The following is a 288,358-nucleotide window of genomic DNA, read 5'->3' on the forward strand; positions in this document are numbered from 1 at the left end:
TGAGGATCCTTCAAGTGTGGAACAGTTCACAAAAGAAAGAGATGGACACAGCCTTTGTCTGGGAAGGGACATTCAGTCAGCTCCCTTTCCCCCTGGAGATGTCTTGATCCTCTTGGGTTTTTTTTTTTTTTTTTTTTTTTGGTCTCTATTCAAATCAAAACGTGCTAATGAAACAGCCAACACACTGTTAAGGCACTATGGCAGGAGGAGTGGAGACAGAGTTTATACATGTTTTATACATGGCCAAGTATGATAAAGTATCAAGAAGGGACAGACAAGAGTGAGTGTTAAGACATACAGAGCCGAGATGGAAGAGCTGTGGAAAGACGCCGGTTCTGCAGACAGTGTGCCTCGGTTTCAGATCGTGCCATTGCACTCACTTTTATAATTATAGTTGAGAATAGATTTATAGAGAGGAATCACTTTGGATCTTGAAAAGAAAAAAAATTACAGAAAGTTTTAGACCCAACTCCATGGTTTTGGAGAATAATAAAAAAAAAAACACTACAATATATCTTTTCACTTTAGGGTACAAAGTTAGTAAAAAAAAATTGGGGTCGGGCGCGGTGGCTCATGCCTGTAATCCCAGCGCTTTGGGAGACCAAGGCAAATGGATCACGAGGTCAAGAGATCGCGACCATTTTGGTCAACATGGTGAAACCCTGTCTCTACTAAAAATACAAAACATTAGCTGGGCATAGTGGTGCATGCCTGTAATCCCAGCTACTGAGGAGGCTGAGGCAGGAGAATTGCCTGATCCCAGGATGCGGAGGTTGCGGTGAGCCGAGATAGTGCCATTGCACTCCAGCCTGGGTAACAAGAGCTAAACTCCATCTTAAAAAAAATTAATTAATTAATTAAAAATAAATAAATCAATAAATAAAAATTATTTGCCAATCTGAAATGTCTCAAGTAAGCTATCTTAGTTACCCCCATTGAGGCTTGAACCTAATTTCCCAAACCACAAATCCACAGACAACAGTCAAGGAATTTTTTATTTTAAGCTGCCTTTCTTAACCCTGTAAAAAAGAAATTTTTGGTCAAATACATTTGAAAAACTCAGCATATTTGGAGATTCAAAATGACCATTTGGATAAAGGTACTGGGCAGGCCTCTATGAAAATAACAGTATCCAGTGTTAATCAAATACATGTGAATATAAAGCATCTTTCTGTCATTGTTTCTGCTGCTGCTACAGTTTGGAGTGCAGAAAGGCACACATATAGATATCCTGAAGAACACCGGTTCACGAATGGAGTTGAGTGTAAGCTGACTCACTCAGCTGCCTTCTGTCAGCTCTAGCAGTGTTTCCGTGCTGGGTGTCAAGTCCATCAAAGAATGTTCTTCGCATCGATTATGGTGACACCAGTCATTGTTCTGAAACAGTGACACTAAAGAGAAGTAATTAACTGGTAGAATAGAACTAAGGCTGACCCATCTCAGGAGAAACACTTTATCATGATTGCCACCTTACGGAAGAGTTTTGACTGGCTTTCAATTAGCTGAGCTTCCAAGATGTTTTTGTTATCAATTTGCTTCTGAAAACTTACTAAAAACTTCATTCCAGCTTTCTTTCCTTTCAAAGTGTACAGAGTATATAGAAGGCAGAGCATTGGTGGGCCAAGAGGGTAGAGGTATATGAGCTAGACATTGGAGAAGAACGTGGGGGAAGGGAGAAAGAGAGGGAAACAGAATGGTGATGCTGTGGTCTCTCAATTTGAGTCTACATAATATGCAATATATAGAGATTAAAATATTACCCTTATAATAAATCAATAGCCATATTTTTATACACCTGTATCTATACATAGTCTCTTTTTTTGTGTGTGAGACAGAATTTTTGCTCTTGCTGCCCATACTGGAGTGCAGTGACTCAATCTCGGCTCACCGCAACCTCTGCCTCCCGGGTTTAAGTGACTCTCATGCCTCAGCCTCCCGAGTAGCTGGGATTAAGGCATGCGCCACCACGCCTGGGTAATTTTTTATTTTTAGTAGAGATGGGGTTTCACCATGTTGGTCAGGCTTGTCTTGAATTCCTGACCTCAGGTGATCTGCCTGCTTTGGCCTCCCAAATTGCTGGGATTATAGGAATGAGCCACTGCACCTGGCCAATAGTCTGTTTTTTGGAGACTGGAAAAACACTACAGGTAATTGATAACATTTCCAATTTTCTTTTATGTATTTATAGCTATATATGTATGAATTTTGCCTAATTTGGGTATGCCTAAGCTTTTGTCAATTCCACAGTATCTCAGTTTGTGGCACTGTGTGATAAGGTCTTCCTAATGCCTAACCTTTTTGGCCTGAGCCCACCCTCTCTGTTGAATGCACTGTGTCTCTGGAGAATCTCTTTACCCTTATTATTTTTCTCCGTAAACTGCAAATAGTATCTTTGTTTCTGGGGTTTGTTGTAGTTGTTTGAGATGGAGTTTTGCTCTTGTTGCCCAGGCTGGAGTGCAATGGCATGATCTCGGCTCACTGCAACCTCTGCCTCCCAGGTTCAAGTGATTCTCCTGCCTCAGCCTCCCCAGTAGCTGGGATTACAGGCATGTGCCACCACTCCCGGCTAATTTTATTTTATTTTTATTTATTTTTTTATTTTTTTGAGACGGAGTTTCACTCTTGTTACCCAGGCTGCAGTGCAATGGCGCAATCTCAGCTCACCACAACCTCTGCCTCCTGGGTTCAGGCAATTCTCCTGCCTCAGCCTCCTGAGTAGCTGGGATTACAAGCATGCACCACCATGACCAGCTAATTTTTTTTTTTTGTATTTTTAGTAGAGACGGGGTTTCAGTATGTTGACCAGGATGGTCTTTATCTCTTGACCTCGGGATCCACCTGCCTCGGCCTCCCAAAGTGCTGGGATTACAGGCGTGAGCCACTGCGCCTGGCCCTAATTTTATGTTTTTGATAGAGACTGGGTTCCTCCATGTTGGTCGGGCTGGTCTCAAACTCCCGACCTCAGATGATCTGCCTGCCTTGGCCTCCCAACATGCTGGTGCTGGGATTACAGGCATGAACCACCTCGCCTGGCTGTTTCTGGGTTTTCACAAAGCAAATGATATAATGACATAATTCTTCAATACTTACCCATATACATGAGTGTATATGTATGTTCATATGTGTGTGTGTATCTGTACACTGGACTATGCCTGTAACAATTTTTATGAACCTGTAGTAAAATAGGAAAACTAAGATCAGTGTGATGAGTGTTAAGTTTTACACAGTTAAAATAATGGAGTTTTTTTTTTTAATGTGTACTTTATAAAATATCATTTTGAGTTTTTCACCATTTTTCCCACACTATTTTACTAGGAAGTGAAATCTTGAAGTCCCAGTGAGCTGGTGATACAGAAATACTGGGCCCAACACAGCTGTGAGTCAGCGTTCATTCTGAAGTTCTCCCTCTTTTGATGTTAGTGGCATGTTGGTTTGCAATTGTTTGTTCAACAATAAAGATAGAGAGTGTTGTTTAAATGTAACTATTGTGAGGGCCAGTCCCTCTTAAAAACACTGTTTTTGAATGGTTGCCTTATAAATGACATTGGTGCCTGTGGAAGCAAACAAGGTGAATTGCCCCAGGGTGAGGACCTCCGGGCTGTAGTCTCATTAGCACTGAGCTCCTGCAGATGGCAACAGCCAATAGAAACGGTAGACAGTCACAGAATTTTCTTACCCAGATGTCCCTGGCCACATCACAAAGCCAAGCATTACCGCTCTCCTGTGAGTCACTGTTTGGCATTTTCTGTCTCTTCTCTCCCCTATTCATGTTAATTGTTAGAGATTCATTCCTTAATTCATTTGACAGGCATTCACTGGGGTTCATTGTTTGTTAGCCATCATGCTGAGTACTTTAAATACTTTATTATCTCATTTAACTTACATAACAGTTCAGTGAGGCAGGCATTATTTTCATCCCTAATTTTCACAAATGAGGGACTAAGGCTTGAATGGTGATCTGATTTGCAAGTGCCATTTTTCAAGTGAGTCACCTAGCTGGGTTCACACCCAGGTGTCTCATTTTCCAAAGATCACAGCATTGACTATGGAAATACAAGTCCTTTAGCAGAGCCCAGAAGCCTTATGGTGAAAACAGGGCAGCCTTACGGTGGAAACATTAAGAGCAAGGACTTTGGAACTATAAAGACCTCAGTTGTTGTTGCTGACATTTTTAGTTTGTTTGGAAAATCAGGGTAATAATTGTGCCTAATTCTGTGGTTGTTGTCATGATTAAATTATACATGTATACAAAGCCCTACATGAGTAAGTTTTTTTTCTCTTCTTTTTTTTTTAGGTTTTGGGGTATGTGTGAAGAACATGCAAGATTGTTGCATAGGTACACACACAGCAGTGTGATTTGCTGCCTTCCTCCCCATCACCTATATCTGGCATTTCTCCCCATGCTCTCTCTCCCCAAATCCCCACCCCTGCAGTCCCTCCCCTATTTCCCCCCACTGACAGATCCCAGTGTGTGATGCTCCCCTTCCTGTGTCCATGTGTTCTCATTGTTCAACACCCGCCTATGAGTGAAAACATATAGTGTTTGATTTTCTGTTCTTGTGTCAGTTTGCTGAGAATGATGGTTTCCAAGTTCATCCGTGTCCCTACAAGGGACCCATTGTTTTTTATGGCTGCATAGTATTCCATGGTGTTTATGTGCCACATTTTCCCTGTCCAGTCTATTATCGATGGGCATTTGGGTTGGTTCTAGGTCTTTGTTATTGTAAACAGTGCTGCAGTGAACATTCGTGTGCATGTGTCCTTATAGTAGAACGATTTATAATCCTTTGGATATATACCCAGTAATGGGATTGCTGGGTCAAATGGAATTTCTATTTCTAAGTCCTTAAGGAATCACCACACTGTCTTCCACAATGGTTGAACTAATTTACACTCCTACCAACAGTGTAAAAGTGTTCCTGTTTCTCCACATCATCTCCAGCATCTATTGTCTCCAGATATTTTAATGATCTCCATTCTAACTGATGTGAGATGGTATCTCAATGTGATTTTGGTTTGCATTTCTCTAATGACCAGTGATGATGAGCATTTTTACATGTTTGTTGGCCTCATATATGTCTTCTTTTGTAAAGTGTCTGTTCATATCATTCACCCACTTTTGAATGGGCTTGTTTGTTTTTTTTCTTGTAAATCTCTTTTAGTTCTTTGTAGATTCTAGATATTAGCCCTTTGTCAGATGGGTAAACTGCAAAACATTTTCCCATTCTGTTGGTTGCTGATTCACTCTAATGACTATTTCTCTTGCTGTGCAGAAGTCATGGAGTTTGATTAGGTCCCATTTGTCTATTTTTGCTTTTGTTGCCAATGCTTTTGGTGTTTTGGTCATGAAGTCCTTACCTATGCCTATGTCCTGAATGGTTTTGCCTAGATTTTCTTCTAGGGTTTTTATGGTGTTAGGTCTTATGTTTAAGTCTTTAATCCATCTGGAGTTAATTTTAGTGTAAGGTGTCAGGAAGGGGTACAGTTTCTGCTTTGTGTATATGGCTAACCAGTTTTCCCAACATCATTTATTAAACAGGGAATCCTTTCCCCATTGCTTTGTTTTTGTCAGGTTTTTCAAAGATCAGATGGTTGTAGATGTGTGGTATTGCCTCCAATGCCTCTGTTTTGTTCTATTGGTCTATATCTCTGTTTTGGTACTAGTACCATGCTGTTTTGATTACTGTAGCCTTGTAGTATAGTTTGAAGTCAGGTAGTGTGATGCCTCCAGCTTTGTTCTTTTGCTTAGCATTGACTTGGCTACACAGGCTCTCTTTTGGTTCCATATGAAGTTCATGGTGGTTTTTTCTGGTTCTGTGAAAAAGGTCATTGGTAGCTTGATGGGGATAGCAGTGAATCTGTAAATTACTTTGGGCAGTATGGCCATTTTCACAATATTGATTCTTCCTAACCATGAGCATGGAATGTTTCTCCATCTGTTTGTGCCCTCTCTTATTTCCATTAGCAGTGGTTTGTAGTTCTCCTTGAAGAGGTCCTTTACGTTCTTTGTTAGTTGTATTCCTAGGTATTTTATTCTCTTTGTAGCAATTGTGAATGGCAGTTTGTTCTTGATTCGTCTCTTTTTAAGTCTGTTATTGGTGTATAGGAATGCTTGTGACTTTTGCACATTGATTTTATATCCTGAGACTTTGCTGAAGTTGCTTATCAGTTTCAGGAGATTTTGGGCTGAGACGATGGGGTCTTCTAGATATACTATCATGTCATCTGCAAATAGAGACAATATTACTTCCTCCTTTCCTATTTGAATACCCTTTATTTCTTTTTCTTGCCTGATTGCTCTGGCTAGAACTTCCAGTACTATATTCAATAGGAGTGGTGAGAGAGGGCATCCTTATTTTGTGCCAGATTTCAAAGGGAATGCTTCCAGTTTTTGCCCATTCAGTATGATATTGGCTGTGGGTTTGTTGTAAATAGTTTTTATTAAGATACATTCCATCAATACTTAGTTTATTGAGGGTTTTTAGCATAAAGCACTGTTGAATTTTGTCAAAGGCCTTCTCTGCATCGAGATAATCATGTGGTTTTTGTCTTTGGTTCTGTTTATGTGGTGAATTATGGGTATAGACTTGCATATGTTGAACCAGCCTTGCATTCCCGGAATGAATCTTACTTGATCATGTTGGATAAGCTTTTTGATGTGCTGTTGCAATGGTTTGCCAGTATCTTATTGAAGAATTTTGCATCTATGTTCATCATGGATATTGGCCTGAAGTTTTATTTTCTTGTTGAGTCTCTGCTGGGTTTTGGTATCAGGATGATGTTGGTCTCATAAAATGATTTGGGAAGGATTTCCTCTTTTTGGATTATTTGGAATAGTTTCAGAAGGAATGGTACCAGCTCCTCTTTGTATGTCTGGTAGAATTCAGCTGTGAACCCATCTGGACCTGGGCTTTTTTGTTTGGTAGGCTCTTAATTGCTGCCTCAACTTCAGCCCTTGTTATTGGTCTATTCAGGGTTTTGACTTCTTCCTGGTTTAGCCTTGGGAGGAGGCAAGTGTCCAGGAATTTATCCATTTCTTCCAGGTTTACTAGTTTATGTGCATAGGGTAGTTTGTAATAATCTCTGATGATGGTTTGTATTTCTGTGGAATCTGTGGTGATATCCCCTTTATTGTTTTTTATTACCTCTATTTGATTATTCTCACTTTTCTTTTTTATTAATCTGGCTGGTGGTCTGCCTACTTTGCTGATCTTTCTGAAAAACCAGCTCCTGAATTTATTGATTTTTTGAAGTGTTTTTTTTTTTGTGTGTGTGTCTCTATCTCCTTCACTTCTGCTCTGACCTTAGTTATTTCTTGTCTTTTGCTAGGTTTTGAGTTTTTTTAATCTTGCCACTCTAGCTCTTTCAATTTTGATGATAGGGTGTCGATTTTAGATCTTTCCTTGCTTCTTATTGGGGCATTTATTGCTATATATTTTCCTCTAGACACTGCTTTAAATGTGTCCCAAAGATTCTGGTATATTGTGTCTTTGTTCTTGTTGGATTCGAAGAACATCTTTAGTTCTGCCTTCATTTCATTGTTTATGCAGTCAACATTCAAGAGCCAGTTGTTCAGTTTTCATGAAGCTGTGCAGTTCTGACTTGGTTTCTGCATTCTGAGTTCTAACTTGATTGTACTATGGTCTGAGAGACTGTTTGTTATGATTTCCATTCTTTTGCATTTGCTGAGGAGTGATTTACTTCCAATTATGTGGTCAATTTTACAGTAGGTGTGATGTGATGCTGGGAAGAATGTATATTCTGTGGATTTGGGGTGGAGAGTTTTGTAAATGTCTATCAGGTTTGCTTGTCCCAGGTCTGAGTTCAAGTCCTGGATATCCTTGTTATTTTTCTGTCTCGTTAATCTGTCTAATATTGACAGTAGGGTATTAAAGTCTCCCACTATTATTGTGTGGGAGTCTAAGTCCTTTTTAAGTCATTAAGAACGTGCTCTATGTATCTGGGTGCTCCTGTATTGGGTGCATATATATTTAGGATCATTACCTCTTCTTGTTGCATTGATCCTTCTACCATTATGTAATGTCCTTCTTTGTCTCTTTTGATCTTTTTGATTTAAAGTCTATTTTATAGAGACTAGAATTGCAACTCTTGCTTTCCTTTTTGCTCTCCATTTGCTTGGTATATCTTCTTCCATCCCTTTATTTTGAGCCTTTGTGTATCCTTGCATGTCAGATGGGTTTCCTGAATACAGTACACCAATGGGCTTTGGCTTTTTATCCAATTTGCCAGTCTGTGTCTTATGATTGGGGCATTTAGCCCATTTACATTTATGGTTAACATTATTATGTGTGAATTTGATCCTGCCATTTTGATGCTAGCTGGCTGTTTTGCCCGTTAGTTGATGCAGTTTCTTCATTATGTCAATGTTCTTTACCATATGGTTTATTTTTGGAATGGCTGGTACTGGTTGTTCCTTTCTGTGTTTCGTGCTTCTTTCAGGAGCTCTTGTAGAGCAGGCCTGGTGGTGATGAAATCTCTGAGTAATTGCTCATTGGTAAAGGATTTTATTTCTCCTTCACTTATGAAGCTTAGTTTGGCTGGATATGAAATTCTGGGTTGAAAGTTCTTTTCTTTAAGGATGTTGAAGATTGGCCCCCACTCTCTTCTGGCTTGTAGGGTTTCTGCTGAGAGATCTGCTGTGAGTCTGATGGGCTTCCCTTTGCTGGTAACCCGATCTTTCTCTCTGGCTCCCCTTAGCGTTTCCTCTTTCATTTCTGCCATGGTGAATCTGACAATTATGTGCCTTGGAGTTGCTCTTCTTGAAGGGTATCTTTGTGGTGTTTTCTATATTTCCTGGACTTGAATATTGGCCTAACTTGCTAAGTTGGGGAAGTTTTCCTGGATAATATCCTGGAGAGTATTTTACAGCTTGGATTCATTCTCTCCATCACATTCAGGTACAACTATCAAATGGAGATTAGGTCTTTTCACATAGTCCCATATTTCTTGGAGACTTTGTTCATTCCTTTTTACCCTTTTTTCTCTAGTCTTGTCTTCTAGTTTTATTTCATTGAGCTCATCTTCGACCTCTGATATCCTTTATTTTGCTCAGTCAATTTGTCTGCTGAAACTTATGTATGCTTCACGAAGTTCTCGTATTGTGTTTTTCAGCTTCATCAATTCACTTATATTCCTCTCTAAGTTGTTTATTCTTGTTAGCATTTCATCAAACCTTTTTTCAAGGTTCTTAGTTTCTTTGCATTGGGTTAGAACATGTTCTTCTAGCTCAGAGAAGTTTGTTATTACTCAGCTTCTGAAGCCTGTTTCTGTCAATTCATCAGATTCATTCTCCATCCAGCCTTGTTGCCTTGCTGGTGAGGCGTTGTGACCCCTTGGAGGAGGAGAGGCATTCTGGTTTTGGGTGTTTTCATCCTTTTTTTTCTGGGTTCTTCCCATCTTTGTGGATTTATCTACCTGTCATCTTTGTAGTTGTTGACTTTCAGATGGGGTCTCTGAGTGGACATACAGTTTGTTGATGATGAAGTTATTTCTTTCTGTGTCTTACTTTCCTTCTATCAGTCAGGCCCTTCGGCTGTAGGACTGCTGAGGTTCACTCCGGGCTCTGCTTGCCTGGGGATCACCTGTAGCAGCTACAGAACAGTAAGGGTTGCTGCCAGTTTCTTCTTCTGCTGTCTTTGTCCCAGAAGGATACCCTCCAAATGTCAGTCTGAGCTCTTCTTTATGAGGTGACTCTTTGGATATATGGGGGTCAGGGAGCTGCTTGAGGAGACAGTCTGACCTTTATAGGAGCTCAAGTGCTGAACTGTGAGCTCTGTTGTTCCATTCAGAGCTGCTGGGCAGGTACATTTAAGTCTGCTGCAGCAGAACTCACAAACGCCTTTTTTCCCCCCAGGTGCTCTGTTCGTGGAGGTAGGGCTTTATTTATAAGTTTCTGTCATGCTGCTGCATTTTTTCAGGACTGCCCTACCCAGTGAGGAGGCAGCCTAGTCACGGTCTGCCTGCAGAGGCTTTGCTGAGCTGCTGTGGGATCCACCCAGATGCCGTGTGAACTTCCCTGCAATCCTGTCTATAGGGGTATAGTTAGAACTGCCTCAGCAATGGTGGCCAACCTCTGTAATAGCAGACTCTCTCCATAATGGCAGACTGCCTCAGCAATGGTGGGCTGCCTCAGCAATGGCGGACTACCTTGGTAGTGGTGTACTGCCTCAGTAATGGTGAACACCCCTCCTCTCCAGAGGTGGACCATTCAGGTTCAGCTGTGCTTGCTGTGAAACTCTCAATCCAGAGCGTTTCTGATTGCTGTTTTTTGTGGGGGTGGGACCGGCCAAGCCTGATCATCTGGGTCCCTGCCTCAGACCCTTATTTTTTTTAGTTGAACGGGTGACTCTGTCTCCCAGGCGTCCTGGTCACCAGTTGAAACAGTGTCCAGATTTGTGTGATTTATTGTGTGTAGACCCACTGCACCAGCTGAAACAGCTGCTGGAGACTTGTGGCACTTTTTTGCCCAGGAATCTCCTGGCCTGGCTCCCTGTTTCAGTCCCCTTTTTTTCAGTTGAATGGGTGACTCTGTCTCCCAGATGTTCCAGTTGCCTGTTGAAGAGGCACCTGGATCTGTGTGATTTCCCAAGCGGTGACCCACTGTGCAGGCTAAAACAGCCACGCAGAGATTCGTGGCGCCTTTTGGCCTGGGAATCTCCTGGCCTGGCTTTCTGTTTCAATCCCCTTTTTATCAGCTGAATGGGCAACTCTGTCTCCTAGGCGTTCCAGTCTCCTGCTGAAAAGGCACCAGGATCTGTGTGATTTCCCATGTGGTGACCCACTGCGCAGGCTGAAACAGCTGCGTGGAGATTCGTGGCACTTTTTTTGCCTGGGAATCTCCTGGCCTGCCTCCCTATTTCAGGTGACTCTGTCTCCCAGGAGCTCCAATGGCCAGTTAAAACACCCGGATCTGTGTATTTTGTGCAGAAACCCACTGCACCGGCCAAAACAGCCCACTGGCGACCCGTGGGGCTCCTCTGCCTGGGAATCTCCTGGTCTGTGGGCAATAAAAATCCATCTGGAAATGCGGCGTCCACTCACCCTCGCACTTTCGCTGGCAGTTGTAATCTTGAGCTGCTCCTAATCAGCCATCTTGGATCCTCCGACCATAAGTTTTTTTTTTTGTGAAGTGGTGTCTGTCAGTAGTAATGTTAACAATAGTAATTGAACTGTGCTGTGAGCTATATGAGACTTTGCAGAAGACGAGAAAATAGATCCCAATGTTAAGTAAAGCAGGGTGTTGAGGAAGAGAGTTCAGAGTTGGGTGGAAGGCTTGAAGGGCTATATGAGAAGTGTGAAGGTATCCAGGATCCAGTATGGTAAGGGCTTCCTTGTTGAGTCCATTTGGCCTGGTGGGCATGGGCTGCCCTAGTGATGCAGGGTCCTAGCATGTGTCTGGCTGCCAAGTACATAGAGATTTGTACTTTCTGCACACCTGCTAGGGAGGGATATGACCAAGTGAAGAATGAGGTTCATGCAACCAAGACCCCGGAAAATGAGTTTGTACCAATGAGAAGCTGGGCTTGGCTCTTAAGGGGAAGCCCTCTATCCTGGCTGTCTGGCTCTTGTGGAGCAATAGAGTCTGGGATTTTTTTTAGAGACAGGATCTAAGCATGTTGTCCAGGTTGGAGTACATGTCTATTCACAGGTGTGATCATAGCTCTCTATAGCTTTGAAATCCTTTAACTTTGGCCTAAAACTCTTCCTCATAACAGTCCAGGAACTGAAAAATTAGGATCCTCTGGCAGCTGCTGGCATGTTCTGAACCACAAAGTTTGCATTTCCTCCATGGCTAGAAACCAGCTGCCCCGTGGGGTAAAAGAGGAGGGGATTCTCTGTGTGTGAGAACATGAAAAGAGAAAATTACTGTGGAAGGAAATGAAGTCATGGCATAGCCTTTCAGCCAGATTGGGGGATCTTAGCCATGATTTAGATATCTCCAGAGACTACAGTCCACTATTACGATGAATATTTAGAAGCTGGCAAAATGTAGGAAGTGTGTCATGTTTATTTATCATTTATTTACATACATTTTCAATGTAGACAAGATGTCTAAGGAAGTATAACTTCTCCAGAAGATGATTTATTTCTCTTGGGTTCTATCTTGGGTACTGATGTATGAGAGCTTGAGCAGCAATGGGCTTAATTTTAGTGAATTTTTGTGTAGTTGATGTACATGTATACATATCTCCTGTATAAATGACTTAGATATTGAGTGTGGGAAGTAAAAAAGTTTCTCTTTAAAGTTTCCTTTCTTGTTCAAGAATAAGTCTGCTAATAACTTTGTTACGCCCTATCCTATGTAGCTCTTAGACATGCCATGCTTACAGGCATGCAGTATATTCTATGTACTTGTACTTTATTTATTTATTTATTTTGAGACGGAGTTTCGCTGTTGTTACCCAGACTGGAGTGCAATGGCACAATCTCGGTTCACCACAACCCCCGCCATCTGGGTTCCAGCAATTCTCTTGCCTCAGCCTCCCGAGTAGCTGGGATTACAGGCACGCACCACCATGCCCAGCTAATTTTTGTATTTTTAGTAGAGCCAGGGTTTCACCTTGTTGACCAGGATGGTCTTGATCTCTTGACCTCGTGATCCACCCGCCTCAGCCTCCCAAAGTGCTGGGATTATAGGCGTGAGCCACCACCGCGCCCGGCCGATACTTGTACTTTAATGAACATACCTGTGTTGGACATGCTCACAGGCATGTCCCAGGTCTCCACCACTGCTTTAAAAGTTTTAAATTGTTAGCCAATCAGATTTTAATGTAGATTGTGAGGTCTGGCTCCAGCAAACAGAGATCAGACACAGCAGTAAGGACAAGTTCAAATGCAGAAGGAATAAATATGCCTATTTTCCTTTGTTTATTGTACTCTTGTGGCAAGATGGCTAATGAGAGTACCCTTCTTGCAGTCCAGGAAGTAAAAATTGCATTGCTAAAAAATGCTGTGTCTCAGTGCCAATTTTTCTTTGAGGCATCAAGCATCTATTTCCAACACTGGGTGTCTACCAGTTGCGTTGCCGTATGTAGGTCTGTGTTATTTAAACTTTTTTTAAAGACAGGATCTAACCATGTTGTCCGGTTGTAGTGCAGTGCCTATTTACAGGTGTGATCATAGCTCTCTATAGGCTTGAGTTATCCTCCTGCCTCAGTCTCCTGAGTAGCTGGGACTACAAACATGTGCTGCCATGCCAGGCTTAAATGCTCATTTTGGAATAATTCTAGATCCACAGGAAGTTGCAAAGACAGTACAGAGAGGTTCCCTTGTAGAGTTCACCCAGTTTTCCCTAATGATTACACTTGACCTAAGTATAGTACAACATCAAAACCAGGAAATTGACATTGGTATAAGATGCATATAGTTCTATGAGAACTATGTGTAGATTATGACAACCACTCCCTGACTCAAGTTAGATACAGAACTACTCTATTACCACAGAGATTTCTCTCCTATTACCCGTCATACTTACACCCATCCCTTCCCTCCAGCATCCATAACCACTGGCAACAACTAATTTGTTTCCCAGCTCCATAATTTTTGACATTTTGAGAAAGTTGTTGTCAATGAAATCATATTGGAGGTGATTTTTTGAGACTGGACCTTTTCACTCAGCATAATGCCTTTAAGATCCAACCAAGTGGCATGTTCACTGTTTTTGTTTTGTTTTGTTTTTTTGAGATGGAGTTTTATTCTTGTTGCCCAGCCTGGAGTGCAATGGTACCATCTCAGCTCACTGCAGCCTCTGTCTCCTGGATTGAAGCAATTCTCCTGCCTCAGGCCTCCTAAGTAGCTGGATTACAGACACCTGTCACCACTCCTGCCTAATTTTTTTTTTTTTTTTTTTTTGTATTTTTAGTAGAGATGGGGTTTCATCATATTGGCCAGGATGGTCTTGAACACCTGACCTCAGGTGACCCGCCCACCTCAGCCTCACAAAGTGCTAAGATTGCAGGCATGAGCCACTGCGCCCAGCCAGTTCACTTTTTTTAATTGCCAATTAATGTTCTATGATATAGAACAGTTTGTTTAAGCATTCGTCTCTCTTTTTTTTTGTTTTTTTTTGAGATGGAGTTTTGCTCTTGTTACCCAGGCTGGAGTGCAATGGCGCGATCTTGGCTCACCACAACCTCCGCCTCCTGGGTTCAAGCAATTCTCCTGCCTCAGCCTCCCAAGTGGCTGGGACTACAGGCACACGCCACCATGCGCAGCTAATTTTTATATTTTTAGTAGCGATGGTGTTTCACCTTGTTGACCAGGATGGTCTCGATCTCTTGTCCTCGTGATCCACCTGCCTCGGCCTCCTAAAGTGCTGGGATCGTAGGCGTGAGCCACTATGCCCGGCTAAGCATTCATCTCCTGAACACATTTTCATTGTTTCCATTTTTTGAAATTAAAAATAAAGCTGCTATGATCAATTATGTACAAAATTTGTTTGGACATAAGTTTTTATTTCTCTAGGATAAATGCCCAGGAGTGTGGTTGCTTGGTTGTATGGTAAGCATATTTTCTTTTAAGAATGTAGGACCACATATTGTATGGTTTATTTTTTTAAATTAATTAATTAATTCATTTTCAAGGTGGAGTTTTATCTTGTTGCCCAGGCTAGAGTGCAATGGCGTGATCTTGGCTCACTGCAACCTCTGCCTCCCAGGTTCAGGTTATTCTCCTGTCAGCCTCCCGAGTAGATGGATTACAGGCACGTGCTAACACGCCCAGCTAATCTTGTATTTTTAGTAGAGACGGAGATGGTGTTTCTCCAAGATGGTCATGCTGGTCTCAAACTCCTGACCGCAAGTGATCAGCCCACCTCAACCTCCCAGAGTGTTGGGATTACAGGCGTGAGATACCATGCCTGGGCGACATGATTTCATTTCTATAAAACCTTTTCTGTTGGTCAGGCATGGTTCCTTGATGCCTGTAGCCCCAGCACTTTATGAGGCTAAGGTGAGAGAATGACTTGAGCCTAGAAGCTTGAGACCAGCCTAGGCAATATAGGGAGACCCTGTTTCTACAAAAAATAAGGAAAAAAAAATTAGCTGAGCGTGATGGCAGGAACCTTTAGTCCCTGCTACTCGGGAAGCTGCAATGGGAGGATTGCTTGAGCTTGACAGGTCAAGGCTTCAGTGAGCTATGAGTGCGCCACTGCACTCCAGTCTGGGCAACAGGGCCAGACCATGTCTCAAAAATAAATAAATAAAAATTTTCTTTTAAGAGAGTACCACACTGTTTCCCAGAAGGCATATCATTATGCATTCCTACCAGCAATGTATGAGACCCAGTTTCTCCAAATCCTCACATCATTTGGTATTGTCAGTATTTTTTATGCAATGATCTCTTAATCATAGGGTTTTTTTCCTTTTTTTTTAGATGAAATGTTGCTCTTGTTGCCCAAGCTGGAGTGCAATGGCGCTGCTATCTTGGCTCACTGCAAGTTCCACTTCCCAGGTTCAAGCGATTCTCCTGCTTCAGCCTCCCAAGTAGCTGGGATTACAGGCACCTGCCATCATGCCCAGCTAAATTTTTTTTTTTTTTTTTGTATTTTTGGTAGAGACAGGGATTTCACCATATTGGCCAGGCTGGTATCGAGCTCTTGACCTGTTGATCTGCCTGCCTTGGCCTCCCAAAGTGCAGGGATTATAGGGGTAAGCCACCTCCCCTGGCCGAGAGTTCTTTATGTATTTTAGATACACGTTTCTTATCAGATATACGGTTTTCCAATTTTTCTCCTATTGTGTGGGTTGCCTTTTCACCTTCTTGGTAGTGTTCTTTGAAGCACACGCTCTTAATTTTAATGCTGTCTCGTTTATCTATTTTTTTTTCTTTTGTGGCTTTTGCTTTTGGTGTCATATGTAAGAAACTGCTGCCTTATCCATAATCATTAAGATTTAGGCCCTTTTTCTAAGAGTTTTACAGTTTTAGCTTTTACATTTAGGTCTGTGGCACATTGTGAGTTGATTTTTGTATAGAATGTAAGGTAGATGTCCACATTCATTCTTTTACATGTAGATATCCCACTGTCCCAGCAGCATTTGTTGAAAAGTCTCTTTTCTCCCCATTTGATTGTCTTGGTGCTTTTGCCATCAACTGACTGTATGCCATAGATAGATAGATAGATAGATAGATAGATAGATAGATAGATAGATAGATAGATTTTGAGATCGAGTCTCATTCTGTAACCCAGGCTGGAGTGCAGTGGCATGATCTTGGCTCACTGCAACCTCTGCCTCCTGAGTTTAAGCCATTTTCCTGCCTCAGCCTCCTGAGTAGCTGGGATTACAGGCGCCCACCACCACACCCGGCTAATTTTTTGTATTTTTAGTAGAGACGGGGTTTCACCATGTTAGCCAGGACGGTCTCGATCTGCTGATCTTGTGATCCTCCCACCTGGACTTTTAAAAGTGCTGGGATTACAGATGTGAGCCAGGGCGCCCGGCCGCCATATTTTTTATAGTTGTTTTTTCCTATCTCAAATTTCTACTTACAGAGAACTGAAAAAATGAACCTTCCTAAGGATTAGCTAAAGTTTGGTCTAAAGCTCCAAGAGCAATGATTTTCAACGTTGTGAAGAGTTACTTGTTCTTTACCTTAAGTGAGATCCAGACACTTTTTAGAGAGCAACTTTGGATTTGGAAGAGAAGAAATAGATTCCATTGGCTTTGAAAATTGGAGGGGAAAAGGGGACTAGGAGGAAAAGGCAGAGAATACATGACAATCCTAAAGGTTAATTATCCTTCTTTCGGTTAAATTTTTAATTAGTCTAGGGTTTTCTTTGTTGGCTTGGCTTTCCTTTATTCTCCAGAGAGTATAATATAGCCTTAGTCAAACACAGGCTCACATTCTAGATCTTCTTTTACTTCCTACCTGTTTGACTTTTCAATCTTCAGTTTCTTCTTTTGCGAAATTCGAATAATCATAGTATATACCTCAAAGGATTATTATGAATTTTAAATAATAAAAAATAAATCACTTGATATAGTGCCATGACATATTAAAAATATTAGCTATTATTATTTTTCCTATCCAATACCAAAAGTTATATGTCCTGTGTTCCATTCCTTTAGTTCTTGCTGCATGAAATGAAATAAACTGCTAATCTGATTTTTAAAAAATCCTTACTAATCTCTTAGTAGGTTTGAAATATTTTTCTTTTGTGGGAGTAGGGAAGATTTAAGTTCCTTTTAAGCTTTAATATCCTGAGTGTGTTACAAACTGCATTGAATTACAGTTGACATATGGAGGTTTTTAGGGTCCTAAAGCCATGCCAGGCTTCTAGTAACGTATGATAATAGAAAGACCAAAACTCCAGCAATCTGTGAGATCCTGTAGCCCTTCCGCTTCCTCCCCGTGGCTGCAGGCATGCCACCCACCTTCTGTGAGCTTCTCTTTCACCACTCCTAAAATGAGGGGAAAGTATCAGCCTGGACTGTTGTTCAGATTTGCTATGACGCTCAAAGGAGGCAAAACTGTGCTAAGCTTTTAAAATTATAAAGTTGGCTAGATCTGTAATGTGATTTTATTACTTCATTGAAATACTTAGCAAAGTAAACCCTATGACAAAATATAAAGTTAACATTTTTATTTTTTATTTTTTATTTTTGCCAATCAGTTTGAGCTTATGAGGTTGCTCAGGTTAGCCTTGAACTGATGACCTCGCCTTCGCGAGCGCCATGACCTCCGGCGGGAGCCACTTTGGACCCCAAAGTTAACATTTTAATTTTTTTAGTTAATACTGTATTATCATATTGGTGGCCTCAAGATATAGATAAAAAAAGGACAGTGTGGTCAAAAGCTTCAGTTTTTTTCATGCAACAAGAACTGGAACACAGGACATATAATTTTTGGTATTGGATAGGAAAAATAATAATAGTTAATATTTTTAATATGTCATGGCACTATGCCAATTGATGTATTTTTTATTATTTAAAATTTTACTTCAGATCAAGAAGTAAAATATAAAAAGGCTAGTTGTCAATCAAGGTTCTAAGGCATCTCATGCTCAGTGTTTTTGCATTTTGTTCTGAAACCTTAGTGGGCTGTATCTCTTTCTTAGTGCTATAGTCTCTGAGAACAGGAAATGCAGTAACTTAACTTTTACTTTTAAAGGCCTTAATTTTAGAGCCAAAAAAATGGTCCCACAGGCTCTGGTTTTATCATCTAAGAAATCCGATACTCCATCATATGGGGATGTGTGTGTATGTGTATGTGATTTGAAGTTTACTGATTCATACAATACAACATCATATTCTGCTGTCAAGTTCAATTAAATTATTTACATGTGCTTAAAAATAGAATTTATTTTGAAGCTCTATCTCTCTAAAAGTAGCGTCAACTCTTCCCTTTTCTAGCTATGTATGTACACCAAAAGATGGCTAGAATGATGTCCACTTAATGATAATCACTATTATTTCTGAGTGTTATGATTTTGAGGTAAACTTTGCTGTCATCTGTATATTTTCCCATATTGCTTGAGGATTTTTTACTATAGCTATTTTGTTTTGAAGTCGTTATAAACTTTACAGTAAGTTGGAAAATTAGCATGTAGTATATCATGTACCTTTCACTTAGCATCTCCCTATGGTAAGAACTTAGTTAACTAGAATAAAATGGCAAAACTAGGAAACAGCCATTGGTGCAGTGTGAACTGCAGACTGTATTCAGATTTCTCCAGTTTTTCTGCACTCATTTGTGGTGTTACTCCACCTTAACTCTACGTATTCCTTTGTGAGCCCTGCTATGAGGGGTGGGATTAGGTAGGAAGCAAATTAAACTCGACGTGGATAAACACACACCTGCTTTGAAAAGTCACACTGTCTATCATCCATTGCAACACATTGGCCAGAAGTAACCTCATCCTTCCAAAAGTATTGGTAACGATGTGCCTGAGTTGGCTTGTTCCTGCCCTGGAGGCCATTTGTTAAATATTTAGGAATTTTGTCACTGGTAGTTTGAAGTCAGCTATGGTGAAATAATTACCTCGGAGAAATCTGCAGAGTATACATCAAGCCCCCGCCCTAGCTTCCTAGAGCCTGTTTACCAACACAACACTCCTGGTACAGCATTTACAGGTTGTCCTGGTTAATCCCCGTTCCCCTTGTGCTTCTCATCTGGGTCTCTCAGTAAAGCATAACTCCCTAGTAGGACATTCCCTTATCATGCATGATGCTTTTTTCCCTCTCAGGGTTGCCAGATAAGGCAGCTAAATAATTTAATAAAAATGCAAGGTTTTCTGTTAATGGATTCTAATATCTTATTATATGATCCTTCTGGGTAAATTATCTCCATTTTGCCCATGGACTTCCTGGAATATAGATACATATTTAACTCCAAGAGAACATTTGAGGGTGTGTGTGTGTGTGTGTGTGTGTGTGTTTGCGGGGGTGGGGATTGGGTAGAATCCTTTTAGGCCCTCTCAGTTCCCATCAAGCAGGCAGCTGTTGATCTCATCCACACTCAGGGGCTTTCACTCCTAGCCCTGTCTCTTTCTTTCTAGAAATGCAGGGACTCACTGAGTCCCTTCTGTTGAAGCAGATCATGGGAACTGGGAAAAGAACTTTGGTTTAAACTTGAAAAGGAGTGAAAACCACAGGGGTTCTTTGTGGGTAACAGGGTGGATTCACAAGCTTCTAGATAGTGAAGTACCATATCCTTTTGTCTTTAGTGAAAAAGACAGAACAGTGAAAAAGAGGGAACTGGGCTATGTTTTCTCTTAATCCTTGGTACCTTAATTGTAACGGAAAAAAAGGAAAACAAAACAATCTCTATCCTCCCCATGTCTAAAAGTTTTGCTAACACTTAATAGACATCTGTACATTAACTCTTATATGTGTAGCCTATTCCAGGTGTGTGAAAGAATATTAAAGACCTAACAACTGTTTAGAGACAAAAATCACACTGGCATTGTAATAAGAAAATGAACATAAACTTTGGAATTAGCTCTGAGTTCCGGTTCTGACTTGGTCACTTATTGGCTGAATAAACTTGGGCAAGTTACTAAAGTTTTATGTGTTACTTTACTCCTTAATAAATGCAAATTTGTTAGGAGCATGAATGATAATGATTGGGCTTCCACCCTGTACAGGGCATTTTATGTACATTTTAAATGATGTTTTAATTTAGTTTAATTTAATGCCTGGAGTTTGCCCTGACACTTGTTTTTTCTTCCTCTACGGCCTATTAACCCTATCCTGAATACAAAGACTTTTTCTGGTTCTTTAAATAAATCACTGCTTATTTACTCAACGTTGCAATGCTCTTGCTGAAGACGTTTTGCTTAGCTTTTCAGAGAGCACCAGGAGTCAGGGGAGAAGGATGAAAGCAGGGTGTCTAGGGTAGGAGGCATCCTTTCATGCTCCTGTTCTTTCAGGCTTTATACACTCATATTATCCTTCTACACGTTATCCCTTTATAATAACAGATGAGCTGAACAACATAAGTAATAAAAGTGTGATTTATTGAGCCTTTACCATATAGCACACGTTGCAACTTTCTGTGTGAATTCTGTTCCCTATCTTATTTAATTCCCTCAACAGCCTGACAAGGTAAATGGTGTGATTTTCCCATTGAGGGGAGATTTAAAAGGCTCAAGTCTCTTCTTCAGTGACACATACCTAGGGGCAGAGATAGAATTAGGACCAGTTCTTATGTCTCCTACATACCTATTGCCTCTTGTAACAGAGTAGGAAGAAAAATAGATGAGGAGTAAAAGCCCGCATCGTCGGATCTCTGCTTTATTTCCATTTGTAATTAAAATAAAATGAAAGCACCTGGCTTATTTTGAATGGCGCTTTCCCATAACAGCCCCTAATAACTGAGGAGATATAGCACTAAGAAGCAGGGATCCTCGGTGAATTATCGGGTGACTTATAAAATGCCATTTATGGTTAGGAATCGCAGAATAATGAAATAAAAGCTTATCTAGCTAATGTTTTGTAAGAACAACAAGAAATTGTTGCTTTTTTTTCATTCTTGGGATTCTTGGGAGGTAACTTTTTAAAATTGTCTCTTTTTCTTTCTTTAAAAATCCCTTTAAGAAACATAATATGTTCTGGCAAAAATATTTAAAATATTAACACTGTTATTTAAAAAAAAAATCAAGGTCACCCACATAATAGGAAAAGCTCTAGACGCAATAACATACCTTCCCTCGTCTGTTCTCTGGGGAAAGCTTGTTTCAGAGGTGGGGAATTAGGGAGTGAATCCGATGAACTGCCTTGACCTCTTTTGTCTGGCGTCTGAGCAAGTCTGAAAATATTTGGAGACTGTGTAATTGGTCGCTAAGTTTCCCTGAGTCTTTGTGTTTGGAAATGAATTTGCTGCCTGCGGCGAAGACAGCAATCCAGCTTCCCTGAAATAACGAGAGGCTACGAAACCCGAGAGAGTGAAAAATCATGCTAGAGGAGTGAATAAGACAATGCTTATGTTTAGGTTATTGCTTTTATATGGATGTGGGAAATTAAAACGCAAAACCAAGGGGCACAAAATATCACATAAAATCAGCTTTAGGTTTTCCTTAGGCTCACACTTTTTTCCCTGGACTTTTGGAAAAATGCTACCCTCCTGTGGTCGGACAGTAGAATACAGAGAAACAGAGAACTTGGACCAGGAAAATAAGGTGGAATTGATCAGGGAATGAGGTGATTTATTTTTATATTTTTCTGAAGAGCTTATGGCTTATGAAAAAGACTCCTTCAGAAAACAAAACAAAACAAAAACGCCAAAAAGATAACAGAAAGAAAAAAGTAACACAGCAAATAAAAAACTAAGAATAACAACAAAATGACTTTCCAAAAAAATGGCCCAGTTTACCCATTTCCACGTTCATGGGGCCTTTGCTGAGCATTTAAACAAGAAGTGATTCCTCCCTCCACAATTCCATACATAAACACTAGAACTATAATAATTTATCAAGACTCTGCTGGGTGCCAGGACTTGTGCTAGGTGCTGGGAATGAAAACCTGAAAAAGGAATATCTCTTCCTTCAAATAACTCAGATTTCATTGGGCATTAAGTAGAAAAGGACAGACAAAGTAACTTTAATATACATGGTAAATAGCCTAATAGGTACACATAGAGTGCTTTGCAAGAACACATGATATTTTTTCGAGCTCTTAAAGAAGATGAGGGCTGAGTCTTCAAGTAGGAATACGATTTATTCAGATAAAAAATAGAAAAAGCATGTCTAGACATAAAGAGCATAAAGCAAAAAATCCAGAGCATGAATCTGACTCGAGGCCTGCGTAAATACCAACTCTTTTGACCTGCCAAGGTCTATGTGTTTGTGTGTGTCTGTCTGTGTTGGAGAAGATGGGACATAACATTATGACCCATATAAGGTAAGTGCCCCATGGTAATGCTCAGGAGAGAGTTTGACTTTATTTTCTAGTTCTGGGTTAGATAAAACAGTAGCCTTGTGTTTAATTTGGCTGAAGTCTCTTACTTCAGTTCTAAATCCCTTATTTATGTTAGATGCTTAGTTTCTGTAAGTATCTATGAGTTAACCATAGGTACCAGTGAGAATGGGAAATGGAGGAAGAACAACCTGGTATGATTTGCATGTGAAATCAAGCTGTAAACAACAAGTAACGTGTATTTAAAGGGGACAAAACTTGAGGAAGTTAATAGAGTTCAGGTGAAAAACTCTTAGCAGAAGTGATGAAGAATAGAGGATAGATTGAAGAACTAAATCTATAGGACTGCTGAAGAATTAAATGTAGAGGGTGAGAAGAAAAAGGAGATGAGAATTAAGTTTCCGAATCCAACATATTTCCATCTAACATCTCTCAGTGAGTTGGGCAAGGTAACAGAAAGTGCAGGTCTGGAATGAAAAATACATTCAGGATACTTAGTAGCTTGTAGTGTCCTTATGGCTTTAACCATCCTGTATTGAGTATTGAGTTCTACTTCATTGTTACAGCTGTTTTTTTTTTTTTTTTTTTTTTATGGAGCCTTGGTCTGTCACCAGACTGGATTGCAGTGGTGGGATCTCAGCTCACTGCAACCTCTGCCTCCCAGATTCTTCTGCCTCAGCCTCCCAAGTAGCTAGGACTACAGGTGCGTGCCACCATGCCTGGCTAATTTTTGTATTTTTTAGTAGAGTTGGGGTTTCTCCATGTTGGCCTTGCTGGTCTTGATCTCCTGACCTCATGATCCACCTGCCTTGGCCTCCCAAAGTGCTGGGATTACAGGCTTGAGCCACCACATTATTACAGCTTTATCTGTCTTACTTTACTGTAAGGTCATTGAGAACAAGGACTAAGTCTTCTTTATCTCAACATTTCTTAAAATGCATTTTGAAAAATAACTTATTAAGTTATTGAAAATGTCATTCTCAAACAAACAGGTATCCAAATTTTATATACCTTGTTAATTAAAAGAATCAGTAGAATGACTGAGCCGGTTGAAGAAGGAATTGAAGAATGGGAAAACACCTGCTGAAATGACAGCTGTATGTTAGAAACAAAAGTGGTTAATGTGTTTATAGGACAAAAACTCAGTCTTTATTTGCTTGCTTTGATTTTTTCTATCAAGTTGAAAAATGCATCATACCTTATCATTTTTCTATGAATAAGCCTCTACCTTTATAAAATTGTAAAACTTCTGAGCTCTCTTGAATCACACTGTATTTTCCCAATTGGAATATTATAAACTATAGAGAAACTATAAAGACATATACTTTCTGTGGTTGCTGTAAGAATATTTAATGTGCATTTTTATATTGAATTCATATCTGTGACTGTACGAAAAAGATTGGAGGTAATGTAAATTAAAGGCAAAATCAAACCAAATAAAAGGCAAAACAATAAGACCAATAACATAAAAAAGTCTGTGTACAGTGGTTTACACCTGTAATCCTTGCACTTTGGGAGTCTGAAGTGGGAGGATTGTTTGAGCCCAGGAGTTCAAGGTTGCAGTGAGCTATGATTGCAACACTGCACTCCAGCCTGGGTGACAGTGAGATTTCACTGTAACAGTAAATAAATAAGGCCGGGTGCAGTGGCTCACTCCTGTAATCCCAGTACTTTGGGAGGCTGAGGCGGGTGGATCACAAGGTCAAGAGATCGAGACTATCCTGGCCAACATGGTGAAACCTCATCTCTACTAAAAATACAACAATTAGCTTGGTGTGGTGGTGCATGCCTGTAATCCCAGCTACTCTCGGAGGCTGAGGCAGGAGAATTGCTTGAACACAGGAGGTGGAGGTTGCAATGAGTTGAGATCACTCCACTGCACTCCAGCTTAGTGACAGAGTGAGACTCTGTCTCAAAAAAAAAAAATAATAATAATAATTAATAAAATAACAAAGAAAATAGAAAAAAATTGTTGGATGCCATGATTAAACGTAGATTTGTTCTCACATTTGTAGGCAGTCAGGGCACAATGGGAACCTGGTAAATTTTCTCTTATCACAAGGGAAGAAAATTCTTGCTCCTGAGGTGGTTGTTATTTTTTGTGTTTTTCTTCTTCTAAATTCTGAAAGAAAGTGTCATGCGGGGCTTCACCTAAATGACACTAACTTCATAGCCTTTGTTTTCAATATTTTTATGGTAATTACATGCACAAATTACCAATGACTGTCTGTTATAGAACTTTTTGATCAAAAATTTACTTTATAAATATGTGTATGTACAAACGTGTTTTAGGTTAAAACCGTTTCTTTTTCTTTAGAGGATTTTCGATGAGGAAGCCTGCACAATGTACTTTTATATTCCGTATGCAGCTACAAAGTTGCTTAAATAAAATGAGCATTCTTTATCAGCTGTTTGCCACAAATCTTAACCTATGGGTTAGATAGGAATTTGACTACATCTCTGCACTTCCACGACTGTACCTATAGGTGGCAGAGCTGTGCCATAAGGTGGTGGGAGGACATAATTCCTTTGTGTGGGTTTTGTACAAAGCCTAGTGAATGTTTCCTTGTCTCACTAGCACTGTAGAAGGAAGTGCCCCACCCCCGCCCACTTTAGCATCTCCAGAAGACACTAGGCTAAAGTGCAGTGATGTGATCACAGCTCATTGTAACCTTGAACTCTTGGCCTCCAGTGATCCTTTTCCTCAGTCTCCCAGTAGCTCTGACTAAAAGCATGTACCACCATGCCAGGTTAATTTTGTAAAAAATTTTTGTAGAAATGTATTCTTATCATGTTGCTCAGGCTGATCTTAAACTCCTGGCCTCAAGGATACTCCTGCCTTAGCCTCCTAAAGTGCTGGGATTACAGGTGTGAGCCCTGTGCCTGGCCTATTTTTAACAGTTCTTCATGGTGACTTTCAAACTTGTACCTCTATTGTGTCATATTGGTTTCTTATTTGATTCATAGATACAGGGATTGTTTCCCACATGAGACTATAAGTTTTTTGAAGGTAGATCCACACATACATAGGCTATAGGAATGTGCACATAATGGATGCTCACATAACACACAGCTGTTAACTTGTTACATCTAGTGGGTCTACAAGGTAGAGAAAAAGGTAGATAGAGTAGGAGAAGCAACATTCAAAATAAGGATGGGAAATAGCAGGCAAGATTCTTTCCCAAACTATGTTCATAACAGAGATGCTAATAATGATTGATTTCCCCCAGGGGTGTAAATTCTGCTTGAACTTCCTTATCATAGTGCTCATGGCATACACGATAACAAATGGAGAGTGGGAAGATGAGAAGAAATCTATTTACTGTCCCAGACATAGGTTTGTTTCCTTCCATTACACTGATGGCCCTGATTTGCCTCACCCTGTTTTTCAAAAGGAGATTAGAGGCTGGGTGCAGTCGCTCATCCCTGTAATCCCCAGGACTTTGGGAAGTCGAGGCGGGTGGATTGCTTGAGCAGGGAGTTTGAGACCAGCTTGGCCAACATGACGAAACCTTATCTCTACTAAAAATACAAAAAAAAATTAGCGGTATGTGGTGGGGCACACCTGTAGTTCCAGCTACTCAGGATGCTGAGGCAGAAGAATCACTTGAACCCAGGAAGTGGAAGTTGCAGTGAACCAGTGAGCTGAGATCATACCACTGCACTCTAGCCTGGGCAACAGAGCAAGACTGCCTCAGGGAAAAAAAAGTAGAATAGAGTTCAGTTAAACAAACAAGCTATGAACAATGCAAGATAAAGTTTTAAAAAAATGCAGCTTGTTTTATTTTTATATAAACTAAAACACCAGAGTTCATTGATTCCTATATTAAATACATAAATTATAAAATAACCATTCATAAAACTTTACATACAGTAAGTTGATTCCAATCTCTACGGTAATACATACAGTACATGTACATATTCGGTGTACTTCCGAGGATCATTCTGATGAAACTCAGTCAATTTTTATTTTTCTTTCATTAATCGACAAGCACTGAAGTGATATATGGAGTCATGCTAATGAGATGGACAGAAAGAACCCCAATTGAGGCAGTTGATTGAATGAAAACTCTGTGAAATTGGACCCTTGGCTACATTGACACAGTAGGAACCTGGGAATTATGTATTCAGACACATTAGCTCTATACTTGAGTCCCCAAAGTATTGGATCTTAAAGGCTAAAACATGCATGAACCCTGTTGAAATGGAATTTTTAGCTAATAAAGATATGGGATTTTTGGCTAATTTTAATGCTGTAGATTGTGCTGAACTTTCTGTTGGTCTTTCAAAAAAATATCAAACAAATAAACTAACCAAACAAAGAAAAAGATTTATTTGCTGGTTTATGGGACTGGATAATTGAAAAACCAAGTAGTCTCTGCCTCAGTCAACAATCAGAAATAATAGTAGTGAACAGAAGGTGGGGTGAGAGAGAGAAGAGGTAGTCAAGGAGGGGAAGAGGTCAAACACTAAATGCTCTACAAGAACATGAGTTCCCAGCAGCAGCAGAAAAAACCCTTCTTGAAGTCCTGCATCCTAGAACAGAAGTACACATTTAGTAAGCGCTCACACCACCATACTATGTACAGAATATATTTGTGCATATATTTACATCACTTATTTATAAAAATGTTTGGAGTTTGATCTGCCTCGTTGTGGGAAGTTGCTATGGTTGATGGGGGATATAGGCACAGTCTGTGAGATGTCAGTCAAATAGAAGTGTTGTTACTAACAGATGCTGGGGATCTGCTTCTGGTTGGAAAATTGCATCATCCATTCTTTAGTAAGTTCATGGGGTCTTGATTGTAGGCAAAATTGGGCTCAAAGTTGTTTAACTTCACCACTCTTACCCTACAGAACTTTGCATATAAAAAGGATGAAAATATAAGCATGGGTAAAAAGACCTAAATGCAGAAAAAAAAACAAAACAAAAACAGGAACCCTCACCACATCAACCACCTGAACCTCTGACACACTTGGCTAAATATAGCAAATTATAATCCTATTTTTGCTACATTGCCCCTATATGTATATCTTTAGCAGTTTTTTTCCCTTTTTTTTGAGGTGAAGTCTCACCATGTTGCCTAGGCTGGTCTTGAACTCCTGGGCCCAAGCTATCCTTCCAGTTTAGCTTTCTGAGTAGCTATCTTTAGGAATTTTGATTAAACATTGGACTTGGACTCTCAGCAACAGATTTACTTAGGAAGAAATAAACTGCCAAACTAAAGACAGTGAAGGAATGTGAATCTGCCCTGCCCCGTTCTGAAATGGAATCATAGAATTTGGCACTTGAAGAGGCCTTGCAGGGATTAGCTCCAACCTTCCATTATGTTTGAATCCTCTTGCCAATATGCCTGAAATTAACTCTCAAAATAGTACATTATATAGAAATGACAAGGCAGTAGAACAGAATGACAGCTTTCCTCACTTAAGACCTAGAAGTCTGCTTAAAGAGGGGTGTGGGTCCATATTGAAAGCATAAACTCATGACATAAACGGTTATCTAAGATTTGATTTGTTTACTTATCATTTAAAAGTTATGTTGAACTTTTACAATATAGTAGATAAATCTAAATTAGTGAAGTGACAGGATTAAACTGCCAAAAGCTATCATTAAATTACCAAAACACTGTTATCAAAATTTAACAAAAGGCCACAAGCAACGCAACTCCCAAATTACAGAGCAAATTTCTATTGCCGTGTGTGTGTGTGTGTGTGTGTGTATTCTGTGCCACTCTTTGACAGATTGAAATAATGCAATAGAATATTTTAAAAATAAAATGTCTATGCTATCCATCTATCTTGATGTAATATAACACAGATGATCCAATTATTTAAACATCAACACAAAACCAACGAATATTCTTTTTACAGTTTTCACAAAAACCTAGGCAGCTTAAAAAGACGTGCTTCATTGTAAAACAATGAACTTGTGAATTACATTAAAGCAAACATAAGAAGTACACAATGGGTTTACAGAACAAGTTGACAATCAATGGGCAAAAAGGAACAAGTTTGCCAGAGATGTCTTTAAAATTGAAAGTAAAGTTGAAATAAAATACTGTAGCAAAAATTATTTGGCAAACTTTATTTCTCCTGTTACTAGTGGAGAACAAGTTTCCTCTCTACAGAAGTGATAACCCACGCCTTCCATATCAGCTCTCCTATTGACTTGGGAAGACACGTACTACCTGCATGAGCAGTTATTTGTGAACCAAAAAAATAAAAATAAAAATAAAGCAAGCTCTATTCTTCCACCCCTAAAACGTAACTGTTGGCAATAATTTAATTTATGTAGCATAAGTCAGAAAGGATGTAATTTTTTTGAGCAAATTCTATTTCCTAAAAGTAGGGTGGCATTACAAAAAAGTTTGACAGCCCATTTGTGATAGATACTTTTTAAGTATGATAGTCAAATGCAGTCTGTCCATATTTTACCCCTCTTTCATACCAAATAACTATTTAAATTGGGGCTTTTATTTATCTCAAACCATCTTTAGTAGACAGGTACGTTTATTTTCCAGAGTATAAATACTTTATTAAGAAAAATTAAGTTAATGACCCCCAAAGAATGCTGTTCTGACTCCTGCAAACTCATTGGCCAAATGCGTCTGGTAGTACAGATGCAGGGGTGGAGTCACAGGAAATCTCACTGTTAACACCTTTTTCTTTTTCTATTGCTAAGCATTCTATCCAACGGAAGCATTCATTTAAGCATGGTCCATTTCCATGGATCCATGAGTGACTAGAAGATACATCCACATTTTTGCTGATGCTTTGATAATTATGAAAATGGATAATAGAGAGATGTATCTATTGAAATGTTTAGACTTATTCAAGGATATGTTAATTTTGAGGCTCATGAACAAGACTTGGTAAAAATTACAGTTGAGTCTGTAGTCTAGAGAAATTTGCTAATCTCCTGGATCTTAAGCAAAAAGAAAAAAAACAAACCTTTTTGCCTGGCACTAAACACAGCCAAAGTTGCTTAGACGATCATCCTAGCTGTTGTTCTTTATACGACTTTGTGTGTTTATGATACGATTCCGATTTATAGCAGATAAGCAGATTAGGTATATGAACCATACCACTTATGCAAATATTTCCAATCATTTAGAAATAGTTAGTGGAAATAAATTTTGACTTACAATTTCTTGGTGGGAAAGCAAAATTAAGAGAAGGAAGGTGTGTGTTGGAGCAGATGGAATATAGATTTACTCATATGGGCCCTGGAATAGAGTGAAGAGAAACTGAAACATCTTAGATATGAGATAGTAGTTTAGAGTAATGTATCCTCTTCCATATTTTCTGACTCAAGTTTGCTAGGGTTGAGTTACCAACAGTGTAGAGTCACCCTCTTTCACATTCCTTGCCTACTGAGCCTTCTCTTCATATTTAATCTAGAACCTACCTAGTTGAATAAAGAATCCAGTGGAGGCCAAGCACAGTGGCTCTCACCTGTAATCCCTAGCATTTTGGGAGGCTTAGATGGGCAAATCACTTGAGGTCAGGAGTTTGAGACAAGCCTGACCAGCAGAGTGAAACCCCTTCTCTACTAAAAATACAAAAATTAGCTGAGCGTGGTGGTGTACACCTGTAATCCCAGCTACTTGGGAGACTGAGGCAGGAGAATCACTTGAACCTGGGAGATGGAGGTTGCAGTGAGCCAAGATCGCGCCAATGCATTCTAGCCTGGGTGACAGAGCAAGACTCTGTTTCAAATAAATAAATAAAAAGAATCCAGCAGGATAGTTTGTTTTGTACCTTCTCAGTAGGACATGTCACTTTCCTCTGGAATAAAAGAAGTCAAGCTAATTATGTGACACTGTCAGTTCACTCCAAGTCTTTGTTTAATGGTTGGCTCTCCTGTGATAGAAGTGGGATTCTGTAAGATGGCATTCATATGCAATCAAGACAGCTGGGAGATGTTTATTATAGAAATGACATACTCTTCTATCTTGTTCAATAGCATGAGATAGATATCTATTTGCTATAGATTATTAAAGATCCTGGTGCTGAAGCTCTCAATTTTTATTGCTAATTATGTCCCAAGTAGCTTGACGGACAAGCTTCAGTGCTATAGTGCTTAAATTTAACCAAACTGAAGCACTATTTTATTACATGAGGGATTTTTTTTTTCTCAATAACACAAGAAAGTCAAATAATACAGCACTTGTAATAATTACAAAGCACATTGTGCTATTTTAAGCACCTCTTGTTCTAAAATTGCAAATAAAACTTTATGAAAAAGCATTTAACCCCATTTTGCAGATGAGGAGACTGAGGCACAGAGGTTAAGTGACTGGGCCAAAGATAGCTGGGTCAGCAGTAAATATTAGAACAAAAAGTAGGACCCCAGCATTCTGGTTTTTCTTATACATTCTTCACTTATTATTCTGGCTTTGCAAATGCCAGTGCTAAAACTGAAGGATGATACTGAACCCACATATGGAAAGATTTGTATAGCATTTCATAGAAAGAGTTTCTGGCTCCCTACACATATTCTCTATGCATGGGAATTCTAGTCCCATAAATAAAACTTCAAAAATTTGAAAAATTGAGGTTGTTCTGTTATCTACAGTAAATGAGGTGTAAAATTAGCTTTTCAGGAACACATATTTGCTCTCAGAGATGAATCAAGACTCAGTAATATACAACTTAGGAAAAGTACCAGTCTTCTAATTGTCTCTGTTAGAAAATGACCTTGTCAGTAACATAATGTTATTTCTATATAAAAAAGTAGAGCTATCTTGTTGCTATCAGCTGTCTGGGAAAAAATGTTATCACTCTAAACAAGAAGAGGTCAGAATGCTCTAGGCATGTAAGGATTCTTTAAAAAATAATAGTTTAGTGTAATATTCACATCTCTGTGGCAAACCCAACTGTTGGTAGAAATTTATTCATTGACTCTATTGTGTTTTTGCCCAAATCATATAGCATATTCATTTGCAGGCAATTTTAAGCAGCCATTTGAAAACCAGTATTTTGGAAATGAAAGATTCATAGATGATCTCTGGCCCATGTTCCCTATAGACGTTGGTGTTCTAAAAGGAACTACGTCAGGGAGCATGTGATTTACAGTATTATCTTCTTAATTTTTAATATGAATAAGATCAGTCCATTGTTGATGGAGGGACGCAGATGTGAGAGTAGGACAAGGAAGCATCGAATCTGCTTTTGTTTCGCATGTTACATTCGCCCAGGTCCTTTGACTTGGTTACCAGTTTTGTTATGGTCACTGTGATCCACTTCTCATCTGTTGTCTGTGGAATGAATTCCACAAGCTCCACCTTTTGCAGAAAAACAAAAGATAGGGTGTTTTTCTTCCCATTCACGATGCGGATGTCTCTGTTCCTGAGTTTAAAACAATCATAAAGACAGAAAAGCAAATCCCTGTAGTAAGAAACCAGACTTTTCAAATGAAACATTTTATTGTAAATAGCTCTTCATAGGTATTCCTCGTGCTTCACTCCCCACCCACCCTTGTTTTTTTTTTCTTTTTTTTTTTTTGTTCTGATCTTTTAAAATGATGTTTATTATCAGGACTAGTGTTTCCATGGGGTGTGGTGTTACATTAAAATGACCCCCCCTGCACAGCAGGGGTTGAATGTTTCATTGTAACTTTGGTTCCATGCCCAAGACACATCTTTGCTTGATCTGCTGAAACTAGTTCCAGTGCTGAACTTTTTCTTTACACAATATATGTTTATAGTTCTTCTCTTCTGATTTGACATATACATGTTTCATTAAATGCAGCATATATTGTAGATTTTCAACAGGGTTGTGTAGGAACTGTCAAGTAAGAAACCTTGAATAATGGCTTTAAAATACACAGCTGTAGTCCTGGCTACAGGGTAGTTCTTAGCTTTTGATCTCCCTCTCACTGCTGTAAACAATTTTGCCATCTTTGAAGGTTTAGAAGCATTTGCCTTTCTGGACTCTTATCCATGATTTCGGTTACTCTGTAAAACAGAGGAAAAATTATTTAACCATCATTTTTATTAATAGCTGAATCGTAAGAAAACAAACTTTTAAAAAAGACACAAATTTTTTATTCTTTACCACACATAGGTGTCTATTATCTTAGGCAAGTTACATCTCTAAGCTTAGTTACTTTAATTTTACGTGAGAACATAAAAGTATCTGTTTCAAGGGTTGCTGCAACATAATGCAGACAAAACAATGAATGGTTCTTGTCTCAAAAGAAGTGGCCTGAAATAGTAACTATTGTCATTAGTGTCCTTTCCTTTGGGGCCTTCCAAGGTGATAGGTTAAGAAGTTAAATTGAATCATCATGCCCCAACGTATCCATTTAAGATGTTATTTTATTTTTGAAACTTATTTTAGATTCAGAAGATAAATGTACAGGTTGGTTACGTGGATATATTGCATAATGCAGAGGTCTGGGCTTCTGTTGAATTCATCACACAAAAAGTGAACAAAGCACTCAATAGGTAGTTTTTCAAACCCTGCCACCTCTCTGCCTCCCTACTTTTGGAGTCTCCAGTATCTACTGTTTTTGTAAGATGTTATTTTAAAAGATCTGTCTATTCCCTTCAGTGACTCACTCTGTGTCACATTTCCTCCCCAACAAAATTGTAACTGTTGGCATGTTGTCTCTACCTAAAGTCCTGATTGGAGACCTCCCTGGGAATTCTGCTACACATGTTTCTTGGTTGGCCCAGAGAGGTCCCTGAAAAGGTGATATCATGGTCATGTGCCAGTCAGGACTCCTAGCCCTGTTCCTCTGTAAGTCCATATGTCTGAGTTTTCACTTGTGTAGAAACCTAGGTCTTAATGCTGTCTTCCAATGAAAGCCAGAAATAGCACAGAGGATGTGTTATGAGGATACGCTGCCATGCACTACTTAAGGGCAGGGCCTTTAGGGTTTGAACAATGTGGACAGAGAAAATGGAATTTCTATTTTCATGCTGTATGACCAATTTCCTCATCTATGAAATAAGGACACTGATTCTGTAGAAGGACTTTACTATTATCCCAGAAATGTTAAATCCAAAGTTAAATGTTAAAACCACAATCCAAAATGGAGGGAAAGGAGGCACTTAGTACCCCAAGGATACTTCCAGTGAACCAACCAGAGGCAACTTAACGTTCCGAAGAAATTCATGCTGTGAATGTGTATTTGCAGAGCCATTTTGCTCCCAAGACAAGGTTAGACTGGGATAAAAGAGTGACAGAGTGAGAGAGTCACAGAGAGTCCCTTTCCTACGGGAAGGAAGTGCAGTGGTCGGGGAGAGACCACACCGAAGGAGAAGCTACGAAGAGGCATAAAGAGATTGATGGTGCATGCACGGAGGCACATTGCCTTGTTCTGCTCAGACACAAACTTGCTCATCTTCCCTTGCCTATATCTGAGCAGAGAACTGAAGAGGATGACAGGGCAGAGACAAGGGCCACAACATAGTTGTCTCCTTGCCCCGTGCTTCATCAAAAAGCTTTCTCCTCAGCAAAAAGCTGTGGGTTGTACCACCAATGATGGGAGCCAGTGAGGCAGTGGAAGAAGCTGGGCCTTGGCCAGGCTGGGAGTAGTGCGGTGGGCATCCTCTGCATAGCCTTCTGAAGAATTCACATATGTTGCCCAGAATAGTCGGCCTTTGGTCACCTCTCATAGAAAAGACATCACGTGTCAGTCAATAGTAGTCAGAAAAACAGCTGCAATAACTGCCAAAGGAGTTGAGTTGCAAAATCCTTTTCCCTCTGCTTCCTCCCTGCTCTCCAGAAAGGCTCAGCCTTGAGGAGGAAGAGAAGGGGAAGAGATCCCTTAGAGTCAGACCCTGAACTACAGCTCCACTGGGGTACCTGGCTCATGCCTAAGGTAGAATAAGGGAAGAAATGAGAATAAGCAGAGACTGAAATTGAACTTTTAAACTGGGTTAAGACTTTTGAGAGTTGAGAGTGACTGAAAAGTTGAGGGACCAACCTAATAATTAATTAAAAGATGATAGAGGGAAATAACATAGTACCTGAGTGAGGAAAGCTATGAATTGAGAAAGTAGACAGAGTTCATATTTACACTGCGCTGGGATGAGAGCCCCAAATAACTAGTTACAAATATAACATTCTCCTATTCCCTGGTAAAGAAGAGTTGATCTGAATGTGTATAAAAAATTCTTTGAGGTTATATTTTTGTTTGGGTTTTTAAACATAGAAAAAAACACACAAACACAAAAAATCTTTTACTTGCAAACTTTCAATGTATAGGCTATCAAAGATTAAATCCTATATATTGTGTCAAAGCATGTGTGTATCATTTCTACCTATAGCAACTGAGGTACAAGCGTTCAATTGAGTAAACACATGTTGGTTTTAAAAACCAATGGACCTTACCAGCTGTCCAGGCAGTCTCCTGAAATGTTAACTTTCTATGAATTGAGAAGTACTTATAAAAGGAACTGTGATTTCTATAGTAAAGTGAGATTTATTCAAATTAGCATTCTGAATTACTGCAGTTACCCAATGGGTCACAGGGGTTCTTTTTAAGAGGTTGCTTAACAGTGCTGCACTTTAGTTTCCTCACCTGTAAAATGGAAAATGGCAATTACAACTATCATTTTTGAGATTACTACAGGCTACAAATTCTTTTTTTTTTTTTTTTTTTGAGACAGAGTCTTGCTTTGTTGTCCAGGTTGGAGTGCCGTGGTGCAATCTTGTCTCATTGCGGCATTGACCTCCCAGGCTTAAGTGATGCTTGCACTTCAGCCTCCCAAGTAGCTGGTAGTACAGGCACGCACCCTCATGCTCAGCTAATTTTGTATTTTGTAGAGATGGGGTTTTGCCATGTTTCCCAGGCTGGTCTCAAACTCCTGGGCTCAAGTGATCCGCCTGCTTCACCTCTCAAAGTGCTGCGATTACAGGCATGAGCCACTGCACCTGGCCAATGCCACAAACTCCAAGTCCCGAGTACAGTGATGTCGCTTCTGACTTGTGGTTGTAGCATCTGTAAGGACACCACCATCTAACCAGTTACACCATCCAGGAACACAAGGGCCATCTCTGACACCTTCCACTCCTCATACTTTATATGCAATTTATCATAAGGTATTCAATAATTGGTAGCTATTATTATTTCCTCCATTCTACAGATGAGGACATGGAGTCTGAAGATTATTAAATAATTGGTCCATAAAAATCCTGGTAGGGAAGACATGGTAATACTGAATGAAATACAACTGAAGCTGGAAGACCAGGTAAGCCTTCCCTGATTTTCCACTGAGATGGGAAGGATGAATGATTATCAACCATTTAATGGTGATGTGGGAAATGTGGTCCAGGAAGATGGAAGCACATCCTAAAAGGCATGATTCAAGACACAATGCTTGGTATGTCTACAAACTTGACCTTAAATTAGTGTTTCTACGTGCCGAGTATGAAAGAAGTTGTTTAACCTGTGTAGTATCACTCAATCCTCAGAAAAACAGTGGGTGCTATTACTTGCTAATTTTATATATTAGGAAATTAATGTTTGGAGAGTGTTATATTTTGAATATTTGTGTCCTCTCCAAAATACATGTTGAAACTTAATCCCCAGTGCAAGAGTATTAACAGGTGAGGCTTTTAGGAGGTTATTAGGCTGTAAGTGCAGAATGGATGAGGGCTTATGAAAGGGCTGGAGAGAACTAACTTAGGCTCTTTTGCCCCTCCATCCCTTCTGTCCTGTGACACAGCTTTGCGCCCTCCAGGGGATACAGCAACAAGGCTTCATCTTGGAAGCAAAGACCAGGCCATCACCAGACACCAAACCTGCTGGTGTTTCGATCTTCAACTTTCAGCCTCCAGAATGGTGAGAAATACATTTCTATTATTTATAAATCATCTAGTCTCAGGTATTTTGTTATAATAGCATAAATGGACTAAGAGAGTTGTAACAGTCTCTATTATGCAGGATTGTTTTAAGTATTACAAAAAATAATAAATAAAAATATACTTTTTGAACTGTAAAGCAAGTTGTCCTCTCCTTCTTCCTTATCATAATATCATTAATATTATTTTTAAAGTATTTATTATTGACTACATGCTAGACACTGTTGATTACGTGCTAGGTATTTGATATACAAGGTTGAACAAAATAATATGATCCTTATCCTCATGAAGTTTATTTACAATGAGAGAGGCATTAATTTTTATATTCCCAATGCATGTAAACTTGTCCAGAGAGGAAATTGAGAAAGATGTCCTATGGGAATCACAACTGAATTGAGATCCAAAAGGTAGGTGAGTAGGTGTCTACTAGTTAAAGTAGAAGGAAAGCATTCTGTGCACCAAGACAGCTTGGGCAAACCCTGTGGAAGGCAGGAGGGCGTGTGGCTCATCAAGGGAAACTGGAGCACCAGGAAGCCTGAGAGATTGCCTGTGTGGTTAGAACCAGGCAGGGCTTTGTTGGCCAAGTTAAAGAATTCAGGCCAGGCGCAGTGGCTCAAGCCTGTAATCCCATCCCTTTGGGAGGCTGAGGCCGGTGGATCACGAGGTCAAGAGATGGAGACCATCCTGGTCAACATGGTGAAACCCCATCTCTCCTACAAATACAAAAAAAAAAAAAAAGTTAGCTGGGCATGGTGGCACGTGCCTGTAATCCCAGCTACTCAGGAGGCTGAGGCAGGAGAATTGCTTGAACCCAGGAGGCAGAGGTTGCGGTGAGCCGGGATCGTGCCATTGCACTCCAGCTTGGGTAACAAGAGTGAAACTCCGTCTCAAAAAAAAATTTGATTTTTTTTTTTTAAACTTGTTATCAATAGATTGGTTGAAGGGACTTGATCCTAATAGTGATGTTTTCCTAGGAAGAGGTCAAGGTAAGGTTTGCATTTCTAAAAGCTCACTCTAACTACTCTGTAGAGAATGAGTTAAAAGAATGTCTAGCGTGGAAGCACTGAGCCCGGTTAGTGGGCTACTTCAGCTATGGAGGGGGGGAAATATATCTGTGTCCTCTTTCCTTTGTCAATGCATTCTTTAAGGTAGTCTTCAAACGGTATATAAAAAAACAAATTGAATATGTTATCTTTATAAGATATGACTATGCTATTCTTGGCTCCGATCTAACATATCCCAAATCTGCTTTCATATTCATTTTCTCAGCTATTCATTCATCCGTCTGCCTCTCAGTTCATCTGTCAATTTGAAATTTATTCTGCACCTAGAATAGATAAGGCACTGTTATAGACAAAGATACAAAGATGAATAAAACTCTTACTCTATGCTTTATTAATACAATTTGTGAGACAAATAGGGAAACAATTTATACATGACTGGATAAAGCTAATGGATATATTTACATAAAAAGGAATTACTAACTGGCATACAATGATTCATTTTACAGACTTTCCATATCAATGTAAAAAAATAAGGAGTAAAATTTTCCTATGAATACTTTTATTTATTTTTTGGGGGATGGAGTCTCACTCTGTCATCAGGCTGGAGTGCAGTGGTGCAATCTTGGCTCACTGCAACATCTACCTCCCAAGTTCTAAGTGATTCTCCTGCCTCAGCCTCCCGAGTATCTGGGATTAGAGGCACATGCCACCATGCCTGGCTAATTTCTGTATTTTTTTTTTTAGTAGAGATGGGGTTTTACGTTGGCCAGGCTGGTCTCTGACACCCGCCTTGGCCTCCCAAAGTGCTGGGATTACAAGAATAAGCCACTGTGCCCAGCTATCAAATGATAAATATAGTAGAGACGACTGGTCATGTAGCCATTTGTTTTCCCCAGGCTACCTGAGTAAATATTTGCATATTTTAACAAATAATACAGTATTTAATTTTTCTTGAAGTATTTAATATCCTGAAGACTATTTTCCAAAGGTTTGACAAAAAGCTAACAAGAATAGACAATATAGAGAGGAATATAAATGAATTAACAGAGTTGAAAAACACAACACAAGAACTTAGCGAAATATGCACAAGTTTTAGTAGCCAAATTGATCAAGCAGAAGAGAGGATATCAGAGGTCGAAGACCAACCTAATGAAATAAAACGAGAAGACAAGAATAGAGAAAAAATGATAAAAAGGAATGAGCAAAGTCTCCAAGAAATATGGGACTATGTGAAAAGACCTAATTTACGTTTGATAGGTGTACCTGAATGTGACGAAAAGAATGAATCCAAGCTGGAAAATACTCTTCAGAATATAATCCAGGAAAATTTCCCCAACCTAGCAAGGCAGCCCAATATTCAAATCCAGGAAATACAGAGAACACCACAAAGATATTCCTCAAGAAGAACAACCCCAAGGCACATACTCATTAGATTCACCAGGGTTGAAATGAAGGAGAAAATACTAAGGGCAGCGAGAGAGAAAGATCAGGTTACCCACAAAGGGAAGCCTATCAGACTTACAGCAGATCTCTCAGCAGAAACCCTACAAGCCAGAAGAGAGTGGGGGCCAATATTCAACATCCTTAAAGAACAGAACTTTCAGCCCAGAATTTCATATCCAGCCAAACTAAGTTTCACAACTGAAGGAAAAATGAAATCTTTTATGAACAAGCAAGTACTCAGAGATTTTATTACCACCAGGCCTGCTTTACAAGAGCTTCTGAAAGAAGCATTACACATAGAAAGGAACAACCAGTATTAGCCTTTCTAAAAACATACCAAAAAGTAAAGAGCATCAACATAAAGAAGAATTTACATCAACAAATGGACAAAACAGCCAGTTAACATCAAATGGCAGTAATCCTAAATTTAAATCAACTAAATTCCCCAATCAAAAGATACAGCCAAAACCCAACAGTATGCTACATCCAGACCCATTTCACATGCAAGGATACCCAAAGACTCAAAACAAAGGGATGGAGAAAGATTTACCAACAAAATGGAGAGCAAAAATAAATAAATAAATTAAAACCAGGAGTTGCAATTCTCGCAACTGATAAAATAGATTTGAAAGCAACAAAGATATAATGGTAAAAGGATCAATGCAACAATAAGAGCTAACGATCCCAACACCCAGATACATAAGACCTGTAAAGAGACTTAGACTCCCTAGACTCCCACACAACAATAGTGGGAGACTTCAACATCAATATTAGATAGATTGACAAGACAGAAAATTAATAAGGATATCCAGTACTTAAACTCAGATCCAGAACAAGTAAACTCAATAAATATTTATAGAGCTCGCCACTTTAAATACACAAAATATACATTCTTGTCAGTACCACATCACACTTATTCATAGGTTTAAATGAAATATTGATCAGCCATTATTAAGCACAATTATTGGCAGAAAAGAGGTTTTTCAATACCCATTTTTAGAATAAAGCAACATTCCCATTCTCTCTCCCTCTTTTTCTTTCCCTTTTTTCCTGTCCTTCACTCCTTTTTTTCTTTCTTTCCTTGTCTCCTTTCTTAAAAAAAAAAATTTTTTTTTAAGCTTTTTTCATTAGAACAATAGCAGTATTATGTGCCTTTTGACTTTTTTTTTTATGTTACTAGACAGGACATAAAAATATTGGGCTGTTGAGTTAAAAAAATTTATGGTTAACACTGGAGAAATATCATTAAACATTTTATCTCTCTCTCTCTCTCTCTCTATATATATATATATATATATATATATATATATATATATATATATATATACACACATACATACATCCAAATGCATGTAAAATTTGTCCAGGGGGAATAGTAAAAGTGAGCTAGACCAGTGTATGTGGATGAAGAATCATGACCACCTGATCTCTGGGCCTCCCATCTTCATAATGAGCAAAACTTGTACTGTCATGTTCTTCATTAATTCATCCCTGCCCGGAAGAGGAGGATTTTCAACAGGTCATTGTAACCTGGATATAGCAACTAATCTGGTGATAGTTATTTTTGTATTCCTCTAATTTTTTCTTTCCTTTCTCCCTGTGTAACCATGTAATGTGAAACAATGAGTGGTTGCTATGGCTTAAATGTGTCTGCAGCAAAGCATGTGTTAGAAAGTTAATCCCTCAATGCAACAGTGTTGGGAGGGGGAGCCTAATGAGAGGCCACGAGGGTGGAGTGAATGACTAGTAACTCCAGGTTCTTCAGCTTTTGTACTCTGGAACTTGCACCAACAGCCTGCTGGGGCTCTCAAGCCTTTGACCTCTGACTGAGAGTTGCACCTCTGGCCTCCTTGGTTCTTGGGTCTTCTGATTTGAACAGAGCCATACTACTGCTCTGGTTCTCCAGCTTGCAGATGGCCTACCATAGGACTTCTCCACCCCCAAAACCAATTCTCCTAATAAAAACCCTCTCATTTTCATCTATCTATCTATCTATCTATCTATCTATCTATCTATCTATCATCATCATCATCATCTATTTATCCTATCGGTTATCTCTCTGGAGAACCCTGACTGATACATTGATACACTATTCATTTGCAAAACCAGAATGCAGGGGCAGATGACATCTTCTGGAACTATGTGGAGTCCCCTTGTTTAAAGTAAAAGTCCTAGTATAATCCATACAGTTATTTAGTCAGCAAGCACTGAGTCCAGTAAGGGTGCCCTCTAGGGAGCATTCAATGGCTTCTATCTCATCACTGACAATAATGACTTAGGTAATTACTAAAAAAAAAGAAGTAAGAGTCACTCCATGTTAATGAGGACTTTGTAATTTAAGCTAGTCTTGGGTTTATTAACAGAATACAAATCACTAATTTAGTATGGAAAAAAAATTATTGTTGTTTGCAGTAAGCTTTCACTACCTACGAATAAACAAGCAATTTTCCCCCTACTTATTCTTATTTCTCTCTTGCCAACTTTGGAGACATGTGTAACATTAATCAGTTTTCAGTGATGTTTTATTCCCTAATATTATTTAAAGCCAGATTATACCCTGAGAAGTCAAAAAAGCAGCTACTTATTTGGGGTTAGGATTTAAACTACTCACCAGTACTAGAGGTTCTAATTTTGAAATTAGTGTGATTTTGTATGCTAGTATACTAGTATAATTTAGTATAATTTTGAATTCAGTAGATGTGGTAGCTATTTTTAAAATATAATAATCACTAAGAGTTACTGATTATTTAATGATTTTCCAGGCACTGTTATACCTTTGACATGCATAACCTCATTTCATTCTCTCTACACAATATCCTGGCGTAGGTAACATGATTATAACCATTTTGTGGAATAGGAAACTAATCTTGGGTGGATTAAATAAACTGCCTATCATTGCACAACTAGTAAATGGCAGGACTCAGCTTAAAAGTATATCTGACTAGTAGGCTGTGCACTTTAACCTCTCAGCCATTTTACTGCATATGCATTATATTATATTGCCCAGATTCACTGTCACATAAATCTGCTAGATTATTAATTATCATTATAGTCATCCATTTAAGAGATAATTACTAAGTGTTATTTATGTGCTACTTTGGAGGAAAAGCATCAACTCTTGTACATCCCTCTAGGAGTTACACAAAATGGGAAAAGGTACAGAGACGTGCACACTGTAATTTCAAAAGCCAATAGCTAAGTAGCACTACATGAATAAAAGATGATGCCCCGGATTAAGATACATATGAACAGTAATGTTGCTTCAAACACAAGAGAAAGGCTCTCTCTTATTTGTGAGGCAGTTTGGTGGTTAAAAGTCGATTCTGGACTGAGGCTGCCTGGGTACGAATTTGTAGCCCTATGTTGTTGGGAAAGTCACATGCTATAGTTTCTCCAACTGTAATTTAGGAATAAAATCAATTCCTATCCCACAGGAGACTCTGTGAGGATTAAATGTATCTATTACTTAGAAGCTTATAATCAGCTTTAGCCAGCATTGATGTTAATGCTGAAATCTACCCATTTTCTACCTAGTACTTACGAGGTTTGACATTTCTTCTCTAAACCACCATGTATTACTTGTCTCTTACTGAAATTTATTTTCCCTATTTGTAAAATTTATTTATTGTTTATTTTTTTGGTGGGTGAGGGCTGTTTGTTTTCTGATACTCTGGCCATTTTGATCCTTTGCTAGAGAATCTCATTCCATTTCCATTTGGATATTCTCATTCACTTTAAGAGACTCAATCCTCTTCTTTCTGTGCTACAGTGCCATCACCTTTCTTGATAGACAAACGATACTGGTCAGTCTGAAAAGAAAATCTTTTGGAAGAAAGAATACAGCCAGAGAGTGAGTTATGAGTTCATATGTTTTCTGAGCATATCTGCTTACTTTGCTTATATCAGATTATGCTAAAGGACTTTTACTTGTCTGTTCCATACCCACGTAATGGATGTCATACTTATGAAGAGAGTATGATCTCTCTTCTGTTTTCCAACTTGCCATAGAAAATGTTAAATCACCTGAGGTCCAGGATCTCAGCCTAATATAATTCAATAGGATAATCAGAGTTGACATGAACCATGATAAATGGATTTAGAATAGCTGCTGGCCCTTCTTTGTTAACAATGGTATTGAGATTTGCAGTTTCCATACCTGGCTGGCCATCAAAACCCCATAGTGTGCTTGTTAAATACAGACCAGTCCTTGCTCTCACCTCTCCCACCCTCTCTGTATGTCACCTTTATCTCCAGTGATCTGATTCAGCAAGTCTGAGGTGGGGCTTAGAAATCTGTATTTTTAAGACTGGGACTCAATAAGATCATTTATGCATGTACTCATGAGACATGGACTTGGTAATAATCATAATAAGATTCCCTTTTGTTTTCTGTATTGACAAATTGAAAAGTAACTTATTTTAAAACAAGATTCAATTTTACTTAGCCTTCTTTCTTGGGTTTTAATGAACTCCCTAGTCTCTACTGGGGAAAAGGGGTGAAAAAACAGCAGTCATTATTAGCTTGTTAGATTAGCAGAATCAGAATTTTCAAGCTGAAAGCAATACTAAAGATAAAGTCATTATTTCTTCACTTTGCAGATACAGACATAACTTTCTGTATAATGGCAGATTATGATGAGAATACTAAGATCCACAGACATTGTGAATTCCCGAAGTGATACAGTTAACTGGAACAAATTCTTGATTCCCAGAATATTCAGTTTCTTCATTTTTCTAATAATCCCTCAAATAGACTGGATCTGTGTCTCAATTTATGGCATTTATGCTAACCAAATCATTGTGTTTGTTTTTAAAAAATATAGCATAGTTTAAAAAATATTTAGACCAGGCATGATGGCTCATGCCTGTAATCTCAACACTTTGGGAGGCTGAGGCAGGAGGATTGCTTGAGCTCTGAAGTTCAAGACCAGCCTGGGCAACAAAGGGAGACCTTGTCTGTAAATAAAAATAAAAATAAAAAATAAAAAAATTAGCTGAGCATGGTGGCACATGCCTGTAGTTCCAGCTACTCAAGAGGGTGAGGTTGGAGAATCGCTTGAGTGTGGGAGATTGAGGTTGCAGTGAAATATGGTCTGATTGTGCCACTGCATTCTAGCATAGGTGACAGAGCAAGCCTCTGTCTAAAAAAAAAAGAAAAGAAAAGAAAAGAAAACTAAAGAAAGGCATAGTAAGTATAAGCAGCATTCTTTTTTTATCAAATACCTCTTAGAACCACATTTTGAGAATTAAATGGAATCTTACCTTTAAGAGGCACCTTGACATCAAGGCCATAGAATAAAGGCAAGAGAGAAGAACAAGAATAGAAACAGAAACTGCAGAAGAAAAAGAAGAAGATTATGTAAATCTGAATTTCTGTCGTGCGATTCAGGTAGTACAAAACCTCTGCTTTTCCATATTGCTCAAGTCTAACCACTTAACACATGAACATCAAGTACCTTTTTGTTTAAAAATATCCGCACCTTTTATTTAGCTACTGACAGAGAGTACCAGTGTTCAACTAACATTGATTCATATATTTTAGAGTCATGAGGGGGTCTTACAAACAACTGGTCTAAGCTCCCGATTTTATAGATAAGAAAAATAATCACAGAGCAGTAAATCAATAGTTTAATTACATACAATTTATGGCACAGTGAGGGCTAAAGCTTAGATAGCCTGAGCCCTATTTCATTATATATCACTGTCTCTATCTTTCACACATGAGAGGGTATTTCAGAAACACAAAATATGATCAGAACATAAACTTAATCACTCAGTGGTATCTTTTTTTTTGGTTAATATGTTGGGTTTTAGGATTAAGGTACAGCAGGGAGAATATTAATCCATAGGCTAAATATATACTTAATTACTCATAGTGGAAGATTTCAGAGAAGGGTATGGACATTATTAATAATTACATTGGGTTGACAGGTAAAAACTGGGTCCGTCCTGGGCAAGTGAGGGTGGGTGGTCATGCTATTGGCATCAAACCTGCTTCTGTATCAATGGACATTTCAGGTAATAAATGTGTGATGTTATTCCAGCTTTTTACCTCTGAGATAGACTTCTCCTTATTTGACTCATGGAAGTTAAATGGAGTCTGATTTGTTTTCTTCACCAAAAATCTTCATTTGAGAAATGTAATTGGATGGGCAAACAGTGCTCGAGTAGCCTGGGTGTATAACTAACTGTATACTAACTGTAAAAAGTCATGGGTCAAGTCAGTTTCTTTTTTTTCTTTTTTTTGAGACGGAGTCTCACTCTGTCAGCCAGGCTGGAGTGCAATGGTGCAATCTCAGCTCACTGCAACTTCTGCCTCTCGGGTTCATGTGATTCTCCTGCCTCAGCCTCCCAAGTAGCTGGGACTACAGATGCATGCCACCACGCCCGGCTATTTTTTTGTATTTTAGTAGAGACGGGGTTTCACCATGTTGATCTCTTGACCTCATGATCCAGCTGCCTCAGCCTCCCAAAGTGCTGGGATTACAGGTGTGAACCACCACACCCAGCGGGTCAGGTCAGTTTTTTAAAAAATAACTGATTTCCTTGGTGGTTTACTTTTATTGAGTCAGTAAGTCTTTTACTTGATTATCACACTCCAGGAACAGAGTCTTGGACACATCTGGGAATGAGAGTTATGTTTGGCATTCTCGTATTGTGAACGTTATTGGCATATTTCCTTTAACGCTACTGCTTATAAGGTTCTTGCCTCACTATGGCTTAATTCTACAAACGAGTTATGAATATGGCTCTAAGAGGCATGTATTGGTGATGAGTCTATTATTATGAAAACCAGAAATGTGCTTTTTCTCATTCCTTGAAGGTAAACTTATAGCAGGAGAAGTTCAAGAATGAGAGTAATGGATGAATTCCCATTCCCATTATTCCTATGAGAAGATCAGATATCAGAGGAGATGCTCATCACTTAGTCTATAATGAGAGTCTTAATCTCTGCAGTGTGGTGGGCAGATCATGCCATTTGAAATCAGACACCCTGACTCTGATCTTGACTTGCCATAAATTGGTTATATAATTTTGGGCAAATTGTTTAATTTCTTTGAGCCTTTTTTTTTTTTTTTGAGACGGAGTTTCGCTCTTGTTACCCAGGCTGGAGTGCAATGGCGCAACCTCGGCTCACCGCAACCTCCGCCTCCTGGGTTCAGGCAATTCTCCTGCCTCAGCCTCCTGAGTAGCTGAGATTACAGGCACGCGCCACCATGCCCAGCTAATATTTTGTATTTTTAGTAGAGACGGCGTTTCACCATGTTGACTAGGATGGTCTCAATCTCCTGACCTCGTGATCCACCGGCCTTGGCCTCCCAAAGTGCTGGGATTACAGGCTTGAGCCACCACGCCCGGCTGAGCCATTGTTTTACTATCTATATAAAAGGGGATCATAACATCTGTGGTGTCTGTCTCATAGAGTAATTATGAGAAGCAGATGAAACGATGGCAGTGGAAGTGCTCTAGATAAGGTACATACAGATATTATGCTCTAGATAAGTGCTGCACACAGCTGAAGCAATTTTGCTAGGTTTGTTGTTACCACCTGATTCATACTGTGTGCATGGAAATAAGCAGTAAAGAAGAGATATTCCATGTACCCTGAGTGGGTGTTCAAGTACCATAAGGGAAGAATGAAGAGTATGTCTGACGTAAGGAATCTTTAGCCTCTTTACTAGATTAAGGGTGTGGAGAACTGAGGTCAAGTGAGTAGAATGTACATCATAAACCTCATCTCTAGTCAAATATCTAATCAGAAGTCAACTGGATTGTTTTTGAAGTGGCTGAATTTGCTACCCTATGTGAAATATGCAGTGTTGACAATTAGATCCTTATTTTCTTTCAAGTGGATAATTACCCCATTATCATAAATGTTTAGGAAGTTCAGATCTGTAAATAATACTGAGCAAAAGAATTGTGAAAAAGTTCACATTTAATTCCAACAATTAACATGATCTTAATCTCCCTTCTTCCAAAATTGTTGAGAGTTTTAGTTAGAGAATGTCTAGGGTAGTGACATTGATAGATTTTTTTTTTTAATTCTAACCCCCCACACTTTTTTTTTAAAACCTCCGCTGGATGAGGACTGAATGGGTATCATCAAGTTTTGGGAACAGAATCGCCTTAACCTTGAATTCTTCCTTGAGCTAGCCCTCGTGTAGCTTGTGAATTAGCAGAGAGATAGTCAAGAACTGGCCATTCAAAAGTTTGGAAAATGGAAGACATTAAATGTGGTCTCTGACAAACAGGGAAGCTGAAAGCAATCCCTGTCTTCTCTGGGGCTTCTTTCCAATCACTGGGAAATTTACTGTACATTAACATTGCCTCATTAAGTCCTGCATTAAGTCCTAACTAAATAGTCCCTTCTGAAATCTGGGAAATTCAAATTTAAAATTTTGCAGAGAATGTATACTTTGCATTGGAAATTTAAAAAATTACACTTTTAGAATTTGACTTACACTTTTTTAGTGTTTCCTTTTTCACATAAGTGTCCTCACTGGTTCCTCATGGAACCCATGGGAGGAAGAAAGGGCAAGTGTTATCATCCCTGTTTTAGAGACATGGCTTAGACAGAGGAAGTGAAGTTACTTACTTACCTAAGGTCAAATGAGTACCTACAGACTCAGCCTATATAAAAATCTGGGTGTCTGGTGGTCTGGCTACTTGAGCCCACCAACTCCCTTTAACTTCATATATATGGATAATTATAGAGGCAATCTGGGATAAACCAAATTCTAATCATTGTCACAACAAGAGCAGATAGTTTGCTATTTTCTTCTTGTGTGCCTATGGAAGCTACTGTAAAACAGCCACATCTTTTTACTACACAGGGAGTCAGGTAGCTACTTTCAGTCAATCTGACTGGAAAGCCGCAGAAAAACCTCTTTGGCATCTTTGCTGTTACTCTTGCAGAATGTTCCTGGTGTCTTGGGCCAGACTTTTTTTTTTTTTCAATTATATTTTAAGTTTTGGGATACATGGGCAGAACGTGCTAGTTTGTTACATAGATATACATGTGCCATGGTGGTTTCCTGCATCCATCAACCCATCATCTTCATTAGGTATTTGTCCTAATGCTATTCCTCCCCTTGCCCCATCCCCCAACAGGTCCTGATATGTGATGTTCTTCAAGCTGTGTCTATGTGTTCTCATTGTTGAACACCCACTTATGAGGGAGAACATGTGGTTTTCTATTCCTGTGTTAGTTTGCTGAGAATGATTGTTTCTAGCTTCATTCATGTCCCTGCAAAGGACATAAACTTATTCTTTTTTATGGCTGTATAGTATTCCATGGTGTACATGTGCCATAATTTCTTTATCCAGTCTAACATTGATGGGCATTTGGGTTGGTTCCAAGTATTTGCTATTGTGAATAGTGCTGCAATAAACATATGTGTGCATGTGTCTTTATAGTGGAATGATTTATGCTCCTTTGGGTATATACCCAGTAATGGGATTGCTGGGTCAAATGGTATTTCTAGTTCTAGATCCTTGAAGAATCACCACATTGTCTTCCACAATGGTTGAACTATTTATACTCCCACCAACAGAGTAAAAGCATTCCGATTTCTCCACATCCTCTCCTGCATCTGTTATTTCCTGACTTATTAATGATTGCCATTCTAATGGGTGTGAGATGGCATCTCATTATGGTTTTGATTTGCATTTCTCTAATGACCAGTGATGATGAGCTTTTCTTCATATGTTTGTTGTCTGCATAAATGTCTTCTTTGGAAAAGTGTCTGTTCATATCCTTTGCCCACTTTTTTATGGGGCTGTTTTTTTCTTGTAAATTTGTTTAAGTTCCTTGAAGATTCTGAATATTAACCCTTTGTCAGATAGATAGATTGCAAAAATTTTCTCCTATTCTGTAAGTTGCCTGTTTGCTATGATGATAGTTTCTTTTGCTGTGCAGAAGCTTTTTAGCTTAATTAGATCCCATTTGTCAATTTTGGCTTTTGTTGCAATTGCTTTTGGTGTTTTAGTCATGAAGTTTGCCCATGCCTATGTCCTAAATGGTATTGCTTAAGTTTTCTTCTATGGTTTTTACGGTTTTATGTTTTATGTATGAATCTCAATCCATTTTGAGTTAATTTTTGTATAAGGTGTAAGGAAGGGGTCCAGTTTTCGTTTTCTGCATATGGCTAGCCAGTTTTCCCAACCATTTATTAAATACAGAATCCTTTCCCCATTGCTTGTTTTTGTCAGTTTTGTCAAAGATCAGATGATTGTAGATGTGTGGCATTATTTCTGAGGCCTCTGTTCTGCTCTATTGCTCTATATTTCTGTTTTGGTACCAGTACCATTCCCTTTTGGTTAGTGTAGCCTTATAATATAGTTTGAAGTTAGGTAGCCTGATGCCTCCAGCTTTGTTCTTTTTGCTTAGGAATGTCTTGGCTATACAGGTTCTTTTTTGGTTCCATATAAAATTTAAAGTAGTTTTTTTTTTTTTAATTCTGTGAAGAAAGTCAATGGTAGCTTGATGGGGACAGCACTGAATCTATAAATTACTTTGGGCAGTATGAACATTTTCACAATATTGATTCTTTCTATATATGAGCATGGACTTTTTCCATTTGTGTTCTCTCTTATTTCCTTGACCAGTGTATTGTAGTTCTCCCTGAAGAGGTCCTTCACATCCCTTGTAAGTTGTATTCCTGGGTATTTTATTCTCTTTGTAGCAATTGTGAATGAGAGTTCACTGATAATTTGTCTCGCTGTCTATTACTGGTGTATAGGAATGCTTGTGATTTTTGCCCATTAATTTTGTAACCTGAGACATTGTTGAAGTTGTTTATCGGCTTAAGTAGTTTTGGGGCTGAGATGATGGGGTTTTCTAAATATACAACCATGTAATCTGCAAACCCACATAATTTGACTTCCTTTGTTTCCATTTGAATACACTTTGTTTCTTTCTCTTCCCTGATTTTCCTGGCCAGAACTTCTAATACTATGTTGAATAGGAGTGGTGAGAGATGGCATCCTTATCTTGTACAGGTTTTCAAAGGGAATGCTTCCAACTTTTGCCCATTCAGTATAATATTGGCTGCGGGTTTGTCATAAATAGCTCTCATTATTTTGAAATATGTTCCATCAATACTTAGTTTATTGAGTGTTTTTAGTATGAAGCAATGTTGAATCTTTTCAAAGGCCTTTTCTACATCTATTGAGATAATCATGTGTTTTTTGTCACTGGTTTTGTTTATGTGATAGATTACGTTTGTTGATTTGCATATGTTGAACCAGGCTTGAATCCCAGAGATGAAGCTGACTTGATCATGGTGGATAAGCTTTTTAATGGGCTGCTGGATTTGGTTTGGCAGTATTTTATTGAGGATTTTCACATCAATGTTCATCAGGAATATTGGCCTGAGTTTTTCTTGTTGTTGTTGTTGTGTCCCTGCCAGGTTTTGGTACCAGCATGATGCTGGTCTCATCAAAAGTTAGGGAGGAGTTCCTCTTTTTTTACTGTTTGGAATAGTTTCAGAAGGAATAGTATCAGCTCCTCTTTGTACCTCTGGTAGAATTCATTTGTGAATTCATCTCGTCTTGGGCTTTTTTTGGTTGGTAGGCTATTAATTACTGCCTCTATTTCAGAACTTGTTATCGGTCTATTCAGGGATTCTACTTCTTCATGGTTTAGTCTTGGGAGGGTGTATGTGTCTAGGAATTTATCCATTTCTTCTAGATTTTTTAGTGTATTTGTGTAGTGGTGTTTATAGTATTCTCTGATGGTAGTTTATATTTCTGTGGGATCAGTGGTGATCTCTCCTTTATCACTTTTTATTGTGTCTATTTGATTCTTCTTTCTTTTTACTTTATGTGTCTGCCTAGCAGTCTATCTATTTTGTTAATCTTTTAGAAAAACCAGCTCCTGGATTCATTGATTTTTTGAAGGTTTTTGTGTCTCTAACTCCTTCAGTTCTGCTCTGATCTTAGTCATTTCTTGTCTTCTGCTAGCTTTTGAATTTCTTTCCCCTCACTTCTCTAGTTCTTTTAATTGTGATGTTAGGGTGTTGGTTTTAGATCTTTCCTGCTTTCTCCTGTGGACATTTGTTACTGTAAATTTTCCTCTAAACACTGCTTTAGCTGTGTCCCAGAGATTCTGGTATGTTGTGCCTTCACTCTCACTGGTTTCAAATAACTTACTTATTTCTGCCTTAATTTCATTATTTACCCAGTTGTCATTAAGGCGCAGGTTGTTCAGCTTCCATATAGTTGTGTGGTTTTGAATGAGTTTCTTAATCCTGAGTTCTAATTTAATTGCACTGTAGTCTGAGAGACTGTTTGTTATAATTTCCAATCTTTTGCATTTCTGAGGAGTGTTTTACTTCCAATGGTTGATTTTAGAATAAGTGCTATGTGGTGCTGAGAAGAATGTATATTCTGTTGATTTGGGATGGAAAGTTCTGTAGATGTCCATTAGGTCTGCTTGGTCCAGAGCTGAGTTCAAGTCCTGAATATCCTTGTTAATTTTCTGTCTTATTGTTCTGTCTAATATTGACAGTCAGGTGTTAAATTCTCCCACTATTAATGTGTAGGAGTCTAAGTCTCTTTGTATGTCTCTAAGAACCTGCTTTATGAATCTGGGTGCTCCTGTATTGGGTGCATATATATTTAGGATAGTTCACTCTTCTTGTTGATCTTTTTACCATTATGTAATGCCCTTGTCGTTTTTTTTGTTTTTTGTTGGTTTAAAGTCTATTGTATCAGAAACTAGAATTGCAACTCCTGCTTTATTTTGCTTTCCATTTCTTGGTAAATTTTCCTCCATCCCTTTATTTTGAGTCTATGTGTGTCTTTGGATGTGACATGGTCTCTTGAATACAGAAAACTGATGAGTCTTGATTCTTTATCCAATTTGTCAGTCTGTGCCTTTTAATTGGGGCATTTGGCCTATTTGCATTTAAGGTTAATAATGTTACATGTGAATTTGATCCTATCATAATGATGCTAGCTGGTTATTTTGCCCATTAGTTGATGTAGTTTCTTCATAGTTTTGATGGTCTTTACATTTTGGTTTGTTTTTGCAGTGGCTGGTGCTGGTTTTTCCTTTCCATATAGTGTTTCCTTCATGAGCTCTTGTAAGGCAAGGCTGGTGGTGACAAAATCCCTCATCCTTTGCATGTCTATAAAGGATTTTATTTCTCCTTCATTTATGAAGCTTAGTTTGGCTGGATATGAAATTCTGGGTTAAAAATTCTTTCCTTTAAGAATGTTGAATATTGGATCCCACTGTTCTGTCTTGTAGAATTTCTGCTGAGAGATCCACTGTTAGTGTGATGGGCTTCCCTTTGTGGGTAACCCAACCTTTCTCTCCAGCTGCCCTTCACATTTTTTCCTTTATTTCAACCTTGGTGAATCATATGTCTTAGAATTGCTCTTCTTGAGGAGTATCTTTGTGGCGTTCACTGTATTTCCTGAATTTGAACATTTGCATGTCTTGCTAAGTTGGAGAAATTCTCCTGGATAATATCCTGAAGTGTGTTTTCAAACTTGGTTCCATCCTCCCCATCACTTTCCGGTACACAAATCAAACGTAGGTTCAGTCTTTTCACATATTCCCGTATTTTTTGGAGGCTTTGTTCATTCCTTTTCATTCTTTTTTCTTTAATCTTATCTTCATGCTTTATTCCATTAAGTTGATCTTCAATCTCTGATATCCTTTCTTCTGCTTGATTGACTCAACTATTGATACTTGTGTATGCTTCACAAAGTTCTTGTGCTGTTTTTCAGTTACAGCAGGTTATTTATGTTCTTCACCAAACTGGTTATTCTATTTAGCAATTCCTCTAACCTTTAATTAAGGTTCTTAGCTTTCTTGCAGTGGGTTACAACATGCTACTTTAGCTCAAAGGAGTTTGTTATTACCCACCTTCTGAGGCCTGCTTCTGTCAATTCATCAAATTCATTCTCTGTCCAATTTTGTTCCCTTGCTGGCAAGGGGTTGTGATCCTTTGGAGGAGAAGAGGCATTCTGGTTTTGGGAATTTTCAGCCTTTTTGCACTGATTTTTCCTTATCTTCATGGATTTATCTACCTTCGGCCTTTGCTGTTGGTGACCTTTGGATGGAGTTTTTGCATGGTTGTCCTTTTTATTGATGTTGATGCTATTGCTTTTTGTTTGTTTTTCTTCTAACAGTCAGGCCCCTCTTCTCCAGGACTGCTGGGGTTTGCTGGGAGTCCACTACAGACTCTGTTTGCCTGGGTATCACCAGTGGAGGCTGCAGAACAGCAAATATTGCTGCCTGCTTCTTCCTCTGGAAGCTTTGTCCCAGAGGGGCACCCACCATATGCCAGCTGGAGCTCTCCTGTATGAGGTGTCTGTTGACCCATGCTGGGATATGTCTCCCTGTCAGAAGGCATGGAGGTCAGGGACCCATTTGAGGAGGCAGTCTGTCCCTTTGCAGAACTTGAGCACTGTACTGGGAGATCTGATGCTCTCTCCAGAGCCAGCAGGCAGGAACATTGAAGGCTGCTGAAGTTGTACCCACATCTGCCCCTTCCCCCAGGTCTCTGTCCCAGGGAGATGTGAGTTTTCTCTATAAGCCCCTGACTAGGGCTGCTGCTTTTCTTTCAGAGATGCCCTGTCCAGAGAGGAGGAATCCAGAGAGGCAGTCTGGCTACAATGGCTTTGTGTTGCTGCAGTAGGCTCTGCCCAGTCTGAACTTCCCAACAGCTTTGTTTATACTGTGAGGGGAAAATCACCTATTCAAATCTCAATAATGGCAGTGCCCCTCCCTGCATCAAGCTCGATTGTCTCAGGTCGAGTTCAGACTGCTGTGTCGGCAGCGAGAATTTCAAGCTGGTGGATCTTAGCTTGCTGGGTTTGGTGTGGGTGGGATCTGCTGAACAAGACTACTTGGCTCCCTGGCTTCAGCCCTCTTTCCAAGGGAGTGAATAGTTCTGTCTTGCTGGTGTTTCAGGTTTCACTGAGGTATGAAAAAAAACTCCTGCAGCTAGCTTGTTGTCTGCCCAAATGGCCGCTCGCTTTTGTGCTTGAAACCCAGGGCCCTTGTGGTGTAGGCACCCGAGGGAATCTCCTGGCCTCTGGGTTGTGAAGACCATGGGAAAAGTGTAGTATCTGGGCTGGAGTGCACCATCCTTCATGGCTTCCCTTGGCTAGTGAAGGGAGTTCCCCAACCCATTTGCACTTCTACTTATCCCCCATAGGCTGCACCCACTGTCTAAGAAGTCCCATTGAGATTAACTGGGTACCTCAGTTGGAAATGCAGAAATCATCCACCTTCTGCATTGGCATTGCTGGGAGCTACAGACTGGAGCTGTTCCTATTTGGCCATCTTGCCCGAAAATTCCAGACTTTTTTTTATTGTGCAAGGCTGAGTAGCTCACTGCTGCTTGTTCAGTATCCCAGCCTGAGCTCTGTCCCTTCTCCTACCACACACACATTTCCAAGTGCCCTCTTTAAGAGCCACAATGTTATACCACTCAAAAACACTGGCTGACTTGGAGGAAGCAGCTGTTCTTTCAGATCACTGGGGAAGTGGCAGGACAACATAATTATCATCTATCAATCCAAGTTTCTAACTTATTGGTGAGGTGAAACTGCAGCACAATGATGAAAGGTCTTTTTATGAACGATAATGGGAAAGATTAAAAAAGGTGCTAAAAGATTTTTTTTTAAAAAAAGAGCAAAGTAGGGTAATAAAACACTGAAGAAACTTTTGGAAAGGAAATGAAGATGAGGATGGGGAAACTAAGGAAAGAAAACACAGGAAAAAATAAAAAAACAACACAAAAGACAAACATTTGAAGGTCAGGTTACTGATGGGAGACTTTGCTGGCATTCTGGTGCCTGACTGAAGGTGAGGGCTAGGTTTCCTGTAACTACACCTGCCTCGGCAAGACACACAATAACTGAGAAGCCAGAAAGAAAATACAGTGAGCAATATCAATACCACTTTCTGATTAAACAAAGAATAAGTTAGTTATTGAACTTGACACATACCTTTTCTTCTAAGTCCTTTATTTGTCTTTTCTGGATGTCTGTTTTATCTTCTAAGTCACGAATTCTCTGAAGAAAGAAAAAAGAGAAAGCATCAGTGGCTGTTCAGTTGTGTGAAAAAATCGTTCACCAAACTAAAACACGAAACTTCCTGTAAGAACATGAATATTTGTCCAAGCAGCTGGAAATATCACATGTATGTTTTTCCCTACCCAAAAATGTGTTGTATGTTTCAGAAATTATCTACACTTCTGGTAAAAATCATTGCTATTGATTATCTTTTCAAAAAATATTTGCCACCCTTTCTACTGTACCTACCCCTGTAGACCCCTTCCTAGTGAGTTTTGGTCCCTCCCCACTGACCTTAGGTTTGACAAACAGACTTGTTTTCGCTAGTGTAATGTGAGTTGGAATAAGATGTGGGAATATCAAATTCTTATAGAGGGGGCAGTGTGTCCCAAAACTAGACAGCAAGAAATAAGTTTTGTTAGGAACCATTTGGATTAAGATTTTGGTTGTTTCTTTCCACATTAAAGATGGCTGAGGCTGAATCACATAGATGTAAACAATCCAATAGTTCTTTCTTAACCTTTTTTCTTAACCCGATTTCAACCCTGGTTCAAGATAGAATTTTCTCACAAATGGAACTGGTCAATTCTCATAAAACAAAGTAGAGGTTACACATCAACAAACATTCCAAGGAGAGAACTGATAAATTAGGGAAAAAACAGAAGAACATAACAAACATAACACAAGCCATCCTAAAGACTGTCTTTGAACTTACCTCTCAATTATGTACCAAATTCCACTAATTTAAACACTGAAGACTTGAAATCAACATTACGTAACGATTATTTACAAGTAAAATTAAGTCTTTATATTTATATCAGCAATCTGAAGGCTTTTAGTGCTCATGTACCTGGTTATACAATGCAGGCTTCTGATTTAATACCTCTGTTGGGAATAATTAGAAAATAGAGAAATGGAGTCTATGAAGAAAACACTAGAAGCCAAATGGGATGGTAATGTAGAAAGAGAGGTTTTGATAATGCAATAGTAGGAGAATAAAAAGGAAGCTAGAACAAAGGATACTCGAACTTGGAAATCATATCTCCTTCTCTTTAAAACAGTGGATCTCAACTGTTTATTTCCCCCTGCCCTCACCAGGGACATTTGGCAGTTCTGAATATTTTTTTAAGTTAATTACTATGCTTACTTAAGTTGTGTGATTCAGTGGCTAATTTACTATATTCACAAAATTGTGCGACCATCACCACTATCTAAATGTGTTGACATTTTTGCATTGTCACAACTGGGAGTGTGTGCATCTAGCATCTACCAAGTAGAAGCCAGGAATGCTACTAAACCTTCTATAAGGCACAGAACAGCCACCTAAAAAAGAATAAAGAATTACCTGCTTCAAAATTTCAGGAGTGCTGAGATTGAGAAACTCTGCTTTAAAGTAAGGGAGCTGAGGTTTGTGCAACAAGGGATGGTATGTTTTGGTCAGAGTTAGAACATAAAGGTTAACCTTGAAATTATGCCATAATGAATGCTGGAGAAAGGGATGGGATTGGAATGTTGATGGTATGTGTATACATGTGTGATGTGTGTGCTGGTGTATATTTCCATACCGCTGTCAATGCTCCATAGGTACACAGTAAAGAATACATTTGCTAGATATTTCCACCTTGAGTGTGCAAGTAATTTCTTGGCATGTCTGCTGGATGTGGAGGCAAGTACTATATGGAAAAAATCATGAATATGTAAAATTACTGCAGTATCTATTCCTCCATCATGTCTATGCTTGTTGGGCCCTCCTTACATGCTCATGACTGTGCTGAATGTAATGTACAGGACAGATAAGGTATCAATTAATTCCCGATTTGAAAGAACTATCAGATCCAGATGGGATGACAAAATTAAAGAGTAAAGGAAAACAATGGGAAAAGCTGAATAACTTTACCACCCATCTCCAATTCCTAGTACAGTGTTTACCATGGAGAAGCTGTCCATACATATTTTTTAGTTAAGTAAATGTGTTATGCTACATCATATGATGTATGCTTGATTTCTTTTTGCTTCCCATCCCTTTGCCATCCATCCAACAGGAAAGCTTGTTGGACTCAAACATTCCTTTTCTACCCACTTCTTTTTCTCTCTACTGCTACCAAGTTCACCAAGTCATTGTCTTCCCTCATCAGGACTGGTGTGGCACCTTCTACTTGCTCTTCCTGCCTCTTATTTTGACCATCCTACGTCATCTATAGCAGGCTCAGAATGTAAAATGAACGCTCAGAATGTAAAAATGATCTTTGTGGTCCCCTGAGTTTAAGCAGGTGGGAAGGAAAGAAGAAGAGTTAGCTAAGTGGTACTCATAATACAACACAAACTCCTGCAAGGCCCCATGTGATGTGGCCCTTTAATAGCTCTTCAACGTGGCTTCCTATCAATCTCACCCTGGCTCTGTGTGCTCCTGACATTTTAGCCTTTGCTCTGTTCCTTGAATATTCCAAACTTATTCTCATGATAGGAACTTAGCCCTTGTTGTCCCAGAAGACAACAAGGATCTTGGCCAAGATCTTTGTGTGGCTTGTTTCTTGGATCTTAGGTATCTTCAGAGAGGCCTTCTCTGACCAGCCAGCCTAAAGTGGCCAATCCTACTCCGAAACTCACACACACATTGTATTCTTTTCTGCATATCACTGCCTGCCACTCTCAGAAGTTGCCTCAGTCATTGTTCATTTGTGCTGTGGCTCTGTTCGTGTCCCTCTGTGAGATAGATGAGTGTAGTGATCTGTATGTCATTGCTTACCATCACACTCCCAACACCTGGCACACAGCAGGCCCTCAATAAATGGTTGTGAATGAGTGCATAACAAAATATAGAAGGTAGATTTCTTGAGCAGTATGTGGTTCATTTTTCAATTTTCACCAGGGTGAAGATCATGAATGGGTTAGATCTTAAACTGGGACTGGAAAAATGAGAACACTTGGACCAATTGCAATGGAAACTAAAGGATACTTTAGGGTGAGCAATCATGCAAACAAAGGCTTAGAGGTGGAAAATCACAGTACAAGTGGGACCAGGACATTTTTAATTAGTGGAGAAGGAAGTATGCTCTGGGGTTGGGTCAAATCTGGATTTTGTGGGAGGTGTAGTCAGCTACGGAAGGACCTGAAGAGACCTGCGTAAGACTTAACTCAACTGGAAACTGGGATCGTGGAGGCTTTGGGGCAAGAATGTACCATGAGGGAAAGTGAGAAGGATCGTGGTGAGACGTGTGGTGGATTGAAAAGAGGAGAGCTAGAACTAGGTCCCCATGGTACCTGCATGTGCTTTTAAAAATGTCATTTATTATGATAATCATAATTATTTTTCTTTGTGTTTATTTATCTTTTTTAATGTCCATTTATGGGTCCTACATTTTGTTAAGGCAGGCTCCAGAGTGAATTCTCTATGTCTAACATGGTATCTAGCACCAAGGAAACATTTGAAGGTTTGACTGAATAAATTCATAGATGGTGGAGTCAAATTTACATAAGAACATTTGGCAGTACCTGGAAGCTGGTGCAATAATGAAACGTCTTGCACATGCCTGGGGTGACAAGTATCAACAAAATGGACCAGTATCAAAAACATTTCAGGGAAATTCCAGCTGGATGTGGTGCTTTATTAGTGCTTACAGGGAAAGAACAGAGAAGGCGCCAGTGTTTCTAGCTGGGGTGATTTGAGATGTGGTAAATCTACTGACTAAGACAGGCAGATGGAGAGAGAAGAGAAGTAAAGATAAGAATGCATGAGTTCACTCTGAAACATTCAAGCAGAAGTGTCTAATAAATGGTTAGTGATATACTTTAGAAGTTAGAATGTATTACATAGTTACATATGAAAGGTCCTAGCCAATGTCTTCTTGAATAATTCTATGAAACTCAGCTATTAATTAAAAGGGAAGAAGAAGAGTAAGAAATAACTTGGAAAGGCATATGCTAACGAGCATTTGTTTAGGGGAAGGATGGAAAATGTCAACAAAACTCTCTGAGGTTCAGAAATGTAGTGTACTATTGGCAATACTGGATAACTTAAACAAAACCAACTCGTTCAGGAGTGAAGTATTTTAACTAAATGGTTAAAGAAACACTCAAATAGAATAAAGTTTTTATCATAAATAAATTTAGATAACTATTAGTCCATCTTAAAAGAGGACACTTCTGTGTTTCCACGACATAACTCCCAATTCATTGAAAGTAATTACATGCTATTGTAGCATAAGAAATTTGTACAGAGGACATTTTTGTCCCCTGATAGAAAAAAAGAATGCATGAAGTAATGCAGTGATGCCATAGAGTCTATTATTAAAGACTATGAGAGGTCTTTCCAAGGGTCAAAATACAAACCTTTGTGATGGAATCTGAAGGAGCATTAATAGGAGCATGTATGTATTTATCATCTCTGGGACACATGGCTTCAGAATTCTCTGCCTACTTGGGTAGTCTGTTAGCCTATAAAATCCACAAAGCTCCTGGCTGCATCTGAAGTGTGCTAAGTGTCATGTCCCCCATGAATCGTTTTTATTGGCATCATAGAAGAACCCCTGCTTCTTTTCCACTCACCTTGATCACTGATGACCACATGATTCTTAGCACCTATACATACCATCTGGATTTTGTACCAGTTGCTTCTTATAGCTTCTGAGGATTGAATACTATAACCTGACACTTGTAATTCTGGAATCCTTATTGAATCTGTCTAAGCCCTCAACTGCCAAGCTATGGCAGGAATAAAGAGTTGCAGTTAAAAGTTTTGGCTGGAAATTAGTATTGGGTGCCTATTTTGAGCCTTGCTGGTCCAGATGAATCACATAAGTCATGGAAGACAGTACAGTACAGTGGTTAGACACATTGGCCTTGGAGTCCAGCAGACCTACGCTGTCATCCTGACTGTTGCTTACCATCTGCGCCATCTTGGGCAAATCATTTAGGCATTCTTATTTTCAGTATTGTTATCTCCAAAATTGAGATAATAAAAATACTTACTTCATAGGGCCATTATGAAGATTAAATGAAATAATGTAAGTAGAACCCTTAGTTACTGACACAAGCAAATGTCAGTAAGTAAATGGCAGCTGCCAGGCTTCGTTGGTGGTGAGGTTTGTAATGTGAACGGCGCTTGTTCTCTTTTACACTGTTCACATTATTTCATCAGGTTAGGCTGTGAACTGGAGTGAGCAATAAATGGGAAGCACTATTTTGGTCTTGGAGTGTGTCCTGCTTCCCTGAATAAATCAGATAATCAGACTCCTGGAAATTCAAAGGGCATTTCATGACAATGTAGTTCTAAAAATAGTAGCAGTATGCAGTCCTTCTGAAAGGCCAATTTTCTCAAGAATGAATTATGGCAAAACTGTCATTTTGTGTGCGCATGAAGGTGGAAAACAATGGTTATTTATTGTAGTCTCTGAAAATAATTTGCATCTCCTGGGCTTCTCCATACCCTTACTCAATACAGTGTACTTAGTACTAAGTATCATTTGCTTAGTACTAACCCTACACAGAGACAGTGACTCAGTCCTCACCTGATGGGCTTGCTGTAAGAGCTCCATTCTTTCCTGAAGAATCTGACAGTCATACTCTCTGCTCTTCCTCAGCATTTGCCGCCGTAACTTTTCTACTGCCGTCCTCAGCTCCTCTTGCTGTTTTTCACTTAATAATTCACCAAACTTGATAACAGTTTCTTGCTGCAGAGCATTGTACAAAGTAGCTTCTAGTTCCTGGATTCTCTGGCAAATAGAATTAGAAAAGTCTAACTTTGGCACTTGGCATTTATATGTGGTGTGGGAGTGTGTGCCATGTATGTACATGTGTATGGCTGTCAACTTTGGTCTTTAGGATCTTAGCAAGAAAATAACTTCAAAGCATCTCTAGCTAATTACACTTTTGAAAATCCCCTTTTATGAGATTCCATAAGGGTCATCTAGCCAATCCATGAACTTCTCTAGTGAGGGAACATTTGTTCTTTCTTTGAACCCTGCCCAATTTATATAAGTTTCCTCTTCAGAAACCCCTCACTTTGTTATAATAACTGTACTTCATATCCTAATGTGTGGTTGAGAATAAGTGTGTTCTCACATCTGCTTGACAGCTCTGGCTGAGCGCAGTGGCTCACTCCTGTAATCCCAGCACTTTGGGAGGCTGAGGCGGGCAGATCATCTGAGGTCAGGAGTTTGAGACCAGCCTGGCCAACATGGTGAAACCCCATTTCTACTAAAAATACAGAAAAGGTAGCCAGGCATGGTGGTGCACGCCTGTAATCCCAGCTACTCAGGAGGCTGAGGCAGGAGAATTGCTTGAACCCGGGAGGTGGAGGTTGCAGTGAGCACCATTGTACTCCGAACCGGGCAACAAGAGTGAAACTTCATCTCAAAAAAAACACAGCTCTTCAAATATTTCAAGATATCTACCATGGTGGCCATATTTCTAGAAATAAATAGTCTAAGTTAGGACAAAATACTTAAATGGAGATCTATTTCATGCACAAGATACTGCTCCTGTTCTATTAATACATGACAAACGTCTGGTACTTAAAGATGGCTTTAGTCTCCATATTTTTTCTTGAAATAAAATTGAGAAATAAAATCCAAAAATGACCTACAGTTTTGGAATTTGTCTGCTTTAAAATTCTCTGAGATTTATAGCTGCTCTCATTATAATATTTCTCTGAGTCTTTTTTCTTTGTAGATGAAGAATCCACTACCTCTTCTATCTGTTTCTTTCTTCTTTCTTTTTTGATATACTTTAGATAACAGTTGCTATAATCTACAATCTTAATCCCTTCTAAGTTTGGCAGAAGTGACCAGACATGCTTTGGTGAGAGATATTTTCCTAGCTCTGGTCCTGGGCTAAGCAGTTCTCCTATTTTTAAGGTTAAATATGGTTTTCTGAATAAGTACTCAATAGTCTTGGGAGCCACATAAACACACAACTTAATTTTGTACAGGTAGGAGAGACAAGGGTGAAAGGTAGAAGTGAAGCAAAAATCACTTTCTTCTCTGTCTCTAGCAACGAATGCTCATTCTCTTCTTTCCCCATCAAACAATGCTCAGAATCTCTTATTCATTTTGGAATGCAAAGACAAGTTCATCTTTGTTACAAGCAGGGATTAAGGGCTTCACTCTTTCCCCAAAGGTGACTCAGGCTGTTTCCAGGAAAGCATTATGAAAACCTCTGCTAGGAATTCTTTGAAATATTCCTCTAGTTTGCTCTTTTTCTTTTGACTCATAACCATGAATTAAGGGAGAGTGGAGCATAAGGAGAGAATAAATATGAGTTGTAGTTCAGCATGAAGAACTGTGTAATAGGAATTTGGTAGTGAGGAATGGATCACATGTGCTCCTTATTCATCATAATCTGTGATAGACAAAAAGGCACAGCCTATTTGCCATGAAAGCCTCAGTTGCTGTGGCTGGATTATGGTAGTCAAGGCCACAGGATCTGGAGTCAGATCTACACACTACCTACTTATCAACTTGGGCAAAGTTCTTATATTCTCTAAATCTCACTATCCTCATTTGTAAGATATGAATAATCATCTTGCCTATACCTCACAGGGTTATTGTAAGAGATAAATGACTTAAAATATGCATAACAAACATTAAACACATTATTATTCCACCACTAGATCAGACTCCCAAATGATTGTATTTTATTTAATAAAATTTCTCTTTAATTTACACTGCCATCCCATCTGTTCTTCCCCTAAATATTATCTAACAACATACATTTAATTGTTTTTTATCTGTTTTGTTAGAGACAGGATCTTGTTCTGTTACCCAGGCTGGAGTATAGTGGCACCATCACAGCTCACTGCAGCCTTGATCTCCCAGGCTCAGCGGATCCTCCTTCCTCAGCCTCTTGAGTGGCTGTGACTACAAGGTGCATTCCACCATGCCTGGCTGATTTTTGTATTTGTTTGTTTGTTTGTTTTTGGAGATACAGGGTTTCACCATGTTGCTCATGCTGGTCTTGAACTCCTGGGTTCAAGGGATCTGCTCACCTTGGCTTCCCAAAAACGCTGGGATTTACAGGCATTAGGCACCACGCCTGGCCTCTTAATTGTTAAAAAATGAAGTATAGCTGAATATTTATTAGATATTATAAGAATATCCTAATAAGAGCTAGGAATGTCTTTCTTCTAAAATTAGAACTCAAACCATAAATAAATGAACTGCACGTTGTGACCTATTCAAGTACATAGCATAGAAAATTAAATAGGATACTTTATTCCACAGTACATAACTGTAAATACTCAGGGTGTCTCTATCTCTTGTTGTACCTACCATATATGCTTGGTCAAGAGCTTGTTTTCTGTAGTCTAGTTCTTCCTCCAGATAGCCTTTTATTTTGCAGAATTGTTCCTGTAACAAAGGGCCATAGATAGAGTCAGCTTGGTTAACTAGAAAATGACATACAAATTGTACTGATTAATGTTTTCCCTAATTCTACCATAAGACAAATCACTAGTATTTGTAGAGTTATAAATTTCGTCTGTTAGGCAAATAATTTGATCCTTGCAGTTTTACACAAGAAATGTGAAAATCAATGGAAAACCGCATAAAAGATACAATGAAAAATCCACATAGAATGCTCTAAAAGATTTTCAAACTAAGAGTATGTGATTAAGTATAGATTTTGACTAGTGTTTAATAATAAGCCTATCTGTGTAAATACATTATGATAATATATTTTTGTAAAAATGTGATAAAGTGTAACATAGCCAGGTTGCATAGTAAACAAGTTTAACTTAAATTCATGTGTGTACAATCAGCAAACACAAGGACAAAAATAGCAATTTAAGGAGTAGGAGTGATTCCACCCACACTGCCACTTAATGAGCGGGTGTCTGCTTTAGCTACAAGGCCAGTGTGGGCTGGGAAACATAAAAATCCGATGTTCCCTCTCTTGTTCTCAGTTTCTATGTGCTTCTCATATTATGAGCATCTTGCCATTAGCACTTAAAACTGTACCTTTGTGTTCCACATAGTCCCAAGCACAAGTCAATAGTCCCTTTGGGTGCTTAACTGAAGGAACAAAGACCTCTTCCACCTCTGAAGAAAATCTCAATAGTGTTGACTTTTGAGAGAGCGTATATCTGTATGCAGTAATTTTGGCGTTGACTTTGCTGATGATTGCTGAATTCTAGCACGAGAACAGTGCCGGATACAGGCTAATTGTTTAATTAATATTTGTGCATTTAAAGAGTTTTCAAGGGTAATTTTGGAAACAAATTGCTCATTTGGAAATCTTTTTTGGCCAAATATAAAAATCAAATAAAATAACAAACTGTTCTTTTTATGTGCTTTGACATTAGAACCTAATCTCTCAGTAAAATGTGAGCACTGTATAAAATATAAGCAAATGATTTATAAGCTGTAATGTGCTACACAAATGCAAGTTTTTTTTTTTTTTAGGATTCCTTGACCCAATAGGAATTCACTCATGTTTTCTAGTTAATGATAACATTAATAATATCTTGTTATAAATTTATTTCTTCTTTTTTGAGATGGAGACATGCTTTTGTTACCCAGGCTGAAGTGCAATAGTGTGATCTCACCTCGCTGCAACTTCCATCCCCTGAGTTCAAGTGATTCTCGTGCCTCAGCCCCCTGACTAGCTGGGATTACCAGCATGTACCACCATGCCCTGCTAATTCTGTATTTTTAGTAGAGACGGGGTTTCTCCATGTTGGTCAGGCTGGTCTGAAACTCCTCTGGTGATCCGCCTGCCTCAGCCTCCCAAAATGCTGGGATTAAAGGTGTGAGCCACAGTGCCCAGCTGAATCTTATTATAAATTTCTATGCATTGCTGTAAGTTAATACTACCCAATTTTTAGACTTCCTGAGTAAAAGGAAAATTGTTAAATTGTGGTAAAATGCACGTAACATTTACAACCTTACTCATTTTTAACCCGGTTTTAAGTGTGCAATTCAGAAGTACAAAGTGTATTCACATTGTTATGCAACAAATGTACAGCATTTTTCATGCTGCAAAACTGAAACTATACAAATTAAACAACAGCTCTATGTTTCCTCTTCTCACCTCCTGGCAACCACAGTCTACTGTCCGTGTGTAAGTTTGATTAATCTCGCACCTCACATGAGTGGATTCATATAGCATTCATCATTCTGTGACTAGCTTATTTTACTTAACATAGTGTCCTGAAAGTACATCCATTTTGTAACTTGTGTCAAAACTTCCATTTTTTTGAAGGCTAAGTAATATTCCATGATATGTATACTGTACCTTTGTTTATCTGTTCACCTATTGATGGACATTTGGGTTACTTCTACCTTTTGGCTATTGTGAATAATGTTGCTATGAACATGGGGTATAAGTATCTCTTTCAGACTCTGGTTTCAATTCTTTTGGATACACACCCAGAAGTGCTATTGCTGAACCACATAGTAATTCTATTTTGATTTTTTTTGAGCAATTACCATACTATTTTTCATAGTAGATATACAAGTTTTGCATTCCCGTCAATAGTGAAGAAGGGTTTGAATTTCCCCTTCTCTTTGCCAATACTTGTTTTATCTTTTTGATTGTGGGAACACAGGGTCTTCCTCTGTTGTCCAGGCTGGAATGCAGTGGTGCGAAAATAGCTCACTGCAGCCTCCATGACCTGGGCTCAAATGATCCTATTGCCTCACAACCCCCTCACCCCACTGCTCCGCTGAGTAGCTGGGACCACACGTACATACCACTATGCCCGATAATTATTTTTTAGGTTTTGCAGAGATGGATTCTCACTATAATGGGCTCAACCTCTTGCGTTCAAGCGCTCTTCCTGCCTTAAGCTCCCAAATTGCTGGGATTACAAGTGTAAGCCACTGCACTAGGTCTTTTTTCTAGTTTTTTTTTTTTTTTATTCTAATGGATGTAAGGTGACTTAGGGATTTTTAAAATCAGAGTTATACCCTCTATTTTTGTAGTTTTTACTTGTTAATTAAATACAGTGGAAAAATTACTTAGCCTAAGAAAAAAAAAACAGAAGAAAATTCAATTTTCTTCAGCATTAGTTTTGGATATTTTTGAAAAGCTAACACTTTTGGGGGAGAATATAGCTTGAAATTGCTTGGTACTTCTGGTAATTCTTTTCCATGTTTTATACATAAAATAATGGAAAGACGACAAACTTTCATCAGTGCCAGATAAAACTGGTAGAGGCAATGTTAATTTTCCCTTTGCCTTGTAAACTTTTCTTAATTTTTACAATACCTCGTCTTTGTACTTACCATGTCACTTTCCAATTCCATCATTTTCTGGTGTAGGGCAGCCTCTGCTCCTTCAATCTGCTGGATCCACTAAGGAATTAACAAGACAAAAGTGTCTGACATGACTGCTTGACACGGTGTATGTCTGTGTGCCCCCCTGAGGTGCTCAGTCTCTTCCCCTTATATCTCAGAAAGCAGACTGAGAACTGAAGCAAAAACAACACATTTTTATCTCATAGTTCAGAAGCAAGACTATGGTCTTCCTTGTATTCATCCATTCACCCATTCAACAAATGCATTTATGGATAACTGGCAAGTGTCAGGTGCTGTACCAAGTCCTAGGGCTGCAATGCAATGGTGAACGAGATCAAGACTTCTGCCCCTACTGGAGAATACCATGGGAGTCTTTCTCATAAGTGTTAATTGCACCGGGGTCCAAAGAATGGGTGGATGACTGGGAAAAAATGAAGAAGTTACAAGTAAAAGGGACATTATGTCCATTAGCTCTGTTGTTGGAGAAAGAAAGATGAGAGAAAGAAGGCCAGGTACACTGGAGAATTGGGGCAATGGTAATTTTACAGTACATAAAACTGATTACAGGCTGGGTGTGGTGGCTCATGCCTGTAATCCCAGCATTATGGGAGGTCAAGGCGAGTGGATCACAAGGTCAAGAGACCGAGACCATCCTGGACAACATGGTGAAACATCGTATCTACTAAAAAATACAAAAATTAGCTGGGCATGGTAGCACACACTGGTAGTCTCAGCTACTCGGGAGGCTGAGGCAGGAGAACTGCTTGAACCCAGGAGGCAGAGGTTGCAGTGAGCTGAGATTGCACCACTGCACTCTAGCCTGGTGACAAAGTGAGACTTTGTCTCAACAAAACAAAACAAAACAAAACAAAAACTTGGTTACAGCAGAGTGGGAAGGAATTACTTTTGTTAAGTGGAGGTATTTTAAATCACATAAAAACTTATCTTTCCCAGTGCGCAGGATATATATTTATGTTAGCATTGATAAACACCCTGAATGCAGACTTTGAATAATATGAAGTGACCTTACCATATACATTTTTAAATAGAAAAATTATTATAATGAATCTCTATCAAGTTAAATGCCAGCTTACATTTTAGGGAAGCAATTGGGCATAATAATTAAGTAAGTGAGTTCTGAAGGCAGACTACCTTGGCCGTAATTTCAATTCCAGCTTTTCATGGGTGGGTGGCATGGAAAGGTTACCTGATTTCTCTAAGTCTCAAGTTTCTTATCTGTCAAATAAGATTAATAATAATGTAAATATTAAGGAAATAAATAACATGAGACATTATCCATCATGTATTGCATGTACTAGTGGTATCTCACTACCATATAGTTCTTTTTTCTTTTTCTTTCTTTTTCTTTTCTTTTTTTTTTTTGAGATGGAGTCCTGCTCTGTTGCCCAAGCTGGAGTGCAATGGCACGATCTCTGCTCACTGCAACCTCAGCCTCCCAGGTTCAAGCGATTCTCCTGTCTCAGCCTCCTGAGTAGCTGGGATTATAGGTGCACACCTCCATGCCTGGCCATTTTTTTTGTATTTTTAGTATAGATGGGGTTTCATTGTGTTCCCCAGGCTGGTCTCAATCTCCTGAGCTCAGGCAATCCACCCACTTTGGCCGCCCAAAGTGCCAGGATTACAGTTGTGAGCCACCCCACCCGGCCCCAGACATTTTTTTTTAGTTTACGTGTGATAAATTATGGATCACAGTGAGCATTTCTATGCATTACAGCCTTGATACTTACAAGGGAATACCATGTTCAACCACTATTTGGCTGTGGGGAACACGGTGAAAGAAAAAAAGCATGCTGAGACTGGAGAGGCGCTAATCCCTCAGTTCTTTTACAGACACATGGCTTCCCCTTGAAATAAATTGCGGCCAGTCATGGGTATTGTGTAAATAGATTCATATTGCAATTGTATCCATCCAAAATCCTTCATCTTGTTTATTGCCCATTTGTTGTCAAGAAATATATTTTTTAAAATTATGTTTTTAAGAGTACTGTGAACTAAAGTCATGAAATCATAAGCATTAGATATGGATTTGTTTGTTGGTTGCTGTTCCTTCCTACTTGTGTAATCCAGGACAAGTTACTGAATATCTCAAGCCTTGGTTTCCTCATGTATAAAATAAAAACAGTGGGACCTCAATGTACATTATTTGGGTGGTGGATATACTAAAAGCCAAGACTTCACCACTACACAATGAATCTATGCAATAAAAGTACACTTGCACTCCTTAAATGTATACAAATTAAAAAATGGTGGCACCTGTAGAATGGTTGGAAGGAATGGTGGGATAACGTACTTACGGCATTTTGTGTGGTATCCAGCTCCAAATATGTTCTTACTCAAGATCACTGCCATTATTTTTAATACAAAGTGACATTTGGGTTTGCTTGTTGGAATTTTGTCTAGGTTCAAACTCTGAGTAAAGATCACACTTGCATATAATAGAGTGCTGTTGAAGTTGGTCATCTCAAAAAATTCATTGTTGATGTTTGGAATTACTTGGAAGTAGAAACTATTATCTGTGAATCCCACGGACTAGAGGTAACTCTATCTGTGCATTGCCAAAGTCTGCACAAAAGGCAGCTGAACAGACCATGAGCACTCCAGGTCAGGCTTGTGTCTTGTTCATCTGGTTCCTAGCTTTCTACCACAAAGCTAGGCACGGAATCATCACCCTATATTTGTTCAACTGAGCCTTATACTTGTTTTGTAAAAGAGGTAAGCAGAGGTATGGGCTAATTTGCCACAGCTCTGATAGCCCAGCTCCCATGGGGTCTACAAAGCCTATGTCCTGCATGGGGGAGTTCAGTGCAAGAGTTAAGATCATGAACTTTAGAACCAGACTACTTGGGTATGAATCCTGACTCCATCAACTTCAAGCTGTGTGACCTTAGGCAGTTATCTACCTTTTTTTTTTTGTGCTTCAGATTCCTTGTGTGAAATACAGTTCACAATAGCGCCTAGTCTTCAGCAGTTAGAAAGTGCCTGTCTTAAAGGAGCACAGCGCAAGTGTTGGTTCTGCTCAGTATAACTGTACTGCACCCACACAGGGCAGGAGACGTTTCTCCCGTCAATCTCTGTAGAAATGAGACACACAAGGCTATATTTCCTTTCTTTCACCTCCTCGGTCCTCATCTTCCATAGAATCAGCCTATGTTTTGTATGTAGCCCTAAACTAAGGAGATTTTTTCTTTCAATAAAGAATTGCAGCCCTTCATGATTCCAACTGCATGAGACTCTCTGGCTATCATTGCCAGATAAGCACTGGAGGCACAGACTGTGTTTCCTTCATCTTTGTGTTGTCACTGAAATAGTGTCTTGTGAGCATTCACAAATTCACAGCTTTATTCCTTCGGCTAACATGTATTCATCACCTAGTATATGCGCTGGACTGGTGTGAAAAGCTAGGGTAAAAAACAGGGGGTGGGGGATGGAGAGACACCACTATTTGCTCTCATGGGCCTTAGAGTCTAGTGGTAATTAGATGGGGAGATATGACAAACGCAGTGGACAGTGCAGTGTAATTGTTAAAAGCCACAGGAGCAGAAGCACAGGCCACCGTGGGAACATACAGCGGGAACACCTAAGGGAGCTTGGGTGAATAGGCAGGCTTCCTTATGTGTGGGGAGGTCTGATGATTAAGATTTAGCCAGGCAGAGGCAGAAAGGCAAGATGGGAATATCTTCCAGGTAGAAAGAGCAGTGTAAAGGATGAAGAGTGGAGGGGAGAGAGAGAGAGAGAGAGAGAGAGAGAGAGAGAGAGAGAGAGAGAGAGAGAGAGAGAGAGAGAGAGAGAGAGAGAATGGAGAGAGAGAAAAGGGAGAGGAGACACTAAAGAAATAGACAGATAAGGCTCAAATCCCAGGGGGTCTTTGTGCCAAATTCTAAATTTGGACGTTATGTTAGAGATCATGCAGCATTATTAATTTGCTGGGGAAAGATTAGGGAAAGTGATCAGTTCTGTAATTAAACTGTGAAGGAAGTAAGTTTTTTTAAAAAGAAGAAATCCCAGCTTTCATGTTACTTCACATGTAAATACTTCAATATGTATCTCTAACAGATAAGGCCTTTTTGTTAAAAAAAAGAAACCCCACAAAGTTATTTGTACACTTTACAAAATTAACATTAATGACTTTTGTCACCTGATACTCAATCCACATTAAATTTCTCCAGTTGACAACAAAATGTCCTTTTAAAAAAACACCTGATTTGCTTAAATTAGGATCCAAAAGAGAACCATTTCAATTATTCTTAAGCATCTTTTTATTTCATATCTATATTTCTTTGTTATCCCTGTTTTTTCTTTATGTCATTTTTTTGTTTGAGTAATAAACTGTCATTTGACCTTTAGAATTCCCTCATTTCAGATTGGAGAAAGCTGACTGCTTGCTCTCATGTTATCCAACCATGTGCACATGACTCTCAACTATTTACTGCTTCTTTCTTTCTTTCTTTCTTTCTTTCTTTCTTTCTTTCTTTCTTTCTTTCTTTCCTTCTTTCTTTCTTTCTTTCTTTCTTTTTTGAGACAAAGTTTTGCTCTTGTTACCCAGGCTGGAGTGCAATGGCGCGATCTCGGCTCACTGCAGCCTCCGCCTCCTGGGTTCAGGCAATTCTCCTGCCTCAGCCTCCCGAGTATTACAGGCACGCGCCACCATGCCCAGCTAATTTTTTGTATTTTTAGTAGAGACTGGGTTTCACCATGTTGACCAGGATGGTCTCGATCTCTTGACCTCATGATCCACCTGCCTTGGCCTCCCAAAGTGCTGGGATTACAGGCTTGAGCCACCGCGCCTGGCCGGTACTCTTTTTCAATGGAGATAGTCTCACTATGTTGCCCAGGCTGAAGTACAGTGGCTACTCACGGGCGTGATCACAGCACACTGCAGCCCCAAACTCCTAGACTCAAGTGAGCTTCCTCCCTCAGCCTCCTAAGTAGCTAGGACTAAAGGCACATACCACCCTGCCAGGCTTTGTGCATTGATTTGTGAGGTACTCTGAATACACCAATTTATCTGGCCATTTACCAGATTTAGACACAAGATGGAGCCAGAGCACAATCAGTGTTCATCTCCTGAAAGTCTGTAGCGCTTTCTCAATGAGACAGCAATGAGCCACTACTAAGCCACAGGATCAGTTGGAAGCAATTAGCATGTACACACTTGAGGAAAAGTCTATGACAAGAGCAATGCTCCAGTTTACCACCGCCCCACAAAACTCTTCTTTGTTGGTCTCCCAGTTTTGTAAGGATTGTGCAAATAATGTAATCCAGAAGGTTTTCTATTTTTGAAGAATTACACATATTTTTAAGGAATTTCAAAGGAAAAATTATTCACCCACCCCAAATCAGTGTACAGACTTTTCTTCTGGGTGTCCTCATTTTATCTGGGTTGTACTAGCCTTAAAAGTAAAATGTGTATTACGTATTCACACAGAAAGTCATGTGCAGAGGGAATGCCCTTCACACCCTATCATGCTCTTGAAGTATTAAGCCAGACAGAGATGATTTGAAATGTTTGTACGACTCATTACCTTCTCTGCCAGGGACAGCACGGTGCTGGCCTGAATGATAGCCACTTGTTCCTCATTTCTTAAATTCTGTAAAAAATAAGAAAGGCCATAAGCTGAAGATACTGATATCATTTTACCCTAAAGAAAATACTGTCTGACTGACTGCCTCAGAACATAGTGTATAAGTCTGTATAGAACCTTAATAAATTCCTATTCTGTTAAGTAATAATTCTTAACAAAGAGTTAATCAAAACCTGAAAGAAGTATATTAAATGTGATTTTTAAAAATATCTCCGTAACACCGACTTGATTCCGTGTCACTGGAGGCATACTTTATTAATAGTCATGTTATGAGAAAAACAGAAACCAAAATGGAATAAAGAACAGTCTCTTCATAGTAGTTTTGATGTAATTTTACTAATTCTGTTCTCTCCTTTGATAATTTTTCAAGGGAAAAACAGTGACTCCTTCAACCTCCAAGCACCATTCACCTAGTATCACACTAAATGGTCCTCCCACTGAATTAATGTGCCTTGACTCTGTCTGGAAGGTGTTTTTAGAAAGAAAATGGATTATAGCTTTCTGGTCCATTTTTATGGAGCTGCCAGCAACCCTAGTATTTGGCAGCCTTTGCAAATGCATGACTGATCGATTTCACACTGGATGCCTTTGAGCCAGAGTCAGACAGTAATTAGCTTTAGTCACTGGAGATGTGGTCGGCATTCAAACCTGAAACCTGCCCATGAAAAGCACTTTACCAGGTCTCTTTTCTGCCAATACCTTCCAGAGGTCCTTACAACCCCTAAGCCAAGTTGTTTGATAAATTGTAGATTCTTCCCAAGGAGCAACATCCTTAAGTGAGCATGGCATCTCACTTGCTCTTTCTTTACACATGATGCATTGTTAAGTATGTCTTGCCTCTGTTTAGGCAAATTCATATCTATACTATACTTAATCAATTCTTTACTTACCCCATTATCACCCAAGATATCAAGCTGCTTTATGAGATCAGGGATGTTCACATCCTGCAAAATTAAGCAGAGACTCATGTCAAAGACTAATGTGGCCTACTATTCCATCACTGTCTGAACACAGAGTTAGAGGAACACATTTTAGGGCCTGAAATTCCTTGGCATGTTTTCAATCCAGCACGCCTACTTTTAAGTTTCAATTTTGCCTCTTACATGCTGTATGAACTTGGGCCAGGTATTTAACAGATAGTTCTTAATTTTGCTAGTTGCAAAATGGAGATAATAAATACTTACTTCATAGGTGGCACTGATCTCCAGGATAAAGAGACTATGTATGCAGGAGTCTAGCACGTAGTAAGGACTTGAAATATTCTCATTAACTTTCTTCTCATGACTGCCAAACCTTTTTTTTTTAATTATGATAACTTTCAGGTATAAAATAGTAATAGGTAATAAATATAAAGAATCAACCAATGTCATTCTAATTAGCAAAATTCTGACCTGGTTGAATTTTGACTGCCATGTAGAAAACTATAGTGCAGTCCCCCTTTTTTAAGCTGGCTTGCATTAATTTCATCTGTTTTATTTTTACCCTGTTCCTTGAGTCAGTTTGAAGCAGCTGAACTCCATTTGAAAGAGTTCATTGGATTTGGTTGTGATTTATATGAGAAAAAAAGCACTGAAGGAAAAGGCAAAGTAAATTGTTTTCATTTAATTACAGTGAAATAAAAAAAAATTGCTTTGGTTTACAAATTACTATGCTGCCCAGGAAGGCCAGAAATTTAAACACCAGGACAATGGTTTAAGATGGAAGACAAGGAAGCACAGTTTTACTACCCAAGTTATTTCCCACTTTTTACCTTATGAGTTCCGCATTGTCCTCTTACTCATGTTCAAACAGCAGTACAATAGAGCCCTACCACTGGGAAAGGGAAAGCCTAGCTCAATTTCATAAGTAGAGAGAAAGCAACTGAAGCAAGTATATTTGGCAGCTCAGAATGGGAGCAGGGAGGGCCATGCAGAAGGTAAGGAGAGACCAGAAATAGCAGGCAGCATCTCAGCTTTACCCAAGGAACAATATTCACACTGTGATTTTACTACGCTTAAGGACAATGTATTTCCCCAGGGACAGAGCCACCTCAATTCAACTCTAGTGTTTAAAATGTATCCAGTAGCACTAAAAAGAGAATTATATTCTATTTAATATGCAACCTGTTATAAACCCTTAGCCTTCCAAAAGAGGGATCCTCCCTAAATTAAACACATCAAAAGAGATGGTGAACTAGATGATTTCAAAGCCTCTTCTAACTTTGCAATTCCATGATTCTGAATTCCATAGCACCTAGAATGGCTCCATAAAGGGAATCAAACTGTGTTATCTGGCAGACTTGAAATCTATTTCTTGAAGTATTAAATTGATTTCGCATTTCTCCCAGGTAATTAAGGCTAATTTTGATTCTGCATTTTTATTTGTATGATGCTGTTCTAAAGAATCATGGATGCCTGTGTTTTTTACTGTTATCATTTATACATCTGTCACCACATTAAAAAATTCTATTAATTTTCTAGCAGATGTGACTGTTTTCAGTTACTACATGGTTTGTATCAAAATGATGACATCCAGTGACTAAAAGACAAAATAGTCATGAGCAACCTCCCCTTTTCCAATTCCCAGTTTTTCTAATTTCTAAAAACATAAAAAATTAAATATCTGCCTACCTTAACACCTTCCTTCATACAGTAGATCTGTAGAGCACTCACACCATCTGAGAATGGGTGAATTTGGAGATTAAATGGAGGGGATCGTCTCTCTCTCTCCTTGAAATTCAGTGAAGAATATGTGGAAATTAAAAAAAAAACTGATTAAACACTAAACCAGTGGTCTCTTTATGCTATTTCAACAGTTTATTAATCTAATTTGGCAAAAAGAAAAAAATTCAAACTCAAGATGTTCATGATTAAATGTAATGGAAAAAACTGACTAGTCAACTAAAAGATTGAGAAGAAGAATTTACAGATGGTGTCATCCATTCTTGCAAACTTTTTGATCAGGGAAATGCAGTAAGTGGAGCTCCAGTTTAAACTGTATGAATATTTGGAGCTTTCAAATATCATACTGTGGTCTTGCCATGAAGTTTTATGGCGCCTAACAGCCTTTTGCATATTCAAGCTTTATAAGTAAGATATGTGGGCTACAAAAGAATGACTTTTCCTCACTGAAGCCTACTAACACCTAACTTTTTATCCAGACCTAATTTGAAATAACCTCTAGAAGAAATAACTGGCAAAATAACAGAAGTCAAAAGGGAATTTTTCTTATACCTTTATAAGTCAACATACACTGAATCAGATCCTAAGTCAGATTTTGCAGGATACACTCAAAATCTGATGTTTCTATGTTTTACTTTCAAAATACAAAGCAATACCTTTGAAATTTGGTCAGATTAATAAAGATGTTTTCTAATCTGACCTGAAATTTGGTCTTTATTAATCTGACCTGAAATTTGGTCAGATTTTCTAAGGCAAGTTACCTTGATTCTTAGCCTTTTTTTCCAGAAATGCATTAGAGACTAAAACGTTTACTTATAAATTCACATTTACCTTCAAAATATTTTTACATAGAGCACATTTTGAAAAATAATTCTTAAGTAATATGTATTAATAGTCAAAATTCAATGAAAGATGGACATGAGTATTTAAAAACAATGAAATATTGAGGATGGTGAAATCTATTATTTAACTTATTTAAGAATTATTTATTAGTCTTGCTTATAAAGATAGTGGTGTTGAAATGCACAGTGTCTAAGCAGACAGTCTGGAGTTGCATCAAGGCTTCACCACTTACTAGTTACAGGACTTAGGCAAATTACTCACTCTCAGTTGCCTCTGCTATGTAATCTTGAGGGTGATTGTGAGGTCCAATGAGAGTCCGAATCTGAAATGCTTAACTCAGCCCCTAATTCCTCAGTGTGCTCAGTGCATGTTTATCGTTATGATTATTTTTATTATCATCATCATTTCCTTACTTCTAGCTCTAGGTTTCGAAACTCCAGCAGCTCATTCTGGTCTCTGGCGTCCTGTAGTTCCTGTTGTAACCGGTGATTTTCTGCCTCCTGTTTTTCTATCTAATAAAGTAAATCCTGAAGTTAGGTAAGCATGGCAAAAGGCACCTACAACTTTGCAAAGCAAGCATGAATAGTGTTCGGTTTACTCAGTGAATACGTCTTCCAGACCATCAAAAAAATTCCCAAGTAGATGTGAATAAAATAAGTCTTTGGCTTTCCTTCTAGTTATTCTTCAGTTGAGTTTTTGAGTCACAGAGAAAAATGCCAGAAGACGTCTCTGTTCCTTGGAATTAAAATCTAGGAGTTCTCGGAATAGTGAATCTGAGAATACTCATTTTGCCCTTGTGATGGGTCAGAGACAGTCGGAACCAAATTTAATGGTATACATAGAGGGATGGATACTTCTCATTTCTTGAGTTGTATTTGTTACAGAATTTTTTTTTAAAAAGCTCTCATGATATACAAAACTTTGCTGAATTTCAATTACTACAGAAGAAACCAGCTCTTTAACACTGAATTCAAAAACTTTAACAGATTACCACCTAGCTTTCCCGTTTTAAATATTATCACTGTCATCGCTGTACAAACACACTCACACATGATCATGCAAACACTAGAATCTAGAAAATGTGGCCTACCCAATGAACTGACTACTCCAGGAACTCTGTGTCTCCTCATCTCTGCCTGAAAATGACTTACCTCATCTCCTTTTCTATGTGAGAAAATTCTATACTTCTTTAAGCACCTTAAAACTAAGCTCTTAAACATAGAGCTTAAACAAGCTCTACTGTCCATAAGACAGTACTTCCCTAATCAACCCATTCAGAAGTGACACCTCTCCTTTTATTTTCCTCTAGACTTTCTTTCTTTTCTTTCTTTTTTTTTTTTTTGAGATGGAGTCTCTCTTTTGTAGCCCAGGCTGGAGTCCAATGGCACGATCTCAGCTCACTGTAACCTCCACTTCCTAGGTTCAAGCGATTCTCCTGCCTCAGCCTACCAAGTAGCTGGGATTACAGGTGCCCGCCACCATGTCTGGCTAATTTTTTTGTATTTTTAGTAGAGATGGGGTTTTGCCATGTTGGTCAGGCTGGTCTTGAACTTCTGACCTCAGGTGACCCACCCACCTTGACCTCCCAAAGTGCTGGGATTACAGGGGTGAGCCACTGGACCTGGCCTTCTTCTAGACTTTCTTACAGGACCTCTTGTATAACTTGAGGAAGCATGGATTTCAGTTAGCTATGTACAAATGCACCTTCCCCTGTAGACAGGGTTCATGTCTGAGTCATCTTTGGATTTTAAGGGATCAGGAAATCTTTATGAGTACAATGGATTTGGGGCTTCCCTTAATATTAGCTGTGTGGGTGGGCATTACATACAGTAAATATTTAAAATCTTGAATTTAAAAACACAAACCCAGGGTCTTTTTAACATAGGATGAATCTTACTTTCCCAAATATATACATTTGAAGTTAAATATTTAGGTTCATTGTCATTTCTGCCATCCTTTTATTCTTAGAAGCCTGAGTTTAAAAATTCCCCCACTAGCCCAAAGAGATTAAGGCTAATGGAAATAAGATAGAAGACATAATGGGAATCTTTTTATTTTATGATAAAGAAATATAGTAACACTTTTATTTCTGGGCATCTTTGAAACTATTAGGAAAAGAAAGGGAAATAATGAGAAATTATATGACATTAATTAATGTAGTCAAGTTTTCTACCCCAGATATTTGTGGCCTAGTAAACTTTCAAAAGTTTGTAGAAGTTAACTTAGATTATAAAGGAGATTCTACTTCCTAGAATCTTCTACTGAATCAGTGGTGGAATATTTGGAGAGATTGCTGGTTCTGGTGGTTAATGAAACAATTAGATCAGTGGTTCAGATTGTAATTCATAGACCAGGAACAATGCCAACAAAGTTTCTTTATAGGGCCCCTCAACCTTCCTGAAAACCCCAGTTCTCGATTTTTGAATACCTGCTCATCCTGTATATGACATATACATCACCCGTACATCTATGTGACGTACACATCAGTTCTGTCTCAGCATGCAAAGTATGAGATAGGATGTCTTCACTTTGCCACACTAGAGGGTAGGATAAGCATCTTTTTCTTCCTTCTCATGCTTACCAGCCAGGATGTTATGGTTAATATTTATTACTTGTCAAGGATAAGAAATATTCATAGAAACCATTCTAAAATAATTTCTGCATAACTTTGGATTGACCCACATAATTATTCTTCCCTTACACAACTGGGCTTTTGAATTCTGTTTTTGTCAAACATAATATAAGATTATTTGGTAATTTAAATTAGCCAGGTTTGATGGCACATGCCTGTAATCCCAGCTACTTGGGAGGCTGAGGCAGGAGAATTGCTTGAACATGGGAGGTGGGGGTTGCAGTGAGCTGAGATTGTGTCATTGCACTCCAGCCTGGGAAACAAGAGTGAAACTCCATCTCAAAAAAAAAAAAAATTACGTTGTAATATTTCGCTAGATTTGTAGAAGGTAAATAACAAAGGAAAGCCACCTTTGAACTGAAAATGTGTTATGTTTAATTACCCCTACGTTCAGACAACCAAAATTAATTATATCTATTCAAGTCTAAACTATGTTTTAGTTTCTTAATTTGTTGAATAATTTCCTGGAATACTGTTTTGTGCTTTAAAAACAGTATTCATCTAAAAAAAATTCTTTCTTTAAAAAAAAAAAGAAGAAGAAGAAAGACTCAGGCTTAATAAAAAGACTAAAAGTGAGAATCTACGTCTATGCTAGGTTTTGGCATGGTCTTGGAGTCACGCTATCACTTCTTCGCACAAAATAACAAATTCTATTCATAGAGGATTGTTGTTTGTTCATTTGTTTTTTGAGATGGAGTTTTGCTTTTGTTGCCCAAGTTGGAGTTCAATGGCGCAATCTCGGCTTACTGCAACCTCTGCCTCCTGGGTTCAAGTGATTTTCCTGCCCCAGCCTCCCAAGTACTTGGGATTACAGACATGTGCCACCACACCCAGCTAATTTTTTGTATTTAGTAGAGACAGGGTTTCACCATGTTGGTCAGGTTGGTCACAAATTCCTGACCTCAGGTGATCACCCACCTCAGCCTCCCAAAGCGCTGGGATTACAGGAATGAGCCACTGTACCCGGCCCTCCTAGAGGTTTTTTTTTTTTGTAGACAACCACACAGGATGTGTGTGTGTGTGTGTTTGTGTGTGTATGTGTGTGTGTGTGTTTACATATATGCACAGTATATATATGTATGGCTAACAAATCAGGAGGTTTCAGGGATCACATCCTTTCAAGTCTGCACAATGCCCAGTGCAGAGCCATGCACACATGCCACTTCACTGATGGTGATGGCGGTGACAGGGATGCGGTTGAGCACGCAGCCGAGGACAGAGCAGCGCCAGAAAAGCCTCCCCTTCCCCTGGCCCCTGTGCCACTCCTGAGAGCACCCCCTGCTGCTCCTGGATCTCTCATGATTTTCTCCTTTGCCCCACTAGGGTGTTACGCCCAACATACCTTTTCTAAAAGCTCCTGGTTTCTCTTAATGAAAAGTTGTTTATCTTCTACCCAGTGTGAATCCTGTTTGACAAAGAATATTGCGCAGTCAGCATTTCAGAGTGGCACGAAAGAGCCTGTGTCTTCAAACCACTTTGCCAGAGCTGCCTTCTCCCCACACTGTTTGTTTGCCTGCCAAAGACTGGTAAGTAGCACCCACCCCTGCCAGCTCCTTCAAAGACATTAAGACCAAAGTTGCCTGGAAAATTTAACCCCCTTTTCATCATCACTCCCTATGTCTACCTTTTCCAGTTTGAATAATCCAGGACCAGACTTCTGGGGACTCAGAAGTGACCACACAGGCAAAAAGTGAAAAGGGTCAGAATGCACACAGGCTAGATACATATGGATGGAAAACATTAAAATGCAGAAATGTAGCATAGAGGCAGAGAACGCAGCTGGAGAGGTGGGTCTTGGTCTTAGCAGCTCATGACAACTCTAGGCTATTTGTACAGGGCTCTTCGTCCTCTGGCATTCTCTCTCTTGCCCAGCCTCATTCACTGTTATGGCTGGGTTCATATTCTGCCCAGAGAAACACCAGGGACAGAAATACAGAGTTGAGCGTTCTAACACATTTTGAGAAAGATCACTGTGGAGAGCCAAGCTGTGTCCTGGATGCGGCCCATGCACAGGTGAGCTAGAGGAAGGTCAGATTAAATTGTCTGCATCTGCAGAAGAGCTAAGCAACCAAATGCCTACCTGCCCTTTCTGAGCCAGAGTCGCTTCCAGGTCTTCAATTTTGGCTTTATACCTCAGCACCTCTGCTTGGAGCTGTTCTTGAGCCTGGTGAGATCAAAATCCCAGAACTCAACAAGTGAAATAATCATTAAATATCCTTCTTGACTAGAACTCAACAAGTGAGAGAGAGAGAGAGAGAGAAGAAAAAAAGAATAATTTTCTATGACACAAGAATCTTCCTGACCTAAATTCTTGTTTAAAACTCCCGGTAGCATTCTTTATTTTCAGGTTAATATTCAAACTATTAGAACTCCCATTATATTTCCAATCTTTTCCTAATACTCATCAACCCAGGGTCAAACCCTTACACACTGGTATAATCCTTGCTTCCTAAATATGCCTTGTAATTCTCCACTCTTCTCTTTATTTGAATGATTTCCCTTTCATAAAAGCTTTGTTCCATTTTGCCTCCCCACATTTCTTTCCATCCTTATTTATTTATTTTTTTTTGTGAGACACAGTTTCTCTCTGTTGCTCAGGCTGACATGCAGTGGCATGATCTCAGCTCACTGCAACCTCCACCTCCTGGGTTCAAGCAATTATCCCGCCTCAGCCTCCCAAATAGCTGGGATTACAAGTGCGCGCCACCACACCCAGCTCATTTTTGTAGTTTTAGTAGAGTTGGGGTTTCACCATGTTGGCCGGGCTGGTCTCAAACTCCTGACCTCAGATGATCTGCCTGCCTCGGCTTCTTAAAGTGCTGGGCTTACAGGCGTGAGCCACCGCACCTGGCCTTTCCATTCTTTCAGAGCAAACTTTGTGCCTAAATTTAAATCCTCGAATCAATTTCTCTCTGTCATATTTTGTGTGTCTGTATGTATAAGGAGTTTTGAATACTGATCTTGTATGGAACAACCTTCTTGTCCTGTGTGATTTAGCCTAGTAATTTGTTTCCTGCCTGTAAACCATTTTTGTTTTTTTATAATCTAGATAGGTTTTTCAGTACAAGGTTGAATAAAAACAGCAATGATACATATCCTTATTCATGGTGAGGTGAATATTTCTTTTGATTACGAAATATTACATTTATCTTTATCAGGTCCAAAAAATGCCGAATTTTGCTAAGATTTATTTTAACTGTGAATCAGGTTGACTGTAACCTATTTTTTATTGTACCTAATTATATCTTTTGTTTTCAATGATGCTTTCATCAGTATTATTTTTTAATTTCTAATCTCTTCAAATTTACTCTGTTGTTTTTTTTCCTAACATCGTTATCTTTTAGATTAGTTTGCTCAGAATGGTAAGTTTTTCTGACTTTAATGGCCAGAGATAATGCTAAACCTTTATTTAGATAGAAGAATTAGATGAAACAGGGAGGAAGCTCCAAAAACTAAAAGGGGGACATATGCTATTATTTTAACTGCCCAATCCATGTTGGTAAGAACACTTAATCACAAATATCATAGCACTGGGGCATATACATAACAATAAACAGACACATTCTTTTGTAATGATTGCTTGCCTGTTTTAAATCTGTGTTTTTAAAAAACCTGTGTATTTACTTATATATGTGTATATGCATGCTACTGTTTAAAAATTTATAACTGTTACAGCTCTCCTTTCCCACTTAACAATAGTAGTTGTACAAAACTCCTCAGTGCATTTTAGACCCTCCAGAAAGACAGAAGGATGAAATCCCTGGGTGGTCTGGGTGGTCATGCTCCCTTTTGACTCATGTAAATTTACCTACGAGGTAATTATAGCCTGGTGACTGTGACTGTAAAGTCACAAGGCTAGGTTTAGGTTTATATTCCCAAGTATATCATCGTAGGCTATATCCCAGCCTTGTGACTTTAGGTAGATAATTTAACTTTACTAGGCTACATTTAACTTCTACTAAGCTGTAATTTCCTCTTCTGTAGAAAGAGGATAATAATTGTATCTAGCTCCTAGTGTTGTTTCAGGATTAGATAGATAATGCATGTAAAGTGTTCAGCTCAATGCCTGGAACACAGCAATAAATATTAAGAATTAGTATAGTACATGCCTATCTTATCTTTTCTTTTTGTTGAAATAGGCTCATGAGAGGCAGTTATGCTATAAAGGAACGAACATTTGACCCAGTAAAACTTAAGTTGTAATATCAGCTTTGCCATTTACTATTTGTGCAATTTGGGGTGATTCAGTTAACCCCTCTGAGTCTCAAATCCCTCTTTTGTAAAATATCTGCCTTGGGGGCTGTCACAAGGGTTAAGGGAGATATTGTCTGTGAAAATTCTGGTAAGCTGTCAAACGTAAATGCTGTTCACTTAATAACTAAGAGAAGAAATGGGCTCATTATTGCTTTTGAAAGATAAAAACATTATTTTAAGCAACAAACTAAAAAATGGCTTAACAAAATCCAATATTGTCTAGCTTTGAAAATGTATGTTTTCAAATAGCAAGAATAAGAACTATGTACTCAACTATCTTTAAAGGAACAAAAGCACTGATCTAAGCCCGTTCTAATATATCTGGCTTCAAGGTTTGTTGACATAAAACCTATACCAGTTCAAAAGTTGCGGAGAAGAGAAGAGTACAGGGAAAGTTGTCCTACTGATATTTTTATGTCCATGGTACTTTTATGCTGTGACTGCTGCATGCTAATTCAGAGCACTCTCACAGATACACACTAACCTTGGCTTCTCTTTCAGCGTCAATGATGCCTCCCGTCTGCTCCTGTAAGAGGGCATAAGCTCTTTGGAGGGCCTGATATTCTTTTGTTAATTGTCGAAATCTTAGTTCAGATTCTTCAGCTGCTAAACTCTTGAGGTTAAAAGAAAAGCACCAAAACAATTGTGTTATGTTCAAGTCCTGTGTTCAATGTGAAATACTAACATTTGACCACTTTTTAAACAAGTAGAAGGTTTGTTTGGCAGTCTATTTGATTTTATTTTTAGCTCTAAATTATATATCTGGGCACAAATACTGTAATAGTTTCAAGTTGGACACTGCAGAAATACGTAAATATTTATTTTAGTAAAAGAAGCATTTACCATTTGATAACATTTCTCATTGTTAATCATTTGGGTTCCAAATGAGAAAAAGTCATATCCAGATTTTGATCCTAAATTTGAGGAAATGATACCCTAGAATTTTACTCTAATTTCTTTTCAATATGTTCATCTCCAACAACTTGTTTCTTTTCCCCCCAGATAAATCCTAAAAGTTGTTTTATTGCTTTAGATCTTAACTTCAGGATATAACACTATCAACAGGGAATTTTTGGGAAGGAATGAAGACTGGGGTGTTTCACTTTTAAAATCTCGAGTCAGGAGTTGCATGGTAGGGTCCAGAATTTTCATCATAACTGAGCCCTCTAGATCATTCTGATGAGGGTGATCCACAGAGCACACTTCACTCACGAGTGTCCCAGACCACATCCAAAAGCCTGTTAAGCTTGCTCTGTGGTTCCTACCTTCCCTAGATAAAGAATCTTGGAAAGTAACTTTCGTTTTGAAAGAAGTCTTCAAATTAGAGAGCTGAACTTTTGAGAAATTTCTAAAAGGTTTGCCTGTTTTCAAGAGATAACAACGCACTGTCTCAAAATTGGTTACTATTATCACCATTATGAGATATGGTTTATAGTTTGTATAAACTTTGTGCTGTTTATAAAGGAGATAAAAAGCATTCTGCTTTTTCTCCCCACTTAAATCAAAGATTTGGTGACAACATCACCCCTGGCTAGAGATGTAGAAAAGCTTACTTCATCCAGGTCATCATCGGGAGTAGCTGGTGTTCTGTCTGTTCTAAATGAGGCCATGGATGATGTCTCCGAATCCATAGAGTCCTCATCATAGCCAATAAATGGGTCTAAAACAGGCCTCTGAATAGAGCGAAAGTACATATTTACTGGCACAGCTAAAAGTAGGGAGAGTTAAACGTTAAAATACTGTCAACTAGCATACATGTAAACGAACATAGAAGACATGGATCCCCAATGCTTCTTTGTTGAAATAAAAACATTAGGCACAAACATAATAATTCCAATAAGTGTTTCTCTAATATTATTTCACTTCTGACATCTTCAAGAAAATTTCATTTAGCATTTTTCATAGAAACACTGAAGCCTCTTTCATATACATGTTATATCATGATGAGCTAATGTGGTTTACTCTTTCCTGTATTTAAACGACAACCCAAGGACTTTGAAAACTCAGGTGTCTACGTGATGGAGATGGTCAAATCTTAAGTCTTGTCAGCCAAGTCCTCATCAAAAACAAATGATATACTTAGTAAAAACAAAAATAAAAATCAAACAGACTAAATAACAAAACTTTGTGGGTTATAAGAGGCTATACAGATATTGGTGGATTGGGAAGATCATTATCAATAATATTGTCTGAATGAATAATAAAAATGTATTAATACTGTTCAGTGGGAGGCATCAGATCATGTATATTTCTTGAATATTCTTGGAGTATGACTCTCCAACTTGTCAGGTAATCCTTTCTAAGTCAAACCTAGTGGCATCTCCATTTAGAGAAACTCATATTAAGGCAAACCCTTTCAGGTTAAAATTTACAACAGAATCATTTTTAGACTTCAAAGAAATGTCAACAGAAAAGATTTTCTTCTAGCGAATAAAGCCCATGGTTTGCTACAAGAGTTCGGGAACATCTGATTCATCACATCTTTGCAGGAAGATTCCATGCCAAGACTCATATCTCTGGCTGTTTGCGGCGAATGCCTGATAACCTTGATTTCTTATTACCTTAATTGGCTTGGAGCTTCTTCTATGCTTTCTTCTGCGGATGAGCTTTTCTCGGTCCTGAAAACAAATGAAAGATTTTTCCAGTTCCAGAATTGGTAGATATTTCTCTATAGTTTTTTTGTTTTTTTCAAAGACAGAGTATTTTTTCCTTTAAGGCATTATATTTAGAATAGAATAAGACTTTGTTTTTTTAAATTTTGGCAACTTTTGGGATTGATACTCAAATATATTCAAAATAAGAACCTTCTACAACTACTCCTGATGACTTATGTGGATCAAGGAGCCTCATGATCAGAAAGTGTACTGTGTTCCTAATCAGAATCCTTTGTTTTGTGCCCGAAAATCAAGTAGCTATGAAAATAGTTACTCATATTCCTCCAAAGCACAGTACGTTAGTTCTCCTAGATCCAAAATTACTTAAAATTTGTGTTAAAAAATATCATTTCACAATAAAGTAAAACCGTATTCTTTTCATTTAGTCATTTGAAATGCATGGAAAACTGTCTTTTGCCTATTTTTGGATCCTTGTTCTCACCTGCAGTCCCTGAAAATAGGACAGGGAACAGAGTGTCTAGTGGGTTGGAGCCATTTAGTGTTTCTGTTTTGTTTTCAGTTTTCAAAAATTTTTCTGGGAATCTCAAAGAATGCCTAGAAATATTGATTAATTTCATGATTTATTGTTGCTGTGAATGGAGACATCCAGGGAATTTGGGGTTATTCACTAAGTCCTCCATGTATTTACTGTACAAATTCAAACTAGATAGAGCGTCTTTTGGAAAGTCTGATGAGTATGCCTAAATAGCCCAAGATTCTGTAAAAAACTTACAGCTTAATCTCAGGATACTCAAAGCCAGGCAAATTCCTGGGCTCATGAATCTGTAAAATTTATAAGCTATTAGGATGTGAAAATGAAATGAGGAAAACAGGGAGCCCACATTTAATAAGTAATCTGATTTAAGCCAGTGGTGTTTAGGCTTTTTAAATTTTTTTCACCTTTAAGAGTAAAAATGCCACCTCTATATATGAGACTGTTTCAATTAATACATTTTTGTACTGATTAATAGTGAGTGTTAATTTCATTGGACTGAAGGATACAAAGTATTGTTTCTGGGTGTGTCTGTGAGGGTGTTGCCAAAGGAGGTTAGCATTTGAGTCAGTGGACTGGGAAAGGGAGACTCACCCTCAATCTGGGTGGGTACCACCTAATCAGCTGCCAGCTCAGCCAGTGGCCAGATTAAAAAGCAGGCAGAAGCACATGGAAACACTAGACTGGTTTAATCTCCCAGCCTACATCTTTCTCTTATTTATTCCTGCCCTGGAACATCAGACTCTAAGTTCTTCAGCTTTGGGATTTAGGTTGGCTTCCTTTCTCCTCAGCTTGCAGACAACCTATTGTGGGACCGCACCTTGTGATCGTGTGAATCAACACTTCTTAATAAATTCCCCTTTATGTATACATCTATCCTATTAGTCGTCCATCTAGACAACCCTAATATAATTATATATTAAAATTACCTACCTAGTCGAATGTATTCATTATAACATATAGTCAACATAGAAATTTTAAAAAGGATGAATCATAAGTAATTATAAACAGAAGCTATACCCTTTCTTTCCCTCAGTGGCAGTGAATCGATTTTCTCACCCTACTCTGGAGACTATTGCCTAACTCCCCCTTTGCTATTCAAATCTTTAGGCCTTGACTTGGTTCTGAAGTGAGGGCAACCAAAGATGTCATTCACAGAACAAAGATGGAGAGGCAAAGAAGAAAACCCAAAGGCATCTAGAGGTCTTAGTGCAAACTTAACTAGTAACATAAACCTCAGCCAAACTCGGATGGAAGGAATAACTCCTCCACCCACTCAGCAGGTACTGAAGTAATGATCAGAAAATCTGGACTGAAATTTGAGTTCTGTTATATAATTATATAGTTGCTGTTTATCCAATAAGTATTTATTAAACTGTAACTATATGCTAGACACTGAATTGCGATCTGGGAAACAAGAGATATATGTGATGTTGTTGTCATAGACAACATATTAAGTCTCTGAGCCTCAGGATCTTGCTACTGGAAGGCAATTACAAGACACACCCACGATACCTACAGACTTACACCACAACACATTTAAAAGTTCTTTTAATGTACTTTGCTGTTATTATTTGTGCCACCAAATTAGTTAACAAAGGATTATAATTTAAAAGTTGTAAAGCAGTTTAACAATATAGAATATTGGAATGTACCCTCTAGAACAAAATTACGTATTGAACACATGAACTTGGGCCTCTGGAGTTAATCTAAAATTAACTGATTTCAGTATACATTTTGTTGGCTACTTGTCCTTGGGAACAACTTAGGGTTTACAGATTGATTGACACGTACCCTTGTGAGCTCATCAATAATGTTCTGTTGCTCAATGACCTGAAGTTTTAGGAACTCTGTTTCTTGCTCTTCATTAGCTTGGTCGAGGTCATTCAGAGATTTTAATTTCTTCAGGGGTGGATGGGATGTTATTTTTTCTCTCTGAATTGGAAAAGAAGAAAGTACAGGTGAAGTCTTTAAAAATCTCAAACTTTGGTTGTTAAAATATCTGTAGAAAGTTAATGATGCTCCAGCTAAATCTGAAAATTACACAGCCTGAATACACACACACCAACTAAATCCTCAAGCACATTTTATCTGGCATAATAAATCATCATTGGAAATTGTCTGAATATTTCTATAGATATATTGAAAGTCTATTAAGAAGTACATTAGCATATCACTTGTCCATACATAACACAAGTAATGGTATCCATTTTCCAACCATCATGCACGATCTTAGAAGACAAGATGTGCCTAGGATATAGATCTGTAAATAGCATGTTAGTGAAGTCATGGAAGGTTTCTGTGGCTATGTCAAAGCTTTCCTTCTCCATTTCCGAGCTTTTGGAAAGCATGCAAATTCCTGGAAGCACTCCTACAGTTTTACAAATATAGAAACCTCATAAAATTCAGAGCCAGCAAACTTCTCTTGCTTTCTTTATTAAAGCTTCCTTGCTTACATAAGGAAAAATCCAAATAGCATTGTATTTTAAAAAGAAGCTGAGAAATAGCAGTAAGTCCCGTTATTGGAGTAATATAATCAAGGAGGGTGCAGATTCGCAGAGTCTGTGATACACACCATTTCTAAATTTTCCTTGGTAACGGCTTTTAGTTTTTCTTCCATGCGCTGCAAGGACACCATCAGTTCATCATTTCTCTTGGCGAGGCACTTGTTCCTTTCCAGGAGAGGTTTACATTGCTTTTCGGTTTCCCGCACGCGTTTTAACTGGGAAGAAATAAGTTAAGATTTGTGTCTTGTGTTTGAAGGACATGGGGGCAGGGAAGTAAAGTGGTGGGAGTGAAAGCATCTCTGGAGCCGGCACTGTCTGCTTCACTATGTGGCTCAGGACTGACCACTGATATTTCAGTTCTTCATTTAACAGACTGATGGCCGTCTTTTCAGTTTTCTCTAATGGCCTTTCATCACAGCCTTCATAACCCCATATCGATTCATTATCTTAAGGAAAGCACTGCAGACACTGGTTTTGGAAATGCTCCAGATGACCTGCTCTCCTTGCTTTCTTTTGCTTCCCCCACCCGTTACCCCACCATGCTCAGCTGCATTCTCTGCACCCGGAATTACCTTCATTAGCTCAGAGATAAAGGAGCTCACCCAAATCACTACGGGTCACTAAATATTGCAACCAGGACCTGAATCCAAACCTGGTTATCTCCAAAGGTCATTCTTTCAGAGATCTTGTGGAGATCTCCTGACTCACACTACAGCTGTTATTTTAAAAGAAGTTTTATTGAGGACAAAACCTCACATAAGTTTGAAACTCTATCAATGTTTGTGTTTAAGGATATAGAATTCTCCCCATGCTTAGTTAAGTATGACTGTATCGCTATCCACCCATGATTAAGAGTGATCATAGTCTCATTTGCTTGGTTAGTCTAAAGCAGGGTTTCTCAGTCTTGGCATCTGTGAATTTTTGAGCCAGATGTTTTCTGATGTGAGGTGTCCTGTGCATTGGTGGTTGTTTAGCAGCATCCTTGGCCTCTGCTTGTTAGATGTCAGTAACACTCTGCTGATTGTAACCACCAAAAACATCAGATATTGCCAAAATCACTTGTAGTTGGGAACCACTGGTCTAAGTTTATGAAAATTGTCTTGGGGTGATAGTTAATAGTCCTCCCCTTTACTTATAAAACTCTCCTGTTTGTATATTTCATAATCATCCTATACACAATAAATTTACATTTTCAGCTTCTCATGATTAGCTTATTCTTTTCATACCAATTCTGAAAGTGAACATGTATTGGGAGAGGAGCAAAGAAAAAGGAGGGGTGTATCAGAAATATTTGAGAAGACTTTTTAAAGTACTCACTCCTGTTCTTAAGCGTCTAAGATTTTGGGAAGTGCTGAGGTAGGAGACTTAGCTACTTATGAATGTTTGTAAAACCTAATCTTATGATTCTTAAGCAGCACTTCCACAAATCCATCTCAGTCTCAATTTAAGAACTCCATTTCTTTTTTTTTTTTGAGACGGAGTTTCACTGTTGTTACCCAGACTGGAGTGCAATGGCGTGATCTCTGCTCACTGCAACCTGTGCCTCCTGGGTTCAAGCAATTCTCCTGCCTCAGCTTCCCGAGTAGCTGGGACTACAGGCGTGCATCACCATGCCCAGCTAATTTTTGTATTTTTAGTTGAGACGGGGTTTCACCTTGTTGACCAGGATGGTCTCCATCTCTTGACCTCGTGATCCACCCACCTCGGGCTCCCAAAGTGCTGGGATTATAGGCATGAGTCACCGCACCCAGCCTCCATTTCATATTAAAGGACAAAACTGGATTTATTTTTATAAATAATCTGACTTAGTCCTGAAGCATTAATGCCTTAGTCCTTAGTGCCTGAAGCATTAATATTAAATATTGTATACATAAAAGTATAATAAGTTATTCTACTAGGTTCACTATTTTCATTTGTCTCTTTTGAAGGTCAATGATGTGAGTTTTAAATATTTAAATTTACTTATTAATGCTACCCGTAGAAAATGCAAATATGCACAAAGAAAATATCTATAATTTATTATATCATATGTCAATAACCATAGTTCCACAATACCAAAATATTCCTTTTAAGATATACCTTAAGTAAAACACAGGAAGGTTGAAAACATAGTGTGTATATGTATATATGTGTATGAATATGTATGTATATATGTATGTGTATATGGCTGTACATACATGTATATATACACACATACACATATACATTCACACTAACACTAAAACAAAAGTCTGATACAGTTCAACTAAGAACAAAGACTTTAAGTCAAAAAGTACTACCAGAGGAGAAAAATGCATAATAATTAAAGGGTCAATACACACACAAAAAATACAACAATTATTAATTTATATTCATCTAGTAACATAATATCTAATATATTATATATTACAAATGTATATTATATGTTCTATATTCATATAAAGTAAAATTGAAAGAACTGAGAAGGATATGGACAAATCTATTGGGAGAACAAGCAGACAAAAATATCAGTAAGAATTTAGAAAATTTTAAACAAGATTATTAACAAACTTCAATTAAATTGCAACTAATAATTATAGAATATGCCTCCTTTTAATGTAAACATGTAACATTTCTAAAATTTTGACTGTATGTGGAGGTCATAAAGCAAATCTCAACAAATTCTGAAGGAATAAAATATACAAAGTACATTCTCTGAGTATAGTTAGAATTAAGGCAGAAATTGATACCGGAAGGATAACTCAAAAATCTCTAAATGTTTTGAAATTAAGTCATATACTTCCAAGTGACCCATATATGAAAGGAGAAATTACATGATATTAGACAAAATTAAGAAATAACAATATATTATACTAAAGCAAGGATTAGAGGGACAATTACAGCCTAAAAATCATGTATTTTAAAAAAGCAAAGATGGAAAATAACTCTTTTATGAAACTAGCTCTATTAAAGTAAAAAATGTAAGCCATAGAACAAGATAATTTAAATGCAAATGTACCACAGGTAATGATAATGATAAAAAATCTTAATAGTAACTTAATAGTAACTAAAACAATAAAGGCAGCATAACAGAGAATGGGCAAAAGACTAAGGGCAAATTATAAAAAATATCTGAAAGGCTAGTATATATTTGAGAAGTTACCCTATCTTCTTAATAATGAGGAAAATTAAAACCCTAATGTAAGGTGTAAGAGTATACCTTACATCCATCAGCATGACTAACAATTATTGTTCTATGTTGGAACATATATGGAGAAACTACCACTTTCATTCATGATTGGTGGGAGTTGTGACAACTTACTGTTTGGTAATAACTACTGATACTGACTACACCCATACTCCAACATCCAGTAATTCTACTCCTCTGTATATTTCACCAGAAATGGGCAAATTTTTTCACAAAAGAAATGTAGAAGTACTGTTATTTTCAAAACAGCTCAGAAATTTTAAGGAACAACATAAATGTCCATTAACACTAAAATGGGTGAGTATATTGTGATATTTGAATACTACAGAGAAATGAAAATGAATGAATTCTACATGCAACACAATGGATAAATCTCACAAACATAAGGCTGAGTAAAGAAGCAGAAGTCAGGCCGGGCGCGGTGGCTCAAGCCTGTAATCCCAGCCCTTTGGGAGGCCAAGGCAGGCGGATCACGAGGTCAAGAGATTGAGACCATCCTGGTCAACATGGTGAAACCCCGTTGTTTATTTGTAAAAATACAAAAAATTAGCTGGGCATGGTGGTGCATGGCTGTAATCCCAGGTACTTGGGAGGCTGAGGCAGGAGAATTGCCTGAACCCAGGAGGCGGAGGTTGCGGTGAACCGAGATCGCGCCATTGCACTCCAGCCTGGGTAACAAGAGTGAAACTCCATCTCAAAAAAAAAAAAAAAAAGAAGCAGAAGTCAGATAAAAAAGAGAAAATATTGTATGATTCAATTTACAAAAAAAAAATTAAATGGTGATAGACATCTATAGTGATTGACGTCAGAATAGTGGTTAAGTTTAATAGGATGCTGATTGGGAGGGGTCATAAGAAGTAGGGGTTTGAGACGCTTATAATCTTCCACTTATTCATCTGGATGGTGGTTTTTTGAATGTGCCACTTTGTGAATATCTATTGAATGGTATCTTTGTTATTTGTACACTTTTCTCTATTATGGTACATGTCTGTAACATAGTACATAATTCTGTAACATAATGCTTAACAACAAAAACATTTTAGTATATCTCACCAGTTCATTTCGTTCATCTCCAAGCAAGGTATTCCTGTCTTCTAATTTTCTTATAGTGGCATTCAATTCAGCTATTCTCTTTTGGTTTCTTCGCAAATCCTACACCGAAAAATTAAAATGGGTATTCTTCAACAACATTTTTCACTAAGTTTGGGAATGTCACTTATTATTCATAAAAGTAATAGGCTCAGTTCTCTTATCTGATTCCTGAAGTGAGAATAAAATATTCTCTTATCCAAAGAGTAAATATTTACCTTTTATAACTTTCAATATTCACCACTTGGGTTGAAGACCATGCCAGGTTGTAATTGCAAATGAATTCAATGTGGTAGATACTCCCTGGAGCCAGGACTCAGGGAAGGGGGAGTCAGAAGATTGGATCAACCTATCAGAGCTGTGATAGGATCAACCTATCAGAGCAGACCAAGGTCATGCTGTGATAACATAGGGTTCAAAGGGCATCCCTTGTGTCGTGGCCACACATTGCTTCCCACAACTTAGACAGCTGTCCTGCTATTACCATTAGCCACAGAGGGGAGAGAGTAGGAAGTAGGGATGGGTATTGCCAATTCCTTCATACTCCTGAAGAAAAAGGTCAAAGTGAGAAAATGTTGGTGTATTACCTTCAGGTATAAAGGGCAGTAGTTTACAGGATAGGCCTCATTAGTATATTCTGCCCAATGCAACCGGCTTCTCCACTGGCAGAATGGCTATGAATCACCTTACACAGGGCATTCATGGCTTAATTTCATATTGTAGAATTACATAGGACTGTTATTGTCATGTGCTAGCGATTATATTGTCATCTTACATTATGATAATGCTGTACTGTTGACAAAGCAGTTTCAAACACATTATATCCCTACATTCACAATATCCTAAAGGATGCAGAAAAATAGGTAAAATTTAGGTATATAATAACTCCTTTAAGGTCTTGTGGCTAATATCAAAAGATCAATAACTAATATGTATTAAATGCTATGTACCAGACACCATGCTCAATGTTTTACATGATTATGTCTTAGATTATGTCTTCTAATCATTAGATTAGCCTTATGAGGTACTACTATAGCTTCTATTTTACAGATGAGAAAACTGAATGGTGAAGTTGTTTGCCTAAGGACACATAGTAAATGGCAGATTTGGGATTTGAATCAAAGGGTCTGACTCTAGAGCCATTCTCTTGACAACTATGCTATATTGCAGGTACCTGTCAGTGTCAGAACTGAAACTTACATCTGTTAAATCCTAGATAAGTAGTTTTTCCACCACCTACTAAGATATATATATGCATATATATATCTGTATATATGTATATCCTGAATACCAATTCATAAATTATTCATTACTTAGTTCTAAGTAGTACTTTGGAACCCATCTCTGTTCCTAAATAATATATTTCCATCACTATAATAGCTAAATAGTTGGAAAGGTATAAGCGTTATAGCCACTGCATATAAGGCCATTTCTATTGCTGCACTTCTGAAAATAATTTCTCATATAAAATGATGAAAACCCAGAGAAATAAGTGGTAAATTCAATAAGTCTTTAGATGAAGTTTAGAAATGGCTTTGTCTTTTATGCAGTTGTACATTTTGTGCCCTGTAGATGACGACCATCTTTATCAATTTCCAACCCAATTGTTCACAAAAGGGAAAATTACCAGTCTAGGCAAGAGGCAAAATATTTTCATCTAATTTATATTTCCCATAATAGACTTAAGTTTAAATAGATATTGCCTGACTAGAAAAATTCTAGGAAGGATTTAAAGAAATCTGTAAGTCTCATGTGATCTGCTAAGGCAGTGCAGACCACTTAGTCATCTATGAGTTTAGAAAACCCTGTTCCCAAGATACTAGCTGAGTTGATAGTAGAAGGTAGATTGATTTCTTTGTAGTAAACAAGAAAAGAGCTTAAGTGAAAGGTAAAGCTTGGGAGCTAAATAAAAGATGACTTGTGTGTTCTTAAATTCAACTAGAATGGACTTACAGGACTGCTGCAGTGTTCGGAACCATCACCTGCCCTTCCTGGAATTTCTCGTTTCGGGCTGCTCATGTTGCACTCAGCCTCCTTGACCAGAAAGAGTTGTTCATCCAAAGCCTCCTTCTGAAGTTGGAGTTTCTGTACATAGCCTGTTTGGGTCTCCAGTTCCTTTTCCAGGGAAAAGATGATCCTGTCCTTGGCTTTGATTTCATCCATCTGAATTAAATGAGACCCAGGACATTTTATTTAACAATGCTGTAAAGAAATACATTTTTATAATAGTATGCATTTAACTTCTTTCATCTGCTTGATACAGGAAAAAAATCATGAATATGACAAGTGTATTGATTTCATGTATAATATGAGGCAACATTATATAATGAAGTATCCTGGGTTGACTTAGTGTCAAGGAGAGTAATTTTTTTTTTCTCTCTAGTATATCCTGTGAAGATGTTTTAATTCAATATATTGTTTGAATTAGTCTTGGTTGATTAGGTATGTCTAACTTTAAAATGGTCATTAATTTTAATAAACATGAATACTAAATACGCCACTATAATGTTTCCTAGGACATTTTTTGATGTCACTTCTTCTTTGGAAAAATGGGTATTCAAATTCAACCACAATAGCCATTGCTCTTGTTAGTAGGTGATCACTTGTAACTGAAGAGACTTTAGACTTCCCAGTGGCCTGGTCATTTTCCAAGACTAACATGCTTGCGTTCAGGTGATGGATTTGGAGGAAGATCCTTCCACAGTTCATATGATATATCTCTTTCTATTCTCACTTGTGTTTCAGAGCAGACATCTTAGCAATCATTTTACCATTACTGTAAGAAAATCATGGTTGAGACTAAAAGGAATAGAAAATATCTGGCAATATTAACCACTGCTTCCCTCCCACATGTGTGGGATATATTTATTGATTCCAATATGCATTTCTGCTAAGCCTAGGCATGGCCTCAGAAGAATTTCTCAACTAAAGGCCACAGGCTTCAATACCAATAGATTTGAGTTCCTTTAGGCTGAAACCTTTTCGCCATCCTAGGTTAAGGGATAATAAAGTGAATGTCTATGAACAGTTTTTAAAGAGATCATAGCCGTTGGGTGAAACCTTTCTTCTCATTTCACTATATTCTATGTGTACATTCAAAATGGAGATAAGGAAAAGACATTTAATACAAACAACATTATGCTGTGTTGCTTTTTCTAAAAGTGTCTTCTTATACAAAACAAATTTTTTTTTTTTTGAGGTGGGGTTTCGCTCTTGTTACCCAGGCTGGAGTGCAATGGCGCAATCTCGGCTCACTACAACCTCTGCCTCCTGGGTTCAGGCAATTCTCCTGCCTCAGCCTCCTGAGTAGCTGGGATTACAGGCATGCACCACCATGCCCAGCTAATTTTTGTATTTTTAGTAGAGACGGGGTTTCACCATGTTGACCAGGATGGTCTTGATCTCTTGACCTCGTGATCCACCTGCCTCGGCCTCCCAAAGTGCTGGGATTACAGGCACGCGCCACCATGCCCAGATAATTTTTTGTATTTTTAGTAGAGACGGGGTTTCACCATGTTGACCAGGATAGTCTCGATATCTTGACCTGGTGATCCACCCGCCTTGGCCTCCCCAATAATTTTGTTTAAGTCCTTTTTTGCTGTGTGCTCTTAGACCAGAAAAAAAAATATTTTCAACAGAAATGGTGTTACATAGTCACATATGTTCCACATATAAGTATCTGTGAGCTACTGCCTTTGAGGCACATGCTTAAATTTTAGGTCAATTCTGAAAGAGCTTTGGGCTAAATTCTTCATGATCTTGTAACATCATCTGATAACTCGGTAAGAATTCAATATTGTCTTGCTAATTGGGAATAATAGCATTGTATCTATCTGGTTTGTGCCTCCTTGTAAAAGACTTGAGACCAGTGTTTTTCTTAACTGAGCAGTATGTTCATTTGTCAGACTTGTCATCTAGAGAATTACTTTTATTTACAGGTTAACATAGCTCTAGTTGTTTTTTATGTACTCGCCTTGCTAAACTTATTGAGAAAGCATTCCATTACTGTCCACATTCATCCTCATCATCACCATCGTCATAGCTGAAATTCATCGATCTTTTACTATATTCAGGGTACTGTACTCAAAGCTTCATATACCCTATTTTATAAGAATCCTAGTCAGTAGGTTCAGTCGTCATCATTTTACAGATGATGACTGAGGACCTGAAAGCTTAAAAATTTGGTCATAGTCATATGGCTAGTAAGTCGTGAAGCCTTATTTTTAATGGAATCTTCTGACTTTAGAGCCCATTGTGTTAGGTACTATGCTATACTAGCTTTAAGACTATTCATCTACTTTAAGCATTTCCCAAAGTGGTTTCCTGTGGAATATATAATAGTTAGTATTGAGAAAGCTTTATTGCATAATGGTTATGAGCATGGACTCTGATCTCAAAATACTGAAAATGCACCAAGGCTCTACTTCTTAGATGGAAAAGAGTATACTAGAATTCTCTGGGGAAATTTTCTAGATAGAAAAGCTCCTATTTTCCTCCCTTCCAGTTCCAAAAATGGAGCTTGGGGTGGAAGAAGGCACAGAAGGAAACAATGAAGATGAGTATATCCATGCTATTGAAAAAGTTTCCTGTGTTATTCTGTGTTCATGCAGTTTGTGAGCCACTCATTGGGTGGTTCAGATTTTACTTTTTTTAATTCTAATTTTTATTTTACTTTAAGTTTTGGAATACATGTGCAGAACATGCAACTTTGGTACATAGATATACATGTGCCATGGTGGCTTGCTGTACCTATCAACCTGTCATCCAGGTTTTAAGCCCCACATGCATTAAGTATTTGTCTTAATGCTCTCCCACCCCTTGTCCCCAACCCTGGACAGGCCCCAGTGTGTGTTGTTCCCCTCCCTGTGTCCATGTGTTCTCATTGTTTAACTCCCACTTATGAGCAAGAACATGCAGTGTTTGGTTTTCTGTTCCTGTGTTAGTTTGCTGAGGATGATGGCTTGCTTCATTCATGTCCCTGCAAAGGACATGATCTCATTCTTTTTAATGGCTGAATTGTATTCCATGGTGTATGTGTACCACATTTTCTTTATCCAGTCTATATCACTGATGGACATTTGGGTTGATTCCATGTCTTTCTATCATAAATAATGCTGCAATAAACATACATGTGTATATGTCTTTTAGTAAAATGATTTATTAAAAATTTGGTCATAGTCATATGGCTAGTAATGGGATTGCTGGGTCAAAAGGTATTTCTGGTTCTTGATTGCTGAGGAATCATCACACTGTCCTCTACAATGGTTGAACCAATCTACGTTTCCACCAACAGAGCAAAACTTGTTTCTATTTCTCCATAGCCTCACCAGATTCACGCAGATCCACTGTGAAAGGACAGAGGATCTTGGAGGGAAATTTTATTTGTCAGACTCACCCACTAATGGACCAGATGATCTCCCCTCTCCACTTCTGGCTCAGAAACAGCTTTGTATCTCAGAATTTCAAACAGCCTCACACTGAAAAACATTAGCAAGATCCAGGTTCTGATTCAAAGTCCCTTAGCTCATGGGCGGTTGTCATTGTAGGAGGAGTTCTCAAAGATCACACCTTTCCTGGTAGGGCCTGCAGGAAGACCAGAGGCATCGTGGCCGTTGTTTTGTAAATAGGCTGCCTGGGTCAGGATCAGACCAGTGGCTGGCCCAAGGTCTCCTGCCTAATTAGAAGGCAAGCGGCATACGGACAGTGCCACTAGCTAGCTACTGCCTCTGTCCTGTCTGTCACACAGCAATTGGATGACCTTTCTGAAGCCCAGTTCTTCTGGAAAAGGCCTCATGGAGCTCCTTACTACTCGCAACCACAGCCAAGCTTCTAAGGTTGTCCATACAGTTTCCTGTATGCCTTCATTGAGCTTAAATCAGTGGTTCTCCAGCGATTTGTTGGCTCTTGATTCTCTAGTCCTTTTAATTGTGATGTTAGGGTGTCAATTTGAGATCTTTCCATCTTTCTGATGTGGACATTTAATGCTATAAATTTCCCTCTTAACACTGCTTTAGCTGTATCCCAGAGATTCTGGTACATTGTCTCTTTGTTCTCATTGGTTTCAAAGAACTTCTTGATTTCTGCTTTAATTTAATTATTTACCCAGGAGTCATTCAGGAGCAGGTTGTTCAATTTCCATGTAGTTGTGTGGTTTTGAGTGAGTTTCCTAATCCTGAGTTCTAATTTGATTCCACTGTGGTCTGAAAGACTGTTTGTTGTGATTTCAGTTTATTGTTTCTTGACTTTTAATAACTGGCATTCTGACTGATGTGGGATGGTATCTCATTGTAATTTTGAATGGCATTTCTCAAATGATCAGAGATTTTTAAAATCTCAAATGATCAGCTTTTTAAAAATATGTTTGTTGGCCACATAAATGTCTTCTTTTGAGAAGTGTCTTCTCCTTTGCCTACTTTTTGATGGTTTTTTTTCTTGTAAATTTTGTTTAAGTTCCTTATAGATTTTGGTTATTAGACCTTTGTCAGAAGAGTAGATTGCAAAATTTTCTCCCATTCTACATGTTGTCTGTTCACTCTGATGCTGGTTTCTTTTGCTGTTCAGATGTGCTTTAGTTTAATTAGATCCCATTTGTCAATTTTGGCATTTGTTGCCATTACTTCTGGTGTTTTCATCATAAAGTTTTTGCCTACACCAGTGTCCTGAATGGTATTGCCTAGGTTTTCTTTTAGGGTTTTATGGTTTTGGGTTTTACATTTAAGTATTTAATCCATCTTGAGTTAATTTTTGTATAAGGTGTAAGGAAGGGGTTCCGTTTCAGTTTTTTACATATGGCTAGCCAGTTTTCCCAGAAACATTTATTAAATAGGGAATCCTGTTCTCATCGCTTGTTTGGTCAGGTTTGTCAAGAATTAGATGGTTAGAGATGTGTGGTGTTATTTCTGAGGTCTCTGTTCTGTTCCATTGGTCTATATGTCTGTTTTGGTACCAGTATGATGCTGTTTTGGTTACTGTAGCTTTGTAGTAGTGTGAAGTCAGGTAGTGTGCTGCCTCCAGCTTTGTTCTTTTTACTTAGGATTGTTTTGGCTATATGGGCTCTTTTTGGTTACATATGAAATTTAAAGTAGTTTTTTAAAATTCTATGAAGACTATCAATGGTAGTTTGATAGGGATAGCATTGAATCTATAAATTACTTTGGGCAGTATGGACATTTTCTTGATACTGATTCTTCCTATCCATGAGGAGGGAATGTTTTTCCATTTCTTTGTGTACTCTCTTATTTCCTTGAGCAGTGGTTTGTAGTTCTCTCTGAAGAGGTCCTTCATGTCCCTTGTAAGCTGTATTCCTAGATATTTTATTCTCTTCATAGCAATTGCGAATGGGATCTCATTCATGATTTGGCTCTCTGCTTGTCTATTGTTGGTGTATAGAAATTACAGAAACGTTTCTGATTTTTTTCACATTGACTTTGTATCCTGAATCTTTGCTGAAGTTGCTTATCAGTTTAAGGAATTTTGGGCTGAGATGATGGGATTTTCTAAATACAGAATCACCTCACCTGCAAACAGAGACAATTTCACTTCATCTCTTCCTATTTGAATACCCTTGATTTCTTTCTCTTGCCTGATTACCCAGACCAGAACTTTCAATATTATGTTGGCTAGGAGTGGTGAGAGAGGGCATCCATGTCTTTTGCTGGTTTTCAAAGGGAATGCTTCCAGCTTTTGTCCATTCAGTATAATATTGGCTATGGGTCTGCCATAAATAGCTCTTGCTATTTTGAGATATAGTCCATGAAAACCTAGTTTACTGAGAATTTGTAACATAAAGTGATGTTAAATTCTATCAAAAATCTTTTCTGCATCTATTGCGATAATCATGTGGTTTTTGTCATTGGTTCTGTTTATGTGATAGATTATGTTTATTGATTTGCATAGGTTGAACCAGGCTTGCATCCCTTGGATGAAGCTGACGTGATCATGGTGGATAAGCTTTTTGATGTGCTGCTGCTGGATTTGGTTTGCCAGTATTTTATTGAGGATTTTCACACTGATGTTCATCTGGGATATTGTCCTGATGTTTTATTTTTATGTTGTCTCTGCTTGATTGTGGTATCAGGATGATGCTGGCCCCATAAAATGAGTTAGGGAGGAGTCACTCATTTTCCATTGTTTGGATTAGTTTCAGAAGGAATGGTACCAGCTCCTCATTGAACCTCTGGTAGAATTAGAGTATAAATCTGTCTGCTCCTGGGCTTTTTTTTTTTTTTTTTTTTGGTTGGTAGGCTATAATTACTGCCTCAGTTTCAGAAATTGTTATTGGTCTATTCAAGGATTTGACTTCTTACTGGTTTAGTCTTGGTTGGGTGTACGTGTCCAAGAATGTATCTATTTCTTCTAGATTTTCTAGTTTATTTGCATAGAGGTGTTTATAGTATTCCCTGATGGTAGTTTGTACTTCAGTGGGTTAGTGGTGATATCTCCTTTATCACTTTTTGGTGTGTGTCTATTTGGTTCTCTCTTTACTTCTTTATTAGTCTTGCTTGTGGTCTATTTTATTAATTTTTTCAAACAACCAGCTTCTGGATTCATTAATTTTTTGCAGGGTTTTTCTTGTCTTCGTCTCCTTAATTTCTGCCCTGATCTTAGTTATTTCTTGTCTTCTGCTAGCTTTTGGATTTGTTTGCTCTTGATACTCTAGTCCTTTTAATTGTGATGTTAGGGTGTCAATTTGAGATCTTTCCATCTTTCTGATGTGGACATTTAGTGCTATAAATTTCCCTCTTAACACTGCTTTAGCTGTATCCCAGAGATTCTGGTACGTTGTCTCTTTGTTCTCATTGGTTTCAAAGAACTTCTTGATTTCTGCTTTAATTTAATTATTTACCCAGGAGTCATTCAGGAGCAGGTTGTTCAATTTCCATGTAGTTGTGTGGTTTTGAGTGAGTTTCCTAATCCTGAGTTCTAATTTGATTCCACTGTGGTCTGAAAGACTGTTTGTTGTGATTTCAGTTCTTTTTCATTTGCTGAGGAGTGTTTTACTTCTAATTATGTGGTTGATTTTAGAATAAGTGCCATTTGGCATGAGAGGAATGTGTGTTCTGTTGATCTAGGGTGGAGAATTCTGTTGTATTAGGTATGCTTAATCCAGAGTTGAATTTAAGTCCTGAATATCCTTGTTCATTTTCTGTCTCATTGATCTGTCTAATATTGACAGTGGAGTGTTACAGTCTCCCACTATTATTGTGTAGAAGTCTAAGTCTCTTTGTAGGTCTCTAAGAACCTCTTTTATAAATCTGGGTGCTCCTGTATTGGGTGCATATATATTTAGGAGAGTTAGCTCTTCTTGTGGAATTTATCCCTTTACTATTATGTAATACTCTTCTTTATCTTTTTGATCTTTGTTGGTTTAAAGTCTATTTTGTCAGAGAATAGGATTGCAACCCTTGCTTTTTTCTGCTTTCCATTTGATTGCTAAATATTCCTCCATCCCTTTATTTTGAGCCTATGTGTGTCTTTGCAGATGAGATGGGTCTCCTAAATATAGCACACCAATGGAGCTTGACTTTTTATCCAATTTGCCCCAGTTTGGGGCATTTAGCCCATTTACATTTAAGGTTAATATTATTATGCATGAATTTGATCCTGTCACCATGATGCTAGCTGGTTATTTTGCACAGTAGTTGATGCAGTTTCTTCATAGTGTCATTGGTCTTTATATTCTGGTGTGTTTTTGCAGTGGCAAGTACTGCTTTTTTCTTTCCATATTTAGTGCTTTCTTTAAGAGCTATTGCAAGGCAGGCCTGGTGGTGATAAAATGCCTTAGCATTTGCTTGTCTGGGATTATTTTGTTTCTCCTTCACTTATGAAGCTTCGGCTGGATATGACATTCTGGGTTGAAAATTCTTTTCTTTAAGAATGTTGACTATTGGCTTCTACTCTCTTCTGGCTTGTAGGGCTTCTGCTAAGAGATCCACTGTTAGTTTGATGGGCTTTCCTTTGTAGGTTACCTGGCCTTTCTCTCTGGCTGCCTTTAACATTTTTTTCTTCATTTCGACCTTGGAGAATCTGAAGATTACATCTTGGGGTTGATCTTCTCATGAAGTATCTTTGTGATGTTCTCTGTATTTCCTGAATTTGAGTGTTGACCTGTCTTGCTAGGTTGGGGAAGTTTCCTGGATAATATCCTGAAGTATGTTTTCCAACTTGGTTCCATTCTCCCCCATCTCTTTCAGGTACTTCAATCGATTGTAGGTTTGGTCTTTTTCATGAGTCTGTGTTCATTTCTTTTCATTCTTTTTTCTCTAATCTTGTCTTCATGCTTTATTTCATTAAGATGATCTTCAATCTCTGATATCCTTTCTCTTGCTTGATCAATTTGGCTATTGATACTTGTGTATGTTTCATGAAGTTCTCATGCATATTTTTCAGCTCCATCAGGTCATTTATGCTCCTCTCTAAACTGGTTATTCTAGGTAGCAGTTCCTGTAACCTTTTATCAAGGTTCTCAGCTTCCTTGCATTGGATTAGAACATGCTACTTCAACTGAGAGGAGTTTGTAATTATCCACCTTCTGAAGCCTAATTCTGTCAATTTGTCCATCTTGTCTTCCATCCAGTTCTGTGTCCTTGCTGCAGAGGCAGTGCGATCATTTGGAGGAGAAGAGACATTCTGGTTTTTGAGATTTTCAGTGTTTTTGCCTGTTTTTTTACTCATCTTTGTGGATTTCTCTACCTTTGATCTTTAAGGCTGATGACTTTTGGATGGGGTTTTGGGGGACTCTTTGTTGATGTTGTTGTTGCTTTTTTAGTTTTGTTTGTTGTTGTTAGTTTTTCTTCTAAAAGTCAGTCCCTTCTTCTGGAGGTCTACTGGAGTTTGTTGAAGGTCCACGTTAGACCTTTATTGCCTGGGTATCACCAGTGGAGACTGCAGAACAGCAAAACTTGCTGTCTGCTCTCTCCTCTGGAAGTTTTATCTCAGAGAGGCACTGGCCTGATGCCAGCCAGAGCTCTCCCGTATGAGATGTCTGTCAACCACTTCTGGGAGGTCTCTCCCAGTCAGGAGGCACAGCACCAGGGACCTGTTTGAGAAGGCAGTCTGTCCTTTAGCAGAACTGGTGTGCTGTGCTGGAAGAATCCCCTCTGTCAGGAGTAGCCACTCTCTTCAGAGCCGGCAGGTAGGAAAGATTAAGTCTGCTGAAGCTGCAACCGCAGCCACCCTTCCCCTCAGGTGCTCTGTCCCAGGGAGATGAGTGTTCTGTCTGTAAGCCCCTGACTGGAGCTGCTGGATTTCCTGCAGAGAGGCCTTGCCTGGTGAGGAGGACTCTAGAGAAACAGTCTGGCCACAGCTGCTTTGTTGTGCTGTGGTGAATTCTGCCCAGTCCAAACTCTCAGTCTCTTTAGCACTGACAAGGGAAAACTGCCAACTAAAGCAACAGTAAAGAGGGTCACCCCTCTGCCAGTCAAACTCGATCATCCCAGGCTGACTCTAGATTGATGTGTTGGCAGTGAGAATTTCAAGCCAATGGTTCTTAGCTTGCTTGGTTCCACAGGAGTGGGGTTGGTATTCCACTGTGTGAGACTGCTTGACTTCCTGGCTTCAGCCCCCACTGATTGGACAGTGGTTCAATCTCCTGGAACCCACTGGAGTTCCAGGTGCCACTGGAGTATGGAAAAGAAAAGAAAAAAAATCTCCTGCAGCACAGAGCCTGGTCAAACAGCCACCCAGATTTGTACCTGAAAGCCAGGACCCTCGTGGTATAGGCTCATGAGAGAATGTGCTGATCTGTGGATTGCAAAAAATTCATGGTGAAAGCATAATACCCAGGGAAGGTAGCACAGTCTCTCTTGGCTTCCCTTTGCTGGGGGAAGGAGGTCCCCTGGCTGTGTGTACTTCCCACATGAAGAGACATCCCCACCCTGCTTCTGCTTGTTCTCTGTGGGTTGTACCCACTGCCAAACCAGTTCCAGTGAGATGAACTGGGTACCTCGGTTAGAAAAGCAGAAATCACCTGCTTTCTGTATTGGTCTCACTAAGAGCTGTAGATCAGAGCTGTGTCTATTTGGCCATCTTGGCCCCTCCCCTTCATATTGCTATTAAGAGGGATTTCATGTCTATTTCAGCAATATGCAGGTGAAAAAAATCATGGAAAAAATTAGAAGATCAAGTGGATATACTCACAGATTTTATATTGAAAACCATCAACAAATGAAAATATTTAATGCAAACCTTGCTTTTCATTGAATATTTACCTGCCAACTCCAGAGATAGAAGTCTTGATTCTTCCTTCATCAGTCACTGTGGTTTCAAAAACCAAATGCAGGGCAGAGACCAATATCTCTGCACTGTGTTTGGTCTTTATTATCAAACAGTGCAATAGAATCAGTTGACATAAATCATTCAGAAAGTGTGGCAAAGGCAGTATTTTACAGTTACACTGTATTACCGTGAAAAGAAAATTAAACATTAGCTTTTAAAAATGCTCTATGGTAACCACTTTGAACTTAAAATTAAAAGCCTAGATATTTTAATCTATAACATAACTAGAATTCTCCAAAAGTATCGCTTAGAACTGGAAGACAAAATAGGAAAAGTGTAGTTTTTCCTAAGAAACCTTTTCCAGAGAAGCATAATGTGCATTCTAACAGGTGATAGTGTGACAAGATATATAACAGATATTAAACATCTGAATGCAAATGACCATAATACTTTTTAGTCCAAAATAATTATACAAGGTCAATCTAGGACATTCTAATATGCAGATTATAATTATATTTATATTATATTTAAACATAGTGAGAGGCCTATCTGGTTTTTGGTCATACATGTTAGAAGGAAAGACCCAACTCTGCGGGGGCTGAGTTAAGTCTTAGAAACTATAAATAGCAAACAAGCTGCTTAGGGATGACAACCAATTTAAAAATTATAATGGCTCCTGTTTTAAATGACCCCTGTTTACTTTGGAGAAAATATCTATGTTAAAATGACTACGGTTTTTATAGTTTTGTATCTAGTTCCTGGAAAAAAAGACTCAAGATGTTTTAAGTAGCTGCCATTTTCAGACACCATGAAAGTCATAGAAACTTCTCCTAACCCCTATTTAAAAAAATAAAACAATAAAACTATATAAATGAAAAGCCCACAAAACATGCTACTTTAGAAAAGTTCACGGTTTAGAATATTTTTATAAATATCTAAGAAAACAGGAGTCCTTGAATAGATATGGTATTTGGAGAATCCAGTTTTTATGAGAAAGACTGTTTCCAAAATCTCTTACATTTTACAATTTCAGTTTTGGCCGGAGCGTATCTCTCTATTGATCTACCTACCTACCTACTGATCTATCTTGGAGAGAGCATTGGACAAAAGGTAGGCACTGTTTATAATCCACTGACAAGAAAACGTATGAAGAAGCAAATCCCATGGCACTCTGAAACCTGGAATAGAAGGGTTCTGCATGGGTCTGGTGGGATTACTGTACTAACCAGCCTCCGAATATCCCGCTCCGACTCCCACTTGATCTTCGAGATGGCTTCTTGGTGGGACTGATGCTCACTCCGAAGGTCCCCAGCCTTGATTTTATCTGCTTGGATCATATTGCTCAAAGCCTCGTCCACCTGCTTCTTGGCCGTTTTCAGGTCCGTAATTTCCTGTAAGAGCTTAAGGCGCTCTGCATCAAACAGTTTCCGGGCCTCCTCCCGGGCCTCAATGGTGAGCGCTGTCCTTACTTTGTCACTGCTGCCGTCACGGAGAGCACAGAGAGCGGACTTGAGCCTCTGGATCTCTCCATCGCGCACTTTCACCGTCCTTGACATCTCCTGCTCGTGCTGCTTGATAAGGTTCTCCCTCACAGCCTGCAGCTCCTTCATCTTCTCCTCATGGAGCTTGGCTTTGAGTTCGGTCACTAGCACCGTGTGCTTGCGCTGCTCCAGCTCACGAATCCTCTTCGCTTCTTGAGTCTTCTCTCTTTCAAGCTTTGATACCTAAAAACAGAGAGGTGAAAGGATGAAGAGAAATGAGCCTCAAAAGACAGGTGTACTCCTAGGCAGGATTTGCAGCTCAGGCTGCTGTGATCTCTTAATTCCTCATCTCTTTTCCAATTCCAGGCCCTCTGAGAAAAAAGAACTACAGGACTTGAAGCTGGGAATACAGTGTGTAAAAGGAGGAAATACCTGAGGATGTTTATATTACTTTGTTCAGATGAATATTTGATGTTCTGGGGCCTTACTAAGCAATGTGTGGTCTGCAGACAAGCAGCCTCAGTATCATGCAGGAAGCATGCTAGAAGCACAGAATCCCCTGCTTAGCCCCAGACCTATAACTCAGAATGTGCATTTTAACAAACCCCCATGCGATTCGTATACACATTAAAATTAGGAAGTATTGCTATCATGGTTTTTCCCTTTATGGGGAAGATTGCAACGCAGATCACCTGGAGAGCTTTTTAGACTACACAATCCTAGCTAGATCCGAACTGATAAATGTGTGTCTTAGAATACCTTATAGTTTGATATTACGGTCGGGTTAATGAAATGCCTAAAATGGTATTATTGAGCATCCCCCTCCCTCTTTTTTTTTTTTTTGTTTGTTTGTTTGAAGAGATGCTACTGCAGCTGCTAAGAAGGTGAAAAATGAAGACAGTTGATAATAGCCTCAACCTTACCTTACTTTCTTAGTATGCCAGGTTAGTTTCATTCCCAAACTTTACACACACACACACACACACACACACACACACACACACGAACACACATAGAACCACCACCACCAGCAGAGCTGCATATTATTGGGTCCTCTCTCTGATGAAGAACTTTAGTGGTCATTATTATTTTTTAATGTGCCACGAATATCTCTTTGAGTGCTTTTTCACTCTCACTCCCCTTCCTCCCTTCCTGCCCCCCACACCAACACTCCAAGTAGTTTGATAAAGTATTTCTAATAAGCATTTTACCTTTCGGGAATTCTGGTTTAAAAATATTCTAAACATTTTGCTAAATTTCCTGTGATCATATAGGCCTCCTTGTAGATTAGCAATGGCTGTGAGTCTCTGATTCAGTAGACCTAATCTGGCTGTGAGGTGTGTTTTTTTTTTTTTTTTTAACTAATCTTGCTGTGAGTCTCTGTTTCAGTAGATCAGGATGGGGCCCAGACATCGGTGTCTTGAAAAAGCTTCTCCATGATCCTGTTGTACTGCACACACACACACACACACACACACACAGAGTCTAGAAAAAGGAGACCGGGCACAGTGGCTCACTTCTGTAATCCCAGCACTGTGGGAAGCTGAGGTGGGTGGATCACCTGAGGTTAGTTTGGGACCACCCTGGCCAACATGTCAAAAGGCCATCTCTACTAAAAATATAAAAATTAGCTGGGCATGGTGGCAGGCACCTGTAGTCCCAGATACTTGGGAAGGCTGAGGCAGGAGAATCTCTTGAACCCAAGAGGCAGAGATTGCAGTGAGCCAAGATCGTACCATTGTACTCCAGCCTGGGAGACAGTGTGAGAATCCATCTAAAAAAAAAAAAAAAAAAGAGGATGAAAGATCCAAGATGGCTGATCGCTAACATCTTGGGATTGCGGCTCCCAGTGAAAGCGCAGAGAACAAGAGGATGCCACACTTTCAGACAAATTTTGGTCGCTCATGGAGCAGAAGGTTCCCAGTGGAGGAGCTGCATGGATCGCCAGCGTGACTCTTGTGGCCGGTGCAGCAGTTGTGCCGGCACCTCTGCGCGGCAGCTCTCGGTGCAGAGTAAATGGGACTGGTTCCCCTTCTGACCGAGGTTTAGAGCTCCTGGAAGGCAGAGTTGCCTATTACGGACTCAAGAAGGAAGACAGACTGAAGATTCCCAGGCAGAAAAGCACCATCAGTCTTAATGCCGCTGTTTTGGCTGGTGCAGTAGGTTGCACATATTTTGGCCCTGGGAATTAATAACTTGGATGTCCACTCAGAGATCTAATTTGAAAGTTGGTAATTACAAAGACGACAGGTGGATAAATTTACAATGATGGGAAGAAACCAGCATAAAAAGGCTGAGAATACTCAAAATCAGAATGCCTCTCCCTCTAAAGAGGATCACAGTTCCTCCTCAACAAGGGAATAAGACTTGAGGGAGAACAAGTGCATCCCATTAACAGAATCAGGCTTCTGAAGATGGATAATAAACTTCTGTGAGTTAAAAGAACATGTTGTAGCCCAATGTAAAGAAACTAAGAATTTTGAAAAAAGGTTTGATGAAATCCTAATGAGAATAGACAACTTAGAGAGGAATATAAGTGAATTAATAGAACTGAAGAATACAATACAGGAACTCTGAGAATTATGCACAGGTTTAAACACTCAAATGATTCAAGCAGAAGAAAGGATATCAGAGGTTGAAGTCCAACTTAATTAAATAAAACGAGAAGACAAGATTAGCGAAAAAAGGATAAAAAGGAATGAGCAAAGTCTCCAAGAAATGTGGGACTATGTGAAAAGACCAAATTTGCGTTTGATAGGTGTACCTGAATGTGACGGAGAGAATGAATCCAAGCTGGAAAATATTCTTCATGATATTATTCAGGAAAATTTTCCTAAACTAGCAAAGCAGGACAATATTCAACCCCAGGTAATACAGAGAACACCACAAAGATATTCCTCAAGAAGAGCAACCCCAAGGCACATAATCGTTAGATTCACCAGGGTTGAAAAGAAGGAGAAAATACTAAGGGCAGCCAGAGAGAAAGGTCAGGTTATCCACAAAGGGAAGCCTATCAGATTTACAGCAGATCTCTCAGCAGAAACTCTACAAGCCAGAAGTGAGTGGGGGCCATTATTCAACATCCTTAAAGAACAGAACTTTCAGCCCAGAATTTCATATCCAGCCAAACTAAGCTTCACAACTGAAGGAAAAATAAAATCTTTTATGAACAAGCAAATACTCAGAGATTTTATTACCACCAGGCCTGCTTTACAAGAGCTTCTGAAAGAAGCATTACACACAGAAAGAAACAACCAGTATTAGCCTTTCTAAAAATATACCAAAAAGTAGAGCATCAACATAAAGAAGAACTTACATCAATGAATGGACAAAACAGCCAGTTAACATCAAATGGCAGTAATCCTAAATTTAAATCAACTAAATCCCCCAATCAAAAGATACAGCCAAAACCCAACGGCATGTTACATCCAGACCCATTTCACATGCAAGGATACCCAAAAACTCAAAACAAAGGGACAGAGAAAGATTTACCAACAAAATGGAGAGCAAAAATAAATAAATGAATTAAAAGCAGGAGTTGCAATTCTTGTATCTGATAAAATAGATTTTAAAGCAACAAAGATATAGTGGTAAAAGGATCAATGCAACAACAAGAGCTGATGATCCTAACACCCAGATACATAGAGATTTAGACTCAATGAGACAGAAGATTAATAAGGATATCAAGGACTCAAACTCAGATCCGGAACAAGTATACTTAATAAATATTTATAGAGCTCTCCACTTTAAATACACAAAATATAAATTCTTGTCAATACCACATCACACCTACTCATAGGTTTAAATGAAACATTGATTGGTCATTATTAATACCCATTTTTTTTTTTAGAATAAAGCAATATTTCCATTCTCTCTCCCTCTTTTTCTTCCTCTTTCTTCCTCTCTTTCACTCCTTTTTTTCTTTCCTTCTCTCAAAAAAAGAAAAAAAAAGAAATCAACTTGTAGACCTCTAGATCCAGGTCAGCAATGTCTCTCTCATTGTCTGATTTCCTTCCTTCCCTTCTCTCCCTCCCTCCCTCCCTCCTTCCTTCCCTCCCTCCCTCCCTCCCTTCCTTCCTTCCTCCCTCCCTTCCTCCTTTCCTCCCTTCCTGCCTTCCTCTCTTCCTCCCTAAAAAAAAAAAAAAAAATTAAGAAAGAAAAGAAAAAGGGAAGAAAATTGGGGAGAGAGTCCCAGGAGTAATAGCTAGTTGAGTGATACTGAGTCTCCACCATTTGTAAAATTGGAAGCTTTTATAAAATGATAGTTAAGAGTCTTTTCAGTTGAAAAATATTAAGGTTGAGACGCCATATTGTAACCACTGCAATATAAACTGTGATGGTTAATACTGAGTGTCAACTTGATTGGGTCGAAAGATGAAACTTATTGTTTCTGGTTGTGTCTGTCAGGATGCTGCTAAAGGAGTTAACATTTGAGTCAGTGGACTGGGAAAGGCAGACCCACCCTCAATCTGGGTGGACAGAATCTAATCAGCTATCAATGCAGCTGGAATAAAGGCAGGGTGAAGAATGTGAAAAGACTAGACTGGCTTAGTCTCTCAGCCTACATATTTCTTCTGTGCTGGATGCTTCCTGCCCCCAAATACTGGACTCCAAGTACTTCAGCTTTGGGACTTGAACTGGCTTCTTTGCTCCTCAGCTTGCAGATGGACTATTGTGGGACCTTATGATCCTGTGAGTCAATACTCCTTAAACAACTCCCCTTTATATACACATCTGTCCTATTAGTTATTTCCCTCTAGAGAACCCTGACAAGTATACAGTGTCTGAGAGTTTACTCACCTTTAATAGTTTACCTACCTTTAGATAGAACAGTATTTTCTGAGTTTGCATAGAGTTTTATGAACAGTTTATTTTGTAAAGGCACAACAATTATTCCCATGATGGCTATTCTATAAGAGCTTGGGGCACAAGGGGACTTGGTGAAATAAACCGCCAGGCATCCTCAAACAACCATCCTCGGATCTTACCTCCACCTTACGCCTAAAGGTGGAAAATTTTCCTTTTCATAAGGACATCAGCCCTTTTCATAAGGGCTTCCTGGAGGCCTCTTCTCTCTTAGGTTCTAGACCTGTGCGGTCCTATATGGTGCCCACCAGCTATGAAAAACCACAGCCTATGAGCCAAATCCGTCCTGCTCCTGTTTTTATAAATAAAGTTTATTGGGACACAGCCATGTCCATCTATTTACATATTGCTTAAGGCTGCTTTCATGCTGCAATGGAGTTGAGTAGTTTCATAGAGACTGTCTAGCCCACAGAGCCTAAAACATTCACTATTTTGCCCTTCACCGAAACAGTTTGCTGGTTCTTATTCTAGATTATGCATATTTTGAAAGAGAAAGCCTTATTTTCTGCCTGTTTAGAAACTATGATAATTTACCTTTCATATAAGACCTTGGGAAAGTTAATTTCGCTCAAGTGGTAGGAATTTAGTAATCTTCAATTTCTGCAGGATGCATTTACATCAGGCATCTGGAACAGAATCATGACTGCAGTGGGTGGTGGGAAACAAGGGAAACTTTTAGCCATTCTTCCGAGAACTATGAAAAACTGTAGTAAACATGGACAAATGGTAAGAAATCCCAGGTTTGGGCCGGGAGTGGTGGCTCAAGCCTGTAATCCCAGCACTTTGGGAGGCTGAGGCGGGAGGATCACAAGATCAAGAGATTGAGACCATCCTGGCCAACATGGTGAAACCCTATCTCTAATAAAAAAATACAAAAAAAAAAAAAAATAGCTGGGCGTGGTGGCATGCGCCTGTAGTCCCAGCTACCCGGGAGGCTGAGGCATGAGAATTGCTTGAATGTGGGAGCCGAGATTGCACCACTGCACTCCAGCCTGGCACCTGGAGACAGAGCAAGACTCTGTCTCAAGAAAAAAAAAAAAAAAAGAAAAAAAAGAATGCCCAGGTTTGTATTTCTGTTTCACCATTTGCTGTCTCTAAGAAAGTTGCTTTATCCTTCTGAGGATTTTTGTTTTTCCTTCTGAGGATTTTTGATTACACTTAAAAATGTCTGTAACAGGATTATTTTTAGGGTTAAACTAGATAATGTATGGAAAAGTACCTTGAACTGTAAAGTACTATGAAGTGTAAGGTAATATTATTACTGGATATCGTAGGAGATACTCCTTGATCTAAAATTATTTATGTAAAATTCTCTAAGGGTGCATCATATTGTATCTTCCTGTGATTCTGTCATTTCTTCCAAATTATTCACTTGTAGCTTTTGCATGTATGCCAAAGGGGAGATGAAGGAAATTATTTCTTAAAAAGTGAAAATACAGGAAATATACAAATATATGAAACACATATTCCAGCCTGATGACAAATAAAAAACAAACACTATCTAGCCCTTAAAAGAATCCACGAAAACTAAAGAAAATTCAAAGGAATGGAGTCACATTTGACATTTTTTATGTTTACTTATTTTGGTTGTCATGAAAACTGACTTTTTTTTTTTTTGCAGGATTTCTAGGTATGACTTCTTTTTAAGTCTCGAAGAAATGTTTTACTCTGAAGAAAAGCCAAATAATATGACTGAAATTTTGAGAGAAAAAAAGCCAATAAAAATTTTCTGAAAATTATTTTCAGTGTAGATTGCATCACTAAGGATATAGATTTAAATATCTTAACATGAATCTTAAAATGAATATGCAAAATAATGAATTATTCCTGAGTAACAGTGAAAATGTGAAGATAATAATACTTAGAAATGGAAAAAAAATTAATAGAAGAAAGAAAACAATTTTGATACATGGAGATGTTTTATGGAGAAAAATTTCAGCTCAAACATAGAATAGCTAGCTAGCATTTACTGAGGGTTTACTATGAGTTAGGCACCTTTCTAAATAGGCTTTACACACATCAGTGCATGTAACCTCCTAGGCAGCTCTATGATGTAGGACATCTTTGTTTCATCACAATTTGTGTTGAGAAAAGTGAGGAACAGCCTTTACATAAGAACAATGTTAAAAAGTCTCTAAAATTCAGTGTGGGCCAGGAACTGGCCCCAGGTCAGATTCTACATCTGCTTGTCTGTTTTGAAGTTTTGGGTACTTCATGTTTGCATGCGAAACCTTGCTTCACTTGTGTCCACCTCGATTTTCTCATCTGTAAACTGGGGTTGTCAATATCATTTTCATATGGCTACTGTGATGATCGACTTAAGCAATGGCTCAAAAGCCCTTTGGAAAGGCTGGAACACATGAGAGATTCATAATCATTAATACATGGTGGATATTATCATATTCATTTTGATCAATATTGTATGTATGTTAATATTATATGATTGACTGTTACATTCATACCAACAACATAAATATAAAAGTACCTATATCATCTTGATATGACTAATATTACTATATTACATTATTAAGATGGTAACTGTTTTTCCAACAGAAAGAGATGTTCGAATACAAAGCTTAGTTTCTTCAGTACGTATTCTGTTCCCTGGCATTGGTGGCATCTAATGATGTGGAAGACACTTGGGGTGTGTGTGGGCCTAAGGAGTGGTGCAGGGTAGGGCAGAGTGAAGGGAAGAGCACTCGGCAGGGCTTTGGACGATGGGCTCCCAAATCCCTTCAACCCTAGAGGTTCTATGGAAAAAACGATCATTAGGAAAGCTTAATCCTACCAAGGAAAGGTTACACTATGACAGAGGAGAAAGAATTTATGACTATCTTACACAGACCTCATGCTGTATTTTTCTTTTCTGTCCTACTTCTGGTCTAGCCTTTGGAAAATGCCAGTGTAAATTCTGCCAAGAGAAAGATAGCAATGATTTGAGCTTTAAAAGTGATCTTAGAAATCTAGGATTAAAAATTGGACAGCTAAGTTAAAGGTAAAGAAAAGGTTGAGAGGTTATCAAGGCACGCTAAGCTAACATAAACGTTAGCCCGGATTATCTGCGTTGGATGTTCCTGGAGATCTAAACTCACAGTGAACTGGAAGGGATTTTCATGGGCACAAAGTGACTCTCAGAGAGGAGATGTAAACAAGTCACTCTAAGAAGGCTGCTTACAAGGGAAGTCTTATACAACCTTACACAATCCAGTGCAAAGCATTCTATTTTAAAAATTTCTTGTTTTCAGCCACTTATGCTTCCTGAAAACAGAACCAAAGGAGTAGATAGGAAAATATACCCCATCCCAAATTTGGTACCTGAACCTGGAGGCTGTGTGGAGCCATCACTTGAGGATAGAGAATGTAGGCTGATTTTCAGAGAATGCCCTGGAGGCAATAGAGGGCAGTGGAATCAGACAGAGAGCATTACCTTGATCACTACCACCTTGCAGAAGACAGGAATTCCCATCGTGGCTCCATCACTAGCTGTGTCTCTGGGAGAAAATTAGTTAAGCAGTTTGAATCTCATTTTCTTCCTCAGTGAAAGCAGAATAGTAATTGCACCCTGTCTTTGTCGCAGGCTTGTTCTGATGGTTGTGAGGCTCGGTGTGAAAATGCTTTGCAGTCTGAAGGGCTGTGCCAGTGGGGCAGCTCCTGTCTGGGGCTGATTCTTCTCAACCTCGCAACCCAGGCCTGTTGCCCTGTTGCCTCTGCCCTGAGAACCCTGTCCCCTGCTCTGTCACGGTGCCCATGCTGTTCATGCAAACAGTTTATCTCTGAGGGAGAGTAAAAAGCCCTGGAGCAGTCCCTGGAGTGTTCAGACACACTAACCATTGGATCATGCATTCATGGATCATGGACATAGAAGAGACAAACAGGGCAAATACCGCAACTTCGTGTCTCAGGGTGCTGCTCCAAGAAGCAGATAGTTAGGGTTAGGGTTAGGGTTAGGGTTAGGGTTAGGGTTAGGGTTAGGGTTAGGGTTAGGGTTAGGGTTAGGGTTAGGTGGGTGGAAATCCTTTTTCTACCCAAGCCTGAAGTTCTCACCTAAGTGAGTACTGCCACAGGGTTTGGGGGAAAGCTGTTAAAAAGAATCATGTAAATTCACTCTACAAGTAGTTTTGGGCACCTCCTACAGGTCAGGAAGCTTCCTCATCTGTAAAGTAAGGATAATAATGCCCACCTCAGCAGGTGGAAATGAGGATGAAATGAGATAATGCCATGAAAGCACTTAACATGCTTGACACAAACTAATTGCTCAAAACTTAACACATACACGTACACCCTTGTGAGGCAGAAACTATTATTGTCCCATTTGACAGATGAAGAAGGAAAAACACAGAGGGGTTTTATGACCTTCTCCGGGTCAGCCAGGTGCTAGTGAAACAGCTGGGACTCTGGCAGGATGGAATGCACTTATCAGCCCATGACAGACAGTGAACAGTCAATACGTTGTAGCTATTTATATCATCAAGCTCTTAAGACTCAGCTCTATGCACAATTGCTGTTCTATAAATATCAGTGGAATTACTGTCTTGCTGGATCAATGAGTACTGCCCCATTGCCCCAAAGGTTTCCACTTTTAACTTGTCCATTCCCTAGTAGCTGAACTGCCATTTTGTCATCAGAGCCTCAGAGCTAACCTGAGAGTATAAATTCACATTTTGGCATTGTTCATATTCTCTCTCTTGAAGCCTGGCCCTTTGAAAACATGATAATATTTATTTATAATAAAAGTGCTTTATGACTTGCTTGCCCTCTAAATTCCCTTTGCTCTTTGGGGAAGGCTGCTGACAGGTGGTGAGACTTTGCTTTAGCTCCTGGGCTGGGACCGTAATTAGCTCCTGGGTTGCCAAGGAGAGGGAGCCAGGCAGGGGCAGCCAGCAGTGAAAAGGACGAGGCTGTGTGCATTCATTTAAGAGACTGGCTGCCAGTCAATCATCAGAGGAAGGGGAGATTACGCTTGGCCTGCGGGCTTAGATAATGGTGCCAGGCCCAAGATAAACAGGCAGCCTGGTTCAAACTTGAGAGTTCCCTATTTTAAAAGGCTTGAGTATGTAGATTATTGGCAGTGGTGGAGTCCTCAGTGCCTCTGTTTCTGGGAATCTCATCAGTTTGTTCTCTGGAAAGCAGCAGCAGTTTAGGGTTCCTAGTCTCGAGATTGACAAGCTTTTTCCTAGGAATTTAGATTGTCATCCTGTCATAGCTACAACTAGAGGAGTCTGCCCCCCTTGAAGTGTGACATTGCTGCAGGGAGAGTTAAGGCCAATGAAATGTTCATAGATTGTCAGACCTGGATGGAATCTTACAGTGGAGTGTTTGTCAACGCAAAGGCTAAAAGTCATCTGCATCTGTAGAGCATCAGAATTGCCTGGGCTGCTTTACTGAATTACAAGTCCTCGTTCTCACCTGACTACTTGATCAGAATTCTTGAATTGTGGGTTCAGGAATCTCAATATTTAATCAGGCTCCCTAGGTTATACCATTGCACAGTGATGCTTTACAAGCACAGATATGGAGAAGGAGATTCAGTCATCTGAATTACAGATAGAGACACTAAGACATTTAAATTCATCTGCAGGGAGAGAGAAAGATAAATAATGCCCATGTCTTCTGACTCTCAAACAAATGCTGTTCTAAAATGACATCATGTTCCCTTTGGCTTCAAGGAAACTAAAAAGTTTCCTTCACAAACTTTACATTACCGTCTCTTTATCTAAGATTTAGCTCAGGCAGGGGGAAACAGGCTTTGGCAGATCCAAAGTCCACTCTTTATTGTTAAAATGAGGAGTAATAGATCTTGGGAGAAATAACAAATTAAAATTTAAAAGTGATGTCTAGGAAGAAGAGGTAGACAAAAATGTAATAAAGATATTTGTTGGCTTGCTACTACTGCTTGTTGATCAAGAACGTTTTCCTACTGTATAGTTATCTAAATAAGGCAACTTTATGCTGTCATGGTGGTCTCTAGTTTGCAGGGAGCAAAAACATCGTATGAATGCTGGAGATTTCAAAATGCTTTCCTAGCCATGACCCTATTTGATATTCACCCCACCCTGGTGAGATGTGTGTTTACATACCCATTTAGGTGATGGGATTGAAAGAATTAGAGATTTCTAAGTCTAGTTAGCAACTGACTTAAATCCAGAGAATATTAAAAAGAATATTAATAATTTTTTGTGAGTTTATTATATGCCAGGATGCTCCCTGAGCACTTGACATAAATTTTCTCATTCAATCCTCATAAGCACATTATATACTTATCTAGTTCATACCGCATCACAGCAGTGATGTGATAAAGAAACAGGTAAAAGGAAGGAATCATCTTTAAATTATTCCTCTATTCATTCAACAAATACATATTGAGATTTTTAAGTTCTGGACATTATTTAGGCTCCAGGGACGTTAAGTAAACTGAATTCCTGCTTTCATAGAGATTGAGGAGTGACAACACTAAACAAGTAAAAAGCAAATACATAAATTGCTATGAAATAAGTCAAGAATAGGCTATGGGGAGTTCCTGGGCATGGGGAAGTGTTCTGTTAGAGACTGTGGTCAGATGATTGATGGTTGAGCAGACATCTGAAGTAGGTGAGTGAAGGAGCATGGAGCTGACCAGAAAGAACAAGTGCAAAGGACTTAAATGTGATCAGGGTCTCTCTCTTGATCCAGAAAAAATGGGGAGCAGAGTGATTGAGAGAGAGAGAGAGAAGTGAGAGATGAGTCAAAGAGGGGGCTGGAGCTAATGTCCTGTAGTGGTAGGCAAAGTCCTTCTACTCTAAGAGAGATAGGAAGCCATTGGAAGCTATTGAACAGTAGAGTAACATGATGTGGTACATTTCAGAAGGACTGCTCTGAAGGCTCTGGGGGGTAAAACTTACAGAGGGCAAGAGTGGAAGTTGCTCAAGGTCATGCAACTATCAAAGTGTTTGGTGGTGGTAGAGGGACACTGTCGGAATTTTCCTATCTGTCTTCCTGAACCAGGCTTCCAGAGGAGGCTGAGATCTGTCTAGTGAGCATGCTATTCTCACTTTCTGTGTGTCCTGTGCTTAGTTCCCTCCTGGCACATGCAATAAGCTCTCCATGTATACAAGGGATGTTGCTTTCTCTGGCAAAGGGCAGGAGTCCATTGGGGTGGGCTAGCAGGCAGAGCTGTGCTCGATGCATGTGGACATAGCCAGAGCTGCTCTCAAAGCCATGGCCTCAGGTAGCCCTCGCTCACCTTGGACTTCTCTTGATGCAGCTCTATCTGAATGTCGGTGAGCTTGGTCCTGAGGTCTTCATTGGCAGCTTGGAGGGCAACAATGAGTGCCTCGGGCTTCTCGCCCTTATTTCGCCCTTTCTTGGACATTGTTCCTTTCTAAATGGAGTCTGTTGGTTTTTAATTTCTTTCAAGCAGGTGCTGCCATGTTACTGTTTCTTATCCTGGAGTGCGATGTCTCAGCATCTACTGTGTGGTGCTCCTTGGTAAGGTCTCCTCAACCGCTGCCCTGGAACCCCTGAGAAGAGGCAGAGATAGTAGTTATTGTTGTGGCAAAGACCTGGTCTAAGCGCCAGTCAGTCACTCTCAGCCTGAGTTGCCTGTAAGAACCTCCTCCTGAGGCTCTTCTGTCCTCAGTATCTCCTGTCCATTTTGTACGTAAATTTAGAGTGATTTTTTTTCAAAAGCTTATCTAATTATGTCAATATCCTGCTTCAAATCCTTCGCCCATAAGCGTATCTCTTTGATGTCTTTGAGTGTTCTTTTTACCTGAAACTGCCCTCTTTTCTATCCTTATCTCCTTCACGTCACTCACTGATACTCCAAACATAAGAAACATGGTTGTTAAAGGAAGTCACTATGTGAGGACCTCATAAGGCAGAGGGACCCAACTTTAAGAAAACCCAATATATAAAGACAGGATTGCATGCAATGGCGAAACTGTGAGAAGTGGGAAATAACCATAAATGAATCACTGGATTGAGTCACTCATATATTCATTCATTCAGTCAATATTGTTAGAGCTCCTGCCATATGCTGTGCTAGGTACAGAATGTTGAAATAGAAATATAAGTCAGAGTTCCAATGGGAAAAAAATTACCTATCATTTATCTCTCTATCCATCTACATCACCATTAATAATCTGATAAGTGTTTTTTTTAAATATGCATGAATTGTTTCAAAAGTATAATCAGTGACCTCTCTTTCCACCAGGGGTGAATAGGAAAGGCTTCCTGAAGAAGATACCATTGGCTTGGAACGTGAGAAGTGGACAAGATGATAACAGATGGAGAAACAGGTAAAGCATCATGGGCAAGGAAAATAGCAGGTGCTGAGACACAACATAGAGAAATCACAGTGACTATTTTGTGGGAAGAAATAGGGCCTGATTAATTATACCCCAAAATGTGGTTGATGGGCACTAACGCTGGAAAGCTTTCCTGGAAAGGATAGATGGCAGGGAGGCCTAGATTTCCAAGCTTAGAATGTTCGAATCCTTTTTAAGTAAGCAGTGGGGAAGCTGTTGAAGTTCTTGGCAGGTGTGTGCGCCAACAGAGCAGTACTTTGGTGTGGTTATTCTGGTGGCAGAATGGAGAGTGAATGGATGCAGGGAGAGCAGATAGGAGGCAACTGAATTTGTCCAGGTAAAGGAGGAAAGCCTAATCAGAATTTTCGCAAGAGGAGAGAAAAGGAGTCGCGGGAGGCAGATGTGTCTTGATTTACAAATTCTTGAATACTTCATAGGAACAAGGAGCCCAGAAAAAAGGATACTAAATAATTAAAGTCAATGGGAAAAACATGGCAAGATCCTAGAGAAAGTTTCCCATGCAACCTTTCAGAAAATCAGGCATTGTGTATATTGAGGATTTTCTGTCCAGAGCTAAGGAGAACTCCTGCTGACCACCCATATGTTCCAGCAGCTGCTGCTCTCTTAAGACCATTGTATCTGGCATTGACAGCCATGCTGGGATCCTGGGCTTTGTGCCATCTGCTCATGAGCACTGAAGTTATGCTCTTTGGAGTGTGTCCCCGGGGGAAGGGGACAGGGAGAGATTAGGAGGCAGGAATGATGTCTGCAGCAGTTGTGGATCTGTTCACCTCATCCATCCTGTGCCATGTGCTAGAGTTGTCCTTCATGCTTCCTTTGCAAATTTGGCCAAATTATTAAAGTGCAGGGCTGTGAGGCCTCTGAGAGAGCACCTTTCTTTTCTTTTAGTCTTGGAATGAATTCAGCAAGCATATATTGAACATTTGTGTGACAAGCATCACTAGGCATACAGACAAATAAGATAGTTCTTAAGCTCAAGTAGGTACTGAGTGAGTAAGTTCACATATGTGTATCTAACGGGTTTCTCTCTATTTGCTTTCTAAATGTTGTTGTTCTGGGCTTTTCCAGATGACCTCCACTGGTCTCCCGTATAGTTATGACCCACAGTTCTATATCCATAGGCCCGGCCATTATTCAAACACAAGACTTGTATATACATACAACACTTTACTTATCAAAGCCACTTGGATATCGGATTGGCATCTCAAACCTAGCATAACTAATACAGATGTCTTTATTATACTAGTCCCCTCAAACCTTATTCTCCCCAGGTTTTCCTAGATTTTTGAATGGCAAAACCACATTCTCAGCTGTCCCAGATGTAAGCTTAGAAATAATCTTTTCTTCTATTTTATTCCTTATTTTTCTTTTTCAGTTTACTAAGAAGCTCTGCTTGCTTTGCCTATAAAATGTGACTCTCTTTGGCCAATTTCCCTCAAACCCCTAAAGTGTTGTTAGAACACAGAGGGAAAAAAAAGGGGCTTGGGAATAGTTTCATAGTCCCTTCACTGTTGTCTTCTTGAATGAAGAACAGGCTTTTTTAAGCACATATATGGAGTGGTAGATAAAGAGCTTGAGCAAAAACCTGAAGTCACAAATTTGCCTAGTGTATTTAGAAAAGGTTGTGAACTGGAAGAAGAGAAACAGGTGATATTTCAAAGGTTCTTGCATGATAGGCTGGGGAGTGTGGAGTGGATTATACAGGCATGTGGAAGCATAGCAGCATTTGAACATATGTGTAATAATATGAGCTGCTAGTGACTGACTGCTTATGATGTGTCTGTCATTGGACTAAGGGCTTAACATACTGTTCTTACAATTCTCACAAAGTTTAGTGAAAAATGATGAATTGAAAGATTAGGTAACTTGCCTAAATGGAACAAGTTGATTGGTGGTGATGCTCAGATTTGAATGTAAGCAATTTGTGACTGGGAATCAAGCTCTTTTTTTTTTGAGACGGAGTTTCGCTCTTGTTACCCAGGCTGGAGTGCAATGGCACGATCTCGGCTCACCACAACCTCCGCCTCCTGGGTTCAGGCAATTCTCCTGCCTCAGCCTCCTTAGTAGCTGGGATTACAGGCGCGTGCCACCATGCCCAGCTAATATTTTTTATTTTTAGTAAAGATGGGGTTTCACCATGTTGACCAGGATGGTCTCGATCTCTTGACCTCGTGATCCACCCGCCTCGGCCAAGCTCTTATTCACTGGACTGTACTGACTTGTATTTGCATTTTAGGAAGGTAACTGTCAGGATCGTGGAAGATGATGGAAGAAAGTCAGTTAGGCTGCTGTGCTTTAATGGTCCATGTAAGAGGTAATACAGCCCTCAACAGATTAAAAAAAGGTGGCGACCTTGACACAAGGAGTCATTGATGGAATCATGCCAAATTTGTAAACACTACTACTGGTTCGAACATTCTTCTCTCCCATTGTAAATATTAGGTAGGAGCTCTACAGAATTGCTTGTAGCAAAAATGTGCAAAGAGACAGATATAATAAATACATTTAACATCTTAATTTATAATTCCACCTAAAAATATAACACTATGTGCTGGACTTTATCTATTTTTAGCCTGGGAAGTATTGTGAACTTAGTCTCTCAAAGGCTGAGGAAAAGGAAAGGGTGAAAAAAATGGCATGCACATTCAGAAAAGAAAAAAGCATCACAGGAAGTTATTGATAGCATCAGCTTATGGGTGCTTTAAGGTGAGCAACTTCACACCATGGTCCCATACACCCCTCTGGTGGAGGAGAACTTTCCAAACTCTCTCTGGTTGTAATGGGTGCCTGGCAATCTCATGATTCTAAGACTTTAATTTTACTGCATCTGTTTTGTCTCTTTGTGCTTGCTTTTTTTTTCTTTTCATAACTTCTTTGAGATATAAGTCACATACTGTAACATTCACACTATTAAAATGTACAATTCAGTGGGTTTTCGTGTATTTACAAGGTTGCACAAACATCATCACAATCGATATGAGTATTTTCATCACCACCAAAAGAAACTCTGTACCTAATAGCCATCATTCACTATTCCCTACTCAGCTCTCCCAGTCCTAGGCAACCACTAAGACTATTTAGTGTTTTGTCTCTACTTAGTTTTGTCCCTATGGATTTGTCTATTTGGGAGATTGTGTATAAATGGATACATATTTTTTTGTGACTGGCTCCTTCCACTTTAGCATAATGTTTTCCAGGTTCATCCACATTGTAGCATGTATTGATACTTCATTTTTAATTGCTGAATAATATTCTACTGTAAGGATAAACTGCATCTTATGTATCCATTCACTGCCTGATGGATACTCTTGCTGCCTTTGTGTAAGTGGCTTAAGGTCAGGTTTCTACAGAAGCTGCCAACCATGACAGGGAACACCACTCGTGAAGGAGGGCATAACAGAGTGCCTGAAGCTGTCACAGCACACAGGTGGAATGTTTCTGGACACCCCAAGAGTCCTTGCCCCTGATAATGTCTAACCCAGCAGATTATCAGCAGGAAGGATAGGGGCCTTGTTCCAACAAGGGCCAATCTCTGTGGGAGCTTTACAACATAAAAAACTTGAAGGAACTGTAAGTGAGTTCTAGGTTTCTAGCTCCTAGCTGCATGGTCAGGCAGCAGTAGTTCCAGGAGACATTGTGAGGTATACAATATGTGGATTTTAGCTTACTTTTCTGGCCTTCCACTACCCTTAATCAGACACTTCATACAGCCACTGAGACTGAGTTTCTCTGTAATGGTCTCTGTCTCTGATAAAGATATTAGAGAAGTTAGAAATTCTTAGAAATTAGACTCTTAGACATTATTGCACTCTAAGAATTTCTTAGCCTCTTAGAAATTATTGCATTTCAGAATCATTACTTAAGAGCACACCTTTATGCAGTAATGGATTATTAGTGAAAGAATTACAGGCATCATTCATTCATTTAAAAGGCATTTATTGAGAAGGAAATACAGTGTAGTATTTTAGAGTAGGGCTTCTCGAATCTTTGGTTTGGTTGCATCAAAATCTACTTGAGAGCTCTAGTGATAAGGAGCTCCACTTCTTGAGATTCTGATTTAGTAGCAGGCAGATGATTCTGATACACAGGTATCTTCGAGAACTTCTGATTAAGAGTAAGGGATATGGAGTCAGACAAACTTGTTTAAATCCCACCTCTGCATTTAGTAGCTGTATAATCTTTTATCACTTAATTCTCTAGGTCTCAATAGTTCTCATCTTTCAAATGGATGTTGAAGGGATGGGGATATGTAGTACTTAGTACATTGGGTTGCTTGGCAATTAAACAAACGGATGTAAGTGATGCTCTTACACAGCTCATGATACAAGAACTAACCAGTTACTGAGTGTTTTCTGTTTCTACTGTTAGCCACAGTGGAGGAAATAAAACAGCCTACAAGTGCTGCCCTCAACGTGCTTAAATGGAGTCAGAATGACAGGGGATGTACAAAGTTTTTGATAACTCAAGTTCTACACTTATAGAGCGGCTCATATATTGCAAGAGCCCTTTATTTAGGCATTGACACAAAACTCTTGAGGGAGAGAAGCCATTGAGAGGAGAGGAGTGACATCAGCAGAGGCAAATGCGGACTCTGTCCCTCCTCACCAAGGTTTCTCCTGGCAGACTACTTCTGGAAACTATAAGTGGGAAGCCCCATCTGAAATAATCTTGAATCATCTACACCCAACATAGTCCTTTTATATCTTTTAGTGTTTAGGCAGCTTCCAGATCCATTCTTCATAACCAAACTTCCAGGTCTAAAAATTCCCATTCAGCATTCTTCTTTTTTTTAGTTGACAAAAATGTGTGTATTTATGGCATACAACATGATGTTTCGAAATACGTATAATTGTCAAATGTCTAAATCAAGCAAATTATCATATACATTAACTCACATACGTTTTTTTTTGTGGTGAGAACACTTAAAATCTACTTTCCTAGTAACTTTTAAGTACACAACACATTGTTATTAACTATATTCACCATGTTATACAACAGATCTCCATCCAGAACTTACCCCTCCTAACTCACTGAAAATTTGTATCCTTTGACCAATATCTCTCCATTCTTCCCTCCCACCTGCCCCCTTAATCACCATTCCATTCTCTTCTACTCTATGAGTATGATTTTCCATATAAATGAAGTCATGCACTATTGGTCTTTCTGTACTTTGCTTATTTTACTTAATATAATGTCCTCTGGGTTCATCCATGTCGCAAATGAAAATTTCCTTTGTTTTCAAAAACTGAATAGTATTTCATATCACATTTTCTCCAACCACTTATTTGGTGATGGATTCTGAGGTTGATTTTATATCTTGGTTATTGTGAATAATAGCATTACTATTTTTTTATGACTAACACTGCAAGGTTAAAATCAAGAAACTGGAAACATCAAATCAAGTATTTACATATAATGAATTTAAGAGTGTAATTGAGTTGTAACTCAGAGGATAAATGCTTGAGGTGATAGATACCACATTCTCCATGATGTACTTATTTCACACTGTGTGCCCATATCAAAACATTTCACGTACTTCATTAATATATATACCTACTATGTAACCACAAAAATTGAAAATTTAAAAAAACAACTTTTCAGAAGCAAAAAAATATGATGAATGCATGCTATCAATCTTAGATTATAATCCTGGTTGTACAATCTGTCCAGGAAAGTAAAAATATCCTACAAATACTGTTTTGATGTCCAACTACATTTTATTTATTTATTTATTTATTCATCCATTCATTCATTTATTATTTGAGGTGGAGTCTTGCTCTGTCACTCAGGCTGGAGTGAACTGGCACGATCTTGGCTCACTGTCTCCCAGGTTCAAGCTATTCTCGTTCCTCAGCCTGCCAAGTAGCTGGGATCACAGGCATGTACTAAATTTTGCATTTTAGTAGAGATGGGATTTCTCCATCTTGTCCAGGCTGGTTTCAATTTCCTGGCCTCAAGATATCTGCCCACCTCGGCCTCCCAAAGTGCTGGGATTACAGGCATGAGCCACCACACCCAGCCTCCAACTACATTTTCTACTGACTCTCACATCCTAAAATCCCTACACAATTCTTTGTCAGAAATTTAGCCACATGTGGTCAAGAAAATATGGCCACTATTTACTGAGTACTCTTCTTGGCTTTTGGTATGAAAATGCCAAGATGTTAAAAAGTGTATCATTCCTGCCCTTAGATGCCTTTCAACCTAAAGAGGAGACAAATATCTGCAAAAAGAAAACTAATAGTAGAAAGCGTGAATGGTAAATTCTATGGATGTAGCTCAGAATGGAGTGATAAAGAATGAAGACTTCATCAAAAGGATGGCACTGAGCTGAGTCTGAATGATATTACCTACCTTAATGGAGCTCCTACCCCTGTGCCAGGAAATAGCATTAACTCATTAAACTACTCCAATTAAACTATGCAGACATTTATTATTTTTTAGATAGGGAAATTGAGGCTCAAAGAGGTTAATTAACTTGTAAAAATTACACAGTTAAGAAATGGCAGAGCTGCGACTAAAATACGCATGTCAGTCTCCAGAGTGGCTTAGCTGTAATAACAGTTTGCTAAGAGAGGGCAGGATTCAGCTCTGGTTGCCAGTAGGCAGCAGAGGTGGCAAAGATGTCAGCTGGAGTCTACAAAATAGAATCGTAGATGGTAACAGTTAAGAGTTTGGAATTTGAAATCAGAAACTGGCTTTGAATACAATTTCCTAGCTGTATATTCTTGAGAAGTTGCTTAAACTCTCTAAGCTTCTGTTTCCTCACTGTAAAATAGGAAAAGTGATGTCTTTACCTCATGAGCTGTTTCGAGGACTAAATGAGTTAGAGTATGTAAAATGACTAGCAAATTATTATTATCATTGTTATATTTCCTTTTTCATGACGTAACTACCCACTAAACATAATCTTAATTTAGTGGAAATAGGAAACTGATTTATCACCTCTTTGTGTTAAAAGGACAGGGCAGAGAAAGCAGAGATCCCTAAAGAGACTGAAGAAATTCATGCTTCTGCTTCTGGGGAAATGGGACCTACATTGACAGGGTCAACCCAGGGGTCTTGGTTTTGTAGCTGGTTCTGCCCCAGGCTATAAGCTGAATAAAGTCATTATTAATCTCAACGTTTCCAATATGGCTGGTGCTACTGAGTTGTGCTTTGAAAGCAACTGTAATATAAAATAGCTAGAGTTCACATGTATGAAGCTAAATGCTTCAACCCTTTTCTTTAATTAATATTTGGATATGTCAATTCTAACAAAGCCTTCTTAGTTCCTCTAAGCCTCCCTTCTTTTCCAAAGATGATGCTTTTGAATTAGATGCTATTAGTGTTTAAAAATGAATGAAGTAAACTTGCATGCTTTATTCCTGGTCACTTGCAGTGGCATGCTGTTACTTGTTAAACCCTTCTCCATCTAGGAAAAATATCACACTGTGTATTCATGAATTTGACACAAGAATTTAATATAAAGGAGCGAGGGCTGCTATTTAAGACAGTCCAACCTTGAAATTCTACCTTCTCTTAATAAAGGGAATGTGGTGACATGGCTATAAGGTCACAAAATTTTAATCCATTACATGTCTGTCAGAGAAAAATGAATGTGAATTATTGACATTCAGTATAGTAGCAATTATGCAACTTTGGGATTGTAAATTTCCAGGTTTATATATCTTTTTGTTTTTCTCTCTCCTACTCTATGAAATCACCCTATGATGATTTATCACATAATCATCATAGTGGCTACTACAAATTATTATTATTATTATTATTTTTTGAGACAGAGTTTCTCTCGTTACCCAGGCTGGAGTGCAATGGCACGATCTCGGCTCACTGCAACCTCTGCCTCCTGGGTTCAGGCAATTCTCCTGCCTCAGCCTCCCGAGTACCTGGGATTACAGGCATGCGCCACCATGCCCAGCTAATTTTTTGTATTTTTAGTAGAGACGGGGTTTCACCATGTTGACCAGGATGGTCTCGAGCTGTTGACCTCGTGATCCACCCGCCTCGGCCTCCCAAAGTGCTGGGATTACAGGCTTAAGCCACTGCACCTGGCCTATTACAAATTATTTAAAGTCAATACACTTTCACATGAAAAGAATGCTAGATAAATATAACCAAGAAGTTATTACTCATGATAAATAATTTGGATCTTAGGTTTAAAACTTCACATTCGAAATATGCTTCATAAAGTATAGAGAGAAAGCACTCAGCACACATGCAAGAGACATCCAACTTCTCTAAGGGGGTCTGTCAGGAAGGATTGGTAGAAGTAATGTCTAAGTTGAGTATTCTACATGAATATACTTGCTTTGGAGTCAGCAAGTAGATTCAACTAAGCAAACCCTTGACTTTGCTCATGCAATTCTTTGCTTGATTTCCCCTTTCCTCCCTCAACTCCCTGGTGAACTCCATTCTACTCATCTTTTAGGGCCAGATCAAATGTCATGTCATATCATTTTTCTTCATACCTCTTCACCATACCATGGGTGGAACAAATTATTCCTTCATCCAGGTTTTCATTTTCACTTTGAAGATACTTCTTATGGCATTTAACAATGATTCCTCAATTTATTAACTCACTAAAATACAAATATTTATGAAGTAGCTGGTAGAAGACATATGTGTGCTAAGCAAGAGAGACAGGATACCTGCTCATCCTAGAGGAGGAATCAGCAATTTAATACAGTGTGATAATCACACAGAGGACAGAGGATAGGCATCATAGGAACCTCAATGAGTCAGGAAAGATTCCTTAAGAAAGGTGAACATACTGGCCAGGGTTGGTGGCTTACACCTGTAATCCCAATACTTTGGGAGGCCGAGGCAGGTGAAGTGCTTGAGTCCAGCAGTTCCAGACAAGCCTGGGCACCATGGAAAAAAACCTCATCTCTCCAAAAATACAAAAAATTAACCACGTATGGTGGCAAACACCAGCTACTTGGGAGGCTGAGGTGAGAAGATCACCTGAGCCTGGGAGGTCAACTTTGCAGTGAGCTGAGGTTGTGCCACTGCACTCTAGCCTGGGTGACAGAGTAAACCTCTGTCAAAAAAAAAAAAAAAAAAAAAGAAATGAGAAAAGTGACATATATAACTAAGATCTGTAAAATAAGAAGGAACCAGCAAGCAAAGTGTTAGGGTGAGAAAGAAGAATATTCTAGGCAGAAGGAATGCTGAGCATCAAGGTCTAGAGGTAATAGAGAATAAGGATGATGCTCTGAAGAGGAATACTGGCAAGAATTTGGTGAGTGAATAGAAAAATGGCAAGAGATGAGCTTGGAGAGGTAAGCGGTGGCAGATGGTAGAGGGTAGTCTAAATTATGTAGAAGATATGGACTTCATCCACGAAGCAATGTGTAGTCACTGAAGGATTTCATATAGTGGAGTGACTTTATAAAAGGTTGGTTTTAGTAATAGACCTCTGGCAATAGAAGGTAGAATAAACTACAAAGGTGAACACAGGTATACAAAGAACAGCTAGGAGAATGTGGCCATAATCCAGTATACATACATAAAGATAACTACTCAATAGTTATTATTTAGGGGACTGAGTCCCAGTCAAGAGTAAAACTGTGTCTTATTCATCTTTGTGCTCATTGTACCTGTCAACATGAAGTTCAATTTAATTAACATTGATCTAGATCCAAGGAAAACACTGAGATTGAATAATATATTTCATCATTTCTACAGAGACCATTTATAGTAAGTTCTATTGTGGGAAATTTCTTTTACTTTGCAGGAGCCCTTGAATAGCTGTTTCAGGCAAAAGTTAAAGCTTGATATAACACTGGAATAAACAAAAGTAAATGTATTTTTATTTAAAACACATGCTGACATTTTTTAATCCTTGCTCCCATCCATCATAGTCTCAAGCTTAATTTCCCTCCTCAGCACTGGGCAAGTCATTTTGTATTGAATTCTTTGGTCTGAAGTTAGAAGACTTTCTCTGGGATGAAGTTGATAAAGTAAGTCTTTAAGTGTCATATAGTCTTATTTTATTGTCTTTTTTTTCTCTGGATTCGAAGTATTTTACAGCTGTTGCAGAGTAAGAAATGTCAGCTTCATTGGACATGAGGGAGAAATTTCAAACAGAGCAGGAAGCAATTATGTATTCAAGGTCAGGGAGAGCAAGAAACATGCATCAGTGCTCCTACCTAAAGCAGACAACTAGTGTATATGTGCACAGTTACTTAAAACAATTTGGAGGGCAGGTGTGTTGGCTTATGCCTGTAATCTCAGCACTTTGGGAACCAAGGCAGGCAGATCACTTGAGGTCAGATCACTTGGAGACCAGCCTAGTCAACATAGTGAAATCCCATCTCTACTAAAAATACAAAAATTAGCCAGGCATGGTGGCACATGTCTGTAATCTCAGTTACTAGGAAGGCTAAGGCATGAGAATCACCTGAACACAGGAGATGGAGGCTGCAGTGAGCCGAGATCATGCCACTGCACTCCAGGCTGGGTGACAGAGCAAAACTCTGCCTTAAAAACAAAACAAAACAAAACAAAAAAACTAGCATGTAAAGTTAAAGAAAAAATGCTCAAATTATTGGAGAGAGTTTCTTTCATAGAACATAACTGATAGCAGGCTTTTCTATTTTAGGCATAAGTGAAACATACATAACCTATTCTGTTGTTTTCTTGGTGACTGTTTTCAAGGACCTTGGATTTTTGAAAAAAAGCTATCATAAAGCCACCTTTTCTAAGTGTCAGACATGAGCAGAAAGGTCTATATATAGGTGCATAATGTGTGCCTGCTACTTAAAAAAGGCAGAACAATTTCAATATAAAGGGATATAGACTGATTAATATTACTTAAGTAAAAGTACATGAAGTTTTGATAAAATAGCTTTTGGAAACATTATATAGTTCTATTATAAAGAATTCATTTAATTTTACATACTTTACATAAGAGAAACTATGTTATACTATGGTATGGTATAATAGAGCAATAAATTACAGAACAATACAGATCTGTTTTTAACACTGAGGATTTTGTTTTGAGTTTTTTCCCAGGAGTCAATGCTCACCTAGGATTTCTGTCCAGTTGATGGTAACTTGAAAGCAAGACTGTTAGGTTGACTAATGGAAGGAAGTCAACCCATCCACATGGGCCAAATTCCATAGGAATATCACTTCAGAAATCAGACCATCGGCTATCTTTTAGACCGTAATTATGTGCAAGGTATTGTGGTAGAGTTGAAAATAATACAATATGCCTCTATCAAAAAAGCCTGCATATTCTAAGTGTCAAAGAGGTGGACACACACACACACACACACCCACGCACATGCACACACACACATACACACACACACACACACACACACACACACAGAGAGAGAGAGAGAGAGAGAGAGAGAGAGAGAGAGAGAGAGAGAGAGAGAGAGAAACAAGAGGAATCATTTCATGAGGCCTAGACTATATGTGGCTCCCTCCCAGTGTCTACTAGAGTACTGGGCACAAGTAAATTCTGAAAAAAAAATACTTCTTAATAAATAGATGACTTCACCAAAACAGTAGATTTTATGGCTAAGGCTGAGAAATGGAGGGTGAATAGGAGGGACTGAGGAAAGTTAGGAAGGTAGGGCAAGTGGAGAAAAGTGTGAGGAATAAATTGTAGATCATTATAGTTGGTATGGAAAGTTTAATCTGAGTAACCAATAGACGCATGGTTAGAAAAATAAACTGAAGGCAAACTCTGTATATCTTGCCTGCCTATGCAATGAATTCATATTTGGTTTAATAATTACTGGGAACGTGAAAAATATGTTTAAGAGAAGATGCATGCTCCATTTTTTTTTCTAAGAAGGGTTAATCTTGAAGTTATATGCAGGGCAGAATGGAAGAGAAGAAAATTAGAGGCTGTAGGGCCTGATAGAAATCCATTACACATGTTCAGAGATAAAAAGTGAAACTTGGGTTATGATGGAGGGGTAAGGGAATTTTCCCTTTCCCAAGCTAAAGGAACTTATTCATCTTACCATTATCATTTTCCTCATCATTCAACATCTCTTTAGAGAGCACTTAGTATATGCTGACCATTGTACAATGTAGCAATTTATCTGCGTCCTTCCATTTCACACTTAAAACAAGATTATGGAACATGGAGCTATTATTTCCAATTTAGATATGGGATACTTCAGTTAATAGGAGGTCAATTCCTTACTCAAAGTCACAGTGATAGCAAAATGACCATAATTAGGATGTGTTTGAGCCTGAAGCTTCTTAGTGCTTCTCTTCAGCTGGTATGCAATGTAGGAAAAGTCTATATAATGTGCTGATAACTAGGCAATAGTCAAAGAGAGAAGGAAAGGTTGAAGATGATACCGAACTCTCAGTAAGGGACATTGGAAGAATATGGGTAACACCAATGAACTCAGTAAGATAAAAGGAGTCACACACGTGCTTCATTCAAAATGACAAAAACAAATACTTTCAGGGGGGTTAATATAAGCTAGGCACTATAGTAAACAATCTATATTAACTATTATATTAAGGAAAAAGAAGCTCAAAGAAGAAATACAGATTGTGCGAAATTGCAGGTGGTACATAGCAAAGGCAGTACCACCAATAATAACATGGATAGCTGTACTCGGAGCCCAACTGTAGCAGAAACATTGTACTAGAAATACTTCAGTCGTTTTTAGAGAAATCACATTTGAGGGACAGCAGTACCATCTGCTTACTATTTACTGATTTACCTACTTTGAAAAAATTTATTCCACACCTTACTTGAAAGCAATTTCTAAGCACTTTATAGAAATAAACTTCTACATAATGTAATATAAGGCATTTAAAATAAAGTGGATAGCATACATGTTTACATATATAAAGATAGGTTCAAATAGCAGTAGTTTTTTTTGAATGATAGACGATCAGAGATCTTAATTTAAAATAATTGAGGTTTTTCTTTTCCTCAGGATTTCCATAATTGTTATAGCTTCTACAGTCGGAATAAAATATTATTTCTGGCATGGAGCGAGGCGGTGGGTACTGTGGGGAGGAAAACAACAGAAGAAATCAGTGAGGAAAGTGGAGCAAAGGGAAAATAAGGCAGACAACCAAACGAAGCTAGGAGTGAGACCGGAACACAATGGCCATGCTCTTGACATAACATCATGAAAAACTGGAATTAATGCAAACATTGGGACCTTGTTCCTAATCTGAAATTCGTTGGGCTCTGAAGTGCCTCTCCTCTCCATTGAACAGAGAACCAGCCATTAGCCATAGTGAGTCATAGCATAATTTTCCACTCTGCAAAACCTGACTTAATTGGAATCAACAAGGCCAGAACAAACTTCTGAATGTATGCCAGTCCCTTTTCATGAAGGGACTGGGCAGTCAATTGGATTGGAGCTTGAATAAACCATGTTTTGGAAATCACTGGGGGGCACTGTTTTCCATCAAATCTTCCTTTCTCAGGGAAGCCAGCCTCTCCCATGCATATCTTACTGAACTCAAGGGTACAAATTAATCAGGGAAATAAATAGGATTCCCTATAATATTCACTTTTTTTCTCTTCAATATCTCTATCCCATATTTGCTCTGTAGAAGCAGGAATTTCCCTGGACCTGTTCACCGCTCTATCTGCAGTGCTTAGCACAGTGCCTCACAGTAGAAACTCTAAAATGTTTGCTTAAGGAGCTCTTGAGTGGAGCCACAATGAAATGATCATTGGCAAAAGTAAAGAACTCCTTAAACCCACAAAAGTTTAATGTCGTTCTTCCAAAGAATAGATGACTACAGCATTAAGTGTCACCATTCAGGTAACCAAATGTTGTTTTACCCACATCAAACTCTGTAGCATGTTAATTGTATTTATATACTTAAAAATTAAGCAATACATTTCCAAATGTAAGAGATTTATATTTGAGAAACACATTTTCCTCCCAGCGTTTTCTTTATTACCTGGCACATGAAACTAGGAAGTAGAATTTCTCATTTTAAGTTTTAAGCTATTTCTATAGAAACCTTGTTAGGAAAAACAAATCTCAAGGGCTCATAATTTTTTCTTTCATATCTTCAAATCTCAGAAGATTCTGTGAGCCATTGTTTGCTTTTCGTATAGTAAGCAATCTTTGATATGCCAAAGCCCTGGAGTCCTGACCTATGATATTCTAGATCATCATAGGGCTTGTAAAGATAATTGTATTCTTCATCCACTTACTCACCTCCTACTGTGAAGGAAGAATACTACTACTACTACTGCTAATCATCACCATAATTATCATTATTGACAATTTACTGCTGCTGGCCACTGTGCACATCTATCTACATGCCGTATCTTTTTAACGCTCGGAGGTGAGTGTTCAAAGTCATCTAGTTCAGCCCTGAATGTATGATTTATGAATCCTCTCTACAGCTCTTCCCCACTGGGAGAGACCAACTAGTAAATAATGAACAGCAGGCCTGAAGATGTAATGAGTACTGCAACAGAGAAGAAAACCAGGCACTACTGGTGCTCAGAGGAGGAGCCATCTCTCTGGGAAGGACAGACAGTATGTCTAACAGAAGGGATGGCTAAGCTGAGTCCTGAAAGATGAGAGAGGATTTGCCATGTGGTCCTGACAATAAAGAAAGTTGAGCAAATATTATGTAAGAAAGTTTGGTAAGAATTGTGGATGTATCAAGACTCTTGATTAGCTTGGCATTGAAGGTAGGATGCAGAAGGAGGAGAGAATTTGCAAAGGGCTAATTTTTATATCTGATATTAAACTGGTCTGCTCTTACACTTCATACTACAGGCAAAACATTTAATTTGGGAGAAGACAGTTCTATTTTCTGAACTGTAGAATGGAAAGAAGCTATTTAATAATAACTATTGCAATCTTTCTACATGTTAAGCACAGTATGTACCATCGCACATGTATTAACTCATTAAAACAAATTCATGAGGCAGATAATATTTTTCAGTTATACAAAAGAGAAAATGAAAACTTAAATTTACCCAATGTCATGCAACTTGTATGCCTATGAGTCATTCTTTGACTCCATTAATTAATGTTTCTCGAGAGCCTGTGATGTGTCTGACAAAATCAGTTCAGCCGGCTTAAAAAACATTTGTTTTAATCACTGCATGGCCTTTCCTTTAGGACCAGAAAGACAACACTATTTTTCATACCTATTATTGCCTTTAGAACTCTCAGATGACTTACAAACAAGTCCTGTTCTATAGAAGTCAAAGTGTGAGGCCACTAAACACATTTGCTGTCCAGAGCATTATGAAGATTTAACACAAGGCTATGTATCATTCATTGCCATAATGTTCTGAGCTCTGATTGAAATAATCGTGTAGGGCTTTTTACTTAGAAATCCCATTTCTCAGGGTGGTTATAACCCAGCAGTTAATATTTTTCCTATGTGAAGTAGAGTTCAGACAAGGGAGTGCTTTACTCCTGCAAAACAGTATGCACAAAATAGCTATTACATCGTAAAATGATCACATGAGATAGATAAGTAAATAAGAGGGGATTTGGTGCTTAAACCTAGGGTTGTGGTTGCAAAAACTTCTTATGGTGTTTAATTGGTTGCTTCATAGAGTCTGATTAAATGTGACAAATCATAAATAATAATCATTAATATTTCCCTTTTAATCATTCACATAGCAAAGACTTAGTGAAGATAAATGATTGACCTTTTGCCACTGCTGGTAAGCAATGGAGATAGGATTTAATCTTAGCTGTTTGACTCCAGGGCCCATTCTCTTAACTGTATCATTATAGTCCCACCTTTATAGGATGGCGGTGAAAGATACATGAAATAAGGCCGGTAAAGGGTTTAGCATGGTATGTGTCAAAAAGTGCTCAGTTTTAAAATCGCTTCTTCAACACATATATATTGAATGCTGCATAGCTACCAAGCACTGTTCTTGGCATGGAAGATACAGCAGTGAGTAAATAAAACAGACATACATTGTTGGCTCGTGGAACTACTATATTAGTTGGAGAAGCACACAACAAACATGCTAAGTAAATATACTATGCTAGGTTATGATAATGTGCTATGGGAAAAAAATAATCCAAGACAGAGGTCTAGGTGAGGTTGTGATTTTAGATCCTGGAAAGCCTCAGTAGTTGCTATTTGATTAAAGGCTGATGCCTGGAGGAAAGCATGCCAGAGTAGTAAGGAACTAGTACAAGAGCTCCACAGTGGGCAGAGACGTCCAAGTTCCAGGGACTTCAGGGAGTCAGGGAGGCTGGAGGAATAAGTGAGTTAGGACAGCAGCCAAGTAGAGGGCAGACATTAATTGGAAAACGGTGTGTGCAGACCATGCTGTGCTTTTTAGGCCATTTTTGCATTGATTTAAGCTTTCACTCAGGGTGGGTAGAAGCCACTGAAGGAGCTGAGGGGGCAGTGCCCGGATCTGACTTAGTAAAACCTAAGTCAGATTGCACTCTGACTGCTCTAGTCAAAGGGAGAGCTCTAGTTAAAGGGAGAAATTAAGCAGACTGGTTTGGAGGTCACTGCGAAAGTCCAGCTTGGAGATGGTAGTGGTTTAAACCAGAGTGGGAGCAAGGGAGGTGGTGATAGGACTAAATGCAAGGTGATGGTAAACTTTTTTTGTGATTCATCAGAATCCCAGGATCTACCTAAGTTGAGCTGAGATGCAGAGCCACACTGATCTGATGATGTATTAAACAATACACTTTACTGTTTGACCCTAAAATGTATAAAGCTCCCACTCTAAGCAGGGCATTGTGCCAGACACTGCAGCTGAAACCCTCTGAGGGTGTCCATGCCCTCAGAGAGCTGTCCTTCTATTAAGAGGTTACTAGTTACACCATAACAATATGTGCTGCAGAATATGGCTAATAGCACATTTGTTCAACAAATATTCACTGCCTGTACAGTTTTAGGGGCTGCAGATAAGGCTGAGGATAGAATAAACAAACATTCTGCCTTCCCCGAGTTTATATTCTAGCAGAGAGGAACCAAAATCAGCAAGATAACCATGTGAATTATATAGCATGTTAAAAGGTAATAATGAGAGACTTCATGATGATCTAGCCCACACCTGTGCAACACTGTCATGGTGAAAACTTAGAAACAACGCACTGTCCATGTAAAGGGGAACAGCTTGGGCTGGATGCAGTGATCCGCAACTGTAATCCCAGCACTTTAGGAGGCTAAGGCGAGGGGATCGCTTGAGGCCAGGAGTTTGAGACCAGCCTAGGCAACATAATGAAACCCTGTTTCCACAAACAAACAAAAGCAAACAAAAATTGCTAGGCATGGTATTTGGGACGCTGAAATAGGAGGATCACTTGAGCCCAGAAGGTCGAGGCTTCAGTGAGCTATTATGGCACCTCTGCACTCCAGCGTGGGTGACAAGTGAGACCCTATATCTAAACAAAACTTTAAAAATAAGTGCCAGGTGCGGTGGCTCACGCCTGTAATCCCAGAACTTTGGGAAGCCAACAAGGGTGGATCATGAGGTCAAGAGATTGAGACCATCCTGGCCAACATGGTGAAACCCCGTCTCTACTAAAAATGCAAAAAATTAGCCAGCGGGCGTGGTGATGCACATCTGTGGTCCCAGCTATTCGGGAGGCTGAGGCAGGAGAATTGCTTGAAACTGGAAAACAGAAGTTGCAGTAAGCCAGGATCACGCCACTGCACTCCAGCCTGGCGATAGAATGAGATTCTGTCTCAAAATAAATAAATAAAAATAAAAATAAAAAAGGGATTAACTTAATAAAGTGGTATGTCCAGATTACAAATTACTATGCAATAGTATAAAAACACATAAGAAGATCTACCTGAACCAATGAGGCTAGGTGCACCTCAAAACATTTAAAGAGCAAGATGATGAAGTAGAAAGTATATCATTCATGTAAAAAACTAAATAGATTATACATATATATGCACATATACACACACATCTATGTGGATGTTTATGTACATACATGCATAAAAACATTTTGGAAAAGTATATGAGGTAGTGGGGTCCATCTCACTGAGGAATCAAAAGTCTTCCTGGATGCCTTACAGGGTTCATTGCAATCCCTCTGGGGAATGTATCTTGGGTAGGCGAGCAGCTCATTGTCCAGCCCTTGGTGGCCATTGCATGATGCACACTGTGTGGCACTCTGCAGGATAAATCTAACCTTGACCACAACTCTGACAAATTACATACCTGGATCAATTTCTGGAAATGCTGAGACCCTTTGGATACACAGGATGGGTGCTGGGTGAAAACGGGATTTCTCCTCTCTCCCCTGTTTCCAAGACCTTCTGCGGGTGGGTGTCTGAGGCTCTATTCTGGTCTCCTTTTCCTCATGGATTGTTATCTCGCCCACTCATTCAGCCTTCTCAAGATTGGTTAATGAGATGAACCACTCCAGTCAAGTGCTAGCAGACAGAGAGGTTGGCATTTTAAAACTTTCTCATCCCCCAAATGCATGAGTTTTATTTTAAAAGTGGGATAGAAGACACAAGTATTGCATTAAGATTGTATATGAGAAAGCACTATTACCCATAAACCACTGTAAACGTATTCCATTATTGAAATGATTAATATTTGCTCCCCCACCCTCTCCACTGTGCACAGATGAAATGATATTGTTATTATTAACCTTCTCACCTCCTCTATGGTACACAGACTGGGAATGCTATTAATAGTTTCCCCCTCCCCGACCCAGTTCTTTCTGTTACCATGAAGTAATTTGGATAAACTGTGCTGGGTTTAAAAGGCATTAAACCCAGTTTCCAAGTAGCATTGTTTCTTTTTATTGTTGAAATTTACAAAGTACTTGAATACAATGCAGATACTAGACACACCTCACCTTTTATATGAAAAAATTGGGGCTCAGAATTGTGCACTTATCCAAGTTGGTACAAATCTGGAATTTAACCCAAATCTTCTTCCAAACCTTGTGTTCATGTAGCACAACCCACGCTTTGGCTCTGAAGGATTCTTTACCACATAGAGTTTCTCACCTAAAGTCTAGCCCAGAACAGAGGAGTGTTTGCTTCTCTTTTGACTCAAGGGCACATGAGGGTGCTGGCTGGTCAATGGAGGTAGACCAGCAGCAAAGATTAGTTTTGTGATGTCCAAGCCTCATGGGAGGGGAGTCTGTGCTTGGGAACAGATAAGCAGCACCGTGGGTGCACTCCTTGAGGCTCTTTGCTCCTGTGTTTCTCTGTGCACGTGTTTGTCTCTGTGCCCTTCTCTCAAGTCTTTAAACAGGATGCTCCCTCATTTCCAGGGCTTTACATGTCCTCTTCCCTTTGCAAAGTCCTGTCTTCCTTAGATTCTAATCATCTCAGCTCCAGTGTAATTGACTCATTGCAATTGTCGGTTGAGTTGTGTCCCTCAAAAATATGCTTAAGTCCTAACTCCCAGTACTGCGAAATGTCACCCTACTTGGAAATAGTCTCTGCAAATGTAATCAAGATGACTGGTGTCCTTTTAAAAAGGAAAATTTAGACACAAACATGCAGATACAATCAGGGGAGAATGTCATGTACAAATGAAGGCAGAGATTGGGGTATTGTGTCTACAAATCAAAAAACATCAAGGAACGCCAGTAACCACAGGAAGCTAGGAGAGAAAAATAGAATAGTCTTCTCAGAGCTCCGGAAAGAACCAAGCTTGCTGACACCCAGTTTTGGACTTCTGGCCTCCCAAACTGTGAGAGGATACATTTCTGTTGTTTTAAGCCACCAGTTTGTGGTAATTTATTATGGCAGCTCTAGGAAACGAATACAGATCTTCCGAGATTTTCAGCTCAGGCCATGTTCTTCTTTTCACAACATCAGCTGTTTTTCTAAATAGCATGTATCACAGCTTGTGGCTATGTATTTGATTTTTAAGTAAATATTTATCTCCTCCACTAAAATGAAAAGACTTGTGAAAGCAGGGAGAGTGTCTGCTGATACTACCAACTAATATAAAAACAATATGATAAACATTTTTTAAATGAAAGAAAGAGTAAATAAATTAATGGATTGATGAATGACAAGAAGAGAGTACAGCACTTGTAATTTTGGCCTGGGGACATGGGGAAACTGTCAGTTTGAAAGCATAATATAGCTCACTCTCTCTTTCTCCATTTAGATTTGAACAATGGTCTTTCAAAAAGTCTATGGGTAATGATAAGATTGACAAAACAGTTCATAATATGAGAAAAACTGTCAACAGTAACACTGATGATAATTACTGTAAAACTGTGACAAGAGAAAACAAATCATTTCTCTTAGAGGAAATGAATGCCCTTTATCTTATATCTTATTAACAGCACAATCATAATTATCTGTGCCATCAATTTTGTATACAATCTAAAATTATAAATAATTTTTATTTGACAGAAAAAGTAAAATTATACATTTTTCCTGTCTTTGGAGTTAGCTATTTATAAATATAATGTATACACATATCATAAAAATTACTGGAAGAATGAAGCTGCTTTAGGCTTAAGGACAAGAACCCTGGAGTCAGACCCAGGCTTAAAGACCATCTCTTATCACTTACCACTTGTGTGACCTTGGACATGTTACTCAATGTCTCTCTGCTCAGCTTTTAATTTCTGCCTCATAGAGTAGTTGTTTGGATGTATCTAATAAACTACTACTGCTCATGTAAACACGTACAAAAGTAATTGGCACATTGTAAACCTCCATACATTTTCACCATTAATATTATCAGACAGCTGACATCTGATGAGATCATGGTGAGCCTTCATTCAGCTATTCTCAACTACTTACATCAGAACTACACATTACAAATCATTTTTCCTTTTCTTTTTTAAGAATGAGAAAGCAATGAACAAAATATGTGAGTGATGTGTGGGATTAAGAGTGACAAAGAGGAGGGGACTCAAGATGGCGCTATGAGAACAACCCAGGATTGGAGCCCGCGTTGAATTCGCAAACGGTGAGTCAGTGCTGCATTTCCAGACTGATCTTTGTTGCCCACAGAACGGGGAAACTCCCAAGTATAAAAAGACACGGGACGCCAGGCAGTAGGTCTGCCTGGTGAAGCCGGCAGCCGGGGCGGCGGCGGCCGACCCTACCCAGCAATCCCCACAGGGCGCGCTTGTCCAGGTGCCTTGTTGAACCGGCAACCTGAGACTTGAGAGGGCTGGACTTGAGACTGAACGAGACTTGCACAGTAGCCCAGCCCAGGGGATTGCAGGGACAGATCGTTTGGGATACCCAGTGGGACGAACAAAACCGCGATTTCAAACTATCCCGGGCAGACGGTCCAAGACGCTCTGTGGGGGAGGGGCGTCCACCACTACGGAGGCAACCTGCCCCAACTGATATACACGCCCACTGCTGAGGCAGCCAGCTGTTGCCGAGGCAACCCGCCCCAACTGAGATACACGCCCACTGCTGACGCAGCCAGCCATTGCCGAGGCAACCCGTCCCTACTGAGATACACGCCCACTGCTGACGCAGCCTGCCGTTGCTGAGGCAACACGCTACAACGAAGAGACTCCGCCGCAGGGTGTGGCGGAGACCACAGCAGAGCCGGCAGGAACAGCGCGAATCACACAACAGCAGGGCGGAGCCTCGGCAGCCAAACAGTGGCTAGTCTGCCTTTGAGCTGGGCAGGACACCTGATCGGACATCCAAAAATAAAGCCCAAACCCCTCAACACAGAGCATTTGAGAAAAAAAAAAGGGTTGTTTAATGAGCAGTGTTGCAGCAGAATCAAACATAGCAGCCTAACAGCCCTGAATGAACAACAGAGTGCACAGCTCAGCAATTAAACCCCTATAAAGTACAAACTGTCTCCTCAAGCAGCTCCCTGACCCCTCTATATCCAAAAGACTGTCATTAGGCAGGCATCATCCTGGGACAAAGAGAGCAGAAAAAGAAATTGGTAGCATCCCTCGCTGTGCCACGGCTACTAGAGGTGCACCCCAGACAAGCAGGGTCTGGAGCGGACCTCAACAGTTGTACAGCGAAGGGGCTAGACTGGTAGAAGGAAAACCAAGAACAGAAATACTTCATCATCAACATTCTGGGTGTCCACTCAGAGACCCAAACGAAAAGTCAGCAACTACGCAGATGACCAGCGGACAAATCCACAAAGATGGGAAGAAACCAGTGCAAAAAGGAGGAAAACACCCGAAACCAGAATACATCGCCTCCTAGAAAGGACCAAAACTCCTCACCAGCAAGGGAACAAAGCTGGACGGAGAATGACGGTGACGAAATGACGGAATTAGACTTCAGAAGATGGATAATGAGAAACTTTTGTGAGCTAAAAGATCATGTATTAAATCAATGCAAAGAAACTAAGAACCTTGAAAAAAGATTTGAAAAAAGATTCGAGGAAATGATAACAAGAATGGATACCTTAGAGAGGAATATGAATGAATTAAAGGAGCTGAAAAACACAATACGAGAACTTCGCGAAGCAAACGCAAGTTTCAATAGCCGAATTGACCAAGCAGAAGAAAGAATATCTGAAGTCGAAGACCAACTCAATGAAATAAAACGAGAAACCAAGATCAGAGAAAAAAGCGCAAAAACGAATGAACAAAGTCTCCAAGAAATGTGGGACTATGTGAAAAGACCTAACCTACGTTTGATAGGTGTACCAGAAGGGGACAAAGAGAATGAATCCCAGCTGGAAAATACTCTTCAGGACATCATCCAGGAAAATTTCCCCCACCTAGCAAGACAAGCCAACACTCAATTGCAGGAAATACAGAGAACACCACAAAGATATTCCGCAAGAAGAGCAATCCCAAGGCACATAATCGTCAGATTCAACAGGGTTGAAATAAAGGAGAGAATACTAAGGGCAGCCAGAGAGAAAGGTCGGGTCACCCACAAAGGGAAGCCCATCAGACTCACAGCAGATCTCTCGGCAGAAACACTACAAGCCAGAAGAGAGTGGGGGCCAATATTCAACATTCTTAAAGAAAAGAACTTTCAACCCAGAATTTCATATCCAGCCAAACTGAGCTTCAGAAGTGAAGGAAGAATAAAATCCTTTGCGAACAAGCAAGTACTCAGAGATTTTGTCACCACCAGGCCTGCTTTACAAGAGCTCCTAAAAGAGGCACTACACATAGAAAGGATCAATCAGTACCAGCCATTCCAAAATCACACTGAATGCTAAAGAGCTTCAACATAATGAAGAATCTACAACAACTAACAGGCAAAACAGCCACTTAGAATCAAAATGGCAGTATCAAATTCACACATAACAATATTAACCCTAAATGTAAATGGACTAAATGCACCAATCAAAAGACACAGACTGGCAAATTGGATAAAAAGCCAAAACCCATCAGTGTGCTGTATCCAGGAAACCCATCTAACATGCAAGGATACACAAAGGCTCAAAATAAAGAGATGGAGGAAGATTTATCAAGCTAATGGAAAGCAAAAAAAAGCAGGAGTTGCAATTCTCATCTCTGATAAAATAGACTTTAAAGCAACAAAGATCAAAAGAGACAAAGAAGGCCATTACATAATGGTAAAAGGATCGATACAACAAGAAGAGCTAACGATCCTAAACATATATGGACCCAACACAGGAGCACCCAGATACATAAGGCAAGTTCTTAATGACTTACAGAAGGACTTAGACTCCCACACAATAATAGTGGGAGACTTTAACACTCCACTGTCAATACTAGACAGATCAACCAGACAGAAAATCAACAAGGATACCCAGGGCTTGAACTCAGACCTGGAGCAAGCAAACCTGGTGGACATTTACAGAACTCTCCACCCCAAATCCACAGAATACACATTCTTCTCAGCACCACATCACACCTACTCTAAAATTGACCACATAATTGGAAGTAAAGCACTGCTCAACAAATGCAAAACAACTGAAATCATAACAAACAGCCTCTCAGACCATAGTGCAATCAAGTTAGAACTCAGAATTCAGAAACCGACCCAGAACCACACAGCTTCATGGAAACTGAACAACTGGCTCTTGAATGTTGACTGGGTAAACAATGAAATGAAGGCAGAAATAAAGAAGTTCTTCGAAACCAATGAGAATGAAGACACAACATGCCAGAACCTCTGGGACACATTTAAAGCAGTCTCTAGAGGAAAGTATATAGCAATAAGTGCCCATATGAGGAGAATGGAGAGATCCAAAATTGACACCCTATCGTCAAAATTGAAAGAGCTAGAGGAGCAAGATCAAAAAAACTCAAAACCCAGCAGAAGACAAGAAATTACTAAGATCAGAGCTGAGCTGAAGGAGATTGAGACACGAAAAACCCTTCAAAAAATCAATAAATCCAAGAGCTGGTTTTTTGAAAAGATCAACAAAATAGACAGACCACTAGCCAGATTGATTAAAAATAAAAGCGAGAACAACCAAATAGATGCAATAAAAAATGATAAAGGGGAAATCACCACAGATTCCACAGAAATTCAAACCATCATCAGAGAATATTACAAACAACTCTATGCACATAAACTAGTAAACCTGGAAGAAATGGATAAATTCCTGGACTCCTGTGTCCTCCCAAGCCTAAACCAGGAGGAAGCTGAAACTATGAATAGACCAATAACAAGGTCTGAAGTTGAGGCAGCAATTAAGAGCCTACCTCACAAAAAAAGCCCAGGTCCAGATGGGTTCACAGCCGAATTCTACTAGACACACAAGGAGGAGCTGGTACCATTCCTTCTAAAACTATTTCAAACAATCCAAAAAGAGGGAATCCTTCCCAAATCATTTTATGAGACCAACATCATCCTGATACCAAAACCCGGCAGAGACCCAACGAGAAAAGAAAACTTCAGGCCAATATCCATGATGAACATAGATGCAAAAATCTTCAATAAAATATTGGCAAGCCGATTGCAACAGCAAATCAAAAAACTTATTCATCATGATCAAGTAGGATTCATCCCAGGGATGCAAGGCTGGTTCAACATACGCAAGTCTATCAACGTAATTCACCACATAAACAGAACCAAAAACAAAAACCACATGATTATCTCAATTGACGCAGAGAAGGCATTTGACAAAATTCAACAGCCCTTTATGCTAAAAACCCTCAATAAACTCGGTATCGATGGAACGTATCTCAAAGTAATAAAAGCTATTTATGACAAACCAACAGCCAATATCATACTGAATGGGCAAAAACTGGAAGCATTCCCTTTGAAATCTGGTACTAGACAAGGATGCCCTCTCTCACCACTCCTATTCAGTATAGTACTGGAAGTTCTAGCCAGAGCAATCAGGCAAGAAAAAGAAATAAAGGGTATTCAAATAGGAAAGGTGGAAGCCAAATTGTCTCTATTTGCAGACGACATGATAGTATACCTAGAAGACCCCATCGCCTCAGCCCAAAAACTCCTGAAACTGATAAACAACTTCAGCAAAGTCTCAGGATATAAAATCAATGTGCAAAAATCACAAGCATTCGTCTACACCAATAACAGACTTAAAGAAAGCCAAATCAAGAGCGAACTGCCATTCGCAATTGCTACAAAAAGAATAAAATACCTTGGAATACAACTCACAAGGAACGTAAGGGACCTCTTCAAGGAGAACTACAAACCACTGCTCAACGAAATCAGAGAGGACACAAACAGATGGAGAAACATTCCATGTTCATGGTTAGGAAGAATTAACATCGTGAAAATGGCTATACTGCCCAAAGTAATTTACAGAATCAACGCTATCCCCATCAAGCTACCATTGACTTTCTTCACAGAACTGGAAAAAACCACCATGAACTTCATATGGAACCAAAAGAGAGCCCGCATAGTCAAGTCAATTCTAAGCAAAAAGAACACGGGGGGGGGCATCACACTACCGGATTTCAAACTATACTACAAGGCTACAGTAATCAAAACAGCATGGTACTGGTACCAAAACAGAGATATAGACCAATGGAACAAAACAGAGGCACCGGAGGCAACACAACATACATACAACTATACAATCTTTGATAAACCTGACAAAAACAAGCAGTGGGGCAAGGATTCCATGTTTAACAAATGGTGTTGGGAAAACTGGCTAGCCATGTGCAGAAAGCAGAAACTGGACCCCTTCCTGACACCTTACACTAAAATTAACTCCAGATGGATTAAAGACTTAAACATAAGACCTGGCACCATAAAAACCCTAGAAGGAAATCTAGGCAAAACTATCCAGGACATAGGAGTAGGCAAGGACTTCATGAACAAAACACCAAGAGCATTGGCAACAAAAGCCAAAATAGACAAATGGGACCTAATGAAACTCCACAGCTTCTGCACGGCAAAAGAAACAGTCACTAGAGTGGATCGGCAACCAACAGAATGGGAAAAAATTTTCGCAGTCTACCCATCTGACAAAGGGCTGATATCCAGAATTTACAAAGAACTCAAGCAGATTTACAGGAAAAAAACAAACAAGCCCATTCAAAAGTGGGCAAAGGATATGAACAGATACTTTACGAAAGAAGACATATATGAGGCCAACAATCATATGAAAAAATGCTCATCGTCACTGGTCATCAGAGAGATGCAAATCAAAACCACATTGAGATACCATCTCACGCCAGTTAGAATGGCGATCATTAAAAAATCTGGAGACAACAGATGCTGGAGAGGATGTGGAGAAAAAGGAACACTTTTACACTGTTGGTGGGAGTGTAAATTAGTTCAACCATTGTGGAAGACAGTGTGGCGATTCCTCAAGTCCTTAGAAATAGAAATTCCATTTGACCCAGCAATCCCATTACTGGGTATATATCCAAAAGACTATAAATCATTCTACTATAAGGACACATGTACACGAATGTTCATTGCAGCACTGTTTACAATAGCAAAGACCTGGAATCAACCCAAATGCCCATTGATAATAGACTGGATTGGAAAAATGTGGCACATATACACCATGGAATATTATGCAGCAATCAGAAATGATGAGTTCGTGTCGTTTGTAGGGACATGGATGAATCTGGAAAACATCATCCTCAGCAAACTGACACAAGAACAGAAAATGAAACACAGCATATTCTCACTCATAGGTGGGTGATGAAAAATGAGAACACATGGACACAGAAAGGGGAGTACTAAACACTGGGGTCTATTGGGGGAAAAGGGGAGGGCCAGTGGGAGGGGGAGGTGGGGAGGGATAGCCTGGGGAGAAATGCCAAATGTGGGTGAAGGGGAGAAGAAAAGCAAAGCACACTGCCATGTGTGTACCTACGCAACTGTCTTGCATGCTCTGCTCATGTACCCCAAAACCTATAATCCAATAAAAAATTAAAAAAAAAAAAAAAAAAAAAAAGAGTGACAAAGAGATATCACAAACACATTTTTTTTTAATTAAAAAAGGGCTGGAAACATAATTAATCTTTTAATTTGTGGCAAGAGAATAAGAGGCACAAAATAAAATGTTAAAATAATTTTTTAAAAGAACCAAATTGAAATTAAAACTCCCTGCTTTCATTCTTTTGAAAGCATTAATTTATTTTATGGTAGATTTCTAAGTTCAAGTTTTTGCACTTTGGTTTCAAACCTATCAAGTCAAAATTTCAAACGACTATTAAAATATCAGGTTAACTAAATGGTTGAATCCTTAGAATTGCAATCAATTTGGGGGGTTATACTTATGATCAAACACATAGAATTACAGAAAATCAAAACAATTAAGCACATCTGCTTGGTGGCCCCTTCTCAAATAAATCCTTTCTACTAACAACATTTTCAAGAACTTGGTTGTTTAAGTTTCAGATAGGTGAAGTTTACAATGGACAGTGGATTAATAGCTTCTCTTCATTGGCAGCTCAGCTGTATCAATTCCCACATCTCCTCTCCCAAGAAAGCCAATTAATATTTTTAAATTGGTATCAGAATAGCCAGGCTAGAACTTAGTTCTTCTCCTGGTGTCAAATGTGATCACTCTCATTCAACCTCAGATTTAATGTCGACTTGCCTGCTGAAAATCACTACTGCCTACACTGGGAAAATACCATGTTAAAAGATAACTCCTTTAATGATCCATTTTGGCTAGAGAGGATGAAGTTTATTTTCCAGGAAGATGCCAGCAGCTTGTGCTCTTTTTGGGTGTCTCCCATCTTGTCTTTGTGGTTAATTGTGGAATCACGGATATCATGGCCAACTGAAATAGGAACAGGACTACTTGATGGGCTGTCTACACCATAAGCAGTCATTACCCCAGGTCAGCACTTCCTGAGAGATAAAGAGGCTGTACAGGAAAATGAACAAACCAACAAGATGCCTACAGATCCTATAATTGTCTAGTGAAATTGATAGGCTATGCTTGTCAAAACTGCTGTTTGGCAGTCTCCCTTCCTGTCTCCCCCTCCCTCCTGTGGCTGGCAATTTCCATCTGCAGCTTTTACAGTTTGATGTGTAATTTGGCCTCACATGTCTCCCTGAATGTGTCTTTGTGTCACTTCCACTTTTGAGACTGCATCTTTCTCAAACTTATCTCTTGGTATTGTTCAGATCCACTCTTCTTTGCTGTTGAATAGCCAGAATTCATCTTTGAAAAATTTACTGTGAAAATAAAAACAACTGTCAAATGAAGAAAATAAAAACAACTGTCAAATGAAGAAAATAAAACACAGAGAACTAAACTGTTTTGTCAGGCATAGGAATTAAATTTTATGTCTGTTGTACTTTTGATGAAAGTATGCACATATGGGCTTAAGTCCTATCAAATTGTGACAAATTTTGTGTTTGTTTAAGGTTCTACACTGGAGGCTGAATAACTTGGAGGCACAGGATAAAAAAGCACATGCAAGCAAGCCAATTTGTTTTATATGTAACCATTTTAGATGCGGGATCTGACAGATTTTCTCCCTTCATCAAATTTATGCTAGAGATGAGTATTCATGATCAAGCTAGACTCAAAACAAACTAACAATGCAATAAGTATTAACACCCAGAACTCTTAAGGAATGATTTTTTTTTGTACCAAATTTGGTAGTTTATAGACAGTTGCCAATGTTCCAACTAAATTAAGTGCTCTTGAATACAAGCTTAAATAAAGAAAAGCCTATTTCATGGATAAGAGGCTAAAAAAGAAAAACAAAATGACACTGATTGCCTGGCTTACTTCCACACCTATCTCTAAGGCAGAAGACTCTCAAGAATCCAGACTTCCTTTTCATAGACTCCAGATAGATGAAGTTTATGATGGACGCTGGATTAATGGATGTTAATCTGCAGCTTGGCTATATCAGTTTCCACAATTCCTGTCTCAAGAGAGCCAGATGAATAGGATTCTTCCTTAGGGCATTATTGAATGGCAATGGTACTTCTCCAATAGCACCATTCCTAGCATGGACATCAGGCCCAGATATTTGTTATATGTTCTTCCGTAGCTTCTGACCAGCAAGTAAGGATTGCTTTTCTCTTTTCTTCCTCTATTTTTACGGAAGTGACAGGTGGGTGTGCCTGTTTGTGTGTGGGGGGGAGGAGGGGAAAGAGAGAGAGAGAGAGAGAGAGAGAGACAGAGAGATAGAGAAAGAAAGAGAGAAAGAACAAATGAGCAAGTTCAGGGACTTTTCCTCCTCATTTATACTAATTTTTATATACAGATTTATAGAAATTGAGATTTAGCTCTAGATGTAACTGCTTGACTTAGACTAAGACATAAGTTATATATAATGGGAACATTTTTTTCTGACAAAGTTATACAGAATAATACATAGTTCTATTATAGTATACATTTTAAAGCCCAAACAGATCAAGTGTTTAAAATCTGAACATAATACTATAATATTTGCTTCCATTTTAAAGGAGAGACAAAAATACAACAATATTTTATGAAGATCTTCTCAATCATAGGCTTCTAGCAGCCTTAACTTTCCTTATCTCAGTAAAGGTTAGGAGGACATATCCTTTATGGAAGTTGGACAAAATTTAGTAAACATATACTGAACCATATTTAAGATATTGTTCTATAGAAGTTTTACTGAGACCAACATGTTGCACAACTTCAGGGGATGTCATTCATGTATGCTTCTGATATGGTTTGGCTGTGTCCCCACCCAAAACTCATCTTGAACCGTAGTTCCCATAATCCCCATGTGTCATGGGAAGGACCCAGTTGGAAGTGATTGGATCATGGAGGCAGTTTCCCTCATGTCGTTCTCATGATAGTGAGTTCTCACAAGATATGATGGTTTTTTATAAGGGACATCCCCGTTTACTCGGCATTTCTCTTTTGTGTTGCCATGCAAAGAAGAATGTGTTTTCTTCCCCCTCTGCCATGATCATAAGATTCCTGAGGCCTCCCCAGCCATGCAGAACTGTGAGTCAATTAACTCTCTTTCCTTTATAAATTACCCAGCCTTGTGTATTTATTTATAGCAATGTGAGAACAGACTAATACAGTAAATTGGTATTGCAGAGAGTGGTGTGCTGCTATAAGGATATCTGAAAATGTAGAAGCAACTTTGGAACTGGGTATCAGGCAGAGGTTGGAACAGTTGGGAGGGCTCAGAGAAGACAGGAAAATATGGGAAAGTTTGGACCTTCCTAGAGACTTGTTGAATGGCTTTGACCAAAATACTGATAGTAACATGGACAATGAAGTTCAGGATAAGTTGGTCTCAGATGAGATGAAAAACTTGTAGGAAATTGGAATAAAGGTGATTCTTGCTATGCTTTAGCAAAGAGACTGGCAGCATTTTGCCCCTGCCCTAGAGATCTGTGGAACTTTGATCTTGAGAGAGATAATTTAGGGTATCTGGTGGAAGAAATTTCTAAGCAGCAAAGTGTTCAAGAGAAAGCATAACTGTTTGGAAAATTGGCAGCCTGATGATAAAATAGAAAAAAAAAAATCTTCTGGGGGTGAAATCCAAGCCTGCTGTAAAAATTTACACAAGAAACAAGGAGCCTCTACTAGTTCATTTTTAAGCTGCTAAGAAAAACATAACCAAGCCTGGGAAGAAAAAGAGGGTTAATTGACCTTAGAGTTCCACATGGCTGAGGTGGCCTCAGAATCATGGCAGGAGGTGAAAGACACTTCTTACATGGTGGCAGCAAGATAAAAATGAGGAAGAAGCAAAAGTGAAAACCCCTGATAAACCCATTAGATCTTATGAGACTCATTCACTATCAAGAGAATAGCATGGGAAAGACCCAGCTCCCATGATTCAATTACCTCCCCCTGGGTCCCTCCCACAACATGTGGGAATTCTAGGAAATACAATTGAAGTTGAGATTTGAGTGAAGACATAGCCAACTCATAACAGAGACAAATGTTAATCACCAAGACAATCAGGAAAATGTCTCCAGGGCATGACAGAGACCTTCATAGCAGCCCCTTCCATTACAGGTCTGGAGGCCTAGGAGGAAAAATGATTACATGGGTTGAGTCCAGGGCCAGCCTGTTGTGTGCAATCTAGGAACTTGGTGCCCTGAGTTCCAGCTGCTCCAGCTGTGGCTGAAAGGGGCCAAGGTACAGCTTGGGCAGTGGCTTCCGAGGATCCAAGCCCAAAGGATTGGCAGCTTCCACATAATGTTGAGCCTACTTGTACACAAAAGTCAAGAATTGAGGTTTGAGAACCTCTGCCTGGGTTTCAGAGGATGTATGAAAATGCCTGGATGTCCAGGCAGAAGTTTGCTGCAGCAGTGGAATCCTCATGCATCTTTGCTGGGGCAGTGCAAAAGGGATATGTGGAGTTGGAGACCCCCCAAAAAGTCACCACTTGGCCACTGCCTGTGGAGCTATGAGAAAAGGATCACTGTCCTCCAGACCCCAGAATGGTACAACCACCAACAGCTTGCACTGTGTGCCTAGAAAAACTGTATACACTCAACACCAGCTGTGAAAGCAACTGGAGGGGGGCTGCATCCTGCAAAGACACAGTAGAGCTTCCCAAGACTGTGAGTCCACCTCTTGCATTAGTGTGACCTGGATGTAAGACATAGAGTCAAAAGAGATCATTTTGAAACTTTAGGGTTTAATGACTGCCCTATTGGATTTTGGACTTTAATGCGCCTGTAGCCTCTTTGTTTTGGCCAGTTTCTCCCATTTGAAGCAGGTGTATTTACCCAATGCCTTACTTTTGATTTCACAGGCTCATAGGCAGAAGAGACTTGCCTTGTCTCAGATGAGACTTTAGACTTGGACTTTAGGATTAATGCTGGAATGAGTTAAGATTTTGGGGTACTGTTGGAAAGGCATGATTCTATTCTGAAGTGTGAGGACAAGATATTTGGGAAGGGTCAAGGTAGAATGATATGGTTTGGCAGTGTCCCCACCCAAATCTCATCTTGAATTATAGTTCCCATAATCCCCATGTGTTGTGGGAGGGACACAGTGGGAAGTGATTGGATGATGAAGGTGGTTTTCCTCATGAGGTTTTCATGATAATGAGTGAGTTGTCACAAGATCTGATGGTCTTACAAGGGCTTCCCCCTTCACTCAGCACTTCTCTTTCCTGCTGCCTTGTGAGGAAGGATGTGTTTGCTTCCCCTTCTGCCATGATTGTACATTTCCTGAGGCCTCCCCAGCCATGTGGAACTGTGAGTCAATTAAAGCTCTTTCCTTCATAAATTACTGAGTCTCAGGAATTTTTTCATAGCAGCATGAGAATGGACTAATGTAGTTTCCTAGAATTGCTCAAAATGGAAAGTGGTCATACATAAAGAAATATAATCTGGATTTTCCCTGGTACTCTGAGGCACATAGAATGATGCCACCTCCTCAGCACTGAAAGCTCTTCACAGTCTGGCTTGAACCTCACTTATCACAATCTACACTGGCTAAGATTTGGCTATATAATATATATTCACTGTCTACCTTTTCTTGTGATTGATCTATGCTCTTCTATCCCCCAGGCCTTTGCTCATGCTAATCAATAAAAGAGAAAATATACACCCATCTATTATTACATGTGGTAGGAAAAACACTAAAGCATATCACATTTGAGCTGTAAAGAAAATTTAAATGAAATAATGGCAGTTAAAGTTCTGATTTAGTAGGTTGCAAGAATTGCTGCTGGCTTGAGTAGATGTTGTAGATGTTGACATGAGCAGAGTTGTGTGCAAGTAAGTCAAGATGGGTTACAGTAAGAAAACTTGTACAATTGTTAAATAAGACAGAATCAGGCTCTAGCCTGTGGTGGAAATTATAAAGAATAGCTGTAGATAGAATGCCAGGGTAAGAGAAGGTAATTGAAAAATCTTGGAATGTTGTTTACATTGGTGAAAAAACAATGAGAACGAGCCTTTAAATAACAGCAAGACCACAAGAAAAGAGGGTAGGCAGAGAGGTATGTGAGGTGGGATGAGGCTGAGTGGCTTAGGGAATAGAGAGGAATTAAGAATCATTTTTTACCCCAGCCATAGAATGAACTTGTTTTCTTGAACATCTTACTCATTAAAAAAAAAGCCCTAAAATTTCTGGATTAACAACAATAGCAAAAGCCAATCGCAGAACAAAAATAGAATTCCAGAAATACAAATACCACAGATGGCTCTATCCTTACAGAATCAGCTAAAATGTGATGTCTATTGTACACTGGGGATAGGCAACAAACCCTAGTGTTTCAAGAGTAGGACTCTCTTTGTAAGAAGGAGCTTTCTACAAATTGGATTTCCAAATAGAATTAAAATCAATCTGCCCTTCCCAAAGAACACCAAGGAAAACTGCCTATTCAAACTTGGTGGTATGTGAAGCAGAAAATTATTCTCTGGCATGGAGCCACAAGTCATCCTTCATGGTGGTGTGTAACCTAAATGTACTCTATCTATGTTAGTTGAAAGTATATTGTCTGAAAGGCCAGTGCTCCCAATGATCAAAGGAAGCAAATTCAAAACCTCTTTGGAGAAATACCCTTTCAACACAGACCTCAAAATATTTCCTCTGATAACGTTCTCAAGTAGAAAAGTTCATGGAGAGGAGAGAAGCAGAAATAAAATCAGACTATTAGAGATTCAAATATTAAAATTATTAGTCATAGAGTATGAACCATACTAAAATAGTTAAAAATACTAAAAATATTAAAAAATAAAATAAAGGATATAAACAAAGAACTAGTGGTTATAAAAATAAACAAATTGAACCTTTAGGAAGGAGAAAAACAATTATAACTGAAAATTAAATGGATATTAACTATTAGGTTAGATACAGATAAAGAAACATTTAGTGAACTGAAAAGTAGATATAAAGAAATTATTCAATAGTAGGAATGAGAAGACAGATATTTAAAATATATATACAGGGTTAGGACAAATGGAAATCAGAATGAGAAAGGCTAATATATATCTCATGAAGTTTCTAGGAGGAGAAAATAGGCAAACCTGGGGACAAGTGTACTAATATTTGAGAAGATGTAACAGCAGCTTTAGAATTTATCTGTCTTTAACTGTCTCATGAAAGAAATTCAGCTGTTTATTTGTTTCCTCATTTTGTCACTACTAAAAGCTTTGATCAGAACCAAGTCCAGATTCTGAGCCCCAAGACATAGCCAAGAATTAGCAAATCTCTGAGGGAAAAAGCAACTGTTGATCTTCAGATCACCTCTGGAAGTTTCTTGCCTTTCTGCAATTTTAGTTCCCCTAGACTTTCTTTCTTTGGTAGCTTTCAGATGCCTTTAATATATAATTTTTGTAACATATCTGGCTTTTTAATTGTTTTCAGTGGAATCCTGGAGTTGTCATGAGCTACTTCATTCTAGCAGAAAGTGGAAAGAAAGGGTGATGTCTTTGATATTTTTGCATATTGAATTGGTTGGCATATTTATGTGGTTGGAGGAAGGTATAATAAAAATGTGGTAGCTGGGAGGGAGACTATGTAGAGTCTTGTAGGCCATGGTAAGAATTTGTTTTTTTAAAAAACCATAAGGTCAAAATATGCTGAGGACCATTGCCATAAAGGAAATAGTCTAAGGAGAGAAACACAATAAATAAAAGGAATGTGATTCTGAAAAGGAAGAGAGTATCCTGGGATTAGGCTCAAGATTAGGATCCAGAGGCAGTGAAATAAGTTAAATTTAAATTACTTTGTGATCAGATACTGGTTTGTGGTTGATTAGTGGAGACAGAATATTTTAAAGATGAAGTATATGCTGATTCCTTCTCCTTTCCCTTATAGTTAGTACCAGTAAGATGAAAAGCAGCCTCTAGTTGAAAAGAAAGAAAGGAATCTTTTTGTGAGCAAAAGTCATTTGCTATGGTCTGAATGCTTTTATCCCCCTAAAATTCATATGTTTAAATCTAACCCCTACAGCGACAGTTTTAAGAAGAGGGGCCTTTGGGTGGTGAGTAGGTCACAAAAACTTGACCCTCATCTTTGATCATTGGGAACACTGGCCTTTCAGCCAATATGTTTTCAATTAACATAGATAGCATAGGCATAGGTCACAAACCACCATAAGGATGATTTGTGGCTCCATGCCAGAAAATAATTTTCTGCTTCACACAGCACTAAGTTTGAATAGGCAATGCAACTAGTGCCATTATGAAAGAGGCCTAAAGAGGCTTGTTTGTCCCTTTTGCCATGTGAGGATGCAGCAAGTAGGTGCAATTTATGAGGAGTGAGCCCTAACAAGACACCAAATGCACTGGTGCCTTGATCCTGAACTTATCTGCCTCATAACTGTGAGCAATAAATTCTGTCATTTACAAATTACCCAGTGTAAGGTATTTTGTTATAGCAGCCAGAATGGAGTAAGACACTGCTGACCACTCATTTTGCTTGCTCATCATCTCTCCATTCTTCTGATAACAGATCTGCCTTTGGGCAACCATCCTTCCTCATTCTCAGTCCATATGATTTTAGTACAGTCAGCCTCATTTTCCCTTCTGCCTCTTTCCTAAGTGCCTGACACAGAAGTCAAAACATGATCCAGAGAAACTGCTTACAGTAATCACAATTTTGTTTCGTGAAACTCAGTTCTAGAACTTTTGTTGGAGCTATTTTGTTGGGGTTGATGGAATATTAATCTGAACTTGCTAGTAGTTAACACAAGGGAAGAACTAACACAAGAAACAGCTAAGCTACGAGGAAGCAAAGGCATCAGAATGATACAATGGACTTTGAGGACTAGGGGGAAAGGGTGAAAGCTGGGTGAGGGATAAAAGACCACACACTGGGAACAGTGTACATTGCTTATGTGATGGGTGAACCAACATCTCAGAAATCACCACTAAAGAACTTATTATTCATGATGTACAAAGAAAGAAGGAAGAAATAATGAAATAAAGAAAGAGAGAGAAAGACCAGAAGCCAAAGGGGAAGAAGACCGAGAAGCAGCAAGTCAGAAACTGATGATCCAAACATGGTTGAGTATGGCTCTATTTCTATACCTAGATCAATTATCTTTCCTGCTTAAGTCAATTTGTGTTGTGTTTTGGCAAACTGCAAAAGAAAAACTCCTCACAAATACACTTGGGAAATTGTGCAATAAATGGGATTTGTTTCCAATAGCAGTTGAACAAGACATTAAAAATCCTAGAATTTCAAAGCAGTATAGAACTGCAGAGATCAAGAGGACACCTAGGGAAATGTTTTGGCTTGCCTCAAGTCCCATAGTGAGTGAGTGGTAGATCTACTGCTAAAATCTAGGTATCCTACACTTTTCTTCTCTCAAGAAGAGATAATGATATACAGTCATGTATAATTTAATAAGAGGGATATATTCAGAGAAATGTATCTTTTGGCAATTTTGTCATCCTGTGAACATCATAGAATGTACTTATACAAACCTATATGGAACAGCCCACTATACACCAAGGCTATATGTTACAGCCTATTGTTCCTAGGCTGCAAAGGGGTAGAGCATGCATCTGTACTGAATATGGTAGGTAATTGTAAGTCATAAGTATTTATGTATCTGAACATTCTTAAACATAGAAAAGGTACAATAAAAATACAAGACAAGTGAGACACCTGTATGGAGCACTTACTGTGAGTGCAGCTTGATCACTGGAAGTTGTTCCAGGTGAGTGAATGAGTGAGTGTGTGTGAACGTGCAGACCTAGTCATCAGTGTACATTATTGTAGTCTTTATAAACGCTGTACACTTAGACTACACTAAATTTACATAAAAGTTTTATTTCTTCACTAAGAACTTAACCATACTTCTTATTGAAGTGTAAGGTATTTTGTTATAGCAGCCAAAATGGAGTAAGTTATACTATAATTTTTTTTTGAGACAGAGTCTTGCTCTGTTGCTCACACTGGAGTGCAGTAGTACAATCATTGCTCACTGCAGCCTTTACCTTCAAGGTTCAAGTGATCATCCCATCTTAGCCTTCTGAGTACCTGAGACCACAGGAGCATGCAACCACTCCCAGCTAATTTTTTTTTTTTTTTGTAGAGACAAGGTCTCACTATGTTGCCCAGGCTGGTCTTGTGCTCTTGAACTCAAGCAATCCTCCCACCTCAGCCTCCCAAAGTACTGGAATTACAGGCATGATGCACTGTGCCTGGCCTTTACTGTAACTTGTTTACTTCAAAAACTTTTTTACTTTAACTCTTTATTTCATAAACTTATTAATTTTTGAAACTTTTGACTCTTGTAATAACAGCTTGAAACACTAATATTTTTGTACTGCTATACAACAAATTCTTTTTATATCTTATTCTGTATGCTTTTTCTATTAAACATTTGTTTTTACTTCTTAAATGGTTTCTTAAAAACTAAGAAACAAACACAAAACATACATTACGCTAGGCATGCACAGGGTCAGGATCACAGTATCTGTCTTCCATTTCCACAGCTTGTCCTGCTAGAAGGTTTTCAAGACCAAAGACATGCATGGAGCTGTCATCTCCTGTACTAACAATGCCTTTTGGAATACCTTTTGAGGCTGTCTATAGTTAACTTTTATATATAAATAGAAGGAGTATACACTAAAATAACAAGGAAGTATAGTATAGTAAATACATAAGCAACAGCCTTTTATTATCATGATCAAATATATATTGTGCATCGTTAAATGTGCTATACTTTTATAGAGTGGCAATGCTGTAAGTTTGTTTACACCAGTAATACCACAAACACGTGAGTAACGCGTTGCGCTACAGCATTAAGACTGCCACGATGTCACTAAGCAAAAGGAATTTTTCAGCTCCATTATAATCTATGGGGCCACCATGGTAGATGTGGTCCATCTTTGACAGAAACCTCATTGTGCGGGACACGGCTATATGCTTCTTTTCTCTCCTGGCTTCCTTTTACTGGGAAGTTTGGTGTTAGGGAAGAGAGGAAGAGGCTCCAACATTAGAGGTAGAGCAAGGTAAGAGGAAAGACAACCAGGGAGTGAGGAATGATTCACTCTCAGAATATTAAATTATCCATTAGTAATTAATAGTTTCTTCATGGAAAGCCAACTAGATTCCCCTCTGGTAATCAATTGCCCCAGTCATTACTCAATAGTAAGTCACACAGAGGTTTCACTTCCTTAACTTATAAATATCTTTGGCAGCAGTATCTATTTGATACTGCTGGTTATTATTGTGATTTTGCAGAAAGGCTCTGGGGTGGAGTCAGGAAAAAGCTTCTCCAAAGAAGCACTTTGACCACATGTGAAGGTAGAAAGTAAAAGGTCCACTGGAGCTGTTTTCTGAAGGATGCAGCATTTTATAGAAAGAGAAAATAGCACTAATAATGTAACAGAGTATGAATTACAAGGTACAAGCAAACATCTGCACACAAACAAGCCAGGACAATTTTATTTTATCAGATGCCACACCCAGGACACATGAGTGAAATCTCTTTGGAATATGTTCATTGTTGCTGCAAAACAGAATGTTCATTGCTTTTAAGAATAATTTTCCTCTGGTTTCTTAAAATGCCTTTTCCATCGTTAAACCCATTATCAGTGTGTGAAAACCTTGTATTGATCAAGCTGAGTTTGAACTGTCAAATTCTAATAAAGTAACTTACCTTCTGCATTGTAAGCAGTGGATTATTGGAGCCAGGAAGGGAATTCCAGGAACCTCTTAACTCAGAGACAGCGAATAGTCACTTGTGAAGTAAACAATAAAGTCAGGTATGGTGGTTTATGTCTGTAATTCTAGCACCTTGGGAGGTTAAGGTGGATGGATTGCTTGAGCCTAGGAATTTGAGAGAAGACCGTGTGCAACATGGCGAAACGCCTTCTCTACTGAAAATAGAAAAATCAGACCGGTGTGACACATACCTGTAATCCCAGCTACTTGGGAGGCTGAGGCCACAAGAATCATTTGAGCCCAGGAGGGAGTGGCTGCAGTGAGCAACATTGCAGCACTACATGCCAGCCTGGGTGACAGAGTGAGAACTGTCTCAAAAAAAGAAAAAAAAAGTCTAAGGTCCTATGTGACTTTTGTCAACACCCCACTGTTTCTACTTTGGGCTTCACCTTTCTGATCTGCAAAGCAAGAGAATTAGACTAAGTGAAATCTAAGGTTACTTCCAGGGCAGAAGTGCTCTGACCTTCTATCCTCAGGGTAAAGCGTATAGCTGGGACATTGGTTATGCAATTTGCCATAAACACTGAAAGAAAGCAAAGCCTTAACCTTAAGCATAATTAAGGGCTTGCAACTAAAACTATAGTTCTGTTTTTTATGTGTAAAACGAATACTGTGTTTTAAATGCACCGTTTTGATGTGGATATGGGGAAACACTCCTGTGTTGTAGTGGGAGTGTAAACTAGCACAAGCTTTCTGCAGAGTAATCTGGCAACATATTTAACAATTCAAAATGTATGTAGCCTTTGATTTAGACATTTTGCTAGGAATTTATGTTATAGATATACTTGAACATGTGTGAAATGATTTTTATATAAGGCATTATGCAAGTATAATATTGCCTCAGGTAGTGAAATGCTGGAAATAACCTAACTATTAGTATCTATAATGGAATAGCTCTACAGTGAAATATCATGCAGATATTAGAAAGTAAAATTTAGATCTGACAGGAAAATCTTAAAATATATTAATAAGGAAAGACTCTTACAGAAGTGAATTCCCTCAGTTCACTGATTCAGAGAGACTCAGAAGGGATGTTGGCTTTTTCCATCTTTCCCAAGGCTTGAGAACCAGCAACTGCCTTCCAACAGAGTTGACTGGCAATGCTTTTCAGCCGAGGCTGGCAAGGAAGAGGCATGGGGACTCTGGCTGAAATATTGAGATATTCAAATTCCTGAACTCAAGCAATCCTTCTGCCCCAGCCTCCCAAACAGATGGGACTACAGGTACATGCCACTGTGCCCAGCTACAAATTCTTTTCTCAACATTTTTTTATGGTCATCTGGTTTAATGGACATCTCTTAAAAAAAGAAAGCAAATAGTAACAATAATACTAAAGTATTGAGCACCTACTCTGAAGTATTGCTAGAATTCTTTGTATATTCTACCATTTATCCTCAAAATTATGATCTACCCAAATATTACAGACTGAGTATTCCTAATCTGAAAATCCAAAATCTGAAATGATGCTCAAAGGACATGCTCTTTGGAGCATTTTGTATTTCAGATTTTTTGGATTAGGGATGCTCAATCAATATACTGCAAATATAGTGTTCCAAAATCTGAAAAAAATTCTACAATCTGAAACACTTCAGGTTCCAAGCATTTCAAGTAAGGGATATTCAACCTGTATCTCCATTCGTCAGATGAGAAAACTCAGACTCAGAGAAGTTTAATGATTTGCCAAGAGAATGACAGTCAGTAAGGAATTAAGATTAGTATTTAGTTCTTTGCTCTCAAAGCTGATGTGTTTACCTGTGTGAACACAGGCTTTTGCTGATGCCTGGGGCCCATGTTAGATGCGCAACCAGCATTAATAAGTGCAGTGTTTCTGAAACCTTAGGCATTTTTGTAGCATCCTTGCAATGTTCACTATGCCAACTTAATATTAGTTAATTAATTTCCATTTAACTCATTTATGCTTTCTAGTTCTTTGCTCTCAAAGCTGATGTGTTTACCTGTGTGTTATACTGTCTGTACTTTTTTGAGGATTATGAATCATGAACTTTTTAATACAGGCAGTCAAACAGGCACTATGAATATATATTAAATAATTCTAGGAACTGTGTTAAGTCTTCACCAAGTGCAGCCAACATGTCAAGTTCCAGAAGGGACAAAAATGAACACAAGCTCTTGGTGATGCCTGGGGCCCATGTTAGATGTGCAACCAGCATTAATAAGTGCAATGTTTCTGAAACCTTAGGCATTTTTGTAGATTCTTGCAATGTTCACTATAGCCACATGCCAACTTAATATTAGTTAATTAAGTTCTATTTAACTCATTTATTTTCCTTTAAGTCCATCTATTTTAGCCTCCACCTAAGCACTGTATCTGCTAAAAGTTGTGGTGTGTCAGTAATATTTTCTAGTACATGCTACAATAAGCATATTACTATGGGGAAAAGTCCATTCATGTGCCATCTAACACCACACTCTGGGAAATACTAGATTAGTACCACATTGTCTCAGAGTGATACGGCCCCCTGCCAGGCCCCATGAGATTTTCCTTCTTAGCTTTTATGATGTTGTTGCTCACAGAACTGGATATATGTAGCTACCAGTATTTCCCTAGCATTGGTACATTCTCCCTGGTAACATATCCTAATCCAAAACTGACAGACATATTCATTTTCCTTCATGCACCACCCTTCCTAAATGTTTGACTGACTGGAGATGTAATGCACAACAGTGGATTTTGATACTAAATATACGGTAAGTCAACGACTCATATGAAAATCAGATCAGCAATAGTAAGTACAGAGTCTTCTTACCAAAATGAGTTGAAACAGGAGGTTAGAGAGGAGCCATGATTTGAACCAAATGTTTCCACAGGACAGAATATAGGTGTTTTGAGGTAGGCTACATCAACTGGTCTGAGGAAAGTCAATTCAAAAAGGGCTTAAGCTGGATATAATGTTTCAGCATTTTCCCCAAATATTGTGAGAGAAGAGGGCAATTTAAATTGGTTATTTATTATATTTATCAATAAATATTTGCCTATTTTCTAAAAGATGTCCTTAAGAGACATTCTTGGAAATGTGCAACTATTGAGTCATAGAGTGTGAAAATATTATACACGTTTAAATATATATGGTGAAACTCCACAAAACTAAGATTTCAGTGACAGTGGAAGAATAGTGTTGACTCCAAAACAATAAAGTTAACAAAAAATAAAAAACAAAATAAAATTTAAAGAGATATGGACCGAAGAAAGATTCGTTTCCCACAACATTGAGTTTCAGACACGATCTCTCTAACCTTGAAGATATTCAATATCACCTGAGGAGTTTGTGAACCATGGAGCAGTTAGGGTCCACCCATTTAAATCTAAACTAGAAGCTCTGAGGTGAGGACTAGGCATCTTCATTTTTAGGAGGATCCCAGGTCATTCTGACGCACACAACATTCCAAAACACTGACTTAATTGACAGTTAGTCATGTAGGAGGAGGAGGCTGGAGTTATAATTACTAACACTTACATGTTAGTTAAATAATCAATCCACAGAATAAATAGTTCTTTAACCTTGTTGTTTTCCACAGTTTTAACTTTTGTTCCTTCAACTCTGAAACTTTCTGCTCCCCCACCACATTTCAATGTTCCTGAAATTGAGATGCTTTTAAAAATTGATGTATAGTTTTTTTCCTGAAAAGATGTTATTAAATCAATGTTACAAAATACAAAGAATTATGTCTTAATCAAAGAAATTCAACATTTATGAGAGACCTCAAAGGTTCACAATATGAAGTCATTTGTAACATTGTGGGTTCCTGGGTTCAATTTGTGAGTATTCTGAAGCCCGTGTGTAGCTGAGTTTACCTCCCAGTGTGCACACCACAGCATTACTCCTTAGAGATGCAGTGCCTCTCCTAAAGTAAACAATGGCCACCACCTCAACAGCACATTTTGTTTCCTTGCTAAAATTATCCTCTCAATACATCCAACTGTTAGTGATGGTGATGGGAGTGAAAACGTTTAAGCATGGTAGTTTAATATAAAATGAATTATTTCGAATAAATCAAGGAACTGAACTGTGGCAATAAATAAAATTTACTTGCTTTGTTCAGATATTTATTAAGTAAATGGCATAAATAGATTTATGGAGCTGTCCAGTGTTTAAGTGATATTTTTAACTGTATTATGAAAACTTAAATTATATTAGTGGAATTGAGAAGATATTTGTATTTAATGAGAATGTTACTGATTTGTATTATGAGACCCCTTATACATAATTGCAGTATTTGTGTATGTAAATCCAGACACACTTAAAAATATTTATGCACACACCTACACTTACATACATGCATGCCTACAATTACATATAAAATATTTCTGTATATAATAACATGGATCTATAAAAGCACCTACATAAATATGTACAGGTATATACACTGATGTATACATATTTTAAGACATTTAAAAAATGGAATTAAGTATTTTATGTATCTATGACTTACTCTGAAGTCAATATAAAGAAAGCAAGAGGTAAAAATATCATTCTAGTCTTTCTTCTTTTGTTCTCCTATTTGTAGTTTTATTTTTAAGGTGCCATTGTCCTCTGTATTTCATTTAATTTATCAATGTGCATGCCTCGTGTCTCTATTAGGCTGGAAATTATACAAAGGCAATGATGTTTTACTTGTCTTTTAATTTTTCAATTGTCTTTTAACTCTTCAGTGCCTAATAGAGTGATCAGCATGTAATAGAGGCTTAAAATTCGAAGGAGTGTTGATAAAATAAATGAGCCAGGAAATATAAACACCTCTATGAATTATTGTATTAATTACCTTCTTGAACTTGTGCAAATCATTAATTTACTTGGAATCTAGTTTACTCCTCCTTAAAATTACAGGGTGAGTTTAGTTATTCTTCAAGGGATCATACAGATGTTTTGTTTCACATACAAAAATTTTCTCATATTATGAATGCTTTATAATATTATTGTGATATATAGATTCTGCTGAAACATACAATTTTATCACTGCTTCCAACAAATATATTAGATATCAGAAAAGAAAAGTTAAAAAACTAAAATCATGAGGTATAAATTTTATATACAGAGAAATGTCAGGGAGAAGAAAAAGATTTAAGAAGCACAGGCTTAAAAATCAGTAGTCCTAGAATCTAGTCTGGGCTTTATGACTTACTAGCTAAGTGACCTTCAAAAATAAGTCAATTAACTTCTTAGGCTCCATTTCCTGGTCTATAAAATAAAGATTATAATACCTGCTTTGTCTCCTTCTCAGGGTTGTTGTGAGGTCCATTACGATAATATATGTGAAAGCAGTTTATGCAGTGCAGTATAAATGAAGGTTGTAGTTTTATCCCTCAATACCAATGTTTTAATGGTATTAAACTATACATTTCTAGGCACAATGAATTCAAAATTCACCAAGGCTCTGCTGAAGAGAAACGTAAAATGATAGATGTGATGGGAAACAGCTCTGAAATCTTCACTACATTATGCAAATGTGAGGTAATAGTATTTTATATCTTGATGCAGATTCTGAATCAGTTATAGGGATGCATTCCAAGTAGTAAAATGTCAGGTAACAAATGAATGCTTCTGAACAGACAGAGGAATAAAAATCTTTCTACTAATTCTTATTTAAGCCAAAATTCTTAGGCTCTTAAATCTTTCTAAACATTATTCACTAATGTTGAACAGGTCACATGTGAAGTGACAGTAGTGTGCAATAGTAGAGACATGAATAGATCTTTCAAAATCAACTTTTTAATTTTTACTCTCATGAAAACTTTGAGAACATGGGTTTAATGGCAAAAGCAAATATGGCCATTACTGCCAGGAAACAGATGCTTGCGCCTAGTGTAAGAGGAAACATTCATCTAACCCAGAGCCTTAGAATCATAAGGTAGTTGGCAAGTCCACAGGAGTGATGGTAAAATAAGATACTCTATTAATTTACTCATTATTATTTCATTCAACAAGTATTTTTCTTTGATTGGGTACTTCGCTTGGAAGTCAGACCTTAGTAGTGAATTCCAGGGATAGGCTTCTTTTCTTGTCAGAACTTTCAATCAAGCACACAAGACAAATGTTAACGAATAGGAAGGCAAAGAGGGCATATTGGTTAAGAATGTAAACAGCTTAAAGAGAGAGGCACTTATGGGATTTGGGGGCAACCTAATTATATTAAGCCTCAGTTTCCTCATTGATAAAAACAGAAGAGTGTCATCGCTGCTCTCATGGATCTTTGAGAAGATTAAATGAAGTAATGAGTATAAATTGTAGTGTGTAACCCATAGTAATTTTTTTTTTAGATGAAATCTTGCTCTTGTTACCGCAGCTGGAGTGCAGTGGGGTAATCTCGGCTCACTGCAACCTCCGCCTCCTGGGTGCAAGAGATTTCCCGGCCTTATTCTCCCCAGTAGCTAGGATTATAGGCACGAGCTGCCATACCTGGCTAATTTTTGTATTTTTGGTAGTAAAGACAGGATTTTGCCGCGTTGGCCAGGTGGGTCTTGAATTCCTGACCTCAGGTGATCCACTGCCTCAGCCTCCCAAAGTGTTAGGATTACAGGCGTGAGCCACCACACCCGGACCATAGTAAATTTTTAAGAAATGTAGACTTTATGGTGTTGTACTTTGGACTTTTTTTTTCAGATCCACATCTCCCACATTCTTACCTTTGGTTTCGTCACCTGTCGTCCACTTCACACTTACCATCAGATCCATGTCATGTCTTAAGCTGCTTCTCCTGTTCTGGCCTGCCCTTCTTGGCTACAACCCACACCCACTCACAGAAGTAATATTTTCCAGAAAATAACTGCACGAGCCACCTGATCAAGGTTCCCATGGGAGTGCTTCAGCCCAGGGAAGGGATTCAGCCAATTTTTCTTTTTTGTAATGAAGCAATTTATCTTCTCTAAGTCTCAGTTTCTGCATTCATTAAATGACAGGATTTAATGTGATAGTGTCATTTAAAAATCCTTTGTTTTATAAATTCCCATTTCTCTCTGTTTTTGTAAAATTTATTTTGGTGTGAAAATGATGGCATTTTACATACAGGACTCTTCTAAAATCATATGAAACCTATTGAAACAATAAGAACAAATAGACCAGGGAACAAATTTTAGAGTCCTTTCACTAATAATATTAGATGGGGCTGCATTCTCATCTCTTTGTGTGGCTTTCACACATTATAAAATTGCTTTGTCAATATCACTTAGTGGAGGCGGGGGAGGGGATATTTTAAAACTAGGAGTTGGATGTTTCACTTGGTTGCTCCCTCATCCATCTTAATTTTGACACCATAACCACACAGCACCCAGCACCCACCCCTTCCACTCTGATGGAAAGAATGGCTATGCCTATGAATGTTTAAAAGCAAAAATGGAAGGGGATACATTTTATTTTAAACATAGACACATTTTATTTCTCAAGTAAAAACCTAAGCAGTAACCTTTCAGAGAATGCTAAGAATTGAATTAAATTCTTTGTTGAGTTCATAAATCCAAGTAATTCTAGTTAGGCAGGGTTCCTTTAAGGAATGTGGCTAACCATTTAAAAACATGTTAAGAGAAAGGGAGAAAAGTGAGAGTAAAAGGAACTGTTAGAATCAACAACCTCTATAAATAAACCACATCCTGGTTATTAATAATATATTGCATAAAATTATTAGGTACATTTTACATTTTAGATATCTATAGCCAGCAATGATACAATGCAGCTATACCAGTTTTTTTTTTTTTTAACTTCAAGGATCATAGAATTAGTATACCTTTATTCTTTGAATATAAAATTTCTTAATATTTCTTAAATTTCTTTGACAGTGTACAAACTAGGAAGCCTTTTTTGTAAGTGTAAGTCTTTCACTAACATCAAGGTTCCATTTTGTACATGAGACTTTTTAACAAAAAGTGACAATATTAGAAAAAACAATAAAAGCTAAACTTTATTGAACATTCAGTATATACCAGGTATTATTCTTGGAGCTTTAAATGGATCAATTTACTTAAAACAGCCTAATGAAACACATAATCTCCCTTTTTAATGAGGAAATAAACTGTAGAAAATGATACAATTTTAAGTACATATGGGATTCTACTTAATTAATGGCAGACTGGGTAATTCTGGAGAATCGCCAACCAATAAAGACAATTTAAAAGGCTAGGAGAAAAACTGCACATTTTTAAAAGCATTAAAGAACAAATGAGATTATAAAGAATTACCAGGCTGAGATCTGAGGGCATATAGGAGACCACAGCCAAGAACAGAGAGCACTCAGAGACTTGTGCTCTGGTGATATTTGTTGATCCAGGAGAGATGATGGCTAAGAGGCTGAGTTGAGGTTTTGATAATAGACTATTCTTATTTTGGGCTGGGACTTTAGAGTGCCACATTCTTTTTTTTTTTTTTTTGAGACAGAGTGTCTCACTGTCACCTAGGTGGGAGTGCAGTGGCACGATCTCAGCTCACGGCAACTTCTGCCTCCTAGGTTCATGTTATTCTGCCTCAGCCTCCTGAGATTACAGGCGCACACCACCACACTAGCTAATTTTTTGTATTTTTAGTAGAGATGGGGTTTCACTATGTTGGCCAGGCTGGTCTTGAACTCCAGACTTCATGATTCACCCACCTTGGCCTCCCAAAGTGCTGAGATTAAAGGCATGAGCCATGGCGCCCAGCCCAGAGTGCTACATTTTAAAGGCAAAGGGCAAAGCAAAAGTAAATGAGTACTCATAACAACTGCAGCCCAACTGTAGGTCCTCTGGGTTACCTAGGCAATTGGAAACCCTCTATTTAGATTAAGGTAATTACCGATTGCTATTGCCTACAAGCCTGGGAAAAGCAAAAGATACTGACTTGGGGCACTCAAATAACTTCTACTAACAACAATTGAAACACCTTACTCCTCACACAATAAAAGGAAACCAAACACATGAGGAGACAAGACAGTATGAGTATAAACCAGCAGAACCAAAAGACAACAGAAACACACAAAGACTTCAAATACTGTAGTCATTACAAAGGTTCTGTAAAACAGCCATGCCTACTTCAGCGGATGAAAGTCGAGGATGAAAAATTTTAAAGGCAACCTGAAAATATAAAAAGTGATATAATCTAGGAAATTTGGGAAAGAACAAAATAGAAGTTATAAAACAGAAAAAGATAGCAACCAAAATTAAGAAATCAATAGATGAGTTCATTGGAATTTAGGTGCATAAGAAGAGAGAATCAGGGAATGAAAAACAGGTGGAAATCACGGTGAGACCAAAAGATGGAAATGATGCAAGAAACAAAAGAAAGAAAAAGACAGAAAACACAGCATGGAAGTCTGTCATATGTTCAGTAGAGCCTTAAAAGAATCCCAGAGACAGAATGGGGCTGAGGCAATGTTTGAAGAGCTGAAGGCTAATTTTTTTTTTTTTTTTCAGAATAGATGAAACATCCATCCATGGGGTCAAGAATCCCAATGAATACCAGCAAGAATCACAGATAAAGAGGAAATCTTAAATGCTATCTGAGAAAAACAGATGATAGGCCTATAAAAGAGTAACAGTTAAACTGAGAGCTGACTTCTCAACAGCAACATGAGAAGCAGGAGACAGCGGAATATTTTTAATATGTTGAAAGAAAGTAACTACCAAATCTGAATCCTGTACCCACTCAAAATGTCCTTCAAGAATGAGGATAAAACAAATGTTTTAGATATACACTTAGGAAAAATCTAAAGGATGTTATTTAGACAGAAAAGAAATGATACAGGAAAAAATAAGGAGTGAGGAAAACTAGTATCGGGGAATGTAAAAGACCATCGATTGTTAAAAATATGAATATATCTTATGATATATAATCATAAAGTGATAGCATCTAATTCTGTAATTCAAGAACAGTTGATATGATTTTAAGGACTAGAAGGTACATAAATGTATGTATTACAATTATTTGATAAGAGAATAATATGTTATAATTACTAGAATTAACACAAAGAAGAGTCTATAACTGGTAAGTTAATAGAATAAATTGAATGATTAAAAATTTTCCTGTTGATTAAAATAAATCAAGAAAGCAGACAAAAAAATTAGGTAGTAGATTTAAATCCAAATATCAGTAATTGTATTAAATTTAGATAAATTAAACATACCAATTAAAAGACAGAAATTGGCACACTGAAAAAAAAAAGCAAACAGCTAAAATTATATGTTCTCTAAAGAGCCTTTCTATTAATATACACATATAAAATAAATATGTATTATGTATTCATGTTACTGTATTATATATAACATAGAAACAAAATCTAAAGAAAGCTGTGGTGGATGTATTAATACTAAAAAAAAACGATTTTACTAGAACAAATAGGATAATTCACAATGATAAAATTGCAAATCCCCTGGAAAGACATGCCAATTCTACATTTGTGTGCATCTATCAATATACAGCTTTGAAACACTTAAAGTGAAAATTGACCAAATTATAAAGAGACATAGACAAGTCCATAGTGTTAGTAGGAGGTTTTTTCTAAAACATTCATCTCTGAGCAAAACATATGCCCTGCCAGACATCGTACATCATATCATATCATAGCTGATAATATTATTTAAAACTCAAATATCTTTCATACTAAAGTATGGGAGGAAATGGGTATCACCTTCCTGATGATTTCCCATGGCTGGGACCTCTTAGGAAGCATTCTCCCTAGAGCATTTCAAAATAATTATGAAATACCTACTTCCTTTCAAAAGGTGTCACTCCTATTTACTTTGGGTTTTCATAAATAACTTACAGTACAAAAGTATTCGGTGGTGTGACATTTTAAAGACAAGGAAGATAATTATTTCTAAAGGCCCCTCAATATGTGTAACATTTAAAAAAATCAACTGATTGCTGTTTGTAGTCACCCCCTGACTTTGCTGCAAATGATGAATCTTAGTATTTTCCTTCTTGTTGCAATTCTCACCTTGATAATTTTATAGATGCCTGTGCAATCATTTAAGGATGCTGTTATAACTTGCTATCACAGGATTCAGGTTTGTCTTTTGCTCTTTTTTTTTTTTTTTTTTTTTGAGACAGAGTCTCACTCTGTTGCCAGGCACCAGGCTGGAGTGCAGTGGCACAATCTTGGCTCACTGCAACCTCCGCCTCCCGGGTTCAAGCAGTTCTCCTGCCTCAGCCTCCCAAGTAGCTGGGACTAAGGCGCACGCCACCAAGCCCAGGTATTTTTTGTATTTTTAGTAGAGATGGGGTTTCACCATGTTGACCAGGATGGTCTCAATCTCTTGACCTCGTGATCCGCCCGCCTCAGCCTCCCAAAGTGCTGGGATTACAGGCTTGAGCCACCGCGCCCGGCCTTCTTGCTCTTTTTAGTTATTCCTCTCCCCGCCGTTATTCCTCTTAACTCCCCTCCCCACCCTCCACCTCTTTTTTTCTTTGTTTCTGATTACCTGCTTCACACATGGGAGGTTCCTTGTAAGTAGCAGCTTTTTCCTAAAAATTCCTCTCCATGGTTTCCCAAATGTCTAAATCCTTGAGGATTTGCCCCAGTAAATTCCAGAATGTCATAGGCTAAAATTTATTTATTTTTGTCTCATTAGGTGAAGAGTATTTGACCTGAGGTTTTAAAATACATGACCAGCCCCAGCAAAGTGTAGCTAATGAAAGAGTCGCATAGAACAATGCCAGTCATAGAAGGAAGGTGACAATATTTTGGTATCATTAGAAATGAAATGAAGAAGCAGCTAAATCATCTGATATTGAAGATGCCAAGTTTGGTGTTTGTCTGAAAAGAAAGTTGATTTCTACTTCTGTCCCCTTTTCTTTTTTTTTTTTTAATGCCTCCATTTTTAAATTCCTCATGAAATGCAACCCCATTTCATGTGGTTATTGCAGGAGAGAATCCATTACTTTCACAAAACTAGTACAGTTACACAACATCAGAAAGCATTTTTGGGAGATGAAAAATAAGATTATATGATTAATTACATTTTGAATTTCAAAAAACTTAGCTATGCATCCTTAGCACTGTATTGCAACTAAAGGAAATAGTGGGAAATTTAGAATAGTGTATATATTTTGCATTCCACTAGTAGGGTTGGTCTTTCTAAGCTACTTGGTATTTATGTCCTGTTCATCTTATTTTAATATTAGATTAAAGAGAATACCATATATACTACATTATCAGACACAAAATATCTAGATATGCATATATTTTTGTAAACAGGTTAATTTACATGGCATTTGGTGTCTTAGCCCTCGCACATATGTTAAATGGAATACTTTTCTAACTAACATAGAGATCATACCAAATAACTTCCAAAAATAGGAAAATTTCAACGATTAAAGAAAATTTTCAAAGAGAATAGGGAGAAAGTTTAACACAATGATTTTGTACATTCTCAATGGCATGTTCTATCACAATTTTCTGTTTGGGCTATTAACATGAATTTTGTGCAGTACTATGAAGGGAAGATTGGTTACTTTTCAAAGAAATCACTTATTTTCTCTCAAAACTGAGTGTCTAATGAAAGGCAATTTTTAACAAGTTATTGGTCAAATGTAGTAAAAGTTGGTATTCCTCTTTAATATTCACAAGATGATTCTTACTCTTTTGTGTCTTTCGACAGTTATTTTTAGTAGTTACAGCTCTGCCTTTTGTCTCACTATGCAGTCTGTATAACCATTATTAGACATTACAGGAAAGAACGCCGCATGTCTTAAAAAGTACTCATTCTGTCTTATCCGCCAGCCATGGCTGTCTCTTTACAGTAGCCTAGGGAGAGTAATCCCAGACACATTAACTCTTTAAAAAATATAATGAATGGTTTAAGACCCCCAAAGAGAGATGTATTACATATCTGAAAATACTGTGGTGAAATGACCTAATACTTTTTCACTACCCATCGGAAAGTATTCTCACATCTCCAAAGGGGCTTTAATAAAATCAAATTCAATATTGAGAAATGCTACTTATTATAAGGAATAATTCACTTAACCAGACACTTCAGTGAGGACTTATTTTGTGCCACTGAAAGAGGATAGGACTACAAAGATAAGAAGCATATTACATTATTCTTTTATTCATAAATCTACATTTTTTGAATATTTACTACCTGCCAAGCACTGAGTTTGGTCCAGAGGAGACAGCGCACCAGATCTCAAATTTGTTTTATTCCAGAGTACTTATAATGCCAGGTAGTTTTCTTCTACCATCTAAGGTGCCATATGCTTACAAATGATGCCCTATGTAAACATTCCAAACATACATTTTCTACCACCATTATTTTTGTCTTCCTCTTATTAATTGATCCCACCTGCTGCGTGATAGCATATAGCAAGGTGTTACACAGAAGCATCTTTTTACATCTTTTTTGCTTTTCTTCAATAACAACAATAATGATAACAAACTGTAATAATGTGTTAAGTACTTGTTGTACCCGGATTAGGCTAAGTGCCTTATAGGAAATGTCTCTAAAATCCTCCAAAAATTTATCAAATAAAAACCATTATCATTTTAATGTAATGAGAAAAAATTCCAGTTCAAAGTGACTCACTAAATCCCTTGAGCGAACCAGGTTAACAGGAGGAGGCTCAGCTCAAACTCAGACTCAAACTCAGATCCACTAAATAAAATGATGATATACAAGGAAGATTATACTGAACCCCACTTATCTTCCTTCACAAAGTCTTACTAAATCAGGCAAGTTTGAGCTGATTTTTAAAGAGCTGGATCAGGAGATGGATGTTTTTTCTTCCTTTTTAATCATTGTCTTGACAGATAGATAAAAAGCAAGCAAGGAAGGAAAGTGTCAGAGGCATTCAAACCAGAACAACTCCATCTTGAATAGGAACTGGGTAAAATAAGGCTGAGACCTACTGGACTGCACTCCCAGGAGGTTAGGTGTTTTAAGTCACAAGATGAAATAGGAAGTCAGGACAAGATACAGGTCACAAAGACCTTGCTGATGAAACAGAGATTGCAGTAAAGAAGCCAGCCAAATCCAACCAAAACCAAGATGGTGATGAAAGTGACCTCCAGTTGTCCACATTGCTCATTATACATTACTTATTATGTATTAGGATGCTAAGGGAAACTCCCACCTGTGCCATGATAGTTTACAAATGTCATGGCAATGTCAAGAAGTCACCCTATCTGGTCTAAAAGGGGATAAATCCTTGGTTCCAGGAATTGCTCACCCCTTTCCTGGAAAACTTAGGAATAATGCACACCTTGTTTAGCATCTATTTTTTTTTTCTTTTTTTTGAGAAGGAGTTTCACTCTTGTGGCCCAGGCTGGAGTGCAACAGTGCAATCTCAGCTCAATGCAACCTCTGCCTCTGGGTTCAAGCGATTCTCCTGCCTCAGCCTCCCAAGTAGCTGGGATTATAGGCATGCTCCACTATGCCAGGCTAATTTTTTTGTATTTTTCATAGAGATGGGGTTTCACCATTTTGGCCAGGCTGGTCTCAAACTCCTGATTTTGTGATTTGCCCTCCTTGGCCTCCCAAAGTACTGGGATTACAGTCCTGAGCCACTAGCCAGGCTGGCATACAATTATTAAAGAAGTAATTTTAAGTATAATCAGGTAAGCAGTCCACACCACTACTCTGCCTATGAGTAGCCAGTCTTTATCCCTTTACTTTCTTAATAAGTTTGCTTTCACTTTATGGACTTACCCCAAATTCTTTCTTATGCAAGGTCTAGTGTATTTGGCATTATGGAATGTTAATTGCTATTCTCTTTGGATGAATGTGCCTTGCACTTTTTGCTGACAGCCATGGGTGACAGGATTAGGCATGTCCAGGATAACTGGACATGGGGAGCTTTTTTCTCCTGAAAGGGGGAAACTTGAGAGCCAATGGGACTGCAGGGAAAGATTCTTTTACTACTGACAAGTGGCCACCTGAACTTTTTATTCAGTGTTGCTGCAATGAGTGGGTCTTTCTCTGGCCCCTCTGAACTCCTTGCCTTCCCACCTTGCCACGGGCAATGCTTTTTTCTTTTCTCTCCTTTCTCTTCTTTTATATATTTTCTGTTATTCAGAGCAACCATCTTGCCCAGATACCACCTGTTAGAACACGTGGTCAGAAAGATCATCCCACCCCACTTTGGGTGAATCAAAAATGACAGGGCCCAAGGGGCAAGTTTGAGACTGGCCAGTTCAATATTGGGTGCCGAGGTGGGAAGCTAACGTCTATGTTTTGTCACACGTATTTTGCTCTGGCCACAGTGGAAAAAGATTATTTTCCTTTGTGCTGTGGTTTGGCCCCCAGGGCTGTGGTGTGGCGAGAGCCAGGTCACTAGGGCCACCCAAGGAAAGGGAATGCAGAAGCCTGGCATGCTGGCAAAAGGTAGGAATTTCTTACCAGTCAGGCTTTGGCCTCTCTGTGTGCAAACTGGTTGAATAAATGGCAAAAATAACTGTTTATCACCTCTGTAAAGTTTTGATTAACGGGTAAAAGAATTTGTGAGGCAAGTTTTAAGCTGTGGCAAATCTGGCGTACTTTGTACTATAAATTGATCTATTTGTATTGCTCTGTCATAAAGAGGGGCACTTTAGGACAGAAAATGGGCTTAGGACCCCATACACCCACTGTTAAAGTCAGCCTGCCAAGCTAGTCAGTAACAACTTTGCTGCAGGTCCCTGAAACAAACAAACAAAAACAACTGAATGAAGTTTCCTTTTCTTCTTGTACGTCCTTGGAAGCTTGACCTTGTGACCATGTACTTTCTCTTCGTCTCTGCTAGCCAGAGGACAAGAATTTGGGGGTTCATGTGTAGTGAGCCCTAAAAATTATCTCAAGCAGTTAAAAGTCTTTGCAAGCTCAAAATTGGCTGCTCTAGACTCCTTCTGGGAAGAGGAATGAAAATTGCCCAGTGCTGTAGCTTAGTAGCTAAGGCTTTGTCTTCTAACAATGGCAGTCTGGGTTCAAGGTTCAATTCCCAGCTTAGGGAATCAGTCCTTTCTGGTTTAATATCTGCATGGCCTGTATCATGTGTTGATTCTCTTCTCCTCCATAAACAACTTCTGGCTTCATTTCTTTTTTTTTTTTGAGACGGAGTTTCTCTCGTTACCCAGGCTGGAGTACAATGGCACGATCTCGGCTCACCGCAACCTCTGCCTCCTGGGTTCAGGCAATTCTCCTGCCTCAGTCTCCTGAGTAGCTGGGATTACAGGCACGCGCCACCATGTCCAGCTAATTTTTTGTATTTTCAGTAGAGACGGGGTTTCACCATGTTGACCAGGATGGTCTCGATCTCTTGACCTAGTGATCCACCCGCCTCGGCCTCCCAAAGTGCTGGGATTACAGGCTTGAGCCACCGCGCCCGGCCCGGCTTCATTTCTTGAATCTTCCTTTCTCTAACCTACCTTTGGAGATTCTAAATCTTGTAAATACTGCTAACCACCTCTTTGAAAATAACTTGTACATTCATGGTAAAGTCATAACCTTAGTTAAGGCTTGTTGGTTTCACTTGTGAGTTTATTTTTGGTAAAGTTTAAAAGCCAGAAATATTTGGTGTTTTGCCTAGCTAAAGTAGGGTTTATTAGTCTGTTTTTACATTGATATAAAGCACTTCTCTGAGACTGGGTAATTTATAAAGGAAAGAATTTTAATTAACTCACAGTTCTACATGGCTGCAGAGGCCTCAGGAGACTTACAATCATGACAGAAGGCATAGGGAAAGCAAGGACTTTCTTCACATGGCAGCAGGAGAGAATGAAGGAGGAACTGCCAAACACTTTTAAAGCATCAGATCTCGTGAGAAGTTACTATCATGAGAAAAGCATGATCTAGTCACCTACCACTAGGTTCCTCACTCAACACATGGGGACTAAAATTCAAGATGAGATTTGGGTGGCAACGTAAGAGATTTAAAAGGATTTTACTTTTTAAGGAGCACTATGGTTAAAAGTCAGCTCAATTAAAAGCAGATATTCACGCTATATGTACATTTAAAAGGCTTTTTATTGTCTTCTTGAATTATTTTTCTGGAAAAACGTTTTTTTTCTTTTTCTTCTCAGTAGACTGAATTGTTTTTCTCAATTTTACCTTCTTGCCACTCTTGATGCACACATGAGAGGACCCAAGATAATAAAACCAGGAACTCCTTGGGAAAAACAAGAGGAGCCACAGATTGTGTTTTGAGAAAAATATCTGTTTTCCTCATGAAACCCCAGGATAAGAGCAGATAGATCCCTCTTAAAAATCTAAAGCTCCATTCGGTTTTGCTTTGCCTTATCTGACATTTTTGACTTTTTAGGGGTATCAGAAATTATTTTGCATTATGAGAGAATTTTGGTTTATAATAACTAGGTAGGAAATACACTTTTAGGGGTGGCTAATGGCGGTTATGAGAGGATGAGACACATTCTCTTGACCACCTGGCAGATATGGAAACGTCTCCACCCCTCCACTGACATATAAGTCTCCCATGAGGGTGGGGTGATCACAGAATGGGTTGATTGGTTTTGGATTGCCTGGCAATAAAATGCATGGTAAAACTTTTGCACTGTCTTGTTCTGTAGTGTCCTTTAGGATTCAAGATGTAATATAAAAATAGGATCCTTGATTTTTGGGCATCTGTTTTTCCTTCCAGCTGTGCCAAATTATTAGACTCTAGAAACAGTGCTTTAAAGAGAAACATGAAAAACCGGCAAATGAAAAGAATCTTACAAGTACTGGATCTATCTCTATGTATTTATATTTGTTGTGTGTGTGTGATGTTTATACATGAAAGAGCTCTGATTAATTGACTTAAAAATAATAAGTACTTAAATCAAATATTGTCAGAGAAACAAAAACTAATGCTTTTTAGTTCACATGACTTAAGTAATATTTGGGAAATGAAGACAGTTCTAAAGATTATAGGTAAAGTTTAGACATTTGGTCTAAATTAGGCAGGTCAGATATTTGGTTTGCTAAATGCTTTAAGGTCACAAAAGGCTTCTTTGAAAGTCAAAGAAGCCTTCCCTGCTTTAGAGCCATTAGATTCTAGATACGGTCTGGGGACATGTGGAGTTAGTGTTCCCCATAGCAATGCTGGAAACCATCAGACCTTATCTGCACTTTTGTCTGGTGTCCTAGGTGCCACACCTGGTACATAATTAAATCACTTACTTACCAAGTTTTTCACCGAAAATAAAAGTTGCTAAGAGTTAACATTGTGACTTGTAATTGAGACTCCTGAAGAAACAGTTTTACATGCAAGGTGTATAAGGGAGAAGGGAAGGAAGAGGAGAGAAGGCAGGAAGGAGGGAAGGGAGGGAGGAATTTCTCTCTCACATAGTGTTAGGATGTCCCTGAATTAAGAGTTGGCTGACATCAGTTTTTGTCACAGATGCATGACCTTGGCTGAGAATTCAACACTTCCATCACTGTTTTCTCATTTATAAAGTCATAATCCCAGCCTTGCCTAGGTCGCCTCCTCACTTCTTGAGAATAAAATCAGAGGATGCTTGAGACAACCCTTGGAAACTAAAAGAAGATGCTCAGGGTGTCATTGGTAAAAACCTGGGTGTTGGGCAGGGGAGGAAAGAAAAATCACTAAGCTTCATGCCTCAAATGATTATATTTTCAAAAAGTTAAGGCAGGGTTAGATGTTGTCACATAAAAAGCTTTGTTCTGTGAAATATTTATTCCCTGCAAAACTTTCTTAACAAAGCAGAGGAAACACACGAGTCAAAGAAGATACAGCTGAGTGTCATGGTTAAGAAAGCAGACATTAAAGTCAGCTCTCCCTCGTTTGAAATTAGCTTGGCCATTCATTATCTACAAGATCATAGGAGTTGTTTAACCTTTCTAAGCCTCACTTTTCTATCTGCAAAATAGAAAGAACAGCCATCTGACAAGATGGTTCAAATTATTAAATAAAAATAATGTAAGCAAAGAGCTTAGTATTGCTCCTGGCAGATAGAAAATGCCCAATAAATGGTCTCTGCAGAGTATGGCATACTAAGTGATTTTCTACCAATACACTTATATTAGTTTGTTTAACTGTAGGCGAAGTCTGAGTCATTTCAGGCCAGTTAGAAGGTTGATAAAGAATTTAAGATTCAAGGTTTTAGAAACTGACAAAGATTCTTTGCCTGGCCAAACTTTCATCAGGGTCCTAAGTCCAGCTGTTCACATCCTTGTAAAATTCAGTTTTAGCAAAGACCCTGCTAAGTCAGTTTGGCAAAAAAAACCCTCCACCCTCAATATTTGATTAGGTTCCTTATCCCTTACTGCCTCCCGTGTGATGTCTGATCATCCTGCCTTATCTTAAGCCAGAATCCTATTAGATCAGTTGAATCAGAATTTACCTTACCATTGATGTTTGTGCTGTTGTTAATTTTCCTTCCACTGACCCCTCACCCTGCTTCCTGGCTGTACATTTCCACTTGCTTATGCTGTATTAGAAGATAAGCTCATTCTCTTTCCCCCACGGCAAGATTCTGTCACAGTGGTCCCTAAACTTATCATAGTGGTCCTGAATAAAGGGTTGTTTTTTAACTATGCTTTAACAAATATCATTGAATAATTTTTTCTTTAACAGAAGAATCGAGGCAAAGTTCTTAGACTGGAACAAAATGAATAGACAGGAAATGAAGGTGAGTGTCCCAGGCCAGATCCACAGAGGCGATGCGATGCAGAAATAAGAGTCACGTCAGTTCCATTTTGGATGGTCAAGGGGAGCGATTGCAATGAGACCACAAAGATTTAGTTTGCTCATAAAAGGCACTACTTGGAATTTTTAGAAAAAGAAATCGTGAAAAACAAAACAAATTCTTTGGGGATGTGAGGTAATTTACACTTCTGGGTAAAGCAATGGTAATGTTTCAAGTAGCTCCAGAAAGACTAGCTTTACACCTGCTCTCCTGGTAGAACTATTAGCAGTGCTCTAAATGTGCCCAGGTCTGGACGATAAATTGTATGTTATACTCTTACTTCTGAAGCCTTGGGAATAAATGGGGACTATTTGGAGGGATTCTCAATGAGGCTTTTGCAGAAGTTGTGAAAGTAGTAATTTCTCTAATTACATATTTAAGTTTGTAATCTCTTAAATTAATGGTCACGTTTTCCTAGGAAGAAGATCTTTGGATTTAGAGTACCAGCAAGCACAGAAATGCCTTCTTCTTTTTGTCTAGGTTATTTTCCCTTAATTAATGATTATGTTTACCCAGGAAGACCTTTGGATTTGGAGTCTCAGCAAGCACAGCAATGCCTCCTTCTTCCTTTTATCCAGATTATTTCCTTCCAAGACAATTGCAACAAAAATTTTGAAAAATAGGTCACCTAGATTTCAAAACTATTTTGTTTCTAGCCATCTGGGGCTGGGGATAATTCTGAAATTAGCTGTTCTTGGTATCATGGCAGAAACCCGACACAACACACTTATTTGCACATCTCCCAGTGTTGCAGCATTGTTCTGGGTATTTGATATTCAGATGATGTATCAAGAATTTGAGCCTTGGAGAAGAAAACCACTCAGCATTTCAATTAGAATCAGTGTGTCATGCATACAAAATATCACTACAGAAAATCTTGGAACATGTTGTATTATTACGTGGGTTTCTAAGACTAAATATTGCCAAGTAGTGGCAAGGTAAGTTCTAATCTGCATAGGTGATCTCTGTTTCATCCCTGGGTTTTCCTCTAAGAAAGGTGGCAAATACAGACTCCCGATTTTCACTTCCAAATTTTTACCCCTTTAGGTTTCCAGTCCATGCTTAGTGAATTATTCTCAGCATACTTAATAGACTCTGTATAAAGCTTTGATTAAATGGCATCTAAGAAAGCAGCCCATGTGAATCTGTGTATTTCTTATAATGCCCAAAATAAGTATAAAAAAGTTTAGTGGCTTGATTTACAATAATTGCCACTTTTGTGTCCTTCCCCCATCTTGCTGGATAAATTCTTAATGTTCTTCTCTTTCACCGTGTGTTCGTGGGGCTGCCAGAGTTCTATTCACAGCTGCTAATTATCAACACAGAAAACAGAGATGGCTCCATCTCTTGTAAAAGAGCATGTTAGAATTTAAATACAGCTATTTCTCCTTGTCTGCCTCAGTGGTGGATATAGGAGAAAACATAAGGCTTAGTATATTCAGATAGTAATAATGAGGTAATACTACTATTAAAATAATAATAGCAATTGTGTATTGAACATTTACTAGGTGCAGAGAACTTTATTTGCATGATGTCATTAGTCCTCACAAATAAAGTAAGTGCTGTCACTATCTTATTTCAGTAAAGAAACTAAGGCTTAGAAAGGTTAACTAGCTTGCCCAATGTCTCACAGCTGGGATCACAATTTAAACCCAGGTCTTTCTAGCATTTGAATTTATTCTTAATCTCATGCTGCGATGTTTATCTTTTACTAGTATGATGTTCTGACATATCTGACACCATCTTGCCATTTAATCTTAAGGCATTATAATAGAATTCTTCTGTCCTCCTGGCATCTTCAAAGAAATATTAATAATTAAGATCCATATAATGCTTACAGAATTTTTAATCGATAGAGATTGGCTGTGCAAAACAATTTATAATTAACTCATGGTTTAGGTAAGGATTTCTTTAATCCATTAAACTCTGAAATTCTTAAGGAGAGAGATGGTATCAATCATTTCATCCTCATTGGTGAGCACAATAGTTGACAGGTATTTGTCATCAAGGAGTGCTTACTGAGTAAATGTGGACAAAAAATAGACAAAAACATTACTCATGATAATATAATTCACTTTAGATGTTAGAGCAACTCAGATAGAAAAGCCGAAATGGACAACTTCAGTCCATGCTGAGCGGTGCTCAACAAGGGAGGGAATGAACAAAGAATGTCTTTATAATGTTTATGCTGTTACTGCACCACCTCATTCTTGGCTTTCCTAATTATTACCATTTTGTGCTGGCATTTTTCCTTTTGCTCCCTATGCCTTTTTTTTTTTTTTTTTAATAATTTTATGGTTCTGGTCAGGCACTTCACTCACCCTTTGGTGAGTGAAGATAAAATGACTGATACCATCTCTCTCTTCAAGAATTTTAATGGATTGAAAACATCCTCACTTAAACCATGAGTTAATTATGTTAATTTTTAAATATTTATCTTTTTATTATAATTTAAATTTGGGATATATGTGCACAACACACAGGTTTGTTACAAAGGTATACATGGGCCATGGTGGTTTGCTGCGCCCATCAACCTGTCATCTACATTAGGTATTTCTCCTAATCTCTCCTCTAGCCCCCCACCCCAACAGGCTCTGGTGTGTGATATTCCCTTCCCTGTGTCTATGCGTTCTCATTGTTCAACTCCCACTTATGAGTGAGAACATGTGGTGTTTGGTTTTCTGTTCCTGTGTTAGCTTGCTGAGAATGATGGTTTCCAGCTTCATGCATGTCTCTGCAAAGGACATGAACTCATCCTTTTTTTATAGTTGCACAGTATTCCATGGTGTCTCTGTGGCACATATTCTTTATTCAGTCTATCCTTGTTGGTCATTTGGGTTGGTTCCAAGTCTTTGCTCTTGTGAACAGTGCTGCAATAAACATACATGTACATGTTTATTTATAGTAGAATGACTTATAACCCTTTGGGTATATACCTAGTAATGAGATTTCTGGGTCAAATAGTATTTCTGGTTCTAGATCCTTGAGGAATCACCACACTGTTTTTCACAATGGTTGAATTAATTTACACTCCTACCAACAGTGGGCGAAGGATATGAACAGACACTTCTCAAAAGAAGGCATTTATGTGGCCAAAAACATGAAAAAAGCTCATCATCACTGTTCATTAGAGAAATGCAAATCAAAACCACAATGAGATACCATCTCACACCAGTTAGAATGGCAATCATTAAAAAGTCAGGAAACAACAGATGCAGGAGAAGACGTGGAGAAATCGGAACACATTTTCGTTTTCTTATTTGTGATAAACTTTCCATCCTTTCATTCACCATTGCTGTTTCAGCATTTTCACATGTAATGTTATTGACAAAACTGATTGCTTTCCAAGAAGGACAACAGGAATTGATTTGGGGGTAAGATTTATAAACTACACGTAGATCATAACAAACTGCCTTCTGTTTCTAATGGGTTGTAAACAAAGTCTGATTTATCCTCTGTGTAAAGTAGACAGATGGAGAGGGTACCCTGAGGCCCTTGCAGACACCTATTTAAGAGTGAAATGCTCTACTACTGCAGGAAGCAGAGCAAACATCCTTCTTACAGTAGTTTTGCAAGAATGCAAACAGAGGTCAGACAAGAAACACCTGAAAATGGTATTCCTGATCTGCAAATGCTGGGTCAGAACTCTGCTACTGAGGTGTCTCTGTTTCAGTTTATTTCCCTCCTGCCAGACTTCAGTTTGAGTGCTAGCTTTGCCAACAATAAGACCTTGGCCAAATTACTGAAACTGTCTTAGTTCCTTATTTAAAGAAAGCGAGTGGTGTGCAACTCAAGTGAGACAACTTACAGAATGTGAAAGTGATTTTCAAATGGTAAAGCACTCTTCAAATGTTGCTTATTGTATTAGTCTGTTCTCAGGCTGCTAATAAAGACATACCCCAAACTGGGTAATTTACAAAGAAAAGAGGTTTAATTGACTCACAGTTCCACATGGCTGGGGAGGCCTCATAATCATGGCAGAAGGTGATTGAGGAGCAAAGTCCTGTCTTAAATGGCAGCAGGCAAGAGATCTTGTGTAGGGGAACTCCAGTTTATAAAACCATCAGCTCTTGTAAGACTTCTTCACTACCATGAGAGCAGTAAGGAGGAAACTGCCCCCATGATTCAATTATTTCCACCTGGCTCCGCCCTTGACATGTGGGGATTAACTACAATTCAAGGTGAGATTCGGGTGGGGACACAGCCAAACTATATCACTTATTATTATTATAGGCATCATCTTTCATAAGTCTCTACCAATTGAATGATTAATAATTTGTTATTAATGATTAGCATTCTTTCATAATTTGACAGCTCAAAATTCTATCTGTTAGTTCCAGAATATAATGGTTTTTAGCTGTTGTACTTTCTAGCAAACATTGCTATTGGTAGCTCAGTGTAGGTTCCATTTTTAGGAAATAAAGTCGGCACAGTGAACTTGAATGAATGCTGGTTTGAAGTTAGTAGATTGCTAGTTCTGATTTAAGGTTGGAGTGCAACTTGTTACCACTCTGAGCAAGTCATTCTCCTCTCTGAACTTCAGGACAGATTAAATAAGGCAATGTCTATTCATTAACACTTTTTCCTACCCTTCATTTCTCAACCAGCTTGAAAAAATACAGTGAACTGTTTCTCACCTATAATTCACTAGAGTTGGGGTTTTCTAGGTCATCTAATTTCCTAATTAATTAAAATCAAAATTTTGGGGGCCGGACATGGAGGCTCACACCTGTAATCCCAGCACTTTTGTAAGCCATGACATATGGATCACTTGAGGTCAGGAAGTCAAGACCAACCTGGCCAACATGGTGAAACACCATCTCTACTAAAAAGACAAAAAGTTATCTGGGTGTTGGGGGGGGGTACACCTGTAGTCCCAGCTGGTGTACAGAGGCTGAGGCAGAATCGCTTAAACCTGAGGGGTGGAGGTTTCAGTAAGCCGAGATTGCACCACTGCATTCCAGCCTGGGTACAGAGCAAGACTCTGTCTCAAAATAAATAAATAAATAAAAATTTAAAAATTAAAATTTTTTTCAGTCATTGCCAGAAGCATTTTGGGAAGATTAATTCATATCATTTAAAGAATGATATGAATTATCTACTTAGGGGGTATTTTAGAGTTTAATCAGAACCCTCTACTTTTATGAAGTTGGATATTTATATGTATCATTTACACAAATTTTATGTGAGCCTTATATTGTTTCATTACTGAAGATATTCAGGTAACTTGTATCAATGTATGGAATTTAAGGTCAATCTTCACATATATTTACTGAGTATTACTATTTTCCAACTGAGTTCCTAAATTAGGGAAGAAGAGAGAGGTTTTCCATGATAGACATTGTGCCTGATAGGGTAAGATTTGAGTTGTGCTTAGTTACTAGTCATGCATGAAATATATGATTTATAAGATCATAAGTGTTCACATATGCTTCTTATTGTAGGTAAGATATTAGCTATCTGATGTCAGGCCCAGCAATCTTCATTCAAGAACACAAATTTAAAAAAAAAAGTCAGAATATTTCCAGAAATAATTATTGTAATAGAAATTTTGAATGCTGTAATATTTTAATTCCCGAGACCTAAGTATTGCCTGATGTAGCAGAATGAAAATACTTCCCACTTTAATGTCAAAATATCTCTTAATAAAACTAATTATACAGCAGAAGCATATGATTATCACAAAAACTTTTTGTGCCATGTTCTAGTCTTGTTATAACTCTGCTCTTGCAGTGTTATAAATCAAGACTATAAATAAAGATGTAACTTTTATTTTTTCTGATTTAGACCAAGACATTCAAGTACATTTTTTATCAACAGAAATGAAGAAATAACTTACTAATAAACAGCACTGAAATGTTTATTTTCCTCAAATGAATGGTGATGATATAAATTTAGAATTGAAGTCCTCAAAGGTTGGAAATGTTATACTAAGTGGGATCTTCCCAAAACTCTCCTACTTTTGTAATTCTTAAGGTATACATTCTGACAACGAAAGCATTCAAGGTGTCACAGACCTCCAGGTTTGGCTATTTAAAATAATATTATTGGAAAATAACATTCTCACTAAAGGTGGTAAGAATTCTAGATTGATTAAGTGTCTGAGTTAAGTACAAGTGTCTTATTGAGTGCAATATATAGATATATTCTTTTTTCAAAACGTTATAATGAGTTTAAGTATCAATACCTTGCAGACAAAAGAAATTTGAGATGTGTGCTTTATAAGAAAATTCTATGCATGGAAATTTAATGTATAGTTCAGGAAATTTAGTTCTGAACACTACCTTAGAACTTCCTTTACAGAATGTTAGATTTAAGATGGTAAGTGTCTTAGTAAATATGAAGTTGATGATTAAGAGCTTGGACTTTGGAGTGATAAAAGCCCACAATCAGATACTGGCTCTCCCACTTACCAGGTGTGTGAACTTGAACCAGTTACTTTTCTAAGTTTCAATCTTCACAAAAGAAAAAGAGTGGTAAGAGTGGCAGCTACCTCACATGATTGTCACTAGGATTTAATGAGATCATGAGATAATCACAAGTCTTAACTAAGACCCAAGATGTAACAGATACTGTAAATCAAAGAAAGAAACTGGATTAAAATGTTTTCAGAACAAGTTTCATGACCCTTGGGCTTTTCACTCAAGGATCTTTAAACAAGATGTGAGATATAAAATTTCTGCAGGTGAAACGAAGGGTTTTGTTTAAGTGATATGGGGAAAGATGGTTTGGAGGATGGTAGGTCACACCTGCTCCTTAACCCTCACCAAGGGGAAGGGGCTCTGCTCACAGCAGCCTGGTGAGTGGCTTGAATGAGCTTGTTGGGGAAAGCTTAATATGAGTCTCCCAGAACTTTAGAGGCAACAGACTTGAGTTAGAGTCTCACAAAGAAAAAATAAAGGGCAGTAGAGAAATGCACTAGCTGCTTTCCTGGGACTGTGGAGGCGAGGTGCTGCGGTATCTGCAGGGTAACTGCATTCTCTCATTTCTCTAGCGAGTCAAAGAATATGTGAGCTTCCCCACGCATTTATGCCACATGAGGAGAAAAGCTGGCCTAGGAGTATTTTAACTTATGCCCAAAAGTGCCACCTGGAAGAGGCTACAGGACTTTATCCATATAAGTGTATATGGAGCGTTCTCTCAGACAGCCAGCAGCACAACAAGGAGTGGCTGGACAAAGAGTGAATTGCCCGGTTCATGAGTGGAACAGAGGCCCACAGAAGAGCCTCTGAAGAGCCCACAAAAATGTCCACAAGGTAAAAGAGTCAGCTTTGAACTTATTTTTCATATGGGTAATAGAAGCTTCACAGAAGAGAGCTTGAAGCCCTCTTGAAGCAGCATGAGTTCAAGCAATACCTTCTCGGTCCCACTGTGCCCCTTCCCTTTCCAGTGCTCCAACTTCAAAGAGGGAGATAGAGGGTGAGAAAAAGGACAAGAAGACATCCCTCCCCACTTAAATCAAGTTATGAGCTCTGATCATCTTCTGAGACTAGACAGCCTAATTTCTGAAATTAGACTGTGATCCAAAAAGATTGTAGGACTTTCTAGACTGACCATAGAAGTCATAGCCCCTGCCCACTTTCCACCTAGGGTAATAGACTATGTCTAGTATGCACATTTTAAAGAGAACAATGGAAAATGAATATAAAGGGTTTTGCTTCATGTTCCATGAGCTGAATTTGTTCAATGTACAACTGATTATTGGTAGAAACAGCTCTCTCTCCTTTTTTAATGAACTGGAACCTTACTTGCTAGACACTAGACTTTCTTTGTATAAGAAAATGGTGACTTCTTTTGAGTCACACTTCTAACCTGCCATCCTGGCTTAAGCCAAATTCCACTATTAGTAAGGAGTGCTTATTACACATACACAGCTCAATGTTATATAAGGCCAAACAATATGTAAAGTGGGAATGTAGGCAGCAATAAGATGTAATGTCTAATTATAGAATCAGAATGCAAGACATACACTAATCACAGATAGACAGAAGAAACTGGAGACTCATTGCCATTGCATACATAACAAAAATGTATTGATTATCAGCACACTGTGAAGCCAGACTGCACATTGCTGGAGGTTAGGGAACTGTGACCAAAGGCTTGGTTATAGCCTCGTTCCTAAAGGACAACCCGATTTCATGAAATTTCTTTTAACAGTTGATTGAGAGCATTCCCCAGGCTGGAACCTGGTAGCTGTGCTGATGAACCTGCCCTGCAACCCCAGGGCTTTCCCCATCAACACTCAGCACATTTGAATTTCCATAAACTTTTGGACAACTTAGAAGCAGTATGGAGGGACCACAGCAAGCCTGTCATCTTTTATTTTTTTTGTTGTTATTATTAACAATTTGCATTTATTTATTGACATTAGTATGTTATTAGTAACAATTTAATTTCTTTATTGAAATTTAAAAAATATTTATCATCAATTTGCATTTCTTTCTTTTTTCTTAATACATATATATATATATATAATTGCACTTTAGGTTCTGGAGTACATGTGAAGAACATGCAGGACTGTTGCATAGGTACATACACGGCAATGTGGTTTGCTTCCTCCATCCCCATCACCTATATCTAGCATTTCTCCCCATGTTATCCCTCCCCACCTCCCCACCCCGCACTGTCCCTCCCGTAGTCCCACCCCCACACAGACCTCAGTGTGTGATGCTCCCCTCCCTGTGTCCAAGTGTTCTCATTGTTCAACACCAGGCATGCCTGTCATCTTTGTCTTGAATGCTCTTCTCTCAGCTTTCTGAAATCCCCTGGCATAATGAAAGCTAAACTTGAAGTTCCCATGTCACACTTTGTCTTCATAATCAGAGCTTAGCATAGTGATTGGCACTTCGTATGTTCTTCATAAATCATAGTGTGGGTGGGGGAAAGGATCTTATCATTATTGCAACTCATCTTGAAGAGCAAACCTCATACAAAGAGCTGGTGAAGAGGAATATTGTCTCCAAAATGAGCTGTGGCTTTCTTTCACATGGGGAGGCATTTTAATATGATCATATATCACTATAGCTTGAAGGCCTAATAAGGTAGTATATTTCAGCCCTTCACAGTATCCTAGACCACTAATGCCTCATATCATATAGGCCCAAATTATTGGGATGAAGCTGATCAGTACGGAGATCATCCCTGTCCCTTCAGGTCTGGAAGCGTATTACAGATATATCCTGCTGCAAAATCCCAGATCAACTAAAATATAAGCTTGCTAAGCTAAATTAAGTGTTAGGATACCACCTGATGAAAAAAAATTTACCTTATCTAAATACTAAAATAATGTTGGTACTTATTCAAATATAAATTAACATTTGCACAAAGTACATTTATAATAATTCTAATGATAATTGCATTGCAAAAAACATATCAGATATATACTTTTTTTTTTTAAAAAATAACTTTTCCAACTTCAGAATGTGACATACCAAAATACTTTTTCTTAGACAGTACAATTGTATGGTATTTACTTATATGTCTATTCCTTTAAGTTGCATTACTTTTTTTTCTAAAATGAAAATAAATTTGGAGGGGACTCAAGATGGCGCTGTGAGAACAACCCAGGATTGGAGCCCGCGTTGAATTCGCAAACGGTGAGTCAGTGCTGCATTTCCAGACTGATCTTTGTTGCCCACAGAACGGGGAAACTCCCAAGTATAAAAAGACACGGGACGCCAGGCAGTAGGTCTGCCTGGCGAAGCCAGCAGCCGGGGCGGTGGCGGCCGGCCCTACCCAGCAATCCCCACAGGGCGCGCTTGTCCGGGTGCCTTGTTGAACCGGCAACCTGAGACTTGAGAGGGCTGGACTTGAGACTGAACGAGACTTGCACAGTAGCCCAGCCCAGGGGATTGCAGAGACAGATCGCTTGGGATACCCAGTGGGACGAACAAAACCGCGATTTCAAACTATCCCGGGCAGACGGTCCGAGACGCTCTGGGGGAGAGGGGCGTCCACCACTACGGAGGCAACCTGCCCCAACTGATATACACGCCCACTGCTGAGGCAGCCAGCCGTTGCCGAGGCAACCCGTCCCTACTGAGATACACGCCCACTGCTGACGCAGCCTGCCGTTGCTGAGGCAACACGCTACAACGAAGAGACTCCGCCACAGGGCGTGGCGGAGACCACAGCAGAGTCGGCAGGAACAGCGCGAATCACACAACAGCAGGGCGGAGCCTCGGCAGCCAAACAGTGGCTAGTCTGCCTTTGAGCTGGGCAGGACACCTGATCGGACATCCAAAAATAAAGCCCAAACCCCTCAACACAGAGCATTTGAGAAAAAAAAAGTGTTGTTTAATGAGCTGTGTTGCAGCAGAATCAAACATAGCAGCCTAACAGCCCTGAATGAACAACAGAGTGCACAGCTCAGCAATTAAACCCCTATAAAGTACAAACTGTCTCCTCAAGCAGCTCCCTGACCCCTCTATATCCAAAAGACTGTCATTAGGCAGGCATCATCCTGGGACAAAGAGACCAGAAAAAGAAACTTGTAGCATCCCTCGCTGTGCCACGGCTACTAGAGGTGCACCCCAGACAAGCAGGGTCTGGAGCGGACCTCAACAGTCGTACAGCGAAGGGGCTAGACTGGTAGAAGGAAAACCAAGCAACAGAAATACTTCATCATCAACATTCTGGGTGTCCACTCAGAGACCCAAACGAAAAGTCAGCAACTATGCAGACGACCAGCGGACAAATCCACAAAGATGGGAAGAAACCAGCGCAAAAAGGAGGAAAACACCCGAAACCAGAACACATCGCCTCCTAGAAAGGACCAAAACTCCTCACCAGCAAGGGAACAAAGCTGGACGGAGAATGACTGTGACGAAATGACGGAATTAGACTTCAGAAGATGGATAATGAGAAACTTTTGTGAGCTAAAAGATCATGTATTAAATCAATGCAAAGAAACTAAGAACCTTGAAAAAAGATTTGAAAAAAGATTCGAGGAAATGATAACAAGAATGGATACCTTAGAGAGGAATATGAATGAATTAAAGGAGCTGAAAAACACAATACGAGAACTTCGCGAAGCAAACGCAAGTTTCAATAGCCGAATTGACCAAGCAGAAGAAAGAATATCTGAAGTCGAAGACCAACTCAATGAAATAAAACGAGAAACCAAGATCAGAGAAAAAAAGCGCAAAAAGGAATGAACAAAGTCTCCAAGAAATGTGGGACTATGTGAAAAGACCTAACCTACGTTTGATAGGTGTACCAGAAGGGGACGAAGAGAATGAATCCCAGCTGGAAAATACTCTTCAGGACATCATCCAGGAAAATTTCCCCCACCTAGCAAGACAAGCCAACACTCAATTGCAGGAAATACAGAGAACACCACAAAGATATTCCGCAAGAAGAGCAACCCCAAGGCACATAATCGTCAGATTCAACAGGGTTGAAATAAAGGAGAGAATACTAAGGGCAGCCAGAGAGAAAGGTCGGGTCACCCACAAAGGGAAGCCCATCAGACTCACAGCAGATCTCTCGGCAGAAACACTACAAGCCAGAAGAGAGTGGGGGCCAATATTCAACATTCTTAAAGAAAAGAAATTTCAACCCAGAATTTCATATCCAGCCAAACCGAGCTTCAGAAGTGAAGGAAGAATAAAATCCTTTGCGAACAAGCAAGTACTCAGAGATTTTGTCACCACCAGGCCTGCTTTACAAGACCTCCTAAAAGAGGCACTACACATAGAAAGGATCAACCAGTACCAGCCATTCCAAAATCACACTGAATGCTAAAGAGCTTCAACATAATGAAGAATCTACGACAACTAACAGGCAAAACAGCCACTTAGAATCAAAATGGCAGTATCAAATTCACACATAACAATATTAACCCTAAATGTAAATGGACTAAATGCACCAATCAAAAGACACAGACTGGCAAATTAGATAAAAATCCAAAACCCATCAGTGTGCTGTATCCAGGAATCCCATCTCACATGCAAGGATACACAAAGGCTCAAAATAAAGGGATGGAGGAAGATTTACCAAGCTAATGGAAAGCAAAAAAAAGCAGGAGTTGCAATTCTCATCTCTGATAAAATAGACTTTAAAGCAACAAAGATCAAAAGAGACAAAGAAGGCCATTACATAATGGTAAAAGGATCGATACAACAAGAAGAGCTAACGATCCTAAACATATATGGACCCAACACAGGAGCACCCAGATACATAAGGCAAGTTCTTAATGACTTACAGAAGGACTTAGACTCCCACACAATAATAGTGGGAGACTTTAACACTCCACTGTCAATACTAGACAGATCAACCAGACAGAAAATCAACAAGGATACCCAGGGCTTGAACTCAGACCTGGAGCAAGCAAACCTGGTGGACATTTACAGAACTCTCCACCCCAAATCCACAGAATACACATTCTTCTCAGCACCACATCACACCTACTCTAAAATTGACCACATAATTGGAAGTAAAGCACTGCTCAACAAATGCAAAACAACTGAAATCATAACAAACAGCCTCTCAGACCATAGTGCAATCAAGTTAGAACTCAGAATTCAGAAACCGACCCAGAACCGCACAGCTTCATGGAAACTGAACAACTGGCTCTTGAATGTTGACTGGGTAAACAATGAAATGAAGGCAGAAATAAAGAAGTTCTTCGAAACCAATGAGAATGAAGACACAACGTGCCAGAACCTCTGGGACACATTTAAAGCAGTCTCTAGAGGAAAGTATATAGCAATAAGTGCCCATATGAGGAGAATGGAGAGATCCAAAATTGACACCCTGTCGTCAAAATTGAAAGAGCTAGAGGAGCAAGATCAAAAAAACTCAAAACCCAGCAGAAGACAAGAAATTACTAAGATCAGAGCTGAGCTGAAGGAGATTGAGACACGAAAAACCCTTCAAAAAATCAATAAATCCAAGAGCTGGTTTTTTGAAAAGATCAACAAAATAGACAGACCACTAGCCAGATTGATTAAAAATAAAAGAGAGAACAACCAAATAGATGCAATAAAAAATGATAAAGGGGAAATCACCACAGATTCCACAGAAATTCAAACCATCATCAGAGAATATTACAAACAACTCTATGCACATAAACTAGTAAACCTGGAAGAAATGGATAAATTCCTGGACTCCTGTGTCCTCCCAAGCCTAAACCAGGAGGAAGCTGAAACTATGAATAGACCAATAACAAGGTCTGAAGTTGAGGCAGCAATTAAGAGCCTACCTCACAAAAAAAGCCCAGGTCCAGATGAGTTCACAGCCGAATTCTACCAGACACACAAGGAGGAGCTGGTACCATTCCTTCTAAAACTATTTCAAACAATCCAAAAAGAGGGAATCCTTCCCAAATCATTTTATGAGACCAACATCATCCTGATACCAAAACCCGGCAGAGACCCAACGAGAAAAGAAAACTTCAGGCCAATATCCATGATGAACATAGATGCAAAAATCTTCAATAAAATACTGGCAAGCCGATTGCAACAGCAAATCAAAAAACTTATTCATCATGATCAAGTAGGATTCATCCCCGGGATGCAAGGCTGGTTCAACATACGCAAGTCTATCAACGTAATTCACCACATAAACAGAACCAAAAACAAAAACCACATGATTATCTCAATTGACGCAGAGAAGGCATTTGACAAAATTCAACAGCCCTTTATGCTAAAAACCCTCAATAAACTCGGTATCGATGGAACGTATCTCAAAGTAATAAAAGCTATTTATGACAAACCAACAGCCAATATCATACTGAATGGGCAAAAACTGGAAGCATTCCCTTTGAAATCTGGTACTAGACAAGGATGCCCTCTCTCACCACTCCTATTCAATATAGTACTGGAAGTTCTAGCCACAGCAATCAGGCAAGAAAAAGAAATAAAGGGTATTCAAATAGGAAAGGTGGAAGCCAAATTGTCTCTATTTGCAGACGACATGATAGTATACCTAGAAGACCCCATCGCCTCAGCCCAAAAACTCCTGAAACTGATAAACAACTTCAGCAAAGTCTCAGGATATAAAATCAATGTGCAAAAATCACAAGCATTCGTCTACACCAATAACAGACTTAAAGAAAGCCAAATCAAGAGCGAACTGCCATTCGCAATTGCTACAGAAAGAATAAAATACCTTGGAATACAACTCACAAGGAACGTAAGGGACCTCTTCAAGGAGAACTACAAACCACTGCTCAACGAAATCAGAGAGGACACAAACAGATGGAGAAACATTCCATGTTCATGGTTAGGAAGAATTAATATCGTGAAAATGGCTATACTGCCCAAAGTAATTTACAGAATCAACGCTATCCCCATCAAGCTACCATTGACTTTCTTCACAGAACTGGAAAAAACCACCATGAACTTCATATGGAACCAAAAGAGAGCCCGCATAGCCAAGTCAATTCTAAGCAAAAAGAACACAGCGGGGGGCATCACACTACCGGATTTCAAACTATACTACAAGGCTACAGTAATCAAAACAGCATGGTACTGGTACCAAAACAGAGATATAGACCAATGGAACAAAACAGAGGCACCGGAGGCAACACAACATACATACAACTATACAATCTTTGATAAACCTGACAAAAACAAGCAATGGGGCAAGGATTCCATGTTTAACAAATGGTGTTGGGAAAACTGGCTAGCCATGTGCAGAAAGCAGAAACTGGACCCCTTCCTGACACCTTACACTAAAATTAACTCCAGATGGATTAGAGACTTAAACATAAGACCTGGCACCATAAAAACCCTAGAAGGAAATCTAGGCAAAACTATCCAGGACATAGGAATAGGCAAGGACTTCATGAACAAAACACCAAAAGCATTGGCAACAAAAGCCAAAATAGACAAATGGGACCTAATCAAACTCCACAGCTTCTGCACGGCAAAAGAAACAGTCACTAGAGTGGATCGGCAACCAACAGAATGGGAAAAAATTTTCGCAGTCTACCCATCTGACAAAGGGCTGATATCCAGAATTTACAAAGAACTCAAGCAGATTTACAGGAAAAAAACAAACAAGCCCATTCAAAAGTGGGCAAAGGATATGAACAGATACTTTACGAAAGAAGACATTTATGAGGCCAACAATCATATGAAAAAATGCTCATCGTCACTGGTCATCAGAGAGATGCAAATCAAAACCACATTGAGATACCATCTCACGCCAGTTAGAATGGCGATCATTAAAAAATCTGGAGACAACAGATGCTGGAGAGGATGTGGATAAAAAGGAACACTTTTACACTGTTGGTGGGAGTGTAAATTAGTTCAACCATTGTGGAAGACAGTGTGGCGATTCCTCAAGGCCTTAGAAATAGAAATTCCATTTGACCCAGCAATCCCATTACTGGGTATATATCCAAAAGACTATAAATCGTTCTACTATAAGGACACATGTACACGAATGTTCATTGCAGCACTGTTTACAATAGCAAAGACCTGGAATCAACCCAAATGCCCATTGATAATAGACTGGATTGGAAAAATGTGGCACATATACACCATGGAATATTATGCAGCAATCAGAAATGATGAGTTCGTGTCGTTTGTAGGGACATGGATGAATCTGGAAAACATCATCCTCAGCAAACTGACACAAGAACAGAAAATGAAACACCGCATATTCTCACTCATAGGTGGGTGATGAAAAATGAGAACACATGGACACAGGGAGGGGAGTACTAAACACTGGGGTCTATTGGGGGGAAAAGGGGAGGGCCAGTGGGAGGGGGAGGTGGGGAGGGATAGCCTGGGGAGAAATGCCAAATGTGGGTGAAGGGGAGAAGAAAAGCAAAGCACACTGCCATGCGTGTACCTACGCAACTGTCTTGCATGCTCTGCTCATGTACCCCAAAACCTATAATCCAATAAAAAATTAAAAAAAAAAAAAAAGAAAATAAATTTAATATATAAAAAGGTAAAAGTTATATGTATATACATTTTCCTAGAAGCAGGAATGTTTGCTCACTTTTAAAATTCACCAGAATATTAAATAATCTTTGTTTTATTCTGATTCATCCATTGAGCTTGGTAATATATCTGTTACTCAGTGAAAGAAAATAATTACACAGAAATTATTATACAGAAATTATTCTGGTAAAGATGGCCAATATTAATTCTAGATTTTATGATTCTATGAAAAGTTTTCCTTCAGCAAAGCACGAGGAAGTGTTTTCTTTCTAGCTCTAGGGAAAGCCTGTAAGCTATAATTAAGTTTTGAATTAATGCTACTAGTTTAGAATCAATGGTCAGTATAATCAATACTTGAGCCTTTATAAAGTATGGGGACCGGCATCGGCAAAACTGCTGGAAACAAAACAGAATTCAAGATGAACTCCATTTGCTGCTCTATGTTGTAACCTTAACAATAAAGGGGAAGATAGTATTAATGCTGGCCAAATAAAAGGTCCAGCTTAAGATTTCATTTACACACACACACACACACACACACACACGGACTCTGCATTAAAAGACAAAAGCTTTGGCACTATAAAATCACACTGCCAACTAGTGTACTATTATGTATATACTTCATATTTAATAGTGTTTTATTATTTGCTACTTTGATATTGTTTTATCTGTGACCTTCTTTCTTTGTTCTCCATAAGCCCTGTGGAATATATATATAATTATTGTATTGTATCTTTCAGTAGATTTTTTGTGGGACTTTGGCTGGGTTGCAATATGCTCCTTAAGATAATCAGAGACATCCTGAGCTGTCACAAAATCCCTGATGCTTGTTTATTCAATGCAGCTAAAGTGCAGGACAGCCCCCTCTCAATGTTTGCCTTCCAGGATTACACTAGCATTGTGCTGTCTTTATAAGTCATCTCATTGTTGGGCTCTTCTGTGGGAATGAACAAGTTGTTCTCATTCCTACCTTCCTACATAATCATTCAAGAAATACTTGTTAAGCATTACTATGTGACAGGTCTATGGGAAACAACTAATGAAGTTTAGCTCTCATGAACTTTGAAATCTTGTGAGGAAAGACAGGCAATGACATCAAAAAATAAATTTGAAGGCTAACAGTTGACAAGTGCTAAGAAGAAAAGTCCAGCATATTAAGGGAATAGAGAGATGGGGGTTAATTAATGCAGCATGATCAAGAAAGTAGATTGCTGGTGTTCAATAAATGCTTATTAGGTACATGAGTGAACAGCACTATGTAATCTTACATTTGTTATCTCAGTTGGTCCTTCAAGAAATGTTAGTCCTTCCTCCAGGCATTTCCTTTTTTTTTTGAGATGGAGTTTTGACCAGGCTGGAGTGCAATGGTGCGATCTCAGCTCACCACAACCTCCGCCTCCTGAGTTCAAGCAATTTTCCTACCTCAGCCTCCCTAGTAGCTGGGACTACAGGTGCACGCCACCATGCCCAGCTAATTTTTGTATTTTTATTAGAGACGGGGTTTCACCTTGTTGACCAGGATGGTCTCGATCTCTTGACCTCGTGATCCACCCGCCTTGTCCTCCTAAAGTGCTGGGATTATAGGCGTGAGCCACCCCACCCGGCCGGCATTTCCTTTTTAACTTATTGAGTTGTTAATCATCCCTACACCATTTTGGTGTTAGAATTGAAGAAATTATTGAAATGTAATTACTAATGACTTAAAAAATGTCTAGCACAATATTCAGCACATAGTAGACATTTCACAAGGCTGCTTGTTTTACAGCATTGAAAATCTTTAAAATAGAACTGAATTTTGACTCAGCTTCAGAATTCCACATAGTTTCCCAATCTGCAATATTTGGCTTTTTCCCTGTGAGAAACCTTCCAAATAGTGATTGTAATCATAATCAACTTTACTGAGTAAACTTTATTAAAATGAGTTTATTCCATGTTAGTTCTTTAAGTCATGATCTTATAAATCCTCACACTGACACTGAGAGAAGTACTCAGGTGGATCCTTTTTGCTTTTTTTTGGATTGCAGGAGGTGCAACAGGCTTTGAGCCAATGCTGTCTGACCTGAGACAAGCCCATGATCACCCGCACACACATTATCTAAATAAAGCTTATATTATCCGCTTAATTTGAAGTGACTTTTATTCACAAGGCTGATTAACCTCCTAAAGATACAAAAATTGAGGACGGTACTTGAATAGCAGTATTTGAGTGGGTGTTTGTGGAGGAGAAATCTTTTAATTTGAATCTGTGCATCCCTCACAATAAAATGCAGGCATTAGACTTTGATCCCAAAGGAAACCTATAGCTCTGTTATTTTTACAATCTCTACTGTTCACTAATGGGATTAGGTTGAGGTTTGACAAGACAGAAACCTGGATTAGTAATTTATCCTTACTGCCTCTCCATTATCCAGAAAATAATTCATAGATAGGCTGCTTGATTGGACAGTTCAATGCTACCTTGAGTTTTTTATTTGAGAATGCTCCACAATACTGAATATCCTGATGAGTGTAGGGAAACTGTCAAGGAGATTGGTCTTCCTTCTCTTGTTTTTGGTCTAGGGTATTACGTTTTGAGTTGGCTCTGGTTTCCTTGTGAATTCTCCGGAGCTACCAGAAGGCCCTTGAAGCCCTTAACTTCTTAATGGTGTTCTTCTCCAAAAGGCTCAGGCTTGAAAAACAGAATTGAAAAATATGCTCCTCTGTGAAGGCTGGAGTTTTTCCAAGGCTAATCAGAAGCCTGAATCCAATAGCCCTCCCCTGCAGCACTCAGCTAGCTAGTCAGCTTTCTTTCTCCTCCCTCCCTCCTTCTCTCCCTCCCTTCCTTCCCTCCTTCCTCCCTCCCTCCCTCTCTTCCTTCCTTCCTCTCTCTTTTTAAAGCAAGTTGCTTCATTTGTTTCTTAGACCAAAAAAAAAAAAAAATCAAATAAATGAACCAACACAGCAAATTGGCCTGTTTCCAAAGGGCAGCTGGAGATACTGAGGAAGAGACCCAGGATGGCTGAAGAATTATTTTTCCAGCTTCTAACGTGACCCTTTATGTGACATCATTAAGATCACACCCAGATTCTTTAATGTTCATTGGACTTCTTTGAGGTTAATAAATAAATTGCCAAAGATTCTCCAAGGCCAAGTGAGGCCTAGGCCACTTCCATTTTGGAGCCTCCAGTTGCATTAAAAATGAATAAGAACCCAAAATAATTCTCTGAAAGGTGTTATATATTTTAAACCCATTATACCTATTAATACTGTTTTAAAGCAAAGATGCAGTGCCATAGTGGTGTGCTCCTCACAAAAATAATTACAGTACTTATTATATAAAATTAATCATGATAAGCTGTTTAATGGTACAAAATTTAAAGTTTGGTACAAAAATGTAAAGATTTAAAATTGATAATGGATGTCTTTCAGTCCTGTTACACTATCTTTGTGAATGTACCCAGATCCTTTTGTAGATATAATATAAAAGTTAGGAAATAAGATCTGCCTTCAGCCCCTATCGTAGGTTCTGTAAGCTGCCATTGAATACTTCTTGAACACCAGATTCTCAGGGAAAAAACCAAAAAACCAACCTTGGGGGATGCAACTTAGATCTACACTGACAAACACTTTACCAATGATCTGAGGACAGCATATTGGCAAAATATTAACCAGTACAAGAAAATCTTATTTTTTTATTGAATTTTAGGTTTTGGGGTACATGTGAAGAACACACAAGATTGTTGCATAGGTACACACGTGGCGGAGAACTCAAGATCTATTATTATAGGTTTCCAAACCTTTGAGTTTTGTTGGATTCTGCTTGATTAACCACTCCTTGCTTTATTAACAGAAAACGCCAAAAATAATGAAGTCTTGACTTGCTATCTCTGTATCGTCACTGTAAAAACTAGTAATTGTCTTTGCTTTTACCTACCTAGAATTGTCTTAGTGTCCATCCGGGAAGACAAAGATGGTCATCCTGCCCTAATCACTCCAGACGACCATGGAGATTTCAGCTCTTATGTTTGATTTTTATGGCCTTTTGTACTCTCCCCCTTGGTTGTCAGCAATTATATTTTTCACATCTGCCACTGAGCCTGCAAAGAATAGACTCTCGTCTGCTCTGTACTTTCTTATTTCTTGGGAGATTAAAGATTAAAGAACTAACTTTGTTGGCTGTGTCTTAGAAAAAGACACAGACATCTTTGGGACAATGTTATTATGAATATGTGATACAGGGCATTAACTTCAGTGTCTGGACTTTAGTGAAGTTATTTTTGTACTTTTGCTTCATCGGAGACTCTCTGAGCCTCAGATTCTTCATCCATAAAATTATACACAGAACTTTGGTGAAGATGAGTATATTTATATAGTGTCACAGAAAGAGATGTCATGGTTTTATAGTAGTACCATATTATATATAATTATACTTAACTAATAGATACACAAATATTTACAATTATTATTGTTTCTGATTATTAGTGGTGTTGAAGATAGAAGTTTCCATATAGATGAATTCTGGGAAGATGAGATCAAAGTTTGTAATCTTGAGAGAATAGGATCCAAGTTGGAAAAATCCCAAAGTCAATATGCATTTAGAAAGAACTGGACTTTTGCATGCGTCAGACTCAGCCAGAGGAAATAGGTATACTTTCTTAAGATTCTTTTGAGCATTCCTGCTATCCTGGCATAGCAGGGCTTGACCATACTTCCAGAACTGCTCAATGGCTTTTCATTCAGACATGCAAAGTAGAGGTATTCCCTCATCAAATCCTCTCCTAGAAAATGCTCGACGCCCTGGGTTGTATTCATGGATGAAAGATTGGAATAGAGTTAACACAAAGACAGAATTTCAGAACAATTTTCTGTAGCCAACTGCCCTTCTGGGACTCTAGGTTCCCTAATGCATTATAAACTAGAGTTTATGTATAAACAAATGAATATATATAAATATAATTACATAAAACATATAAATAGTAAATATGTAAAACATAATATATAACATAAAATTGTATATTTATATAGCATTTATCATGGAGTCTGAAACATGGAAAGTACTCCAGAAACATAGCTTGTTCCATTACTGTAGAATTAAATACTCACCAAAACATCAATCTGTTATACAGTTCTGTGTTTTCCTCCATTTTAACGTAGTGTATTCATTCATTCATTAGTATTAAAACACACACTTTCATTTTTCTAAAATTAGTTATTACTCAGAAATTCTCATCTACATAACATTGGAAACATTACTACTGTTCACATATTTAACTTTATAATTGGTGACCTAGTAGTCCACCGGTTTGCTTTGACATAGTTTGTTTAATGATTCCTATATCTTTGAATATTGATAAGCTATTTATTATGCTAATTTAAAAATGAAGTCACCAAATAAACCAGTGCCCAAAGGAGAGTGAAATTTTCTCCTAAAGTTTTCACTGGGACCAACCCTCCATGCCGAGGAAGCTGTCTGTGTGTCTAAAGCTTACTGATGATCAGGTGAGCTCGAACGTCTCTCCTCCACTCTCCCACATACCATAGTACCACATTATTGTTATTTTTTTAACCCGGTGAGTCATGAGAAGCTGTTTTAAAAAACCAAGATTCCTTTAAGTTTTGGCAGTGCCATGGTGCAATCAAAGACGGCTGACCAGTACTAAGCCATTCCATTGAGCTTGGCCAGGCAATCAACCCACAGAAATGACCTGCTCTTCACTTCTCAGTGCGGAATAAAGGTGGAAATCATCACACACATAAACAACTCTGTAAGAAAAATGCTTCAAATGTCACTCTGCCTAGCCAGCAAGAGTTTCTGTTCTGATGGCAAATTAAACCAGTTAAAGAATAAAAATTACAACGCTGGGCACAGCTGGGCCTGAAAACATAAGGACTCAAGTAAAAACAATTGGTAATTATCAAAGATGTAAATAAACAGAAAGAGGCTGACTGTTCTGATGCAGTCTCAGGGCTACTTGTCTGCCTCAGGATCCCATTATAAGTCATATGAACAATTTCTGTAGCCTGCTACTAGTCTTCTCCCTTCCAGGCTTTTGTGTCCTGCAGACCATCTTCCAGGTGCCGTCAGAACCGCTACCTGAGAGACTCTCCACTCAGAATCAGTAAGTGACTTCCTTTCACCAGATTCCTTACATTTTATTTAAATTGCCCCAGCATTAAACCTCAGCCTACTTTTTTTTTGAGATGGAGTCTCACTCTGTGGCCATGTTGGCATGCAGTGGCACGATCGTGGCTCACTGCAACCTCCGCCTCCTTGGTTCAAGCGATTCCTCTGCCTCGGCCTCCAGAGTCCTGAGACTACAGGCATGCAACACCATGACCGGCTAGTTTTTTTATATTTTAGTAGAGACAGGGTTTCACCATGTTGGCCGGAATAGTCTCGATCCCTTGACCTGGTGATCCACCTGCCTCAGTGTCCCAAAGTGCTGGGATTACAGGCAGCCTACCTTTTATAGGCTTATTGTTCCAGACCACTTTCCTCATGCTATGTTCCAGCCAAATTGAACTCCCACTGTTCTCTCCTATATGCCTTGTGTTTTCCTGCCTTTGTATCTTTGCATAAGCTATCTACTCTGTCTAGAAGTGAAAACACAAAAATCCTCTCAAAACTTTGCTTTGTTTAACTATTTACTTCCTGGTATATATTCTTCAAGGTGCATCTCATGTGCTGCCTCTTCCAAGGGGCCATTTTCCCATACTTTATTATTTATAACAATAATTGGGAACATTGACTGAAAGACTGAATGCTGAGACTATACCAAGCACTCTGCTAAAGGTTTCATAGACTTATCTAACAAAATGAGAGAAGCATACATAGTATTGTAGACTACAGAATGCCAGGTTCAAATCCTGGCTCCACTGCTTATTGGCTGTATGAACTTGGGAATTTATTTACATTCTGTGTCTTCATGTGTGAAATGTGTGTAATTTTAATACAGCTAATACCTAACAGAGTTATTATAAGGATTATGTAAAATAATATATATAAATCCCACAGAACAGTTGTAATTATAAATACCTGATGCTGTTATTACAATACCTCACAATATGCTACAAGATAAATGTCATCATTATTCCTGATACGGAAGGTAAAAAGAAATTATTTAGGCAAATCGTGAGGGTAAATGAATCTTCAGCGGAATTTCCCTTTTAACAAAAAGCAGCCCCAAATCATTTCTTTGCTAACAAAGAGCAGCTTGAAAAATTGAACTGCAGACATAGATAAGCATGCTGGAAGCTTGCACAGATGAATACTGGCAGCTGTGCCAATAGAAAAGGGCTACCTGAGGGCCAGGTACTTTCAACATGTCCTCCCTTTTCTTTGTCACCACATGTACAGTAAAGGAACAGACAGTAGGGCACTAGCCAGGTAGAGAACCATCTGCATAATAAAAGGTCAGGGGTGGGGGTGGCCATGCAAATGGCACACTAGCCCTCACCAGTTTTTCATACCTTATGCAAATAGCACACTTGGTCTGACCGATCTTTCGTGCCCTGTCTAAACCAGACACTGCCTCCCCAGACTCATCCATAAAACCCCTTGCATTTCGCTGTGAATCTGAAGACCTACGTGGGGCCCTTGTCTTGTGACACAGAGCTTTTCTCTTTCTTTTGCCTATTAAACCTCCACTCTTTTTTGAGACAGAGTTTCACTCTTGTTGCCCAAGCTAGAGTGCTATGGTGCTATCTCAGCTCACCATAACCTCCACCTCCTGGGTTCAAGTGATTCTCCTGCCTCAGCCTCCTAAGTAGTAGGAATTATAGGCATGTGCCACCATGCCTGGATAATTTTATATTTTTAGTAGAGATGAGGTTGGTCAGGCTGGTCTCAAACTCCCGACCTCAGGTGATCTACCTGCCTTGGCCTCCCAAAATGTTGGGATTACAGGCATGAGCCATCACAATTGGCTAATCCTCCATGCTTAAGCTCACTCTTTGTGTGTCTGCATCCTTAATTTCCTTGGCATGAAACAGCAAACTTTGTTTATTACCTCAGACGAATGATGCCACTTCATTCACATTTAAGAGATGAGAAAACTGAAGCTCAAAAAGGTTGAAAACATGTCCAGAGTTATATGGCTGATTTGTGACATCTGGAGCACACACATAAATTTGTCAATTTGAAGCCTCTGATCTCTGCAATATAGACAGACTGGTTGTCTGGTTTTGATCTAGGAATTTTCCTCAGGGAAAGAATAACAGCAAAAAAATATTTGCTAACATTTATTGAATATTTACTATGCGCCAGGCATAGTACTCAACACTCTTCATCCATTCTCTTACTTAATTCTTACAGAAGATTTAGAAACAGAAACCTTTTTTAATCCTTATTTTATAGAGGAAGAAACTTTGCTTTAGAGAAACTTGTTCAGTCACACAGCTTACATGTGACAGAGCTAGAAGTCAAACCCTGGCTCTTACCTGAAAATATACCCTGCCTAGCAAAGGTTATTCCCTTACTCCTCTTTTCTTCCAGTTCTCTTAGATATATGCAACTATGTAACTGCTACTATGTTACTTGATACTTTGTGAGTTGTGCATATATCACACACTCCTGTCAACCTGCCAGTACAGGACCCTGCCCTATACACCATTGCCTACCTAGAAATTTCTCCCAAGTAGTGAATGCCTTATAAATGTTGGACTGAATTTAAATTCACGTTGCAAGTTGGATTATGAAGAATCAAAGAGTGCATGAAATATTTTGCATATATGCTAACACTAAATTATAATGACGAGAGGCTGGAGTCCATTCCTCTGTGGATGACTCATGAATGAGAAAAAGCTGTTGCAATAGTTGGGTTGAGCTGCTTATCTTGCCCACACTTATTAATGTTTTTGTTTGTTGATTTGACTTACCTATTTCAAACCAGTTTCCCCAACTATAAATAGAAGATAAGAATAATATTTCCCTTTTGGGTGTGTGGATAAGATTAAATGAGAATATTCTTAAAAATTACTTGGGATCGTGACTCACACATGGTAAGCACTCAGTAAAGTTTGCTTCATAAATAAAAACTTATTTTTAAAAAGTCAAATAATTACAGAATAGCTCCTTACCATTCTAGCAATTACTCATCTAGATCTAACTAACATCTTCTTCAGGAAGGATCACAACTACTGTGAAATAAACTTAAATGAAGATGAGGGAACAGAAAATAAATCACTCACTTGGGAAAGGTGCCCTGAGAGGGGCAGGTATGAAAGGAATGGCAGGAGGAGGCCATTTTGTGGTAAACAACAGCATTCTTCACCCAAGGGACACAATCCCCATAGGATCCCTTTGTGTTGTTAAGATGTGTGATAAAGGCCCCAGTGGGGAGGGTTTTCCTTTGTCCTCCAGTCTCATTGAGAGATCACATGTTATACTCACTTATTTAGAAACTCTCATCCCTAATTTGTTAAGAGCTGCAAGATTAAGACTGATGTAAAATCTGAGAGCGAATAAGAAAAAATGAGTAAGCACACCAATTTCCCAAGGAAGATACCACTTACGGTGCCAGTAAATATACACACACACACACACACACACACACAGACACACACACAGACATACACACACACACACACACACACACACACACTAAAGAAACCTATATTACGGCCAGGTGCAGTGGCTCACACCTGTAATCCCAGTACTTTGGGAGGCCGAGGCGGGTAGATCATGAGGTTAAGAGATTAAGACCATCCTGGCCAACATGGTGAAACCTCGTCTCTACTAAAAAATACAAAACTTAGCTGGGCGTAGTGGCGCATGCCTGTAGTCCCAGCTACTCGGGAGGCTAAGGCAGGAGAATTGCTTGAATCTAGGAGGCAGAGATCAGAGATTGCAGTGAGCCGAGATTGCGCCACTGCACTCCAGCCTGGCAACAGAGCAAGACTCTGTCTCAAAAAAAAAAAAAAGAAAGAAACCTATATTACATGAAATTGCAGCATTTGAAGGGTTCTGACTATTATGAACTACATTGTGTTTTCCCAAAATTCATAGGTTGAAGCCTTAACCCCTATTCCAATGTGACTGTATTTGGATATTTGGAGATGGGACCTTTAAGAAGGTAATGAAGGTTAAGGAAGGTCTTGAGAGTGGAATCCTAGTCTGATAATATTGTTATCCTTATCAAGAGAGGAAGAAATATCAGAGATCTCTCTCCTAGAGCACAGAGAGGAGGCCACTGACAAGTCAGCAAGAAAGGTCTCACCAAAAACCAACTGTGTTATAACCTTGATATCAGACTTCCAATCTACAGAACTGTTGAGAAAAAAATCTGCTATTTAAGCCACCCAGTCTGTGGTTTTATCCACGAACATTTGTATTAAATTACTTCCCATCCACCTGGAAAAGTGATGGTTATATTTTCCCAGTTAAGAGTCAGGATGACTTTAAAGAGATGGGATTTTTGTGTCACTTTCAAGTCAAAGGGTCTGTTTGGGAGATGTAGTTTGGATTTCATGCTTCAGACAAAAAGAAAAATTAATTACAACCCCCTACCCCCACATATCCCTTGTTTTGTAAAGCCTCTCTTTATTAGGAATCTCTTCCATAAGTACCTCCCTCTAGACATTAAGCATGGGCACAGGGCCGCAGGGAGACAAAGACCAGCCACACAGCCAAAAGCAGTGTGCGCTTAGCAATAACACAGGCTCTTTGTTAGAGAAATTTTACTCTTTTTCCTTCTGAAATTCTTTCCGTTTGAAAAAGTTTTTACAATTCCATGTCTTTAGGCCAGCCACACTTGGAACTTTTTGGTCAAGGAGTGGAGCATAAAGCTGTGGCCTGCCCTGATGGATAAGGTTCTGCAGGACTGCAAGGCTTAAGGGGAGCTGCGGCTTACACTGATAGAGAGCACTCATTTATTTATTCTCCCTTCTGAAAAGTACTTTTGAGGATCTGGGTTAGAGCAGTCAAACAACAGCCAGAGTCTTTGCCCTCAGCATAGAAACTAGTACTAAAATGCAGACCACCATGTAAAAGCAACAAAATTAATCAATAAGAGACTTTCTGATGGCAGTACTATGGAAAAGAACATAAAATGGAGGAATAGATGACTATAGGCTGTCATTTGGAGTGAGTCTGCACTGGGATCAGGAAGGCTTCTCTCAGGGTGACATCTGATACATAAGGAGGAATCAGCCATGCTGAGATGGGGAAAGAGAATTCCTGGCAATCAGTACAGAGGCCCAGTCAAGGGAATTATCTTGTTTTGTTTAAAAATCTGGATGAAGGATGGAGTGGCTGGGGCCAAGAGGGGTGCTGGATCAACAGGGCCATGCACACCATGATCAGGAAAACCGAGTACTGTATACTTAGTGCCTGAGAAATCATTGCAGGGGTTAGAGTTAAGTGAGTAACATGACCATATTTCATTTACACAAGGATCACCTGTCTAATACAATAACCCACAGGCCAAATTCAGCCTACAGCCTGCCTTTGTAAACAGTTTGACTGGGACATAGCCACAGCCATGCCTAGTCTTTTTTTTATTTTTTATTTTTCTTTTTTTGAGACAAGGTCTTGCACTGTCTGTTGTCCAGGCTGGAGTGCAATGGCGCAATCTCAGCTCACTGCAATCTCCGCCTCCTGGGTTCAAGTGATTCTCTTGCTTCAGCCTCCCGAGTACCTGGGACTACAGGCGCACCACTATGACTGGCTAATTTTTGTATTTTTAATAGAGACAGGGTTTCACACTGTTGGCCAGGCTGGTCTTGAACTCCTGACCTCAGGTGATCTGCCTGCCTGGGCCTCCCAAAGGGCTGGGATTACAGGCATGAGCCAATGCTCCCAGCTGCCAGGTCATTTAAATATTGTCTATAACTGCTTTTGTGCTACAAAGGGAGAGTTGAGTGGTTGTGACAGAGATCTACCTTAAGACCCACTAAACCTAAAATATTTACTACCTGGCCCTTTGCAGGAAAAGTTGGTTGTGTGGCAGCAGGAAGCTGTGCAGTTATCCCTGGTGGAGGTGATGGTGGTGATGATTGCTTGGACCACGGTACAGGATGGCACTGTAGATACAGGGAGATAGATCTAGGACATGATTTGCAAGAAGAGCCAACTACATTTGCTGGCGCATTAAACATCAAACAAGATAGAGGAGAGGATTGAGAGGACTTAAAATATTTCTAGCTTTTTGGCTAGAACAACTGAGTGGATAACAAGGCCATCTGCTGAGATGGGGAGTTCCGGGGGAGGGGCAGCTTTATGTGAAGGGTGAAAACGGACTGTTGGAGAATGTTCAGTTTGAAATGCCTTTTTATAGGGCCTCTGTTATTTTCTGAGTCCAGCACAAGAAATTGCAAAGCAACCAATAAGTTTTGTCTCCTCCTCATTCTATTAACACAAACAAAACCCATGTGACCAATGGCATTATAGCTGGCACTTTCTTGGATGCTAAACCACAAACTCTCTCAAGGCAGGGACCATGTCTCCAATTGGTCAAAATTATATCTCCATCTCTAACCCACCACTTGACTCATAGTAGGAGCTCAATAAATATCACTTTTGAAGTGAAGAAATAGCAACCATTTACTGAGAATTTACCATGGCCTCAGGAACAGAGTAAGGCACTTGATACAAGTTACATTACTTAAACCTTACAAGAGTTCCTCAAGCTAGTTGCTGCTATACTAATTTTACAGATTTGGAAACTGAGGCTTCGAGGAGAGGATAAAAAGCACAGATGCCTTTCCTACAGGGTTGAGTCGGGAAATATGAATGGGTGAAGGGGGATCGTGTGCTGATTAATGGCAGCTGGCAGGGCAAGGAGCTTCCTTAAGCGGGCAGTGTCTCCTCAGCTGCCACTGAGCATTGCTCTGTGCAAATGGAACCACACGATATTGCCAAACCTGATTTCTCAAGAGAAACTGAAAATCCAATTTACTGTATAAATATGAAGTTTCTCAATTAAATATAAATTCCTTAATGTTTTCTCATTGTTCTGGAGCAAGCATTAAGGAATTCGGTCTTAGCAACTATCTCGCACAAATTCCTCAGTGTACTAACCATCTTCCTTGTGGGAGAAAAGCTTATCTGCCCCTTAGTAAACATTATTGGTGGGTCTGGTGTAACACATTGTGCCTATGTGCTCAGCGAATGTATTTTTTGCTAAAGATGTTTCTTATAATAGGTAAAGGTTCCTCTAGGCACTTACTTTTTGTGTCTGGAACACTGTAGCCATTTTCAGAGGATGACGAGAGTGAAACTCCAAATCATATTGTCTGAGTAGCTAATGAATTCCTGTAGTCCTCCTAATGCAATGATGCAACCACACTAACGTCACTGTGCCAACATACCATGTGATTTTAGAACTAAAGACATTAAATGCTTCTCCTCCCCTACTTTTTTTTTTTTTTTTTGGAGACAGAGTCTCATTCTGTTGCCCAGGCAGGAGTGCAGTGACACAGTCTCGGCTCACCGCAACCTCCGCCTCTGTGTTCAAGTGATTCTCCTGCCTCAGCCTCCCAAGTACCTGGGATTACAGGCACCTGCCCCTGCACCCAGCTAATTTTTTGTATTTTTAGTACAGACAGGGTTTCACCACGCTAGTCAGGTTGGTCTCAAACTCCTGACCTCGTGATCCACCTGCTTCAACCTTCCAAGTATTAGGATTACAGGTATGAGCCATGATACCCAGGCTCCTCCCCCTTTTTAAAGATTCAATTCTAGTTACTACCTTTGGTTTCTGCAGTCGGGATACGCTACTGATGGTTCCAACTTAAAATAATTTCATAAAAGGGAGATTAAAATGCTACCACTGGCTAATCTTTTCCATTTTCAGCACAACAACCTCTAATTTGTAACATGGAGGGAGATTTAAAGCAAGAGGATGTTTAAAGTGTTCAACAAACTCAATCTAGTGAACAATTAGTGAATGACTATTATACGCCAGGATGTGTGCTAGGCTCCAGGATACAAAACAAATAAGCCATTGCCTCCACCCAGGAGCACTCTCTTTCCAGTGAAGGAGAAAGACCCGTAAAAATAATATATCGAGACACATGCTATAGTTGAAGGATTACAAAATACCCTGGAACTAAATAAAAGGATGATTAGCAATGAGGACCTGGTGTCAGAGCTGAGAGAGCCTAGCTTAAGGGAAGCTACAGAGGAAAGTTTACAACTCAGCTCTCACTTTAAGAATGACTAGAGTTTGAGAATTCAAGTTATAAAAGGTGCACTTTGGATGATGCAAGCTAACAGCTACTAAAAGTTTACCACGAGTGAGGTATTATTTATTGTACTCATAACTAATTCCTCACAGCCACCCAATTAAGACTGGTTTTCAGTCTCTACTTTTTATATTAAGAAAGTGAGTCCCAGGAAGGAGAAGTAATTTATCAGGGACCTCATAGCTAATTATTGAGAAAATCATATTCTAGTCTATATAACTTGAAAGTCTGGGATTTTAAACAGTAAACTCTATCACAAGGTAGGGTAAGCAACATATGGACATAAAATATAGTGGTTTGAGGACTAGTGATTAGGCCACTATGAGTGGAAGAGAGCTTGCATCAAGGAGCCTTGGGAATAGGTGTACACATAAGGAGCAGCTCTGAATAGTTCAAAGTAAGATTTGCAAAGCAAACTGGGTACATATTTTATGACTATAGAGTTGGAGCATTACTCCACAGGTAGCAAGGACTTTGGGGATGCTTGTAAGAATCAGAGTAACAAGATCAAGAATAATCTCATTAGACAAATCCAAGAGTTTAGAACAAAGCTTTGGAGAAACTAAATGCTAACAAATCTACTAGGAGGTTATTGAAACAATCCAGACAAAAGACGACGTTCTAAATAAGGATGTGGCAGTGAGGACAAAAAAGATTAGGATGCCCCACCTTTTCAGATTAAACCAATGTACATCTCATACATAGTAATTGATGTCTCATGTATCCCTGAAATGTATAAAATGTATACAGTGATGTCTTATGTCTCCCTAAAATACATAAAACCAAGCCATACCCGAACTTCTTTGGGCACACATCACTGCATGGTTTGTCGGCACAGTGATGCTAGTGTAGTTGCATTATTGCAACTCAGGACCTCCTAAGGCTGTGTCACTGGCTCATCCTTAACCTCAGCAAAATAAACTTTTTAAATTGATTGAGGTCTGTCTCAGATACTTTTGGGTTCACAGACACAATAGCAACACCCATAATAGTGATACATGGTTATTAACAATAACGTTTAATTTGATGTTAGGCATCGTTCTTCCCGGTATGTTTGTAATTTGTCTTTGTTAATTGGTTGAAACTAACCAAGGCAGATTAACTTTTATTTTTATTTTTAATTTTTAAAAAAGAGATAGGATCTCGCTATGTTGCCTAGGCTGGAGTGCAGTTGCTACTCACAGGAGCAATCATAGTGCACTTCACAGTGAACTCCTGACCTCAAGCAATCCGCCCAGTTCAGCCACCTGTGTGGCTGGGACTATTGGTCCATATGCCAATGACCCTGGCTCTTTTTTGAAAGTAACTAGTTCATCCACCAATAATGAATGACTAGGGGTTTCTGAGCATTCCATGATTCTGGGATATAAGACAGTTAAACACATTCCCTTTGAAGAGCCACAATGAAAATTGAGATCATTTAACTTATTCTGCATATGTATGTATATTGTGTATTGCTCTAACAAAAGGAACACAGGTTACTTGCAAATATCCATGTGAAAGTATGAGAAATAAATGAGCATATCAGTGCAAAGGGAAGGGACCAATAGGAATATTTACATTATTTTAAAAAAAGAATATTCTCTGTGATTACTAATCATTTGACTATAATGAATTAAATGGAAGTACAATTATTTGAAAGAATTATTATTCTTTTCAAAGCACCTTATAGTTTCATGTTGTGACTGAAGCATCAGAGAGAAGAATTCTATCAAAGACAATTCGTATTTGTGTTGTCTTTACTGGAGAAATCATTTAAGTCAGTAAAAAGGTCAGTAAAAAAATGACAGGGAGGCTCCCGCCCTCATCCCTTACTCTGGTACACACACAGATTAGAGTATTCTAACCACCCAGCCTTAGAATTATTGCAGACGTTACCTTTGAGCTATTCAAAAAGTCTTTGTTCATGAAAAGTTCTCATGGTTATAAAACATTAAACAGAAAAGATCTTGCTTGGCATGATGTGTTGTATTTATTTTCTTTTTGTTTGAGGAATTCAAAAAGCTTTACAAACAATGTCTAATAAATCTCTTCAAGACAGTTGCTCATGGGAACTCTTTTCTACTCAATGCAGACTGGGACAGGTAAATGGAGAACAGAGACTGAGAGAAGAAAAGGAGGGTGGACCGGTAGCTGCTGATCTCTAAAGTCACCAAGGAGGTGCAGGGCTACTCACATTTATCCTTTGACAGGGCCTGTCAATATAAACAGCCTGTGCTCTACCCTTTCCATGTGGTAGCTGCTGTTTCTAGATTTACCATCTGTTAACACAGGTGTACAACAGAGAACAAAACACCAGAAGTGCAGAGCAGGGAGGTAAAGAAGAGAAGACATGAAAAATCAACAATTACAAAGTAGTGTCTGTGTTCAGGAAACTGTGCTAGATGCAGTCATATTTTATAGTAGGTGCTCAATAAATGCCTATTTTCCTCCCCTTCACATAGCTTATGCTATTTGATTAAAGGAAGCTGTTTTTTGGTAGAGAAAAGGAAGAGAGTCCCTGTGAATTAATGTTGCTGATCATGAAAGAAATTAATGTATGCATATATGGAGGCATGAAGGGAAAGGGAGGCATGGTGTGGGGTCATGGTCTGTTGTTACATGGTACATACAGTAATTACACCCAGGTAGGACCCATTCCATTCACAGAAAATGTGACTATCAAAAATGAAGAACCCACAGAATACAGGTAGCCACTGGGACCAAGAAAGCGACTTTCCTGCAAACCTTTTTCCTGGTAAAGTGGACTATCGAGGGCGAGGGAGAACTCTTCACAGGTGAAGTCACTGTGTTAGTTCTTGACATTGGTAGCAGAGCGAGATCATGATGTGGTATTAGGGAAACTCTTCTTATCTGCTCCATCCACGGGATTAAATGTGGTCCTTAAAGTTTTATAAAGATCTAAAGAAGACCTTCGAGAAGAAATAGCTTTCATGAGACGAGAGAGCTACTCAAATCAACTGAGTCAGGGATGGGATCTCACTGGTTGTGGAGTCTAATGTCCTTGGTGTGAATCTAGCCTCTGCCCTTTATCCTGGGCCCAGTTATGCTATATCTGAACCCTAGTTTCCTTATTTATGAAATGTGTGATCATAATGATATGTAGAATAACTGACTTTCAGAGCCGTTGTGGTAACAATGAAAAGAGATGATGCATGTGGACATTTAGCAGTGTCAGAGATGGTAAGAATTTAACATATATTAATGTAGGTTGGTAGCAATTCTTTAAAAATTCTGAGATGATAATGCAGTTGCATCTGAGGCTCCACATCAATCTACATAATTTTTAAAGTATTATGATGATATTTGATAGAAATATGATGAAATATTTGACATATATGCAATCAACTTCAATCCACATGTTCTGTTTCTTCTTTTTTGTCTTTTTGGAATGTATCAAGTATTAATATTGAGGAACATGTTTTTAACTTCAAAATATGAGCCATGACATTTTATAAACTCATGCATAAGCTGCATCATGTGCTATTTAACTTACAAAGGATACATTTATCTATTTAAAGATTATCCATCATGGACTTTATTTTAGGTAAAACAGTCAAAGGTAGTAACACACAGTTTAGTAAAGATTCAAAAAAAAAATGAAGATCTCTGAGGTTTAGTTTCTTTAATGTAATGAGAACATGTAAATACTAGAGTAACCAGAATATTGTCCACCAGTTTCCAGTCTTACAACTTTATGTAAACAGTTACAGAAAATTTTGTGGTAATTTTGCAACTAAATAATTTAAATAATTTCTGTTGGTAATGAAAAGGCATAGTGAGTAATTGCTAAATGCAAATGAAGGCTAATTTTTAGGAGAGGTTAAAATAACTTCTTTTAAAATACAAAATAGGTGTTATATAGAACAAAGAAAAATAATTTGGAAAAACTTACATAACCTGTAGTTTTTAACATATAACAAAATGAGCTTCAGGCTGTTTAATGAGTTAGCTATGACCTTCAAATCATAGAACAACTAGCTGAAATGGACTATCAGATCTTTAAAGAGGCAATAATTCCAAATGCTGGAAAATAAAAACAGTAAATCACAAAGAAAAAAGTTCAACATAATTGAATATAAAACTGTTTTGTTTTGTTTTTTGACATGAAGTTTCACTATGTTGCCCACTCTGGCCTTGAACTCCTGGGCTCCAGGGAACCTCCTCCTGCCTCAGCTTCCTGAGTAGCTGAGACTACAGGTGTGCATATCATCATGACCAGCTAAAAGAGTTTTATGCAATGAAATGCCCACTAGAACATACGCAAACATATCATAAATGCATGCAAAACTAAGTCAGAAAACAAGAAATGAAAAGTCCCAAGAATGCAATTCAATGAACTATGTATGTATAGTGCAGGTGCATTGTTTAGGGTGCACTGTCTAGTGCCTCTACCACTGACCCATACACTAAGGGACACTAGTACCCCTATTACTTACTGGAAAGTGTCTGCTTATTACTCTTAGAAACCTCTCTTGTGATCTTCTTTTATTTTTGGTGATAAAGACTTGAAGAGGCAGAAAGAGAGGCAACAAATTTTAAGAGTTATGTCTTATCTTTTGATCCAATTTCCATGGCTGGGTAAATTGTTTCCAGAAAATAATTAAGGGGAAGAGTAAAAATGCATACCCAAACCAGAAGATGATCATGTCAGTGTTATCTAATAATGAAAACAAAAGAAAATAAACAGAGGAAGATAGAAGTTGGAAAACAGAAAAGAAAAGGAGGGAAGAATGAAAGGGAAAGAAGAAAGGGAGCAGAGAGACAGAAAAAAGGAAAAAAAAGAAAATGACCTGAATGCCAAAAAAATGAGATGGCATATCAATTAGATTATTATTTTTTAAAGACAGTTTTGTGGACCATGCAGTCACAGGAAGAAATGTTTATGTGAACTCTGGTCTACAGCATTCATGCACAGATTTGAGTATCTAGTCTTCAGGCGCTGGTCTAGACTTTCAGGGATATGAAAATGAACCAAGAGAGTGCTAATGGTGGACGGAAACAAACCAACCGCTAAATAAAACATCAATCAATGATAAGTGTAATACAGGACATGAAGATGATTTGAGGTGCTGGAGAGTAGCTGGTGACTCCTCTAAACTGGATGGTGGGAGGGCCTCTCTTAAAACAGGACATTTAAGCTGCGATTTGAATGACAAGAAGCCGCTAATCTAATAAGGTAAGGAAAAGCGCATGTCAAGAAGAGTGTGTCTGAGGAACAGGAAGAGGAAGACAAGAGGAAGAGATCAGGAGAGAAGTCTGCAAGGTCAGTTTGTCGGATTTAGAAAATTTTGACAAGGATTATGTTTAAAAGGGTCATTGTGTTCTCTGTGAGGAGAATTTACCATACAGAGGAGAGAAGCAGGCAATCCCACTGGTGGGTTACTGAGGTAGTTCAGCCAGGGGAAGATGGCACCCCTACACAGGAAGGTGGCAATAGAGATGGAAAAGTAGGGAATGTTTTGAGGCAAAAGCAACAGGAGGGCTAACAGACTGAATGAGGGTTATAAGGGAAAGAAGGAAATCAGGGATAGCTCTTCGAATTGGCTTTAAATACTAATGCCATTTACTAAGATGGAGAGGAGGAAGGACAAGTTTGTGCTGGGGTAGAGCACACACGTGAGTAAAGAAGTCTACTTGGCCCCTATAAAGTCTGAAAGACTTGTAAGCACGTTAGTGAAAATGTTAAATCAAAAATTGAGTATGAGCCTGGACTTGTGGGGGGAAGTCAGGACTGCAGATTGCTGTTATTGTAAACGTGGGGATGTGTGAGATTACCTGGGGAGAGTGTAGCTAGAAGACAAGGAGGTCGGGCACTGAGCCTTGGTGAACACAAATATTCAGAGATGGAATGTAGAAAAGGGACTAGAGAAGAGGCAGTCAGAGAAGAAAAAAACAGTCAGTGTGTAGTTATCAAAACCATGAAGAGAAAGCCATTCATAAGAAAAGGGTGGTCCATGATCTTATCTGAGAGGTCAATATAAGAAAAAGAAAGAGAAAAATGACATTACAATTTAGCGTCAAGGAACAGAGTTTGTTAAGGCTTTGACAGATGCAGTCTCATGAGAATGGAAGCCCGACTATGGCAGCTGTGGAGAAAGTGTGGGGTGAGTAGGTAGAGACACCTTTGAGAGAAGAAATACTCAACACACATTGCTATGAAGGCTAGAATATAAATGGGATGATGATTGAAAGGGATGTTAAGCTCAAATAATTTTTTAAGATTTGAGGTATGAGAGCCTATTTATATGCTGATGTGAGTGATATAGTTGAGAGGAAGAAATGGATAATTCCAGAGAATGAGCAAATAATTGCAGGAGGAAAGACCTTGAGAGGTGAGAGGGATGGGATCCAGAGCCCCTGGGCTCCTCGCTGGTCTGGAAAGGTGCAGGGACACTTTCCCATTGGGAAAAGTATGAGGTTCCTATAGCAAGACACATTAATTCTAATTATAACTATGATCTCATATTTGTATTAGATAGGCTATAAAGAAATACAAGTAACTAAAAACATGTTAAATAAGGACACAGGGTGAATCTTCTTTCTTTTAGTATCTCTTAACATCTGCTTTTATACTAAACAATTTTTTTTAAGTAACAGATTCTCAAAAATATTTCTAAATCAAAATATTCTCATCAGTTGTGATTTAACAATAAAAGTGCTGAAAATATACAAAACATCTGAGCTATTATATTTTGACAACGTGGTTCTTCTGATGGTAATCCAGCTCCTATATTACTTCACATATTTAATAGATATCTATACAGTTTTCCTACGTGCCAAAACTGTTATAAGAATTTTATAAATAACCTATTTAATACTGAAAATAATATTGATTATGTAGGCAGCATCACTATTCCTATTTTACACATGAGGAGTTTGGGGCAGAGAGAGGTTAAGTACCTTGTCCCCAGTCACACAGCAAGTCAGTTACCTGAGATTCAAACTCAGGCACTCTAATGTCAGATTAATTCCTTGCCCTTCATCTCTCCACTGTGTTTTGGATATATTATCTAACTTCATCTTACAACAAACTTAGAAGGAAATACAATTATTCTATATTTGACAGCTGAGGAAATGGCACTTAACAAAGTTAGGTGAGTTTCTCAAGGTCATACGAGGTAACTGGGCAAATATTCAAATCTGGATATTTCTGTAAGTATATATTACTGGCACTAAACACTAGAATAAGTGTTAGAAGCAGACAGTAAAAATGTTACATGTTTCATCACTCAAAAATATGAAAAATGGTATAAAAATAGATCTTTTAGTCATGAGAGTGAAAATAGTTAAATTATAATGATAAAAGTAACTAAACATTTAATGATGTTATAAGCATGAATTTATAAGACACTGGTAGTTACTAAGCTCAAGACTGTTACAATCTGAATAAGTTTTATTACATTTGAAAGGCACTTTTAAAACATGGGATAAAAATACATATGTCTTATAAATATTTTCAAAAATAACTCATGTTCATTGGGAAAAAATAGGCTTTACAGACAAGTGATAAAAGAAAGGAAGGAAAAGAGGGAAGGTGAGAAGAAAGGAAACTATATTTAGAAAGGATTTGAGGGTTTGTTGCATATAATTCTTGGTACACATATGCACATACACACAGATAAATACATTTGTATACAAATGGGATCATACTATGTATATTTTTTAGTTACCTCCTTTTTTAACAAAAAGCATAATGAGAGTATTTTCTACATCAATAAACATAAAACAAACCCTTATTTTTTATAATTACATTATATACTAATGTTAGATTGCACTGTTATTCATGTAATTTTCTCCATTGCTTGAAGATTGGGCTGTGTATAACTTTGCCAGGGCTACCGTAACAAAATGCCATCAGCCAGTGGCTTAAGCAGCATATTTTATCTTCTCTCACTTTTGGGGGCTTGAAGAGTGAGTAAAAGTGCTGGAAGGTTTAGATTCCCCTGATGTCTTTCTCCTTGGCTTTCAGACAGCAGCTACCTTCTTGCTGTGTCCTCACATGGCCTTTTCTCTGTGGTGCACAATCTGGGTGTCCCTTTGTCTAGTTATAAGGACACATGTCATATTGGATTAGAACTCAACCCTTATAACCTCATTTAACCTTAATTAGCTCACTAAAGGCTGTATCTCCAAATGCAGTCACATTGAGGATTAGGGCTTCAACATATGAATTTGGGGGTAAAGGAACATAATTTAGTCTATAACAGGTTGCTTCCAAATTTTTGGTGGTATAAATCACTTAACAGTAAATTATAAAGTGATTTTTATCCAATTTTATTTCTCAGGGACATAATCCTCACAGTGTGACGTTATTACTAGGTCAAAGGATGTGTCATTTTAAGGCTTTTGATATGAATTGACAAGTTCATATCAAAAACATTTTGGAAAGTTTTCTCCTTTAAACTTCTGCCAGGAGAGTTTGAGAATGAAGCACAACCATTCTAAGGAATATACATGTGATGTAGAATTCTCTGACCCTGAACTAAATGTTTGGTCAAGCCATCACCTCTTGACTGCCTATGGTAAATGCTGAGTAGCCTGAGACCACTCCAGTTCCAATCACCAGACCACAGGCAGCCAGTTTGTTCACTCCTGAGTTCCCTATGAATTTTGGGAGAGTAGAGGAGAAATTGTTAAGGAAGGCAAAGAGTTAGAATAGCCTGGATAGAGGAGTTCAGGCAGTGTCCTTTAGTGTCTTCGTTGTCTATATGCTAAGTTACCCCCTTTCAGTTCTTCACATGGCATTAATGGGAAGATAAAACTCCCACTTCATCCCACTGACAAAGAGAAAATGCAGACAAAAGAGAGGGAACGTTCTGGTTCATTTGGGAACAGTTACATGCGGCCTTCTCTTTCTTCTGGCTCACTGTTGAAGGAGAAGCCTTTTCCTACTCAGCATTCTTTTCATAAATAACTGTTCTGCTGTCTCTTGTTGGGGTCAGGTTACTACAGGCTTTTGAATATCCTAGAAGCACTGCAGGAAATTAAATATGGAATCATTGCTTCTTCTTATTTTCATTTTGTCTCTGGAGTCTGGTACTTCCACAACCGGGTAAATATTTTAATTTAGAGGTGGAGAGGAATCTGAAACTGCAATATAGAGAAGGTAGGTTCTTTCACCTAGGGAATGGAGAGGGCTTATCAATAGTTCCTGGGATAGTTTTATTTAATGAACTGGGCACTTTGAGCTGTAACGTAGTTTTGGGGAGTGGAAAAAATGTATTCGGGAAGATACCAAGTGAAGAATGAAAACTTGGCATGAACAGAGAAGACCTTTTAAAAGCAAATAATCGAGAGTTGGTTATATTTAATGTTTCCTACCACAAAATTTTACCTCATTATGTCAAACCAAGCAAGAATAGAGAAAGGTAGAAAATTAAATGAAGTTGTAAATGAGGTGCCACATAAAAGTCACCTAAGTGTCACCCAGCCAGACACCATGGAGGAATGGAAGATATTTAGAGACCAAGAGACAGCTCTGAGTAACCAGCTGTGTAGCCTCAGGAGCATACACAATCTCTCTGTTTCAGTCTCCTGTCATGACTTACGAAGGTATTAATACCAACTTAACAGAGTAATAGTGAGGCTTAAATGAGAGAATACACAGAACACCCAGCATAGTACATGGCATACAGAATTTGTTCCTCAAATAGACATGTCCTTCCCCTTTTGGAAGCGGAAGGAAGATTGCAGATTTTTCAAGGGACTTTCAATCTTGATGTGGAATCCTGATGTTCCAGTGAGAACATGTGAAACAAGGAGAACAATTATGCACTGAACAGTACCATAGTGACCACAAGTATGACAGGAATTCAGACAAGGGAGGTCTGAGTGTGCTGGGGTACTCTGCCAGTGAAAGATTCATCTAAATGTTGGGTCATAGATACTGGGTGTCCAGGAAAAACAACATTAAAGAAGCAAATTGTGGAAAGAGGATATTGAAAATGGGTGGGATAGGGATGGGATGCTGGAACAAAGACACAAAAAGATGGTAGGGATATTAAATTAAGTAAAAGAGATTGAAAAAAACAGCTTTTCAACTGAACCATAATTTATAGGAAGAACAATTCAGCTGGGCCCGGTGGTTCATGCCTGCAATCCCAGCACTTTGGAAGGCTAAGACAGGCAGACCACAAAGTCAAGAGATCAAGACCATCCTGGCCACACAGGGTGAAACCCTATCTCTACTAAAAATATGAAAATTAGTAGGGCGTGGTGGTGCGCGCCTGTAGTTCCAGCTACTCAGGAGGCTGAGGCTGAAGAATCGCTTGAACTTGGGAGGCAGAGGTTACAGTGAGCCAAGACCATGCCACTGCACACCTGGCAACAGAGCGAGACTCCATAAAAAAAAAAAGAGCAATTCATGCTCATAATAGATACATTTAAAAAAAAAAGAAAACTGGAATGACCAAAAAGGATTACAGTATGAGTATACACTGTATAAATACTAATAGATGAAAATCATGGTTTATCACAATTCATTTTGAAAATGAGCAAAAGATCTGTGAATATAAACCAATTGCTCACATTTTCCAAAAAAAGAAAGGACCCCAGTATTAATTTGCATAATAATGAGTAGATAGAACATGAAGAAAGCTCTGTTTTTTCCTACTGATGGTGATGATGTAATTATTTTGGTCCACTTGAAGTGACACAATGGCTTTCCCTTCATTATCATTACAGTTTTAATAACAGCAGGACAGCACTGCTGATCTTCACTTGGCTTGTCTAAATCCCAGGGTTTTCCTTTCCTGCATATCTTCATGGTGAATTCCTTTAAGTCACTCACATTAAAAGAAAAAAGACCAAGGAAACAAAGGAATTGCTCACTTTAAAGGTGGAAAAATACAAGGCTTGCCTTCCCCTCCTAATATCCATCAGGGACTTTGTAAAATGTTCAGGTAAAGACAACTCCTTAAAGTTCTTTTGGTTTGTTCCTTTTCATATTAACCAAATAGCGTATGTTCATTGGAAAAAAAACTTGGGAAATGCAGGTCAATAAAAATTTAAAAATAAAAATAAAATTCACCTGTAATTTTACCACCTGAACGCTTTTAATATTTTTACATTTCCTTCAGGTCTTTTTTTTCCGTACACATACAAACAAATTTCAGTAGACATAGTGTTTACAAATCTACATTTTCATTCAGTATATTCTAGACATCTTTGTAATTCATTGCAATTTTTAAATTTGTGATAATTTTTAAGCATTTATAACATGTTCTTCCTGTGATGCTCTCACTATATCTTCATTATATTCCAACCAGTCAAAGCAATTTTATGCAGTTTTTTGCTTTGTGGCTAGATATTAAAGATTTAGAGGTCAAATTAATACGCACTTTTCAGCCATCTGCTCTTCCCTCACCCAACCTCAGGTTATGATCTGCTCCTTAGGGTTGTGTTTCCCCCCATCTTTTCTCCTTCTTCCTCTCTGCCTCACTTCCCTCAAGGGGACACTGTGGGCTAATGGGAGAATAAGTAAAGTCCATAAATAATTTTAATCACTACCTTTGGCAAATAAAAAGACTTTGGATTCAGAAGAGGATTTCTTCAGTCAGCTTGGAAACATGCCTACATAGTTGAAGGCAAAGGAATTAAGAGATCTTTCTGTAGAATTCTTTTGAAAAAAGGAAAATGGTAAGTGATGTCTTTTATCTCTCTCTTTTTTTTTATTTTTTATTGGATTTTAGGTTTTGGGGTACATGAGCAGAGCATGCAAGACAGTTGCGTAGGAACACACATGGCAGTGTGCTTTTCTTTCCTTCTCCCCTTCACTCACATTTGGCATTTCTCCCCAGGACTAACAAATCAAAAATCAAGAATGGACAGGATGCCTGCTCATGTCATACAATCAGCTGGTAGCTGAACAAAGACTAAACTTCGATTTCTGATTCCCAAATTTGTGCCTTTCCACTGTGTCACATGGATTTACTCTAAACAAATCGGAGCTGGTATAAGTGAACTTGGTACCAAGATAACAACTGTGAGAAAACAACACTTGTCAAGTCAAGGGGTTCTCTGATTATGAGATATTCTTCTGACTCCGTATACAACAACAGCACATGCCCTGAGAGATGGGAGAGAAGAAAAAAGATGATCTTTTATTTTTTCCCTTGATTTTTCCTTCTAAGGAGAGCTATATTCATACTTTGATTAAAATATCACACATATGGGTAAGCTGGCTTCCAACACGTCCTCTAAAAAGGGAAAGCTAGTCAGTGGCTTCCTGCATGTGCAAGTGCAAATATTTTGCAGAGCAGAGAATGCTCCTGCCTTGGGGGTCCACTTGCCACAGATTCATAATGCTGAGTGGAAAGTGGCATTAATACAACCTGATTTAAGCCCTTAAATAAACCAGAAACCTCTCAATGAGATCTGCCAATCAATCATTCACCTTATGCTTGCATACTGGCCTTAAGGATGCAGTGTCTGGGCTGTAGTAGAAAAAAGTAGCCACTTTCTTTATGCATTGGACTGAATAATTAGCCTAGCAGCATACCACATTATATGCACCTTTTGATGTATATCTTGAATTTAATGACCTATTTGCTAAACTGAATGGCAACATTGCACACACGCACGTGTGCGTACACATGCACACAGTGAAACAGAAAAATGGCAAAAAGCTGAAATGTCTTATTACCTTGGGAAGCATTTACTATGACAAAGGACTAACAGAAAATGTGATGGATAGTCGAGTCATAAACTCATTGGCTTACAGCTGGAAGAGTCCTCATAGATAACCTATCCCATGACTTCCCTTTTATTTAAAGAAAAATAAAGAGTTTAAAAGATTTGCAATAGTTTTATAGGTTTCTGGCTCAGTGGCATTTGACTACACACCAGCAAAGAGTTTCCAGATTATTAATACCAAGGTTGGAGTACTGATAATCATAGCTCAAAGAAGAAAAATCCAAAGTGAAGGCAAGCAAATCAGAATCAATACTCTCATTGAGTACTCAGTGACCTTTTTCCCTCTGGGTTTATAGTTTTCTCACTTTCTGGGTTGATTTTTATGTATTACATACAGAAAAAATAATAATGAAAGAGTCCCTTGACTGTATCTGAAATCAATGTATCTAATGTGTTTTCCAATATTTATCATGCATATGCCCTCATTAGATTCACATGCAAGAAAGGGTTCAAACTGGAAAAAAATCTTTAAAAAGACATTCACAATTTTCCTTTTAGGATTTAAAAGTCGTTTCGTACTTCAGTCTTCAGTCTTATACTCTGTTTTCTAATAGATCCCAAGTGATGAAGTTTCAAGCACGCTGAAATTGAGCACAGCACACCAGTCTGCAAAGTGATCTTTTGTGTTATTTGGTTTGCTTTATTTTTAAAATCCATTTTATTGCATTATTCCCTGAATCATGGCCATTCATGGCTTGATTCATTGTAACTAATATTCTTTTTTAAGGCATGACAGGTTACAAAACCTCTACAAGCACTCTCTCTCTCTCTCTCTCTCTCTCTCTCTCTCTCTCTCTCTCTCTCTTGCAGGTTTGTAAATTCAATGATCAGGAATTAATGTTTTTCTTCATGTACCTTGATTGATATTCTTAAGTTTTCTTATATAGATTTTTACATATTTGAAACTCAATTTGTAAATGTTCTTATATTCTGATAAAGGCTTCTGGGTCTCTCAGCAAAATTTTAGTGCCTAAAGGCTTACTGCTTACTCTGCTTTTAGGATTTTTTATTCATCTTTGTAGGTTCCCTACTCACTACTTACTCCTCCACACATACACCTAACTTAGAAGAACCCATCGTAGGTGTTAGAATTATTTTTAAACTTAATTCTTCATTGTATTACAATCAAGACCACAAATTTAACATATACCTGTTTGTATTCAGCTTAAAACAAATTTTACAGTTCTCTTTTAATTCAAAATATTCAAATATGTCTCTGATTCCTAATTGAACAAGTTTATTAGGTGACATCATTTTTAAAAACAGATGCTCTTTGGTTAGTAATTTACATAAAAATAAGTCATGTGAGTTATTTTAATATTCATCACTGAGATAGGTTTGGTCAGACTATTAAAATATACTCTAATGGATAGCAGTACAATGTGCAATAGTGCATCAGGAAGTCAGAATTATAAAATAATTCACACTCTGCTTTTACTTCCTCAATAAAGAGCAAACATGATTTTCTTCAAATAAGACTTTATATCTTTATGGCAAATGTTAAAGTGCTAAAATTTTGTTTGAGGCCCTGTCCTTTAGTAGCTGAATGGGAGAGCCATACAGTCACAATGTTTGTAATGTTTTATTGTTAACTTTTTTTGTTCACAGACTTGTCTTCCTACATAAGGCTTTGGAGAATAGGATTTTTATCCCATGCACCTAGTATGAAAACAAGCAAGAAGAAGCCATTCAGCAAACCATTTATTAGCTGGTTGAATTTGGGAATGTTCCTTAACATTTCTCTGTCTTAGTTTCCTCATATACAGAGGTTAAAAGGGGAGTACAATATTTCTTGCCTCAAAGATACTATGCTAAGTGATCAGAACTTTGCCTGACACACAGCAGGTGCTCATTCAGTACTCCTCCTTTGTACAACTCAGGGAGGTACCACTCACACAGTCTTCCCTGGAGTTGTGCCCCTCTGGACCCCACCCTCAAAATATGAGATGTCACTCTCATCCTCATCCTCATTGTCATCACGATTATTAGGCCCAAGAAGAGAAACATTTCATTTCACCTAAACCACAGAGAGGGCAGCAAAAGTGTAAGCAGATCCTTCATGATGAGGATAACTGTGCATACCTCCCAGAGGGAAAAAACTCAGAATTCCACAGAATTTGGATGGATTTTTGTCCTGTCATGTAATAATCCTTGTTAGAGCTTTTCAATAAAAACGGATTATGACTGAGCCACATAGTATTAAACTTGGATTTTTGTCTTATTATCATGTATTCTAATAATTACTATGAACTAAAATCACTAGAGACTAATGAAAATAGGATGCTGAATATCCCAGTGAGAACTGAAATTTTTAATTTTTAAGGACATTAGGTACACAGAATGGCAATTGCATTAATTATATCATTGGGTTTCAAACTATTGTGAGACAAGATCTTTGTTTTCAAAATATAAGGACACTCAATGTGTATTTTGTGTAGCGCATCTGGATCCTATCCTCCTCGCCTTTTCCTTCTGTCTGGGACTCACCAGAAACACTGTGTTTGTCTCTGAAAACCAGATGGAGCTGCTGACCCCGGTGGAGCAAAACTGGGTAGTCAAATACTTGGACTTGTGGGTGATTTAAACACTTTGATATCAACATCTTTCCTTAAAAATATTTACCACATTTTGTTAATTAAAGAAGTAAAAGGTATTTTAGTAAGTTTAGAAACCAGAGAAGTCAGAGAAAAAATTTCTCATAAACTTACCACCTAGAATCAATTCCTGTTAATATTTTGATTTGCACTATTTTGGCCCCTTAAAATATATGTATGTATGTTTGTGTAATTTTCTTTTCACAGAATTGGGATTGAATTCTACCTTTTGATTTTTGACTTTTTTTTAACTTAGACAACTCTTACATATTTTTTCTATATCATGAAATATTGTTCTACAACATACTGTTTAAAGGGCTTCATTTTATTCCACAGTTGGGATAGGTCACATTTAACTTATCCTATATATGTGATCCATATATCTGTATATTTAACTACGCACAGTGACTCCACAGGGCTTCTAAAAAATGGAAGTTTTGCTCCACCTGGATCAGAGGTCCTAAATGAGTTTACATAGATAAACACAATTTCTGGTGAGCCACAGCAAAAAGGAAAAGGGAAGGACAATAGGATCCAGGCTCTCTACACAAAATACCCATTGGACATAGAAACGGACAACCAAATCAAAATTTCAGTCTCTCATCCAAACCTATTCTTTTTATAATTCCTGCCATTTACTGTAAACAAAAAAATTAAAACAAAAAAGCCTTGAGTTGTGTGAATTTATGCCGTGTAAACGATAAGACCAGTTTGTAACCACTGTGCTACATAATCAGATAGACTTTATTTCTATCTCAGCTCGAAAAATCACTAATTGAATGGCTTTGAGTTGGAAATTTCACCTATCAAAGCTTCATCTTTATTGGAAAAATGGGAATAAAAATGCCTACTTCACCAGCCTGCAGTGAGCAAAAGAGACTGCAAAAACAGACACGGATGAAAATATTCAGCATACTAGATGCGTAACAGATGCTCAAAGAATTTAAGTCTTTTTCTCATTTTCTGGATAACTTTAGAAAGGAAATTGTTCTGTTTTGTTCATTTCATATTTGTCATATTCAGAGCATATCAGATATCCTTCTTATTAGGAAGTTCAGAGCTAACCCATTAACTGCAGAATAAATAATTATACTTGAATTATAAAGAAAATTCTAAACTATGGGTCTTGCCACACCTTCTAAAGAGTAAAGATGAGTCAGCATCAAGTTTGAAAAAATTTTCAAATTTACCTAAGGGAAAGTGCATCTTTGGCGAAAGTCTGTCTCACATGAAATGCTTTTCTACTGCTTCATCAGCTATTCTCTGCCGTAGGGATCCTTTCGTTAGTTAAACAGCACTTAAGCACTCCAAGAATGTGGTAGTGATGGTACCATGTGAACTGAGAACTGATCAATTATGCTTAGATTACAGTTGACTACACAGCCAAAGATCAAGTGAGAGGATTATACAAAATAAAGGTAGAGAGTTCATGTTTTCAAACTACACAAACGTTAGTGAAAGTTCAGTAAGCAAATGACCAGTGACTGCCTAGAAATATTAATCTTGTCTTTTTGCTATGTTTCAGGGGCCTTGGCTAAACCATTCAGGCTTGATTTTAAAAACTGTATGTAAGATGAAAGGAAAAAAATATAAAATCACACACCATAGTTAAAAGAGATTCGGTAGTATATGTAGTCAAATCTTTCCACATAAGAGTGTTAGTATGGATCAACCATGTTTAAGTGTGCATTTGGATACTGAACTCTTTTAAACCTGTAGAAAGCAAAAATCCAAAGCTCACACTCAGATGCAACAATCGATTTCCTTTTTTGTATGCTAATATTTTCCCTTTTCTTGTTTCAGAGTGTAGCATTGCACCCTGTAGGTAAAAAATGGGGACCATCTAGCTAAGAAGAGAACAAAACAGGTAAAGCATTCCTTCTATGTAAAATTGATTGAGGGAAGGCATTCCTTGTTACCTCAATGTTGAAAAAGCTGAGACTTATTTTTCATTGTTGCTAAATGTTTTAAGCATCTGGCTCAAAATATGCTATATTCTAAATTTTATAGATAATTTCATTTAATAAAGTTCTTTAAAAAGAAGTCAAAATTCAGACATTTTTCATAATATAACTAAAAATAATATGTTCTCTAAAATACAAAATCCATTTTATGGTTAATTAACTACAACTTAAATTACTCCTTAAAAGACAATAGGAGACAGAGTCTGAGCCAGTGGTCAGAATAATTCCTTCTTTTGGGTTTAAGAAACTAGAGCTGAGCAGATGATGGAGAAATCCCTGTAATTCCAGAGTACCCATTTTTGTTAGCTGAATTACCTAGCAAATTCATAAGAAAGCAAATTGAGGGTCTATAATATCTTCAAAACATCTAAGTCCTTCTCTCTATGTTGCCAATGTCAATTAGCAGAATTAGCAGCTTGTGAATTCTCAGCATGGATTTTTAATATAAATTCTCCAAACTGGTTATAATCATATAGAAATGTGTTGACTGTTTGGCTCTTGATTTAATGGCTTATTGGTAGAATGACACAATAGCCTAGATTTCACAGAATGCTACTAATTTAAAATACTGTCTAGTTGTTTTCATGAGTGTTTTTGCATTTAAAAAAACTAACAATTTTATTTTGGAAAGTAAGTTCAAATTAGGTATGCTTGATCTATGAGTAGGTTAAGGGATTTAAATATAGATCAGTGATGACTACAGAGTAAGAGCTCCGTTTATTTTTGGAATACACCTCTCTCCATGAAGTGCTACATAAGAAAAAGCCAGGTAAGGAATGTGGGTAAAAAACAATTACCTGGTTTTTACTGTGGGTATAAGCATTTTTCAAGGGAACATTTCCAGTTTGGAAAGAAGGTATGATGAAAATACCACTCTCTTCTCCTAAGCGCATGCTCACAGGCTTTTTTAGAGTCAGGATAATCTCAGCAAAATTTCCTTCTTGAAAATAATATTGAGTGGTTTTCTAACTATATAGTGTCAGCTAAAATCAGTCAGATTTGGTTTTCCACGTATATTCTAACTGCAGCTGAACTCCAGAAATTCAAGAATTGCAGTAAGTGCCATGATCTTGATTTCGATTCCAAACAAAGGCAACAAAAGCTTTTTCCTCATACTTAAGTTACAGCCTATCAGCAGGCTAGACACCCATATAAATGTCTATCCTCAGAGGTTCAAAAGCATGTCCTTGTGTCTGCTAAGCTAACCCTCTTGTTCAAGTCACTCTTTTTATATTTGATTTCAAAACTTTCATGAAAGCAGGATGCTGCCTTAATTTATCTTTGGAGTAAGATGCATTTCTGATTCAACTTAATTTTTGGATGGAGAGATGATAGAATGATTTGTTTATGATTAATGAATTCAGTAGAGTTGATTTCTAAAATAGCACAATAGCTGTGAAGGTGTATCATGTAATTTGGAGCTTATAATAATTAAATTACTAACTTATTTTAATTAATCACAGTGAATTAAAGGTATTTGTTAATGATATCACTATTTCTGACTTGCAATTCAGTTTTGAAAAGAAAATGAAAAGAGCCACGGAAGTGTTCATAGCCTTTCTTACTTATGTCATAGCATGTAGTGAGCAGTCTTTAATCATGTATATTGTTAAGTATTGTGATATGTTACCTTTAAGAATCTGATTTTGCCTTATCAAAATCATAACAATATCCTGAGGATATGAATACAATTCATCTTGTTTTTACAGTCAAATTTTAAAAAATGAGAATCACAGTCAAAAGAGCTATTAGTTGAAGTCTCCTTTACAATCTTAGGCTAGGAGCCCTGTAGGGGACTCTCATTCTTTCATTCATTCTGTCACTCTGCCAAATAGTCTTTATTGAGCATGCATGTTGTATCAAGGCATTCATTACAACTGGTGAACAACACAGGTTCATTTTCTGCCCTCATGGAGCTTACATTCTAGTGATGAGTAGGGAAAGCAAATAATAAATAGCTCTGTAATTACAACTTTTTATACATATTATGAAGGAAACACACAGGTTGGAGAGAGTAATAGGGGAGATATACCTAGGGAATTCTTTCCAAGGCATTATGTTTGAAGTTCAGACTTAAAGTTTAAGAAGAGTCAACCATTCACATTCAAAAAGGGGAAAGACTCAGATGACTGGGTTTTTATTTGAAAACTAAGATACACATGAATTCACTAGGAAATAATGAATATAGTGAAAAAATAGCAAAACTAGATCTTGGTGATATGGGTTGGCCGTGTACCCACCCAAATGTCATCTTAAATTGTTGTTACCATAATCCCCAAATGTCGTGGGAAGGACCCAGTGGGAGGCAATTGGATCTTGGGGATGGTTTTTCCCATTCTAGTCACATGATAGTAAGTTCTTTCATGAGCTGATGGATTTATAAGGGGCCTCCCCCTTAACTCAGCTCTCATTCTTCTCCCTCTTGCCACCACGTGAAGAAGGACATGTTTGCTTCCCTTTCTGCCATGATTGTAATTTTTCTGAGGCCTCTCCAGCCCTGAGGAAGTTTGAGTCAATTAAACCTCTTTCCTTTATAAATTACCTGGTACTGGGTATGTCCTTATAGTAGTGTGAGAATAGACTAATACACTTGGTTTATTCTGAGAAGACACTTAAATATCTTCCCATAAAGGAGTTGAGTTGCTTAACCAAGGATAAAACTATAGGACAGGCAGGGCATGGTGGCTCCTGCCTGTAATCCCAGTACTTTGGGAGGCCCAGGCAGGCAGATCACTTGAGGTAAGGAGTTTGAGACCAGCCTGGCCAACATGGTGAAACTTTGTCTCTACTAAAAATAAAAAATTAGCCAGGAGTGGTGGTGAGTACCTGTAGTCCCAGCTACTCTGGAGGCTAAGGTGCAAGAATCACTTGAATTTGGGAGGTTGAGGTTGCAGTGAGCCGAGATCATGCCACAGAACTTTAGCCTGGGCATCAGAGCAAGACCTTATTGAAATAATAATAATAATAAATTAATTAATTAAAAAATTAAACTACAGGACATACCACTACAGCACACTGGGAAAACTAATATGAATCTGAAAGAGATGTGTTTTAGTTTTTTGTTTTTAATTGTTGCTGATGCATGCACCTGGAGAAATTCCTAGTGACTTCAACAGGGATTTCACTGCCTTGGATTCAGAACTTATTCATTACCAGCAGACAAGGAATGACCAATGTTAATTTAACACCCATTGTAAGATGCAGTGGCAGGTCAGGGTAACAGAGTTCATATTTCCTGAATATAATGCTTGACTCACAGTTGCTTAAAATCAAGCATGGTCTACCTGTATCATGAGAAGTATTTAAAGGTAAAGAGTGAAGACTCCCACGTGAAGGAAAAAACAGCTTGAATCATCAAAAAAATGTACAAGGAAATTTAAAATTCAGTAGAGACGTATTTGTTGACATGGATAGATGGCCACTATACATAAAGCAAAAGCAGTATAAAACAATGCCTAGAATATGGTCTATTTATGAAACTGTGTGTCTGCATGTGTTTCTGTGTGTCTACACAAAAGTATCTAAAAGGAAATATTCTGAAACGCTAACAGTAATGATTTCTTGATGGTAGGCTTATGAGTGGTTCTCATTTTCCTTCTACACATTTCTGTGTTATCGTTTTCCACTATAAGGATGTATTATTTTTAAATATAAAAAGCTTTACGCCACAGAATTTACTTGTAGTAGTGAATAATGATTTAAAGAAGAATTTTTTTAGTGTGACAGGTCTCATTTTTACTGCATGCTAATTAATTTTCAAGGACACTTTTTACAAAGGTAGAATATAGTTCAGATGCCATGATTTGCTATTTGGCCAGGGCTGAATTACCAAATTGTCACACCAGTATGTTGCTAGGCCATTAATGAAGAAAAAGAGACACCAGAAATTAGAATATCTGAAAAACACATAAATATTTTTGATATTTCAGAAAAATGTAGAAGCATTTGTTCAGAGAAAATAATCAAAAAATCATTGAACTGATGTACACTTATTTTATGACAATATCATTTTTACTTTTAAGAATGTGTAGGTGGAGAGATAATTAGGACATATAGGTAGGAATGGCAAAACTTTTTTCAAGATTCAGGACCTATAGGAATTTTAATCTGATCCTAAGCATAGAAAAATGGTCACCTACTAACCTCTATGTCATTAAAAATAACAATATCTATCTATAAAATAAGTGCATATTGGTCCAACAAAGTTCTGATTTTCATGCAAACAAATGCTTCTAGGTTTTTCTGAAATAGCAAGAAGGCTAGATTTTCTCTAAAATACTTTTTTTGTGTGAGCCCCCCCTTTTTTTGGCAAACTCAATACATTCAAAGAACAAATTATGGTACCTGAAATAGTGAACTAAAATGAGCCACACAATGCAGATTTGTAAATTGAATTAAAATTATTTTACTAATTAAAATTCAAATTGGTAAGATAATTCACTACCTTTCTACTATGGTAGTTTGTACTCATGAAATTAGTGATCCATCCTGTTACACCATTCACCAAACACAAATCTGAACAAATCTAACCTCCCTAAATCTGTTCCCATTTATTTTAAATAATTGTTATGACACTGGATTTGCTGATATGATTGAATTAAAATGATAGAATAGAAATTGAAACTGATAAATATAAAATGAAAAATAAAGAATGGAAAAATGACAGAATTATATAAAATTGTATTAATATAAGGTGAAGTGATGGTACTAATTACAACTATATTGTTTTCATCATTAACTATTTCCTGGGTGTAGATCTTATATTCTCCAAGGAAATTCTTTTGTTGCAACATATGCAACGTCTCCTAGTCATATAAAAGCTCTACAAATAGTTGTTAGTTAATTGATTAATTTATTCTGTTTGAAAGCACATTTTTCCCTTGATAGAATAATAGTGGAATTTGTAAACAGAGGGAATTGTAACAGACTTCAAAGAGTAACAACCAAGTATAAACCTAACTTTTTATTTCAGTAAAAGCCCATTATTGTGTTATTTATGTTAAAACTTCCACAATAAGACTCCAACCATGAGAAACAAAGCATTGATTTTTGATGAACCCAAAATAAATATAGAAAACTATTTTACTCTCCAAATATTGGCTAAGTCATTCTGAAGTCAACTTGCAGAAGGTAGATAAAATAAAAATATGTTCTGAAGTCACTTGAAATAAGAAATATCCTATTACAAAGTGAGAAAGTAATTAACGTGTGTCTTAATTAAAACAAGTTTTACTAAGGCTTACATACCAATCAAAATATTTAACTTCAATATTCCAAAATGAATGACATTTTTAAGGTAGTGTTTGAGTGGAAGATTAGTTTGTTAAACAACACATTTAAGCATTAATTTGTACATATCTTTCAAAAAATTTGTTTTTTTTAAAAAAATCAACTTGATGGTTCTTAAATTATTTTGTGTCAAGACCCCCTTAAATAACACATTACATTTTTCAAAATTAACCATACAACAGAAAATAATTTTAATATAGACATTTGACATCACAATCCAAAAAGTTGCTGAGAAAGGCCTCTGTTAATGGGTAAATGTTCAGTTTCCTGCATTCTGGCAGAATTACATGTAAACTTCTCTAGGAAGACAATCAGTTAATTTTTTTACAAATACCTAGATCCTGTAATTTAGAAGCCAACTACAAAATGGAGTCTTACTGTTATAATCTAGAAGTGCCTGATCTTAAACAATGAACATACTCTCTTAAATAAATGACTTCCTCTAGAAAAAGCAAGAGAAGTTATTGAGAAGGAAATCTAGTCCATCCTAGACAAATGCATATCTAGGTCATACTTACGGAGGTTTTGATGAGAAAAGAGTGAACTGCTTTATCTGATTAGCCAGTTGACTACTCACACATACAATGAGGAACTTCTACAATTTTATATTTCTAATATTCATAATTCCTCATAAAGTTGAAGCCCATTGACCATATTTGAGGTTCCAAAAAATAGCGATAAACAATGTCCTATGCTTATGCCTCATGTTCAGCTTATCTGAAACAAATAATTGTCATATTTCAGTTTTCTCTTCTCCAAATGAGATAATCCTAGTTTTAAAAGAATCTTTCCTCAGAGAGTTCACCTTTTAGTGCTTAAATCATACTTCACTTTTCTGTGGCCCCTTAGCAAAGGCCATATAATTGTCTTAAATTGTGGGGTCAAAAGCTAGACCTGTATTTCTATCAGGGTAATAGCTGACACTAGGCAGAAACAGGCTATCTACAAGGAGTTTCAAGCACATGGCCTAAGGGATTTGCCTCTGTTTGAACTGTACCAACTTTGCCTATAAAATCACATCCTATAAAAACTCAACAAAAACAAAACCCCAGGATATCTCCTTTCCTTGCATGAAATGGGGTCAACTAGTACAAATCTTAATTTTTTGAGTGTACTATAGACATATCTAACATTTTAATTTTTGGAAGTCAAGAATTATCACTGAAAGATTCAGGATGCAATGTTTTACAATTTTGATATAACATACAAGCCCAGTATCTCTTTCCTTGCCCTACTTCATATAGTTGTTACAATTAGGCGCACGGTAGCAGGAGTTTACAAAGCTGTGGATCTATAACATATGGCATGCTATGAGCACACGCACAATTAAGTCACTAAGGCCCCTTCTCAAGTATAAACCAAATAGAACAATTATTCTCAGAGAAATTAAACTTTAAATCTGATTCAAATACATATGAAAACTATAAATGTGGGTGGGGGTGTATGTAGAATCATATGCAAGGTTAAGCCCCAAACAATTGTTATTTTACATTGTAAAAAATGTCTATACTAACAGCGATATTGTTAGAGAAGAGATTAATGGATAAAACCTTAATAGCCCATGTGGTGAATGTAATATTACTAATACATTTTACCTACAAAATGTTTCTAGCTTTAGTTCAATGAAATCCATTATCCTGGGTGGGAATGGAACCTCCTCATCTCCAGCATCTTTAGTCTCCTGAGCTGCCTTAAAGCCTTGACATAATAAAAGGTCAAGCAGATCCCAATAAGCATTTGTAAACTACAATAGCCCCCCATTTCAGCTACAAGCCACACATTTTCCTGCTCAGCTTTGCTCCCTCTCTGGTTTCATTTCATTGTATAAGCAGACTAATTTAGAAATGGCTGGGCTAGGTACTTGGGAATAGCTAGATTTTCAAAACAATCCTACTTTCCTACTTAATCATTTGCAGAAGGAGACCCACAATACAACATTTGAGACAACTGTAAAATGGTGCCTGGATACTGAAGGAATGAACAGCATATAGCAGCACTATTAAATAAAATGAATGCATTTCACCTTCCAGCTTAGCTGTGCTTCCTGGGACACAAGGCACAAACATGAAAAGGTTGGGGTGGCATTTCCAGAAAACTGATTTGCTCAAACATTTACTTGGCAAGACGCTAGAAACAAAATAATACCACAAGCCGCCTCCCTTTCCCATCATTGTAAATTTGGTGTCCTCAATATCACCCCCCACAAACCCAATTAAAAATAAAGAGGCAGGCTATGAATTTGCATCTAGTTCTATGATACAGATCAAATGATAGGCATCTCTTCCAATTGGTCACAATAAAATTAAGAGACAACAACAAGAGTAAATTTCACATTAATCCAAATGAAGCCAATGAATAATAATACAAACCAGAAGCATAGTTTCAAAAACATGCAATTACTTTCAGGCATGCAAGGACATATCTAACCCATAAAAATGATTGCAAAGCACACTCTACATATAAATATCTTTCATAATTGCCATATAAATGCTAAGTAATGTGTGTATATATGATATGTATATCCATAAGATATACATGTATAAGTTCACAATCAAATCTATGTATAAAATAAAACTGGTTCTGGCAAATGATTTCTCAATAAGAGTACATTAGAATATAAAATAGAATGTCGAATTCTAGGGCCACCTTTTCTAAACAATCAATGAAATAAGCAAAACCACCTATCATGAGTCTAGGAAGCTTATGAGACACCAAATGTGTTTCTGAAGAAGGCCCAACCCTGTATGTGAGAGCTGCAAATGAAACGATTCCTTTCAATAACACCCTCTTCTTGTTGTTAGCTCCTTTTCCAACCCCTGATGCTGTTGCTAAGCTTAGGAAAAAAGGCACCAAGTGGCTCAGTCTGCATTCTGAGCCAGTTAGAGATAAAATCAGAACATCAAATTTTTTTTTTTTAACACAAGCGGTTGCCTTCTCACTTCTGTCTTCCTGGCAACCTTCCTCTCCCTCCATCCTCATCTCTGTCTCCACATCTCCCGCTCCTAGTCTGAGGCACGGGAGTCATTGTTCAAGTTCAGGCCAGAAATGTATACACAGGTCAAATAATAACACACTAAACCAAGAAGGGAGCCCTACTGTTTCCTACTCACCATGCTGAGACTCGGAGAAGCTGTTTAAAGGAGGGAGAGATGCAAACTGAATCCATTTTCCTTGTGACCGAGTCGGATGCAGCCTCCGAACCCAACATCAGCAGCGGCTGCCGTTTTTTTTCTCTCTGTTTCTGGTTGGCGATGGTGCGAATAGGAACCACCCTTCCAGCTCCACTAGAGTATCAGCAATAGAGGCGGCGGCAGCAGCAGCAGCATCACCAGTTGGGCCTCCTCCCTCTCGGAGGATGGGGTGAGCTCGGAAGCAGCCAGGAACTTGCAGCAGACACCTCCGCTGGCTCCTCCTCTCTCTCCCCCTCCCCCAGTACCCCACCCCTGCTGCGGTAGAGGCTGCTGGGCTGGCAGCTGCTGGTTGCCGTGGCAATGACCAATGATAAGCGACCAAGCTAAAGGGGAGGGGAGATGGGCGAAGCAAGCTGCAGGGTCTGGAGGGGAGCGAATTTGTGCTGCTGCCCTCTGGGATGCTCTTGATCTCTCCTACCCTAGACTCCAGGTCTTTTAAAAAATGGGGCGAGGGTGGATAGGCACGGGACGAGAATAATTAAAATTTAATTGAAATCTAGGTCGAAACATACGAAACAGCTTAGCTGTTTTTTTCATTTTCGGTGGTTTTCCAATAAAATGCACGAAATTTACCATCAGATAAATGATAACAAATGTGGAGAAAATTATGTAGCATGACAGCAGATTATTATTACTTCCAAACGTGTTGATCCTTTATAGCATCTTTACTCAATACCAGGCAACAAGGTTGTTAGAAAGCAAACGGAGTGGCTGGACTTCGTAATAAATTAAGAGTCTGCTTGATTCCTTTGCACTACTTCCGGCTTAGTCTCAGGTGAATTACTTGGTTTTACTGTTTTTCCAGCTGCCCTTCTGAAGAGGACCTGGAGGTATCTGACACTTCCCTGAGGAAAAGTAAGTTGGACTAGAGGAGACTGAAATTCCTTTCAACAACCACTATTCTCGGTAGCACCAGTTGGTGGACAGTTCCCAATCTTTTTTAGTGTCAAACTCCTGGAGCGTTCCATTTCCTGAAGACACTTCCTGCCATTTTCATGGATGCCCTTTTCGAGTTCCGAAGTCAGCTGGCAGTCAGGGTGGTGGGTATGAAGAGGGGAAGTGAAATCAGTAGTGTCGAGTTCTAGGCGAGTTCTGTTTCTAACTATACATTATAGATGACACTAGTATTTATCGCGTGCAGGCGTTGTAAAGGTTGAATGAGATAATGCACTAAAAACACTTGCATATAGTAATCATACAGTGTACAATAAAGATTACTATTGTGGCATAGTAGTAGCCACCTCTTAACCTAAGGGTTTAAGGGGAATTACTTGGCAATTTCAGGTAGGAGAAAAAATTAAGTGAGAAAACACAAAATACGTGATAGCCATGGTGATGACGGCGAAGACAGAGAGGCCCTAAGAGATTGAATGTTCTACACATTTCGATATTTGAGGACATTGTAAAACTCAGAGGAGTTAGATACATTTCCTAAATTCACAACTGATAAACGACAGAGCCAGAATTAAAATGGACTCTTATAACACTCACATTTACCCTCCTGACCACTACACTTTTCTGCCACTCTTCCATAAAATGGAAATAATATCTGTTCTTAATCCACAGAGTTATTTACAGGTAAAAACGGCATTAACACAAGTTTCAGAGTCAGACGATCTTGGCTCCATTCCTAGTGCCAGTATTTACTATAGGTATAATTTGGAACATATATATTAACTTCCTCAGATCTATGATTCTTCATCTGTAAAAAGAAATAATCATAGAATCTCATGAGTCATTATAAAAATTAAACTAGATGATGTGTATAAAATGTACAGTGTTTAGCAGATAGAAAATATTCAATAAATGTAGCTACAGTTACTTTTTACACATTTGTAAGTGACTAATATTAAACCATGAGAAGATGGATGTTTTCCTGCATGGTGTCACTCTGGATGTCAAGAGCTTATTGTAATAAAACTGACTTGAAGATAACTAGGTGATGGGGGAAAGGGTTGCAGCTCTTCCCCAGCAGTTGACCCTGGCTTCCCGTCCACTTGGTGGGAAAGCCTGCCTCCTGCTTTGTGCAGCTAGTGTCCCCTGCCTTATGTCAAAGCCTCAGCAGCCACACAGCCTGCACACACTTCCAAGTCAACATCACATATGTGTGATGTGTAGCATAAAGGAATAGGTTGTGATCATCTCACTTCATTTTGCATTCCTGTATTTTATCTTCTCCACAGAGATGGTCTTGTAAGTAAGCAAAGCAGGAAGTTGCAGGCTATAGAAGCTGTGACACACTAGATGACAGAACCCTCCACACAGCATTTCATCCTTTGCTCCAGGAGCTGACTGGCTAAGGGTGAGTGATTCTAGTTTTCTCCTCTCCTCCCATCAACATAAGACAATTGGTCAAGAGTCAATCGGTGGGGAGAAAAGTTTGGTATTTCCTATTTGAAGAAGTCTCCAATTTAACCACTCAAATATGACTTTCTTATTTCTTTTTGGTCACGTCCAGGTAGCACCGTTATCATTACTTAATAATAGTTTTCCCTTATTTATTGCAATTATTTCTGATTTACTTAATTTGTTATTTATTCATTTTTAAGTGAAATTTGTCTCTGACTTCAGCAAAACATAAATGAAAATTGACATGGTAAAGATGACGGTCCAGGTCCAGTGGCTCACATCTGTAATTCCAGCACTTTGGGAGGCTGAAGCAGGTGGATTACGAGGTCAGGAATTAAAGACCAGCCTGGCCAACATGGTGTAAACCCGGCTCTACTAAAAACCTGGCTCCTGTAATCCCAGCTACTTGGGAGGGTGAGGCAGGAGCATCACTTGAAACTGGAAGGCGGAGGTTGAAGTGAGCTGAGGTCATGCCATTTGAACCTTCAGCCTGGGCAAAAAGACTGAAACTCCATCTTAAAAAAAAATAAAAAGAAAGAAAGAAAGAGATAATGGACCCATAAGAAGCAAATGAAAACAAATTCTTAAGAACTCAAACAGATTTACAGGAAAAAAACAAACAAGCCCATTCAAAAGTGGGCAAAGGATATGAACAGATACTTTACGAAAGAAGACATATATGAGGCCAACAATCATATGAAAAAATGCTCATCGTCACTGGTCATCAGAGAGATGCAAATCAAAACCACATTGAGATACCATCTCACGCCAGTTAGAATGGCGATCATTAAAAAATCTGGAGACAACAGATGCTGGAGAGGATGTGGAGAAAAAGGAACACTTTTACACTGTTGGTGGGAGTGTAAATTAGTTCAACCATTGTGGAAGACAGTGTGGCGATTCCTCAAGGCCTTAGAAATAGAAATTCCATTTGACCCAGCAATCCCATTACTGGGTGTATATCCAAAAGACTATAAATCGTTCTACTATAAGGACACATGTACACGAATGTTCATTGCAGCACTGTTTACAATAGCAAAGACCTGGAATCAACCCAAATGCCCATTGATAATAGACTGGATTGGAAAAATGTGGCACATATACACCATGGAATATTATGCAGCAATCAGAAATGATGAGTTTGTGTCGTTTGTAGGGACATGGATGAATCTGGAAAACATCATCCTCAGCAAACTGACACAAGAACAGAAAATGAAACACCGCATATTCTCACTCATAGGTGGGTGATGAAAAATGAGAACACATGGACACAGAAAGGGGAGTACTAAACAGTGGGGTCTATTGGGGGGAAAAGGGGAGGGCCAGTGGGAGGGGGGGTGGGGAGGGATAGCCTGGGGAGAAATGTCAAATGTGGGTGAAGGGGAGAAGAAAAGCAAAGCACACTGCCATGTGTGTACCTACGCAACTGTCTTGCATGCTCTGCTCATGTACCCCAAAACCTATAATCCAATAAAAAATTAAAAAAAAAACAAATTCTTAATTTTTTTAGTAAAACAAAGACTTCAACTTTATTTATAATAATTTTTAATTAAAAAAAAATTCACACCTCTCTTTTACCATCCCCTCTCTTACCATGCTCTATTTTTCTATATACTATATATAAAATTAATAGTAATATACCATATGATAATATAATACAGTATGTTATCATATAATATAATGTAGTTTAATGTGGTATGCTATACTATAATATGATGTATAGCATTACTACTATATTATATATTAGTAATATACTCTATTACTACTATACTATATATTAGTAATTACTCTATTACTACTATATATTAGTAATATACTCTATTACTACTATATATTAGTAATATACTCTATTACTACTATATTATATATTAGTAATATACTCTATTACTACTATATTATATATTAGTAATATACTGTAGTTTTTGTGTGCTATTAAATTTCTTTATTTGTTTCTTCCTGTTAGAATGTAAACTATTGGAGAGCAGCGATTTTTATTTCTCTGTATGTGACTAGTGTCTGGGCTATATTAGGTGCCCAATAAATATTTGTTGAAGGATAAACCAGTAAATCAATAAAGGAACAACTTTCTGCATTGAATCATGGTTCTGTAATTTATAATAATACAATTTGTTCAGATAATATACTGTTGATATTTCTCACAATTAAATTCTGAGATAATTATACTAGTTACCTTATTTAGCACACATGCATATTAACATAATGTTTATCTGACACAGATTTTAAAAATACATAGTTATTAAAGTAAAAATGTTTGCTCATGTATGAAGTCATCTAACATGTTTGAAGTCATGTTTGAAGTCATCTAACATATCCTCACTACGTAGGCATGATGTTTTTTGGGAAACACTGATTTTCTTCTAAGAATGGTGTTAATTGTGACCAAACTGTCTGCCTCTCCTGGGACTTTTCCAACTTTGACTTCTGAATTCTGTGAGATGTCTGAAAAAGCACAGGGTATGGGTCTTGGCTTCAAAAGTGGCATTAAAATTTCAGGAGATAACACAGTATAATGGGAGGAAGCTGCAAAGTGTGGGCTCTGGAAACAGACTTACTGATTGAGTCCAGGCTTTACGATTTCTCTTCTGAGTGACCTTGGAAAAGTTGTTTTATTTATTTATGGCTCAGTTTCTTTATCTGTATGACATTAGAGCAGTACCTACCCCACTTAGTTATTGTTCTGTGTGATTTGTTTGCACTGTGAAATATCATTTAGTAACTCATAGTGTTTGTGGGGCAGACATCTGGGAGTGGCTTAGCTCACAGCTTCTGGCTCAAAGTCTCTCATGAGGTTGTAGTTAAATGGTTGGCTGTGGTTGCAGTCTCATATGAAGTCTTGACTGAGTTCAGGGATCTGCTTCCAAGATCACTCCCTGGGTTGTTGAAAGTCTGTGGTCCTATTGAGTTGTTTTTGAAGTTTGTGTGTGCAAAGTATTAAGGAGTAACTGGCATGTAATAAATGATAAATAATATCAATATTCTTATAAACACAATGTTATTAACTATGGTTATGCCTAGCACATTTTTCTGGATGTTTCCAAATCAATCAGATCACTTGGGATTATTCTAAAAGCTTGCTGTTATGGCTGCAGACCAGCCGTCAACAGATAATGAGGAATTCTGAAGATACTTATCTCATACTTAGTCAAAAGCCTGATTTTCCCCAAAAGAAGGCAAAGACAAAGGCATTCATAAGTGACTGTTGTTTGTCTTCTGCCTCCTTTATAAGAGATTATTAATACATTATATATTTACAGAGAACATTAAATGTAAGCAGTAAGGATCTTCTTGAGTTTGCTAAGAATAAGGATCTCATTCTGACCTCATTGAATGTTCTTTATCAATAGTTTCAGTATACAAATATATTAGAAGAACTCTCCTATGAACTCTACACTCTATGGTCAATGATCTGACAGATGACTTCCTGCATAGCAGGTAGACACTTCTGTGTTTGCTCCGTCTAGTACCACCTGAGGTTCCTTTGCTGCCTCAATTCTTCAACCTTTAAAACTTAACCATTACTTTCTTCAGTGCATCTTTACTGATACCAGGATTAGCATTGAAGCAAGGGTTTCCATTGTACCATGATGCATCTTAACTACACTTATGATGATGAATGGAAAATATTCTTTTCTTTGTCTTTCTCTCTGATTTTAGTGCAAGCCTTTTGAGGTCAAGGTTAAAGTTCATTCATTCACTCATTGTTACTTAATCTAAGAAATATTTATTGCTACTTGCTATTGCACGCTGTTACTAAGTATCAGAGATGTAGCTATGAGTCAGGAAACATGAGAACTCCCCTTATGGAGCTTATGGTCTAAGAGGAAAGAGAGATTACATAATTACTTAAAATAAATTATGTTGAGCACTACAATAGAGAAAATCGGGCAGCTCTGACAGCAGATAAAAGAAAAGTACAATGTAGTTTGGAATCCCAGGGAAGATATTACTGGAGAGATTGTGGGGTGAAGTGGAAGCAGGTGGTTTAGAGTATGCATGTAGGTCCTGATATGCTTAAGAACATGGCATGCTGCTCAAGTGTTGTTTAATCCTGATTCCTAGCACAGAACATGGTTCCCATTATGTGCCACCTACGTGTTTATCAAAATAATCTGCCTTCTCCATCTCCCAACATGCATAAACACACAACTTCTTTCCTCCATTTTTCTTCTGTTAATTTACTTAGGGGATTAGGGCTTGTCAATAGCTATGGAGCTGACAAGCCGTGTGAGATAAGAATAAATGAAACCAGGCCAAAGGATTAATTCTTCTAACCGTAGAAAAAAAGTTATAATGTTCACAGCAACCACTGCTCCATTACAGATTTATTAAGTCATATTCGCATGATAATACAAACCTTTGCTCTGAAGCTAAAATGAGAAGCAGTTTTTCCCTTTCAGGTCCTGGACAGTTGTATATTACCGTGGCAGATAACACGTGGGCCTAGGTTACCAAAACATCAGGGACACCAAAGAAATGAGAAAACGTCTGTTTCAATGACCTTTCCCAGAATTTTACAATCCAGAAATTCTACAAATAAAAGCCAGTTTGATTTTAGTATAAGCTTTATTGTAACTGTAGTTTTTATTTTTAGTTATTTATGGGAAGCACCATACTTTTCATAATTTTAACAGTGCTTAGGGACTCAAAATGTCTTATTACAGCACTGGGAATAGAGAACATGAGCCAGAGACTACAGTAAACACATGAATTCCAGAGAAAAAACAGACATGAGCTTTTGCTCTTGTGGAGCTTAGAGTCAAATGTGTGGGATAGCCAAAGAACAAAAAATAAACCACTAAAATAGTAGCAAATTTTCACAAATACTAGGAGGTAAGGAATGAAAGGATGAAGAAGGACTGAGGGTGGGGAAAATGAGAGTGAGTCACTGAGGAGTGACATTCAAACTGAGAAATGACATTTGAATTGTGCCAATCATGTAAGAGCTGAGAAGAGACAGTTCCATGTGGTTGGATGAGCTCTGAAGGGCAAGTTAGGAATAAGAAATACTTTTGAAGGCTGAAATATGGTGAACAAGGGTGAAACTGGCATGAGGGGAAGTTTAAAAGGTGGGCAGGGGTCAAATTTTGCAGCACCTTGTAGCCCATTGTAAGTTAGTTGGAGTTTTTCTTAATTGCAATGACCCGCCATTGCAGAATTTACATTTAGTTTAAAGCATTGTGGGAATGAACTAGTGGTGGGTGAAAATGGATGCAGTTAACATGCTACAGTAATTTAAGCCAGAGATGATACTTATTAGATTAGGGTTGATATGGAGAAAATTGGATGGTTTCAAATGCATTTTAGAGGTAGAATTCTGGAGATGGTTGATGAATTGGATGTTGGGGTTGAGGAAGAGGGAAGTATTAAAGTTGACTTCTAAGTAAACTACTAACTTCTTCCATTTGGAAGGATACACTCTCAAGTTTCAGTTATTACCTTCTGTAATGAGGAGAGGCCTCAGAGCTCTGGCTTTGGGAAAATGTGGAGAAACTTGAAGGTGTTCTAAATGCCCAACTTGTGGGACCCCTTTTTCTGCCTCCCCAGGTTTAGTGCTTTTGAGAATTAGGCATGAACAATTTGTCAGTGGATCAGGCAAATCATCACTGAGCTTATGCTACTGCAGTGAAAGCAACTTCACTAAAAAGGGTAGGTGAGGCCTGGAGGAACATCATGATTTTCATTCAGAAAATTCCTAAGGACCTTAGACGTGGGTTGCCAGTAAGAAATGGCCTTCCTCTATCTACTCAGAATGTGTTTCCTCCCTCAGCTAGCTTGGCATCTTCCTCGACCACAGTCCTGATCCTGTTACCTTCTAGCTACATGACCTTGTAACTATATCTTCTATGCCTCATCGTCCTCATCTATGAGGCCAGGACAATAATTACCTTTGCTATTAAGTGGAGATTTAAATGAATTGTGTTTGTAAAGATCTGAGCACATGTCTGGCATGTAGAAGGATCTCTTTAGTTCCAGCTGTTCTATTATATAACGCCCTCCCCCAGATATGAATCTTCCTTATAAAAGTCTTGAGAGCCCTAGTCTTTTCCTTCAGGACTTCAAGTGTTTGAAAAATTTTTCTAATACCTTCCACCTCAAGACCCCCAGATTATCTTTTAGGTACTTCAAACAGCTAAGTACTTATTTTCCTTTGAAAGACATGCCAGGTTGGCTGGGAGCAGTGGCTCACACCTGTAATCCCAGCACTTTGGGAGGCTGAGGCAGGTGAATCATGAGGTCAGGAGTTTGAGGCCAGCCTGACCAACATGATGAAATCCTGCCTTTACTAAAAATACAAAAATTATCCAGGTATGGTGGTACACACCTGTAGTCCCAGCTACTCAGGAGGCTGAGGCAGGAGAATCGCTTGAACCCAGGAGGCAGAGGTTGCAGCACGCTGAGATTGCACCACTGCACTCCAGCCTGGGCAACGAAGAGAGGTTCTGTCAAAAAAAAAAAAAAAAAAAAAGACACACCAGGTGCAGAGAGACTGATGGACAAAACGGTTGTTGGAAGGTGGAGCTTACAGATTTCATGGTCTGTCTCACATATTTACGAGACAGCTTTCTTTAAATATTTACATCCTGTATTTACATTTTATTACTATTCGATTTGTTTCTTACAGTTGATACGAAGTGTGAAATTGGGAGCCTGGAGATTGCCAACACTTCCATGTCAGCAAAATGCACAATGAAGGAGTTTGAGTTTTGTGGGTTTTTAATTTTTCTCTTTACCCCTCCAAGGACACAAAACTTTGTGAGCTAATCTCTGAGATCTCTGTGTCTGCTCACTGCCCCACTGCCTCCTCATGGGACACTTTGCTTAACATGTCCTTGGCTTTAGCTACTGAGATGTCTGAAACTAGTGGGTTTAATTCTGAATGAAGACTTTAGAAGAAAGACAGGGCCAAGCCAAGAGAGAATGATTTACACTAAAGGGCAGCAGATTTCCTCATATGAACTCTTTTAAACCTCTTTTACCCTAAGTCCAAATACATTCTTGTTTCTCAGCATCCATTTCTCCTTCTAATACATTTCTCAATTTTTAATAAAACTCCAATCCATTTCTCAAACAAATCTATTAAACTCTTAGCTCTGGCTGAAGTATAATTCTCAAAATGATTATACCAGAATCCTTAGGTAAATGCAAAATTAATTTATGTCAATTATTTTAATTATTGAATTAGATGTTAAAACTGGCCCAAAGTACATTTCAGAAATTAGATTTTTACAGAAAATGTACAAATAAGAGGACAAGAGCAGGTTTACTTGTTCAGCTCATTTGTGCTTCAACCTTGAGATAAAATTTTATACATAGGATTGATCTAATTTATGACCCTGAATAAACTAAGTCAGTGCTTGACTTTTTGAGGTCATGATAGCCAGCCTTTGTGTCACCTGAATCAACAGATCTATGAATATTTATCTATTTGCTTATACCTGTGAGAGACCTCACACGGGATGTTAAGGACACAAGTATCTGATCCTGAAGTTGGAGAAATACAATTTCATATCCTTTTTCCTAACTTTCCTTAATCTTGCCAGATTGTGTTTTAAACCCATCTGCTGATCACAACATGCCCAAAGTTAGATATTAGAGTTCTTGTTTCAGCAATGTCTTCATCTCTTACAGTACCCTCCCACCTTGCAGCTATACGTTTATGAGGAAGAGATACATAACTAAAAATAGAGGGCAAAGAAGGAAAATGGATGAAACTAATGCTTTCAGGTAAACTGTGGCACTGGACCCTGAGCCAGTCTTGATCCAGTGACAGTGGGGGTATGAGTCATGCTGTACTCTGTGTGGAAACTGAAAGATCCCTTCTACTCAAAGCATTCACACACTGGAGCTGAAGAGATCCTGCTTTGACAACTCTTCTAGAAGAAGGTAAAGATGATGTTCTCACCTCACTCACAAAGGTTAACATACAGAGGAAAGAGCTTTCTCCTTTTCTAAAAGAGCATAGAGGTGAGAGTGAATTCTCTTTACCTTGAAAGAGACTACTAAGCATTTTGGTCTGACAAGGACTGGGGACATTGGTGGCCAGGGTGAACTGGCTGACCACTGTGCCACGGAGGAGATGAGAACGCCCGCAGGGTGGTGAGAAGCCCAGCAGACCATGTGTGAGGTGCTTGAGAAGCGACAGGAGTTGCATGCTTAGTGGCACTGATGAAGGGCGGCTCCTCACATGCAGAGGCCGGAGGCTGCTGCACTGATTCTGGAGCTCGTATAATAAACCTCTTGGGGACTTTTAGAGTGATATTGAGGTGGAAGATGTGGAGGGCAGTTAGGGAAATATGGAGCAGGAATGTGGTCTTTCAGTGTGAATACGTCAGGGTTCCTTCATTAATCCAGGTGAAGCAGGGCTTGAGATATGAGGTTATACAGCAAAAGTTGGGTTTTTGTTTTTAAAAACAGGGTCTTTCTCTGTCACTCCGGCTGGAATGCAGTGGCAACACAATCATGAGTCACTGCAGTCTCAAATTCCTGGACTCAAGCAATCCTCCTGCTTCAGCCTCCCAAGCAACTGGGACTATAGGTGTGCACCACCATGCCTGGCTAGTTTTTAAATAATTTGCAGAAATGGAGTCTGACTATGTTGTTTAGGCTGGTCTCAAATCTTGGCTTTAAGTGATCCTCCCGTCTTGACCTCTTAAAGTGCTGGGATTATAGGCGTGAGCCACCCAAATAGTTCTTGTTAAATTTCTTATCCAGTCTCCAATACCTTCTTTGCAAACAGGTAAGCAGAGTGTGCTGTGGAAACGCAGAAGAGCACCATGCTACATCTCTATCATTTTACTTTTCGTGCTTCATTGCCTCCACATTAGAGCGCTGCGGGACAGTGGCAGAAAATACAGATGGTTTTATTTGAACAGTTTGCTCACACCTATATTTCCTGTTAATCCTATGGTTTGTCTTCATAAAACAGAATTTCTTGAAAGAGGAAGAAAAAGAGAGGAATTTTTGCTTCATAAATTCCCTTTGATTTGTCTAGAGTTGTCTGGCAGAGGCCTTCAGGGCTCAGTGCTCAGAACTTCATGTTCTGAGAAGTATTCATGAACCAGACCTAAGTATGGAATATCAGGCTTAGAAAGAATAATTTATACCTAATTACGGCCTCTGTGACCAAATTAGACCAAGAATTCAACAGAATTGTAAACACTGTGGACCCTGCTTCTCTAGGACCCCTTCCAGTGGCAGCCCCCCTTGGAAAGCCTAACACTATGTGGTCATTGTTCTCTACAGAGTTATGATGACTGTGCTTTTGGTCAGTGCAGAGAATCAGCGGACTTTACACCACAGAGAAACTCTTGGAGTCACTTACATCATCCCAACTCTATGCAGATGGAGATTTTATATTATGATGTAGAAAATTGGACCTGGCCCTTTTCCAGAGTTTTGAATACTTAGGTTTCAATATGAGAGCAGAGTATTAGTGGTAAAATTCATGACTGTTCTGTTATTACATCATCTTCTTATCTCCTGAAAGACCTGGTATGTATAACGTCATGAATAGTAAACCTCCCCTCCCCTTTCAGCCTATCGTATTATTCTAGGTGAGGCTTTCAAAGTTACTACATTAGAAGAAAATTAACATGAGTGAGAAAAATGTCACTTCTTTCTGCATTTCCAAACAGCTCAATTTCAAATCTTTCCTTATTCTATGTATAGTCACTAAATAAGTGAAGACCCAGAAAGGATGAATAGGTTACATAGCTTCGTTACTATTTTCCCCAGATTCCCGGCAAGCTGTGATCTGCCTTTGTAATATGGAGCTTATTGAGAATCATGCAAATTCCTCTGTAATTCTAGAGATTTGCTGGCCTCCACAATCAAGAGTATATTTTTATTCTTCCTTTTGATACAATGGAGTGACTAATGACTATCTGGTTCAAACACCTAATTATTGGAATTAAAACAGTGTGAATCAGAGGCATTGGAGCTCCTAATATTTTCTCCATTTTTCCAACTATTTCTGTTTTGGCCCTGAGATATTATAGCATAGAAAAGTTATAGAAGAGAAAAGTGCTTTGCATTATACAATGCCCTAATTTCCCAGAATTTTCTGGAAAATGGCCTGTGTCTGACTTTATGCAGAGATCATATGTACAGAGACAAGAGTACATTTGTTTTACAAACCTTCCCTGAAGGAGAAGTATTCATGAACCAGACCTAAGTATGGAATATCAGGCTTAGAAAGAATAATTTATACCTAATTACGGCCTCTGTGACCAAATTAGACCAAGTCGAAGGCCTGGCCTTTTACAGATCATAATAATGATGTTTTCTATTTCTCGAATCAAAGGTTGTGATAAATATTAAATTCTGTTTGTTGAGCCTCTGTTCTCTAGACTATCCTGAGTAAGGAGCTATAAACAAGATTTTAAAAGCAGATTATATGAGACCAAGATAAAGCAGCTTCTGGCTACTAATGGCCTGTGTGCTTCCCATTTTAAAAAAATATAAGCCTTAACTAATCTATTACAAACAAATTCTTATCTTCATTCAGTGTCCTCAACCTTCATACTTTCCTCCATTTGACACCCTATTCTCAGATCAGAAAAACCCAGGTATAAAACAGAGGATGAGAAAGTTAAGATAATTGAGACTAACAATTCCAACTATATGATAATTCTTAGTAATGGCTTATTAAGATTATTCATGGTAATATTTTAGTCCAGGGACTAGTTTGAGGGACCAAACTTAAAGGGAAAACCTAATGCTATTCCTCTCCTTTTGCTTTAACACTACTAAAGTATGTTAGTAGTGTGTCACTAATATTCCGACCGTCCTCTCCTCCACCCACACCTTCAATAGAGAAGTGGCTCCATAACTGTTGTCAGGATTTCTGTGAAACCCTCAGTTTTGGGGAGCTGCAGTTGGATGTGAATGAGAACTGCAATCGGAAACTAGAATTCCACCTTTATTACTAATGAACTGCTGAGTCTCTCCTCTCCCAATACTGTCCCCACGACTTTGTGAGTCTAACCATCAGAGCCAGGATCTTTTCAGATCATGCCTTCTAGGAAGACCTTTACTGTGGCCAAGAAGCATCTCACTGAAGAAAGGCCACAGAGGAATAATAGAACCACTGGCTTCATATCATATACATTCTCATCTCTCCAAGATCCCTTTCCACTCTAAATTTTCTGTTGGCAAAATTTTAGATGCAGTCTTTAAATGGAGATTTCTTTTTTTTTCATTGAGCCACCTTTGAGCACACTAGAAGTATTTAGTAGAAGTATTAATAAACCAAAGCTTGGTGTCAGGGACCAGTCTTTGAGACAAGGCTTCATGTCTGTCTTAGGGTTTGTACTGACCCTTCTTCTTATGTGTCTCATATACATTAGGGCAGATGGACAAAGTTTACTGGGAAATACTTAGCCTACCTTCTCTTAAAAGCTACAGGCATAACTTCAGTCATAGTTTGCCACACTGAGGGGAACTCTTTGGTGACATTTAGTCACCCTGTGCCTCCACTTTTACGTGGAGCAGTGAATGTTGCCTCTTCCCAGATCCATGTGAGTCTGGCCTTCAGGACTAGAATGGGTCATTGGGAATTGTCTTATAAGATCAGATTATTATAAAAATAGCTTCTGTTGATAAGGTGTGGAGGAACAGATACTCATAAATTGTTTGTGTGAACAAAAAAGTTGGTAGTGAGATGGGGGGATGAAGAAGGAAGAGAGAGATTGCTGATATGTATATGCCAGCTCTGTCTGCTCAGAGAGACTGGTAGCAATGATACAATGAAATCTGAAACATGAATTCTAAAGACCATACTTAATTAAAATAAAATAAATCAAGACTCATTGGACAAATGGCTGATTCCATAGTTGGGGCAATAAAGATAAAATGAACCTGGAACATCTTGCTATTGTAGAAAGTAAAGAAGTACTTAAAGAAAGATGGAAACACTTTAAAAGTCAAGAAATTATCGCAAAAGGAGTGGCATTCACAAAATCTGAAAGAGTTTGAGCATGAAAAGGAATAACAATAGTAATGGAATGTAATCCACATAATAAAACTAGAATCCATGACTCCATGCTTTCAGGAATAAATAAAATGAAATCAATGGGAAGGAAAGAAAAGCTTTTTCTTACAGCAGAATGCCAACTAATAACTATAAAAGGAATTATCCATCATTTGGCAGATTATCATTTAGCAAACATCATAATAATATTCTAAGGATGAATCATCAATGAATGCTAAAACTAATGCAAAAATGTTTGATGAGGAAGAGGATATTTATAGTGTCTAAAACCATATCTCCACAAGGTCCCTCCACCCCGATTCATTACAAGAGGAAAAGTAGTAACTTTACAGTGAAGAAACCTAGTTGGTGCCAGAGATCCCCCTTATCCTTATCCTTAGTTTTGCTTTACACATTTTCCATTACTTGCAGTCAATTGCAGTTTGAAAATATTAAGTGGGAAATTTCAGAAATAAATAATTCCTAAGTTTTAAATTGTGCACCATTTTGAATAAGATGATGGAATCTCTCATGGTCCCACTCTGCTCCACCTGAGACATGAATCATCCCTTTGTCCAGCATGTTCATGCTGTATACACTACCTGCCTGTGAGTAACTTCATAGCTCTCTCAGTTAAGAGATCAACTGTAACAGGATTGCAGTCTCTGTGTTCAAGTAACCCTCATTCTACTTAACAATGGCCCCAAACACAAGAGTAGTAATGCTGGCAATTGTTATAATTGTTCTACTATATTATTAGTTATTGTTTACAATCTCCAACTGTGCCTAATTTATAAATTAAACTTTATCATAGGTATGGATGTATAAGAGAAGACATAGTGTCCAGGCATACCTCATTTTATTGTGCTTTGCTTTATTGTGCTCTTCAGACATTGGATTTTTTACAAATTGAAGGTTTCTAGTAACACTATATGGAACAGATCTATTGATACCATTTTTCCAACAGCATGTGCTCATTTCACGTCTCTGTGCCACATCTTGGTAATTCTTGCAGTTTAACTTTTCCATTATTATTACATCTGATAAGGTAATCTCAATGATTTTTTTTTTTTTTTTCAGATGGAGTTTTGCTTTTGTTGCCAGGCTGGAGTGGTGCAGTAGTGTTATATCAGTTCACTTCAACCTCTGCCTCCTGGGTTCAAGCAATTCTCCTGCCTCAGTCTCCTGAGTAGTTGGGATTACAGGTTCCTGCATAATTTTTTTGTATTTTTAGTAGAGATGGGGTTTAGTAGAGATTTTTTTGTATTAAAATATTTATAGTAATTATTCAAACTTCATTTTATACAACGAATGCATATACCGCTGGGGGAGTGTCTGACTGATACATGGACGGGTGGGCAGGGATGTCGCAGCTATGAGTGGGGAGGTGGCAGGGAGGCCGTGGGTGCTTCCTCACCTGGGCTGACCACCATGTGTCCATTCCCAGAGAAGAGCTGGACACAGTCAGCCCTGGGGAGATGCACATTAGAGAGAGGGACCTGCAGATGTGGCACACAGCCCCTGTAAGGGCCTCCCCAGGAGATGGGGCCTCTCTAGGCCTTATAGCCGAGTTTGCTCACCCTGAACGAGCCTTCCAGTCCTGGCCATTGGTGTACGGTGGCTACAGTGTATGTGGTGTGTGCGTGTGTGTAGACATGGTGTGTGTGTGCGTGTGTGCGTGTGTAGACATGTTGGCCAGGCTGGTCTCAAACTTTTGACCTCAGGTCATCAACTTGTCTCAGCCTCCCAAAGTGCCAGGATTATAGGACTGAGCCACCAGGCCTGGCCAATCTCAATGATTCTTGATGTTTCTATTGTAATTATTTTGGAGTACTATAAATTGAGCCCATATAAGGCAGCAAACTTAATCGATAAATGATGTGTGTCCTCTCACTGCCCCATCAACTGGCTATTCCCCATCTCTCTCCCTCGCCTTGGACATACCTATTCCCTGAGACACAATAATATTGAAGTTAGGCCAATTAATAACCCTATAATGTCCTTTAAATGTTGAAGTGAAAAGAAGAGTTGCACCTCTTTTACCTAAAATCAAAAGCTAGAGATGATTAAACTTAGGGAGCAAGGCATGTCAAAAGCCAAAACAGACTTACAGCTAGTTCTCTCATGCCAAACAGCCAAGTTGTGAATTCAAAGGAAAAGTACTTGAGTAAAATTCAAATTATAAGAAAGTGAAGCAGCGTTATTACTGTTATGCTATTATGGAGAAAGTTTGAGTGGTCTGGTTAGAAGATCAAACCAGCCATAATATTTCCTTAAGCCAAAGTCTAATCTAGAGTAAGGTCCTAACTCTCTTCAATTCTACAAGGCTGAGAGAGATGAGAAAGCTACAGAAGAAAAGTTGGAGCTAGCAGAAGTTGAGGTTTCAGAAAAGAAGTCATCTCTATAACATCCATGGCTAAAAAGAAGTCAGTGCCTGGCTTCAGAGCTCCAAGGGACAAACTGGCTTTCTTCTTAGGGACTAGCAGCTGTGACTTGAAATTGAAGCCAAAGTTCATTTACCACTCTGAAAATGCTAGAGCCCTTAAGAATGATGCTAAATCTACTCCGCTTGTGCTCTATAAATGAAATAGCAAAGACTGGATGACAGCCCTTCTATTTACAGCATGATTTATTGAATATTTTAAGCTCAATATTGAGAACTACTGCTCAAAAAAGGGATCCCTTTCAAAATATTACTGCTCATTAGCAAGGCATTTAGTTACCTAAGAGCTCTGATGAAGATGTACAAGGAGATTAATGACATTTTCATGTCTAACATAAAGTCCACTCCTCGGCCCATGGTTCAAGGAGTCATTTTCACTTTCAAGTCTTATTATTTAAGAAATTCAGCCAGGTGAGGTGGTTCATGCCTGTAATTCCAGCACTTTGGGAGGCCAAGACGGGTGGATCAACAAGGTCACAATATCCAGACCATCCTGGCCAACATAGTGAAACCCCATCTCCACTAAAATACAAAAATTAGCTGGGCATGGTGGTGCATGCCTATAGTCCCAGCTACTAGGGAAGCTGAGGCAGGAGAATTGCTTGAACCCAGGAGGCGGAGGTTGCAGTGAGCGGAAATCGCACCACTGCACTCCAACCTGGTGCCTGGCAACAGAGTGAGACTCTGTCTCAAAAAAGAAAAAAAGAAAAAAATTTATTTCATAAGGCCATAGCTCTCAATCTAAGTGATTCTTGGGAAAGAACTGTGTAACGTGAAAGCCTCCTGGAAAGGAATCATTATTCTGGATGCCATGAAGATCATTCGAGATTCATGAAAGGAGGTAAAAAAATCAACGTTAATAGGAGTTTTGAAGAAGTTGATTCCACCCTCATGGATGACTTCAAGTGTTCAAGACTTCAGTGGAGGAAGTAACTGCAGTCATGGTGGGAATAGCAAGAGCACTAGAATTAGTAGTGAACTTTAAAGATGTGCCTGAATTCCTGCTATCTCATGATAAAACGTTCACAGATGAGAAGTTGCATCTTATGGATGACCAAAGAAAGTGGTTTCCTTTTTTTTTTTTTGAGATGGAGATTTGCTCTCATTGCCCAGACTGGAGTACAATGGCACGAGCCTGACTCACCGCAACCTCCGCCTCCCAGGTTCAAGTGATTCCCCTGCCTCAGCCTCCCAAATAGCTGGGATTACAGGCATGTGCTGCCACACCTGGCTAATTTTGTATTTTTAATAGAAATGGCATTTCTCCATGTTGGGCAGGCTGGTCTTGAACTCCTGACTTAGGTAATTTGTCCCCCTTGGCCTCCCAAAGTGCAGCGATTACAGACATGAGCCACCATGCCCGGCCTAAAAGTGGTTTCTTGAGATGAAAACTACCCTTGGTGAAGATGCTGTGAACTTAGTTGAAATAGAAGCAAGGATTTAGACTATTACATCAACTTAGTTGATAAAGCAGCGGCAGGATTTGAGAGAATTGGCTCCAATTTTGAAAGACGTTCCACTGTGAGTAAAATGCTATCAAACAACATCGATAGCTACAGAGAAATCTTTCATAAAAGAAAGAGTCAGTTGTTGTGGCAAACTCCACTGTTGTTCTACTTTAAAAACTTGCCACACCACTTCAGCCTTCAGCAATTCCCACTCTGGTCAGTCAGCAGCCATCAGTATCTAGGCAAGCAAAAATATGACTTGCTGAAGACTCAGATGATCATTAGCATTTTTTAGCAACAAAATATTTTAAATTAAGGTATGCACATTGTTTTTTTAAAGACATAATGCTATTGGACACTCAACAGACTACAGTATAATGTAAGCATAACCTTGATATGCACTGGGAAACAAAAAAAATATGCATGGGACGTGCTTTATTTTGATATTCGCTTTATTGTGGTGATCTGGATTAAACCTGATGTTAATCTCTGAAGTATGCCCATATACAGGGTTATGTACTTTTTGCAGTTTTAGGCATCCACTGAGGATGTTAGAACATATCCCCCTGGATAAGGGGATAGAGGTGGGTACTGTACCTCTCTTATCAAGTGATCAAAGTTAACATCACTAAGAGTCAAACAAACAGAAATCCTGTGTCTCTGTTTCTTTTTTGAGACAGAATCTAGTTCTGTCCCCCAGGGTGAAGTGCAGTGGTGCCATCTCAGCTCACCACAATCTCTGCCTCCTGGGTTCAAGTGATTCTCCTGCCTCAACCTCCAGAGTAGCTGGGATTACAGGCATGTGCTGCCATGCCCAGCTAATTTTTTGTATTTTTAGTAGAGAATGGGTTTCACCGTGTTGGCTAGGCTGGTCTCAAACTCCTGACCTCAGGTGACCCAGCCACATCAGCCTTTCAAATCGCTGGGATTACAGGCATGAGCCACCGAGCCTGGCCCTGTGTCTCCTTAACGTCATGCACTGAAAAAGACACAGCATCACTCTGCAGTATTTCTACCAAAATACATAATCTGATTCTAATCAGATAAAATAAAAGTTTTGTTCCTGTAATTGGTTAACTCCCCCAAGAAGATAAAGCCAACCCATAAAGGACAGAACAAAGAAAATGCACACAGTTTAGAACAAATAAGTAAAGCAGGCATAGAAGAGATAGGAGATGAGGTGCATGTTTTCTCTCTTTGACCCTACAGGTCCTGCTTCATGGATCACATGTGACAGGCATGCTCACTGAGTTTTTGAATGGCTGGGGTATCATCTTAGCACCAGACCTGGTCCAGTAACAATTTCCATTGTTGACAAAATTTTGATGTCATTATTTTCAAAAAAGTATAGTTAAATTGTGTTGTTGAGCCTACTTAACATAAGGGAGTTTAAGAACAGCCAAACTCTGCATTTTCCATTCTCTTATAAATCTCACTGCATTGGCACTGATAGGATTTTTAAACCAGTCTATGCTAAAAGGAGCATTCTTCAAGTATGGTGCAGTAAGGAGCATTTAGAATTTGTTGTTTGGAATGGGGAAGAGTTTCCTGCAAATAAGCACATGGAAAGAAAGACCCCGGTGAAGATGGTAGTGAGAGCAGGACTAACCAGTAGGTCAAGGCAATCAAACACCGTGGGAACAAGTTAAAGGTAGGGGCAGATTGCAGGATCCAGGTTCTGTAATAGCATCCAGACATTATGCAAATCTTTTAAAAGAAGCTTAATCAGAGTCTCCCATTTATATTTACAGAAATCTCAAAGGCCTGAGAACCAGTATTTCTGATAAAAAGAAAATTATCATATGCTTCACTATAGATGCATCATCCCTGGTTTAAGTACTAAAAATTGTTAATTTTGTATTTACTTAATGACTTTAGAAATACTAGATTTTATATCAAAGACTAGATTACTTTGTGATCTACCATTAATAGTAACATAAAAAAGGTAACTTAAACAGCTCCCTCTTGTTCTAATGAAATATATTTTCCATTGACTACAGACTGAGAGACATAGCAACAAGGAATGCAAACTCCTTTGATTCCATATGGTGAAATGAAAACCTTGGCTCATCCATCATTCTTTCCCAGTTGCTCTGAGCAAATAAATGCAGCGCTCTATCTTAGGAGAAGTGACTCCAGTTTTCCTGGAATATCAATACAAAATCCTTTTGTGTGCAGCAAGAAGGACATAAATTAAGTTGATCTGGAAGACCAATCTCTTAATCTTCGTCTGCCTGGGACAACAGATACATACAGCCACAAATATTGAGAAAACAGCAAGATGAACAGGTAAAGATAAGGATTTGGAAGCAGTGTCAAGTGTGTGCCTAAATTAACTTGGGACTTGGCAGTGAGAATTATAGAACTTAGCTGAGATGGAGGGAAGGGAACACTAAAAATAGTCTTGACCTTGATATGAGTATGATCTGAGCCTAGGAAATCCTACCTGAATGCTTATTTGTTTTGCTGTGTCTCTTACCTTACATTTTGTGGCCAGTCTCGTCCTCAATGCCCCTATATGTGTGCTCTTCATTCTCTTATACATAAAGTGATCTCTCCAAGTTCAGGGGGAGATATTGATCGTAGGAATCCTTATACACCCAAAGACAATTGCAAATGATTGTCCTGGTGATGTTTAACCAGTTCCTGTAATGTGGAGGCACCATGCCATTGAAACTTAGGTGCATACCCCTTTCTACTTTTTAGTTTCCAAGGGGAATTAGACAGCTTAGGATTTTATGGACTTCCATCAGAAGTCAGGGAGGACAGAGGCTGATGTTTCTATCGATGCCCAATTTTCCGTTTTCCTTTTCAAAGAAAGAAAAAGGAGTGGTCCCTAAAGTTCTCTTATTCTGGTTAACCGGTGGCAAAGCCACAGCGGGCCTCATAAACACTACCAGGTCTTCCTGCTTAGGTATCCTGGGTTCTAAGAGAAACGTTTATCTTGGGCAATACAGGGCTGTCCAGGTTACATGGGTCATAGTGGAAAGGGCCGAGTTATCTGCTAGGTAAACTTCACCCTTTCTAGGTAAATTCACAATTTCCTCTCTTGAGGCCAAAACATAGAGCTCCCCACTCCTGAACTAATTCTGCTATAGCGGCAAACTCTTCCTTAGCTTTTTGTCTACCACCTGAAACTGATCCCCAGATCCTGCTATCTTGAGAGAGCAAGTAATGCCTAGGAGTTTGGAGGCCTCACTTTCTGTCCTAGCCTGGCTTGGTGACACTCCAAGGGAGTATTTCACACATGTTCCTTAGAAGAGGTTAAATGATTTCTCTGTTGTTATTCATAGCTTAACATCATTGATGCAAGTCTCTCTCCGGTATGTTTAATTGAAAGTACTTTATATCAGGTAAGTAACTTCTGGCCTTAGACTCTTTTTAAGAGGAAAATTCTGTCTAGATTTCTAAAGCTATCACTTGATAAGCCTCCTCCTTCCTAGTCAGATGGGTGAAATACTCAGGTTAGTTCTTACAGACACAGTCTGTAGAGATGTGCTTCACTCTCTTGCAATAGAACTGTAGCTTTATGTGGTGAGAATCGATAGGGAAAAGCAGGACTTATGCAGAGAAGTAACTGCATATGTTATGGTGGGGCAGGCTTTGGAAGTGTGTTGGGATTAGAGATGCAAAACAAGTGAGAACTGTAGCACAGAGATGATATCTTTGAGAAAAGTGACATTATCTTCCCTTAAGATGACTTGCCTGGGTGCTAAGACTTGCTTCCCCATGCCTCGCGTGATCCTCTGCTCTGGCCCTTGAGAAGCTCTGTTTTATCACCATTCTAGGCTATAAGCAGGGGGTGCCAATAGGCACCAATTCCCATTACCACATCCTTGCCTCTGTTGATAGCTGTGCTTTCTATTTTTAATGGGCAGTGGTCCTTTCTCCCATTCTACTGTGTCTAGAATTTAATCTGTTGAACATAAGAGGCAGTTCATCCAGGGATCCCCTGTGATTGGGACGTTTTGCTGAGTTATGCTTGTGATCAGCAGTAGTCTCAAAGAGGAGGCTGCTGTAGGGTTGAGTATCTGGGCACTCTATACCTTTGGACTCACAAAGGACCACCCATTAGCAGTAACAGTCAGGGATAGGGAGTCTCTGGATGAGGAGAAGGCATCATTGTCATTCTTCCTTCTTAGACGTAGCATGTCCTTGTTGTACTGTCTCACAGATCCACCACATTCTTTAATTTTTCAACCTTTTTTTCTTTCCTTAAGAAGATTTTGATTCAGCACAGCAAAGAAGGGCAGTGGTGCTCTTTCTAGGATCTGTAAACACAGTAGCTTCATATCCATATAGGATTCAGACTCCTCACCCTCAGCTTGAACCAATAACTTGCCTAACCATTCCCTTCAGAGCTTCCCAGATTTGTATTTAAGTACCTATCCCTGGTACTTAAATTCCCAATTTATTAAATGATATGTGATAATTCCCAGTTAACTAAGTTACACTTGAATTGCAGTATAGACTTTGGAACTTCTATTTTTTACATGGCAGGGGAATGTGCACAGATAACGATGTTGTTTGGCTGTGTCTCCACTGAAATCAACTTGAATTCTGTCTCCCAGAATTCCCATGTGTTGTGAGAGGGACTGAGGGGGAGGTAATTGAATAACAGGGGCCAGTCTTTCCCATGCTATTCTCTTGATAGGGAATAAGTCTCACGAGATCTGATGAATTTATCAAGGGTTTCTGCTTTAGCAGCCTCCTCATTTTTCTCATGCTGCTGCCATGTAAGAAGTGCCTTTCACCTCCTGCCATGATTCTGAGGCCGCCCCAGACATGTGGAAATGTAAGTCCAATTAATCCTATTTTTCTTCCCAGTCGTGAGTATGTCTTTATCAGCAGCATGAAAATGGACTAATATGGATCATGCTTATGATGCCTGGTAAACTAAGTTTTTAGTCATAGATGCAGGTGTTGGGATAATGGGACTACGTTTTCAGTGACCTTGACCACGTTTTCAGTGACCTTGACCTTGGGATAGAGATACTGAACTATGTCCCTCTGGGAATGGAGCCATAATACCATGAGGGAGGATGAGTAGAAAAAAGGTGGAAAATACTCTAGAAGAATAAAGGTCTCATGGGGGTGGGGGGAGGAGAAGGAGAAAGTGAATGAGAGAGAGAGAAAGAGAGATGTTAGAGAAGATGGACAAAAGAGGAGAATAGATAAACATCCAACCCCTTATGACAGTCAGATAGCCTCACTTCTGCTGATTCCACCTTTATTTTGTAAACCATTTAATTTCATAAGCAAATCATTTGCATGCTGCAGTTTACATAATTATTTTAATTCTTTGGGCAAGCTTATATTTATTATTTCACTTTTAAGGACACTTACTCTGAAGGGTAATTTTGACTTGCCTAAGATCACATGACTGCTTTTTCATTATGACACACTCTCTCTGGGTGAGATGGTCAGCCCAGTTTCCCAAACAATATTCCAGTCTAGGGTGGAAAATGGTGACTAGAAAGAGCAGACAACCCAGGAAAATAGTTTTGTTACATATTATATAAATCAGAGATTCATGTCTATGTCAGTTAGTGCCAAGCCCAGGAATAAGAGGTCATTCTAAATATTTCAAGCAAAGAGGAATTTAATGCAGACAATTGATTACAGTGCTCTTAGAAGCACTGAAAGAACAAAAAAGAGAAGAGTGTTATACAGAAACTGGAAGCTGCCATTGAACCTGGACTGAAGCCTAGCTGCCCTTGCCAACTTTCTGCTGGAGGTGCTGCCATTGATGCTGAAACTGCATCCCTGCAGCTGAGTAGGAAATTTAGGAGTTTATCTTCCTGCTGCTGTGGCTGAATGCATGGCTGCCGCTTCTACAGCTGGATCCACACCACTGCAGCTGAGCAGGAAATGCAGGAGTTTACAATCCTGCTGCTGCTGCGGCTGCTGCTGCTCCTGCTGATGCATTGCTGCTGCTGCTTCAGTTGGATCCACACGGTTGCAGCTGAGCAGGAAGTCAGGAGTTTACACTTCTACTGAAGTTGCTGCTGCATCTTGATGTACCATTAATAGCAGAAAATAAAATGGCTTTCTTCTTTTTTCATACTGTATTCTCTTAGCCTCCACTGTCAACAAAACCCGGAAAAAATGGTTTTCAGGATCCCAACTCTGCCAGTTATTCGGAAAAAAGCATTACAGAGTAGGGGTAGAGCTGGCAATTAACAGTCAACATAATTCACTTCTTACTTTACAGTGTCCCTTTGTCCCCCTTGTACCCTTAGCTAAATTTCATTTAACAACAATCACAACAATATGATGCTTTTACCTAACATAGTTAGCTATTTTTCATACAAACAGAAATGTTGTCATTCTGGATATTCTGTAATTTAAATATTAAACTGCACAATAGCCATCATACCACTTTATATATAAAATAGGACAAGAAAGGGAGAAACAAAAAAGCAAACAGCTGATCGACATATACACATATTGGATAATAGGCAAGGAATAAATTAAGTGAAACTGCAGTCATTATTTCTATGATTGGTTGTTAACAGATCATCAGCTTCCGGTGATAGTTACAATTCTTTCTTCTGCTCATTCTATGTTTTTTTTTGAGATACTGTCTCACTCTGTTGCCCAGGTTAGAGTGCAGAGGTGCAAACAACACAGCTCACTGTAACCTCAACCTACTGGTTTCAAGCAATCCTTCCCCCTCAGTCTCCTGAGTAGCTGACACCACAGGCATGCACTACCACATCTTGCTATTTTTTAAAATTTCTGTAGAGACAGTTTCTTGCCAGGTTGCCCAGGCTTGTCCTGAACTCCTGTGCTCAAGCCATCCTTCTGCCTTGGCCTCCCAAAGTTCTGGGATTACAGGCATGAGTCAATGCACTTGGTCTCATGTTCTCTTTAACCTCAAGCAGGTCCCTCATCAGGTTGCTATTCTTTCCTTGGTGGTGTAATTCAGACTTTAGTTCTTGAAGAGTCTGAGCCCATTGTAGTTATCTTTGTTGAGTTGCTATAGTTTTCCATGAACTTTTATTACTGGAGGCATCTCAGAGAATCTCTTGGGTTCTGTATGTTGTCAATCATGTTCCATTGTGGAGTAACATTGTATTTACCCTTAACAGAGATCAGTTACCTCACTTTGCCTGTTGTTTCAGTGACATGAGGATTCCCCAAAAGGCCAGGTGATGGTCTCATCCTTTAGATCTACTAAACCATCATGTAATGTGGTAGAAGTGTTCTTCTTTTGGAACTGAGACCTTAAAAGAAGCAGAGTTTACATTTATAGGGCCAGGAACTTAAAAATTTTCAGCTGGTTATTGGGTAACTTCTATCCTGTGATTCCCATAACTGTGAAATCTGGCAATGGTAAAAAAATAGCATCATATTTTGACTTCTGATTCAAGGAATACACCACATCTTCGGGACAGCATCACATCTTTGGAGCATGTGTTTGTTTATTTGCTTGTTTGTTTTGAGATAGGGTCTTGCCCTGTCATCCAGGCAGGAATGCAGTGAAACACACATGGCTCACTCTGTACTCAACCTCTTGGGTTAAAGCAATCCTCTTGCCCAGCCTCCCAAGTAGCTGGGATTGCAGGCATGCACCACCATGCCCAATTACGTTTTTTATTTTTTGTGGAGACAGGGTCCTCACTATGTTTTCCAGACTGTTTGTAGGGTGTTTTCAGCCAGAAAATAGTATGAATACATTTTCAGTAGGCCATTCTAATGCTCTGTAGTGAGGAATGTTTCTGGATAATGAAGCATGTGGTAAGATCAGTAGATTTAATGAGTGTCAGCTCATTGACCCACTTTGTTTTCTATGGAATAAATTCATTGGTCACTAGCTGCAGTAGGATGAACAATGATGCCCTAATATGTCTACCTACTAATTCCTGAGACCTGTACATGTATTATATTATATGGCAAAAGAGATTTTGCATGTTTGATTAAGTTAGGAATCCTGACATGAAGAGAATATACTGGATTGTCTGGGTGGTCCCAGTGATTCAAATATTCTTAGTTTTATTATTTTAAGACAGGATCTTGCTCTGTCACCCAGGCTGAAGTGCAGTGGCACTATCTTGGTTCACTGCAGCCTCCACCTTCTGGGCTCCAGTGATCCTCCCATCTCATTCTCCTGAGTATTTGAGACTATGGGCACATGCCATCATGCCAGGCTAGTTTTCATATTTTTAATAGAGATGGAGTTTCACCATGTTGTCCAAGCTGATCTTGAATTCCTGGGCTCTTGCAATCTGCCTGCTCTAGGCTCCCAAAGTGCTGGGATTATAGGTATGAGCCAAACTTCCTGGTCACAAGTGTTCTTATCAGAGGGGGGGGATCAGAAGGAGGTACCACTACAGGAGAAGAGAAGGTGATGTGAGACAGAAGTAGAGGCTGGAATGATGAACTTGAAGATGGAAAAAGGGGTAGCAAGTCAAAGAATACAGGTGGACCACTAGAAGCTGAAATAGACAAAGTAACAGATTCTCCTTGGCTCCAGTAGAAACTAGTACTGCTGAAATTGACTTTAGTTCAATGAAATAATTTTAGACTTCTGACCTCCAGAATTGTAACTGCATAAAATAGTATTGTTTAATTCTCCTAAGTATGGTAATTTTCTACAGCAGCAATAGGAAACTAATAAAGCATCAATGTTCTGTGGAATATAAAGATTCCAAATAAGTCCTTTGCAATGGTACATATGAAGGCACTGTGTGCAGAAATGGGCAATCCATTTTCAAAATAACTATATATTTTAGAGATGATAAGTTGCTTTTCCTACCATTGGAAAGGGGTCCAGTGAAAACAGCCTAACACCAAGTAGCTGTCTGGTCCCCTGAGGAATGATGCTACTATTAATAGAAGGACTCAGCATCAACATCTGCTATGGTCAGGGGGATATTCAGCAGTGATGGTAGCCAGGTCAGCCTTGGTGAAATCCATGTTGTTGAGCCAATGCATAGCTTTCATCCCTACACCATGGACAATTTTTAACCTGATAGAATGGAGTGACTGCTAGAGTGCCTTGGGAAAGAGATTGGCTGACATCCGCAGACCATAGCTTTGTCCATGTGGTTACTGAGAACATCCTCTGCAGTGTGCACTCTTGAGTGAGTATCCACATGGAAAACAAATCTTCTCACGTTCTATGTTCTTTCTGAGAAGGTTGATATACTTTCTCCCCAGACCTCCTTGTTACCAGATCTTCAGTTGTGTTCCTTCCAAGCGTCTGATGATCTGGCCAGCCCAGTATAGTCACTGACCATGAAAGTATAACTTAGTAACTTGAGCCAACTCTACCCAGAAAAAGTTGAAAAAACAAACACACTACTAGAAGATATTCTAAATAGGAGGCTCTTCTTTTTTCATTTTATAACACAAAGGCTTTTAATAGGGCTGTAATTCCACATCATGCATTTCTAGCTTAATGCCAGCACAATATGCAAAGCCATCTGCAATCACACACCCTTTATTTTTTTTCTCTGCCAACTGAAATTAAAGAATTTCAAGTGAAGACATAGGTGTGTACTCAAGGGAGGAACATCAGAGCAACAAGAGTAGGTGTTGTTGGAGCCCCAGCCACCTGCTCAGGTACCATCCACTGCTCCAGCACATGCTAACAGTGTCATTTCCAAAAGCTTTTAAAAAAAATAACATGAAACCTTCTCTAGGGAGATTAAACTTTAAAGTCATGAAATCTGGTTATATTACATCTGCAATTATCCCACATCTTCTTGCATCATTGGTTTCTGCCTCTTTGCCCAACATGAGTTCAAAAACATGCTTTGGAAGGTTCCAAAGCTCTCCATATGATGCCATATTTCCCTGCAGATGGAAACCCATTTCTCCACTCCCTATCACAGCATATTTCTTAAAACAGTTATCTTTACTCACTGTCTCTACTCCTTCACCTTCCATTCACTCTTCAGCTCATGCTGCACTAGCTGTTTGGTTTGACTTATCCAGAATTGCTCTTGTCTCTGTCATTAATACTTTCCCTGTTGAAACACCCCCCAGGTCTACATCTATTTCATTCTTGAACTTCTCAGTAGCAGTTGACCTAATTGACCAACCAATCTTTCAAATATACATATATATATGGGTGGTCATATATATACATATATGTATATTTTATTAAGAGTGGGTGGTCAGTTAGTGTGTACATATATATAATTTCACGACTTCATATTCGCTTTATTTTTCTCACATTTAACGGGCCACTCTTTTTACATCATTACAATACCTTTTCCTTGTCTATAGAACCGAGGCTCTCTTCTTTATATAAACTCACTGCAGTGATCATGTTCTTCCATGGCTTTAAATACTGTTCACATGCTAAAGACTGCCAAATACTCTAGTTGTATCCGCTCCTCCGAGTCTCGGACAAAGAGCCAATTAACTACTGTACATCTCCACTCAAGGTAACACACTTTGATAAAAATTAAATATTCACTGCCTGTCTTCTACCCTCAGTTTATTCCTCAGTGATGTGATCTAGCCAAAAACCTACCAATAATTCTCAGTTCTTGTCTTTCCCTTCTTAACTACCCACTGCATCCAAATCAATAGTTAGTCCTAGAGTTTTTATGTTAAAACACATTTTAACCTATTCTCTCCCCTCTACCTTCCGATCACTATCCTAGTAAAAGCCATGATCTATCAGTTAAACGAACTCAAGAGGCTTTTAATTGGTCTTCCTGTTTCACTCTTCTATTATTCATTCTTCACAAAGTAGTCAGAATAATATGTAAACATGTAGAAAGACCATATCAGTTTTCTTTTGAAAACCTTCCGTAAGTTCCCATTTTGTCTAGAATAAAATCCAAACTTGGTTCCACAGACTGCAAGGCTCTACATAATAAGGCCTCCTCTACCTCTGTCCCCTCATCTTCTATTACAGTACTGCTCTCCCCATTGTTTATCACACTCCAGCCACATGTTCTTCTTTGGGTTTCTCTTACACATCTTTCTGCCTTAAGTACCTGGCACTTGCATTTGCCTCTACCTGGAATCATGTCTCATGAACCTCTGCAGGGCTGGCTTCTTCCTATTTGGATTTCTGCTCAAATACTACCCCCTTATGCATGCTCTCCCTCACCATCCCATCTAAAGTAGCTTCATCACCTTGGTTTCAACTTCAGTTATCTATTGCCATGTAACAATTCACCAAAAGCATTGTGATTTAAAACAACTGTTCCTTTAGTCATGACCCAGGGGTCAGCTATTTGTTCAGGGCTCTGCTGGGATAGTTTCTCATTGCTCCACATTCTGTTATCTGGGTTCACTCATGCATTTGTGGTCAGTTGGAAGGAGCCCTGGGGCTGGCTCTCAAATGACCTCAATCACCTACCTATAAGTTGGCAGAATCTATCAGCTGGAAGGCTTTGATTTTTCTCCACATGGCCTTTCCAGCAGCCTAGTTTGGTCTTTCTTACAAAACGCCTGGGCTATAAGAGGATGAGAGCATAAACTAAAAGGCCTCTTGAGGTATTGCTTGAAAGTTGCACAATATCACCTTGACCACAGTCTATTGGCCAAAATATATCACAAGGCTAGTAAAAATGAACAGGTGAGAAATCGATTACATCTTGATGAGCATTGCTGCATTTAATTTGTGGTTATTTTAAATCTATTCTGCCTCCTTTCTTCTGCCCTCCCATCAGTCTTTATCATATCTTCTTATTTATTTTATAGTTCTTAACATTATCTGAAGTTATCTTGTGTATTTGTTTTCTTTTGATAATGAGTTTTGCTCCTTCCATTTCAGTGTGTGCTCCAAGACAAGAGGCATCTTTTCTGACATGGTTATTATTGAAGCTCCGGGGATTAGAATGTACTTACTTAGCATATGATAAATGGCCAAGGTATGATGGTTGACTGAATTAATGGATGTATGAATAAGTGAATTCAGAATACCTGGTTCAACAGAAGACTGGTACTTACAGTGATTTGAAATTATTTCCCGTGAATACTCTCTGGGATCTAAATAGATAGATTGACTGAAGAGAAAAGGTGAGAAGTACCGTGAACGATGAACACGATCTAGTGGCCTGCTTGTGTTCCGAGGAGATTGTTGAGCAAAATTGCAATGCTGCTTTGTTTTCTTGTTCAAATTCTGAATAATTAATCACAGGCAGCCCTTGCTATGCATTATCTTACTATCTTCCAATAATTGAGAATTAACTCATCATAGGAAGCCCCATTGTGGCCTGCTTTCTGTGGAAGGCCCTATGTAAAGCTGAAAAGGTCAGTTGGGATTAATCCTACATCATTTTACAACAGAACCAAGAAAACATGTCAAAATATTTTTCAATTAAGATTATTATTTTAAATTTTTATTTTATTGCTACACTGTATCTGGAATAATAGAATCTGTCTCTTTTTTGTATCTAACCGGAATTTGTTTTAAATTAGTCTGAAAAATATTTTATTTTAATTTATGGATTAATAGTTCTGGGGGATGGTATAGTAGTAAACTCAAAGTTATTCAGGAAAATGTAGCTCAGTAGACACTTATTGAGCCTCCTGAAGACAAAGGCATGGATTAAACACATCTTCTACATTTAAGGAATTTTCTTATAATGAGAGAGAAAGATTACACAGGTAGATAATCAAAACATGAGGTATGCTATGGTAGTGGTGCGCACACAGGGCCAGCAAGGCCATGGGAAGTGTATGGCCCGTCTCATCTATCAATGCTAGAAGATGGGGAAAGAGAAAGAAAGAGTTGTAGTAAATGAACAAAAGCAAAGTGTGTTCCAAGCAACCAGAAGTAAGTCTAACCTGTAACAGGGAAAGAGCAGGGTTAACTGGAGTTTAAATTAGCGCCTATGCAAAAGCTGAATATCAGTAGCTATGTCCTATAAAAGAGCTCACATTCTGGCTGGGCGCAGTGTCTCACATATGTAATCCTAGCACTTTGGGTGACTGAGGCAGCTGGATCACCTAAGGTCAGGAGTTTGAGACCAGACTGGCAAACATGGTAAAACCCCATCTCTACTAAAAATACAAAAATTAGCTGGGCATGGTTGTACACACCTGTGGTGTCAGCTATTCAGGAGGGTGAGGCAGGAGAATCACTTGAATTTGGGAGGTGGAGGTTGCAGTGAGCTGAGATTGGGCCACTGCACTCCAGCCTGGGTGACAGAGCAAGACTTAGTCTCAAAAAAAAAAAAAAAAAACCCCTCACATTCCATCCCAAAGGCCATGGGTTTCCAACTTCTTTGCATATGAGGCACTCCTTAATGCCAAAAATTAGAATGTTTACAATTCATTAGTTAAGAAAGTGCACAAAGACTATAACTTTAATATTTTTTAAAATGAAAAAATTAATATTGCCTTTAAATTATTTTTTATGAATAAAACCCTCAAATATATTTGAACAATTTTGTTATTTATTTATGGGAGCGGTTTCCTTTGTCCACAAACAATGCATAGTCTATGTAAAGATTAATTGAGCTCTTGTATTTTAATTCACATCCAGAGACGCTACTTAAGACATACAGAAAGCTGCATGGCACAATGAGAATCACACAGTTAGGCATTCCCATCCTGCCTTTCCATTTACTAAGTCTTTAGTAGTAGACAATTACTAAACCTATTAGGTTCAATGTCCTCACCTGCAAAATAAGAATAAAGTTTCTTACATAAATTTTTAAGGAGGTAAATATACATGATCTTGTGATAAAGGGGAAGAGGGAGATTAGAAGCAAGGAGCTAAGTGTAAATTTCAGGTTATAGTTTGAGTAACTAGGTGAGTGGCTGAGTAACTAACAGAGAGAAAGAGTGAGAAAAAGAAAGAGATAGAAGCAGGCAGACATGCACACACACACAGAAAGTGAATGCATAAGGAATGGTTTGGATGATGAGAGTTCAATGGAGAGACAGGAAAAAGTTAGTTGGTAGTATGAGGACAGTGGGTACCCACTCATTACTGAAGACAAACCTACTTCACCTACTTACAAGTTCTGGCATAATGAGAAGAGAGATGTGAAAATAGAGGGGACTGTTTTCTAAGTTCCAGAGTGGAAGGATGAAGGAAGACAGACACTGTAAAAACAGTCCCCAAGTTATTCCTGTCTACATTAAATGTTCAATAAAAAAATTAGAACATTGAAAATATTCATAGATTTATTGGTATTGCAAGCCTTATGTCATCATAAAAAGCAAATAAACTTCAATTTGAAGTCCCATTTTCTTTTTTTGAGACGGAATTTCGCTCTTGTCACCCAGGCTGGAGTGCAATGGCCCGATCTCGGCTCACCACAGTCTCCGCCTCCTGGGTTCAGGCAATTCTCCTGCCTCAGCCTCCTGAGCAGCTGGGATTACAGGCACGCGCCACCATGCCCAGCTAATTTTTTGTATTTTTAGTAGACACGGGGTTTCATCATGTTGACCAGGATGGTCTCGATCTCCTGACCTCGTGATCCACCCGCCTTGGCCTCCCAAAGTGCTGGGATTACAGGCTTGAGCCACCGCGCCCGGCCTCAAGTTCCATTTTCTAAGCAACATCTACCAGCAGTTATGGAGGTTAAGTCAAGTTATTCTACGAAGTATCATAATCTCTTCTTCTGTATACTATCTACCCTCTTGCCTTTTTTCTCTCTTCTCTTTCTCCAACAGCTAAGGCAAAAATACCTGAGTTATTCATCACAGACTAATGAAAGTGAAGGGTGTTGAAAGGAGAGGACTAGCTTTTGTTAGCCACCTTCAATTTAAGGAAGTGAAATGGGGAAAATATTATGTTGATGTCTAATGATGACATTATAATAATTAACATGCTTTATTTCACATGTAAGTATCAAAAAAAAGTTTCCAGTTGATCTTCTCTTCCGGTAAATGTTTAAGGAGTATCTGTATGAACAGATTACCCCTGGCAAGTTGAAGTACAGAATTGAGGAAGATGGGGTTCAGGATGTGCTACCAAAAAAAAATAACACATTGACATTTGAGAAAACCATGGGGAAAGGAAGGTCTCTCTTACCTTCTCCTCTCTCTTCTCCCCTGAAGAAGGTCATTAAACCCTCGTTGGAGAGATGCCTGCCACATACCCAGAGAAAGCAAATGTTTTTATATCTGAAGGCACAGTCACAGAGAAGAATCTGAATAAATAGGCCTTGCTGAATCTACCCCCAACCCCAGGTCGTTTTCATTAAATCAGACCTCCTTTGTCTCATCATACTTCTCACTGACTAACCACCTTTTCACCAAACCTAAGACTAAGGAACACAAGTTTACCTGGGTCTTCATTTCTTCTCTTTCTTTGGGAGGGGGACGGGGGGCAGGGACAGAGTCTCAGTCTGTCTTCCAGGCTGGAGTGCAGGAGTACAGTGGTGCCACCGAAAACTTTGCCTCCCGGGTTCAAACGATTCTGCCTTGGCCTCCTGAGTAGCTGGGAATACAGGCATACACCACCATGCCTTGCTAATTTTTATATTTTTCATAGAGATGGAGTTTCACCATGTTGGTCAGGCTGGTCTCAAACTCCTGATCTCGTGATCTGCCAACCTTGGCCTCTCAAAGTTCTGGGATTACAGGTGTGAGCCACTGCACCTGGCCTTGGGTCTTTATTTCTTTATGAAATTTCCCTTGTCACGAAAACTTACATTAAATAAATGCATATGCTTTTTTTTTCTTGTTAGTTTGTCTTTTGTTATAGGTGCCACAGCCAAGAACTACACAAGGGGTAAAAAAACTAGCAATCTTTTCCTCCCCTACAAGGTATATATCCTTGGAACACAGATACTTGCTTTTGAATGGACTATTTGCAGCTACAGACTGCATTTAATCCTGTGGCATCTGTAAAATTCAGCACGGAATATTGAGAGCCTTTTTTTTTTAAATTTTTTATTGCATTTTAGGTTTTGGGGTACATGTGCAGAACATGCAAGACAGTTGCATAGGTACACACATGGCAGTGTGTTTTGCTTCCTTTCTCCCCTTCACCCACATTTGGCATTTCTCCCCAGGCTATCCCTCCCCAGCTCCCCCACCCACCGCTGGCCCTCCCCTTTTCCCCCCAATAGACCCCAGTGTTTAGTACTCCCCTCCCTGTGTCCATGTGTTCTCATTTTTCATGACCCGCCTATGAGTGAGAATATGTGGTATTTCATTTTTTGTTCTTGTGTCAGTTTACTGAGAATGATGTTCTCCAGATTCATCCATGTCCCTACAAACCACACAAACTCATCATTTCTGATTGCTGCATAATATTCCATGATGTATATGTGCCACATTTTCCCAATCCAGTCTATCATCAGTGGGCATTTGGGTTGATTCCAGGTCTTTGCTATTGTAAACAGTGCTGCAATGAACATTCGTGTGCATGTGTCCTTATAGTAGAACGATTTATAGTCCTTTGGATATATACCCAGTAATGGGATTGCTGGGTCAAATGGAATTTCTATTTCTAAGGCCTTGAGGAATCGCCACACTGTCTTCCACAATGGTTGAACTAATTTACACTCCCACCAACAGTGTAAAAGTGTTCCTTTTTCTCCACATCCTCTCCAGCATCTGTTGTCTCCAGATTTTTTAATGATCGCCATTCTAACTGGTGTGAGATGGTATCTCCATGAGGTTTTGATTTGCATCTCTCTGATGACCAGTGACGATGAGCATTTTTTCATATGATTGTTGGCCTCATATATGTCTTCTTTCGTAAAGTGTCTGTTCATATCCTTTGCCCAATTTTGAATGGGCTTGTTTGTTTTTTTCCTGTAAATCTGTTTGAGTTCTTTGTAAATTCTGGATATCAGCCAGATGGGTAAACTGCAAACATTTTTTCCCGTTCTGTTGGTTGCCGATTCACTCTAGTGACTGTTTCTTTTGCCATGCAGAAGCTGTGGAGTTTCATTAGGTCCCATTTGTCTATTTTGGCTTTTGTTGCCAATGCTTTTGGTGTTTTGGTCATGAAGTCCTTGCCTACTCCTATGTCCTGGATGGTTTTGCCTAGATTTCCTTCTAGGGTTTTCATGGTGCCAGGTCTTATGTTTAAGTCTTTAATCCATCTGGAGTTAATTTTAGTGTAAGGTGTCAGGAAGGGGTCCAGTTTCTGCTTTCTGCACATGGCTAGCCAGTTTTCCCAACACCATTTGTTAAACAGGGAATCCTTTCCCCATTGCTTGTTTTTGAGAGCCTTTTTTAACTAAATAGTTTATAGTTTTGTCTTGAACTGTTTTGGGTTGAGATATTTCCTATTTGGAGATTTTTCTTGAACCAATAGGGAGTAACTTCTACGTATCTGTAGTCATGGAGACAGAGCTTGACTTTAAAAACTAATAAGATAGAAAGCATAAAAATGTGGCTATTGAGTCACAGAAGTGCTTGGATTGTTTTCTTTTCTTCCTTGCTTTTCCTGTTTTTTTTTTTTTTTTTAATTTTTCTTTTTTCCCCCTTTCTCTTGCTATCCCTCTTTCTTACTCTGTTCTTCCTTTTTCTTTTCTTACTTCTTTATGCAATTGGTACTAGATCCTCTTTATCTAAGAACATTAAAAGTACACCATTATTTTTCTTTTATTCTTTCATTTTAAAGTGGAGATATTAGCAAATAGTGACAGAAAACCAAAACAGAATGGCATGGGAAAAATGGATCTCAAATATTATAGAATAGTATATATATAGTATACTATGAAAAAAACACTAAATAGTTCATAGATCTAAAGATAAAGTTATAAAACTTCTGATAAGAAATAAAGAACAAAATCTGTGTGACTTGGAGTAGGCAATTAAAAAAATTCCATTTTTAACTTAGATTCAGGGGTACATGTGCAGATTTGTTACAAGAAAAAATATATAAAACATATAAAAAAACTGGTAAAATAAACTTTATTTTTATTACATTTTTTTGCTCTCTGAAAAATACCACTAACAAAATGACAAATAAAATGACATACTGGGAGAAAATCAAGAACACTCATAATTTAATTATGTGACAAATAAATCAATTTAAAAATGGGCAAAAGATTTTAATACTTTGCTGAAGAAATACACAAAATGATTTTCAACATCATTACTCATTAGAGAAATGAAAATTAAAACTACAATGAGATATCACTATACATACTTGCTAAAATAGATAAAACTTAAAAGATTGACAATACGAAGTGCTGGTTGTGATGTGGAGTAACTGGAACTCCCATACATTGCTATGGAAATGCAAAATAATACTACCGCTTTGGAAAACAGTTGGTGGGTTTTTTTAAATCAAGTTAAAAATACAGCAATTGTACTTTTATGTACTTACCCAAGATTAATAAAAAATATGCCCACACATATACTTGTATGTGAATAATCATAGCAACTTTAATTATTATAGTTGAAAAATGTTATAATGAAAAGTTGGAAATAACCCAATTACCCAACAAGAGATGAATGAATAAACAAATTGTGGTACCTTCAAAAATGGAATGCTACTGAGGTAGAAAATAAGAAGAAACAATTGATATATATATAACAATGAAGAGGAATTCCAAAAACATGATACGTCAAAGAAGGTGAACACAAAAGAATATATAATGTTTATCCCATCCATGTAACATCCTAGAAAAGGCAAACAATGTTTAGTGACAGAAAGCAGATTGGAGGTTGTCTGGAGTTGGAAGGAGCAGTGTTGACTACAAAGGAGCACAGGAAACTTTGGGGTGATAGAAATATCTCACTTTTTAACATTACAATCAGACTTCATAAGCATATATCTTTGTAAAAACTCACTGAACTGTTTAAGTGTACAAAGTTTATATAAGGATTATTTTCTAAGAATACATGATGGCAATATTTTCCAGCTGAAAAGGTGATTGCATTTTCATTATTATGGAAATTTTTATAACATATCATTCAGATTCTCAATAAAATCTAGGTTGTTTTCATTACATATTATACACGCTATTTTTTAAGAGGAATGTGATATACTTCATAAATGTAAACAGTAGAGCTCTCCTGACCTTTATTTTAGAGTCTCTGAATTCTCAGACCTGGGTTTCAGCAGGTAACATATGGAAAGTGGGGTTTATAAACATTTGGTTTATCTGCACTGGGCCCTAAAAGAATTAATTTCAAAGCACTCATCATCTTGAATAGGTGTGATATTCCTTACTATCAATAGTTTCTAATTAGCATTTTAAAAACCTTCTAAACAGAGTAAAGCAGATTCATTTTTCTTTTTGTTCATGCTAACAGGTAAAGAAGAAAGATTTCTGATGCCTGATATTTGGGACACTAGAGAAAATATTTAACAGGAACAAAAAAATAATTAATTACTGCAGCACAGTAAAACTATATTTGCAAATGTGAAATCTATGTTGGATATTATTTATAAAATTTTAAGAAATCGAATTTGGTTTTTAAAGATCATAAAAATACAGATGCACAATACTCAGTGAAGTAAAAAATGAAAAATCAACCACCAAATTATGACGATGTTCCAATTCCTTTTTAGGGTTTAACTATTCAAAATTTCATTACAATCTTATTAAATCAAAACATTTTATTAAATTCTTTAAACATTTGGTCTGATCAATTTTCAAATAGGAATTTTCAGGTAATAGGGTAAAATTTAACTTTTAAAAAATGTTGAATACTTCAGTATTCTTGATGCAGAATTAACTTTATTTATTGAGGCAGTATACTGATAATGTGCTGTGATTGTATAATGTGGAGTACAAAGATAATTATTTGGGAAATTAAAAGAAACAAATATGCACATACTTTCTTGTATTTCAGGTTGACTACAATTACTATTAGAGAAGAAGCATCAAATTATTATGAGAATATGGAAGCGATTAGTTTGAGAAAGCAAGAAAAATTCATGGAGGATCCCACAGATGAACTGGGTGACAAATCAGTAAGCCTCTCCTCAAGTCAACCGATCCAGAGTATCAGGAGGTTGTAGCCTATCCATCTACATTGTAAAGAAGCTCTTCAGGTGATTCTTATGCATTCTAAAATTTGAGGACCACTACCATAAGTGACAGCACTTATGCGTGTGATATTTATTTATTTATTGTACTTTAAGTTCTGGGGTACATGTGCAGAACATGCAAGTTTGTTACATAGGTATACATGTGCCATGGTGGTTGACTGCATTCATCATCCTGTCATCTACATTAGGTATTTCTCCTAATGCAATCACTCCCATAGCCCCCGACAGTCCCCACTTGCACATGTATGTTTATTGCAGCACTGTTCACAATAGCAAAGACTTGGAATCAACCCAAATGCCAGTCAAAGATAGACTGATAAAGAAAATGTGGCACATAAACACCATGGAATACTATGCAGACATAAAAAGGATGAGTTCATGTCCTTTGCAGGGACATGGATGAAGCTGGAAATCATCATTTTCAGCAAACTAACATGAGAACAGAAAACCAACCACCGCATGTTCTCAGTCATAAGTGGGAGTTGAACAATGAGAACACATGAACACACAGAGAGGAACATATATATATATATATATTTTAAGACGGAGTTTCACTCTTGTTGCCCAGGCTGGAGTGCAATGGCACTATCTCGGCTCACTGCAACCTCCACATCCTGGGTTCAAGCGACTCTCCTGCCTCAGCCTTTTGAGTAGCTAGAATTACAGGCATGTGCCACCATGGCCAGTTAATTTTGTATTTTTAATAGTGACGGGATTTCTCCATATTCGTTAGGCTAGTCTCAAACTCTCGACCTCAGGTGATCCACCCGCTTTGGCCTCCCAAAGTGCTGGGATTACAGGCATGAGCCACTGTGCCCAGCCACATGTGATATTTACTAAGCAGTTAAAATTTTGATAGGTGAAAAAGGAGTGCAGAAAGTTAATTTAGCAGGAAAAATGCCTGAAGACAGGAAACTTGAGATTTAATATTATTGAGGGTCTATACCAGAAGAGAGTAGGACTTTCTTTAGTAGACAGTATGCAGCCATGACACGTTTTTCATCAGAGCACTACTGTAATTATTTTGTAGTTTAGAAGCATTCTCTGGTTCAGGATGAATTGGCATTGTTCAGTGGGCCATGTAGGAGGATGCATTGGAGGGAAGATGGGCTGAGTAAACTCGGGCAGGTAGAACCTCTGGTTTGTTACATTGGACCATGTAAGAAGTAATGCTGGGCTTAATGAGGACAATTGCTAAAGAAATGAAGGAAAGAGAATGAATTTGAGAGACAATATAGTTTTAGGAATAAATTTCATTTTCCAGATTCCATGGAAAATTTTGTTGGTCCTTGATTTTTGTCTGCTAGATACCAGTTGTTTTTTTGATAAGATCATGGGGTGGGGAAACGGATTTTAGTATTTGACTAAGAAACAGATTAATTGAATTCATCCCAATACCACCCTTAGGAAACTTAGAAAACTAAGAGAAGGGAAAAAGAAAAATTTGAGGAGTCCAGGGCTTCTGCAGTAGCAGAGATCTTCGAAAGTCATCTCAGAAATTGGCAAGCACACAGAAGGAATAAAAAGTCAGATGTAGAGAATTAATAAAGGATCCCCAGAGGTGGTGGCCAGAAAAAGAGAGATGGAGTGTGTGATGTGTGTGGGAATGTGTGTGTTTGCCTGTGTGTGTTTGTATTGTGCAGAAGTAAAACAAAAAGGATGATTCAACCAGAGAAGTAACACAGAGGCCAGAGAGCATGACATGCTCAGGGAACTTGGAGTGATTATTTTTCAAAGAAGGGGAGGTCATCAGTGTTAACTGTTACAGAAAGCAGAGGCAACAGGAGCAGTAAATGAGATTGACGGACAGTGTAACATCACAGAGAAGCCAAGGAGCTCTGCAGTTTGACTAGTTCAACCCTTGAGGGAGTTAAAACCGGTTTTCTCATTCCTAAAATGAGGATCCCAGGGCTCCTTGTGAGGATGGATAAGAAATATTTAATACAGGTTCTGGCACATAGAATTGTACCTGGAGGTTAGCCCCTATACTTTTTATTATTCTTTATTAACTTTCACCTTGTACTAATTTACATCTTTAAGGTTTGAAAGTTAATCTTTATTAAGTCATTCTTTTAGACGCTCTGAAGTTCTCTAGAATATATAAAAAAAATTCAGGCCAGGAGCAGTGGCTCACGCCTATAATCCCAGCACTTCGAGAGGCTGAGGCGGGTGGATCACGAGGTCAAGAGATCAAGACCATCCTGGTCAACATGGTGAAACCCCGTCTCTACTAAGAATACAAAAATTAGCTGGGCACGGTGGTGCATGCCTGTAGTCCCAGCTACTAGGAAGGCTGAGGCAGGAGAATTGCTTGAACCCAGAAGGCGGAGGTTGCAGTGAGCCGAGATCATGCCATTGCACTCCAGTCTGGGTAACAACAGTGAAACTCCGTCTCAAAAAATAAATAAATAAATAAATAAAAATAAATTTAAAAATGTAGATGTAAGCTTTTAAGAAAAGCACATAGAATTCATTTCAGTAAAAAAGATTAAGAAAAAAAACCCCTGAAATTTAGCACAAGTATTCAAAATATAACTTATTGTGCATCTGTGCTTCTGCAACCATATTTACATAAATCTTATTAATTTCACTGTCTTTCTCTCTGCTTCTCATTCTTTGTCTATTCAGGTGTGTATGTCTACATTTTGTTTAATTTAATAGTATGCATGGCTGGGCACGGTGGCTCATGCCTGTAATCCCAACACTTTGGGAGGCTGAGGTGGGCAGATCACAAGGTCAAGAGATCGAGACCATCCTGGCCAACATGGTGAAACTCCATCTCTACTAAAAAATACAAAAATTAGCTGTATGTGGTGGTGTGCGCCTGTTGTCCCAGCTACTCGGGAGGCTGAGGCAGGAGAATTGCTTGAACCCAGAGGCGGAGGTTGCAGTGAGCCGAGATTGCGCTACTGTACTGCAGCCTGACACCTGGTGACAGAGCAAGACTCTGTCTCAAAAAAAAAAAAAAAAATATATATATATATATATACGTATATATATATATATATATACGTATGTGGCATGTGGCTCTTTCTGCCTTTTTCCTTCTAATTTCCACGGTTACACATTTAAAATTTATTTTTATTTCTAACACAACTTTTCCTCTGGTGACTTCTTACTATTATTTTTATTTTACTATTATTTTTTGAGACAGAGTCACCCAGGCTGGAGTGCAGTGGCATGATCTCAGCTCACTGCAACCTCCGCCTCCCGGGTTCAAGCAATTCTCCTGTCTCAGCCTCCTGAGTAGCTGGGACTACAGTTGCCCACCACCATGTCTGGCTAATTTTTGTATTTATAGTAGAGATGGGGTTTTCACCATATTCGTCAGGCTGGTCTCGAACTCCTGACCTCAGGTGATCTGCCTGCCTTTGTCTCCTGAAGTCCTCTAGTGACTTCTAATTTCTCATTTTCTCTTATTTTTTCTTTTCTTTTAACAGGGACTAATATGAAACCAAAATTATTTATTTTGTATTATACTTTTTTATTCATGAATACAAATTAAATGAGTTGAATGAGTTATCCATTATCTGTCAAAAGCAAAGTTAAATCACGAAGAATTTTAAGAGCTTATTGTGAGTACAAAAGAACAGTTCATGAACTGGGAAACCTCAAGCTGAAAAATGCCTGAAATCTCCATTTTACAGCAGTAACAACACAGTTTCTAGAGCCTGAAGGAAGAAGTATTCTGGCCTTCTTCATAACTTTGAAGCTGTCATATATTTGTTTTTCTTTTTCTTTTTTTTTTTGAGACGGAGTTTCGCTCTTGTTACCCAGGCTGGAGTGCAATGGCGCGATCTCGGCTCACCGCAACCTCCGCCTCCTGGGTTCAGGCAATTCTCCTGCCTCAGCCTCCCGAGTAGCTGGGATTACAGGCACGCGTCACCATGCCCAGCTAATTTTTTGTATTTTTAGTAGAGACGGGGTTTCACCATGTTGACCAGGATGGTCTCGATCTGTTGACCTGGTGATCCACCCGCCTCGGCCTCCCAAAGTGCTGGGATTACAGGCTGAGCCATTTATTTGTTTTTAAGGAAACAGCCTGTTTAAGCTGATTTATCTGTAGCTACTGGTTTAATTTCATCGAACCATGCAAAAAAGGACAGAATGCTAATGTCTATGCTTTGTTTATGCTCAAGGTTAATATTTCAGGGAAATCAGTATGATGTAAATTTTCGTTACATGGCTGTGGGCAGTTGACCATGGGGTATCTAAATGGTAGCCTCCATTTTTATTTATTTATTTTGAACACATCTAAAAGACATCTAGCCACAAATAGCATCCTAACCGTGTAAGAAGGTTTGGACTTGATCTCCAACCAGTCTATTTTGTTTGTTTTGACTGTGTCTTTGCTTTTTAGTGACTTTGGATTTGTTTAAAAGCAAAAGGTTGGCCAGGTGCAGTGGCTCATGCCTATAATCCCAGCACTTTGGGAGGCTGAGGCTGGTGGATCACCAGGTCAAGAGATCGAGACCGTCCTGGTCAACAAGGTGAAACCCCGTCTCTACTAAAAATACAAAAATTAGCTGGGCATGATGGTGCGCGCCTGTAGTCCCAGCTACTCGGGAGGCTGAGGCAGGAGAATTGCCTGAACCCAGGAGGCGGAGGTTGCGGTAAGCCAAGATCATGACATTGCACTCCAGTCTGGGTAACAAGAGCGAAACTCTGTCTCAAAAAAAAAAAAAAAAAAAAAAAAGCAAAAGGTCTATATTATTCCTTTTTTGGAAACATCATTTTATTATATACCTATTCCATATCTTTAGCTAAAAGTTAGCTTTTGTTTAAACAATGAAAGAAAACAAAGGATCTCTCTGCACTGCATTGTGAGGGTTAAAGAAAAACCAAAATTGTTGGCAGTGCTAGGACTGGGAAAAGTAAAAGCTTTGCATGTTTTAAAATTTAATTGTGTCCCTTATTATGCAAATTGATTGTATTTATACATAGCTGGAATAAACTAAGGTTTTCAAGGGATAAATTGGGTCAGAGAAATGAAAATAAAGGGACAATATCTTTCAAGTTCTTATTTTTCAGGAGGCTTGGCATAAATTATTTTATAAAATGTTTAATTTCAAACACATTTACCTCTCCAATGGGACAATTCTTTTTTTCTGGTTTTCACACTGTTCCCATCAGATAGCTTCATATTTCAAATGTTCTGAAGCCAATAGAGGAAAGTGTACAAAAATATATTGGCCCTGTGACTATGCCCTCTTAGAGTTCACTTGCAGTTTTGCGGTCCTGTATTTAATGAGGATTACAGTTCTTTTCTTCATCCAAGGATGTGGACCTAACAGTGTGAGCTGGGTTTATTACCCTATTCCCTCCCAGGGCTACAAAACCCTTCTTAGTCCACAAAATTTGTCTTCAACCATTACTCTTGAATTTCTATTTTGGGGGCATGGTTTATAATTCTGGAATTTTTACAATTAAAAGTGGAGAGATTTTAGTCCCACTTGTACCCAGTAAAGAACTGTCTTCTACAAAATCCCTGACAATTCAATAATGCAACAGATTATTACCCGAAGAAGTAAAGTTTTTATCGTAGAAATGTTTATGTACCAGGAGACAATCAGTCACCTTTTTTAGTAAGCCCAAAGATTACAAGATGAATAATAATAACAACATAACAATAATTATTCTTGAACATATACTACATGGCAGGCATTGTGCCAATTTCTCTATGAGGGAATTGTTATTATTAACCCCTATTGGAGATAAGGAAACTGAGACTTTGAGAAATTCTCCAACTTCTCCCAGGACACGGGGTTAGATAGAAACAGAGCCAGAATCAAACTCAGCCTCTCTAAATCAGAGCCCCTGATCTTAACCATTATAGTGCGCATTTTCCCACTCAACCAAAATCAGTATCTCTTTAATCTCTACCCAATTAGTCTAAATTCTACCCTTCGAGGCCAACCAGAACATGTTCATTCCTTGTCCCTATTCATTTATGTAGCAAAAAGAATATTAATTAAGTACCTCCAAGGTGTTTGATACTCTCTTTGAGCTTTTAATACAGCAGTGAATAAAAGGATAAAATTTCTGCTTTCATCGTGTTCACATTTTAATCCTGTAAATCTTTTGAACAGACCCACCAAGTTCTAAGGATTTTCCTTTCCTTAGCCCAAATTTTCCTACTCCTTCCAAGCCCTCATCATGGAGCAAAGTTTCAAATTCTTATCAATATTGGTAGTTTCTCTCCTCTAAACATATTCTGTTTTTAAAATCATCTCTTTTAAAACACAGCTACCTGATATGGTTTGGCTCTGTGTCCCAACCCAAATCTCATGTCAAAATCCCTAGTGTTGAAGGTGGGTCTTGGTGGGAGGTAATTGGATCATGGGGGTGGATTTCTCATGAATGGTTTAGCACAATCCCTTGGGTGCTGTTCTTGTGACCGCGTTGCAGGATTTTCTCAGTTTCTCTAAAAACCAAGTTCTTGTCACACAACCAGGAAAGAGTAGGCTCGTGGACACATAGAAGGTGAGAAAAAATGGAATTTATTGGGCAAAAATGGAAAAAGGGAACAACATTCAGTGTTTCTGAAAACTGAAAACAGCAAGAAGGAAGCCTATTAACCGGCTTCCACCCCACCACAGGGAAACAAGAGGCCAGGCTCCTCCCCTCTGCAAAAGCCTTGCACTTCCGTGGCTCCACCCCATTCTCCCACTGCAGGCTGGTGGGAGGTTCTCCAGGAAGCCCTTTTTACTTGGCTGTCTCAGTAGTGAATGAGTTCTCATGAGATCTGGTCGTTTGAAAGTGTGTAGCACCTCCCCTCTATTGGGCTCTTGCTCAGCCTATGTGACCGGACTGCTCCCCCTTCACCTTCCCTAGAAGTTGAGCAGATGCCAGCATTTTGCTTCCTGTATAGCTTGCAGAACCCTGAGCCAATTAAACCTCTTTTCTTTATAAACTACCTAATCCCAGGTACTTCTTTTTCTTTCTTTTGTTTTTTGAGGCAGAGTTTTACTCTTGTCGCCCAAGCAGGATTGCAATGGTAACATCTCTTCCCACTGTAACCTCTGAATCCCAGGTTCAAGGGATTCTCCTGTCTCAGCCCCCCAAGTAGCTGGGATTACAGGCACCTGCCAACAGTCCTGGCTGATTTTTGTATTTTTAGTAGAGACAGGGTTGCACCATGTTGGCCAGGGTAGTTTCAGACTCCTAACCTCAGGTTACCCACCTGCCTTGGCATCCTGAAGTGCTTAGGATTACAGGTGTGAGCCACGAAGCCCAGCCACAGGTATTTCTTTAGAGCAATGGAAGAATGGCCTAATACACTACAATACAGGAACATAGCAATCTACATGCTTTCTGATGGGTCAGAGAGAGAACAGAACCATTAAAGACAGACAATTTGGGTTAATGGGTTGCTTCTGCTATAATCTCCAAGCCTTGTCTCTCCAGACTTGCAGACTGGTTCAATTGGACATGAAAATTTGGAGCATTCAATTATTTAAGTTCTGTTACCATAGCAAAGTTCCTTAATATTAGGGATGCCCTTCGAGTGTCCTCTAGCATCACAGACAAGGTGTTGGAAGCCATCTTGCATCCGTAACTGCTGTTAGCATGATATTTAACGAGAGCTGTTAGAAGGGGGTTTGGCTGAGGCACTTGGCAGACTACAGCATCCTCTAGCGGTCAGATTTAAACCGCAAGATGTGTATATTCTGAATATCCCAAGAAATTAACCTAAACCTTAGAGAGTCAAGCACCTGTGTTTGGCAAGTGTGGAATAGCTTTTGATTGGTTATTTCTGGTTCAGCGGGTGATCTATTCCCTGCTGTATATTAGAAAACCTGCTTCATCGCAAGCTCTTTAGCTCTCTACCCAGTTTTCCATTCTAGGCTAGTTCTTCATGAGTTTGGGAATTCAAGCTGTTTTTTCCTCCTCCTCCTCCTCGTCCTCCTCCTCCTCCTCCTCCTCCTCCTCCTCCTCGTCCTCCTCCTCCTCCTCCTCCTCCTCCTCCTCCTCCTCCTCCTCCTCCTCCTCCTTCCTTCTCCTCCTGCTTCTTCTTTCCTCCACTTCCTCCTCGTTTTTCTTTTTTAGTAGCTCTAGATACTTCTTCTTTCTTTTTGGGGCAATTCTTTAGTTTTATCTTATTTGCTGTCCCTGAATATAATAAACACATATTCCTTTTTAATAGGAAGATGTTATTGAAAGTTCCTATAGAAGAAATAGTCAATGGGTAACTCATGTGAGGTGACTGTAGCTTAACAGAAGAAGCATTGGGCTTGAAGTCAGTCCTGTATTATAATAAAAGCCTAAGTCTGTCGCTTTGTTTGCTGGCAATATTAAGCAGGCGATTTCACTTAGTTCTAAGTTTACTCATAAGGTAAGGATAATCTTACAGCGTTGTTGTGGCTCACAGATAAACCAAAGTGCACTGTACAAAGGTCTCAATGATCAGTTCATCTGATCGATAATCACTTTTTTCCTTGGCAGATTATCTTTTAGGAATGGTTTGATAGTAAAAGAGAACATGCCCAAAGTTAATTCGGAATCAGGCCTCCCCACCTACCTGCATCAGGTTAGCACAGAACAGACCCACCAGGCCCTATGAAGCAGATCTCCCAGGAAAGCATAAGATAAAGTCTTCATTCAAGCCTCAGGTTACCAGGGACAACCGCAGGCTCTACTTTACACTGTTCACGTTGGTAACTAATGGGGAACCGTCCCTGCTGGAGAAGGACCAAGGCTAAGTCCAGAAGCTGCTCCATGGCCTTGTTAACAAAATGTAGTTTTTTTGTTGTTGTTTCCTCAATGATTCAAATCTTTTTTGAGACAATTATGTCTGACTCAAAATCTACATTTTAAGTAAGTGGAAAAATCTCAAAGACTAAACTCTATTTCACCAGAGAGGCAGCTCTCTGCCCATGCACATAGACCTCTTCCAGGCACAATAGATGCTCAATCAAATCCCAAGGAAACCTTAAGGAGTTATTTCAGTTAGGAAACTGTGATGTTTCTGGACTGGGTATTTTCCAATTGTTCCTTAAAACAGTAGTCCAGTCCTCTACAGAATTACTTGTGTTCATGATCATCTGCGCTTTACCATTTATTATCTGCAATCACATTTTTCTGAGACAGTGACTTTAGGATGTGAGAAAGATGAGGGAGGAAAAGGAATTATGAGGGAAACCCTGTCTGAAATGACAGGATTGCTGGCATTTTTAAAACTTGGTCTATTCCGAGTCTTGCCCACACCCCCTGACCCTGGTATAATCAAACATACCTTTGAAGAAAAAGTAAATGGAAACGACAGGGGTTATTTAGATGCATTTATTTAACAATCAGGCCCGCCAGGCCTTGCAGTGACCTAATGAGATTTCAAAACCTTTGTTCTCAGCAAACTCCAGATTTTTTAATGTAGACAGGAACCTGGCGCCTCCTGCAGTAGAGATTTAAAAAAAAAAAAAATCAGCTTAAGCTTTACTGACAAAAAAGAAGAAAAACAGTGGGGAAAAAAGCTTCATTTAAAGTAGAGAGGTTTGAGATGTATAATCTTGTATCTATCTTTCATTCATTTATCCATTCACTTACTCATTAATTCATCAAATATTTATTGATTACTCTTATATACACTAAGGATACGGAAAGGAAAAATATCTGTCCTTACAGTTTTTACATATCTAGTGGCATGTTACAGTGAAATTAACCTCAAATCAATTGTTGCATTTTTGCTCCTTATGCCTCTGCCTTCACCACCAGGTTTCTATCTAAGCTGATGCCTGGGCTGTTGTTGAACCTCCTAATTGATTGATGTTTCATCTTAGAGCTCTGGCGATTCATATCTGTGAGGTCTTGCAAAAGTAAATCATGTCTTTATTCTACATCATTCTTGCCAGATCTAAACATCCTCCCCTCCAGATGAAACCTCTCTGTTTGTCCCATACTACCATTCCAAACCAGTTTTCTCTTCTCTAAGCTAGTATCTCTAAATTTTATAATTGTTCCTTAGAAGACTGTTTCCAGGTCTTTAAGTTTTCTAACCACTTTTTCTTTGAATATACTGGCTTACAAAAATTCTAACTCTCTATTACTGGAGGACATCTGACTTCCATATACTTTTATACAGGCATTTATCTGGACCTTGTTAACTCCCCCCCCTTTTTTTTTTTTGACAAAGTCTTGCTCTGTTCCCCGGGCTGGAGTACAATGTGCGATCCTGGCTTACTGAAGCCTCCGCCTCCCTAATTCAAGTGATTCTCCTGCCTTAGCCTTCCAGGTAGCTGGGATTACATGTGCACACCACCACACCCAGCTAATTTTTGTATTTTTAGTAGAGATCAGGTTTTACCATGTTGGCCAGGCTAGTCTCAAACTCCTGACCTCAAGTGATTTGCCAGCCTGGGTCTTCCAAAGTGCTGAAATTACAAGCATGAGCCACCATGGCCAGTCAAACTTATTTTAAGTTTTCAATGCTTTCTTGTCCCACAATCATTAACTGCTCATAATACTGACTTCCAAATCAGTTCGCATACATAAGCACACACACCCAAACAGAGTAAACAACAAAAAAGTGCTATGCTTTTAACTCTGATTTCATATATTCACTATTGACATATAGTTATTTAAATTTAAATTAGTTTAGGTAATATTAAATATTCAGTTTAGCAGTTGTACTAGCCACATTTACGTTAGTGTTAACCACCTAAGGCCACTGTTTCGTGGCTAGTGGCTATGTATTAGACAGCAGAAACATAGAACATTTCCATCATTACAGAAGGTTCTATCAGAAGTGCTGGTTTATGGAAAAGAATTTACCAGTCAGATTCCCTACGAAGATATAGAAGGATGAGAAAAAGTCTTTATTAAATATATTTGCCAAGCATTTAATGACCAAGAAGACTGATTTGCAAGCCCTTGTTTGGTATTATCTACTTGTTTCAAACTAGGGTCAGCGTCTGGCTTTATTTACTATGTAATAAGTTTGGGACTTTAAATCAACAGAAATAAAAGACAATGTCATACATTAGGAAATACGTTGTTTTTGAGAAAGCAACTTTTTGTCTCTAGACCTAAATTTTCTTATCTGAAAATATAGGAAGAGAGGTGATGTTTTCTAGTGTACAAATTTTGAACAAACAAAAAGAGTAAGCAGAACCTTGTCGGTTTCAGAGACTAAGCAGATAGGGTGTCCAGCCCGCTACTCATAGTTTTCTAATGTTTCACTCTAAATGCTGAGTGGCACTTGGAAATTTCCCAAGTCTCAAAGCTACTGTTCTCTTACTTCCTCCTCCCATTGGATGGAAATATGATGTTTGACCTTAATGTCAGGAACATGGGACATGAGAAAACTAACAAGTGGCTTCGAGTTCCTTTTACAAGTCTTGATTATGGAAACACATTCACTACAAAGTAGAATACCTGATTTTTTTGGTCTAAAACTTCAGAATATTAACCCTCTCATCCTTGGGACCTATTTCCACAATACTTGCTGAACTCTGAGAATTTTCTGAAATGGTTTAAAACAGCCCAAGAAGAAGGTTTGCATTATAGGAAAGGAAATTTATGCAGTGGAATATAATGGAAATTTACACAGTCATTTGAGCCTGAGTCAAAATCTTTAACATCAAGTCAATCCCAGAAAAACTAGTTACTCGTGGAATCCCTTATATTTGTTTTGTTCATTCCACACCTTTATTTAACCCAGCATGCTTTTTTGATACTGCCAAAATTCAGAGCTCTATTTAAATAGCATTCTATTTTTTTTTTGAAATGGAGTCACTCTCTTGTCACCCAAGCTGTAGAGCAGTGGCACGATCTTGGCTCACCGCCATCTCCGCTTCCCTGGTTCAAGTGATTCTCTGCCTCAGCCTCTTGAGTAGCTCGGATTACAGGTGCCCACCACCACACCCAGCTAATTTTTGTTCTTTTAGTAGAGATAGGGGTTACTCCATGTTGACCAAGCTGGTCTCAAACTTCTGACCTCAAGTGATCCTCCCTTCTCAACCTCCCAAAATGCTGGGATTACAAGTGTGAACCACCATGACCAGTGGGCATTTATTATTTTCATGGATCCTTTCTTGACCCCTTTCAATAATGAAAACTATATTTCTGCTTCACTCCTGTTGCACTTTATTTACACCAAGTCTTCTGGCATTCGCCCCAAGTTATAAGAAGCCATCCTGTATGTGCTTATGACGTTTTCTTAGTCATAAGCACAAGTAAGACACAGAATATTAGCACAATGCTTGACACATACTAAGGGTTCATTTGCTGAGTGAAATAGGAAATCTGTGTCGAATCTGTTTCTCTGTATCCCATTGCCTACTTATGGACACTGAGAAAATAAAGCTTTATTGAAGCTGTCTTTCATATCCATAAGTAAAAATACATTTTTGGTTATCTAATCGATATAATTTATATTTACATAACTGAGGGCTTTAAAAAACACAACCACTGCAACCATTAATTTTTTTAATTAAAGGTATTTTATGTATATATGATTTATAAAAATCCAAGCTATTGACTATTTTGCTGTAATAAAAAAAGTAGGCTTTTATCACACAAGTGGCTTTTAAAAAATAATATTATAATACTAAACATATAAAAAGGAGAAAAACAGATAACTGTTTTTGAAAAAAGTAAATATTTTGCTTCTCTCAGGGTGGGATTCATATTGTCAGTATATTTGAAGATAACTAACTTAAAATATATAGTTTAAAAGAAAATCAAGTTTGTACTCACTGATTTTCAAGACATAACATGCATTCATTGCCGTAAGTAACTCCATTAGTCCCACAGACAGGGTTGAATATCTTGGTGCATCCATTAACTGTATTGTAACAGTTGGGCTAAAAATTGAATTAAACAGAATCATTTCCCATCATTCTCCATTCTTGAGTTTATAGCAGAATCTCTGAAATGGTTTTAATTTCTCTGGGGCACGACTGTGATTGGGAGAATGATAATGTGTGTGATAAGAGAAATAACCTAAGATCTGAAGACAGAAAACCTTGTTTTAAGTCATGCCTCTGCTGTTTCTAAGCTGTGTGACATTACAAAGTCCTTTGGCCCTTCTGAAACTCAGTCAGTTCTTCTGCGAAATCACTATCTCAGAGTGCTGTTGTGAGTTTACACAAGATGGGTGAGATCATGTTCAAGTTTTACAATTACTGTGGGTGCCGGCATCTCTCAGGTTGGCCGCACCCTGGGGCATGTTCTTCCTTGAACACTGTAGTCCACACACACTGGTCTTCTCTTAGGCACTTAAAGGCACTGGGCATCTTCCAGTGTTGGAAGTCTTTACATTCTACTCTAGTAAGAGTTTATAATCATTAAATAGGACTGTTTGTCATTGCCCTAAACATTGTCCTAGTGCCTTTGTGTATTATTCTGTTTAAACCTCCTAACTATCCTGTGAACTAAGTATTATATTCTTCACCAGGTGAAGATAATGAGGCACAAAACAGTAAAATCAGCCAAGGCCATGCAGCAAAGGAATTCCTAGGTTCAGAATCCAAACCTAGACATTAGAGTTTCTGACCTTTAGCTCTTCACTACTTCATTCTACTACATCTCCCCACCACTTACGTTTTGCTAACACTCATTTTGTTTTTATTTTTATTTTGGCTCAAAATGACCCTTCACTTACTTAGGAGCACCCTTCCTGATCTCTCTAACTAGGCTTAGTTCATAATGGCAGCAGAACTTTTTCATGACACTTATCACAAATGTAATAATATATTCATTCATGAACGTTTGGTCTATCAGCTGTCTCCCACTAGATAGAAATGTTCTGAGAAGAGGCACACTTTTTCCTCTGGTTTCCAAATTTACTGAAATTACATTTTAAGCAAAAAACAATTGAAAAGGTTAGAATTAGAATATTTTTCTAGAAGGATAACCTAGTTTATTATTTTCTGCTGTTCTTTAAAATTAGAGCTGCACCTAGGTGATTGGGAGAGCTGCGTGCCAATATGGTCAAACTGGCTGTAAAGAAGAAGAGCTACTTGAAGCAAGCTTGAGAAGGCTTCCACCCCAAATACTTGCCTACGGCTATCACTAGTCTATATAAAAAAAACCCTGTCACAGTAAGCACTGTAGGACTATATAGCACTTGGTTATGCATCAGTGAAATTGTCCTTCAATATAAGCCTGCGGGGTGGAACTACTATTACCGTTTGCATTTCACTGGTTAACCCTCCCTGGCATTCATCTACTGTTAACTTCAAGCTAAACTGAAAGGTGACAGGCAGGCTGCATTTTTATTGGATCAAACTGTTTCAGCCTGAGAAATAAGAAGTTACAGATTTCTCTTTACCTTTCTTCCCTCGGGTTCAGCTCCGGTGTTACCTAGAAATAGATCAGATCTGTTAAGTTGGCTCCTAAATGAGAGAAGTCAGATGTATTCTTTGTCAGAATTCTCTGCTTTCATTCTAGACTGTGCTGCTTTACTGGGCTCTTTACCCTTTCTATATTCTATAATCTTCCAAAAGTGTTCTGCACCCCTTGCCTGACAAAACCTTAAAAGAATTAAGTAAAATATTGATTATGACCAAAGTATCTCGATTTGGTGTTTTAGAAACTTGATCAATTTCCTTGAAAATAGAAATTATGTACTTACTGCTGGAAATGTATCAGGCACTGAGCAAATTAACTTTTGAATGCTCACTAACATTCACAAAACCAGTTACTAGATCTTTCATCTCGGAACTAATGAAGTATAATTTTTATCTCAGTTTACGAGATAGGAGGTTTATTCTGTTTAAACCTCCTAACACAAGATGGGTGAGATAATGTTCAAGTTTTACAATTACTGTGGGTGCCGGCATCTCTCAGGTTGGCCGCACCCTGGGCATGATCTTCCTTGAACACTGTAGTCCACACACACTGGTTTTCTCTTAGGCACTTAAAGGCACTGGGCATTTTCCAGTGTTGGAAGTCTTTGCATTCTACTCTAGTAAGAGTTTATAATCATCAAATAGGACTGTTTCTCATTGCCTGTAAGTATGGAGAGTTTTTATAATTAGCTGTGAAACAGTTATCACAAGCAGTAACCAGGTCTTCTGAGGCAAAATTAGCTTTTTCAATTACATTTAAATCCTCTTTTGTAAGTAATGTTAAAAAAAATAGAATTCTTTTGCCAACTCACTGTAAGTTCCCAAAGAGCTATTTCCAACAGTTGTATCATATGGACTATGGGTCCAACTCACATTTGTAGAGTTTACAGGCAGTCAAAATAGCTCATCTGCATTCCCCAGAAAATAACGTAAGTTTTGCTGACAACATGTAGGGAATGATAACTGTGGATGAGTTCATGGAAGGGAAGGGGAACTAATGTGATAGCATCCAAATGAGGAAATATTGGTAAAATTTAATTTTAATATCGACAATCTTTAAGGTGATCTGGGTAAGGAGATAGTTCTTTGTATCTAAACGTAATGAATTAGTGAGGCATCTATGATCTTGGTGAAGATTCCCATGGGATAGTCAGAACTAGTTGTTGGGGGCCCACTGGCTTTTAGAATCTAGTTGAGTCTAAAAGCTGATGAGCAGGTGCTCATCAGAGGCATCTGTTTGTATTAATTAACATGCACGAGCAGGGGAAAAGGGAACACTAACTGCTACCATAAATATTCAGCTAATACAACAAACGACGTTCTTCCTTTTCTTAGCAAAGTGCTGATTTGATCCTCTCTGTAGGATCCTTCGCTACATCAGAAGTGAAGTTGAAAATGTTAATAAATTCTAGTGATAAAAAGGAAACTGATCTTAACTCTCTGGGTTCAGAGTTGTCTGTCAACATTGTCAAGTTGCGGTTGGGGGTATATGTGCACCATCTATTCAAGCAGAATGTTTCCTGCTGGTCAAAACACTCTGCTGGTCAAAAATAATTTTTTAAAGTAAAACATGTAACTTTATTTGTAGTCAACATAATTTACATTTCAAGAAAGTCCTAAGGAATCTACAAAAAAAACCAAAATTTTAGAATTAGTGAATTTAGCAGCCCTGTAGTACATAATGTAAATACACAAAACACAGTTGTAGTTCGAGATACTGATAAAGAAATACCAGAAATTAAAAATAAAAAATTTCCTTTATATCACATATATTAGCTATTCAGGGATAAATCTGACAAACTATACATGATTCCAGTACACTGAAACCTATACAATACAAAAAGAAATTTTTAAATCAGTCAAATTATGCCTTTTATACTGAAGAACCGGAAGCTGTTTTATCTGTTTAATGCAATTCCATGAGAGTTTAAAATTTGTAATTCTGCCTTACACATTAAAGAATTAGAAGTACACTTAAAATATTTTTACCCTTTTGTCTCTACCACATTCCTCCAAAGGGTCAGCCACATCACTAGAGAACAACCACTTTATCTCTGGGCAGTTCTTACTAGGAGACTTGTTTTCCTTATAGTAGGTTAAAAAATCCCTTTTAAAAAATAATTCCTATCTGTTGATCTTATTTCATCTTATCCGGTCCAATAGATCTCTCGAAGACCAGACTACATAAAAAATCCAGAAGACAGTGTGCTCCACAAAGCAACAGCTCAGAAAGGTTTTATTCAAATTTGAAAAATACGCAAAAACACTTACCAGATAGACTCAACAGGACCAAAGCACTGAGAAGACAGATGCCTGTTACCTTCATGGCTCAAATTCTGCGTCCAGAGGTCAGTTGAAAACTGCACTGCACTTGCCACGTCTCCTCAGAAGCCTGGGAATGGAAGGGTCGTATGGCAGATGGCAGCAAGGCCCCACCTGCCAGACTATATCACAGATCTCCCTGGTTATTGATTGACTTTGTGCTGTAGCCTGGCCTCCAGGTTCTGGGAATGTCACCTGTGTAAGAAAGGTCAAAGGACCCAGGGGGGCCTGAAAAATGCAAGACAAATATTTTGTCAGAAAAATGGTTCTGGTGGTTAGTTTAATCCCTAACTCCCTCTATGTTTGTGGGAATGCCACTCCATTCTTAAGCTCGTTTTCTCACCTTTAAGGTGAACTCAAAGATCCCTTCTACTCTGTAGTTCTGGATACATGAGCAGGTATAGATAGCTGAAAGTCCCTCTCCATTCTTTCTTCCTTTCCTCCACTCTTCCTTTCTTATTCTTTTTTCTCTTTTCTCTATTTTTACATCACCCATTCACAAAGCCTAAAGTAGCTGATGGAGTGGCAGATGAGAGAGAGAGCAAGAGAGAGAGAGGACTCAGTTCCATAAAGTGTGTATTCTGGAGCTAGAGGGTGCTTGTTGGGGCCACTTTTGCTGTGCTTCTGGGTATTCATCTGGAAACTGAAATAATAATAA

The 288,358-nt window shown here is 38.6% G+C and overlaps 2 protein-coding genes and 1 long non-coding RNA gene across 13 annotated transcripts; 1 reads left to right on the forward strand and 2 right to left on the reverse strand.

The window, feature by feature from the left end:
- Positions 1–26,127: 26,127 nt before the first annotated feature.
- Positions 26,128–233,138, reverse strand: JAKMIP2 (janus kinase and microtubule interacting protein 2). Of its 11 annotated transcripts, XM_008987363.5 has the most exons (23): positions 232,881–233,138; positions 136,822–137,036; positions 117,596–117,872; positions 105,256–105,753; positions 93,767–93,976; positions 91,778–91,876; positions 87,627–87,773; positions 86,846–86,986; positions 84,466–84,522; positions 83,458–83,577; positions 82,389–82,517; positions 79,731–79,814; positions 78,993–79,055; positions 75,432–75,530; positions 74,125–74,223; positions 72,406–72,459; positions 71,456–71,521; positions 65,901–65,969; positions 62,946–63,023; positions 60,186–60,389; positions 54,613–54,678; positions 43,903–43,973; positions 26,128–32,335 (listed from the first exon to the last, which is right to left on the reverse strand). In XM_008987363.5, exons 3-22 carry the CDS (start codon positions 117,722–117,724, stop codon positions 43,923–43,925), a joined length of 2,463 nt encoding a protein of 820 aa, XP_008985611.1. In that variant the 5' UTR covers positions 117,725–117,872; positions 136,822–137,036; positions 232,881–233,138; the 3' UTR covers positions 26,128–32,335; positions 43,903–43,922. The 11 variants fall into 11 exon arrangements, with proteins under 11 accessions (XP_008985611.1, XP_078221876.1, XP_078221879.1 ...); XM_078365750.1 differs by lacking the exon at positions 136,822–137,036; XM_078365753.1 differs by lacking the exon at positions 78,993–79,055.
- A 158-nt stretch (positions 233,139–233,296) lies between these two features.
- On the forward strand, positions 233,297–235,671 carry LOC118148755 (uncharacterized). The gene is made up of 4 exons (XR_004735658.3): positions 233,297–233,391; positions 233,767–233,816; positions 235,145–235,263; positions 235,533–235,671. It is a non-coding gene; the product is annotated as an uncharacterized LOC118148755 (long non-coding RNA).
- Positions 235,672–280,358: 44,687 nt separating this feature from the next.
- Positions 280,359–287,801, reverse strand: SPINK1 (serine peptidase inhibitor Kazal type 1). Its single transcript, XM_008987388.5, has 4 exons — positions 287,650–287,801; positions 285,360–285,391; positions 283,784–283,890; positions 280,359–280,481 (listed from the first exon to the last, which is right to left on the reverse strand). The coding sequence occupies exons 1-4, from the start codon at positions 287,702–287,704 to the stop codon at positions 280,436–280,438; spliced, it is 240 nt and encodes a 79-aa protein (XP_008985636.1). The 5' UTR covers positions 287,705–287,801; the 3' UTR covers positions 280,359–280,435.
- Positions 287,802–288,358: the final 557 nt, after the last annotated feature.

This window comes from Callithrix jacchus, chromosome 2, assembly GCF_049354715.1.
Source record: "Callithrix jacchus isolate 240 chromosome 2, calJac240_pri, whole genome shotgun sequence".
NCBI classification, from domain to species: Eukaryota; Metazoa; Chordata; class Mammalia; order Primates; family Cebidae; genus Callithrix; species Callithrix jacchus.

What these genes read in the sequence shown, in the direction of transcription:
- SPINK1 (XM_008987388.5), bottom strand. Translation starts at nt 287,704, where the DNA reads ATGAAGGTAACAGGCATCTGTCTTCTCAGTGCTTTGGTCCTGTTGAGT. An exon ending in GGTCCTGTTGAGTCTATCTG is followed by an intron (nt 285,392 to 287,649) that starts GTAAGTGTTTTT and finishes ATCTATTTCTAG; the next exon opens with GTAACACCGGAGCTGAACCC. An exon ending in ATGTTATGTCTTGAAAATCA is followed by an intron (nt 280,482 to 283,783) that starts GTGAGTACAAAC and finishes TCTCTACTGCAG; the next exon opens with GAGGCGCCAGGTTCCTGTCT.
- JAKMIP2 (XM_078365750.1), bottom strand. Translation starts at nt 117,724, where the DNA reads ATGTCCAAGAAAGGGCGAAATAAGGGCGAGAAGCCCGAGGCACTCATT. An exon ending in TTCGAAACCTAGAGCTAGAA is followed by an intron (nt 74,224 to 75,431) that starts GTAAGGAAATGA and finishes CTGAATTTCAAG; the next exon opens with GAGAGAGAGAGACGATCCCC. An exon ending in GTATGAAGGAAGGTGTTAAG is followed by an intron (nt 72,460 to 74,124) that starts GTAGGCAGATAT and finishes TTAATTTTGCAG; the next exon opens with GATGTGAACATCCCTGATCT.